General features: G+C 44.6%; 10 protein-coding genes and 3 long non-coding RNA genes across 41 annotated transcripts in view; 7 read left to right on the top strand and 6 right to left on the bottom strand.

The window, feature by feature from the left end:
* Window positions 1-26,437, bottom strand: part of KPNA3 (karyopherin subunit alpha 3) — a 33,945-nt gene extending 7,508 nt beyond the window's left edge. Inside the window, exons 1-15 of the mRNA XM_083435597.1 lie at window positions 25,991-26,437; window positions 16,476-16,520; window positions 13,082-13,171; window positions 11,639-11,668; window positions 11,498-11,550; window positions 11,308-11,403; window positions 10,324-10,409; window positions 8,912-8,998; window positions 8,420-8,589; window positions 6,586-6,630; window positions 3,991-4,122; window positions 2,854-2,982; window positions 1,362-1,466; window positions 1,187-1,258; window positions 942-1,104 (exon numbers count right to left, since the gene is read on the bottom strand). Coding sequence (XP_083291723.1) covers window positions 942-1,104; window positions 1,187-1,258; window positions 1,362-1,466; window positions 2,854-2,982; window positions 3,991-4,122; window positions 6,586-6,630; window positions 8,420-8,589; window positions 8,912-8,998; window positions 10,324-10,409; window positions 11,308-11,403; window positions 11,498-11,550; window positions 11,639-11,668; window positions 13,082-13,171; window positions 16,476-16,520; window positions 25,991-26,092 — 1,405 coding nt within the window. The 5' untranslated portion in view covers window positions 26,093-26,437. The remainder of the gene's footprint in view (window positions 1-941; window positions 1,105-1,186; window positions 1,259-1,361; window positions 1,467-2,853; window positions 2,983-3,990; window positions 4,123-6,585; window positions 6,631-8,419; window positions 8,590-8,911; window positions 8,999-10,323; window positions 10,410-11,307; window positions 11,404-11,497; window positions 11,551-11,638; window positions 11,669-13,081; window positions 13,172-16,475; window positions 16,521-25,990) is intronic.
* An 8,486-nt stretch (window positions 26,438-34,923) lies between these two features.
* Window positions 34,924-41,911, bottom strand: SPRYD7 (SPRY domain containing 7). The gene is made up of 5 exons (XM_083433801.1): window positions 41,540-41,911; window positions 38,437-38,553; window positions 37,334-37,500; window positions 36,658-36,760; window positions 34,924-35,544 (listed from the first exon to the last, which is right to left on the bottom strand). Exons 1-5 carry the CDS (start codon window positions 41,673-41,675, stop codon window positions 35,447-35,449), a joined length of 621 nt encoding a protein of 206 aa, XP_083289927.1. The 5' UTR covers window positions 41,676-41,911; the 3' UTR covers window positions 34,924-35,446.
* Window positions 41,912-42,389: 478 nt separating this feature from the next.
* On the top strand, window positions 42,390-44,531 carry TRIM13 (tripartite motif containing 13). Its single transcript, XM_083435620.1, has 2 exons — window positions 42,390-42,495; window positions 43,221-44,531. The coding sequence occupies exon 2, from the start codon at window positions 43,227-43,229 to the stop codon at window positions 44,451-44,453; it is 1,227 nt and encodes a 408-aa protein (XP_083291746.1). The 5' UTR covers window positions 42,390-42,495; window positions 43,221-43,226; the 3' UTR covers window positions 44,454-44,531.
* On the bottom strand, window positions 42,416-55,991 carry LOC310675333. Its single transcript, XR_014510059.1, has 2 exons — window positions 55,929-55,991; window positions 42,416-46,894 (listed from the first exon to the last, which is right to left on the bottom strand). It is a non-coding gene; the product is annotated as an uncharacterized lncRNA (long non-coding RNA).
* KCNRG (potassium channel regulator) lies at window positions 46,912-49,575 on the top strand (the record flags this gene model as incomplete). Its single annotated transcript, XM_083435641.1, has 2 exons — window positions 46,912-47,486; window positions 47,829-49,575. 2 exons carry the CDS (start codon window positions 46,912-46,914, stop codon window positions 48,073-48,075), a joined length of 822 nt encoding a protein of 273 aa, XP_083291767.1. The 3' UTR covers window positions 48,076-49,575.
* On the top strand, window positions 52,961-116,937 carry LOC310675301 (protein FAM228B-like). 14 transcript variants are annotated; one of them, XM_083435611.1, is made up of 11 exons: window positions 52,961-53,269; window positions 56,933-57,043; window positions 59,640-59,723; window positions 66,605-66,709; window positions 84,697-84,813; window positions 85,966-86,040; window positions 89,735-89,932; window positions 99,327-99,404; window positions 101,110-101,197; window positions 101,874-102,018; window positions 116,744-116,937. In XM_083435611.1, the coding sequence occupies exons 1-11, from the start codon at window positions 53,183-53,185 to the stop codon at window positions 116,793-116,795; spliced, it is 1,140 nt and encodes a 379-aa protein (XP_083291737.1). In that variant the 5' UTR covers window positions 52,961-53,182; the 3' UTR covers window positions 116,796-116,937. The 14 variants fall into 14 exon arrangements, 6 of the variants coding, with proteins under 6 accessions (XP_083291737.1, XP_083291741.1, XP_083291740.1 ...); XM_083435615.1 differs by having other exon boundaries at window positions 116,277-116,937; XM_083435614.1 differs by lacking the exon at window positions 52,961-53,269 and adding an exon at window positions 53,394-53,570 and having other exon boundaries at window positions 116,277-116,937.
* A 1,401-nt stretch (window positions 116,938-118,338) lies between these two features.
* ITSN2 (intersectin 2) lies at window positions 118,339-188,677 on the bottom strand. 14 transcript variants are annotated; one of them, XM_083435535.1, is made up of 40 exons: window positions 188,429-188,656; window positions 181,598-181,661; window positions 176,520-176,612; window positions 174,029-174,092; window positions 169,824-169,987; window positions 168,602-168,796; window positions 165,807-165,903; window positions 165,426-165,568; window positions 163,483-163,546; window positions 162,094-162,231; window positions 161,917-162,005; window positions 160,866-161,128; window positions 159,965-160,114; window positions 159,306-159,446; window positions 158,360-158,447; window positions 157,542-157,681; window positions 156,197-156,277; window positions 155,018-155,154; window positions 153,400-153,848; window positions 152,979-153,100; window positions 152,631-152,809; window positions 151,818-151,959; window positions 151,215-151,420; window positions 150,292-150,356; window positions 148,910-149,076; window positions 148,411-148,456; window positions 148,213-148,334; window positions 146,922-147,018; window positions 145,150-145,341; window positions 129,115-129,236; window positions 128,081-128,187; window positions 126,114-126,297; window positions 125,203-125,301; window positions 124,673-124,840; window positions 124,249-124,461; window positions 123,093-123,214; window positions 122,923-123,005; window positions 122,250-122,333; window positions 120,665-120,838; window positions 118,339-119,824 (listed from the first exon to the last, which is right to left on the bottom strand). In XM_083435535.1, the coding sequence occupies exons 2-40, from the start codon at window positions 181,623-181,625 to the stop codon at window positions 119,667-119,669; spliced, it is 5,376 nt and encodes a 1,791-aa protein (XP_083291661.1). In that variant the 5' UTR covers window positions 181,626-181,661; window positions 188,429-188,656; the 3' UTR covers window positions 118,339-119,666. The 14 variants fall into 14 exon arrangements, with proteins under 14 accessions (XP_083291661.1, XP_083291654.1, XP_083291666.1 ...); XM_083435528.1 differs by lacking the exon at window positions 188,429-188,656 and adding an exon at window positions 187,626-187,740; XM_083435540.1 differs by lacking the exon at window positions 188,429-188,656 and adding an exon at window positions 187,626-187,740 and having other exon boundaries at window positions 124,757-124,840.
* On the top strand, window positions 140,054-145,150 carry LOC310675328. The gene is made up of 2 exons (XR_014510054.1): window positions 140,054-141,782; window positions 144,638-145,150. It is a non-coding gene; the product is annotated as an uncharacterized lncRNA (long non-coding RNA).
* Window positions 187,428-193,573, top strand: MRPL19 (mitochondrial ribosomal protein L19). 2 transcript variants are annotated; one of them, XM_083435636.1, is made up of 6 exons: window positions 187,428-187,734; window positions 189,949-190,066; window positions 190,159-190,277; window positions 190,908-191,042; window positions 191,847-192,028; window positions 193,256-193,573. In XM_083435636.1, exons 1-6 carry the CDS (start codon window positions 187,443-187,445, stop codon window positions 193,481-193,483), a joined length of 1,074 nt encoding a protein of 357 aa, XP_083291762.1. In that variant the 5' UTR covers window positions 187,428-187,442; the 3' UTR covers window positions 193,484-193,573. The 2 variants fall into 2 exon arrangements, with proteins under 2 accessions (XP_083291762.1, XP_083291763.1); XM_083435637.1 differs by lacking the exon at window positions 187,428-187,734 and adding an exon at window positions 188,655-188,791.
* On the bottom strand, window positions 189,443-189,808 carry LOC310675322 (ATP synthase membrane subunit K, mitochondrial-like). The gene has a single exon (XM_083435682.1). The coding sequence runs from the start codon at window positions 189,705-189,707 to the stop codon at window positions 189,528-189,530; it is 180 nt and encodes a 59-aa protein (XP_083291808.1). The 5' UTR covers window positions 189,708-189,808; the 3' UTR covers window positions 189,443-189,527.
* A 23,419-nt stretch (window positions 193,574-216,992) lies between the features above and the next one.
* Window positions 216,993-239,599, top strand: EVA1A (eva-1 homolog A, regulator of programmed cell death). Of its 2 annotated transcripts, none has more exons than XM_083435644.1 (3): window positions 216,993-217,536; window positions 233,536-233,700; window positions 238,281-239,599. In XM_083435644.1, exons 1-3 carry the CDS (start codon window positions 217,353-217,355, stop codon window positions 238,643-238,645), a joined length of 714 nt encoding a protein of 237 aa, XP_083291770.1. In that variant the 5' UTR covers window positions 216,993-217,352; the 3' UTR covers window positions 238,646-239,599. The 2 variants fall into 2 exon arrangements, with proteins under 2 accessions (XP_083291770.1, XP_083291771.1); XM_083435645.1 differs by having other exon boundaries at window positions 217,080-217,536; window positions 238,329-239,599.
* LOC310675325 lies at window positions 238,917-250,347 on the bottom strand. The gene is made up of 3 exons (XR_014510049.1): window positions 249,277-250,347; window positions 241,561-242,735; window positions 238,917-239,045 (listed from the first exon to the last, which is right to left on the bottom strand). It is a non-coding gene; the product is annotated as an uncharacterized lncRNA (long non-coding RNA).
* Window positions 250,348-257,427: 7,080 nt separating this feature from the next.
* Window positions 257,428-273,989, top strand: SPATS1 (spermatogenesis associated serine rich 1). The gene is made up of 7 exons (XM_083435643.1): window positions 257,428-257,584; window positions 260,772-260,904; window positions 260,998-261,122; window positions 265,642-265,803; window positions 267,708-267,834; window positions 269,424-269,486; window positions 273,805-273,989. Exons 1-7 carry the CDS (start codon window positions 257,569-257,571, stop codon window positions 273,932-273,934), a joined length of 756 nt encoding a protein of 251 aa, XP_083291769.1. The 5' UTR covers window positions 257,428-257,568; the 3' UTR covers window positions 273,935-273,989.
* The last annotated feature ends 298 nt before the right edge of the window (window positions 273,990-274,287 follow it).

Raw genomic sequence — 274,287 nt, 5'->3', positions numbered from 1 at the left:
TCTTCGAAGGAAATATGCCCAACTCCCCCAACTGAGTCCGATCCTCATAAGGCTTGGTTTCCAGACCCTTGGTCATCTTGGTCTAACTCCTCTGTGCACATTCCAGCTTGTCCATATTGTTCTTAAACAGTGGTGCCCTGAACTGGACACAGGACTCCAGGTAGAATTGTAGGGTGGTACTATGACAGCTAGGCATTCATGCCAGGCCAATATGCACATTCCCTTGCGCTTCAGAGAGAGCTTTCAATTCCTATGTGTGAGAAGTGTACCCTTTTCATTATGTCTAAGTGCAATTGTGCAGGAATGTCTGCAAGTACAAGATCTTTGCCTGGGTGATACTGGATGTGCACATCTTAATTTTGTCCCTGCATTAACATGTGCCAAAGCCTTTTTGGGGTGCTCAACAATGGCTTCTGTACAGTGGTTTCTAGTGGCTTATGGTCCAATTGGACGTGCACTGTCAGGCCAAACGTAAGTTGACGGAAGCATTCCATTCTGAACACTACAGCCAACAGTTCTTTTTCAATCTGTGCATATCCCATTTCAGTTTCTGATATTGCTCTACTGGCCAGTGCAACTGGCTGCAGTTTCCGTAGCAGGGCAGCTCCTAGCCCTGTCTCAGGTGCACTACACTGAAACCCAGCCAGATGGGTGAGGTATTATTATTATTATTATTATTATTATTATTATTATTATTATACTAACTGCTAACCTGAATGGTAATACTTTAGTTCAGGACTCCTGGCTATTGTGTCTGTAATCTTCTCAAATGTACTTCCTATAGAGCTAGTATCCAGAAATAACAATACCCCACTGGTTCTCTCTATTCCACCAGGTTTCTGTTGCACCAACTTTATCAATGCTGTTCTCTTAAGACCAAACACACCCCAAACACACTCTGTTTGGAGGTGCATATCGCATTTTACCAAATCACATCTTACCTCCACATTCTTCTATAATTTCTGCTATTGTGCTTGCTTCATCACCAGCCATTATTAGAATGTTTTTCAGCCCATCCAGAACCACCTGAACCACTTGAGAATCTTTGACTGACAACAAATTACAGAATGGTGGGATCACATTCTGTTGCACAAGGTATTCAACCTAAACAGAAGAGATGCTTATGATTAATTTCTTCCTTATAAATGGTTCCAAGTTTACTAATTTGACTACTTAAGACACATACCTGATCTTTTCTACCACTTATTGTTAAGTTGCTGATTGCCCAAGCAGCTTCCTTTTGTGTGCCAAAGTCTCCCTAAAGGATAGAAAAGGTGATTTAAATTAGCAAAGTAATATATGTAGACATACAATCTTGCAACAAAAATACGAGAAACAGCCAGATTCAGCATTTGGCTGACCTTAGCCAGCTGGTGAATGATCATAGGGATAAGTCCAGCATCTATTACAGCTTGAACTTGTTGCTGATTTCCTGCAGTGATATTGGAAAGGAACCAAACTGCTTCCTGAAATAAAACAAAACAAAACCCTGCATGTGAAGTTGTCTTAGACAGAGACATTTACCAATGCCTGCTAACTTGACATTTTTAACTGGAGATACAAGGGATTGAACATAGAATCTTCAACATAAAAAAACCATGATTTATCAACATGCTTTTAAACTTTTAATTTCAGCCTGTTTCCAGATAGAAACATTGCATGGTGACAAAATGATATTTCAAGCAACTGATACTTCTCTTCTGGAAATTTGTTAATAAAAGCTGGGTGGATGGTGCATTTATGGATGTTCATGAGTTGTGGGTATGGAATAGGATGGGATACGTTGTGCATATTGTATAATCTGTTGTAAATTTAAGACAGAATTTGGGTGGGGTGGGGGAGGTGTAGTTAGTGAGGTAACTGTGGTAGACTGTGAGTCAGGATGTGTTTTGGCAAGAGGGAAGGTGTTGCCTTTCAAAAGGTGGAGTGACTGTATAAGTGGTCCTCCAAAGGTGGAGGAAGCTTACAGATGGGTCCTGTTTCAAAGCATTGAAGAAGCACTGACCAACCAGTCTGAGTGTTCACTTCTACACTTCATGAGAGGAGCGTGGAAGAAGTACGTGAAGACATGTTCCCAAAGCAGGGAATGAGTGAACCTGTAACAGCTTCTTGGAAAGCAAGCTTCAGGATGTGAAATGGATTGAAATATTTGAGTGTATATTAACCACACATAAAAACCCAAATGACTTGGTATCAGACATTTGTTTTCCCAGACTGCCTCAAGTAACAAATAAAAGTTAATGAGTCTGCATTGAGAGAAATGAAAGTAATGAGAAGTAAAAAAGAGAAAAAAGGAACAGAGGACTCTGTGAAATCAACTAAAACAGAGCCATATCCTCTGGCCTCTGAAGCAGCAGCATCCATTTTTAACATAGAAAGGAAAGTTATCAGAGTACCATGAGCTTTCCTTAAAGGGATATCTGGAATTCTTTACCACTGAGAAGCTTAATCCCAGTTCTTAAGAAAGATTTCAAGGTTTACACTGCTCCAGTGCTGGTGTACAAAATGGGATCTGCACAGTCAATTCCTTCCAGAAGTTAGTTGCTATGGCAGAAACAAACAATGATACTTCATGGGAGCACTCAACTACGTACTAATTAAAAGTGCATTAATGGAATATAAAGTAGAATGAGGGAAACATTTTCTTTGGCATTTTTTAGATCCCTTATTTCTTTATTGATGGCATTTCTATACCGCCCTTCACAATGTATTTTCAAGGAGCACTGGGGCAGAGTAAACATTTAAATTCTTCTTCGGAAAAGGGGTAATTTTTCCTGTTCAGTGCAAAAGCTGAGACTGCTTGTTCTGTTAAGCTAAAGAACAGATCATAGAAAAAATTAAATGAGTACTCACCTTGTTTATTTTCTCTTTTGGATGTGTCAGAAGATTTGGGAAATGGGAGAGGACATCACAGTTCAGAACAACTTGTGTCTGTTCATCAGTACCAGTTACTATGTTGCCAACTGCTCTTAGTGCTGCCGTCTACATTTGAAGAAAAAATATTAGTAAAATCTTTGATGGCCTTACGAGGTCCAGGCTTCATTCCCTAGGTTAGCTCATATGGGTTAAAATTTGAATTCACCCAAAGTGTAAGATTTTTAAAAGTGTATTTGTTTTAAATGAAAAACAAATAGGGGGTACATTCTGATTGCCACTAATGATAGTGTGGCACAGCCAAGAGGACTTCCAACAGGCAGGCAGAACCGTCCCCCGTCAATCACCTGACATCAAATGACCCCTTTTTGCCTGCACTGGTCTTGCAGAGTATTTTGCAAGCGGCTCAGCATGAGGTCTTGCAAAGCCCTATGCACAGTCCATTGAAACATAGAGCTCTGCAACCTGCAAACCCACTTTCAGAAAAGCCAGGGCTTCACCTGCCCCACACTGGGCATTATCTATGGTGCCAGGTGTATGGCAGGTGGTTGTGGCTTGGGTCAAATGGGGAAGCATGGCAGGCCTAACTAGGGCTGCAGGATGGAGGACAACCTCACTCAGAACAGGCATATTACCCAACTCCAGTACCCAGGAACCACCCGACTCATGGGACTCTGTCCTGCCAGGATTCAGTTTCAGTTTGCTGTCCCTCATCCTTTTCTATGTAAATCCTTCATTTCACACCTCAAAACAGCTGTGCCATGAGGATACCTTGTCTGGATTGATCATCTCCTTCCTCTGTCTGAGACATACATTATAAACATTCAGCTTTGAAGCAACAGAATAAGTTCATTACAACAGCTAAGCTTTAATAAAGCCTAGTGGAGTGAAACATGGGTTACATTTAAAAAGAAATATAAATTGTCCTATTTTTAATGAAACTTTAAGAGACCATATGAATAATTAAAAAGCATTGTCTAAGTGTCTTTAAATAAATGGATTTAACATTTGAATTATTGACTTTAGTTTTTATGTACAACAGCAAAGCTGATCAGGTTTGGACAATGCAGAGGAGATAATTTCAGTTATAATAAAATTCATCCAAAAAATGATTACCTGAACTTTTACCTCCTGGTGGCTCAGAAGGGGAACTAGGAAAGGTACCACACCAGAATCTATCACCATCTGAATTTGCTCATTACCACCATCTGTCAGGTAGGACAAAGCCCAAACAGTGTCCACAAGGATCTGCAGAGAAGGGAAGTTTCCTTTGTCAATGTAAGATTGCAATAGACACCCAGATGGGATTGATCCCCCCACACAACATGTCTGAAATGAATGACATGCTGTGAAAGAGAATTCTGTATGTTCAAATTGTTTTCTTGTGTTTTCTCCACACTGTTTATAATTTATTCTGAAAACAAGGTACCGTGGTACCTCGGTTTTTTAACATCTCTGTTGACAAATGTTTCGGTTTTCAAACGCTGTAAACCCGGAAGTAAATGCATCCATTTTTGAATGCCCCTCAGAAGTCGAATGGCTTCTGCTAGGCGTATAAGTTATTTTCCCTCAATTTTCTCTATTAAATTTGCAGACCGCCCTTTGCGTCTCGGTTTTCAAACATTTTGGAACTTGAACAGTCTTCCAGAACAGATTATGTTTGAATACCGAGGTACCACTGTAGATGGTGCTGTCGGCACAAAGATTAGCAATGGTATCAGCATGATCTTAGGAATTGATTTTTTCTTAGGTCTTCTTTTAGCACCAAAATGAAACAGTGCCAACAGCCCTAAGGGCAAGTTAGCTGCCCCCCAAAGTGACCAGAAGATGTATTTCTAACGTAAAAACTGTGGATTAAACAGACATTCAGATAAAACCAGTGCAGAACAATGTTGCAATAGGATGCAGGAATCTAACCAGCACCGTAGAAATTGCATGAGATTGTGCACTAACCACTTTTGAACTCATGGTATATCAACAAAAGCATCTCATTGGGGGGGGGGGGGTGGCTAGCCTCTTATTGACTGTGTGTACCCACACTCTTATCTCCTTATACAGTCATACCTCGGGTTGAAGTACCTTTGGGTTGAGCGTTTTCAGGTTATGCTCCGTAGCGACCTGGAAGTAACGGAACGTGTTACTTCCGGGTTTCGCCGCTTGTGCATGCGCAGACGCTTAAAATTACATCACTCACATGCGCAGAAGCAGCGAATCGCGAGCCACGCACAGGCAGATGCGGGTTGCGTTCGCTTCAGGATGCGAACGGGGCTCTGGAACCGATCCCATTCGCATCCAGAGGTACCACTGTATTTGTCTAAGTGCCATCTTCTGTTTATATATTTACACACACACACGTTATATATATTATTGTAAACAAGACTGTAAGCCACCCCGAGCATTTGTCAGTAATGTGGGGCATAAATGTGGAAAATAACATCTGAACAATTTAATAAAAAGTATTAAGAATTAAATTTGGTATGTTAAATTTGGTACTGGTAACAGCAGTTTTGGGTGCCATATAATGATTGAGGAGAAATAAGAGTCTCAGGAAGGAAGTTTGACCCCTCTAATTACAAGGAACATTGAATATATACAGGTACATTCCCACTCACATCAGTTTTAAGAAGCCTGAAATTTAAACTATATGGCAATCTTGGAGCTTTCTCCAATTGTGAACAATGTCTCTCTAAGTTCAGACTGTTTTTATGAACTACAGATCAATGAAAAGAGATGAAACCAGGTTGAACATATATATTTTTTTATTTTAAGATTCTCAGGCAAGTCGTCTGTCTTACAAGAACTAAGTTTCCAGATAAACTGGGAACAACACCAACCTTGTGGTTTATAATGTCAGTTTGTGATATACGTAAGACAAAAATCTTTTTAGTACTGATTTTTTTAAAAAAAAAAAGAACTAGCAAAATATGCATTGTGATTAAACCAAGCGTAAACTGTACTTGTTCTGTTAACAACAAACATTTAACAGCACAATTCTTTATCTGTCTATTTGAATGACAGGCCCAGGGTGCTAGAGAGCAATTTCTCTCCTCTAAGTGGTTATAAAATGGCAGCCAAATTAAATAGTAAAAAAAAGTTTAAGGTTAACTCACAGCTTACATGCACATAACTTGCACCATTTCAACTTTACGTGGTTCATAGCCAGCTAGTTGAAATCACACAATTTAAACACATGGAAGACTTTTAAAGCTCTTTTTGTGCAGAGTTTACCCAGTGCAGAAAGCTTTCAACCACTCTGCCTTGCTTATCAGACTCTGGAAGGCTCTCACGAGGCTTCAGAGAGCTCCGTGCATATGCAAGTGACTAAATGGAAGTGACCAAAAAGATTCCCCACCCCTGAGTCACCTTGCAGGTAATGCTTCTGGTTGGTTTACTCATGTGCAAAATGTCGTTTTGAAAACCTGTAGCCAGATAATGAAACTTTGTAAAATTATATTTCAAGTGATATAGAGCATGTTAACTATATATGGAAATGAAGGCTGGGGCTGTAAGTTGACATTTTCATGAAATTACCCTCCCATCATCCCTGGTCATGGTAGTCTAAGACATCTAGAGCACACCAAGTTGGGGAAAGACTCTCTAGGCAAAGAAGCTACTGTATGGCACAATGCAAACAAAATTTAAGTAAGAAACCTCTCAAATACTAAAAGGAAACCTTAGATTGGAGAAGAAGGTATTTCAGCATTTACTTACATTTATGTCTGTATGGTATATGAGAACACACAAGGCTGGCAAGATCTGGTAAAGATAAGTTTATTATAATGGGTCATTAATACTAAGGAAAGCCAAAACACACTGTGGATAAAACCTCAAGCAAATCTGTGGTTACAATCCTATGCACATTTTTCTGGGAGTAAGCCCCACTGAGCACTGCGGGACTTACATCTGAATAAACATGCACAGGATTACACTGTCAATTACTTACTGCAGTAACAAGTGTTTCTTAATCAGCTGATGCCCTACATTTTACAGTTTTAATACCTGGCTTCAATCATGTAAAAATAAGTCTATAGCAATTTCATTTTACAAGGAAGTTATGAGAAAGAAAGAGTGCAAACTCACATATATAATATTGAAAATTTACATTTATCAACCAGTTTGCCAATGGCTAACACATTTCTGGCCCACAGTCAGTGCTTCTCCTCTACGCATAAACTTTTATGGTTTTTATATATGTTGTTTTTCAGTTAACTACATATTGTGAACTTTTCTGAGAGCAGTAGTGAAATTTAGGGCTGGAGATAAAAATGTGGTTGCCCCAGTGGAAGCCAGCACAAGCCCCCTTGGGATAATGTGGCTTTCCCCCGTTTCTTCCCCCTTCACCCCCCTAACTGGATCTGGGGAGGCAGGAGAACCCTCAGAATAGCAGGCAGGAAGGAGGTGGTTTGCTCTTAGCAAGCAGAAATGCTTGTGCTATGAGACACTTGCTTTACTGCGGCATGCAATATGAATTCCACTCTTAGTCGAGTCACAGAATTGTTGAGTTGGAAGGTACACCAAGGTCATCTAGTCCAACCCCCTGCGATACAGGACTAAAGCTACAATCCTAAACCCACTTACCTGAGAGTATGCCTCACTGAATTAAATAGGACTTGCTTCTGAGTAGACATGGTTAAGACTGCACCATAAATCTGTTTTGTTCCCTATTTGAGCCCAGAGGTACAAAGCTAACATTCTGGCATCTCACATTATTCCTGAATGTAGATGTTACCACTAAGCCACAGAATCCACTACATGGGAAAGCAGAGGTAGTGTTAAATCACTCCCTCTATCATATTATAGATGCCATCAGTCTTTTAACAGTTTGTTTGGGTGTTTTTTTAATTAAAAAGCAGCTGCACAGGACTGTGAATTTATTTGGAACAGTTGTGACAATATTTGATCCTTTCCTGTAGGCAGGCAGGCTGATCTATCTAACTCAAATAAGAACTGCCACCTTATTTTCCCACTCGCACATGAAGAGACATAGGTTCCCTGTATCTTTTTCCTGTGAGGAGGAGAGCAGCTTGGGGAATAGTGAATTTTATCACAAGAATAACCCACAGGGAAGGCACTACACCTGCATCCCAGCATTTCTGGGAGGAATGAAGGCGACTTCTCTCACACTCACCGCTCCATGAAACGGCTTCATTTTAAAGATTGTTGACTTTGCCCATAATCCTACATATTCTTACATAAGATACACATCCCACTGACTAAAGGATTCTCATGTAAGTTATCGCTGCTTGTGCTTTAGGCTGTAACCATCTTTTATTTAAATAAGTGGTTCCCTGCAAGGTCTCTTGTCTCTTTGAAGACTACATGCCTCGTTAGTCTGTACTGTTTAGCTGCTGAAGTTAGATTCTGACTTCAAATCAAGAAGGAAGGTAAATGCCTCAGATACCGCCATAATTAATAACTAGTAAGTGGAATGAGATACAAATAAATATGCATTAAGAAAGTGCACACAGTACATATGCCATCATGGGAAAACTGACTTGCAGTGAAGCTGAGGTGGAACAATACTTAGTTGTAATTTTTTATTTACCTCCTGCACTGTCTCCATAGGTGGTGGGGGATCCTTATTCCTGCAGAGATTTACAATGACCCATGTGACGTTCCGGAGGAAAGTGATGGGAATGGAGGGGTTGATGAAGGATAGAAGCGGTTTGACAACTCCCAGTGATATGACATAATCTCTACACTGAGGACCATCACCTACAAAAGTGAAAATTTCACAAAAAATTACATTCATGATGGAGAAACCTTGAAATGTATGCAGTGACTTATGTTGGGGTCTTGATGCGCTATGTTTCCCCCACTGGTAACATACGAACACTACAAAAGTTACGGTTCAAGAAGAACAAAATTTGTTGTAGAATAACTTCATCTAAGTTTTCCAAACTGATTTCTTATTTAAATCATCTGAACTATTCAGAGAACTTAAGAGGAAACATAGTTTTATGGGGTAATGTCAATGTATGATTTTAAAGCCTTCAATGCCTGTGATTTCTTTTCTAGAAATATAGTTAACACTTACCAATAATATTTCCAAGGGCCCAAACAGCTTGTTCACAAACATTTTGATGCGGTGAATGCAGCAGTCTTAAGAAGAGAGGTACTGCATCTATAACAGCAGAAAACTGGATTCATTGATATGATAAAATGCAGCTCTTTTAATAGATAAATTTCACATAACTGAGTTATACTGTTAATATTTCAGGAAATTATTCTATGTTTGTTCAAAATTAAATTGGAAGTGCACCTTTGCATAATTAATTTTTTCAGACAGAAAGAAGATATTGATATTGACATTCACATTCTAAATAAAAAATTGAAGTAACGTGGAGGCTTTATTTAGCATCAAGAAAGTTAAAATTGTCTTCTCACATTACAAAGATCTGTGTATATTTTGTCAAAGGGCCTATCCACCCCCTTCAAATTATTATGTCCCCCTTCAAAAGCCAACTGTGGAAGAACAATTTTAAGTATTGGAAACATGTGGGCTTCAACTAGTAGAAACTTCTTTCAGACTCAGTGCCTCCCTTCTCCATCTCCCACATTGCAAGGGATGTCTGAGGTACAGCATGGTCTGTAAAAGCTGGTTTCACCTACTCGCTTGCTTGACCTTACATCAGAGATTTAACTAGCCATCCCTAAGACTATTGCCATGGGCAAAACGAGGCCTGCTACTCTCAGCAATGCTTCATGTATTCCAGAATGGAAAAGCTAGAGTGGAGAGCAATCACAGGATACAAAAAATGAAAATAAAACAACTTAAAGCAGCACAACAGAAGCACAAAGAAGCAAGATAAAAAACAACCAGGACTGTATAAGTCTTGGAAAATCAAAAGGTCTTCTTCTGGAAATGAACAATAAAGTTGGCATCAGGTGGCATTAGGTTGATACCACCTAATCTCAAAAGGCAGGAGAAATGTCTACTAGATGATCTCAATGCACAGCCAGGTGGCTTTCTTTAAGGTCTCCAGGGTAATATTTGAATTTTTGTTCAGAAACAAACTGACAGCCAGTGCAGTTGTTTAAGAATTGTTGCGATACATACCCATTTGTAGAGTCTAACAGCTCTATTCTGGACTAACAAAAGTTTTACAAGGAAGAACTGTTCAAAGACAATCCCATGTGCAACACATGCCAGTAGTCCAATTTAGAACATGGGTGACTGTGGCAGAATGACCTCTGCCTGGAGGGGATGTATCAGCCTCAGCAGTAAAGGGTCCTTTGTGCTTCAGATGCCACCCGGGGCTCTTTTGAGATAGCTGTATCTGTCAGCAACCCCAGACTGCAAAACGACCCTATGTGGAGGTTAGGCTTGCTAAGCCTTGGGGTCCCTTCCAACTCTACAATTCTATGATTCTATGAAGATGAAGTTATATGTGTATCTTCAATTGCAAAATGCACCCACTCCCAAAGTTAAACACTTAGAGCACTTACTAGACTGTACAACAGCTTGAGTCTGTGCAGAAGTGCCTGAAGCTATGTTAGTCAGGGCCCATGCAGCCTCAAACTGTAAGGAAGGACTGTTAAAAAACAAAAAACAAAAACACCAGAATAGCAGTAATATTTGCAACTCACAAAAAATACCAGCAGAAAAGTACATGCCAAATTTCTATTGAAATAGTAATTCAATATACTGTAATCAGATGCCATTATGTATTTCTACCTCTTATGCCTGCTACAACTTCCTTGAAATAAAGGTAGAAAATGCAATCCAACATTGAACTATTGTTTCTGAGTTCTTCTATCAAGATTTTTTGCATAACATCAACACATACAGAACTTGTGACACTAATTTTCTTTGATAGTTACCTCACCAGAATACCCTAGTACAGAATAAACTGGCACAATACATTCACATCAGACTTCCAAAGCTAAGTATTCAGTCACAATAATACAAAAGAACAACCCCTGAATAAGGATAGAAGAGTGGTGCTCTACAAAAACAAGAAGGAAAAGTGTGAAGGAAAAAGCCAAAGCTCAAGAGACTTTAAAGGTGGGGGGGGGGGGGGCTTGATTTTTCTGCCCCAAAGACTGGGCTAATATGAGGAACCCTTCCCCAGGTTAGAATCTGAAAACAGTCCTCATGTGCCTCCTGGACAGTGGGGAAGGGGAAGAATGCACACAGAGGAGGGTTCTTAAGTACTGGGCAGGTCAAAATATATGGATTGTGGGCTGTGTCTGGCCTGGAGGATCACAACTTGTACACAGTCTTCTAGAATGACTATGTCAGACCTGCAAGGCACTTTGTAGAACTTGCTCCTAACCAGACTGTTGACATAAGCTTCAGTAGAGTTTGAAGCATATCAAAAGTAAATACCCAGTTACAATGTTCAAAACTGCAAGCTAGCTGCAACCCTCAGCTGATAACCATTCAAATTATGTCTGAGGAAGTACTGAGAAAAAGGAATCATTACTTACTTATCATCCCTTTCTAGACATTTAACCAATATTGGTAAAATTCCAGATTTTATTAGGTCATCAATAGGAGGATTTCTGTCACTTGATAATAGCTTTCTGTAAAATTAAAGTGAAGGTGGTGAATAAAAAAAAAGATGGGAAAGACAGCATTCATTGTACTTTAGTCCTCAAAGAACAAATAGATGCCTACCTTGCGGCTTGGACAGCACTTAGTTGGATAATAGGGTTGTCACTTGTAGCATTCTGCAACACCACATAGATTTCAGTAAGTTCAGGAGTCAAGCATTAACAAATCCAACTGAAGGAAATAATATATTGTTTAGCAACTTACCTGTAATATAGCTTCTAGTGTTACATTTTGCTTTAAACAAAAGACAAATTTTCATTTTAGTTACAATTCTTATTATAGATCAACTGTTCTCTGCAAAATATATCAGTGTCATCCTCTAAGACCAAGCACTCCAGTTCACTATCTTGGCTCAGCGGCTTCCAGCAATAGTGTCTAAACACTCGGATACCGTCTGTCTCTCTTCAAGTGTCTTCGGCACTTGCATTTTAACTTGCAGTGTTTTGGTCTCTCGCAATTACTACCCTGGGCCCCTGTACTCCCATTTAAATTTTCATCAGTTATGTCATCGGAGGGAGGATAGTTTCAAACCAGAGTCGCCTCAGAGAGTCTGCTTTCCCCCCTCAATCAGTTTAAAAGCTGCTCTGTGACCGTTTTGGTTTTAATTGCCAACAGTCTGGTTCTATTCCAGTTTGGGTGGAAACCATCCCTTTTGTACAGGCCTGGCTTGCCCCAGAATGTTCCCCAGAGCCTAACAAATCCAAACTTCTCCTCCTGGCACCATTGTCTCTTCCATGCACTGAAACCACAAAGATGCGCCTGTCTCGGCTGGCCCCGTGCATGGAACTGGTAGCGTTTCAGAGAAAGAACCTTGGAGGTATCCTACCTACCACCCTAAATTTGGCTTCCAGGACCACGCGACTATATTTCCCCGTTGTTTAGTGCAACATGCACTACGACCACTGACTCCTTCCCAGCGCTATGCACCAGGCTATCTAGGTGGAGGGAAAGCAGTCTGCTATTCATGTTCCTAAGGACCATACTGCCCATTAGCACAATCCCTGCACCTACCAGAGAAGTATGCTCAGCATGAGAAAATAGATGTTCTTCCCCAAGGAAAGAGTTATCCTTCGAAGGGAATGCCTTTCTCTTCCTCAAGGTAACACTCTCCTTCCCCAAGACCCTCATTCTCAACAGCATGGCAGCTGTCATCATGGGAGCGGAGCAGAGCTACAGTGTCCCTGAAGACCTCGCCCACCCCTCTCTCTGCCTCTCTTGCCTTTTCCAGGCTCACCAGGAGCTCGCTGCAACTTTAGACACGCCCACAACATTTGCCCAACAAGGAGATCGTCATGCAAACCCCATGTATCCAACAGGTGCAAGGGAAGCTTTTATTGCTCCAAGAGGATTTTGGAAACTGGCTGGTTTTTTTGAAAGGGCTGGTGCTGTGCTGTTTTAATTCTAATTATTTGTATGGTTTTAATAATTTTATATATGTACGTAGTTTTAATTCTCTCAGTGTTTAATTGTTTTTAATGCCAGTATCCTCTATTTTTAGTGACTATGATTTTTATCTGTAAGCTGCCTTAAATCCCGTCAGGAAAAAGGCATGTATGTATATATGTATGCATAAATACCATATACCATACATATTCTACACAGACCCACATACACATCAATGCCACATCAATGTTGATACAGTCTTACTGCTTTGAAATCAGCATCAGCATCTGAATCTTCTAAACTTTCTTCTTGGGGCACATTTCTTTTTTTCAGAAGATGTTCATCTCTTTTATTCTGAAGAACAAAGACCCAAGATAGTGCATTTGAATGCCTTTAATGTTTGTTTGTCTGTTAATTTAATTAAATGCTAATGTTAATACTATAGGACTGACCAGTAACAGTAACTCACAAACATAAAATGGTAGAATATAATGAAATACAGTATGATAAAATAGTAGTATCATAAAACACACTCTCTAAAACATTTCCTGCACAATAAAATCAAATTACTTTTTTTAAAAATCACAACACTTAAGCAGTATTATTATCTTAAAAGAGTAAAATCACAGGGTTTTTTGCTTTGTTTTTAATTTCCCCAGCGTTTAAAAACAGTATTCACCTGGCACCAGAATGAGTATAAGGTAAATTCTAGGTGGGCCTCTCTGAGAAGGGCATTCTACAACTGAGGTGCCTCAACCAAGAAGAGCTTCTCCCTGGTTTGGTCCAACTGTAGCTTCAGGGCTGTATGGTGCATTGCAATAATCTAAATGTAAGGTTAGAAGAGCATGCATAATTGTGGCGAGACCATATCCACCCATCATTGAAACTGGCATATGAACCAAGGCGGATAAAAGCTGCTCCAAGGCAGAGACGCCTACTGGACCTCAGCTGACAAGTCTGGCGCAATACGTACCCCTGATTTTGAACCCAGTTCTTTAAGGGCAGTGCAACTTCTTTCAGAATAGGTTGACCGCTACTAACGGGCTATAAACAGAGAGACACTTGCAACTGATAATTTGTTAATTGTAACAATGTAAATTGTTTCTCCATATATTAAATCCATTTAAATACACAAATGAATCCTGCGGCCCCTTCTAGATGAGCAGAGTTATTGAGGAGGAGGAGTTTGGATTTGATATCCCGCTTTATCACTACCCGAAGGAGTCTCAAAGTGGCTAACATTCTCCTTTCCCCTCCTCCCCCACAACAAACACTCTGTGAAGTGAGTGAGGCTGAGAGACTTCAAGGAAGTGTGACTAGCCCAAGGTCACCCAGCAGCTGCATGTGGAGGAGCGGAGACACGAACCCGGTTCACCAGATTACGAGTCTACCCACATTGTCAGATGCGTACGCTCAGGCTGCCCATACACACTTATCTGGGAGAAGACAGCACTAAACTCAATGGGACTTACTTCTGAGCAAAATGTATAGGACTGTACTGTCAAATACAAACATATACATGGATATAAAGAAAAAATGTAAACAATTTGTATGAGACCAAAATAGGTAGTGCAGTCAATAGTATTTTTACACTAAACTGCAATAGCTATACAGAGCAATAAAGATTGGTGAGAGAGATTTTCAGTACTACTATGTTAATTTATGAAGTATAGTGGGAAAGAAAACTCAAATGAGTCCTAAATCAATATAATCCAACTAACTGGTCAACTTGTTGGCATCCGTTTGTCTTGAGAGACAATGGAGTGCACCTTTGGGGGTGAAGTCAAACTGCTGTGTTAGCAACACTGAAGTGACCTCCTCGGGGTGCAAGACTAGGAGATGTGTATGGAGGTTGTTATGTGTGTCGGCGTGGTTGCTCAAGAGCAAACAGGCAAGACTCCCCGTTGGTCTCTTCAAGGCTTTATTATCTGTCCAAAACGTTCACAATGCAGATCGACTCAATTCGCGACTCAGATCGCGGCTCAGTCGCTAGCAGAATCTGGGAGTGGGCGGTCCTTAAACTTTCCCCAGCAGAGTAGTCTTTTGACCCCCATGCTACGCCTCCCTTCTCTGCGTGTAAACCTACTGCGCAAAGAGGGCGTGGGCAGAGGGGGACCTGCCTCCCCCTCCGCTTTGTTCATGCTCGGTGCTGTGGCTCTCCCTTGCATCCTCCAAGCCCTGCACCCCTTCCCCACTGGAGGCGTGGCTTCCCTCCTCCGCAGGAGGAAGTACCACTGATGTGGTTCAAAGGACAGCAGAGCTATACGACTGGAACCAGCTTGGCTGCAAGAGTTGCTGGAAGGAGGCAAACAAGGCGCCATCCAACCATCTTAGAGACTCTGCTCCAGATTTGTGTAGGGCTTAGTACTCCTTAGCCTTTTCTTCTCCTGAAGATCTCCCGCAAGGCAGCAGAAGGTTAGGATCAGAGTTTTTGTTCTCCTAGATGGGCTACCTAATCAACTAACTGATCTTTGTTTGATAAGCAATTAGATTTTCTGTTGGGACATTTTGAGAATGGACTCAGCGATAGAGGGCCAAAGCCCAAAGCCCAATGTCTGATCGCAAATTATGTTGCTACAAATGGCACTCATTCAACAGCTTTCTTTTGCCTCTGACTGACAATTTCAGAGACCGCAAGGTACCCTCTCAGGACAAAAGATTTGGCCCAGATGCCTCCAACTGCTGACCTCTAGTACAGTCTCTTGAAAACAAATTCTTTACTAGATATTCATATTTAAAACTATTAATAATGAAAAACACATTTAAATTTAGTTATGAGCAGGAGTATTTCAAACTCAGATACCAATACTATGTATCTTAATCCTGTGTAAGCAAACATACTGAAACTGATTACTACAGCATTCACTATTCTTTGTACTTAGCAAACTGCTTCACTAATTCATGTTTATTTAGGAACTACTCACAGTACAATCCTAAACATATCTACTCAGAAGTACACCCCACTGCATTCAACAGGATTTACTCTCAGGAAAGTGTGTACAGGATTACAGTGGTACCTCGGGTTAAGAACTTAATTCATTTCGGAGGTCTGTTCTTAACCTGAAATTGTTGTTAACCTGAAGCACCACTTTAGCTAATGGGGCCTTCCGCTGCCGCCGCGCAATTTCTGTTCTCATCCTGAAGCAAAGTTCTTAACCTGAGGTACTATTTCTAGGTTAGTGGAGTCTGTAACCTGAAGCGTCTGTAACCCGAGGTACCACTGTATAACCAAACAGTTCCAGCTCTTTCTTTCAGAAGCCTGACCCAGTGAAACATTGTTCATAGGCTTAAGAGGTTTTGGGCCTTAGTTGTGGGTGGTGTTCTTCTGAGAAAGAGGAAAGGCACCATCAAGGACACCTTCAAGCACAGACAACCACAGACAAAGGAAGTAAAGTCTCAAAAGCAAATAAAAAATGGGAAGAACATAATGGAACTCTGGCAGAATGTCTTACAAAAAAACAAACTGTTGCTCTGCCAGATTCAGAAATCTGGACACAATAATGTACTTGATGCTTTCCTTGTAGACACATGACATAATAGTATCTGGTGAGGACACAATCTTTTCAGCGCTCTCCCAAGTCACACATGAACCTCCATAGCTGAAACCTCTCATGGCCGCTTTAAACAAAGCATAAACAAATAAAAGTGATATACTCACCTTTCTAAGTTCAATTGTCACCTCATTTCTATGTCTTCGCATAGTCTGTAGAAGAGAAAAACAGAAACATACAACACACAAATGAAGTAATAGTACCAAAGCCTATGATGATTCAGTTTAACTCTCTTTAACCAATTTTTGGGAACCTACAACTATACACCAGGCTAGATGTTGCAGAACTTTATTCCACTGATTATGAGATGTATCATACTAATTTTCTACAAGGCAGAGTGAGGAGACCATTTAAAGTAAAACATGGGTGGGAAGGAATACCACAACCATCCCTAATGCCATCATTTTCTCCTCCCAAAAACTATTTTGCTTAAGTTGTTTTTCTGCAGTGATTCCAAAAGCAACATTCACCGAGAGAAAAAATAGCTGAGGAAATTTCAAGGAGAATTTTTGCATGTGGGAAGGGCTCAGTACACACATCCCTGCTGTCATTCAGTGTGTGTATATATATGCTATTTCTGGTTTTGCTTATATATGTTGTCTTTTAATTCCCTCCATTTAAATATTCTTAAAAACGGATTTAACAAAGGAGTGAATAAACTTCAGCCCATAGGCCCAACACAACCTTCTCCCCTTGGTTCCTTCCTCCCCATCAGCTGTTCAGCAAGGAGCAGCTGACAGAGGGAAAGATGCAGATGCTGTGCATTATGTGCAATTGCTGCTCTGAGTGCCAGCTGCTGGAAACCACCTGAGGAAAGAGGACTTATGTTCATGTCCTGCTTACATGTCTCCTGCAAGCTTTTGGGTGGCCACTGTGAGAACAGGATGCTGGGCTGGATGGATTATTGGCCTAATCCAGCAGGCTCTTATTATGAGAAAGGGCTCTTCTTATGCAAAAAGTGTCCACACATTTTGCAATCACATGCATGCAATTATTAGGCTGCAATTGCATTTCAAAATTTGAGGCTTTAAATAACTTTAAGGCAGTGCTTAGAGTTCAACAGTGCAGTGCTATTATTTCTATTCTTTTTCTGAGATTATTAACTTCTTTTGCCTTTTGTAGAGTAAGGACATAAAGGGTATGGGAAGCTTTTTATTTTTTTTAAAAGCAAACTTTATTAGAAATGTCTGTGGAGAAAATGGAAGATAAAACTTGAGTGGAGTTACTAAGAATTACGTCTATGCCTGCTCACATGGGAAATAGCTTTGTCTTGGTCTACTGCTGTGTTTCTGGTCCTGAAATTCATCTTTCCACTAGGGTGATGTGGCCCTTGACCTGAAAAACTTTCCCCACACATGTTCACAATAAAACCTTTCATTTTAGTTTATGATATGTAAAGGGCCTGTACTATTTATACTAGTAGTTTCGTCTTGAGCTGATTTGTGAACTTCATGCTTACTGAGTTTTGTAGTTAAAAATAATAGTTTTTATTGTTTACTCTAAGATAGATGAAAGCCTAATTTGATTAACATATGTTCCATGTTTTATGATTTGTCTGACTACAATTTATATTGATAATTCTTTATATATATATATATATATATAGATATAGATATAGATATAGATATAGATATAGATATAGATATATATAGATATAGATATATAGATATATATTTAGGTATAGAATAACTTTATATTGACCACATTTGTGCATAATGCTAAACCATGGTTTTAGCACTGTACTGAATAAGCCCAAGCAAAGCACAAACTCTCATGCTCCCTCTTCCCTGCCCTTCCCACAAAGTTTCATGTGTTTTTTAAAATTCTGCTCATTTTTCTTCTCCTTAGCATTCTCAAATAGCATTCTGTTTGGGCCAGGTTTAAAACAAACTCTAGTTAATTTAGCAGCTTTATAACCCATCATTTAAGGGACCTTTCTAAGAGGTTTACCAGAGGGCCACAATGTATACATAAATAGTTTTGTATAAATAAACAAACCGAGAATAAGTGGTTAAGAGCTAGTTAACTAAAAGGCAAATGCCAGGATTAAACCATTCTCAAAATAAAGGAGTGTACAGTGGTACCTCGGGATGCGAACGGGATCTGTTCCGGAGCCCTGTTCGCATCCTGAACAAAATGTAAGACCCGACTGTGCGTCTCGCGTTTTGCCGCTTCCACACATGCGCGTGACGTCATTTTGACTGTCTGCACATGCGCATGCGACGAAACCCGGAAGTAACGCGCTCCTTTACTTCCGGGTCGCCGTGGAGCACAACCCAAAAATACTTATCCTGAAGCGTATTTATCCCGAGGTATGACTGTATATCCCATCATAGATCTGTACTTGGATTGGTGTTAACTTGTGCAAAAATGAAAAATAAGTCAGGCTAATTTTTTAAAAGCAAATTGTGTTCAACCAAAGGTGAACTGTCTAGGAGCTTTACTAATGCCATCTTGGTAATCAATATAACCCCACAATGAATTGGCAAGTGTTGTAGCAATGAGCTTGTATAGGTTTATAATCACTTGCTTTGATATAAGCTAATGGGCTTGCTTTCATGCTATCCTTATCTGTGAGCCCAGAAAGGGGAACTATCTGTAAGACTTGGGGATTTGCCGCCTATGCCACATCTGGGCAGGTGTAGCGATGAGAAGTGCTAGGTAAAGTGACTGTGTGGAACCCAGTTCAGCTACTGATTGATTGTGTGACTACAGTACATTATTTATTGCTTCCATTTAATAATAATAATAATTTATTATTTGTACCCCGCCCATCTGGCTGGGTTTCCCCAGCCACTCTGGGTGGCTTCCATAAAGAGCAAAAATACACTAAGATGTCACACATTAAAAAGTCCCCTGAACAGGGCTGCCTTAAGATGTCTTCTGAATGTCAGGTAGTTGTTTATCTCTTTGACATCAGATGGGAGGGTGTTCCACAGGGCGGGCGTCACTACGGAGAAGGCCCCCTGCCTGGTTCCCTGTAGCTTTGCTTCTCACAATGAGGGAACTGCCAGAAGGCCCTCGGCGCTGGACCTCAGCATCCGGGCAGAACGATGGGGGTGGAGACGCTCCTTCAGGTATACTGGGCCGAGGCCGTTTAGGGCTTTAAAGATCAACACCAACACTTTGAATTGTGCTAAGAAACAGAGCCAATATAGGTCTTTCAAGACCGGTGTTATGTGGTCTCGGCGGCCACCACCAGTCACCAGTCTAGGTGCCACATTCTGGATTAGTTGTAGTTTCCGGATCACCTTCAAAGGTAGCCCCATGTAGAGCGCATTGCAGTTGTCCAAGTGGGAGATAACTAGAGCATGCACTACTCTGGCGAGATAGTCCGTGGGCATGTAGGGTAGCCTGCGTACCAGGTGGAGCTGGTAGACAGCTGCCCCGGATACAGAATTGACCTGCGCCTCCATGGACAGCTGTGAGTCCAAAATGACTCCCAGGCTGCGCACCTGGTCCTTCAGGGGTACAGTTACCCCATTCAGGACCAGGGAGTCCTCCACACCAGCCCGCCCCCTGTCCCCCAAAAACAGTACTTCTGTCTTGTCTGTCTTGTCCATTAGCCACCATCCATCCTCCAACCACCTCCAGGCACTCACAGAGGACCTTCACCGCCTTCACAGGTTCTGATTTGAAAGAGAGGTGGAGCTGAGTATCATCTGTATATTGATTGATGGATGGACTAATGATCTTGTTGGATAGTAAAATTCATGCTAAATTGCTGTTTTAGGGGTTGTTTTTAAATGTCTGGAACGGATTAATCCATTTTGCTTTCTATGGGAAGGCGTGCCTTGGTTTTAGAACACTTTGGTTTTGGAACAGACTTCCAGAACGGATTAAGTTTGAGAACGAAGGTACCACTGTAGTGCCAAATCCCCATTCTCTCCTTCCCTCATTCCTCATGTCCTGCTTCCCAATCGCAGTGCTACAAATGCTGTTCATTCATCTACAATTTTATTTATCCTCTTGAGCTGGTATGCAATAGCACCATGTGGCACTTCCTGGTGAGCCAGATCTGGTCCAAGGACTAACAACTGTTCAACCTGAGCACATAGGCTGAGCTGAGGCTTAAAAAAAAAAAAAAACAAAACAAAACAAAAAAAACTTTTAAACCACCATGGCCGAAATTGCATTGTCTAATTACAATAGTGTATTTTATATTTATATTGTTTCCTGTGTAACTAATAAGAGCCTGGGTTAAACCACAGAGCCTAGGGCTTGCCAATCAGGTGGTCAGCGGTTCGAATCCCCACGACGGGGTGAGCTCCCGTTGCTCGATCCCTGCTCCTGCCAACCTAGCACTTCGAAAGTACATCAAAGTGCAAGTAGATAGATAGGTACCGCTCCGGCGGGAAGGTAAATGACGTTTCCATGCGCTGCTCTGGTTCGCCAGAAGCGGCTTAGTCATGCTGGCCACATGACCCAGAAGCTGCACACCAGCTCCCTCGGCCAGTAAAGCGAGATGAGCGCCGCAACCCCAGAGTCGTCCGCGACTGGACTTAATGGTCAGGGGTCCCTTTACTTTTAATAAGAAACTAAAGCTAGTTTTTCACAGGAAACTGCCATCCCTGAATAGGTGAAATTCCAAAGTGTGAAGGTGGATGGGAAACAAAATGGCTACCCAGGACAGTGACTACCTAGAAAAAAAATTTGCGAGTTGTGGTGGATGGCATAAAGAAAATATCAACCCAATGGTTGGATGGGGAGCAAATTCAGTTTTAGGAATTATGAAGAAACTGAGAATACTACCACAAATATAATGGCATTATATACATTTGTTTTGAGGACACATTCTGTACATCTACAATTGCTGCATTTCGCAAGGAGTACCTTAGGTCCACAACAGACAGTGACCATTTTAGGCATGTCCAATTGTTGTGCAATCGCCAACAAGTGGGTCCTTTTGAATCCAGAAGAGGGCATAATGGAGGCAGGGTGGAATGGGAGTGGAGGCTCTTATACGCACTCTGTTAATGCGCACAGGGGCTGGGAACTGAACCCCCACATCAAACAGTTGTGGCCTGTACAAGATATCTATGTTGTTTTTCACTCGATTCAGAATTGGCCTCCACAGTCACTTACGGACTCATTGTTAAAACTGTGTTTATGAAACACATTCTTACTTGGCTACAAGTGATCGCCAAAGAAGTATCAAAGCAGTGTACAACATAATTAAATGCCATTAAAAACACTCATAAATATGTACAACAGAATGTTGTACGTATGCAAGCTATGCTTGTGTGAATAAAAAAAGGCACTAAATGCCAGTGGAAACACACCAGTAAAGATGCTTGTTGGATCTTGGAGGGGAAGCTATTCAGTCAAGCAGGAGCTATACATCCTTCTTGTGACTGACAGCAGATGGGTCAGGAAAGGCTATAGAACCACCAGCATGAGCTCATCAAAGGATATTAGTGGAAGGGCTGGTTCATATGGGGAGGCTGAGATTCCTGCATTGCAGGAGGCTGGACTAGATGATCCTTTGGCGCCCTTCCAACTCAGAATTGTAAAGGTGCAATCTCAAATAACCAGGTTCCAGGTTGCTTAGCGCTACACGGATGAGCTACATGGGCAGTAACAAAACCTTGAACTTGGTTATGTAGCAGATTGGAAACCAATGTCTCTTCTTCAAGGCAGGTATTATATGCTTGCCGTATGGGTCACCAATTAGCAGCCTAGCCACAGCATTTTGTACTAGCTGAAGCTTCCCACTCAGGTCAAAGGGATCAATTCCCAAATCTGAGAACCAAGAGGGCCTCAAAATTCAGTATCAGTTTATTGTCCCTCATCCATTCTACCATTCAGCTCCTAGTTCGGGATCTGCTCAGACCCACCTGATTCAGATGTCACAGAGAACTGTATACTGATGACACCATGTTTCAGATCTCCTGCTATCCACTCTAACGGCTTCATAAAGATGCTTAAAAGCATAGGGGACAAGATGGTTCCCTGCAGCACCCCATAGTACAAGTGCAGGGGGTTGAACAAGATGACCCTGGTGGTCCCTTCCAACTCTAAAGTTCTATGATTCTATAGTCACACAATGCTATTCCCTAGGGCTGGAATTGTTTCTCTTAGTTTCCCAATGTATTTCATATCAATTAAAAATTTGGTGTGACATGAGCACATTTTTATTCTCAGAGCATGGCCCAAAGAACAAAACTTTGAAAACCACTGTGTTAAAAGCTGCTGAGATATCAAGCAGAAACAACGGTGTGATACCATTCATCAAGAGCAACCAAGTCCAGTCCCACACCCAGGCTGGGAAGGATTTACAGTCGTACCTTGATTCTCGAATGCCTTGTGACTCAAACGTTTTGGCTCCCAAACACCACAAACACAAAAGTGAGTGTTTCGGTTTGCTAACGTTTTTTGGAAGCTGAACGTCCTGTAGCCAATCGGAAGCCATGCCTTGGTTTCCAAATGTTTTCGGAAGTCAAACGGACTTCTGGAACGGATTTCATTCAAGAACCAAGGTATGAACAGGATTTATATGCTGCTTAATCATCAGAACCTCTAATGTCATGTAAGAGCTCTCACCTCTTAAGTACTCATCCTAAGAAGTTAGTAGTTGTCGAAAACCCAAAGGCTCCAAGTCGCATTTCTTTAGGAGTGGATGCACTCCCACCTCTTTCTCCATACCTTAAAAGAGCATTGGCCATATCGTGAACACACCTTGTCAGCTCCCTTCAGCTAGTTTGAAATTGGCAAGATGGGCAAGGGTCAAGGGGGCATGTTGTCATTTTCAAGTACCTTGTACACATCACCAAGCTGGAATTGGACAAGCTGACATGTTTATCACATTATTTGGACCTGTCACAACCATGGTGTTCAAGTTCCTATGAAGGCAACCAATGTTATCAAAGTGCCCAGCAAATGCATCATAATGGGCATTCAGGGGTTCGATCATCCCATTTGTTGAGATATAGAACAATCCTCCCACCAGTTGGAAAAACTTGCCTAGAATTTTAGCATGCAATTGAGGTAGCAAAGGAAGCTTTCTTTGCCACCCAAATAACCATGCAAAAATCACAATTATGTGCCCTAGTGTGTCTGGTTGTCCTCACTGTGTGCCTGGTGCCACCTACACTCCAGCTGCTGTCCAATTCATTTCAATAGCCTGACCTTCCAGGAATAAGCTCACCATCTCATCTACTGATTGTAAGAACTAGGTTTTTGAGATTTAAAATAGCCAAGAACTTAAGCCTACTAGAAATGCACTCTGCTAGTACCACATGAGAACTATTACAAGTTCTTGCCTTCAACACGTATGGTTGATACTCACAAAATAAGGTGCTCACCACTAGGTAAAAGGTAAAGAGACCCCTGACCATTAGGTCCAGTCGTGGCTGACTCTGGGGTTGCAGCGCTCATCTCGCTCTATTGGCCAAGGGAGCCGGCATACAGCTTCCGGGTCATGTGGTCAGCATGACTAAGCCGCTTCTGGCAAACCAGAGCAGCGCACAGAAACACCGTTTACCTTCCCGCCGGAGCGGTACCTATTTATCTACTTGCACTTTGATGTGCTTTCGAACTGCTAGGTTGGCAGGAGCAGGGACCACTAATCAAAGCAAAATAGCCTAGATGCTGTTCAGTCTGGCTTCATTGAACAAAGAGTGCCTTGGTAACCCTGCTAACGCCAATGGTAGGAAATGGATAGGAGCATTCTCGTTCGTTCTCAAGGACTATGGGGTAAATGGTATTGCACACTGTATATTGTCTCCTAATCCTTGTGTATTCAATTCCCAACATACTGACAAGTGCACAAACCCAGGACAGATGAGATGATAGAGAAGGTGCGTTGCACCCTCTTTCTAATAAATAATAATAATAATAATAATAATAATAATAATAATAAAAATAATAATAATTTATTTATACCCCACCCATCTGGCTAGGTTTCCCTGGCCACTCTGGGCGGCTTCCAGCAGAATATTAAAATAAAATGATTCATCAAATATAAAAAGCTTCCCTAAACAGGGCTGCCTTCAGGTGTCTTCTAAAATCAGATTATTGTTGTTTGTTTCTTTGACATCTGATGGGAGGGTGGGAGCAACTACCAAGAAGGCCCTCTGCCTGGTTCCCTGTAACTTCGCTTCTCAGTGCTGGACCTCAATGTCCGGGCAGAATGATGGGGGTGGAGACGCTCCTTCAGGTATACTGGACTGAGGCCATTTAGGGCTTTAAGGGTCAGCGCCAACACTTTGAATTGTGCTCGGAAACATACTGGGAGCCAATGTAGGTCTTTCAGAACTAATATACTGTCTATAGAATAGACAGTATATTAGAACATAGCTCCAATCCACATTGACCGTATTTAGGCTCTCCAGAGCCCTTGTAAGGTGGAATAGGGGCCCCTTCCCCACAATATCACTTGGCTTAGAAGAAAAGATTCCCTTTGGGCCACACTACACCTATGTTATCAAAGAAAAAACACTACCACTGATCTGCTAATAATTTAAAAAAATAGTACAGTGTGTCTGTACCCTTGCAATTGCTTCTCTTTTATAGGGAGCAGCAATTGGAGAACCAGCAACCAAATTGAGCTCCATGCCAACTGGATCCACAGTTAACAACCCAAAGGCAGGTTGGAGGGGAAGCACTGACATTTAGGGCAATAGGTCCTATTGTTGTTGTTACTATTCCACCTCTTCCTCAAAGTGACCAACTAGCTGCTACTTAGAATCGCAAAACTAACAATACAATGCTCTGCATGGTTACTAAAAGTAGAAGACCCCCATTAAATTATCTGATATGTATGCATACAATGGCAGCCTAAGCAAGAAAACCATTATCTTTTTCATTATATATTGTGTCCCTATAAACAAATCCAGGTACATTTGGATACTCCAACCTGCAGCTGGGTGGAGGCCTACAGGGCTAAACAAAAGAGTTCCCATTAAATGTCAGTGATGATAACATGCAAGGCTCCTATCAATCCTGCATATTGGAAATAGAGCGTTTAACAGGGAGACAGAATGGGTTGTTCTTCACTTTCACATTTGTAGGTGATGATGGACAACCACTGGAGCCCGGGGGGGGGGTGCTATTTGGAGACAGCAATAGCACCGGTCTTCAAAATAGAGTTACTGTATCTGGGTTATTTGGGCACTAACTGACCCGTAGCCCAGCTAGGAGTAAACACGGCTATTCGGGGGGGGGGGGAGGCGCCTGTCAAAACCAACACATGGGAAAGGACATGGATGCATCTGTCCAAAGTTCCAGAGAGGATGGGGCCGAGCTCGAGGGGAGATCCGCGGAGGTGCAAACTGGCTGTCAGGATCCCCGCGCCCGGAGGCGGCGTCCCAGGCGACAGCGAAGGACAAAGAGGCCAGAGGGACCGGCCGAGCCCTCGCTCCATCTCCGACAGGCTGCCCGGGGCCACGGGGGTGGGGGAGGGGGCGCAGAAGCACAAAGGGCTCCCGGCCGCCCCGCTGCCCGCCCTCCGCCTCAGGGAGCCTCGGCGCCGGGGGGTCCCGCCAAAGGGCGCCGCGCCGCCCCGGCAGGCAGGCAGGGAGGCGGCCGGAGAAGCGGGATCCCGGCGGGGCGCCGTCCCCGCACGAGGCAGGCTGCGGCCTACGCAGAGCGGCTTCTCCCGGCCCGGCCGCCCGGCACCCACCTCCACGTCTCGGCCCTTGTTCTTGAAGCTCTTGAAGCGGTGGTTCTCCAGGCCGGCGGCGGCGGCGGCGGCGGCGGCGGCGGCGGCGGCGTTGTCAGCCATGACGGCGGCAGAGGCTCCGGGCTGAGGCGGAGACGGCGCGCGCACGCGCGAGCGAGCGAAGGCGGGCAGGGGCGGGGCGACGGGGCGACGCCCAGTGACGAGCGAGGGCGGGGCTTCCGGGGCGCCTGCGCAGCCAGCGAAGAGCGGGAAAGGGCAGAGCGGCCGCGGAATTGCGTCGAGGCCTCGCTTCCGGGGAGGAGGAGGCTGAGGGCCGGGAGGCGGCGGCCCAAGTCCTTTCCGCGGGATCAGCGCCGCTCGGTTCCTGGCCCGGCCAGGCGCCGCCTTCCCCGCCGGGCCCGTCCGCGACCACGAAAGGCAACCGGCGGCCTTCCTCGGGGCTCCAGCCCCTCGCCCTCGAGGCGCGCTGCTGGCCCTTCCTTGCCCACAATAGGGTCCGGAAACCTGAAATCTGAACCCAGGGAATGGTTGACCTAGGCATGCATGCTTTTGAATGTTCTTTTTAAACCAACAACCTTGAAATAAAAGGTTTTCCTATATGCCAGATTCGCACAAAAAGTGCGCGCGTCACTCCAAGCCAGGCGAGCTGTTTTAGTAAATCGCATCCTCGTCAGACTAAAGGAAATAACATAGCAGTAGAGGGTGTGGTAATAGACCTCCCCCAGGGAAACATGCACTTCAACACTGGATTTTCTCCCCGTGTTGTATTAGCTGTGGATCTGGAAAATCCCTATGGGGGGGGGGGAGCGCAGGATGCCACTTGGATGGAGTTTATTGTGAAGCTGCTGCTGCTGCCAAAATTAGAGAATCCAAGCAGCTTCAAATCCACATTGAACTGCATCGTGCACACGCCTGGGAAGGCAAGGGACTTACAGTTTCTGCCCAGTCTTTATACTGTGTGATAGAGCAGAGGTTTTCAACCTTCTTGGGTCCACAGCTCCCTTGACTAACTACCTTCTTTCTGCAGGACCCCCATGGGGCTCAGTTAGGTCACCCCTTGCCTGCAGAACTGGCAGCCCCTCAACCCTTTTCAAACACCCTTGTGGAGTGTTCCCTCAGGCTCCTCCCCCTCTCCTTGGGGGTCCTCTGGGCAGCCGCCCCTGGTCTCTGAGGTGCCTCCCTGCCCCAAAGAGAGGCATCATTTGCCTGCAGAGCTTGTAGGCAGAGCTGGTGCAATAAACAGCTGTGCAAGCTGTTGAGAGGCAGAGAAGCAAGAGGGCATCAAAGGAGGGAGGGAGGGAAGGAAAGAGGGACAGAGTCTAGTGTTGCCCGCAGCACCCCTGACCATCATTCAAGGCACCCCAGGGTGCCATGGCACACTGGTTGAAAGCCACTGCCTTAGGACGCCCCATCATCTCAGGTATCTGCACTATCACAGTGGGCATTTCTGGATATATGGACTCTGTTCTGAAACCATATGCCATCAGTGCTCCTAGCTAAATATGTGACACCACAGACTTTCTGAGAAAAATACAATCCTTGAACAAGCTACCTAACAATACTATACTAGCCACTATGTATGTGGAATCCCTGTACACCAACATCCCACAGAACGATGGATTACAAGCTATAAGGAACACCATCTCTGATCAAATCACAGTGGACTTTGCTACCAAACTCTGCCATTTTGTTCTCACCCACAACCACTTCAAATTTGGAGATGACCTGTTCCTCCAGATCAGCAGCACAGCAATGGGCACCCACATGGCCCCACAGTATGCCAACATCTTCATGGCAGATTTGGAACAACGCTTCCTAAACTCCTACCCACTCAAACCTCTCTGTAATACATTGACAATATTTTTATTATCTGGACACATGGTCAGCAGACCCTGGACACCTTCCACCAGACATTCGATGACTTTCACCCCACCATCAACCTAACAACCAATCTATGCAAGAAATACATTTTCTGGACACTACTATAAAAATACAGAGTGGGCGTATAGACACCACCTTATACCGAAAACCAACTGACCGACAAACATATCTGCATGCCTAAAGCTACCATACCAAACAAACAATTGTATATAGCCAGGCTCTACGTTACAGCTGCATCTGTTCCAACTCTACAGACAGGGATTCTCACCTAAGGGATCTACAACAAACCTTTTTGGAACTAAGCTATCCTCCTGATGAAGTTAAAGAACAAACTTGCTGCAAGACAGATTCAAAACAAAACAGAACACCACTGGTAACCACATACAGCTCCAAAGTTAAAACAGCTCATTGCATCATCAGAGATTTACAACCTCTCCTAAACAATGACAGTTCTCTTTCTCAAGCTCTGGGAGGAAGACCTTTCATTGCCTACAGACAGCCACCCAATCTTAAATAACTCCTCACCCACGATAATACAACAACCAGACTTAACATGGACACTGGTACCAGAGCCGGCAATAAACCCAGATGCCAACTTTGCTGCCACATACACCCAGACAACACCATTACTGGCCCCAACAACATCAAACATACCATCTCAGGCGTATTTAAATGCTCATCTTAAAACATTGTGTATGCCATCAAATGCCAACAGTGCCCTTCAGCTCTCTGTATTGGACAAACAGGCAAACCTATGCCAAAGGATTGTTGTTTAGTCGTGTCCGACTCTTCGTGACCCCATGGACCAGAGCATGCCAGGCACTCCTGTCTTCCACTACCTCCCGCAGTTTGGTCAAACTCATGCTGGTAGCTTCGAGAACACTGTCCAATAATCTCGTCCTCTGTTGTCCTCTTCTCCTTGTGCCCGCAATCTTTCCTAACATCATGGTCTTTTCCAGGGAGTCTTCTCTTCTCATGAGGTAGCCAAAGTATTGGAGTCTCAGCTTCAGGATCTGTCCTTCCAGTGAGCACTCAGGGCTGATTTCCTTCAGAATGGAGAGGTTTGATCTTCTTGCAGTCCATGGGACTCTCAGGAGTCTCCTCCAGCACAATAATTCAAAAGCATCCATTCTTCGGCATTCAGCCTTCTTTATGGTCCAGCTCTCACTTCCATACATCACTACTGGGAAAACCATAGCTTTTACTATATGGACCTTTGTTGGCAAGGTGATGTCTCTACTTTTTAAGATGCTGTCTAGGTTTGTCATTGCTTTTCTCCCAAGAAGCAGGCGTCTTAATTTCGTGACTGCTGTCACCATCTGCAGTGATATGGAGCCCAAGAAAGTAAAATTTTTCACTGCCTCCATATCTTCCCCTTCTATTTGCCAGGAGGTGATGGGACCAGTGGCCATGATCTTCATTTTTTTGATGTTGAGCTTCAGACCATATTTTGCGCTCTCCTCTTTCACCCTCATTGAAAGGTTCTTTAATTCCTCCTCACTTTCTGCCATCAAGGTTGTGTCATCTGCATATCTGAGGTTGTTGATATTTCTTCCGGCAAGCTTGGGATTCATCCAGCCCAGCCTTTCACATGATGAATTCTGCATAAGTTAAATAAGCAGGAAGACAATATACAGCCTTGTCGTACTCCTTTCCCAATTTTGAACCATATGCAGTTCTAACTGTAGCTTCTTGTCCCACATAGAGATTTCTCTTTTTTAAAAAAACAAACAACTTTTATTAAGTTTTCCATTTAACAATCCAATCATATCACATTTATTATTCCAAATTATACCAATACATATCATAAAGTCCAAATATTTTTCCAAATTATATATTTTGTTGGGGATTCCCATGCTTTGAGTTCAGTAAGGGTTCAGTCATCTCATATTTCTGCTGCTTTTAGTGTTCACCAGTCCCATCTTTCAATCTTGTTGTTATCCTTTTTCTTCACATGCGAGTTAAAGTACTGCATGCTATCCCATGCTTTTTCCTGTAGGACTAATTGCAGTTGTTAACAGTCGTCAACAGGTTTACCATACCCATTGAGTCAATCACCCATCTCCTACTACCCTTCTGAAAAAAACCAACCCCACTCTCCCACTATATGTAAGGATCTGGTGACTTCTGTTTCAGTGTCTCGCCAGAGTAGTGCATGCTCTGGTTTTCTCTCGCTTGGACTACTGCAATGCACTCTATGTGGGGCTACCTTTGAAGGTGACCCAGAAACTACAACTAATCCAGAACGCGGCAGCTAGACTGGTGACTGGGAGTGGCCGCCGAGACCATACACTGGCTCCCAGTATGTTTCCGAGCACAATTCAAAGTGTTGGCACTGACCTTTAAAGCCCTAAATGGCCTCGGTCCAGTATACCTGAAAGAGCGTCTCCACCCTCCTTGTTCAGCCCAGACACTGAGGTCCAGCTCCGAGGGCCTTCTGGCAGTTCCCTTCCTGTGAGAAGCCAAGTTACAGGGAACCAGGCAGAGGGCCTTCTCGGTAGTAGCCCACCCTGTGGAACGCCCTCCCATTAGATGTCAAAGAGAAAAATAACTTCCAAACTTTTAGAAGACATCTGAAGGCAGCCCTGTTTAGGAAAGCTTTTAATGTTTAATAGGTTATTGTATTTTAGTGTTTAGTTGGAAGCCGCCCAGAGTGGCTAGGGAAACCCAGCCAGATGGGTGGGGTATAAATAATAAATTACTATTATTACTATTATTATTATTATTATTTAGTGTATATGAAGAAGTGTGCATGTACACGAAAGCTTATACCCAGAACAAACTTAGTTCTTCTCTACGGAGCTACTGGACAATTTTTTTATTTATTTCCACTGCCTTAGTGCTACCTTCACACTGGGTATTTATTGTGGAACTTTGTCCATTCATTTTTTTAAGAGCACCTGCACATTACCACTGTGAATAAAACATCTGTTTCCCCCTTCTTCAAGCTCAGAAAATCAGACTTGGAACCAGACACAATGGAACAGCTGCAGAATTTCCCCAGGTGTAGATGCCACATCGCACTGCTATTTTATCTGTATAAAATTGCTCTAATGTAGCCGGAGTGGACGCGGGTGGCACTGTGGGTTAAACCACAGAGCCTAGGACTTGCTGATCAGAAGGTCGGCAGTTCAAATCCCCGTGATGGGGTGAGATCCCGTTGCTCAGTCCCAGCTCCTGCCAACCCAGCAGAGTGCAAGTAGATAAATAGGTACCGCTCCAGCGGGAAGGTAAACGGCGTTTCCGTGCACTGCTCTGGTTCGCCAGAAGCGGCTTAGTCATGCTGGCCATGTCATTGATATATAAGTTAAATAAGGCTGGGGCTAGAATGCAACCCTGCTTGACTCCTTTGGTGGCTGGTACCGGGCCAATTAGTTGCCCATTTACTGAGGCTCTTACATATAACTTGGAGTCTTTATATAGGCTTTTTTATCAAGAATAGTAATCTTTTATCAATGTTGGTAGCATTGAGTTTCGCCCAAAGTTTGACTCGTGAAATCGAGTCAAAGGCCGCCTTCAGGTCAATAAATGCTGCGTATAGAATCCCACGTGTTTTATTGACATATTTGTCAATGAGATGTGCTAATACGAAGCAATGGTCTATTGTTGTTCTGCCCTGTCTGAAGCCGGCTTGCTCCTCTGCCAGAACTGCCTCAGTTTCCATCCAGTCAATTAGTTTAATGTGGAGGTGTTTGGCGTACAATTTGCTGGGAATGGGGAGGAGGCTAATGGGTCTGTAGCTCGCTGGGTCTGCCATAGGACCCTTTTTATAGATTGGGATGATTACTGCCTCTGTCCAGCAACCAGGGATTATGCCTGTTGAATCAATGTATGTAAATATTGACGCCATTATAGGAGCCCACCAACTGGTATTGTTCTTCAGGAGCTCTGCTGGAATGTAGTCTATGCCCGGGGCTTTGTTGTTTTTCAGTTGGGCAATTAGTTTCCCCACCTCCTCTATGGAGACAGGAGGCCAATATGGTAAATTCTCAGAGTAGGCACTTGGATCGTTGTGCTGAGCTTTGTCGTCATAGAAGAGGGTTTGGAAATATTTCATCCACTCCTGGGGTTCTACAGTGCATGTGGGACCAATCTGCTCTTGGCCCAGGAGCCCCCTAATGGTACGCCAGAAGGAGGTTGAGTCTTTGTCATTCGAGGCCTTCACTAATCTACACCAGGCCAATCTCTCGGCTTTTTGTTTTTTTACCTTTAATAGCTGTTTGTAATTTCGTCTTAAATAGATGTAGGCCATAAATAGCGAGGGTGCTCCGGTGTTTCTGTAATTCCGATAGGTTGATCTCAGATGTTTCCTTGCTTGTCTACACTCCAAATCAAACCAACTCTCTTGATCCTTTGCCCGCTTTGTAGCAGAGTTAAGTATCTCAGTTGTTAGGAAGGTCTTTAGTCTTGCTAATAACTCGTTGAACGAGTCCATGGCCTTTCCCCCGGTATTAGCTAATACAATGGCTGAGTAGATGGTCAGTGTGGTCACCCGGATTCCTCGCCTAGGTTTTTATGATTATTATCATTATGTTTTATTATTATTATTTTATTACTTCTGCCAAGTTTTAAGTACTGAGATTATTAATTTACCTAGGGTTTTAATAGGTCACAAGATTTTAACTATATTTATAATGTACCGGTATTCCTGTTGGTGTTTGTCCTTTGATGCTATGGCCTGTTGGCTATGCAAATAAAGTCTAGTTCCTTCCTTCCAAATCTCCTCCCCACCCAACTCCATCTTCCCATCAAATGACACACAGATATTATTACATGTTATTTTTCTTAAGATTACTAAACTGTGCTTTTATACCAAATTTCCTTTTTTTCTGTGTATATTGTAATGTTTTATTGTTGCTATGGCCATCGGCTGATGCAAATAAAGTTTTATCTATCTATCTATCTGGCCACATGACCCAGAAGCTGTACGCAGGCTCCCTTGGCCAGTAAAGCGATATGAGCGCCGCAACCCCAGAGTCGGCCACGACTGGACCTAATGGTCAGGGGTCCCTTTACCTTTACCTAGCCGGAGTGGAAGCTATCACATTGGAGCTTTCTGCTCTGCGCACTTGACTTTGTTTGCATGTACTTGATTTGCTCTCTCAATTTTAAGAGGAAGGGGAAGCCTTGAGGGGCAGTAAATGACCTTTGGCTCTCCATACCCATGCGGGATTCTGTTTGGCCCTCAAAGAGTGTTCACCTAACAAGGTAAGTGGAAGTGGGATATGTATCTCAGTGGTACTCAGTCCCTAATTGCTGGGTTTTTAAATGGAGTTTTGACAGGCAACATTCCTGTTTGTTCATTTTGGTGTACTGCTAGCTTCCTTTTTAGACTAGAGACAACTTTTCTGATAGAGGCATTGCTTTGCTTGATGTGTACTCTTTTATCCCTTTTCCCTCAAATAAGTTTTTTAAGATTTTGAAATAAAGAATTTTTAAACTAGAGATGTATTAGGGGTGGGTGCACGCATTCTGAAAAGCTATTCTGTGCCCAGCCCAAATTTATGGGTCAGCTTAGCATTCAGAGTTAATGCTTGAAGTGCTCTTAGCAGGAGTGAGTGCCAGCTTGGCCCTGCAACCCTGGGTGCCATGCAGCATGCATGGCCCTGGCACCAAAATTTGTGGGTGCCTGGCCCTTCAGGGGGAATTTTGTGGGTGCTTGGGCACCCAGGGAGTTGGCATCCATGTGCCTCAGCTACCTATGAATAAATATACATCTCAAATGTGCATGGTAATTTTAAATCAGTAACCTGGACACACCTCTTGGTTTGTAGCTTGTCCCAGTCTTTAAGGTGTTGGGAGCTAGTAGCAAGAAAATGCTGCTGTAGCAAGGTCATAACGTGGCTGTTCATGATGTTGATGCTGATATACAAAATGTAAATATATGTTTGTCCCCTGGGAAAACACCTTCCTGGCTTAGGAAACCAGCCAATAGCATTTGCCACCCACACATGCTTCATTGGGGCAAGCAGTTAACACATATTCAGGAGCATTAGTGCTTTCCCCCCTTGGCAATGTATTCACACTGATTTTATATAACTAAAGCTCTTAAAAGTCTGGCTGATGTAATGTTCGTTTTGTTTTAATACATGCCGAATCTTACAAGCAGTGGGCAAAAGTAGTTGCACAAACATCTTTCTAAAAGCAGAATGTAGGAATTCTGAATATCTTCTCCACTGATAGGAATTGGATTAATAAGCCTCTGGCATAAACATAGCTTCTAGCACTAGTCCATGAAAACTGTGAAAAGTTCCATCTCTGAAGAATACCACAATAACAGAAAAATAAGTATTTCTAGTATCAGTGGATTATAAAGAATCCAAAATAATTTCCTTCATAAGGCTGAAAAACCTGCCAGGATATGCATGTGTGTTAACTGTAACAATAAAGCAATTAGCTTTTTCAATCTACTGTACTTGCAAACAGAATTAAGATAATATATTCAAGGATCTGAAATGCGAAGACATACCGTATTTTTCGCTCTGTAAGACGCACCAGACCACAAGACGCACCTAGTTTTTGGAGGAGGAAAACAAGAAAAAAAATATTCTGAATCTCAGAAGCCAGAACAGCAAGAGGGATCGCTGTGCAGTGAAAGCAGCAATCCCTCTTGCTGTTCTGGCTTCCGGGGTAGCCCCGCAGCCTGCATTCGCTCCATAAGATGCACACACATTTCCCCTTACTTTTCAGGAGGGAAAAAGTGAGTCTTATAGAGCAAAAAATACGGTAATTTTCAGCAATTAGCAAATAAAGAAAATAGCAAAGAAAGGGGGGCAACTATGTTGAAGTACAAACTTTTTAAAAAAAAACACCTGCTGTACTATTCCCAATAAATCTTTCTCAGAGGTAAAAAGTATTTATTTTAATGTAGCAGTCCATGTACAACATGCTTCAGATTTCTGGATTTATAGTATTAGCTTTACAAAATTCTTGATATTCTGAGTACACAGAAAATCAACCTAAAATATTCACAAAAACAGGAGAAAAAAACAACCTATAATTTTTTTATTATTTTCTGGGGGAGGTAAATGAAATATCCCCCAAAGAACTAATTAAGAGTTCAAAAGAAACGCTTTATTACAACATCAAAAAATTTATTCACCACAGTTGCTTGATCCAGTAAGCAGACTTTAAATGAGAGATTGGCTTCGCTTATTATAGTCGGCATTTTGCCCTAATTTAACACAAGAACACTTTTATTAAAATCTCTTGCTAGAAAAAAAGATGAAACACTTGCTGTGGACAATACTTTTAATCCATAAATTGTTGTGTGGTTTCTCAGACTTGTTAAGAATGTAACAGCATATAACACTAATGTATTGAACAGTGTCATCATGGGCATACAGGGATCACAGTGTAGTGGACTGCATACCTTTACATCAAATGGAAATATTGTCCATGTTACAAAACCATAGTCAAATCTAACACTTGCAACATACTTCTCTGGTAATATGGTTGTCCACCCCAAGCACCTAAACATTACTAAATACAAGTTTGTGTCCTAGGAATAATGAGAAGCTTTAAAAGAATAGGTTTTGTAGAAAGTGCTAGGGAGTAAATCCTCAGTAGGGACATTCAGAAAATCTGTTGCTCAAAGAGTATCTTTTCAAACCCCGCTGGAGGAGTGTGATAAAATTCACTGAACTGACAATCCAAAATGGCACTGTCATCCACTATAAGAAGGAAGAAGAAAATAGTGAGAAACTTGCATATATGCATACTTCACATTCAACCAGCCTTGGCAGAGACTTAACCTTTGTTTTCTTGATTAAAATATTACTCATGTTGACAAAATGCAGAACAATACACCTGGAAATTATGATGGAGTCTAACAAAGCCTTGCAACTCAAACAACAAAAGTTAAAAGCTCCCAAATCTTTGTGGCACATCAACAGCTGACCTGTTCTCATCCAGCTTGCAAAAGCCTCTCTACCTGTACACCGGAAAGCAATTCTTACATATTACAAGTGAGCAGGCGAATAGCACTTAATAACAAATTACCTTTGCATAATAAGAAAATTCACCCAGCACTACCCATTTGAGCACAAAGAACTACTTTTTGTTGTTGTTAAGGCAGGGGAAAAAGATGATGTGGCCTAAATCCCAAAGGAACCACCACCTTTGGTCCTTATGATTATGCAGAGCAATGATAAGAATCTTCCATGGTTAGAAAAGAATAGCAGCTATGGCCATCGGTCCAAGTTCTTGATCAACAAGTCTCAAGTGGATGTTCTGAAAAGCTGTTGTCCAACTCTCCACCAGACCACCCTAGAGACTACAACGAACCTTACACTGGGGGTAAGGTAAAGGTAAAGGTACCCCTGCCTGTACGGGCCAGTCGTGTCCGACTCTAGGGTTGTGTGCTCATCTCACTTAAGAGGCCGGGAGCCAGCGCTGTCTGAAGACACTTCCGGGTCACGTGGCCAGCGTGACGAAGCTGCTCTGGTGAGCCAGCAGCACACGGAAACACCGTTTACCTTCCCGCTATAAAGCGGTACCTATTTATCTACTTGCACTTAGGGGTGCTTTCGAACTGCTAGGTGGGCAGGAGCTGGGACCGAAAGACGGGAGCTCACCCCGCCACGGGGATTCAAACCGCCGACCATACGATCGGCAAGTTCTAGGCACTGAGGTTTTACCCACAGCGCCACCCGCGTCCCACACTGGGGGTAGGAATGTTCTATTAAAATATAAGCCCATTCTCAGAATATTGGTCTATGTGGAAAATAGGAAGCTGTGTAGTAGGGAGGTCAAAGTGTTAATAAGTCCTGAGAACCCAAACTTACCATATACCACAGGGAAGACAGTTCCTCTAATTCCTGAGGCTGGACAGTGCATATTTTTCCCATTCAAATAAACATTTAGTTCTACATGGTCATATGTAATTCCCTGTAACACAAATGTGACATTTAGACTCCACTTTTATTTATTTTACTTCTGAATGTTGTGGACATTTCAACATTAACTTCACAGCTATAAGAACTTCAAACTTACTTTAAAAATATGAACATTTTCAGGGAGCTACTTACATCCAATACCCCACTACGTCAAGTACCCACAGCCCTGTTTGTTTGTTTTGTATACCACTCTTCATTCGAATATCACAGGGTGGTTCACAACATAAAAATACAAATGACACAAAATACATAAAAACCCACGCACTCCACCACATTGTAAAGGCCATAGATTTATTATTATGAATTAAATTTGATTGAATGTGTGCTCTTCCTTTGGCCTGAATTATGGCAACAACAGGTTCCTTTTAAGGACCTTGGGGTTCTGTATTAAAGTCCAACTTTACATAAAGACCAGCTTAACTGGACCCTGTTGTTGCAAATATAGCAGAGATTATCACATATATATAGCAGAGATTATCACATCTGCTTTGAAGTTAGCTTCGGCTTGGAGGAAACACCATCAGTTCTGGTCAGATTCATATAAGCAATACTGAAAGAAACTCACCACAATATCACCCTCTTGTGGAAGGTTGTTTGCTGGCAACCTGTTCTTCTCATCATTATTGTAGTACAGAGCTCCGTCATTTCTCAGTACTAGACTATTCACATCACACCCAAGAGGAATTTGATTCAAATTGACTTTCTGAGTCGCAACACCAATACCCCAGATTCCTGAATACATGGCGAGGGGTGAAATGGAATGGCACAGCCATGGGAGAAGTGAGAAGAGAGAGAGAGAATGTACTTTAGTGTAGTACAGTGGAAATGGGCAAAGCTGGGGGAACTTGCAAGACGTTCCCCCAGCCTTGCCCAAGTAGCTTATTTCCACACACAACTGACTGTGCTATGTCATGACAGTAGGTGAAATAATGAGCATATATTGATCAGGAAGTCAAACCAAACCTTTATCTTCCCGCCCCTGCTCAACTGCAACAGAACCCTTTTAAAAGCCCTTGTCATTTTTTTTAATGAACCCTCATCTTGAACTGGTCCCAACTACACTGAATTATGGGCAATGAGGTGCTGCAACCTGGCTCCATAAGGAAGCTGAAGGAACCCTTGGTTGCCAGCAAAGCATTTTGCAAATCAACATGGCTAACAAGGGCTCCAACTGGTTCTACTCTGACTGGCAATGGCTCTCCAAAGTCTCAGGCAATCTGACCCTTTAAGTGGAGGTGCTAGGACTGAACCAGTGGAAGCCTCTCTAGGATACCTTGCACCCTTAGCAAGGAGCTGACTTCGTGACACCTCCCTGGAAAAAAATAACTTTATTGCAGTAGCTACATTAGAAATTATCTTGTGAACTGCTATCCTGGTGTGAATAATTTAATGAAAACAGTAAAAGTCCTCAACTGGTCTAGGAAACTGCCCACTAACGGTGTCTCAGTCTTATCTGGATTGAGCTTCAATTTGTCGGCTCTCCTTCATATAAATCTATGATTCTCAGATTTCAGCAGTAAGGGGCCACAAGATGGAAGGTGAGAGGAGGATGAAATCCCAGGGTGTGAGCAGGAGCCTGCTCATGCAACAGTGGATTTTACTCAGCGATTTGAATCCAATCTGAGCAAAACATGATGAATTTTTGCGAGCGTTAACTTTTTGACTGACCTGTAGACTGGATTTTAAACTCAAAATAGCTCTTGTTCTGATGCAAAGGAGCATTGGCTAGGCAGCCTCCCGTACCACATACTCGTCGTCCATTTTTGACAATGACAACATCTGTTCCTGCAGAATTAAAAGCATCAAATTGAAACATTCTGAACTTCCATTTAAGACACGCAGCACAATTCTGAACAAGTATGTTTGGAAATAAGTCCAACTGATTTCAAAGAAACTTGCTCCCATTTAAGCAAGAACTTATTAAAATTCTTACTATCAGCAACATGCTTGACAATAGCTGGAAGGCAGAAAGATAATTTGCTATATGAATGATACCAGCAAACTTGGATAATTGCATTGATGGGAAAACTAACCCAAAAGACAGAAACAATTTTAAAAAGACAAAACAAGTTTTAAGAGACATGTCCCCTCTTTATTGTTATTCTGTTTTTGTCACATTTTTTTTTTTTTAAGTATGGTTAGGATTGCAGCTATGCAGCTCAGTCCTATGTCTATCTAGTCGGAACCAAGTCATACTATGTTCATTGTGTCTTTCTACCTTATAAATATGTTTAAGAATATAGCCTTAAACTGTGGGGAAATCCTTATTTGGTGTGGGTGGGAGGAGCGCAGGCTGCCACTTGGATAGAGGTTATTGTGAGGCTGCTGCTGACAAAAATTATTAGAAAATCCAAGAAGCTTCAAATCCACATTAAATTCCACCATGGACAAGCCCTGGGAAGCCAAGGGAGTTACAGTTTCTGCCCAGTCTTTATACTGTATGATAGTGTGTTAAGGATTAGAGGTGCTCTTGATTTACTTTAATTTTAAACTGTAAAATTCTAAGGAGTTTCATTAGTCTATGAATTAAATCCATGCACTCTCCCAAAACAAGACAAGGCTGATGCTTACTCTAAATTAATTCGAGTTAAGTATTCAAAATCCAAAGAGACTGGAACGCCTCTTGATAGAGAAAAAACAGTTCCCAGTATAACTCCAGTTTTGTCCTTAGATTTTCCTCACACTCTGTTCAGCAATAATTCACATTGTTTTATAACAGAAGGGGGCAAAAATTAGTTGTCCTATTATAATCTGCATTTATGTCCTTATCCAAGATCATGGAAACCTGATATGCCGGACAGACACTCTGGATATGAAGAAGACCTGTGGTTACTCACATGACATTTACACAATTATTTTTATAGCTCTAGTTACAGGTAGGTAGCCCTGTTGGTCTGCTCTAGTCAAAACAAAATAATTTCCCCCCCTTCCAGTAGCACCTTAGAGACCAACTAAGTTTGTTATTGTTACACGAAAGCTCATACCAATAACAAACTTAGTTGGTCTCTAAGATACTACTGGAAGGAAATTTCTTATATTTTTTATAGCATTTAACATATATACACTCCAGCAGTGAATGAATCCTGATTGCTCCTACCACATATAAAAAGTAGAAAAAGCATATATTTGCAATCATGTTTTAATGTTCATGCTGTGAAAGAGGTGTTTTGAGTTGTCACACAAGGGAGCACACACAGACATCACATCAGAGTATGAAATTCAATAAGTGTGAAGCAGTCCCCAGGTTGTGAAATATGTTTCCCTAGAAAAAACACGGATGGGGAAGTAATGGAAAGCAGGAGTTCCTACTTTATCTTTCAAATCAAGAGTGAAAGTATCAAAAGCTTACCTGCCAGGGCAGTGAAAGAAGTTATGTGCCCGTTTGTTTTTGTTTTGATTATCACTACAGTTCAGTTGACATCCTTTCTTCCTTATGCAACCTTCCTAATTTCTCTTTCAGAAGGATCTAGAAAGTGTGTCTTGGATCTGTGTGGTACTGGTACATTTTTTATTTGTCTACCCCACAGTTGAGAAAATAGATGCTCAAATGACTACCCCTTTTGTTTTATCCCCATTATCTCAAACCTGCCACGGTCAGAGATAGGGAATTTCTGGCCCTCCAGATCAGATCTCCCATCAGCCCCAGACAGCATGGTCAGTGGTCAGGGATTATGAGATTCTCAAGCTTGTAGTATTAATCTCAGGGTTGTGGGTTCAAGCCTCGCGTTGGTCAAAAGATTTCTGCATTGCCGGGGGTTGAGCTAGAGATGACCCTTGTGGTTTCTTCCAGTTCTATGATTCTAAGAACACCTGGGTAATCACAGATTCCCTACTGCTACCTTGGAACAAAGAACAAAGTAAAGATGTGGATGAAAATAGAAATGAGATGATGTTTAGTGCTCCAGACCAGAAAAATGCAGTAGATTCAGTTTATTTGAAGTTCAGCAAAGAATTTGATTCAGTATACACTTCTGGGTTTGCCGCGGCCATAACCCAAAGATTCTGTACCCTTGAGGTTACGCAACACGAGGTACCACTGTACACAGCCTGGTATGCAAGAGGAGTCAAGGCTGAATCAACTATTGGCATCCACTTAATTTTCTTGCTAATCAAACCTATTTTTAATAGGATTCTGACCAGATGTTACGAGTGCGAGCGAAAGGTTTTGAACTGCCCTGAGATCTACAGATGAAGGGCAGTGTAGAAGTTAAAGAAATAAAAAATAAAATAAATAAGATAACAAGGTAGCCACTGCTCTTCTGCTAAGCTTTGGAAGAAGGCGGAAAATAAAAGGAAGAATTTATTTCCCAACTGAAATGGCAGGGTGGGTAACAATTTATGGGAGGAAATTATCGTTGTCTCTCCCAGACCAGCACCTTTTGCAGTTGAGAGAAAATATATAGCAGAAGCATTTCCCCGGGTGGGCCGTGTGTCCTCCCCTCTGGGGTGCTGGTGGGTGTTCAAAGGGTTACTCACTCTAGTCTAGCATTAAATAGTATTGCTAAAATCTACCGGCCTTTCTCAACTATGTTGTTGTTCTACAGCTCCCACCATCCCTTAGCTGTGCTGAGAGCCGATCATATGAAGTGTGGGAGGCAGTGAGGCCCAGTGGGGAGCGTCGGGCTTTCGGCTGACGGGGGGCAGAGACATCTTGCCTCAGCCCCAAGGCTCGCTGCAATCGCTCTTGTTTGAGGGGGGGGGGTGTTAATCATGCTCTCTGTGTTCGTAGCCGGCCTTCCCCCCGGCCTGGGCCTCGCCCGCCTCCGCTTACCCATCCTGTGCGTGTCCAGCTGCACCAGCGGCATCTCCTTGAGGGCGATATGTCCGCCGCCGGCGTCTCCGCAGCAGGCCCAGCGCAGGCAGCACCACACGGGGCCGGGCGCCGAAGAGCCCGACGAGGCCGCCATGGCCGCCTCTCCCGCCCTCGGCTTCTCCGCTCAGAGCGCAGCCGGAGCCCCTCGTCGCCGCCGCCCCGGCCTAGGCGCCCGCCCGGTGCCGCTGGCCCCGCCGGCAGAGGCTCCGCATCGCCGCCGCCGCCGCCCGCCCCGTGTCTGCGCGAGCCCGAGTCCCACTCGGCCGCCCGCCCGCCCGCCCGCGGTGCCCTGGCTCGGCCTCCGACGTCGCCGGGACTGCAACTCCCATCATCCCCAGCGACAAGGGCCAGCCGCCGGGGATGATGGGAGCTGTAGTCCCGGCGACATCGGGAACCCCTTCCCCTCCACAAGGCTGGGCTGCGTCTCTCGACTGACTCCCGGGGGCCCCACGAGCGACTCGCCCTTCATCTCCCGAGGCTCTTGCCCGCGTCTGCCCCCGAACAGCCCCGTATTGCGCCAAATCCCCACAGAAGCCCGGTGTCCCTCGGGCGCCCCCCCCCCGGGGGGCCGAGCGTCGCCTGTTGCGTCGCTCAGCGGCAGAGTTTCCTTCCAGGCCGCTTTCCCGGTCTGCCCCAAAGGGGCTTCCTTGCAGAAAGGGCGGCATGTGAATTTCATACTGATCATGGAATAAATCATCCTAGGGGTCGCCGAGGGTTGTTTGTGCCACAGGCCCCGGGGGGGGGGGCGGGGACTCGGCCGGGGCTCCAGCGCGCGACGCCGAGCGTCTCTGAGGCGGGCAGAGGGACCGAGCCCTTGTGCGCAGGCGCAGCAGCGCGGGCGAGGAGCCTAGAGACGGGCCTGCTGGCCTCCGGGGCGGCCGAGGCGGCTCCGCGGCCTCCCGAGCGACGGGCTGGTGAGCGGGACGAAGAAGCGGCGGGGCTGCGCGAGGGGGGCGGCGGAGGGAGACGGGGCGGGAAGAGGCGGCGCGGCCTTCGGCTCCCTCCCCTTTGCGCCAGGGCCCGTCTGGTCAGGGGGGGGGCCGAGGTTAGTTTTACTTTTATTCCTTGAATGTGCGGGTCTCTTTATGTGGCCCAGAGGACGAAGAGAAGAAATCCCCCAGAGAAATGCCTTACAAACAGCCCCACCCGCTTCGGAAAGGCTACAGGTTATGTGGGAACGTTTTCGCCTAGCGCCGAAAGGGAATCGCCGAAGTGTAAAGCTGGAAGGGAGGATCCTCTGGGTCATCTAGTCCAACCCACTGCAGTGCGGGAATCTTTTGCCCAATGGGGGGCTCGAATCAACAGCATACATATAATGGGGGGACGGGGGACTGCCGTGGTGCCCGTTGCCCCGGGCGCACAGTCTGGGGGCATGAAGCAGGCACCTCACCATCCCTCTTGTGCCCCGCCTAGCTCTGAGAAAGGAAGGTGAAAAGCAAATGTAGAATTTTGATAGTTGGGTATTTTTAGCAGGTGTAGAATTTGTTATCCACATCTCTTGTGAAATAAAGTATTTAAACATTCACTGCTTTGGCTGAAGGACTTAATACACCCGTAGGATGGCAGACAAGATGCCTGAGTTTCTTAGATTGTGATCATTATACAGTATAATGCTCTGAATTCTCTCCTTTTATTACAGACCGCAATGGAGCTCCTTGAAGAAGATCTTACATGCCCCATTTGTTGTAGTTTGTTTGAGGATCCCCGAGCCCTACCCTGCTCACATAACTTCTGTAAGAAATGTTTGGAAGGGATTTTGGAGGGAAATGCTCGGAATGTAATTTGGAGACAGTCTCTCTTCAAATGCCCAACATGTCGGAAGGAAACCACTGTGACAGGGGTTAACAACCTGCAAGTCAACTATTCCCTTAAAGGTATTGTAGAGAAATATAACAAGATTAAGGTAACCTCAAAGATGCCTGTGTGTAAAGTACACAGCGGTCAGCCTCTCAACATTTTCTGCCAAACAGACACACAGTTGATATGTGGTATCTGTGCAACTCGAGGAGATCATATAAAGCATGTGTTTTGTTCTATTGAAGATGCTTATTTTCAGGAAAAACTTGCTTTTGAGACATTGTTCCAGGGTTTTGAAACATGGCGTTGTGGGGATGCACTTTCTCGCCTAGACACCCTGGAAGCCAGCAAGCGCAAAGCCCTCCAGATGCTGACAAAGGACTATGACAGAGTAAAAGATTTTTTTGAGAAATTGCAGTATACACTGGAACAAAAAAAGAATGAGATACTTTCAGATTTTGAGACAATGAAGCTTGCAGTCATGCAGGCATACGATCCAGAAATTAATAAACTGAACACTATTATACGAGAACAACGAACCGCTTTTAATATTGCTGAAGCCTTTAAAGAGGTGTCTGAACCCATTGTGTTTTTGCAACAGATGCAGGAATTCCGAGAGAAAATCAAGGTGATCAAGGAAACCAAATTGCCTTGTCTTACTGTCAACATCAATTCCACAATGAAAGGATTTGATACAAGCCAATGGGAACAATTTAAGCTTGCAGATGTGGACAAACTTTCTTTACCTCAGGAAAAAAGTACTTTTAAGTGGGCATTTTCTTCATTGTCCTTACATAAGTTAATTGTGATTGTTTTGCTTTCCTTCCTTATACTTGCTGCCACACAGATGTTTTTTATGGACTTTCTATCTAACAGTCTCCAGCACTGGAAAATACTTATATCTGCATTTGGCACAGGTTATCTGGCAGACACAGCAGAGATGGCAGATCATGCTATCATCTACTGGGAGAAGATGACTGGTGGTGCTGCCATTCTGAGTGAAAAATGTGTAAATTACACCCTTGTGGTGTTGGATAATATTGCCCAATTTATGTGCAAATACAAAATTTTGTAACTTCTAGCCTTGTATAATAAGAAAAGTATGTTCAAACTGATTACTTTGGAAGCTTCTTAAAAAGTGATTAAGCAATCATTGATGTCATTTTTCTCAGGTCCAACTACTGATACTTGGAAATACTTTGCACATTGAATTTGAAAGGAGATACCTCCTTAGGTAAAAAGTGCCAATTTATCTTGTTTTTCCCAAGGTGAAAGGCATCAGTTGTGTGTACAGTATGAATCAATAGGCATTGCAGATTATGTAAAAAAATTCATGAAATACGGTATGTGCATTGCTGTTGAGTTTCAACATTAAGAAGGACACATGGGGAGAAAATGTTTAAGTAATAGGTTGTGAAGTCAAGTATATAAGTAATAACCACTGATGTACCAAACTTCAGAAGTACGGCACATTGCAAAACAATTCCTGATGTGGATGTACATGTGAAAGAACAAATACATACTATTAACTATTAACTTCTAAAAAACTGTTTCTAGTTAGACGCTGATCCTAAATATACCCTGTCTTGAAAGTAAGTCTCACTGGCTTTAAAGTAGCTGTGTTGATCCAAAAGGGTGGAATTCAACTTCACACTTTTCCAGTTGTTCATTCCGTGCAAATACTCCAGCTTGCCAGGCAGAGCAGTAACCCCTTCCCCTGCATGTGCTGTTCTGGGGGTTCTCTCATGCTGCCAATACAATTTCAGGGAGTACCAGGGGCAGAAGAGGGGGTAAGCCCTGTTGTGGAAGTCCTTATCCAGGGATTCTGCCGACAGGTCTGTTTAGGTGAATCCCACCCAAACTATATAATTAAATTCATATTAGCGAAATAAATTAGGCCAACCAAATTGTTACAAAGTGGTGTACAATCTTTTGAATTCATGAGAAAACTTCAGGGTGGATGTTAAAAGGAGGAAGAAAAAATGATGCTGGTGCTGATCAGGCCATCTTAGCCTGCTGTCGAAACACTGTTCCAGAGGTTTCGATGGAGGGAAAGTCTTCCTCTGCCCTGTTCAAAACAGCTCTGTCATATAAAGTACTATATAAATTTCAAAACAGCTCTGTCCTATAAGGTACAGAAATCCTTAGTTGAAAAGTACAGTAAAAATACCACTGATGGGAAGCTCCAAAATGGGGCATTCTGGGAGACACAGAGCCAGCTTGGGATCCATTTGTTTCTGAGTCAGACTCATTACTGTCACTTGGGTGTTGGGCCGATTGCCAGCATAGCAGGGGTCTGGAGGTCCTGGGCTGTCCAGACCCACCCACCCCCTGCCTCACTGATGGGGTCCAAAGGAAAGTAGAGCACTGTTTGGCATCAGCCTGGCTGCAGGAGTTGTGGAAGGAGGCATACAAGAAGCCATCTTGGGAGTCTTCTCCACATTTCGTAGGGTTTACTGCTTAGCTTCTTCTCCCAAAGATATCCTACAAGGCAGCAGATGGTTAGGATCAGAGAGTTGTCCTGCTAGATGAGTACATGGGCTCCCTTCCCAGACTGATGAGCCCCATCTGCCCCTCACTTGCCTCTACAGCACGTGCAGAAACCACCTTGACTGTTGGACCCACTATTATTCCTGTCTGCTTAATCCACTGGAGCCCATCTTCACATGCAAGGGAAGTCCCTAATCCACAAAGGATTTTGAGACCAATTGGCTACCCCCACCTGGATTAGCTGGCAAGTTGAAGGAATTTCCTGAGTTGTGGCCACTGTCCCATGCTGACAGCTACGAACTGCGAGTAAGCTGAGTGCAGGGTGGGGCCCAGAGGTGGACAAACTGTCCTCGCATGAACACTATATGTCCCCCACCAGAGGTACTACTGCTCCCCTAACCCCACACGTACCCAGGGTTTGGCATATTAGTATCCTTTAGTGTGACCCGAGAGTTCTTTGAGAACTCCAATACCAAATTGCTGCTTATCTTAACAAAAATTTTGAACTTGATCCTAAGATCAGCCTCTGTCCCCAAAGTGAAATATCCACCATGTCTACTTAGAAGTAAGTCTTTACTCCCAGGTAAAGGGTTAGGATTGTAGCCCAATATAGGAATTTACAAATCTGTTTGCTTTCAGGACAGGCCTATGTAGCTCCTTGATCACAAAACTGAGCTATAGTAGCATTTGTGAATATCGGCCTCACAGATAGGCAGCTCATTTGGGTAGATTGTTGTTGTGGGTGAAGGAAGTAGGTCATGATCTGTCCTAAACTGGATGCTATTCTGGCCAGTCAGGATCTCACTGGTTGACTTTCAACATGTTTTTTTAAAATGATGCTTTATTTCAGTTGCAGTATTTTGGTTCCCAAGCAACCAACCTAGCCTTGTAAACAAAACTATACACTTCAGCGTTGTTGCTGGGGAATCCTGTCTGCTCAGCCTTTTTCTCCCATAACACAGGACAGGATTTGCTCTTTGCCTCTACATATGTAGTTTGGAGACACTGCCAGAAGACACTGTTTTCCTGTGGAGAAGAGAAAAATGAACAATCAAGATGTGAGCATTTTGAATGTGGGAGGAGTGAAATTCACAACATGGCGTTCTACGCTACAGCAATTCCCTGAATCTAGATTGGCAAGGATGTTGGGTGGCAATGACTTAGAATGTAGGTTGGTGAATGGCCAGTTCTTTATAGACCGTGATGGAGTTCTGTTCAGCTATATCCTGGACTTCCTAAGAACACGACAGCTTTCTCTGCCCAGTGACTTCTCAGACTACCAGAGGCTGCAGAGAGAGGCTGATTTCTATGAAATTTACTCTCTGGCTGACCTCCTGAGTCCAGAAAGTTTGTTGAAACCAAAACTAGAGATCTTGGAAATACGATTCTTGCTCCAAGAAATGCAAGCTTTTTTCCGGGTATTTGGCTCTTGTAGCATCACTATTGGTGAACTGGCTGGAAGAATCACTGTATTTTCAGAAAAGCTTGTTGGAACAACTTGGAAAAGCCATAATGACCCTTCACAGAAGTCGTTGATTCCCCTTTCTTTGGAGAGGCCTTCCCATCATGATGTCATTTTCCAGTGTGGCACTGACTACAGTGATCAGTTTATAGCAAGGTATTTTTCTTAATTTCAAAGCTAACACAATACAAATAGCATATGTACTTTCATGCAATTCTGACAAGTTTTCATACCTTTTTCAGACGTTCTCTTTTAAACCCTGCTTCATATAAATAGGTTCTTCCTGCTCCAACTCTAATTCTACTACATTCATCATATACCTTATACCTCAGCTGTCTGCTTTAATCAATTTCTAGTTTATATTTAGGCATGTGCAATAACTAAGGCAAGACTGCTACTGATCATTTTTATTGCACTGGTAGCAGGCAAAATACCAAGTGTAGGTGTATACTATCTGGTACATGCTGGCACTAACATTTTTTTCATGGTTTTTTCCAGATATGTTTCTATAAAACCTGATCAGAGGAAATTGATTAATGGAACTAATGTGCTGGGCCTGCTGGTTGACTTATTACTCAAAGAAGGATTTCATTTAATAAGCACGAGGACTGTCTCGGCTGAAGAAAAAATTGAATGTTATAGTTTTGAAAGAAAAAGGCAGCCAGACACCTTTTCCATTAGTATGTGCCAAACACAACAAGGCACCACTATATCACAGCCAATCCAAGTGCACAAACGGAAATGAATAATGAAGATATTTTAAGCCGAGTGTGAAATTAACAAGGCTAAGAATTATTACAATAGCAGCACACATATTTTTGCTGTCAATATACTCTATTTGTTGGATTTCTAATACTGGATATTTGAATGGTAAATATGGAACTTTGTCTAAATTACTTCATTAACTTAAAATAACCAGATACCCAATTTTATCACATCCAATGAAAAAACTTTTCTATCTACTATATTTATTTGCTTTTACCACATGCTACTGGACCTATTGCAAGGTAAATCCAGAGAAGTATACTTATCCTCACAGAGAACAAGGGCATCATGGTCTGAATGGTTGATCCGAAATAAGTGCACCAAGACATTTCATTTGCAATTTCCATATTTAGCAATCATCTTGTATCACAGCATTGCAGTAATCAGGATTATACTCCACGTAGATTTTCTGGTTAGGAAAGGAACTGAAATCTGTAATCTTTGATCTCTGGATGGAGATGCCCACACTCCCTAAGCCAACATGTTGTCCTAAAGTGCAGTGAAGGATGTTATCCTGTGATGAGTGCTTTTTAAATTTGTTTTTTGTGAAAGATTGTCATTGATAACAAACGTACATATAACGTCTCTGTTTTCAGTTCATAGAGTCCTATCCACAGGTCAATTACATTTGGTGTAAGATGTTTCTGTCATAGACACTGTCAGATTGGGGGGAGAAAGATGTGGGGTTGCCAGTGGCAAAATGTGACTGGAACAATGGGAGTATCAAACACTGTTGGGGAGGCCAGGGCATGGTTGTTTGCAGTGAGTTTTGTTCATGGCTTGGGTGGCTAGGGGTTGCTGGGTCAAGTTAGCCATATTGATTTGTATGCTGTTGGGGCAGGAGGGGGGAGGCGATGTTGTTGTCTCCTTGGGCTGTATGTGTAATAAAAGGGAGCCACTCCAGGGTGGAAGGCATCCTTTCTTGTTTGTCCTCGTGCTAATTTCAATTTGTTGGTTAGCTTTTCTAGTAAGGCTGTTTCCCATACAGTTTGGTACCCTGAGGGTCCCTCCAGTGTCAATTTGCTGTTCTGTCAGCTTCTGCATGTGGAATGCAGAGGTGCCATCTTCTTTGCCTCAGGCAGAAGCATGTCTTGGGCCAGCCATGCACGGAACATAATGAATGGGAGGAGAAAGCCTTGACTTGAGAATGGAGGAGAGAAGAGAACACACCCAGCTTTCGATGAGGGCAATAAACATTCCAGTGTAACTGCTGGTTTTTATCAAGAGTTTTCCTGAGTAACTCTATCTGACAGCCAATTAAAGGGTGTTTGCTGCTAAAGCACAGAGTATAAAATGCCCTTTGCCCCCAAAGCAGGATGTTGTGAAATGTAACTTCTCTGACAAAACATCAATAACAGGCAAAGCTTCAGCTGCTGAAAATTTTCTTCCCATTACTGCTTAAAGGAAAAGGAACTCTTTGCTGATCTGTACCAGGTAACAAGAGATTTGATATATGACATAAAGCAAATACTTTAAAATGTATTAGGCCATTTGTCTTTATATTTCGACACAATGCTCACTTGCTGTAAATGCAGGATTTCTCCAGCATTTTTCTGGCTATAAGCTAGCTACACTGATAGAGGAGTCAGAGTCCGTTAGAAGCATTGACCTATAGATGATCACTGCAAGCGAACCACTCTGTGATTGTCACATGAATGCACAAACTATTCCTTAACAGCTCTTGTTAATTACCAGGCACAAGTTTAAGGCCATACTCTCTCTGAAGTACTTAGCTTACACAAGGATATAGACTGGGGCCCTACAGCAGTGCTTTTTCCCTAGAACAAATAGGTGCCCGTACTCACCATGAAGTCGTTACAGCAAGTGCCACACTTTTTAACAACAAATGATGTGCCGGTACTGCCCTACAAGGGTGACGATCGTGAAACTGCCTGTAGCACAAAACTGCTGAGCTCTGGAATTGGAGTTGTTTTCTAATCTGCCCTTGAAGCTGAGATTTGGCGCAAGGTGAATGGAAGCTGCTTGTCCTGAACCTAATCAGTTTAGCAATATATTGTAAGTTGCAATAGCATTATCTGCTGAGGGTTGGGACTAGGTGAAATAACGTTTTCCCATCTAGCCCCAAGTAGTCGTACCTTGGTTCTTGAACATAATCCATTCCAGAAGTCCATTCGACTTCTGAAAACGTTCGACAACCAAGGCACAGTTTTCAGTTGGCTGCAGGAGCTTCTTGCACTCAAGCAGAAGCAGTGTCAGACGTTTGGCTTCCAAAGAACATTTGAAAACTGGAACACTTACTTCCGGGTTTTTGGCGTTCAGGAGCCAAAACGTACGAGTACCAAGGCGTTCAAGAACCAAAGTACCAATTGTAAGAGTATGGGGTCCAGAGCACATTTTCCTCTCCCTCCCTGCTGTGGATGGTGTTTTAAAGACTCTTAGCTTTGGAAGTCAATACTTCAACACTGCATACCTCCTGGAGTTTAGTGAGCGTGTTCAATCCTCATGATGTTTGGTTTGATTAATAAACAAGTATCTTTCTGCATATTTGGGGAGTCCCCCAAGAATGCAGAAATCCCTACTTTGGCTGATTCCACAGAATTTCTTAGTGTTGCGAAGGCATCATTCTTTCATTTTAAGCTATCAGGAGAATTTAAATGATATGTGTTTAACAATGTACTTGTACACCAAACTTTCTCTCCATTTATGTTCAGTGAATGGATGTGCTGGTGAAGGGTAAAACTGGGGTTGTGTGTGTGTGATTTGAGGGTATATCCAAAGAAAAGGGGGTACAGGAAGAGTTAGCCCACTCACATCACCATTGCTTGCCATTATAAGCATGGTTTGGAAGAGAATAGCAAACCAGCTGAAGTGTCTACTTACTCATGAGGAAGAGGAAATCTGCAAGCTCAAAGCTGCTCTACTCATAATGGTAAATGTTTGTTATTAGGTCTAAATGCCACCTATATTGTTTGCACTTACTTTGTACTTTAGCATCAGCAGCTAAATACCAGATGTAACCCCAAAGTGTTACCCCGTCCTTTTCCTGCAGTACGGAAGTAATACTGACCTATGCCAAGTTGGTGGAAGAATTACTGAGGTAATCCATGTGAAGTGTTCTGAACTTGCAAAAATGTCCTACAACATGCCAAGTATTACAATTACTTGCATATATAATACATTGAAAAGACAAAACTGTCATTTGCATATGTGGTATAAACTGCTGTTAATTAGTTGGGCCGCAAAGTAAAATTAAAGTAAAAACATTCATGTACAAAGATTTACCATTGAAAATGTGTACCCTCCAACATTCCTCAGATAAAAATAGGGACATTTCTCACTCCTCCCAACTGATCCTCCTTTTTTATAAGGTCTTGCACACCAGCAGGACACAGCACATACATCCTCCACTGTCTGAGAAAACCCCTTGTTACCGGAAAAATCCGAGGGCTCCCTTGGACAAAAAGTAAAGACACCAACCAGAGTAAATTGGAGCAAATCAGCAGCCTGTAGGCTTGGCCTTTATTGAACTGTTGCAGCAGGGTGTTCCCCTCACTCGCAGGAGAGAGGAAAAACACAGAAAATGGTGTGCAAGACCTTATAAAAACTTTTGAAATTCTCCTCCTCTAGGTCAAGCCCACCCCCAGAAACATCATGCATACATTACAGAAAGGAGGGGTTGAGGGAGGAGTTGTGATGGTAACCTGAGTGTCCTGTCACCTGGCTGGTTCCCTTCTCCCCCTCCGCATGAGTCATTTCCTGAAGACAAAAGGTAGTTGCAGTTTCCTGCCCCCTGAGGGAAATCTGATCATGCTGAATCCACTCCCATATGCAAGTTCTTTGTGATTTTTGATTGTCTTCTGTCTGGGATCATCAGGGTTGGCATAGCAACTGGGCAGGGCTCCTGTGGATGTGCTGGGATGGTGAAGGGATTATGGCGCCCTGTATCAAACCTTCCCCATTTTGTAGTCTTTCCTTCATGGAGTAAAATAAAAGTGGAACAGTGCAAATCCGATGTATGGTTGATTTTCTATGAATTTATAACATAAGTGTAGCGTATGTAGTGTGTGAGTGTGAGTGTGAGTGTGTGTGAAGTTTGTACAAACTGAATGATTGGGGGGGGGGTCCTGCTACACCCTTAATCCCCATTTTATTTATTATTTGGTAGATTTACAAAAAGAAAAACACACACTGATAAATTATAGAAAGGGGCAAGATTAGACACATTTCTGTATGAAAAAAGCAAGACTCCTTGTGCTCTGTTCCCCCATTCTTCCCACTGTGGGCGGCCCTGCCCTCTGCCTGTGCCTCCTGAAAGGCTGGGCATGCGAAGCAGCCGCCTCTCGTCTTCCTCACCCGCTCTCCAGCAGCTGCCCAAGGGAGGAGGCTGGCAGCGATGGCCAGTCGCAGTCACCACTCAGAACAAGCACCGGCTCATTTCCCTCCCTGAAATCCGCAGCAGCAGCACGGAGCGGGGTGCGGGTGGGGGATAGGGACGTTCCGAGATCAGATCAGAAGCTGGCGTCGCTTTCGTAATTCTGGGACTGTCCCTGGAAAATCGGGTCACTTGCAGAGTATGGAAAATGCAGCCTTGCTTCACCAGCACATGTAATAGCCCCAACAGACCGGAGAGGCATGTTAAGCTGGAAAGTGCCACACTAATCAGCCAATGCTCCCCTAGGTCACTTTATCTGCGCTCTCGCTCTCTCAGGTGAATTGGTTATACTAGCATGGAATGTGTGCAGCTAGACCGCACATGTTCTCTGGGCTTCTCCACTGTTACGGAAATTCTGGGTTCCCCAGATAATTTATAACTAGTTACCAAGTGGCTAGTCCCCACATCCTTGCTGCCAGGGAGGCGCTTGGGGAGGGGCTGGCTCTCTGCACATGCTCAGGCGCACCATCCCCGGCCGAGATGATAATTACCTGCAAGTGGATTGAAGGAGCAGCCCGCCCCGTCGTCTCCCCGAAACCAATCGCTGCAACCACGAGCCTCTTCAGCGGATGAATGGCGGAGGCCAGCGATTGGCTCCTCGGGCAGCGCGCTCCCTTTTGATTGGAGCTCCTTTCTCGCCCCGAATCGCCATGGCTACGAGCGGGACTTCGGGCGCCTTGGCCGCCTTCGGCGGATGAATACAGCAAGGCGACTTGCCGTTTTCTTCCTGGCGCTGGTGGGACTCGCGTGTGTTTCCAACCGAAGCCCCGTTCCCAGCCCGGTAAGAGGCAACCACTCCTCGGGAGCAGCGGAACTCCGTAGGGAGTTCCGGGAAGGAGAAGCCGAGGGACTCTTTTCCCCCGGCGGAGGGCGCCCCTCCGCCGGCGCGCTGCGTCCCTCCTCGCCCCTCCGCCGGCGAGCGGCGAGGACGCTTCTGACCCCGGCGGGCTGCGCTGGGCGAGGCCGCGCCCGACCCCGGCGGCATGGAGGCCCCGGAGGGCAGCGGGGCCGCCGGAGGGCAGCGGGGGCCAATGACATCCACGCCCAAAGAGCACCATCCTCCTCCGGGCCTCCCCGACCGAGTGAGTGGCGACGGCCAAGGGACCCCGGGCCTCGCTTTCCGAAGGCCGCCCCTGCGGACCAGCCCTTCTCCGCCTCGGGAAGCGGCTCCCCAGAGGGCGCAGGGCCTTAGAACGGTGGAGTTGGAGAGGGACCCTGGGAGGCATCTGGGCAGGAAGAGGCGGCTGTCCCGCACGGGGATCGAACCGGCAGCCTTGGCGTTAGCAGCACCGGCGCTCTAAGCCGTGCATGATGGGCGCTGTAGTCCAACCGCGCCTGGGATTCTGCCGCCTTGGTAACGGGTGCAATTCTTTGAAGGCTCTTCTGGGCGGCAGCAGATAAAGATGTCAAACGGAGCAAAAAAGCTGCCGGCTGACTTTCTGGCTTACATGTGGCAGATCTCACCGTTAACTCCCAATTAATATCTGAAGAAGTGTGCATGCACACGAAAGCTTATGCCAAGAACAAACTTAGTCTCTCGAGTGCTACTGGACATTTTTTTGTATATATTTCCCAATTAATATGTAGATTTACTCCTTTTACTGCCCCCAATTAAATATAGTGGATGCACCTCACAGTATGCCAATTAAATGAAAGTCTTGTGTGATTTGGAGGAGGTAGGAGTTGATCAAACAATAAAATTTTAGTTACAAAAAGAAGTAGTTTGTGAAACAAAGTTGGGTCATGAGATGTGTTCTTTCAGGTAGAAGTCAACATCACTTAAACGAAATATAAGGATATTGCAGGCTTAAACACACAGTTTTTCTTAAACTTCGGATGCTAAAAATCAGTTGTTACACTTCAGGTAGATGTTCAAGGTTCTTGAATAGGTGGTGAAATGCTTAACTCAGTTTCTGCTACTTCCCTCTCATTTCTTTACTTAGCTGTTATAGGTATCACAGTTAAATACTTTTGACACAGCTGCTGCTGCTGCTGCTTCTTTGGCAATCTTCTTTAGCTGAATAAGATTGTCTTCCATGAACACGGTTTTAACAGTGAGTCCGTAAGTGACTGTGGAGGCCAATTCTGGATCCACACGTCCTTCCACAGTGGGGACATTGGTTTCTGGACGGGAGCTGGTCACGGTGAGGATTTGCCAAGCGTGCCTTCCTCTTAGCACGTTTCTCCCTTGCGTCCTGAGTTCGAGTGTCTTCAAAGTCTATGACACCTTTGGTCAAGGCTGTTCTCCAACTGGAGTGCTCACTGGCCAGTGTTTCCCAATTGAATACCCTGGTTCATAAGTGAGGGGCGCTTTCCCTCAGTTCCCCTCTCTTAGCAATCCCACTACTGAGGTATTTTCAAATAGTACAACAGACCCAGGGGGTCCCCTTTGCCAAGAAGAGAGCAATGCTCCCTGCGCTCCTTCCGGGGCAAGAAAGGGCTTTGTTTAGCCTCCCGTTTGCTAGTAAATCGAAAGTAGTGTGTCCCAAAACGAGGCATCTCTGACAAGTGGGTCATCAAGATGAAAAGTCTGGAAAGCTCTGGCCTAGAAGATCTCTCCCCTCCCGCCTGGAAGGAGACCCCGCTCTCGTCTAGTCTCCCCCCATCTTCTTCTGCCTCTTCTGGCTCAGACTCAGCCCTCCAGTTCGTTCCTGTCAGAAGACTTTCCCCAGACCCTCCATCCGCTCTTCCTAGCCAAGCTGCGAGGCTCCTTCCTCTGGCTAGAGAGAGTCTCCTCCGAGCGGATGTGCCACTTGGATCAGAGCCAGTTCTCCCTCAGTCAAATCCTCTCCTCATCCCTTTCTCCCATCCCAACCAAGCCCTATTTCTCAGTCTGAACCTTGTCTGACCCCTCAAAGCCAACCCTAGCTCTCCCCCAGAAGCAGCCCTGTTTATTTTCCCTCCAAAAGGGCTGGCTCCATCCCCTTCTGGCTGGCTGGCTGGGTAGTCAATCAGAGAGAGGCTTCAGCCCTCTGTTGGAATTTCTGAGCCTGGCGCTGCTGTCTGTCACACACACAACAGCTGCAGCCACAGCCAGAACCATCCCTTCAGTTTTCAAAATGCAAACTAGATTTACTGTAGGTCATTTGAGCACTAGGATTCTTTAGCACTGCTGAGGCATTGCTCATCCATAACCAGCTGGAAGTAGAATTACAGTTATGCTTCCACACAAAATCTATAATAAAATCCATAAAACACCACTGGCAAGATAACATAAGCCCCATTTAGGTTTAAACCAATCCTGATTTAAAATAAATGGCAATATATAAGGCACTACACATTGCACATTTCATCTGAAGTTGTGTAGTTGGCTTCCTGGGCAACTTGCTGGTTTCCAAAAACGAGTAAACATTGCTACTAAAAGCATGTCTAAGCAAGTATCTGAAGTTCCTAAAAGGTACAGCATCACCTGATGTTTCATGGGGGGGGGGTGTACTTACCTTCTGTCGCTTGCAGATTTTAACCACATGAAGCATCTTTGGGATAAGACCTTCCTTTGTCTCTACGAGGCAAGGCAAGTTGAGGAAACCACTGCCATAAAAGTTTAAACTCGGGGCTAAGAGTCCCAGAACCATAAAACTACATAGCTTGGGCAAAATATTTACATGTGTGCTTAAGACCACGGAGGGCAAACAACAAACTACAATCTTAAACCCGGGAGGGTGGGGTAGGAATCTCATAATTGCACAGATAATCTAAACTGACTGCATTTACACCCATCCATTCATCGTTTTATTCCTTAGCCGCCTTTCAGTAGTTCAAACCATATGAAAAAACACATAATTACAAGCACAAAAATGTAATGTAATAATAAACAATAAAACATCAGAAGCTGCAAAATCATAATTCTTGTTATAAATACCCTGTTAGTGATAACATGAATATGCAAAGAGTTTCCCCACCCCCATGAAGTAGACAGCAGATTTTCTCCAAGTGGTGCATGTATCCTGCAGCTTAAGAATGTTAGTTATGTTTGGGCCACCTTAAGCACTGAGCTAGTCGTCTGTTCCCCATCCAACTCCAACCTTCATTTCCCTCTATAAATGATACTGTTCTAAACATGGATGGAGAACCCTTGGCCCTCCAGATCTTCATGGCCTCCAGTTCCCAGCAGGCCTCATCAGCATAGCCAGTGGTGAGACATGTAGTCCCAGCAACTCTTTGGAGGGCCACAGGTTCCCCATCCCTGTTCTAGAATGGGCAGTTCAGCAAGAGGTAGGGATCACACCTGATTATTTAGTTTTGAGGATTCCCCCATTATTTTTAGCAGTTGACATCTGAGAAGAACCTGAACTTTATAAAGAACATTCTTTATAGGCTTCTAAACACACTGGCATTTCTACAAATGGCAGTTCTAGTTGGTTGGTCGCGGTAGGGTGGGGAAAGCCATCTATGCAGAAAGTTTTCATTGTTTATGCTTAATGTGTTTGCTTGTTTTTTCTAGACTGATTCAGCAACATCTTTAGATAGTGACAGCTCAGGAGAAGACTGGCTTATAAAAGTTTGCTGTCCAAAAGCCCGGCATCGATATCGTAGATACGCCCAAGCAAAAAAGGTCAATATTTTAGTAACCTGACTTTAATGTATCTAAGACTTGAGAAGAGGACAGCAATGTGTATGAACCTTTTTGACAACAGTTCTCATTGTGCAACCTGGATAATTGGGTATTGGGTTGATTTAGTAAAGAACTACATAATTGCTCGAATTCTGCCTCTATATTTAGATTTTGCTTTTAAAAATTAGTCAAATTCATGTGTCACATATACTCAAAATGCAGTGGGGATAAACTCATTCCCTCTTGCTCCAAATTCCTCCTCGATCCAGTTGACCGGTGCAACTCGGACATAACAAGTAGTGCTTATGCATATGCGGGTCAAAGCATAGCATATTAAGTAGTTTTAAACAACAGCACTGAATATTTCAAAATAAATTTAATGTGATACATGAAAATGTAGGAGACACCATAAAATTCCCATGTCATACGAACATAAGATTGTTGGATCTGGCCAGCCAGATGTCTGTGGGAAACCTGCAAGCAGCACATGGGCATGTGAGCACTTCCCTCTCCTGAGAGCTTTTCTAAAGACTTCCTACTCGTAGAATTTAGCTCCTGAGTTTAAAGTTTTTTCTAGATTTGGGTATTAGCACACAATGCCCTTACTGCACCCTTACTATTCTGTCTCACTGTTTATTTTAATAAACTTATTACCTTGAGGGGCTCTACTTATCCTCTTCTTGCACATCTGCTTAATTCGCCTGGACGCTGTGTCAGCTGGGGCTTCCTGTATCTTGTGAGCATAAAGTAGTAAGGGCTGTGCCACGTCAGATGCACACACACAATATCTCCAAGCATATAGTATGATTTTCAAAAAACAGATAGTCTGATTTTTTTAAGCATCTGATTTAATAATAATATTAATATTTTTTTATTTATACCCCACCCTCCCCAGCCAAGGCCGGGCTCAGAGCGGCTTACAAGCAATAATAAAAACAAGTTGAATGATTACAACTTAAAAACAAAAGTAAAATACTCATTAAAATATTGAAACATTAAAATATTAAAATGCAGCCTCATCACAGGAGGAGAAGGAAAGGAAAAAAGAAAGAGAGGGAGGGAATCAAATTGGCTCCAAGCCAAAGGCCAGACGGAACAACTCTGTCTTACAGGCCCTGCGGAAAGAAATCAGATCCTGCAGGGCCCTGGTTTCATGAGGCAGAGCGTTCCACCAGGCCGGAGCCAGGGTTGAAAAAGCCCTGGCTCTGGTTGAAGCCAATCTAACTTCCTTAGGGCCCAGGACCACTAGGGTGTTGCTATTTATGGACCTTGAGGCTCTCTGTGGGGCATACCGGGAGAGGCGGTCCTGTAGGTACGAGGGTCCTAGGCCGTGAAGGGCTTTAAAGGTCAAAAGCAGCACCTTATATCTGACCCTGAACTCTATCGGGAGCCACTGCAGTTTGAAAAGCACTGGGTTTGAAATGCTCCCATGGCAGAGACCCCGTGAGGAGCCTCGCTGCAGCATTCTGCACCCTCTGGAGTTTCTGGGTCAGCTTCAAGGGCAGCCCCGTGTAGAGCGAATTACAGTAGTCAAGCCTGGAGATGACCGTCACATGGATCACTGTAGCCAGGTCGGGGCGGGAAAGGTAAGGGACCAACTGCTTGATGCGGCGAAGGTGGAAAAATGTCACCTTGGCTGTTGCTGTAACTTGCGCCTCTATGGAAAGGACCCAAACTCTTAAAGGAAGGCAATGGCATTAATTGGGCCCCCGCAAGAGAAGGGAGTTGGTCCCTCATCCCCATGCCATCCCGACCCAGCCATAGGACCTCTGTCTTCGAAGGATTTAGTTTCAATCGGCTCCCACGAAACCATCCAGCCTCAGCTTCCAAGCATCTGGTCAGTGTGTTCGGGGCCGAGTTGGTGTGGCCATCCATCAACAGATAGAGCTGAGTGTCATCAGCATATTGGTGTCAGCCCAGCCCGGATAATCTGGGCAAGGGGGCGCATAAAGATGTTAAAAAGCATCCGGGAGAGAATTGTGCCCTGCGGCACTCCACAAACCAAGGAATGGTGCGACGACATTTCCCTCCCTAGTGGAAAGACAATTTTTCTAGTCTGATTTTTTAAAAATTCCTACTCCCAACCCTCACTTTATTTTCCTCAGTGCTTGGTTGTCCTGTGAAGGTGAAAAATATTGGATTTTTTTCCAAGCCAATTAAATCATCTTTTTAATGACCGAAATAAACTAAGTTTATACTCTTGGGGCAACATGCGGTGATATACAGTATGTCCATTTGTTCAATGGAAATTGGCTCGTGCAACATTATTTTCAGTTTCTCTTCTGCATCTAGCCCCCTTGCATGCTAGAGGAACGTTTGAGGGGGTTGGGAGAGTGCAGGAGGGATGAGAGGAAAGAGAAACCCCCTTGTGTGAGCAGACACTTGCATTACATTGGCTCTCACCCTTTTTTAAGAAACAGACTTGTTTTGAGGAAACTGGGAAATCCCTTGGAACTTAAAGCTCATCAGCCTATTGCTGTGAGACCTTTCCTGCTCACTCTTAAGTCAGAAGGATGTGACAATGAGACATACTCTCAAGAAGCATTGCCTTAGATGGTTTTTTTACTTTAAATTTATCCAGCAAATATCATTACAGCCTACAAAGACTGGATTCTCGCATTTGGATAAAGAAGAGGATTTTATAGCACTTACAGAATGGATGCCTATTACACCTTACCAGGTACAGAAGGTCAAATGTTTTCTTGAAGAAATCCAATAAAGCTGATGCATTCTGAATTCTAGACACAACTGATTCTTAATTTTTGATGGATATGATGGAGGTAACAGTGCATCAGTTCATAAGAGCCTTCTTCTGTTTGCTTTTCCTTTCTTTCACAGTATTTAAGATTTGTGTTCTATATGTCGCCACAATGCTTCTAAAATTTTCAAAAATGCTACCCCTTCTTAAAGACAAGCTGTGTCTGACTTGGGAGGGGGATTTCAGAGAGCACTGTTACTTAGTTTCCTACTGATCCCATGAAGCAATCCTCTGTATCTTGTTTTATGTTGTGTACCGCCCTGAGATCTATGGATGATGGGAGGTATACAAATTTAATAAACAACAATAACATTAAAGAGACAGAATGTAGAACAGGATGTGCCACAAAACTTCATCTGCCCAGGAAATAGCATATGGATATGTATTGTCTTTGTGCACCTTTGGGTGGAAAATCAGCCAACACATTTTACAGTGGTACTTCTGGATGCGAATGGGATCCGTTCCGGAGCCCCGTTCGCATCCAGAAGCGAACGCAACCCACGGGTCGTGATTCACCGCTTCCGTGCATGCGCGTGACATCATTTTGACCGTCTGCATATGCGCAAGCAGCGAAACCTTGAAATAACACACTCTGTTACTTTTGGGTCGCTGCAGCACGCAACCCGTAAATACTTATTCCGAAGCTACTTCAACCCGAGGTATGACTGTATAAGTACAGTGATACCTTGGGTTACATACACTTCAGGTTACAGATGCTTCAGGTTACAGACTCCGCTAACCCAGAAATAGTACCTTGGGTTAAGAACTTTGCTTCATGATGAGAACAGAAATGGCGCGGCAGTAGCGCAGCGGCAGGTGCCATTAGCTAAAGTGGTAACTCAGTTTAAGAACGGTTTCATGTTAAGAATGGACCTCCTGAATGAATTAAGTACGTAGCCAGCGGTACCACTGTAAACTAAACTGGCAATTGAAGATAGATGACAAGAAGGAGCTGGATACTGTTAAAAAATAATCTATCTACTAATTTGTTAAATATTCTTTATCTCCTGTTGTGTGAAGGGAAACAGATACAAGTTAAACAAATGAATTTTCAGAAATCTGTTGTGGCTAAGGCTGGTGACAGATGGATGCTAGTGTTTTTAGAGTTGGTGATTTGGAAAGGAATTATGGTTTGTTGGTTGTTTATACATTTAACTTTCAACTCAACAAATAGGTTTTACAGGTTTTGTGTTGATTACAAAACTTGGAACATCTGTATGAAAGTGTTATAGGTGAGGCAAATTAAACATGGGAAGCTGTAATTCTTTCCACCCACTTTCAGCTCCCTTAAGGACTATTTATTTATGTTTAAAACATATACAGTGGTACCTTGGGTTACAGACGCTTCAGGTTACAGACTCCATTAACCCAGAAATAGTACCTCGGGTTAAGAACTTTGCTTCAGGATGAGAACAGAAATGGCGCGGCGGCAGCGGGAGGCCCCATTAGCTAAAGTGGTGCTTCAGGTTAAGAACAGTTTCAGGTTAGGAATGGACCTCCGGAACGAATTAAGTTCTTAACCCGAGGTACCATTGTATTAGCCATTCTTTGGTTGTAGCTCCCAGAGAATCTAAAAAAAAAAAAAAAAAAGCATAAAAATTGAGATGTTGTAATGCAATCATTTACAGTGGTACCTCGGGTTACAAACTTAATTTGTTATGGAAGTCCGTTCTTAACCCGAAGCATTCTTAACCTGAGGCATGCATTCCCTACATATGTAGGCCTCCCGCGGCCCCAGAAGCAGATTGCATTCATATCCCGGGGCAAAGTTCGCAACCTGGGACATCTACTTCCGGGTTTGTGGAATTCGTAACCCGAAGCGTTCGTAAGCAGGACTGTTCGTAACCCGAGGTACCACCGTACAGCTATTTAAATCTTAGTGTGATAGCTACATAGAAACACTGTTAAACTAGTTTCTTATGTATCATTAAAGATCATAGAATCATAGAATCATAGAGTTGGAAGAGACCACAAGGGCCATCGAGTCCAACCCCCTGCCAAGCAGGAAACACCATCAGAGCACTCCTGACATATGGTTGTCAAGCCTCTGCTTAAAGACCTCCAAAGAAGGAGACTCCACCACACTCCTTGGCAGCAAATTCCACTGTCGAACAGCTCTTACTGTCAGGAAGTTCTTCCTAATGTTTAGGTGGAATCTTCTTTCTTGTAGTTTGTATCCATTGCTCCGTGTCCGCTTCTCAGGAGCAGCAGAAAACAACCTTTCTCCCTCCTCTATGTGACATCCTTTTATATATTTGAACATGGCTATCATATCACCCCTTAACCTCCTCTTCTCCAGGCTAAACATGCCCAGCTCCCTTAGCCGTTCCTCATAATGCATCGTTTCCAGGCCTTTGACCATTTTGGTTGCCCTCCTCTGGACACGTTCCAGTTTGTCAGTGTCCTTCTTAAACTGTGGTGCCCAGAACTGGACACAGTACTCCAGGTGAGGTCTGACCAGAGCAGAATACAGTGGCACTATTACTTCCCTTGATCTAGATGCTATACTCCTATTGATGCAGCCCAGAATTGCATTGGCTTTTTTAGCTGCCGCGTCACACTGTTGGCTCATGTCAAGTTTGTGGTCAACCAAGACTCCTAGATCCTTTTCACATGTACTGCTCTCAAGCCAGGTGTCACCCATCTTGTATTTGTGCCTCTCATTTTTTTTGCCCAAGTGCAATACTTTACATTTCTCCCTGTTAAAATTCATCTTGTTTGTTTTGGTCCAGTTCTCCAATCGGTCAAGGTCGTTTTGCAGTGTGATCCTGTCCTCTGGGGTGTTAGGCACCCCTCCCAGTTTGGTGTCAAATTTGATCAGGATGCCCTTGAGTCCATCCTCCAAGTCGTTGATAAAGATGTTGAATAAGACCGGGCCCAAGACAGAACCCTGTGGCACCCCACTAGTCACTCTTCTCCAGGATGAAGAGGAACCATTGATGAACACCCTTTGGGTTCGGTCAGTCAGCCAGTTACAAATCCACTGAGTGGTAGCATAGTCAAGACCGCATTTTACCAGCTTCTTTACAAGAATATCATGGGGCACCTTGTCAAATGCCTTGCTGAAATCAAGGTAGGCTACATCCACTGCGTTCCCTTCATCTACCAGGCTTGTAATTCTGTCAAAAAACGAGATCAGGTTAGTCTGACATGACTTATTTTTCAGAAATCCATGCTGACTATTGGTGATCACAGCATTCCTTTCTAGGTGCTCACAGACTGGTTGCTTAATGATCTGCTCCAGGTATTGCTCCAGGTATCTTCCCTGGTATTGATGTCAGACTGACTGGGCGGTAATTATTTGGGTCTTCTCTTTTCCCCTTTTTGAAAATAGGGACAACATTTGCCCTCCTCCAGTCTGCCGGGACTTCGCCTGTTCTCCAGGAATTCTCAAAGATGACTGCCAGTGGTTCTGAGATCACATCTGCCAGTTCTTTTAATACTCTTGGATGCAGTTCATCTGGCCCTGGAGACTTGAATACATCTAAACTAGCCAAGTATTCTTGTACTATCTCCTTAGTTATTCTGGGCTGTGTTTCCTCTGCTGGATCTTTTGCTCCAAATTCTTCAGGTCGGGCATTGTTTTCCTTATTGGAGAAGACTGAGGCAAAGAAGGCATTGAGGAGTTCAGCCCTTTCTGTGTCCCCTGTTTGCATTTCACCATCTTCTCCTCTGAGTGACCCCACTGTTTCTTTGTTCTTCCTTTTGCTACGGACATACCCATAAAAGCCTTTTTTGTTGCTTTTAACCTCTCTAGCAAGCCTGAGTTCATTCTGTGCTTTAGCTTTTCTGACCTTGTGTCTACACGTGCTGGCTATTTGTTTGAATTCCTCTTTGGTGGTTTCCCCCCTTTTCCATTTTTTGTACACATCCTTTTTTAATCTTAACTCAGTTAAAAGTTCTTTAGATAGTCACCCTGGCTTCTTTAGGCACCTTCCGTGTTTCCGTCTCATTGGTATTGCCTGAAGTTGTGCTTTTACTATCTCCCTCTTAACAAACTCCCAGCCATCATGAACTCCCTTTCCTTTTAGTATTACTGCCCATGGGATCTCACCCAGCACTTCCCTAAGTTTTATGAAGTCGGCTTTCTTAAAGTCAAGAAATTGAGTCCTAGTATGCTTGGCTGCTCCTTTCGGCTGTATAGTAAACTTCAGAAGAGCATGATCACTCGCGCCTAATGATCCTTCCACTTCTACCCCACTAACCAGGTCATCAACATTGGTTAGGACCAGATCTAAAATGGCTGTTCCTCTTGTTGCTTCTCCCACTTTCTGGACAATGAAGTTGTCTGCAAGGCCAGTGAGGAATCTGTTTGACCTTATGCTCTTGGCTGAGTTTGACATCCAACAAATATCCGGGTAATTGAAGTCCCCCATTACTACTATCTCCCTTCCTTTTGCTTGCTTGGCCATCTGTTCCAGGAAGGCATCATCTATGTCCTCCGTTTGGCTTGGGGATCTATAGTAAACTCCCACAAGGAGGTCACTGTTATTCTTCTCTCCCTTAATTTTGACCCAAATGCTCTCACTTTGGCTTTGAGGTTCTAAATCTTGGATCTCTTCACAGGTATACACATCCCTGACATATAACGCCACTCCTCCTTTCTTGTCTGGTCTGTTTCTCTGAAATAGATTGTATCCCTCCATTATTACATTCCAATCGTGGGACTTATCCCACCAGGTTTCAGTGATGCCTATTATATCATATTTAGTTTGCTGTACCAAGAGCTCAAGCTCATCTTGTTTATTTCCCATGCTTTGCGCATTAGTGTACAGACATTGAAGTCCATTAATCATTCTCCATTAATCGTGTCTCCTATTTAAGGATTTTTTCCTCCAACCACTAGGTCTGCTTGCTGTTTGCTCCATTTGGTCTATGACATTTGGATGATCATCTTCATCAATTGATAGACACCTACCTTCAGGAGCACTGTCTCCCTCCCCCACATTAGTCAGTTTAAAGCCCTCCTAATGAGGTTTCTGAGATTTTTGGCAAAAACATTCCTCCCAACCGTTGTGAGGTGCAGCCCATCGCTTGCCAGAAGTCCATCTTCAAGAAACTGCAGTCCGTGATCTAAGAATCCAAACCGTTCCTGATTACACCATTTGCGAAGCCAGCTGTTCACTTCCACTATTTTCCCCTCTCTCCCTGGGCCACGCCGTTCAACTGGGAGGACAGATGAGATAACAATTTGTGCATTTAATTGCTTCAATTTCCTGCCCAGAGCCTCGTAGTCTCTTTTGATCTTCTGGAGGCTATTGCTTGCAGTGTCATTGGTTCCCACATGAATCAAGAGGAAGGGGTATTTGTCAGTGGGTTTTATGATTCCTTGCAGTCGTTCAGTTACATCTTGGATCTTAGCCCCGGGGAGATAGCACACCTCCCGAGACATCTTGTCAGGCCCACAGATCACTGCTTCTGTTCCCCTCAGTAGGGAATCCCCTATCACCACTACACGCCTCCTCTTAGGTTTGGTCGGGGTTCTTCCATGAGCTGTCCGTTCCAAGGTCGCCTGCACATTCCCTGAGGACTGACTTTGCTGCTCGTCTTCATATACCTGATCGACTGTAATGAGGGAGAGATCCTCAAATGGAGTCTGCTCTTCGTCTTCCATGCTAGGGGAGAGGACTTCAAAGCGATTGTGTATTTCTAAACAATCAGAGCGAACCCTGGGCCTCCTACTTCTTTGAGTCACGTTTCTCCATGTATCTGGCACCTGTGCTTGTGAACTAGCCTCCTTCTCAAGGGTGTCCACTGTCTCCTCCTTGGTGGAGACGGTGTGCTCTGCTGCTTCCAAGAAGAGCTCCAGCTCTCTAATTCTTTGGAGCGTAGCTACACGTTCCTCCAGTTGCTGGACTTTGTCTTTTAAGAGGGCAATCAACATACAATTGCTGCAGGTAAAGTTGCCTGCAACCTTTGGCAAGATGGCAAATATTGCGCAGGAACCGCAGGCGACTGCTGCTGTTCCCTCACCCTCCATCTTGAGAACGTGTCGTTGGGGGTGGCTACAGTGGTCCTCCATCTTAAAAAGCGTGAAGACAGGACAAATACCCCTCCAAAAAAAACCTAGGTCTCCCCCAACAAACGTTTGAAACTAGCTCCCCTAAATCTGAAAGATGGATTGAACTGATAAGCTCTGATAAGCTCCTCCCACAGCTAATCACCTGCCTCAACAGAAACCCTGCCCCCTCTGACCTTTGCACAGGGAGAGCAGCTAATCAGCCACAAAGAAACACACACACAAGAAAATGTATTGCATGTTTGTGCTGTAATTGGCCTGTTTCATAGTTTCTCAGAACTATAGCAGAAGACGAGAATTTTGGGAAGCACTGTATGTGTGCATTGTACTTCTAAGATACAGCACTTAATATTTCCATAACACTCTGCCAAGTACATTCTGCTTAGTCACCTTATCTAATTTCTGCATATCCATTGCTGTTATGCCATGTTTTTTCAGGTAGAAAGAACTTCTAGGGAATAAAGAAAAACATCTCAAAGAATTGAATAAGTTGGAATTGAGGACTGATGTCACAGTCCTATGACCTAACTTTGGAACACTTATTGTCTATTGTAGAGAAGTTCTGTTGTACTAAGTACTGGTTCCCCATTCCACTCAGTAGCCTACAAGATACATATACTTTTAGAGTGAGTTATTAGAAAGTTGACGTCTGGCTTGACAAGCTGCGATCTGGAGCTGTTGAGAGGAGCCAGTATATTCTTTAAAGGCCTCTGAATATTTTTGTTTGTTAAGACTAGTGGGCTCTTTTTTCTCCCTTTTTGCTAATTCAACAATCTCATACTAGGTCTATCCTGGAGTGCCAAGGCAGGAAAGTACAGACTTGGAGTGGCTCATAAGACTTCGCTGTCCAAGGTCCCAAATGGAGCAGATGAGGGCGGAGCGAAAGCAAGTGAGTGACTGGGTGCTTAACGTGGGACTATATCCACTACTTTGGCAGTGTACTATCACAAAATATGTAGTGCTAGCAGTGCAAAACAGTTAAAGCAGCATTTCATTTTGATTTAATTAAGTTTCTTAAAAAATTGATAAATCTAAAACTCCCATTGTGAGGTCAACTGATCTAAACATAAGTAGCCAAATTCCTTAGCTAGACCTTGATTCTTTACATTTCAAAAGAGCCAATGGGGGCTAGAGTGATGGACTAGGACCAGGGAAAGCAAGATTTGAATCCCCACTCCGCCCCAAAGATCACTGGGTGACCGTGGGCCACTCACAGTCAGTCTAGCCTACCTCACAGGGTCACTGTGAGGATAAAATGGAGAGGGGAGGGGAAAGTGTGCGCACCACTTTGAGGTCCTTTGAGAAAAGGTGGGATATAAATAATCTGGGGAAATTTTCCTTACCCTGCTCAGAAGGGTGATCTTCATATTTACAAGCAAGCATAACACAATGGCTAATGAACTTCTTTGGGAAATTTCCAGATGAAAAGTTGTATATAAGTACTTGAAATAAATAAGAAAAATAATGTACTGAGCTAAGCACTTGTGTCCTGGCTTTGAATGTTACCTCTGCCATGACTGCATTACATGGCCTTGGACAAGCTTTTCTTTCTCAGCCTCCGACCCCCATCGGCCACAGTGGGACAACAGTGATTGCAAGAAATTATAACATATTCAAAGTACTGTACAAATGCTGAGCACTGTTATTGAGGTGCATGCTTTTCCTGTTAATGGACTGTCAGCTCCATCGGTGGCTAAGCTAAGGCAGTTATATATTGAAGGCAATTTATATAATTACTCATCATGTCGAAAAAGAGTTCTGTTTAGTTTTCAAATGTTTGTAGTAGCAGAGCAATGCACAATATTTTATTTATTCAAAACGTTTATGTGGTTACTTTGGAGGTCATACAGTAGTCTTCTTGTTGTTTTTGTTGTTTAGTCGTTTAGTTGGGTCCGACTCTTTGTGACCCCATGGACCAGAGCAGGCCAGGCACTCCTGTCTTCCACTTCCTCCCACAGTTTGGTCAAACTCATGTTCGTAGCTTCGAGAACACTGTCCAACCATCTCGTCCTCTGTCGTCCACTTCTCCTTGTGCCCTCAATCTTTCTCAACATCAGGGTCTTTTCCAGGGAGTCTTCTCTTCTCACGAGGTGGCCAAAGTATTGGAGTCTCAGCGTCAGGATCTGTCCTTCCAGTGAGCACTCAGGGCTGATTTCCTTCAAAATGGATAGGTTTGATCTTCTTGCAGTCCATGGGACTTGGTTGGCAAGATGATGTCTCTACTTTTTAAGATGCTGTCTAGGTTTGTCATTGCTTTTCTCCCAAGAAGCAGGCGTCTTTTAATTTCGTGGCTGCTGTCACCATCTGCAGTGATCATGGAGCTCAAGAAAGTAAAATCTCTCACTGCCTCCATTTCTTCCTCTTCTGTTTGCCAGGAGGTGATGGGACCAGTGGCCATGATCTTCGTTTTTTTCGATATTGAGCTTCAGACCATATTTTGCGCTCTCCTCTTTCACCCTCATTAAAAGGTTCTTTAATTCCTCCTCACTTTCTGCCATCAAGGTTGTGTCATCTGCATATCTGAGGTTGTTGATATTTCTTCCGGTAATCTTAATTCTGGCTTGGGATTCATCTAGCCCAGCCTTTCGCATGATGAATTCTGCATATAAGTTAAATAAGCAGGGAGACAATTTTGAACCAATCAGTTGTTCCATATACAGTTCTAACTGTAGCTTCTTGTCCCACATAGGGATTTCTCAGGAGACAGATGAGGTGATCAGGCACTCCCATTTCTTTGAGAAATTGCCCGAGTTTGCTGTGGTCGACACAGTCAAATGCTTTTGCATGGTCAATGAAGCAGAAGTAGACGACTTTCTGGAATTCTCTAGCTTTCTCCATAATCCAGCGCATGTTTGCAATCTGGTTCCTCTGCCCCTTCGAAATCCACCTTGCACTTCTGGGAGTTCTTGGTCCACATACTGCTTAAGTCTGCCTTGTAGAATTTTAAGCATTACCTTGCTTGCGTGTGAAATGAGTGCAATTGTGCGGTAGTTGGAGCATTCTTTGGCACTGCCCTTCTTTGGGATTGAGATGTAGACTGATCTTCTCTAATTCTCTGGCCACTGCTGAGTTTTCCAAATTTGCGGGCATATTGAGTGTAGCACCTCAACAGCATCATCTTTTAAAATTTTAAATAGTTTAGCTGGAATATCATCACTTCCACTGGCCTTGTGCTTTCTAAGTCCCATTTGACTTCACTCTCCAGGATGTCTGGCTTAAGCTCAGCAACCACACTGGGGTGTACGAGCCATCCATATCTTTCTGGTATAATTCCTCTGTGTATTCTTGCCACCTCTTCTTGATGTCTTCTGCTTCTGTTAGGTCCTTACCACTTTTGTCCTTTATTATGGTAATCTTTGTACGAAATGCTCCTTTCATATCTCCAATTTTCTTGAACAGATCTCTGGTTCTTCCCATTCTGTTGTTTTCCTCTGTTTCCTTGCATTACTCGTTTAAGAAGGCCTTCTTGTCTCTCCTTGCTATTTTTTGGAAATCTGCATTCAATTTCCTGTATCTTTCACTATCTCCCTTGCATTTTGCTTGCCTTCTCTCCCCCGGTATTTGTAAGGCCTCGTTGGACAGCCACTTTGCTTTCTTGCATATCCTTTTCATTGGGATGGTTTTTGTTGCTGCCTCCTGTATAATGTTGCAGGCCTCCATCTATAGTTCTTCAGGAACTCTGTCCACCAAATCTAAATCCTTAAACCTGTTTCTCACTTCCACTGTGTATTCATAAGGGATTTGGTTTAGATTGTATCTTACCGGCCCAGTGGTTTTTCCTACTTTCTTCAGTTTAAGCTTGAATTTTGCTATAAGAAGCTGATGATCTGAGCCACAGTCAGCTCCAGGTGTTGTTTTTGCTGACTGTATAGAGCTTCTCCATATTTGGCTGCAGAGAATATAATCAATTTGATTTCGATGTTGCCCATTTGGTGATGTCCATGTGTAGAGTCGTCTCTTGTGTTGTTGGAAAAGAGTGTTTGTGATGACCAGCTTGTTCTCTTGGCAGAACTCTATTAGCCTTTGCCCTGCTTCGTTTTGAACTCCAAGGCCAAACTTGCCAGTTGTTCCTTTTATCTCTTGACTCCCTACTTTAGCATTCCAATCCCCTATAATGAGAAGAACATCCTTCTTGGTGTCATTTCTATAAGGTGTTGTAAGTCTTCATAGAATTGGCCAATTTCAGTTTCTTCAGCAACAGTGGTTGGTGCATAAACTTAGATTACTGTGATGTTAAAAGGTCTGCCTTGGATTCGTATTGAGATCATGATATCATTTTTGAGATTGCACCCCAGTACAGCTTTCACCACTCTTGTTGACTATGAGGGTCACTGTCAGGGAAGAGTTTCCAGTTTCTCAGAGGGAGAAAGCATTCGCCAAGGCGGGAAGGAGAGCAGTGAATCTAATAGAAGAGAGCAAGAGGAACAACAGGGAGGGACTGGCTGTTCACAGGAAAGGCAAGGGTTAAGTCCTAGCTCAGATTGAGAGGAGGGGAGATACAGGCCAGCTCTAGCCAGGAGGGTAGGAAAAAGAGCGGGAAAGCGAAGGGAAGGGCGCCTTCGACATTTTGAGGGTGGCTGGTCACTGAGAAGCAGAGCTCAGAAGGTATCTGAAATAAGTGACTCTGAGGAATAATAGTTAAGAACCGTTTATAAGATTGTTCTGTTTTGTTTTTTTTCTCTGTTCACCTTTTTTTAAATTTTTTTTATTTTCAATGCAGAATCATAACAAAAATTACAAACATTGAATCAAAAATAATACTATACAAACAAAAAACCCCGGAAATACAAAAAAAAAAAAAAAAAACAGAAAAGAAAAAGGGGGGAAAAGCAAAGGAAACAAAACAAAACTAAACAAAAACGAAAAGCACACATCTACAGAAAAAAACCATATCATTACGTACATAAACACAAATTGACTTCCTTCCTTTGTTCTAAGACCTCAAAAAATTTACTCTTTTACTGTATTGTTGTGTCTAATTAGATTACCTCCACCTTTGTACTTTTTTTTTTACACCATTTTTCTTTTTCTTTAACCCTGTAAAGCATTACATACCAATATACTTACTCCAGAACAATGTTTTTTCATATACTCTTTAGCACAACCCCATTCTTTTAATAATTTCTGGTCCGATTGTCCCCTTATGTAAGCTGTGAGTCTTGCCAGATTTATGTATTCACAAAATTTAATTTGCCAATCTTTCACTGATGGAATTTTTCTGCCTTTCCAGTTTTTAGCTATAAGCATCCTGGCAGCTGTTGTTGCATAAAGGAATACTTTCCTTTGATTTTCGGGGATATCATTTGTAATTAAACCTGAAAGGAATGCCTCCGGTTTTTTACTGAAAGATATTTTAAACATCTTTATGTGTTCTTCATAGATTTCATTCCAGAATTGTTTAATAGGTCGGCATTCCCACCACATGTGAAACATTGTTCCTATTTCTTTTTTACATCTCCAACAAGTATTCGATTTTAATTTGTAAATTTTAGCCAATGTTACCGGAGTTAAGTACCATTGGTACACCATTTTCTTAAAATTTTCTCTTATTGTATAACATGCCGTGAATTTAATATCATATTTCCATAATTTCTCCCATTGGTCCAGCCGAATTACATATCCTCTATCACATGCCCATTTAATCATAACTTCTTTTACTTCTTCATCCTTTAATTCCCATTCTAATAATAAATTATACATTTTGGATATATATTTTTTTGAATTTTGTAATAATACTTTTTGTAATTTTGATTCTTCTTTTTCAAATCCTATTACTTTATCCTGGTTGAATATGTCCATTAAACTTTAATTAGTTTAATGTTAAGTAAACGTCCAGTGCGCTTCCAACGCCATAAATCTTATCTCAGCAGAGAATTTCGTGCAGCGGTTGAAGAAGGCAGGAGAGTCAGTACCTTTCAATGAAGAATCCTGGAGCAAGCACTTTGGAACTCAGAAAAAAAACTTTATTTACAAAAGAAAAACCCTGGCGATAAAGCACACATGTTTTTATCTCTGGCATAAAGAAAACTTTACTCTAAACTTAACTCATATCAGCAAACACGCCCATGGCCACAAACTGAGTCTGCGATCAGGTCAAAAAGGGAGGGGGGAAACACACGGGTGAACTGACTATTTATACAAACTACCGTATTTTTCGCTCTATAGGACGCACCCGACCATAGGGCGCACCTAGTTTTTAGAGGAGGAAAACAAGGAAAAAATATTCTGAATCAAATGTTGTATAAACTACTGTAAACAACCGGTATATCAGAATCATATTACAGCCATGTTAAGTGAACAGCAGTCAACAATGGCATTAAGAACCATCATCACTGTCATTAACAAATGAAGAGAGACTAAGGTTTGAGTACTCTTCTAGTCTTCTGTGAACCCCAAGAACTCATCACTGCTAGAGTCAGAATTTATGAAGCTCAGTTGCTCACAATCACTGACACCACTTTCTTCGCTATCTTCATGTAAAATACCATCTTTGTTTCCATGCAAAGCATTGCTAATGCCACATTTTTTCCTCTCAGTCCACTTCCTCCTCTCAGCAAACAGCCTGCCTGCAGCTCGCAAACATTCCCTTTACTTGAATTACAGTCAAGAAACAGCTGAGCAGAGCGGGCTTGGGAGGCTTTCCTTCTGCCCACTTTTTTCTCCCCCTCCCCAAGCAGCACAGTCCCCTTTTCCAGCCTCCTCCTCTCCATCCCTTTCACCCAAACCCGTCTGCAATTTCTTCCCTTCACTGCTCCCTCTCCTTTGCCCTCTGCCATGACTCTCCACTCACACGTCTCCCTTCACCCAGCTTCTTCGTCCCCCTCCTCTCCATCCTCTTCCTCCCCTCTCTCAGCGAACAGCCTGCCCACTTCTCCAAAGCTTGAAGGGAATGGCAGGCTGCTAGCAGAGAGCACCCCCCATCCCCATTCAGCAGCCCAGAAACGTGGGGCAGACTGCCTGCTGCTGCAAACCTTAAGGGGAAAGGGCAGGCTGCTGGCAGAGAGCACCCCCCATCCCCATTCAGCAGCCCAGGAACGTGGGGCAGACTGCCTGCTGCTGCAAACCTTAAGGGGAAAGGGCAGGCTGCTGGCAGAGAGCACCCCCCATCCCCATTCAGCAGCCCAGGAACGTGGGGCAGGCTGCCTGCTGCTGCAAACCTTAAGGGGAAAGGGCAGGCTGCTGACAGAGAGCACCCCCCATCCCCATTCAGCAGCCCAGGAACGTGGGGCAGGCTGCCTGCTGCTGCAAACCTTAAGGGGAAAGGGCAGGCTGCTGGCAGAGAGCACCCCCCATCCCCATTCAGCAGCCCAGGAACGTGGGGCAGGCTGCCTGCTGCTGCAAACCTTAAGGGGAAAGGGCAGGCTGCTGGCAGAGAGCACCCCCCATCCCCATTCAGCAGCCCAGGAACGTGGGGCAGGCTGCCTGCTGCTGCAAACCTTAAGGGGAAAGGGCAGGCTGCTGGCAGAGAGCACCCCCCATCCCCATTCAGCAGCCCAGGAACGTGGGGCAGACTGCCTGCTGCTGCAAACCTTAAGGGGAAAGGGCAGGCTGCTGGCAGAGAGCACCCCCCATCCCCATTCAGCAGCCCAGGAACGTGGGGCAGGCTGCCTGCTGCTGCAAACCTTAAGGGGAAAGGGCAGGCTGCTGACAGAGAGCACCCCCCATCCCCATTCAGCAGCCCAGGAACGTGGGGCAGGCTGCCTGCTGCTGCAAACCTTAAGGGGAAAGGGCAGGCTGCTGGCAGAGAGCACCCCCCATCCCCATTCAGCAGCCCAGGAACGTGGGGCAGGCTGCCTGCTGCTGCAAACCTTAAGGGGAAAGGGCAGGCTGCTGGCAGAGAGCACCCCCCATCCCCATTCAGCAGCACAGGAGCGTGGGGCAGGCTGCCTGCCGCTCCAAAGCTTGAGGGGGAAACGCAGGCTGCTGGCAGAGCAGCACCCCCACGCCCCACCCCCATGCAGCAGCCCAGGAGCGCGGGGGATGGGCGCACAGCCTTCCCGTTGCTCCGAAGCTTCCCGGGACTGCAGGGAAAGCCGAGGCTGCCGGCAGAGGAGCGCAGCTTTCCCCACTGCCCCCATTCAGCAGCCCAGGAGCACGGGGGATGGGCGCACAGCCCTCCCGTTGCTCCGAAGCTTCCCGGGACTGCAGGGAGAAGCCGAGGCTGCCGGCAGAGGAGCGCAGCTTTCCCCACTGCCCCATACAGCAGCCCAGGAGCACGGGGGATGGGCGCACAGCCCTCCCGTTGCTCCGAAGCTTCCCGGGACTGCAGGGAGAAGCCGAGGCTGCCGGCAGAGGAGCGCAGCTTTCCCCACTGCCCCCATACAGCAGCCCAGGAGCACGGGGGATGGGCGCACAGCCCTCCCGTTGCTCCGAAGCTTCCCGGGACTGCAGGGAGAAGCCGAGGCTGCCGGCAGAGGAGCGCAGCTTTCCCCACTGCCCCCATTCAGCAGCCCAGGAGCACGGGGGATGGGCGCACAGCCCTCCCGTTGCTCCGAAGCTTCCCGGGACTGCAGGGGAAAGCCGAGGCTGCCGGCAGAGGAGCGCAGCTTTCCCCACTGCCCCATACAGCAGCCCAGGAGCACGGGGGATGGGCGCACAGCCGTCCCGTTGCTCCGAAGCTTCCCGGGACTGCAGGGGAAAGCTGAGGCTGCCGGCAGAGGAGCGCAGCTTTCCCCACTGCCCCATACAGCAGCCCAGGAGCACGGGGGATGGGCGCACAGCCCTCCCGTTGCTCCGAAGCTTCCCGGGACTGCAGGGAGAAGCCGAGGCTGCCGGCAGAGGAGCGCAGCTTTCCCCACTGCCCCCATACAGCAGCCCAGGAGCACGGGGGATGGGCGCACAGCCCTCCCGTTGCTCCGAAGCTTCCCGGGACTGCAGGGAGAAGCCGAGGCTGCCGGCAGAGGAGCGCAGCTTTCCCCACTGCCCCATACAGCAGCCCAGGAGCACGGGGGATGGGCGCACAGCCCTCCCGTTGCTCCGAAGCTTCCCGGGACTGCAGGGAGAAGCCAAGGCTGCCGGCAGAGGAGCGCGGCTCCACCACCACCACCAAAGAGCAGTCCAAGAGTGTGCCGCACTCCGGCAATTTGGCTCCAGGGACCACACATTCGCTCCATAGGACGCACAGACATTTCCCCTTACTTTTTAAGAGTAAAAAAGTGCGTCCTATGGAGCGAAAAATACGGTAACTCACATTCCTGGATGCTTAATGACTTCCAGCTGCTCAGTGATTAGAGCGACTTGTTACCTCTTAACCCTTTAGTACCAACACCCCCTCTCGCTCGTAACACTGAGCTGTACCAACCTTAATTCAAATTTGAACCTGAACAGAAATATTTATGGGATTGCGGACTCAAAGCTTTTGTAAAACTGTCTGCGAGATTTTCTTTGCTTGGACAATACTTTAGTTCAATTAAACCTTGTTTTACACTTTGGCATACATTTTGATAACGGATATCCAAGTGTTTTGTGAGTGCCTTGAATTGACCCGATTTAGCTAGTTTAATACAAGGTTGATTGTCTTCCCACACTCTGATAGGTAGGGAACATTCTCCAAACAATTCTTGTACCAGTTGCTTGTAAAATTCCAGTTCTCTACATACATCTGATAATGCATTGAACTCAGATTCAGTTGAACTTAAAGCTATAAGTGATTGCTTTCTTGATCTCCAACCAATTAGTGCATTTCCAAATTTTATCGCCATTCCTGACACTGATTTTCTATCTGGTCCAGCATCTGCCCAACTGCTGTCGGCCCAACATTCAAGTTGTGTGCTGCCCTCTGCTGATAGTTTTAAGTGAAACCTTTTGGTAGTTTGGAGATACCTTAAAACTCTTTTTACTCCTTGCCAAGCATGCATTGATGGTTTTTCAGCTTGTCTACACAGCATGTTGACAGCATATGTTATATCGGGCCTTGTCCACTGTGCAATGTGGAGTAGACTGCCTATCGCTGACTGGTAAACCCCGGGATTACTGAACTCTGCCTGTTGCTCGGCTTGAGCATCCTTTGTGTAATTTAACTCGATTGGGGTTTTAACACCAGCACAGTCGTCCATTTTAAACCTTTCCAGCAATTGCTGGATCTTAGCTTCTTGGCTGAGCCAATAGTTCCCATTTTCATCTTGCTGAATTTTAACTCCTAGATAAACAGATACAGTGCCTAGTGATTTTATCTGAAATTTTTCTCCAAGCTTTGTGGCAAATTGTTGTGCAAGTTTATCGTCCTTTCCACTGTATAATAAATCGTCAACAAATATCAAAACTGCTTCTTGTTCACATCCCAAGCCTTTTAGATAAAGACACGCATCTGCTGCGCTCTTTCTGAACCCCATGCTCTCTAGAGCATCGTTTAAGCAGGAATTCCAATTACGGGCAGACTGTTTCAACCCATAAATGGATTTGTGTAGGCGCCAGAGGTTTGGCTTGTCTCCTTCAAAACCTGGTGGTGGTGTCATATAGACTTCCTCCTGTAAGTCTGCATTTAAATAAGCCACATTGACATCAAAATGAAACAGCTTATTTCCCTTCTTAGCTGAAGAGGCTAAAAGCATTCTTAATGACTCCAATCTTGAAGTACGGGCATAGATTTGAGAATAGTGAACACCTTTGCGCTGCGAAAATCCTTTTGCAACTAGTCGGGCTTTATATTGCAACTCCTCAGTAGTTGTGGGCTTTAAACGATATACCCATCGACAACCTACAGCTTGTTGCCCTTTTGGAAGCTCTGTACTTGTAAACACACCAAGAGACTTCATTGAAGCCATCTTTTTTCCATTGCTTCCTGCCACTTTACGGCTTCTGAGCTTGGAAGCTGTTGTACCTCTATATAGTATCTGGCTCACACTGTGCCATATTTACATACACACTTGTCACCTTAAACCGCTCTTGTGGTTTGCCCTGTGTGGCACGTTTTGATCTGCGCAATTGTTCCTCTTGTGCCCCCTCTGACCATTGGCTGTCAGAATCTGTCTCAGACTTTATATCTGGATGCGCCCCTAGGATAAAGACCTCCGTTTAGATACCTCCCTTGGGCTTGGGGTTGCAGGCGACCTGCTTCGCTTTTGCTGTCTGCTAGGCCTACTGACTGGCGATGTTGGAACACTCCTAGATTCTGGCTTTTCTACCTTAGGAGAAGAACCTTGTGCCTGGTTAGAATCTGCATCTGAACCATGTGCACCATCCCCTTCTGGCTCACCACCCTCTGGACTTTCATTCTCAGCATAAATGCCTAAATCATCTCTCAAAATGTCAGGGTTAGCATGTAAGTGAGTTCATCCGGATTGCTCAATAAAATCAGCGCTTCTACTGATGACCACTCTTGTAGTATCCCCATCTGGGTTCACGAACCTCCAAGATTTGGCGTGTGGTTCATATCCACAAAAGATGAGTTTCCTAGCCTTTGGACTTCCCTTTTTCCTTAACGCTTTTGGGATAGGTACATAGGCTTGAGATCCAAACACCCGAAAGTAATTAACTTTGGGCTTGTTCCCGTATAAAGCAAAATATGGCGTAGTATCAATTACCGAATTATATACTCGGCTCAGAATATGAGTAGCTGTATGCCAGGCTTCCGCCCAGTAACTTTGAGGGAATTTAGAATCAAACAACATAGAGTTTGCCAACTCTTGCAGAACCCTGTTTTTACGTTCGGCCACGCCTCCTTCTTGGGGGGAATAAGGTGTAGACAGACGATGCTTAATTCCCTTTTTCTTAAAGAAATTCTGCAACACAGACCCGGTAAATTCTGACCCTCTGTCTGTCTGAAAAGCAAGTACTCTAGTACCGAATTCAAGTTCTACTGCATGAACCCAATTTTTAACTGTTTCTGCAGTATCTGCTTTTGTTTTCAGAGGAAAAAACCATGTGACTTTTGTTTTGTCATCCGAGAGACACAGTGCATACCTCGAAACTCCCATGCTAGCAACAGGCATTGGACCACATAGGTCCATATGCACAAGTTGGAATACTTTGTCAGATTTCCTACCTGAACTGGGATAGCTGCATCTATGAACCTTCGCCCTTTTGCATGCAGTACAATCCAAATACTTAGTACATTTGTTCATTTTGCACCTTTCTGATAATTCAGGTTGCCTTTTAACATACTGAAAATTAATATGTTCCAAATGGCGGTGCCATAAATGAACACAAGAATTATGGGTAGGCGAGTTCACACAACCAGCATGAACTTGTTCAACTTCATCTGGACTTGTCTCAAAATAATATAACCCATTTCTGCATTCCACCTGCAAAAGAGATACGTTATTCTTTGAAATAGTGCAAACCCCATTTTCAAACACAGTTTTAAACCCATCTCTATCAAGTTCTGACACAGACAAAATACACCCCTTCATTCCCTTTAGCACATAGGCATCAATTTCTGTATGCAAACAATTCAAGAACACTGTGCCTACAGTCTCTAAGGAACGTTTAGTTGAATCTGCCATTGTCACAACTTTAAGGGTTTGCAAATGCCTGCAATTCTGCAAACGGTGGTGAGATGCACCACTGTCGATCAACCAGCGTAGATTGCTGCCTTGGCCACGCCCTTGCATCAGTGCCATTGCTGAAGCCAAGTGCTGTGTGCTGTGGGAGTAGCCACGACCTCCTCCTCTTCTTTGACGTCCCCTGGAACTCCTTGTCTGGTAACTAGGGGTACCAGCCTTGGTGCTGTCTTGACCAGGTTCACGTGTGCAGTTCCTGATTAAATGGGAAGAGGAACCACAGCGAAAACAGTGTCTATCTGTAAAAGCATTTACTGTGTTCTCAAACTCAGCATCCCCATTCTTAGGCACAGCACAACTCCCCTTTGAAGACAAACCTCTTTCTCTTTGCCTTTTATCCTGTTCATCTGCAAGCTGAGAAGAAATGTATTCAGGTTAATTCAGCTGAAGGCATAGCTTCCAAAGTTAAAGCTAGTGTCTCATAGCTTTTATCAAGAGAAGACAACAATATGTATGACTGTTGCTCCATAGAGAAAGGAATGCCCAGCTGTCTTAGTTGATTAAAGGCAGACACCATTTTGGCAATATGTTCTTTCACACACGCTCCCGGTTGGAGACGTAAATCAAACAAACATCTTGTAGCATGGATCTTGGCCCCCGCAGTGCTTCTGGAATTTAGCCGCTGCAGAACCGTCCAGACCTCATGCGTGTTCTTTAACTCGGAAACATAAGGCATTTGCTCTGGTCCCACTGCCAAAACTAATAGACCTTGGGCTTTCCTGTCGCGTTTCTGTGAAGCTGCTGCTGCTTTGTCTTCTGCAGACGCGTCTGCAGCTGCCTGTAAAGGCGGTGCTTCAGTACAACTCCACAACTCTTTTGCTTGCAACCAAATCCTTACTCTAGCCTTCCAATCTTGCCAATTTTTCCCATTGAGTCGCGTAAACGGGACAGCAAAACTTTCCTGGGACTCTGCCATCCTCCCTGGGGCTTACTACTATGTGCGTCTGTTTCCAGGTGTTGGGAATCTTCCCGTCTTCTAGTATTCTATTTAAGAGTGTCTTCATAGGTGATAATAAGTGGTTCCTCTAATTTTTTGTAATGTATTGCTGTAAGACCATCTGGACCTGGGGATTTTCCCAGTTTCATCTTAATTGTCGCTTGATGAAGCTCTGTCGTGGTTATTGGGGAGTTTAGCTCTTGAATCTTTTCTTTCTTAATTTTAGGTATATCCTTTCCACATAAATACTCTTTTATTTCAACCTCTGTCTCATTTCCTGCTTTATATAGCTTATTATAATATTTTGTAAAACACTTTTTAATTTCCTCAGGATTATCTAAAGTTCTCCCCTCTTCCACTATTTTATCAATCAGTTTTTCCTTTTGTCTCTTTTTCAGTTGCCAAACTAGCATCTTTCCAGGTTTATTTGCAAATTCGAACGATCCATTTAATATTGCCCTCAATTTCACTATTTAATATTGCTGAAGCCTGGGTTTGTAATATTTTTAGTTTTTGGTTTATTAATTCATTTTTTGGTTGTTTTGTTAATAATTTTTCATTTATTCCTATTTCTTTCCTTATTTGCTCTAGTTTTTGCTCTCTGTTTCTTTTCCTTATTGCACTTTGTTGTACATAAAAGCCTCTTATGAAAGCTTTACTTGCATCCCATATTGTCCTGTATCCTGTTCTTTATTTAATTCAAAAAATTCTTTTAGTAGTTCTTGCGCTTTTTTCACAATCTTTTTGTCATTTAATAATCTTTCATTAAGTCTCCATCTTTTATTAGTTTTCTTGTATTCCTTTAATTCTAATGTGACTGGGTTGCGATCTGTAATAATTTTGGTCTGTATTTCTGCTTTTTTAATTTTAGTTGTTAACTTATTTGATACCCATATGCTGTCAGTTCTGCCGGCTGATTTTTTAACTTCCGCGAAATGTGTATACTGTCTTTCTCCTGGTTTTTTATATCTCCATGTATCAATCAAATTTAAGTTTTCTACCAACTGAAAGAAGGTGTCTGGGAGTCTGCCTTTTTAAATTTTCTCTCTCTCTCTGTCCTATCTAATTCTATTGATGTGACACCATTTAGGTCTCTCATCAAGATAATTTCCTCTTCTATAAATTCCAGTAAATTAGCTTCTACTTTTCTGAAAAAAATCTGTTTTGTTACCATTCGTTGCATAAACTCCTACTATAATTAAATGTTCTTTACCTTTTGTTATTTTTACCCCTAGTAATCTACCCTCATCACGCTTAAAGATTTTTTTTGCGTCTAGTTTAGGGTTCACATAGATCACAATTCCCCTTTTCTTTTTTACATCTGAGGATATAAATTCTTGACCCAATCTCTTGTTTTCTAAAACCCTTCTGTGATTTCTAGTCACATGGGTCTCCTGCAAGCATATAATATCCCATTGTTCTTTCCTCAATACATATTCTGTTTTATTTCTCTTCCTCTTATCATTTAAACCGTTAACATTCCAATATATATAATTTTTAGATTCATTAATCTTTATTATCTACAATGGTTTCATTGAGTAAATAAAAGAAAAGAAAAGAAAAATAAAACTCAGAAATTTTAGGATTTTGATAATCTGTTTCTTCCAAACTCTCTCCCCCCCCCTTAATACACGCTTGTCCCTCTATGCTTCTTGTGGTGTCTGCGTTGTTTCCTCTCGCTCCAGTGTTGGATCTCCAGTTAATTCTTTTTTGTACTTCCTCCAGAATTTTCCCAGCTCGTCTACTGATATAAAAGTTTTTCTTCTGTCCTTATATTTGAAGGTGATGCCCTCAGGAAATTCCCACCGGAATCTAATCGAATTCTTCTTGAGTGCTTCTGTTACTGTCTTATAGTTCTGCCTTTTCTTCAGAATTCTTTTTGGGATTTCCTTAAATATTTTGATAGGCCTATCTTCTATTATTAACTTCACTTGTCTTTTTTGATGTAATATTTTGTCTTGAGTTGAGAAAAATTAAGCAATCTCCTGGCCCTTTATAAGTGTCTGAACTTTCTGATTTGGTCCTAAAAATTTTATCAATATCCAATAGCATCTCTTCTACCTCTACTCCCAACCAGTTTGCAATCTCCTGTGATAGTTTCTCTTGAATTTGTTCATCATGAGTTTGTGGGACGCCTCGGAAGTGGAGGACCATCTCCTTCTGACGCATCTCCATCAATGATATATCATCTAGCAGCTCTTCATGGGCTCTCTTTAGGTCGTTTATTTCTTCCTTCGTTGAATCTTGTGTTTTTTAATGTCCTTATTTTCCATTTGCAATTTCTTCGTCATTTCCCCTTGTTTGGTAGATTTATTCTTAAGTTCTTGTACAGATTTATCCAGTTCTTTATTTTTAAGTGAGAGGTCACATATTTGTGTTGTTAAGTCTATTATTAGCTTTGAGTTTTGTTGGATGTTGCCAGCTAGTATATCCAGCTTATCATTCAGGCTCTTTTCCATCCCCATTATAAGGTCTTTTATGTCAGCATTGGGGTCTGTTTCAGCTGTTGATTGTCTTCTCACTTGTAGACCTGACCCAGATGTCAGTGTAGTTTGGTATTTTTTAGAACCCGTATTTGTCTTCTTCCTTTTGGTTCTGATCTAGATATCTTTATTTCAAACCAAGAATATATATATTACTATACTTTGAAAATGCTCTGTTTATAATTTGGTCTTTTTATCTGTTGGGATTGAAAGTCAGTTAAGATTCCGGTGGTTTTACCCTATGTTGTTATGAGTTCATCTCAAATATTTAAATTAAAAAAAAGTAAAAAAAAAAGGTCCAAGTTTTAATAAAAAATTAGTTAAATATTTTGTTTTACTTTGATTACTTTGGCAATTATCAGAGAAAAATTCCTTTGCAGTACTTAACATCCGTCTTAAGAACTTATTTTCTAGAAGATGAACTTGGTACAGTGGTACCCCGCAAGATGAATGCCTCGCAAGACGGAAAACCCGCTAGACGAAAGGGTTTTCCGTTTTTCGATGCGCTTCGCAGGACAAATTTCCCTATGGGCTTGCTTCGCAAGACGGAAATGTCTTGCGAGTCTTGAGATTTTTTTCGCTCCCCACCCCCTTTTTCTAAGCCGCTAAACCACTAATAGCCTTTTAGCAGCTAATCCGCTAATCCCTTAAGCCTTTAATAGCCGCTAATAGCCGCTAAACCGCTAATAACGCTAATCCGCTAAGCCGCTAATAGGGTTGCTTCGCAAGACAAAAAAACCGCTAGACGAAGAAACTCGCAGAACGAATTAATTTCGTCTTGCGAGGCACCACTGTATTTCAAATGTCCTTTCGTGTATAGCTAGTTTTCTTTATGGTTGTACTTCAAGCCTGTGTCTTAGCAGCGTTTTTTAAATTATGGGAGTAATTTTATTTTCCGCCACTAGGTGGCGCGATTTTCCAATTTACTTGTGAGGTGGCCCTTCTTGTTTTGTTTCTCTAGCCTCTCTTTGTTGCAGTCACTGTTTCCGCCACTATTCTTCTTTTTTCCCTTTTTTTCCCTTCTGAGGGCGATGACTCACTCTCCCCCCCCAGCGCCATTTTCGCCAGCTGCTTTCTTCCCCACTCCAGTCCCTTCCTCCCTCTTTCCCTCCCTTTGTATATCTCCTCCTCTTCTCCTTCACTTCTCCATCTCAATCCTTATCTTCCCACCGCTGCCTGGTCTCCAAATCCTCTCCATTCCTTCTCCTTTTCCACTGTATCCGCCACATTCCTCCCCCTCCTTTTCCTTCTTCACTCACCCCTTTGTTCCACGCCGATCTCCTCAATGGCCGCTGCCCTGCTGTCACCGCTGCTGCTGCCCGCCACCTCAGCTCCCTGTCTCTCTCAACAGAGTGTCCCCCTGTAGAAGCAGGTACTCAGTATGTCTCAGTTTTTATTTTCTGCCTCTTTACAAGGCTTATTTTCCACAACTTGATAAGTCTCAGAACGCTGAAGCTCCTCTCTCCATTAGCTTTATAATATTAAATTAGTCCGTACTCCTTTTATTTTAATTTAAGCCAGCGTTATTACCTTGTTCCTTCAGGAGTACTCTTGATTTTACAGTTTTAGTTTGGAGCAGCCTGGTGCTTTCTCATTCGGGTCTCAGGGGCATCTCACGGTTGGGTGTGTGATCTTTCTGCACTGAAGTTCTTCCACCTCCTTCCACTTTTTGTGCTGGGATGGCAGAAAACTCCTTTATGCGCTGCTTGGATCGATTTTCTTCAGTCTGGAACCTCCTCTCAGACCTCTTCAGGGTTTGCGTCGCCCTCGCTTCCCCGTCATTTTATCCCGTATCCGTGATTGGGAGCGCTCTTACTGCAGCAGAGCGCTTTTCCTGACCCGACGCTGAGCGTACCACGTCAGGAAGTAAGATTGTTTTGTTAATACGCAATAAAAAGTTATAAAAGAACAAGAAGCATTTGTGTGGTGATGTGAAGAGGACAACGACCAGGCCTGACAGTCACTCCATTTCTTTTATGGGATTCTTGCCCACAGTAGTAGATATGATGGTCATCCGAACTGAATTCGCCCATTCCCATCCATTTTAGTTCACTGATGCCCAGGATGTCAATATTTATTCTTGCCATCTCATTTTTGACCACATCCAACTTACCCAGGTTCATGGTTCTTACATTCCAGGTTCCTATGCAATATTTTTCTGTACAGCATTGGATTTTCCTTCCGCTTCCAGGCATATCCGCAACTGAGCGTCCTTTTGGCTTTGGCCCAGCTGCTTCATCAGCTCTGGATCTACTTGTACTTGTCCTCCGCTCTTCCCCAGTAGCATGTTGGACGCCTTCCGACCTGAGGGGCTCATCTTCCAGCATCAAAACTTTTATATGCCTGTTGTCTTTGTCCATGGAGTTTTCTTGGCAGGGATTCTGGAGTGGCTTGCAGGTTCCTGCTCCAGGTGGATCACGTTTGGTCAAAACTCCACTATGACCTGTCCATCTTGGGTGGCCCTGCACAGCATAGCTCATAGCTCCTCTGAGTTATTCAAGCCCCTTCGCCACGGCAAGGCAGTGATCCATGAAGGGGATCTTAAGACAGTAGTCTTAAGATTAGCTTTAAGAAAAATCAAGTCGGTCAGTTGATTAAGTGCAGGTGAGTCAGTGGTTGCAGAATGTGGATGCCAGACCATTATAGCCCTGAAATGGTGGCCATATTCTGGTGTGAGCAAGAAGACTATGGTGGCCCACATATGGCCCTGTTTCCATTTGGAGAGGGGCACTCCGTTTTCTAGAGACCTGGGAAAGGAATTACATTTCATTTAAGTATTGTCTGCACCGAACTGAAAGCAAAAGATTTCAGGATGTAGTTTTCCATCCTTCTCAACTTTCTTTTGGATGAATGCTGAGGATAATACTGTATCCTTTGTGTAGGCAACTTTGAATTTGGGGTTGATAGAATATGGTATATTCACTGTGATTCCTCACTCTCTCTGCTTTCTTGTAAGTCTCTTCCAGCAGTCTCTGCACCCTTGAGTAGATCACCCAGCAAGGCTGGCAGAAGTATTCAACCTGGAGGGACCAAAGATTCTGAAAACTGGCTGAAACATTTTTCCATTGCGCAGGTACACCTGAGTTTGGCGGCAGTAGTAAGAAATCAGTACTGGCACTACTCTAATTATGCTTTCTCAGCTTTGGAGAGAAGGTGGAAACTCTTGTTAACAGGTTTCTTAGAGAATGAGGCTGACAAAATATATTACTACAAGGTTCACAAGGACTGACAGCCACTTTGTTGTTGTGAAGTCATCTGTACTTTGAGTTCCATATAGTTTGGGGTTCAGAGGAAGCTCAGTTCCTGTCTGCTCTGCATGGGGATTTTTATACTGCAGTTATATTTTAATTATTTTTTAAATGAAACAACTTTTTAAATGTGACATGTGTTTGGGTAAAGAATATATGTATGTAGGACTGCAAGTTATTTATTCATTTATTACAGTTGTTCATGTTCTGAAATATTTCCAATATGGTTTACAATAAGCTTTAAAACACATTTTAAAACAGCAACAAAAAAATAAAAAGACATCAGGATCCTTCCCACAGGACGATTTAATGACTAGAATTATTTTGGGTCTGCTTAGCAAAAGAAAGATTGTAAGTTTGCCCCTGAATTTGATTAAGAATAGATGCTTATCACTAAATTATTGACCTTTTGATTCAGTAGCTATCTAGTTACAGCTGAAATAGGATTGAAGTGGAGCACACTATGTATTGTACACTCTGGGAAATGTTTTTTTACTTGCGCTAAAACTCAAAATATTAATGTTTTATTGATATGTTTATTATACAATTTTAGGATGTATTCTTAATGTAAATACTAATAGTATTAAATATTCTAAATAAGTATTCTTTATATTCTAAATTAATTTAATATGTCTTAAAGCATGTTGGATTAATAGCTCCAGCCAGAAAAGTCTGCTCTTCTTCTAACCTTCTGATCTGTACAAGAAGTAATGATGGCAACTTCTTTTATCACTTTTTGTTTCTCTTTGCACTTTTTATTCTACTCCAAGATTATCTCTAATTCAATATAGCCTCAAAGTTGCACTTACCCAAATCCCATTCATTTTAAAAAGATGTTTCTGTAGCTTTATTTCCTGTGTCTTTTTTAATCATGGATCTACTTACCCTACAGTGCTGTGCTGCTCATAGAATTAATTCTTAATTACTGCTTTTCATTCAGCAGTTTTACTTCACAGATTTTGCTGGTATTTTATTAGGCTGTAGTTAATGAAAGACAGGATGTTGTTGGTTCCACCCAGGCCCTGCTGGAAAGAGAGAACTGCTTTGTGAGGGTAAGAAACAAAATACAGTGTCGGTTTACAATATGTCTTTCTAACGTTTGAGGAAGACCTACAGATATGAAGAAGCCTAGTAGGGCTGGGCAGTACCTGGCTTTCCACATTGTGATATATCAGCAGCTAAATACTGTGATATGCCAATATCATGATGTCTTGAATGTGTCTAGCCTGTTTCTTACTCCCCATCTTAGGGATGGAAGAAGCAGCTGAGATACATTGCCCAGCCCTACATGGTGAGTGAGTCCCAAAGCCTCTCCAGTTTGCATGAGCCCAGGACTTCCTTGAACCGCTCAGCTGAGGGGAGAGCCTTCTGCCCCACAGCTGAGTGAGCGTCTATGCTTCCCTCCCAGCTGAGCGGTTCAAGGAAGCTCTGTCACGAGCCGGAAAGGTGTCAGCGCTTGCTCAGCTGGGGGGGGGGGCTGAGGCTTCCCCCTGCCCAGCTGAGCAGTTTGAAGGTGGCTCTGATTCTGCTCCGGCCCATGCGCAAGCTGGAAGGGCATTGGAGCTTCCTCAAAGGCGCTTACCTGACTTTGCCCAAGTGGGCAGGCTTTGTCTTTCCTCTTGGGGCGGTTGGTTGCTCTGGGAGGAAGGATGCAGCCTGCCCTCCCAGGCAAAGGCAGGCAGGCTGCATTCAAGTGTCTGCCTTCTCCCGAGTGGGTGGACTGCGTCTTTCCTCCTGGAGCGACCAACTGACCCAAGAGGAAAGATGCAGCTTGCCTGCTTGGGCAAAGGCAATTTGAACTGCCGATACATCGTGGTGGCTGGGGAGTGAACACCATACTGGTTTCAGACAGTAAATTGGAGTATCGCCCAGCCCTTATGCTTTCTCCTACAACAATGGTTGCTGAAGTATCTTTTGAATCTGATACCTTTCACATTTTTGACTTGGGTCTTGAAATGTAGTGGCATTATAGATGTGGTAGAGTGGTGCCTCGCAAGACGAAAAGAATCCGTTCCGCGAGTCTCTTCGTCTAGCGGTTTTTTCGTCTTGCGAAGCAAGCCCATTAGCGGATTAGCAGATTAGCGCTATTAGCGGTTTAGCGGCTATTAAAGGCTTAAGGGATTAGCGGATTAGCTGCTAAAAGGCTATTAGCAGCTTAGTGCCTTAGAAAAAGGGGGTGGGGAGCGAAAAAAAATCGCAAGAATCGCAAGACATTTTCGTCTTGTGAAGCAAGTCCATAGCAAATTCGTTTTGCGAAGCACCTCCAAAACGGAAAACCCTTTCGTCTAGCGGGTTTTCCGTCTTGCGAGGCATTCGTCTTGCGGGGCACCACTGTATATGGAAACTACTGTGGGACAAACTAGCCATGATGTTAAATGTATGTAATGGTTAGCATGCTTGCATTTTGTTCCATAAGCAGCAGCCATAAGTGGAGAAAACTGTCCTGGGGCTAAGGATGGTAGTTTTCATCAGGACCACATGGTGTGGGGAAAAGAGATAAAGGCTCCCTCCCCACATGCCATGATTGCCTCTCTCATGCATGCTATTTAAAGAACAAAATTAGGAATGTTAAATGTGTTGGTTATAGAAATCCCATGTGTCTTTTACCCTGTAAGAAATGGAGTTTACAAATAATTTGCTTTTTTAAGACCCAAATTATGTGGGTTTTAAAAAAGATTTAAAGTTTTTAAAAACTTTAAACATCAGTTTTCATTAGTTTGAACATGACGATCTCATGCAATATCATGCATGCAATCTCTCCTTCCACTAGCTAGAAAGAATTGGAAGTTGCCTTATTCCATTTGTGTTAATTTACCCTTGGATAAAGGGACTTTGGTCTAAACCACAGAGTGGTGGTGCTTTGGTCTAAACCACAGAGTGTAGGGCTTGCCAATCAGAAGGTCAGCGGTTCGAATCCCCGTGACGGGTGAGCTCCCGTTGCTCGGTCCCTGCTCCTGCCCACCTAGCAGTTCCAAAGCACGTCAAAGTGCAAGTAGATAAATAGGTACCACTCCAGCGGGAAGGTAAACGGCGTTTCCGTGTGCTGCTCTGGTTCTCCAGAAGCGGTTTAGTCATGCTGGCCACATGACCCGGAAGCTGTACGCCGGCTTCCTCGGCCAATAAAGCAAGATGAGCGCTGCAACCCCAGAGTCGTCCATGACTGGACCTAACGGTCAGGGGTCCCTTTACCTTTACTTTTACCTTTACCCTTGGATATATCTATCCCATGTATTTTCTTCCCTGCTCTTTTATTCTTCTTCTGTACCATTCTACAATTTCATCACCTTAAGCTCCTTTTACAAACTCTGCTATGTTACCTCCACTCTGTGTTACTTACTTGGGCCCTGGGACTGTGTCTGACGCCTGTGTCTTGGCCACTCTGCACCATGTGTTGTTGGTCATAGTTCAGTTAGGTGAAGAATGGAGTATTGTAGGTTTCCAGCTCTTAGAAGTGAGCTGTTGCAAATGCATCAGCTGCTGGGCTGTGTACGTCTTCTTGCACCATGTGTACCTTGGTGTGGATTTGCCTTGTCGTGGCTCCACTACTCACATAAGAATAATGGAGTTGTTTAGCTCAGTTGGTAAGAGCGTGGTGCTGATAATGCCAACGTTGCAGGTTTGATCCCCGTATGGGACAGTTGCATGTTCCTGCATTGCAGGGGGTTGGACTAGATGACCCTTATGGTCCCTTCCAGCTACAATTGTATGATTCTATAGTCTTTATGGAAGCCTTTATAGTCTTGTATGCTGCTTTTGGAAAATGCCAGTATGTGTGATGTATTTGCCCATCAAACATGCCTCACCTTGTTCTTTAAGGAGGTTCTTGGCCAGAGAGTACATCAGGATATCATAGTGTCATCATATCTTTAGCTGGTCTGGCTTCTTATTCAGGTCCTTGGCACCTGTGGAGTTCCAGCCAGTTAGTGTGACAATCCGCTCCATTCCAGAATTTCAGGCATAGTCTAGCCCATCCTCTCTCATCCTTGAGTCCCCAGATGTTGTTGGACTACAACTCCCACCATCCCTAGCTATCAGGACCAATGGATGACAAGAGTTGTAGTTCAACAACATCTGGGGATTCAAGGTTGAGAGGGGCTGGGTTAGCTCCTAAACCCACCCTCATTCTGGTCAGCCCACCTGTGAAAGCCACGCCGTCAAGATTTTCTTCAAAACTATAATAGCAAGAAATAAAAAATTTCAAAAATCAACGAGATTCTCATAAAGTATCCAGGAGTCCTTAAGGCCAAACAGAATTGTGGCATGTGGTCTGTATATTTTGCATCTCTCAACTATGAAATGATAGCCTTGCTGTTAATTAGTTTATTCCTATCTGCAAAGCAACCTTTTCTGAATATGCACTTTTTCTAGTTAAGAACATTGTGTTGTAGTACAGTTGCTTTACATGTTACAAAAGTCCTACAGATAAGCTGTTTCTATGTAGCAAACCATACACAGTAGTAATCTTCACATTCAGTTGTCATATGATTGGCTATGGTTTCAAAGCAGATATTGGTACAGCAAAAAAACAAAGTATGCAATTTTCAGCGTAATGGTATACAAGTGGGCTACACATTTGATTAAAATGCATGTCTTTTGTGTACAGATATTTCAGTGTGTCAAGCACCCCTTGGGTTTCAGTCTCTTTCCGATGTCCTTTATTTTTGAATAGTGTCTGGTTTAAAGTAATTTGTTTTACTGGTTCATAAGAGACCCAGCTTTGTTAACAATAGTCTCTCTGTCAATTAGGAAGTAGACAGGTATTTGAAGCACAATGATTTCTTAGCTCTAAGGAGGAGGGAAATGCTGTACAAGAAGTGGTTTGAGAATGTTTCAAGCCCACTACTGCAGAAAATTCAGGACAAAGTTGACAACCAGTCAAGTGAAGAAATAGAGGAAAGGAAGCGAAAGCAGCTCTACCTTTATCTAAACTACTGTAATAAGAAGGTATTGATAAAGAAAAATGTTTTGTTACCGAAAGGCATTTGGAGGGATGTTAGCAAAATTGTAAAGTTTGTTTCCTTTGACTAAGGTTGGGATCAAAATTGTCTGCATAGAATGAATAGTTATTTTAATAGCAAAGGCTCACAGAACATGCCTTGAGCTCTTACAAGTTCATTGTAGAGAAGTGTATTTGTGTGAGGAAAATATATTGTTTTTGTACCAATTAAGAGTAAAAAGAATCAAAATTTCAGGTGCTCTAATGAGCAAACCCAGTGGTTAATGTAACCCTCAGAATGTTTACATGTAGTCTAGACAATTGAATGGCTCAGTAGACTTAGATTGTGTACTTTTTATTCAGAACAGCTTACGAGCATGGGAGGATACAGTGTTTATCTGAAACATAAATCTGGACTGTGGTGCCATCTTTTACACAAAGTACTTCAGCATTATCTGGGTTTGAACAGACAAATTGAGGACTCTTATTTCAATTTGTTTAACAAATATAGACACCTTTCCTTCTGCACTGAAGACTGATTTGGTTTTATTTTGTAAATCAATAATTTTATTAAAGATTTTCACAATACACTAAAATAACAGCTCCAAAAACAAAAAACAGAACAAGTAGCATATGGAGTCCTCTCCTACAGGCAATTCTCACCCCCCCCCCCAGCTCTTCCTGGGATCCCTCCTTTTTCATCCCAGCCTCTCACCCTGGGGGAGATTTGGTCATATAGGAAAGCGCAAGTTATGGGTGCAGGAGCATAGAAGTACAGAGAATGGCAGTCAGGCTCCTTAGTGGCTCTCAGTGTTTGCTTTCCCCTTGCCACATTCCAGAATGAGTGGGACCCACATACTGTGGTTTTCCTTTCAGTAGATAGATGTGTGTGACTAGCAGAGAGGGGAACATGGAGGTGGATGTGTGGCATGTTCTTTGCTAGTCGTATATATTTCATTATTTGCTAACAGAATTGCCAAGTGTATTGTTGGTTCATCAAATTGGATAAAATTTTGTTTCTTCAAATAATTAATGACCTCTTCACAAAGGACTTTGTATACAGAACTATGAAAATATAGTTGCATGACAAAGGCAGCAAACTGTAAATAATAACTGGAGGGAAGACAAGCCCATATTTTTGAGGGAAATAGTGTGGGAACATTAATGCAGAGCAAAGGGAATTGGATTGAAAATTCCAATTTGCAAATTCAATGAAGTAGATGGAACTGGACAAGTATACCTTAAAGGATGAAACAAAAAGCGTAGCCATGGAGCCATGAACTGTCAGATAAATATTTGGACTTGAAACACAGATAATCAGGTTCAGGTTGATATTATGGACTCATTGCATAGCTTTGAGCATTGCTATTCTCCATCCTCACTCCCCATTTGTAAAATGGGAATAATAGTAACCTATCTCACAGGTTGTTGTGGGGGTGGAAAAGTGCTATATAGGCAGGTATAGAATTATTGTTGTTGTCACCCATCTGTCTTGGGAGACAGTGGAAGAGTGAACCATTGGGAGATAAGTCAAACTGTTGGAGAGTTACAGCACCTGCTGTGGCTATAGAGACTGATACGGGAGAGACATGTTTTATTGCAGGTGGGGTAGATGAAGGAGTCTGGTTTTGCTGCTACAGGTACAGCATGGCATTTCTTCTCTGTGCTCCTCCCAGCAGTCAATCCTTCTCTGGTCACTGCTGTGGATACACAACCTGTCTGTCTCTTGGCACTGCATTCGTCTGCAAGGGATTCCCTCACGGCAGAGTTCATGTTGCCAGCCTTCATGTCACATTTGCAGACATCTTTGTAACACAGAGAGGGTCTGACAATAGGCCTGGTGCCTGAAGCCAGCTCTCCATAGAGCACATCCTTGGAGATCCTGCCATCTTCTATTCTGCATACATGACCAAGCCAGCATAAACATTGTGGAGATAGAAGTTTGAACATGCTGGGAATGTGGGCTTGGGAGAGAACATTTTTGTTTGAGACACTGCCCTGCCATCTGATGTCCAAAATCTTCCTGACACAGCCCATGTGGAAGGCATTGAGACATCCCTCCTGGCGGGTGTAAGGTGCCCATTATTCACTTCATAAGCAGCAAGCTGAACACACAAGTCCGGTAGACCTCCATCTTGGTATTGGAAGTTAACATCACATGGTCCTAAACCCTTTTGGAGAGGCAAGCAATTGCCATAGCTACTTTGCCAATATGCTTGTCCAGCTCAGCATCAGTGGAAAGGTTGCTGGTTATGGTGGATCCCAGGTAGACAAAACTGCCTAAACATCATTCGTATGGTAATCAAAGCTGATGTCTATAGTACTGGCAATGTCCTGTTTGAAAAAAATCTTCTCGTCTGCACATGGCGCCATGAGCAGCAATTCCCTTCTCCTGTCTTCTAACTGCCTTCAGGACAACTTGATTAGCAGACTGTCTGAGCAAAAGAACTTCACAAATTGGGCAGATATTCTCTTTGTTTCTCTACGCTATCTTTGATAATGAGTAACAGGAATACCAAAGGAAGGAAACAGGAGCTGCTGCCAGTTCAGCTGCACAACTGATGGCAGGGGAGACTGGAACAGACCTGAGCTCTGGTGTTGTACAAGAGATCTTAGCAGCTCTCAAGCCAATTCAGAAAGATCCAGCTGAGATTGAGTCTGATATGACCGCTCCTAAAATAGAAGTTTCAGAGATGCATAAAAAATGGATGATTTTGAGCAGTGTTTGAACACACACGAGAGGATTACTGAAATGTATCAAAGCATTTCAGATAAACATTCAGATCCCTACTGGAATCTCAGCTGCGGAGGAATAATTTGAAAGTTATCAGTCCTCTTCCGAAGGCTCAAGCAATTGAATTTAGGGGAAAACTCGGCTTAAAAGGCTTGCTGAAAATGGAAGGTCTTAAATGGGCACCAGAAAGATTACAGAGACAGTGCCTGTCAAATATTCAAGGGCAAGGAATTCCAAATGGTAGGTACCACAACATTAAAGGCCTGAGTCCTACACCATGTGAAATGGACTTCCCGATAAGATCTTCCTGATAAGTAACTGCCGGAGGCCCTCACCTGCAGAGTGCAGCTATCAATTGGATATATAAAGGGTATGACAGTCTTTTAGGTACCCTGGTCCCAAGGTGTATAGGACTTTTATACACCAAGACTAGTAGCCTGAACTCAGCTCATAACTAATTTGCAGGCAGTGCAATTATTTCAACAATAGGGTAACTTGTTGGTGATATCCTGTCCTGTGAGCAGTTGAGCCGCTGAATTTTGCAGCAACTGCAGCTTTTGGACTATCCTCAAGGATAGCCCCACACAGAGCGTGTTGCAGTAATCCATGTTGTTTGTTTTAAGGAATGAGGCAGATATTTAAAGCAGGGATGCTTAACTTTGAGAGCACCCCTGTTTCAATTCTTCCAAGGAGAATTGAAGTGAGCATAACCCATGTCAAACAGCTCCTCATCATGGTTCTGCTCACTCCCCAGGACCTCTGCTAGCTGCTACGCTGTCTATTCTCCCCTCCCCACAGGAAAAAAATAATGTTGGGGAAGGGATAGTAGTCAGCAAGGTGCCATGTTCTATGTGAGCTCAAGGCACACAGGAGAAGCCTGCTGATGCCCAGTCAAGAGGTCAGGTCAGGAGTTGAAGTCCCCTGCAGGACCTTGGAGAGTTCCCAAGGTCCTACTCTGGTAGCTGTATGAATGAGCTGAGTCTCTTGACTAAAGCCTACAGTAGGTTGGCTCTGTCTGCCCAGAGGAGCTGGGTGGCTTAAGTGCCCTTGCAGCCATTGGCTGAGGTGACAAGGGTAACCATGAGAGGGTGCTTCTCTGAATCAGAGATGGGTGTTAGGGTGGCATCCTCAGGTCCTTGAGTCCTGAAGATGGTCCTGGCAGTTCTTCCCCAAAGATGGGATCAGAACATTGTCCTTTTCAGCCTATGACACAGTGCAGGTCTTTGGCTTGTGAGTCATGGCAAAGAGGTCTGATGTCTTTCTTCTTTCAGGCAAGTGACAATGGCATTGTCATTTTCTTGGAATCATGGAGCTTGTAGTTCATTAACTCAAGTGGTGAAATACACTACCAGTACTTCCTGTCTTCTTCAGAACCTTGTGCTTCCTATTAACTTACCCGGCTTGCACATGTCCCCTTAGGATGTAAGCAGGTATAGGAGGTGGGGAATGAGAAGAACAAAGAACAAATGCTCTCCAAATTCCTCCTCCTATAGGTCTTCTCTCCCTGTCCTGCCTTGAACACGCTTGTGACTCCATGGAATTTACTTTTTCTTTCTTTTTACTTGTAATGCATGTTTGTATTTGTAATGCACAAACCTGATGCTACTTCCAATGGTTGCTGGAGGCAATGTTTTCCACACGGCATGGTGTCTTTCTGAAGTGGGGGAGGGCCGGGAGACTGGAGGTACCCACAACTCCTCCCACCTAGTTGCTCTTTGCTGGTACTGCTGGTTCTCTCCACGGCGGGACGCGTAGCTGCAGATGTGGGGAGGAATCAAGAAGAGCCTTTCATGCTTCTGTTTTAAATGTGTTGTAAGTTGTTTTAGATCTTTTTGTATAACACATGATTAACAAGGTTAATAATTAAATAACTAACTAAAAAATAAAAACCCCATGCATCTATTTTCATTACTTTATTTTTAGGAAGACCTAACCCTCATTTTGCCCACTGTGAAACATGTTTGAAATGTTTGCTTTACTGGAAGTTCTTGGGTGCATAATGCTGTGGACAAAAAAGTTTTTTAAAAAAATGTGTGTGCGCACAGGGAAACGAAACTTGCACATGTGTCATGAAGGAACTGATGTCTGGAACTTCCAGATAAATGCACCAAAAACATGAAAGAAGTTAAATGGGAAAAAATGGATGGTGCGGAAGCAGTAATCTAGGGGAAGCTGAGAGCAGACAAGAATATAGCACAGCTAGATCTCCTCAAGCGCTGCCCACAATTGTCAGTGAGAAACATTGAGATAGACACAGGCATAAAATTCAGAGTTCTCAAATGTGGGCAAAAGCACATGCAGAAAAATTAGATTTGTTCAATCCACATTCATGTTTACACCCTAATAGAGCCAGTGTGGTGTAGTGGTTAAGAGCGGTAGTCTCGTAATCTGGGGAACCGGGTTCGCGTCTCCGCTCCTCCACCTGCAGCTGCTGGGTGACCTTGGGCCAGTCACACTTCTTTGAAGTCTCTCAGCCCCACTCACCTCACAGCGTGTCTCTTGTGGAGGAGGAAGGGAAAGGAGAATGTGAGCCGCTTTGAGACTCCTTAGGGTAGTGATAAAGCGGGATATCAAATCTAAACTCTTCTTCTGGGAGAGCCAGTGTGGTGTAGTGGTTAAGAGCGGTAGTCTCGTAATCTGGGGAACCGGGTTCGCATCTCCGCTCCTCCACATGCAGCTGCTGGGTGACCTTGGGCCAGTCACACTTCTTTGAAGTCTCTCAGCCCCACTCACCTCACAGAGTGTTTGTTGTGGGGGAGGAGGGGAAAGGAGATTGTTAGCCGCTTTGAGACTCCTTAAAGGGAGTGAAAGGCGGGATATCAAATCCAAACTCCTCTTCTTCTTCTTCTTCTTCTTCTTCTTCTTCTTCTTCTTCTTCTTCAAAGCTTAAGTCACTGTTCTTTGAAATATAATGCCGTTCTCCTCCTGGCTTTGCTTCTTGCTAATGAAAATACCACAAAATTAGCAACTAACCACGGAGGCCAGTGAGTGGCTGATCAGTGGTTGGGTTTTGTAGAGAGAGAGAGACTCAAGAGCACAGGATTAAACAAAAAGACATAATCCAATATTGAAAACATGCATGACGGCACATTTTCCAATGTACACAGCTTTCAGTTTTTAAAAATCAGTTTTTAGATTTCATACTCTCTTTAGGGCTGTGTACTACCATATAAAATTACTTGTGGTTGCTTATCTGTTTGCATGTTTGTGGGCAGACACAGTTTTGAAGGACAAGAGTCCTTTTCTTTTGGAACACAAAGCAAGCGATTACCTACCCAGCCATGTTTCACAGATGAAACTAGAAATGTAGTTATTATTACATGTTGCTGAAGATGCTATCCTGTCTGCTGCATACTGTATAATTTATGCTACAACAGCTTGTTCCCAACAACTTGTTTGGCTATAAAAGATAGAATTAACAAAACTCTGAATGGCCTTCAGTCTGTTCATAATGAACTTCAGCTACTGCTGTGTGAAATGCCCTTAGAGTGCACACACTTGTGCGCCTGAGGCAAACTTCAACCTTGCACTCAGATATTTCTGAAGACCTGGTGCAGGTTGCTGAAGCCTGAAAACTGAGACCAGCCATTCACACTAATGACATTTCAACAAAACGTCTGCAAAAATTGGGTCAGTGATTTGATTTATTGGGGGATGTAATGTAGTAGAGAAAAGGGCTACCCCTTGTAAATAGGGACAGTTGGAGGTATATTTACAAATGATTCCTAGGATTGGGTCCATATTTTCTATTTTTATGTTGTGAACTGTCCTGTGATCTTTGGATGAAGGGTGGTATACAAATAAAATAAAAAAAATTAAAATAAAAAATTGTCTAGTAGCACCTTAGAGACAGTTTGTTATGGGTATAAGCTTCTGTGTGCATGCACACTTCTTCAGACAGTTTTTTTTATTTCGACTATGTCAGACCAACACATCTACCTACCTGAATCTAAAATAAATCAGTATGCACCTTTTATACAAAGGAAGAGCGGCGCTTACCATACTGGAATTGTAATTTCCTTATATTAGCTGTTGCCTTCTGTGCTTTTCTGTTCATGTATTTGTTTTGTCCTTTGCTTGTGTCTTCCGTTCCGTTAGGCTTCATCTGATCCTGGTTCCCCAGCCTCCCTTTGTGTGCTTCTTCCCCCTTTCCACCCACTTTTTGAGTCTTCTTCCTCTGGCTCATACTTTCCCTCTTTTCTGCCCCCATTTCCATTTTCTCTCCTTTCCGTCTCCCCTTCCACATCCCCACCAATCGTCGTTCTCCCCTCTGTCATGCTTCCTCCCTCAGTCCCACCTCATTTCTTTCATTTGCTTCCTCCAGTTCCCCCTTTCCTCCACTCGCCTTCTCTTTTCTTTCAGTCTCCCTTCTTACAGCTGACCTCCTCAGAACTGCCCAGTCCTTCAGCTGCTTTGCCGAATTTCTCCCCACCTCGTCTTCCTGCTGCTCCTCCAGCTGCTGCTTCTGAGCCGCCTTCTGACGCTTCAGCTTCTGAACTATCTCTACCTACACAGCAGCTTCCACCTTCAGAACACGAGCCTCTTCGTGACTTCAGCGCTTACCATTCCCATAACCCTTTCTTTCTCCCTATACCTCCACCGATCCAGTCCTACAGGAGATATCAGGCTCGGCACAAGAATAGTGACACTACAAAATATCCTTGAAGACGGAAGATGCTTGGGGTCCCTTCAGTGCCATGGCCTGCAAAAAGCACCAGCCACGGTAGACAAGGTTCAGGGACTCACACTTTCTAATGTTTCTCATGTGTTCTGTCAATGCTGCTGATGAATTGTGTGGTGAGATACTCTGTATTCAGTGTTACCTGCACTATGGATATCATGAAGTGAAAGAGAGAACCAAACAGGACAGTTAAGGACATCATTTATCAACTGTCTGATGCAACACTTTGACTCCAAAAGGTGTGTACTACACAAAGGTGTATACCATACAAGATTGTAAGCTCAATGGAGCAGGGATGTATCCTACATTTGTTTGCAGGGCTACAATCCTTGCAATGAAATGAAAGCTTAACTTGTGTTTCCAAGCTGTGTATTGAAGGCCTCACCTGTATGTGATAACGCCTGAGCTACCTGGTTTGTGATGTGGTTTCTCCTGTGAATGCCATTGGCAAAAGACTCCTGTGCTGCACTTAAGTGGGGATGCCAACTTGTTTTTGTTGGAAAGCGTTAGCTCCTCCATGGAGCTGCAGATTGCAAGGTTTCTTGTTTTGGAGCAGATATACAGGCTTAAAGATAACAGTATGGTGTAGTTTTGTCATGTGTCCCACTCTTTCATTAAGACGTTCTTCAAATTAAATGTTATGTTCAGCACAATTTTTTTAGCATATTTAGTACTGACAACTTCATTTTTTCAGACAAAGTATTTCTGTGGGGGGAGGACTATGTCAGATGGGAATATTTTTTTTAAAAAGCCTCTCTCTTGCCTCATGGACTGTGATGGCTTATGAATGCTCTTCGCAAGAAATACCTCTGCTCACTCAGATATATATGTGTGTGTGTGTGTGCGTGTGTATACACACACACACACACACACATATACAGTCTTTATTTTACATATGTACATATGCACATTACAATCATGCATCCGAGTCCTCCAGCTCAGATTCTGGGAGTGGCTTTTGCCAGCTCCTTCTCCAACAGAAAAGGCGGGGAAGTTTCACTTGATGCCTCTCTTTAACACTCTCCTTTCCCTGGCAGATGGAATAGGCATTGTTTCACTGTCTGTGCCAGAACTTCCTGTGCGGTGTTGAGGCTTTGGTTCCACATCTGTGAGCCGTCCCGCCTCCTGGCTTTCCCCTCTTTCCTCAATCGCCGCTTCCTGCCCCCCTCCCTCTGCCTGTCTGCTCCTCCCCTGCATTCTCTGGCAATACCATGACATGGACACATGCTGTTTTCCTCCTGAAAATTCCTCACAACTTATTTTTACTCTGAAGTTTCTACTTCATATAGTGAAGCAAATAGCACCTTTTGATAAAAACTTAGAGAAGGAAGAAGTGTGAGGAGAAAGGTTTATCTCAGGGTGGTCCAACCCACAGCCTAAAGGCTGCATGAGGCCTTTTTTGGTGGCCCTTGGTAACATTTGACACCCCACCAGCCCTAAAACGCTTTCCGCCTTTGTGAAGAAGGTGGGAGGGCTCTAGGACCCTGCCAGAGCTTCACCCCTTCCCAAAGGCCAGTGCCTCGCTTACCTGACTTTAGGAGGGCTGGTGGAGGGGTTGTCAAATCCACATGGAGCCCCACACAGATGCTTTTTTTGGGGGGGGAGAATTGCTGGTGATAAGTACACCTTAAAAATATGAGCTTAATGCTGTATGTAATTTGACATTTAGTGACCACAAAACCTGTTTTTGGTAACAGAGAGCTTAATGCACATAATTCGTAATTTGGGGACTATTGTACAAAAAATGACAACCTTGGTAATGCTGAAAGATTAAAAAGTTACTGTTGTGACTTGATTTATGAAATCAATGGTGCCATTGATGCATTAAGTTGATGGAGTAAATGCTAGCTAAATGTTGAGGTAGTGTGAATATTCATCTACAATACTTTATCTGAAAGGTATACTTTAGGGATTATATAGAAAATATTAGCTACCTGCTATTATTGTTGCAGCCGTAGCTTGACTTTCACTTTTTCTTCTTTTACAGGGCAGTGCATTTTTAGAAAGCTATAATACTTCCTCTTATGACCCTTTCTTTCTGAAGTGTTCTACAAACACTTGCAAGGTAGGAGAGCCAACATGCTGAATTTCTTGCACGTTGACTAAGCACTGATGAGAATTGTATTGGTTTCTTGGCATCATGGGCAGAGCCTGTGAAGGGATGTGTATGCATTAACAGTTTTTACAAATTAAATAAATAACACATTGTGAATTATTTGGCAGTTTAGGGAATTGCCCACTGGCAAACACACCTTCACACACTTGACCTTTCCCATCAGGATCCTCACATTTTCTTCCCCACCCTTGGACATACACAATTCACATTTCATGAATTCCCCACAGTACTGTGGCTGTGGACTTTCTTTTCTCAGTTCCCAGTGGCTTGAATTTGGACTTGGGGGTGGGGTGGGGGGGAAGAAGAGTGGGAAATTGGAGTAAACACTTTCACAAGAAACTCCAAAATCTGAACTTGTTCTCTTAAGCACCAAACTATATATGCCATAAACTAAAACTTCTCTTCTGAAATGGATGTTTTGATGGGATTTATAAGTGGATCCCCAGAATGCCCACTCCCATGTATGCCATCAGTTACGAATACTTAGATGTGTTTGGATTTGAGTCTGCTGTTGTATACACATGGATTGGAGCTATGTACCAATATACTGCCTATTCTATATGGTCCTGAAAGACCCACATTGGCTTCCAGTACGTTTCTGAGCATAATTCAAAGTGTTGGTGTTGAGCTTCAAAGCCTTAAATGGCCTCGGCCCAGTATAGTTAATGGAGCATCTCCACCCCCATCATTCTGCCCGGACATTGAGGTCCAGCTCCAAGGGCCTTCTGGCAGTTCCCTCACTGTGAGAAGTGAAGCTACAGGGAATCAGGCAGAAGGCCTCAGTGCTGGTGCCCTCCCTGTGGGACATCCAGCAGATATCAAGGAGATGAATAGACAGTCCTGTATAGGGAAGCTTTTTAATGCACAATGTTTTTATATATGTTGGAAGCCACCTGAAGTGGCTGGGGCAACCCAGTAAGATGGGTGAAGTACTACTACTTCTAATGCTACTACTACTACTAATAAAAAAACAAGCTGTGTAACATTTAGAATCATAGAATCATAGAGTTGGAAGAGACCACAAGGGCCATCGAGTCCAACCCCCTGCTAAGCAGGAAACACCATCAGAGCACTCCTGACATATGGTTGTCAAGCCTCTGCTTAAAGACCTCCAAAGAAGGAGACTCCACCACACTCCTTGGCAGCAAATTCCACTGTCGAACAGCTCTTACTGTCAGGAAGTTCTTCCTAATGTTTAGGTGGAATCTTCTTTCTTGTAGTTTGGATCCATTGCTCCGTGTCTGCTTCTCTGGAGCAGCAGAAAACAACCTTTCTCCCTCCTCTGTGTGACATCCTTTTATATATTTGAACATGGCTATCATATCACCCCTTAACCTCCTCTTCTCCAGGCTAAACATGCCCAGCTCCCTTAGCCGTTCCTCATAAGGCATCGTTTCCAGGCCTTTGACCATTTTGGTTGCCCTCCTCTGGACACGTTCCAGTTTGTCAGTGTCCTTCTTGAACTGTGGTGCCCAGAACTGGACACAGTACTCCAGGTGAGGTCTGACCAGAGCAGAATACAGTGGCACTATTACTTCCCTTGATCTAGATGCTATACTCCTATGTTTGGTTGTTCATGTGCTGTGAATGTTAAGACTTCATAAATAATTTTAAAAAGGGAAAGGAAGTAAGAACTTGCCTGTATTTTTAATAGGTTTCAGTTCCACCTTTATACGATCCCTTGTTAAAGGAGATACGAGGAAGATACCTTGAGGCTGGCATTATTCAGCAGTGTGACACAGGTATTTCTATGCTGCAGTGCTTGGCTATGGGCTTCTGTGACGCATTCTGTTTCGAGACTTAATGCCCAATAGACTAGTTCCCCCCAACCTCAGATATGTTCTATTGATTTTGTATAAAACAATAGAATAAAGGCAACACGAATAAACCCACACACCCTGGTCTCTCACAAATAATTTTACATTGTTAAATCCCATAAATAATAAGGACAGAGAAGCACTTAAAAAGAGAATTATCTGATGTATCCTCTCCAGAACCCAGCATGAGCACTGGATGGCTTCAGACTCTTGGAGGAAGTATTTATGAAGGAAAAGAGTGGGAACTTCGCTGCATCAAACATATCTGGCTTGGCTTGGCCTTCAGCCCACCACACATCATGGGCTGGCCTTTCCACAGGGGCTGGGCAACTATACCAAGGGTGGATATCAAAGTCGGGATCTGTTTTCCATCCTCTGGCTATGGCCATTTTGACTCGAGATACAGGATGGAGGAACTGAAGGGTGCAGATATAATCACTTAGGTTCATTCGGTCTTTTCCCAAAGTTTATGAAGTGGTAAAGTTGGTGGTGCTATATATCTGAGAGGAGTGAATTTGACCTTAGTTTTGCCTTTCCTTTCTCTCTGAAAGCAGCCAATCCAGTTTATGGAAATAACCTTCATGCTTTTGACTTCCTACAGGAAAAGTATTTTCCTCCAAAGAGATGAATGAGCTCCATAAGGCGGAACTGCCACTCCTTCCATTGAGTCGGCAACTTATGAATCCAATAGAGTGGTTAAAAATTCCAGCTGGATACATAGAAAGTGAGATTCGTCAAAAGAGCCGGTAAAGTTTGTCACTGCTTTTTAAAGAAATTCTCTTTATGCCATATTTCACACAAGAGAGGAAGTAGAGCTGTTTTATGCACTTACCATGCAACATGTGAATAACATAGCCAGTGGTTTTAATTTAAAAGCTTAAATGTGTGCATGCTTTCTTTTCCGCTGAAGAAGGGGCTGTTGGTTACACCGAAGGCAGGGATGTCCAACCTGTAGTTTGTGATCTACCGGTAGATCCCTGGCTGATCCTAGTAGATCGCGGGATCCTTATCATGTACAAAAATTTATGGGAGAGAAGCTAAAAAACTGTGCAATCCTCCCCAAAAAGCTCAACAACTCTGGGCAGTCCACCTATCCCACACATGTTCCTCCTCCCTCCCATGATAATGGGTAGATCACTGCCAGTTTTTTTATACTGGGAGTAGATCACAGTCTCTTGGGAGTTGGACATGCCTGACCTAAGGTGTTTCATCATCTGAACTCTCCATCTTCTAAATGCTGTCATAATCACAAAGCATAAATGCATTCATCTGTACTGTTCCCCCCCCCCCGAAACCATCATTAACCAGGAATTGCCTGGCATTTCCTTGTTTGACCAGTACTCACTCATTATCCGTTTGTTTATAGATGTGGCTCTTTGAGGAAGTTGACTACCTTTTGATTTTTATCTTTAGTGTGCTTTCTGAGAGTGGGCAGGTGTTTTGCCTGTTTGTGAGGGTAAGGAGTATCACCATTTTTAGTAGCGATTGCCTTCCACTGCGTGTTTTTCAGTTTTCTCAATTGAATTTGCAGACAGCCCTTTGCGCCTCAGTTTTCAAATGTTTCGGAACTTGAACAGTCTTTCGGAACAGATTACGTTAAGAACCGAGGTACCACTGTAGTGGTTTTCTGGAAATAATCTATTTCCAAAGCCAGGACTGCAGAGTCTTCAGGTTTTGGGCAAATGTTGGCAAATGTTCTTATGAACCAGTGGCTCAGTCATAATAAAATCTCTTGGAGAACTCTGCATCAACAGAAATCTAGTGTACAAATCAAGGGAAGTTGTAGTACTGCTCTACTCTGCCTTGGTCAGAGTACACTTAGAGTGCCATGTCTGGTTCTGGGCTATTGACAAGCTGGAACATGGGCCCAAGGTGATCCAGGGTCTGGAAACCAAGCCTTATGAGGAATCATAGAATCATAGAATCATAGAATCATAGAGTTGGAAGAGACCACAAGGGTCATCGAGTCCAACCCCCTGCCAAGCAGGAAACACCATCAGAGCACTCCTGACATATGGTTGTCAAGCCTCTGCTTAAAGACCTCCAAAGAAGGAGACTCCACCACACTCCTTGGCAGCAAATTCCACTGTCGAACAGCTCTTACTGTCAGGAAGTTCTTCCTAATGTTTAGGTGGAATCTTCTTTCTTGTAGTTTGTATCCATTGCTCCGTGTCCGCTTCTCTGGAGCAGCAGAAAACAACCTTTCTCCCTCCTCTATGTGACATCCTTTTATATATTTGAACATGGCTATCATATCACCCCTTAACCTCCTCTTCTCCAGGCTAAACATGCCCAGCTCCCTTAGCCGATCCTCATAAGGCATTGTTTCCAGGCCTTTGACCATTTTGGTTGCCCTCCTCTGTACACGTTCTAGTTTGTCAGTGTCCTTCTTGAACTGTGGTGCCCAGAACTGGACACAGTACTCCAGGTGAGGTCTGACCAGAGCAGAATACAGTGGCACTATAACTTCCCTTGATCTAGATGCTATACTCCTATTGATGCAGCCCAGAATTGCATTGGCTTTTTTAGCTGCCGCGTCACACTGTTGGCTCATGTTAAGTTTGTGGTCAACCAAGACTCCTAGATCCTTTTCACATGTACTGCTCTCAAGCCAGGTGTCACCCATCTTGTATTTGTGCCTCTCATTTTTTTTGCCCAAGTGCAATACTTTACATTTCTCCCTGTTAAAATTCATCTTGTTTGTTTTGGCCCAGTTCTCTAATCTGTCAAGGTCGTTTTGAAGTGTGATCCTGTCTTCTGGGGTGTTAGCCACCCCTCCCAGTTTGGTGTCATCTGCAAATTTGATCAGGATGCCCTTGAGTCCATCATCCAAGTCGTTGATAAAGATGTTGAATAAGACCGGGCCCAAGACAGAACCCTGTGGCACCCCACTAGTCACTCTTCTCCAGGATGAAGAGGAACCATTGATGAGCACCCTTTGGGTCCGGTCAGTCAGCCAGTTACAAATCCACTGAGTGGTAGCATAGTCAAGACCGCATTTTACCAGCTTCTTTACAAGAATATCATGGGGCACCTTGTCAAATGCCTTGCTGAAATCAAGGTAGACTACATCCACTGCGTTCCCTTCATCTACCAGGCTTGTAATTCTGTCAAAAAATGAGATCAGGTTAGTCTGACATGACTTATTTTTCAGAAATCCATGCTGACTATTGGTGATCACAGCATTCCTTTCTAGGTGCTCACAGATTGTTTGCTTAATGATCTGCTCCAGAATCTTCCCTGGTATTGATGTTAGACTGACTGGGCGGTAATTATTTGGGTCCTCTCTTTTCCCCTTTTTGAAAATAGGGACAACATTTGCCCTCCTCCAGTCTGCCGGGACTTCGCCTGTTCTCCAGGAATTCTCAAAGATGACTGCCAGTGGTTCTGAGATCACATCTGCCAGTTCTTTTAATACTCTTGGATGCAGTTCATCTGGCCCTGGAGACTTGAATACATCTAAACTAGCCAAGTATTCTTGTACTATCTCCTTAGTTATTCTGGGCTGTGTTTCCTCTGCTGAATCATTTCCTCCAAATTCTTCAGGTCGGGCATTGTTTTCTTTATCGGAGAAGACTGAGGCAAAGAAGGCATTGAGGAGTTCAGCCCTTTCTGTGTCCCCTGTTTGCATTTCACCATCTTCTCCTCTGAGTGACCCCACTGTTTCTTTGTTCTTCCTTTTGCTACGAACATACCCATAGAAGCCTTTTTTGTTGCTTTTAACCTCTCTAGCAAGCCTGAGTTCATTCTGTGCTTTAGCTTTTCTGACTTTGTGTCTACACGTGCTGGCTATTTGTTTGAATTCCTCTTTGGTGGTTTCCCCCCTTTTCCATTTTTTGTACACATCCTTTTTTAATCTTAACTCAGTTAAAAGTTCTTTAGATAGCCACCCTGGCTTCTTTAGGCACCTTCCATGTTTCCGTCTCATTGGTATTGCCTGAAGTTGTGCTTTTACTATCTCCCTCTTAACAAACTCCCAGCCATCATGAACTCCCTTTCCTTTTAGTATTACTGTCCATGGGATCTCACCCAGCACTTCCCTAAGTTTTATGAAGTCGGCTTTCTTAAAGTCAAGAAATTGAGTCCTAGTATGCTTGGCTGCTCCTTTCCGTTGTATAGTAAACTTCAGAAGAGCATGATCACTTGCGCCTAATGATCCTTCCACTTCTACCCCATTAACCAGGTCATCGACATTGGTTAGGACCAGATCTAAAATGGCTGTTCCTCTTGTTGCTTCTCCCACTTTCTGGACAATGAAGTTGTCTGCAAGGCCAGTGAGGAATCTGTTTGACCTTATGCTCTTGGCTGAGTTTGACATCCAACAAATATCTGGGTAATTGAAGTCCCCCATTACTACTATCTCCCTTCCTTTTGCATGCTTGGCCATCTGTTCCAGGAAGGCATCATCTATGTCCTCCGTTTGGCTTGGGGATCTATAGTAAACTCCCACAATGAGGTCACTATTATTCTTCTCTCCCTTAATTTTGACCCAAATGCTCTCACTTTGGCTTTGAGGTTCTAAATCTTGGATCTCTTCACAGGTATACACATCCCTGACATATAACGCCACTCCTCCTCCTTTCTTGTCTGGTCTGTTTCTCTGAAATAGATTGTATCCCTCCATTTTTACATTCCAATCCTGGGACTTATCCCACCAGGTTTCAGTGATGCCTATTATGTCATATTTAGTTTGCTGTACCAAGAGCTCAAGCTCATCTTGTTTATTTCCCATGCTTTGTGCATTAGTGTACAGACATTGAAGTCCATTAGTCATTCCCCCGTGTCTCTTATTTAAGGATTTTTTCCTCCCACCACTAGGTCTGCTTGCTGTTTGCTCCATTTGGTCTATGACATTTGGATGATCATCTTCATCAATTAATAGACTCCTACCTTCAGGAGCACTGTCTCCCTCCCCCGCATTAGTCAGTTTAAAGCCCTCCTGATGAGGTTTCTTAGTTTTTTGGCAAAAACATTCCTCCCAACCGTTGTGAGGTGCAGCCCATCGCTTGCCAGAAGTCCATCCTCAAGAAACTGCAGTCCGTGATCTAAGAATCCAAACCGTTCCTGTTTACACCATTTGCGAAGCCAGCTGTTTACTTCCACTATTTTCCTCTCTCTCCCTGGGCCCCGTCGTTCAACTGGGAGGACAGATGAGATGACGATTTGTGCATTTAATTGCTTCAATTTCCTGCCCAGAGCCTCGTAGTCTCTTTTGATCTTCTGGAGGCTATTGCTTGCAGTGTCATTGGTTCCCACATGAACCAAGAGGAAGGGGTATTTGTCAGTGGGTTTTATGATTCCTTGCAGTCGTTCAGTTACATCTTGGATCTTGGCCCCGGGGAGACAGCACACTTCCCGAGACATTTTGTCAGGCCCACAGATCACTGCTTCTGTTCCCCTCAGTAAGGAATCCCCTATCACCACTACACGCCTTCTCTTAGGTTTGGTCAGGGTTCTTCCGTGAGCGGTCCGTTCCAAGGTCGCCTGCACATTCCCTGAGGACTGACTTTGCTGCTCATCTTCATATACGTGATCGACTGTAATGAGGGAGAGATCCTCAAATGGAGTCTGCTCTTCGTCTTCCATGCTAGGGGAGAGGACCTCAAAGCGATTGTGTATTTCTAGACAATCAGAGCGAACCCTGGGCCTCCTACTTCTTTGAGTCACGTTTCTCCACATATCGGGCTCCTGTGTTGGTGAACTAGCCGCCTCCTCAGGGGAGTCCCCTGTCTCCTCCTTGGTGGAGACGGTGTGCTCTGTTGCTTCCAAGAAGAGCTCCAGCTCTCTAATTCTTTGGAGCGTAGCTACACGTTCCTCCAGTTGCTGGACTTTGTCTTTTAGGAGGGCAATCAACATGCAATTGCTGCACGTAAAGCTGCCTGCAACCTTTGGCAAGACTGCCTGCAACCTTTGGCAAGAATGGAATGGTTGAAGGAGCTCGGTATGTTTAGCCTGGAAAAGAGGAACCTGAGAGATATGATGGCTGTCTTCAAATACCCATGGTAGATGGAGCCAGCTTGTTTTCTGCTGCTTCGGAGGGTAGGACTCAAACCAATGGATTCAAATAAGAAAGGAGATTCCAACTAAAGATTATGTTGAACTTTCTGAACATACGGGCTACTTTGGAAGATGGTGGCCTCTCTTTCACTGGGGTTTTTTAAACAGAGGTTGAATGATCATCTGTCAGGGATTCTTTAGCTGTGATTTCTGGATGGACTGGATGACCCATGGGGGGTTGCCTTCCAACTCCACAATTCTATGATTCTAAGGATCTGGAAGTGCTTCACGTGACACTCTATGGCTTGGAAAGTCCCTCTCCCCCTACCCTTGGAGGTGGATTGCAGTGCTGGTCCCTGAGACTTGGTTACAGCTTGCATTTGAACCCATGTTCAAATTGTGTAAGTTAAACACACACGTTGTCAGACCTGGCTCCAGGTCCCAGCTCACAGAGGACCAACGCTAGCCGGCAGTAATGTACAAAAGTCTTTATTGAAGTACAGTTTCCATTTTCAAGCCGCAGCGCCCCAGCTCTACGTCTAGGGTTAGATCGGCGAAGCTCCATCTGAATCTCCGCCCCCTGTACACCAGTTTAAGACTCTAGCCTTACTCCACCTCTTCCGTCTCTCCTTTCTCCTCTGGGTCCTGTTACCCCCCGGGGTCCCTTCCTTCCTGGATTCTTCTGAGGCTGACGTTGATCCCCCTGACTCCTCCCGCTCTTTCCGGCGGGCTTTGGGACCTGGCTCCCTATCCGGGCTGCCAACTGTGCCGCCCTCCTGTACATTTGAACTTGGCGCGCGCGCGCAGCCTTCAACCTTCCTCTTGACCGTTTCCTCGCTCCCCGATGGAGGCGTGGCCAATCCTGCCTCATGTCCTCCCGCTGGCAGTGCGCCGCCTGATCCCGATGCCTGGGACTCCTCCCCCCTACTGCACTCTGGTGTGGACGCTGGTCCTGATTTCCAACTGCTGCTCTCTGAGTCCCCTCTGGCCCCTTCTTCCTGGGGTGTTCCCCTCGGCACCCCCCTTGCCCTGACCATGGGGGCCCCTTTCTGTGAATCTTCCGATTCGCTGGAAAGACTCGGAGACCTCGGACCGCTGTCATCGCTAACATTTCCTTCGGACTCCTCCCCCTCGCTCTCTATTTCCTCCCTTTCCTGTGCCTCTGCTCCTGAACCCCTGACATCCATCCCCCCCTCGAAGCCCCCCCTTCCCCCCTCCCCTCCTTCAGGTGTGGGTGCTGGGTGCTCCGTCGTTGTGGGGGTGAATGCCGGATACAGTTCGTCCCCCGTGGCGTGCATCCAGCCGGATAAGTCCGGCTCGTCCTCCGTGCTCTCGCCGACCTCGATTTCCTCTGCTTCCATCTCTTTGCCGCCGTGCTCGAACCCAAGGTCCTCCCCCAACACGTCCATGTCCGTCTCTCCCCCGTTCTCCTCTGGGGACGTTGCCTGCCAAGGACCCCTCAGCTACTTCCTGCGCCACTGCTCCTCTGTTCGATCGTCCCACCAATAAGAACGGTCTGAGGCAGACCCCGCGGGTGATCCCTCCGGGGAACGTGTTTCTAGTGCCGGTTCTTCGTCCGAGGTGAACCCCTGGAACGTGCTGGCTGACAATGTGGGTGTGAAAAGCCAGTCGTCGAAATACGCGGCTGGCATGGGCCTGTGTGGGAAAATGGCATGAAACTCTTCCTTGAGAAGAGGCTCGTCCAAGGCATAGTCCGGCACCCAACGGTTGGCGCTGGCCGGGGTACCTTCTCTGGCGAGAAAATATTCTATTCCCTCTTCCCCCCATCTCGAGTCTAAAATCTCTGTGACCTGGTTGATGGGTTCCCTTCTTGGCGACCCCCTCCTTGTGGGCATCTCCCTGAGCGGGTCTGGTGCCGTGCCCGGCTCCTGAAATCTGTGAGGTGCTTTGTAGGGCGTGAGCACTGATCTATGGAACACTGGGTGCATTCTGGATCCCTCCGGAAGTGTCAACCGGAAGGCCACTGGATTGATCTGTGCCTCGACTTGGTAAGGTCCTAGCTGCTTATGTCCGAGCTTCTTCTTCGCTAACGATCTGGTCGGCACTGCCTGGGCTGCTAACCAAACCCAGTCTCCCACCTGTATGTCTTCCCCAACCCTTCTGTGCTTGTCAGCCTGCAGTTTGTATGCGTGCTTTGCTAGTTCTAACTGCCTCCGAAGCTGTTCGTGAACCTCCTGCAACTCTGACGCTAAGGCTTCCGCTGCCTGTGGCTCCCCCTCCCCCAGTCTCTCTAATCCCGGGAAGGTTCTGGGATGCCTCCCGTTGTTGGCGAAGAACGGTGTCACCCCCGTGGACACGTGCTTCGTGTTGTTGTAGGCGAACTCAGCGAGCGGCAGGTAGTCCACCCATGTTGCCGGCTGCTGATTTGCGTAGCATCTCAGGTACTGCTGCATGATGGCGTTGACTCACTCCGCTTGTCCATTGGTCTGCGGGTGTCTTGCCGACGCTAGGTTGATCTTGACGTTCAGGAAACCCATCAGCTTCTGCCAGAAGTTCGAGATGAACTGTCGCCCCCGGTCGGACAGGATAGACCGTGGCAGACCGTGAACCCTGAACACGTGGTCTATGAACAGTTTGGCGGTCTGTTCCGCCGTGGCCACCTTCGCGCACGGAATGAAGTGGGCCATTTTGGTGAACATGTCCACCACCACTAGCACTGCCGTCTTGCCCCTCGAGCTGGGTAAATCCGTGACAAAGTCCAGGGCCACCCTCTCCCACGGTTCGCTCGGTGTCTGCAGCGGTTCGAGCAGTCCCGCCGGCGGTTTGTGCACTGACTTGGCCCTTTGGCAGGTGTCACACCTCGAGACGTAATCCGCGACTTCCCCCCGCATCTTGGGCCACCAAAAATTTCTAGCTACTAATTCTACCGTCTTCTCTTTGCCAAAGTGCCCGGCGGTGGGTGCGTCGTGCAACTGCTGCAGTACTTTCGCGCGGAGGTCGTCTCCCGGTACGTAGAGGGCCCCTCTGCGGATGAGCAATCCGTCGCGTATCTGGAACTCGTCGTCCTTCGCCGTGCCCCTGTGCACCTCCTCCATCTTGGCTTGTGCGAAGGGGTCCTCTTGCAGCGCTCGACGGACAGCATCCAGGTCCACGGTTGCTGAAGCGCACGCCCACGCCTTCGGTGTGAAAATGTGCTTGGCCGCTGCTGGTGCCGCCTCTTCGAGGTATTGCGGCTTTCTGGACAGTGCATCCGCCATGATGTTGCTGTCGCCTGGGATGTACTCTATCCTGAAGTCGAAATCCGCAAAGAACTCCGCCCATCGTATGTGCCTCTGGTTCAGGAACCTTGCCGTGCGCCAGTACTCCAGGTTCTTATGGTCCGTGCGGACCTGCACTGTGTGTTTGGCTCCGATGAGGAAGTGCCGCCACGCCTTGAATGCTGCATGAATGGCCAGCAACTCCCTGTCCCAGATGGTGTAGTTCTGCTCTGACTTGTTGAGCTTCCTGGAGTAGAAGGCACACGGTCTCCAGTCCCCATGCGGGTCTTGCTGTAACAATACTGCTCCCACGGCTCTGTCTGAGGCGTCCGTTTCAACCCTCATTGGTCTGCTGGGATTCACATGCAGTAGCTGCTCTTCGGACGAGAAGAGACGCTTGAGTTTCTGAAAGGACTGCTCCGCTTGCTCCGTCCAGATGAACTTCTTCTTCTTGGAGCTGAGCGTGTCGGTAATAGCCGCCGTCTGCATCGCGAACCCCTTGATGAACTTGCGGTAAAAGTTGGCGAAACCGACAAACCGCTGGACCTCCTTCCGATTGCGCGGGCTCTTCCAGTCCAGCACTGCTCGAACCTTGGCGCTGTCCATGGCGAGCCCCGTGTCCGACAACTTGTAGCCCAGGAAATCTACCTCCTTCATGTTGAATTGGCACTTCTCCAGCTTGGCGTACAGCCTATGCTCCTGCAGTCTCTGCAGAACTTCCTTGACGTCTCCCTCGTGGGTCTCCTCTGATTCTGAAAATATCAGGATGTCGTCCAGGAAGCAGACGCATTTATTGTAGAGGAGACCCGCCAATACGTGATGCATGAAGGCTTGAAAACAGTGGGAGCCATTTTGTAATCCAAAGGGCATAACTCTGTATTCATAGGTGCCCAGGGGCGTGAACATGGCAGTCTTCCACTCGTCGCCCTCCCGTATGCGAATCAGGTTGTACGCCCCTCGCAGATCCAACTTTGTGAAAACGCGTCCTTTCCTCACCGTTGCGAGCAGGTCGTCTATTTTGGGCATGGGAAAGGCTGTGGGCTTGGTTTTCGAGTTTAGAATTCTATAGTCTACCACAAGCCTTTTTTGGGGCGTGTCCTTCTTCTTCACAAAGAAAACAGGACTGCCCCCTACTGCCTTCGACTCCTGGATGAAACCGCGCTTCAAGTTGAGGTCTATGAACTCCCTGAGTTCCTGCAGCTCGTCTTCAGACATGGAATACAGTTTCCCGGTTGGCAGCGTCGCCCCTGGCAGGAGGTCAATCTTGCAGTCATAGGACCTGTGGGGAGGCAGCTTGTCCGCTTCCTTCTCGCAGAAAACCTCCAAAAACGCTGCGTACTTGAGTGGCACTGCTTGCAGCGTTCCTAATTGCAGCTGCGGGTCATCCTCTTCCCCTTCCGGGCTAGGCAGAATGCAATGTTCCGCACAGTAGGAGGAGCCGAAGGTCAGTTGGCGCTGGTACCACGCCAATGCTGGGCTGTGCCTGTGCAGCCAACTCATGCCCAATACTACAGGCGTGTCCGACAGTTGGGTGACATTGAAGCTGATGACTTCTCGGTGATTCCCAATTTGCATCACCATCGGAGGCGTTTGCTGCACCACTTGCCCCCCCAGCAATTCCCTGCCATCCACCGTGACAACCTTCAGAGGCAGCGTGGCTGGCAGTAGTGCTATGTTGTGCTGTTGAATGAAATCCAGTCCTATGAAGTCTGCGTTACTACCAGAGTCAATGGTAATCGGCACTTCCATAGTGAGTCCATTGGGTAGTTGGAGCGATGCTGTGAGCTGCACCACTGGTTTGGGCGAGAGGGGGTCTGTGGGCTGCAAAATTTCTGGGGATTGCTTCACTGACTTGTCTGGCTGGACCCCAGTGCCTCTTCCTCCAGCCAGACTCTGTCGTTTCCCTGCTGTGGTTCTCTCTGCTGAGTTGTGTCTGTTACTTTTGCTGAGGCTGCAGTGTGCTTGTGGAGCCTCTGGGGACACTCTTTTGCCATGTGCTGAGCACTGTCGCAGATGTAGCACTTCCTGTTCCCTCTAGGAGGCTTCGTTTTGACTGCTCCCGGTGTTAGGGCTCTGGTAGCTGACTGAGCCCTGGCGCCTCCAATCTCCATCGGTTCCTCTCCCCCTCCCTGCGGAGGTGTGGATTGCGCACGCGCTGCATCCTTGGGAAAGAGGGGAGGTGCTCTCGCTGGCGTACATCCCCAACGTCCTTCTTCTCTGTTCCATGGACGTTCTTCCAGAAGCACCCCAATTTCCAGCGCCCACTGGACCACCTGCTGAGTGCTCTTTGGTCTCTCCCCCCTTGCAATCTCACCTTTCACATTTGCATTCAAGCCTTCCCAAAAAAGGTCTCTGACTGGAGCAGAATCCTTCTCCCATCCCAGCGCATGGACTAATCCAAAAAAGCGAGAATGGTACTGCCTTACACTGGCTCTACCTTGTTTGAGCCCATGTATGTCTTTTCTGGCGATATCAATGTCTATATTTGATAGAAAACACGAATCCATCGCTTTAATGAAAGCATCCGCATTTTGGAGCGCCGGATCCTTATCTCTCCACAGATTGCGCAGCCACGCTTTAGCTTCCCCATGCAAATGGGACCAGATAAACCCCACCTTCTCTTGCTCATCTCTAAAGTCTTTATCCACCAATTCCAGCGCAAACAGCAGGTCTGCTCGGAAGTTAGGGTACTGCTGTAAATTCCCATCGAAATGAGATGCAAGGCTGCCTCCTCTTTTTCCCAGCCCAATCCCCTCTGATTTGGGTCCTGGTTGCCCCTGCTTAGCAAGCACTTCTAACCTGGCTTGGAGATCCTTGCAGGTGGCAGCCGCTTCCTCTTCCCTTTTCCTGGATGCAATTACCTCCGCGTTGAGTTGTGTCACTGCGTTTTGCAGGGCCGCTAGTTGTTGTTCTGTAGTCATCTTGCCTGACTTTTGTGAGCTCGCGAAGCACCAATCCTCTCCCCTCGCTGCGTCCACTCACGTTACGAGGTTTTTGGTGCAAAATTTAGATGAGATGGAGCTTACTGTCAGAGCTGGCTCCAGGTCCCAGCTCACAGAGGACCAACGCTAGCCGGCAGTAATGTACAAAAGTCTTTATTGAAGTACAGTTTCCATTTTCAAGCCGCAGCGCCCCAGCTCTACGTCTAGGGTTAGATCGGCGAAGCTCCATCTGAATCTCCGCCCCCTGTACACCAGTTTAAGACTCTAGCCTTACTCCACCTCTTCCGTCTCTCCTTTCTCCTCTGGGTCCTGTTACCCCCCGGGGTCCCTTCCTTCCTGGATTCTTCTGAGGCTGACGTTGACCCCCCTGACTCCTCCCGCTCTTTCCGGCGGGCTTTGGGACCTGGCTCCCTATCCGGGCTGCCAACTGTGCCGCCCTCCTGTACATTTGAACTTGGCGCGCGCGCGCAGCCTTCAACCTTCCTCTTGACCGTTTCCTCGCTCCCCGATGGAGGCGTGGCCAATCCTGCCTCATGTCCTCCCGCTGGCAGTGCGCCGCCTGATCCCGATGCCTGGGACTCCTCCCCCCTACTGCACTCTGGTGTGGACGCTGGTCCTGATTTCCAACTGCTGCTCTCTGAGTCCCCTCTTGGGGTGTTCCCCTCGGCACCCCCCTTGCCCTGACCATGGGGGCCCCTTTCTGTGAATCTTCCGATTCGCTGGAAAGACTCGGAGACCTCGGACCGCTGTCATCGCTAACATTTCCTTCGGACTCCTCCCCCTCGCTCTCTATTTCCTCCCTTTCCTGTGCCTCTGCTCCTGAACCCCTGACACACGTGTTTAACTTACACAATTTCACAGAAGGTGGCAAGCTTAAAAGCTCCTTTTGCATAGGGTTTTCCTGGCATGGATTATTTTTTAAAAATATTTTTAAAAATTAATTTTCAATTCTAATAATCCAATAAAAACCACATTAATACAATACCAAATTGTAATACAGTTAAGAAAGCCAATTATCCAATACCAAATTAAATAATTTTGAATGACTTCCTGTGTTCTGGATTTCGGGGAATGATGTTCTTATTTCGTCCTGCTCCAATACTCTTAGTTAGTTCAAATATAACAGTTCTGATCTTGATCCTTTATTTTAATAGCCACTGATCTGATGACTTTCATTCATATTTAACTGTTCCATATCCATTAATTTTGCAATGGGAGTTTTTATCCTGTAAATTTCTGTGTGAAATGTTTGTTTTACGTTCGTCTTTACTCTTCATGTTGTAATCCATCCTCAGCATTTCCCTTCACTTTCACTTTCTGTCAAGGACTGCAATTTTACTTATCCTTCAAGACAAAGAGAAGTCTGGCATCTCGCCATACCCCGGGCAGATATCCAGAATTAACTTCTTTGATCCCTCTCCTATCCGTTAATAAGCTGGTATCTTGCTGAAGCCATGATAAGTCAGAACCAAAGTCCTCTTTACCATTCCGTAGGTCAATGCCACAAATCATTACAATGTTTTCACACAGTTCAATTCTTGCAATTAATCCGTAAAAATTATGAAGTTCTCGTTAATTCCCTCTTGCATTTTTTCAATCCATTAACAATTAATACTTCAGGGGAGGCTTGCTGAATCAAATATAATGTATATAAAGAAAGGGTAAAGCTCCCCTCCCCCTACATACCATGTTACGATGGTTACCAGTTATGATGAAAATCCTTGGCACTCAGTGGCTGATTCATTTAGCAGGTTATCTTGTCCCCTTAGTCCAGAACACACCTGTTACTTAGATCCAAATCCATCCTAAGAAACAGAACCTCCGCTCATAGCGACTGCGTTGGAGTTTCTGATACATGCGGTACTATGCACTCAGCGTCCCCTGCCTCCCACACTCCACCAGAAAAGAGGCAGGTATCAGACAATCTGCGAGTGAAAGCTCACACACACACCCTGGCTCGGGGTGGGGGCTTGTAAGGATAATTACTCTCAAATTATCCTTAATTAGCTGCATAAGCGATCTCCGCTAGCGTGGGAGACATTTTTCACCATGGCAGAAAGCATCGGAAGTTGAAACAAACTTTTTAAGTTCTCTGCCTTCCTTCCTAGGCGGTGGGAGACTCTTGTGAGATCTCTTCAGCCTTGTGAAATCTCATGAGACTTTCAGAAACCAGTAAGCAAGGTAGATAACTTAAAACTCTATGCTTTGCTTGGGGGAGTTCAGTCTTGTTTGGTGCACTGACTCTGGAAGGTCATCCTAGAGGTCATCTTAAGAGAGCAATGAATGGAATTGGGGGCCTAGTGTGATCCTTCTCCTCTCCCTTTTTCATAATTTAGAGTGAAAGACTTTTAAAAGTGGCAAGGGTAATTTCCTCTCTCACCCTACTAGTTTAATCCCCATTACATCCATCTAGTAGGTAAATGTCCTTGTCAAAGTGATGTTTTTCCATTGTGAAAGGTTCTTTTTATTACCAACCTGGCCGCTCTCTTTCTGGAAAAGTGCTTTCTTCTACACAGATTCAGTCACCCCAACTACAGCAGAGCACCTTTGACTATAAAGTACATAGTCCCAGGTTTCCCAGTTTTTTTTGTAGGGACAACAGAAGTATGCAGGGCAGGGATGGGGAATCTGTGGTTCCCCAGTTGTTGCTGGATCACAACTCTCTTCATCCTGAGCATTGGCCATGCTGGCTGGAGCTATTGGGAGATGGACTCCCAACTGGCCTAGGCATATTTCCATAGCAGGTAGACACACTTGCAATCTCATCCTTTGGAAACGGGAGGGATGTGACAAGAGTAGACCCTCGGCAAGGTGAGTGGTTCCTATTCTCCTTCTTCTTTTTTGTAGGAAGGCACATAAGAGAGCTAGGAAAGGTAAAGAACAAGCGAGAACACGAAAGAAGAAAAATATCCTAGCCAGTAGGGGCTCACCAACCGGGAAAGCCAGGAGCCCTGAGAGGAACCTGCTCCCCAGTCTGAAGCATGGACTGGTCTTGGCCTAACCCCACTCCTCCTGCCAGCATTATAGCCGTCTGCCTTCTAAGACAAGGGAAGGAGATGGCCCACTGAAGATGATTTTCCTACCACTCCACCCCTAATAGAATAGCTGTGTGGTGTTCACCAGTATATCTACACGTTAACAAGGTTTTGTTCTCAATGTCAATGAAGTGGAAAGGGAATGTTAAGAGTACTGGTCCGTTTGCCATTTTACATTTTATTCTGAGTGTCACACAGTCTCAACACAGCAGTGTACATCTGTTGCAGCAGCAGTAAGCATTAGTGCCTGATAATGGTCTAATTTCATTCTGTTAAAAGGAGAAAAATGCGCACATCTAGAAACCTGACTTCTGTGGATTTCAAGAGGTAGGGGGACCCGTCCTGGCTTCTGCTGAACGAGAGATGGCTCTGCCAGGAAACCAGATTTCACCCGCATGCCCTGTCTTTTGACAAATCAAATACTAACTGGCTCATCAGTTTGGAAACCAGCAATAAAATCTGCTTCCCAATGATATGCCTTTGAAATGGATTCCTTATCTAAGATGCAAACCAAAAGCAGTGTGGATTCTGAGCCACAGTTAGCAGGATAGAGCCCCAGCTATTGCATTAGATTAGACAGAGATAGCTCAGGAAGATGCATGGCAAGCAATAGCAGTGATATATTTATTCCCCCAAGTTAGGAGTTCTACTCTGTGTACAGCACTTTTTTACTTTTGAGTATAGCAGTGCCGTACGTATGAAACATCCTAGAACAAATAAAACTGTTTCTGTCTGGCATAATGTTCCAGGAACACATGGATTAAGTCCTTTACAGATGTGCACAAACCTGAGCACTATAGCCGTTACTGATTCTGGCCACAGCACAATAACAAAGCACAAACCTATTAACAGTAGGGAATCCTCCTGCACAGAAGTGGGTTTGAAACATAGCGAGGGATATATTACACTCTTATATGTAGACAACTAAATGCACTATTTAGGTGAAGACAATACTATGGTTTCATCTTCCATAAAATCTACCTTCCAAAAAGAGTGGGGCTTGCGTAGAAGAAGATGCTTTTGGTGTAGATCATCCACTTACCTTGCTGCAGTTGGTTCAGTTGAAAAGCAGAGGGGGGCATTATACCAAGTATTATGCACTGGTATCTAACAGCTGGCAATGTTGACCTTGTGTGACCCAAAACCAGGTCCTAAAAGGTTACTGATTTCGTAAGAAACAGTCAGTCAAGTTATTAAGGATGCAGTACTCTTAGACAGTTGTTAGTCCCTTGCAATAATGTGAAAGATACCATTTACTCAGTCTGAGATCCAGTTGGCATGACCATCGCAGCTGTACAAAATAGATATATAAAGGAGCAGTAGCAACAGCTGATAAACAGATTGAGACAGTCCAGCCAGAACTTGTATCATTTGCCAGGAGCAAACATCTGATAGTTGGACAGACCCTTCACGCCCCTGGTGTATGAAACCAATGAACGAAGATGGCAGTTTGGATGAACACTGTAGAGTGTCTACTAAGGAACTTTGCTCTCTCCAAGATATTATCCTGAAGTGTGTCAATTGTTGAGAAATTTTTGCAGATGCCTTGCAACACACACACTATTTAGGCAAACTAGTTGAAATGATTAATAGTGGTATTATTAAAACAGTAATATTGAAGGCCTTTGTTGCTTTAAAATTTGTACCAATTCATCTGTTTATTCATTGCAGAAGTGTGGTGATTTTGTTATATTTCAAGTATGTATTGAGTTAGATGTAGATACTTGCTCAAGTAAATGTGAAATAGCTGTTTGTTTTTATTCCTGCCCAGGAAAAGTTGTCACAAGCCAGTTTTTGGAATGTGGGATCTGACTTTGAATTGAATATATGCTCTAGGAAAATCACATTAAAATAAAATAAGATAAAAATAGAAATAATTAAACACAGAAAACTTTTATTCAGGTCAAGTTTGCAATTCTGTTAAAACTTGTTAAGCAATCTAGCACCTAAAGGATACAACTCCACTAACTTTGCATTGAAAGCAGTACTTAAATAGCAGAGAGAGGAGTGAAAAGCGCAGAGGTCCTGCCTATTTGTCCAATGCCTGAAACTGGCAACTTCTGCTGCCAGCCTTTTGTACTTCTTCTACAAGGTGCAGCTGCTGTGCTACAGGTCTTTTGCACAGGAGAACGATCCAGTGGGCACTTTTGCCTCTTCGCGTCCAAGAGGACGATCTGTATTGCTGAATATTAATTCCATTGTATCCTATGAGCAGTACCCGTAACAAGTATGATCCACATTTTGTTTATATTTTCTTGAATGTAGTTCCTATGTTTTTCACATTCAGAGGTACAATAAAATACGCTTTTTAAAATCAGTATGCCTCCATTTGAATCTAGACGAATCATTTTAATAAGCTCATTTTATTCTCTATGCCGATCCAAGGGTGATGTAACCTTCACTGCCTTGGGCCCATTGGCGAAGCTTAAAGGTGCACATTTTACGGGCATCTTCCAGGAAATCCAAGTATTTATTTACATAAATATATTAAACAAATCACATGAAACGTATTCATGATTATCAACCAGTATTTTAAAAGGAAAATTTTCTAGTTTTTCCTTATAACCAAAATCTGGTTATAAAATGCTAAACAGAACTGAAGAAATTCTTGAAATTTCCTAATCAATAAATAAACTTCCTATTAATGTTATACAGTATTTAAAGGATTGCGAAGTGCTAAGACTTCAGCATATATTTCCTGCAATTAATATCCTGAGATGAGGTTCAAGCAGATTACATTTTTCAGGCGTGAGATTCAATTATTCTAGCCCTGAATGAAATCATTCCCTCAGCATGTATGTGAGTGACATGTGCATACACACACACACACACACACACACACACATTAATCCAAGTGGCTACACTTTAAACATTTTAATGCCACATTCCTAATTAATACTTTAAAGAGCTGTGAAAATTACATTGAAAAGATACATTGGCATCAGCATTCAAAAATTTCCGTATTCTAAAGAAAGGCACTGCTACAGGATCTCTATATACAGTACATTTTACATTGCATAGATTGTCACAAACGTAAGCAACCCCCACAGAGAAATGATGTACAAGTGACCAAGTAAAGTGATTTTGCAGCACACATTGCTCTCAGGCACCTGCCTGTAAGGAAGGATTATTTGCAAAACACTCCATTCAAATGGCAGCAGTTCAGCAGTCTGTAGTTCCTAGTATTACAAAAAACACCTTTTCAGAGGAGTGTTTTCTGGTCAAATAACTGCAAATCAAAGCGTACCCAAACTTCCCCTGTTGGTACCTCATGCAGCAGTAAATGTTTAGTTGTAGGTCCCTTGTTTTCTTGCTCTGTTCTGATTTTGGCTACTGGAACTTCAGTGCGGCCCAAAAAATCTGTTTAACAACAACACATAAAACATACTCAAATCTGTGTTAAATAATGAAGGCTGCAATCCAATGCACACTAATTTGAGAGTAAACTCAAAGAGAGCTCCAGCTTAAGCTTATATTATGCATTTACTCAGAAGTAAGTGTGAAGTGGCTAAATGAGGAGGAAATGAAGTCTGAGTCACATGCGATAAGGAATGGAGAAGCATAATAGCATGTTCAGATGGCTGCCCTAGAATGCATTCTCAGAGCAGGTTCAGGGTGAAAAGCGCTTCCCCCCTGACATGAAATAGAATACAGTTGAAGATTCAGTCTAGAAACTGACATATGAAACGTGTTTAAAGCAGGCTGCTTCTTCATATACAGAATCAAACATCTCTTGGCAATGCATTTGTTCATCTTTAGTTCCCTAACAGACAAAATGCAACAAAAATGGGAACCCCCAAAAATGAACTGGAAGGAGGAGCAAACAGAAGTGGGGCAGGTTATTTGTCATAAGTGGGAAAAGAACCTCAACACAGTTGATGGGATCCTTCTTGCTTGGGACACAGTAAACAAACATGGTCAGAGTCAGGGAATAAAGATCCGTTTGTTGAAAATGGGGTGTATTTATAATGCACCGGAGCAACAAACAAATGTTACAGATGGACTTGGCAGCGAGCACCTCTCTTCTTTCCCAAATAGCTCTATTTAGGTGTAGAGTGCACAACAAACAGCCTAAATGGGGCCACTGGGTAGTCAGAACTGATACGTTTGTGCTTAAGCTCCAGCCCACGCCATACCAGCTCCTAGTCATTAACAAGGGACAAAGAATGATCTCTCTCACAGACAAAATGCAGCACCTACCATCGGGTGAGAACTGATCCCTGTCAAACATGGTGAGACACAGAACATCTTGATATAGATCCTTGATGAAGAATTGGCAGTTAAAGTTCCATTTTGGGTTCAAAGTGTCTGGCAGTGCTCTTGTTGTGAAGCTTTGAGACCCCAGGCTGATTTCACAGTATGGGTTGCTCTTTCCTTAACATAAAACAGAAGTGTACACATTAACCTTTAAAAAGAATAATGTAGGCAAATTGGAGCAGAGTTAAGGACACTATTTTCATAAGAGGGTAAAAAAAAAGTTGTGTTTAAATTGCTCTGATTGGATTCAAGGTTGGATTAAAGCGGTTGGAAGCCCTGGTGCAGTTCTCAAGCCAGGTCCCTAAAAAGCATTCCTGAAATAAGGTGCCACAGACTAAATCCTGTAGGGTTTTAAAAGGCTATCAAATTTATTATGGCATAAACTTTGTCTGACTACAAAAAATAAAAATAAAATAGTTGGAGCATGTGCAATTTTACAACTCTCAAGGCAAAACACAACAACATTTTACCAAACTTGATAGCAAAAAGAAAATACTCTGAACATGCTCATATTCACATTTAAAACTCACATTGTTTTTGTTCACTTCCTGCCTTGGGCCAGGCATCAACTCTCAGCCTAACCTACTTCATGCAGATACAGGAGGAGGTGTTAAATGGCTGGGAAAAGGGATTTAGTGCTCATATCATAGGCATAAAATCTCTCTCTTTTTTTTAAATTTCAAGTAACAAAACTTATCCACAACAGGAAAGCAGAGCTTTGTAGTTGTACAGAAAAGAAAGAAAAATGGTGGCTGATGGTTATAGTTTTAGACAGCCCCCCAAAGGCAATTCAATCAAAGTGTCCCTCCATAAGGTTCCATGAATTGGGTGGGTGAAAACCATGTTCAGTTGCCGTAACAAAGTCAATAAATGGATACCATATCATATAGAAGATGTGAATCTACCCACCACCCTCCCAAAAAAATAATAAATCAATATTCCTTTTGTGAAATGGTTTATTTGTCCATAAGCACCATGCCTCATACTTGTGAAATCCAGACTTTGAAAAGAATGGTCTCAAGTACTCTACTTACTTGATTTAAGTTTCTTCCGGAGATACTTGGCTGCTTCTGTTTTTTGTATTTGTACCTCTCTTATTTTTATTGCATAGTTTTGGCTTACTTGATTTTTTTTAAAAAAAGAAGTCTGAAATGTCAGTCTGATTCCTTGCACATAAATTGCTTGGAATGTTGCCTGCAAATTAAGCTTCATAACTTACCTTTGAGAAGGGCTAGAGACTTAAAAAGCAAAACAAAACTCAAAGTTCCAAGTGTGGGCGCCCTGTTGGCGTGAGCCCTGAGGCCGTTGCTCCAATTGCACCATTAAAACCAGTCCCTGCTCTGATTCTAGGCTCAGGTTGTTTGCAATTCTATTTTTTTCATATTTCTCTTACTTTATAAATACACAGGTTTTTCAGTTCCAGAAAATTGCTTGGCAACTACTTATTTGTAACACTAGACTCTACATATTAGTTTGCTGAACTTGAAATTATATCACCAAAGACAAACATCCGCCCCTAAATTATTACCATTAGGTTTGCACGCTTTTAATTCAGTTGCTTCAATCACATGCACCATCAAACGTCCTATTCCTGAACTCTTCTGTGACCGAGCTGAAAAACAAAACAAATTTACCACCAGTAAATTGCTTGGACAGAAAAAGAAAGCTGGCTGAGCAACATATGGAACAAAACACAAGGCACCTAAATTGGCATGTTTGCGCAGAAGCTGGATTACTGCAGCCAACTTGTGGTATCTGTCTGCATTAAGCACACATGCCAACTAGTTGCTTTGAAATCTCATTAAGTCTAGAAACTATCCTGGAGGAAGCAGGATCCACCTGTAATTTGTATAAATTTGCCTGGGCAAGGTAGAAGTGTAGACACATGAAATACAAACTTTCCATGTTCAGTTTCACCAACATTCCTTCATTGTGTAAACAGAATCCTTTCCACAGCACAACTGTCTTGCAACTCAAAACCCCTTCATGCCACTTGTAAAGCCAGAGGCTTATTTTAGGAATGTGCCCACGTGTCAAGAAGCCTGAAAATGTGATGTGGGAATAGGAATATGTGGCATTTAGATTCAGGCCAGGAGATGTCCCCAAGAAGCCCAGGAAGCGGGCTTGCATTCACACCAGAATCCAGCGGTGTCTGTGGTACAGCCTGTTCCTTCAAGTTCCCATCAACCAACGTTCAGCACCTTGGTAAGCCTTTTCATGTTTCTTCTTTTCCGTTTCAATATAATGTTCTGAAGCTCCTTTAATTTTCTGGACCCAGGCAGTTCTGCAAAAGTGAGTATTATTTTATTTTAATTTTTTACAAAAATAAGAACCACAAAAACAAAGCGAGATGAACATTCTCTGAGCTCACCTTTCATTGATGTTGTCTGTTTTTAGTGTGTATACTCTATCAATGTGGGAGATGTGGAAAACTGGCTCTTCACTGGAAGGGTCAGTCGGCAGTTTCACCAGGACTTCATTAAGAAAAACAGGCTGAAACACAGAAAGGTGTAGTCCTGGGTGACAGCAAAACCTTTCTCCATTATAAATTTGTCCAATCTTCATCTCCTTACTTTGAGACCAGCACTGGACAACTATTTGGTGCAACACATGATGTAACACATTTCTGCAACAGAAAATAAACTTTCTCCTGCTGGGAAGAGAAGACTCATGTCTATGGAACTTCCCTGAGAAACTCCCATGGGGATACGACCTGATCAATTAGTGAACTACAGTTCATAAGATTAATTGATTCCATGTTGATTAAATTTGTATGCATTCACATACTGGTAAAATATTTTGACACAAGAATCATATTTTGCTTCCAGAGGATGTATGCATGTTTCATCATAGGCATCATCATAGAAGAGGGAAACCCTCATATGAGAGAGAGAATTGGGATGCCTCTTTGTAACACACAGATTATGGTGCTCACTCACCATCTGCAGTTTTTTATAAATTCTGGTTACTTGTTTTTTTAAGAACAAACCCAGGGCACCTTTTTAGTTGATTAAAAGTTCATCTGATTTCCCCAACCAATTAGTTGATTAAGTGGTATTTAGCAGGCAAACACTCTTTTTTCCACTGTAAGTCCTTGCCATACTTTTAGTCGCATTTACCACTCATTGGCATGATGGACTTGCAGAAATGAACCAGCCCATTAAATTAATACAAATTGAGATGCACTATCTAAAGGATATTTCCTACATGAGCTATGTAGGAGGCAGTGGCAATTTCCATTTTTCAGGAGAAAAGCCAAGATTTTGTCTAACCAATGCTAAGATGCTTTTTTAAAAATCCAAAGAAAGTCCTTCACTCACTAATTATAGAAGATCTGTCCCTACTGACAGTAGTGTAAACATTCAAAATTAGTACTGATAGGAGACTGAAATTATACAGTTAACTTCAGCATCCTAGTAGATCAAGGAAGTCTATTAAATAGTAAAGAGGTTATTATTTCTATTAAAAGAAAACATCCCACTCCTTCCCTTTCCAAATGCACAATTAAGATGCTTTAATTTACTCACCGTTTTGTAAATTTTGAACTGAGTATTTGATTTTGGGTTGAACAATTTATCTGACCCTGTAGATACAAACTGCTTGACCATGTAGGTGAGAAGCAGGAAGTCACTGAAGAGGAATCCATATAGTTCTTTGTTGCTTTTTGTCTTATAGAGTTTGCCACTGTGCAAAAGCTTCCTTGGTCCCAAGCAATTGGTCAGGGAGTTAAAAATCAGTTGCTAAAAGGAAGAGAAAACCAAAGCAGCAATACAATGACTTTTCAACATCAGAGAGAAAATTCTACTCAAAACCAAAGCCATTTTGCTACCCTTAATGTACGCTGTTGGTCTATACCTGTTGAACTGCCATCAACAGGGCCAACCCATAATAATGCATTCCCAGCACCTCTTTCCTCCTTTTTATCCAGTCCTTCCCACCCCAGACAGTTACCTCAGCAAGGCCCTCACACTGAACGTGGGACTGGATCCATTCAAGCCTGTCTGAATTCTCCTTTTCTCGCACTCCCTCATTCACCTGGGAACACAGCTCCTCGGCCCGCTCAAGAGCCAGCTTCAGATTACTGTGATCTGGGTGAGTTTCAGGGGAATTTTCCAGAATCTGGTTGGAAGAAACAGACAAAGAAAATTCCAGTATCAGTTAAATGGGGGGCAGGGGGGGCGGGCGGAGAGAGCTATAGAATCATAGAGTTGGAAGGGACCCTGAGGATCAACCTGAGGATCAACCAGTCCAACCCCCTGAAAGGCAGGAATATGCAGCTGTCCCTTATGAGGATCCAACTGAGGTGTTATCCACACAAATATGAGAAGTTTCCTGATTTTTTTAAATAAATACACGTGCAGTCCTCTGCTTGTTCTCACACAATACTGTCAATCAAGTTAGTTCATTTAATTTCTATCCCACCCTTCCTCCCAAAGGACCCCTCCCTCAGTCCCTCAGAGAACAGTTATGCTGATACTCACACTCTTTATGAGAAGAGGGTAGCGAGTGATTCTTTGCATAGGTTTCAGCAGGAAGCTGGAGAGTGGCATTCCTTTACAGCGAGGATCCAAAGCCAATTTCTACAAGGTAAACCAGTATTTTTGAGAGACTGCATTATTGCTACTGATCAACATTGACAGAGGGCTTTAAAATGTGCAAACAGTTGTACAAGCTTCAGTTTGTTATCTTTTACAAAAGAGCAGCCCCTTGGGTGTCTGTTGTCTGGAAGGAGAATATTAAGGGGGAGAGTGTGACCTATCTCAGGCTGCTCCGTTAGAAAAAGGAAAACCTCTGCTGCAGAGCCAGAAGAAGGCTCCATTCACGGCAGCATTTCCCAAGGGAAGCAAAACCCTTACATGAGTGAGGTTCTAGTAAAGAGGTCTTTCCACCCATGGAGGGGGCAGCATTTTCTCCTGATCCCCCTTCCTCCCTCAAAAATCTGCTCTGCAGGGTTGGTGACCTCTCTGGTACAGCATTAGGGACAGGGGGCTGTGGGGGAAGGGGAGATCTGCTCTCCTTTGTACTCCAGTGGGAGATTCTGCAAGATCCCCACTCCTCCCAAGGAGCCTTTCCATTTGTGGAGACTCCTTGCAGCCACAGTCAGACCTATTCAAAGAACAAGGAGAGTTGAGGTTTGACAGCGTGGCAGAGAAACTGGCTGAGAGTCAAGTGAGCATGCAGCCAAGGGGCACTTTTACCTAAACGCCTGGGCAGATACTGGTGTGATATACTGTACAAAGGAAATGTTTGTGGGGAGGAAGAGCCCGTTCCCAAGGTTAACTCCTGATTTGGTAGTTGTGGCGACTGGAGAGCTCGTGTTGCATCTGCCACACCCTCATGGAGAGAAAAGAGACACGATTGAATTAGGAAGCTGCTGCGTAGTATACTGTACTTTCATAAATTCTTTGAACTCTGGTTCTTCATCCGTTTTCTGCTGCAGCAGGGCAGCCCCGTTAAGCTGGCAGCTGCAAAACCGGATATAGGCTTGCATTTGAGACAGTTCAGCAGCCAGAATGTCACCAATCATCTGCACAGGCATTTTTTCACCCCCCATCTTCTTACGCACACGCAGGGCTCTGGAAGAAAATAAAACGACAGGGAAGCAGTTTGAATCCGGAGCTTTCAACCGGAACAAGCTAAGGAGGGGCTCATCAGTTACTGTCACACAGAGATCCCCTGTGGCAGGGTCAACTCCGTTGAGAATATGAAGCAAGTGGATCTTGCTATCTCAGCCAGGAGCTCATTCAGAACCTGGAGATCACATGGTCACGACCTAAATTACTGTCTGACAATGAACCATCAAAGGAAGGCTGGACATATCCAAGAACACAGGAACTGCTAACCCAATTCCTATTTGGTTGTGGCATTTATAGACTTATACACCTAGCAAGACAATCCACTGTCACAGTGTAAACAAGCATTTTAAAAAGGCCTTTTCAAAAGCCCAGATTTCTGCTTTCTCTGCAAGGTAAAGGTAAAGGGACCCTTGACAGTTAGGTCCAGTCGTGGATGACTCTAGGGTTGCGGCACTCATCTCGCTTTACTGGCCGAGGGAGCCGGCGTACAGCTTCCGGGTCATGTGGCCATGTTAGAGTTTGTTGGGTCGTATATCTACTGAGTCTGCTGCAATGGCCCTGCAATAAATTTGATTTATTGCCACTCCAACAAACTTCCAATGGTGCCCACACGCTTCCACTCCGTGCGCTTCAGTTGCCGGGTAATAGCAGAGTTCACACGCAGCATAAAATGGCTTGTCTGTGTCGACGTGGTGTCCTCAGTAACGCAGCTCGACACCAGTACTTCTAATCTAAAACTCTTTATTTAGAAGCATTCAAAACAGAAAAGAAAAACCTACAGAATCTAGCTGCATGTTCGCAGCTTTCTGCCTCTTAACAAAAAACGAAAGGACCTTGCTAACGCTCTCAGATAGACTGCTCTCCAGAAAGAGCTCAGCCCCCACAGAGCACAGATCAAAGGAAAACAACCACGGATCCTGTGGGCAGCGCACCCAGTTACTAAGAATGCTCCTGGAGTGTTAACTCCTGACAGTCCAGAACCACAACAGGCCAGCATGACTAAGCCACTTCTGGTGAACCAGAGCAGCGCACGGAAATGCCACTTACCTTCCCACAGGAGCAGTACCTATTTATCTACTTGCACTTTTTGGCGTGCTTTCTAACTGCTAGGTTGGCAGGAGCAGGGACCGAGCAAGGGGAGCTCACCCCATCACAGGGATTCAATGCAATGCACTTGTGCTTAATTTATTTGCTTCTGGTACTTCATTTCTTCAGGGATGCTTTTTACTCTTCTCAATCAAGGTTGCATTTAGTGAATTTGAAATCACATCACATTAAGACTACAAATTGAACAAAAAGCTTCCCAAACAGAAACACTTGCATAAAACTGAGGAGCAGAGACACTTTCATTTTTTTCAGAGAAAACATTAAAAATTACAGCTACGATGCTTCTGAGAGGTCCAAAATACTTTTGATGTCTCCAGAGAGCACTTTTCTTTCGGCTCAATTGTAGAAGACATGTTTTACGTGCCGGGGTCCCAGGTTCAATCCCCAGCACCTTTGATTTCTCAAGTCGCAGGGCTGGAAAATGCTTCTGAGACCCCATAGAGGACAGTGCAGGCAACATATTTGTCAATCTCCCTAGTCCTTCTGAATGGTTCTAAGAAAAAAATATCAAGGCCACAGTGCTATACATGTCTACACAGACGTAAGTCCCATTGAGTTCAGTAATGCTTATTCCCGTGTAAATGGGTATGGACTGTAGCCTTGATGGTTATTTCTTGTTTATTTGGACTGAAACAGCTAAAACCACAAAAATTAATAAAGGAGTAGTAGCACTTACTTCAGTAACTTTGTATTAGACATGATGAGCTCCTTCCAATTAACAAAAATTAATCCCATTTCTGCTTCTGAAAGACAGCCTGCTTCAGTCATTTGTTTCTGGAAAACCTACATTCAGAAAGATACAAGGAGGGAAAATGAATTTTAAATACAGCATAATGTTCCCCTCTCTAAGAACTGTTTGATAACTCACTTTAGTCACAAAACTTCAGTTTTCCTTTGTTCTTAACATTATTGCTTCTTTGCTGCCAGATATTTCTTCCAAAACACTTAGGCTAATTGAGGCGATCAGAAAATAAGAGCAGGATCAAAAGGTTTCCACAGATCAAGTCTGCTATGGGTGATCTCCTTAGAGACCACAAGATATCTAAAGATCCTAGTAACTCATGTTGCCAACATATATTAAGCAGTGGCAATGAGTCCCAATGGTACTTTTCTTGTGATGGATCCCTGAATTGAGATCCTGTCTCAGGGACTGCCTGACATTCTTTGAGCATCAGGGGAAATAGAAACAAAAACTGCAGCTGAAGGCCTGTTGTAGGAAGGTGCAGTCTGTGAACTTGTGTAAAGCTTTTGCACAGCTTTCATTTGAGAAAAAAGGTCTTAATGGTCTCCTAATAAGGGATTCAAGGTCTAAACCACTGAGCCTCTTGGGCTTGCCAATCAGAAGGTCGGTGGTTCGAATCCCTGTGACGGGGTGAGCTCCCATTGCTCGGTCCCTGCTCCTGCCAACCTAGAAGTTCAAAAGCACGCCAAAAAGTGCAAATAGATGATCAGGTACCACTCCGGCGGGAAGGTAAACGGCGTTTCCGTGCACTGCTCTGGTTCACCAGAAGTGGCTTAGTCATGCTGGCCACATGACCCGGAAAAACTGACTGCGGACAAACACCAGCTCCCTCAGCCTGTAAAGCGAGATGAGCGCTGCAACCCCAGAGTCATCTGCGACTGGACTTAACTGTCAGGGGTCCTTTACCTTCAATAAGGGATTCAAGGCAATACTTTTATCACTACCTTTTGTGTTCAGGCAAATCTCACCTCTAAGACAAGCTGAAGGTCTTCCATGTATTTTTCTTCGGTCTGGATCAGCTCATGTATGTAGCCCTGCCTCTTCCTTTCCATGGGCTGCATTGTGTCAAGACTCAGGAGATCTGCACACCCTGGGGGAGGAAACCGTCTGAGTCACTTTGAGCCCAAGCAAAAAATAGACAGGGAACGGTCTCGGGGAATAAACCTTTCGATAAACGTGAAGAAGAAAACTGGCTTTGAAATAGCTGGCTAGGAACCCCAACACTGCGCAGTCCGTGGCTTGTGGCAGAGTTCCTCCATGAGCCGCCTGTGGGCCTCTCACCAGCCCCGGGACAGGAGAGCGGGAAAAGCAGAAGCAGCGTGGAATGCAGCCCTGCTCTTGGCACAGCAAAGGCCTGGAGAAGTGCTTCCAGGAGCCTTCATGTGGTGATGCGAACGTTAGAATCTGTTCGGTGAGACATGGCAGAAGAGGATGACTTGCCCCTCTCCTTCCTACACAGCAGGGCTGGGCCTATATCAATATAGCAACATATCAACATACTGTCTTATATTAAGAGCAAATTGTGATAACCATTTTTTAAAAAATAACCTGGCAATCTATTGTGAATCGTGTGTGTGCTTGTGTGTGATAGTCAAAAAGCATTTTGTTGCAAAAATTGGGAAGCCGATGCTTCTTCCTGTCCTGTGCAGCTGTTGCAATTTGTGAACTCTGCCTCAGCTGCTCTTCTGTGCAAAAATCGCTCTTTGAGAAATCGTGTGTGCGCTGCAGGGCAATTCTCTGCCTTAGTCTCTGTCTCCCTTGCCTGCCTCCTCAGACACAAATCCTCCTTGGAGATACAGTGGCACCTCAGATTACAAACTTAATCCGTTCCGGAAGTCCGTTCTTAAACGGAGGCGCGCTTTCCCTAATGAGGCCTCCCGCTACTGGTGCCCTTCCACCGTTCGGATTCCGTTCGTAGACTGAGGTAAAGTTCGCAAACTGGGACACTACTTTTGGTTTTGCAGAGTTCTTATACCGAATAGTTTGTAAACTGGACTGTTCTTAAACCGAGGTAGCACTGTGTTGTGTGTGCGTGCGCAGCCTAACTCTTCCCGAGGGCTCTGTCTCCTGGCAGGCGGAGCTGAGCAGCCTGCAAGCGGGAACCTCCCTCTCTCAGAGACGCCAGGCTCTTGCTGAAAGGCAGCCACCAGGCTGGGAGGGGGCTTTGGGGGAAGCATGGCTTCTGGTCCCTGGAGCCCCTTTTCTCCCCCTGTTCTCACATAAAAATATCAACTGGGGTAATAATAATAATAATAATAATAATAATAATAATAATATATTACTTACACCCCACCCATCTGTCTGGGTTTCCCCAGCCAACAGGAGATTAAAAATACATTAAAACATCAGTCATTAAAAAACTTCCCTAGCTCCAAAATTCCATTTAATATATAGTCCTCAACATATCACATATTAAACTGATAAGAACAGATCCTACACATGATCTTAGCCAAAAGGCCGAGAGGCGAAAAGGAAAAAGACGCTGCTCTAACATAAGAGCTACTCCCCCCTTTTCCCCCTGCTGGGCTTGTTGATTGTGGGTCTCCCTCCCTCCCTCCCACCCCTGTGTTGGTGCGCACACGTTTTTGTGAAGGAGCAGAATACATTGGTTTTTTTAATAAAAAAATTTACCCAGCCTCTCTCTGCTGGCAGGCGGCAGTTCCTATTAACTTTAAAGTAGGTTTCTGGCCTGACATCATGGCCATGGCAGTCAAGCTCTGCTGCCCTCCGGGACAGTGTAGCTGTCTGGGCAGGGGGAAGCCAGTGAAATGGAGGTAAAAATGAGGTAAAATTCCTGGCAATGCTCCTCAGGGGCTTCTGGGGACGCACGGCATCCCGCGGTGCCGCTTGAGCCTGGTACCTGCCAGCTTGAAAGGCAGAACGGGTGCGACCTGGGGGTGTCCCTGCCATGGACGAACCTCCGCCTCCGGCATCAGCTATGCTCAGTTCCTCAAGAAGTTGGAACATGGGCTTTAATTAAGGGGAGCTCCTGAAACGGCATATGATAATGGGCTGCAATTAATCAGTTGCCAAAAGGACTGGACTTGAGCTGTGAAGGTGGTTGAATGACTTTTTACAAGCAGGAAAATCCTTGCAGCCGCCAGAACGGGAGTGGAAGGCAAGGCAATGTCTGTTATGATGATTCCTAAATGGTCTTTTTCTTTCTTGACCTCCCCTGCAAAAAGGAAAGAATCGTGTGCAGTCACTATGTTGTTCTGTCTGATACTGAGGGAAGAAAGGGGAAACACTGATTTATGCTCTACAAAGAGTTTCACAATGATTTTATATACCGTATATACTCGAGTATAAGCCGACTCTTCCAGCACATTTTTTTGGCTGAAAAAGCCCCCCTCGGCTTATACTTAAGTGAGGGTCCTTTCGGGCTGCTCCTTCCTCCTCCACTGCCTTTGCCACTGTTGGTGGTGGCGGAGGAGGAACGAGCAGCCTTGTTCTTCCTCTGTTGCTGCCGCCACCAGCCTCTGCCTCTCGGCAGCACCCTAGGTAGGCAGGGGGGAGAGAGAAGCCCCCTCTGCCGTGTGCGCCTGCATGCACGCACATACGCACTCCGGCCCACCAGGAGGTATGTGGTGTGCTGAACCGGCTTATGCTTGAGTCAATAAATTTTCCCAGTTTTCTGTGGTGAAATTAGGTGCCTCGGCTTATATTCGAGTCGGCTTATACCTTCTCCTTCCAACCGAGGTTGAAATAGGCAATATTGAAATTATCTTTGGACTGGAATGGACAAGAGACTAATTTGATAAAATGAAGGACTGCTAATTATATCTAGCAGGAGTTTATGTGACTTTGTTCTCTAACTGGGGGCTAAAGAGCAGCCATCTGTTGGGAGTTATTTAGAGCCCAGTAAGACCAGAGCAGAGGAATGTGAATGGACAAAAGGTGATAGCAATGAATCACCTTTACACACCAGGTTCAAGATCAGAATGCTGGAAGGACTACGCATGTTTTGGAAAAAACAATGGCGCTGATTGCAAGGTAACAAAATCCGCTGGCTATGAAAATGGATTAAAACTACTAGAAGGTTGAGAAGGTGATTAAAGAAGAAGAATGAAGCGGTAACATCAGGAATGTATTGGACATATGCTTGCAACAGGAGCCGGAAACCTAATTATTTTTTGAAAAATATATTAAATTTAAATAATTTGGATGGATTTGTTAAAATTTGAAAACTAATAAAAAATAATATTACAAAAAAACATTTTAAAGTAGCTCCCCGCCTCCTCCGCTGCCTCCCCTGTGCCTAGGAAACTGCAGAGAAACATGCTCTGTAGTTGCTTCAAATTAAAAGCAAAAAAAATGCTGCTTTGCCTACTTCCCTCTTTTGTGTTTGTGTGCCTTTGTGCAATTGTCTGCGTGTCTCCCTCATTAGGTTCCTCCTTTTCTCCTCCAGACCCTCCTCCCTTCCCTAGAACTCCTCTCAATTCTCCCCTTGCTCATTTGCTTTCTCACACACTTGTTATTATCAATAACTACTGTATTTTTCGCTCTATAAGACACACCAGACCACAAGACGCGCCTAGTTTTTGGAGGAGGAAAACAAGGAAAAAAATATTCTGAATCTCAGAAGCCAGAACAGCAAGAGGGATCGCTGCGCAGTGAAAGCAGCAATTCCTCTTGCTGTTCTGGCTTCTGGGATAGCTGCGCAGCCTGCATTCGCTCCATAAGATGCCCACACATTTCCCCTTACTTTTCAGGAGGGAAAAAGTGAGTCTTATAGAGCAAAAAATACGGTAATCTATTAACATTAATATATTCTCTGGAAATCTGTAATGTTACAGATGAAGAACACTATCGTTGAGTAAATCTTCATATAATTAAATGCATCAAATTTTCCTTGCAAATATATATATATATATTTAGTATTTTTTAATTTTGTAAAATTCAATCCATTCTTTCTGTTTTTGGCTTGGCTTCTATAAGAAATGCAAATTCCCCTGGCACTAAACATATAAATTGTGTTTAGCAATTTTTTGTTCTGTTAAAATTCATCCATTCCATTCTTTCTATTTTGGCCTGGTTTAGAAAAGAAAATTAACAAACAATCTAATAACTGGTGTTGTGGGATGCACACGTCCAACTAAGACTCAATAGTGATATATATTTGAATACAGTGGTACCTTGGATTAAGTACTTAATTCGCTCCAGAGGTCCGTTCTTAACCTGAAACTGTTCTTAACCTGAAGCACCACTTTAGCTAATGGGGCCTCCCGCTGCCGCCGCGCCGCCAGACCACGATTTCTGTTCTCATCCTGAAGCAAAGTTCTTAACGTGAAGCACTATTTCTGGGTTAGAGGAGTCTGTAACCTGAAGCATCTGTAACCTGAAGTGTATGTAACCTGAGGTACAACTGTATCTAAAAGTGTGACAGTGATTGTGAACTGGTTTTCTTGTTTAGTAGTGTAATTATTTTTTTAAGGAAACAATCTCCCTCCTTACCTTTGATATCTAGGCTACAGAATTACTTCTATACCTTTAATTTTAGAGAAAATGTGCTAATTTAAACATTATCAGTATAGTAGCACTATAACATAACCATTTTAACAATATGTTAAAGGTAAGTAAAAATTTATCCGTTTTAGAGTAAGACCCATAAGTAGTGGCAGTTTTCCGTGGCATTATTACCACAGTCACCTCTACATAGTTCCAGCCTTATTTCAGACATTGTGATATATCCAAATATCATGATGTTTAGCTGGTGATATATCGTGACATTGAAAACCAGATATTGCCCAGCTCTGTTACACAGAACATTTATTTACCATTGGCGTAAGGTTGCCCAATGTCGTCTGGGTGACACACAAACATAAAACCATAGATTACAATGAAAATAACAATATCACAAAACAACAAGATTACACTGCACATTAAATGGTAGTTCAAACTATTTATCACCACAGATGCCCTCACAGAGAAGGCCCCCTTCATGGCAGCCGCACTTGGCAGTGGCTCAAAGAAGATCTTAAGGTAGGGATCTTGGGGGAGAAGGCGATCTGGTCTCAAGCCATTTGAGACTTCACAGCCAGGCTTGGGCTTGGGCTGGACTGGAAACCAGGGAATCCCACAAAGCCCTCTTGCTGCCCTAATCCAGCCAAACTTTTTGGAACCATTTTCAGAGGCCCATATTCAGAGGCCCATTGCAACAAACATGCGAGGTTACCTCAGCCTGGGCAATGGAGGGCAAGCTGTCTCCATCCAGGTTTGGCCACAGCCCAAAGTGATAGCCGGTGGTCACTTGGCCTCTAATGACCATATTGGCTCCGTAAGAACCTCCACGCTGCAAACCTGAGCTGGGGAGGAATGCAAACCCCCTCTAAAACAAGTTGAATACCTTTCAACTTTTCCCAGTATAATTGCTAGTAGAAACATTTTCCATTTCTGTTTCAAAGGATAGTGGAACCAAATTGTAGGGGAATCATCAGGCTTTCCATGACCCTTTAAGGTATCTCTTCCATAACCCAAGTTTTCTAAATCTTAGAAAGGTCTAACATATTGAGGCAAAACAATCAACCAATTAAATTAAACCCACTGGTGCATGAAGAAATGGGGCCTTCAGAGTTGTTTTGTTGAAAGAGTTGATATCTTTGGGTGCAATCCTAGCTCCACTCCCCTGGGAGTAGGCACCACTAAATTCAAGAGGGCTTGCATGGTTAGAATTGAGCCATCAGTCGCCGAGTGTGCATTTGAGCACACTGCTGGCTGGGCTGGCTGGGAGCTGGAAGAAACCCCCTGGACTCTCCTGGCAGAGACAGCTCACCCTCTCTAGAGACACAACTCAGTCTGACCCTCCTAGTTGGACCACTGAGCCACTCTAGCACAATAGCTCTCCATGCCCAGAGATAAATTTAATTAGGCTAACCGTAATGGAAAAGAAATCATACACAAGCATATAACTTTGTGTGTCTCTTTAATAAAGTATTTTTGCATAGTTATTTCCAGTTTTCAAAAAAACAAATAACCATTATCTCATACACAGCATATGCTGTGTTTGCATGGTGAGACACTAAACATTATTTCAAATACTATAGAACCCAAGAAGAAAAAGTTATTAAGGCAGCATACAACACTACAATATGTAAGCATTTAAGATAGCTAATAAAAGGAACACAACCCTATTTATGTCTCCTTAGACTTAAGACTCGTCGAGTTTAGAGGATCTTGCTCTCAGGTGTGTAAAGAATTGCAGTCAAAATGCACCTTTAACTGGAAGCAAACCCAACTGATCTTGACGGGGCTCATCCAAGAGGACACATGCGCAAGATTGCACTGTAAAGCAGCAGCATGTTGTGGCAGCCCAAAATACCACTGCAAATCATACGTCTGTCAGCATTCTTGTAACAGGCTGATTGACATCAGTTTATGGTTGGATTGCATAGAAGGAGCACAAAGCCTCATGTCCTGGTATATACTGTTAAGAACAAATCACAATTTGATGGTGTGGTTCATTCATTTTATGTTGAACTATTATATGGTAGTTTTCTAGCTGCTTAGATGCCCATCCAAAATATCCACAAAATCATTAACAATCTTTTGAGTTCTCCAGAACTCTTAATTAGGCTGGATTGTAATTTCTAGGTTTAGTCAAGAACCCTCAATTCCTAATTACCCCCCATTTGTGAGATCTTAAGGGCATCCTATTCTTTGGCTAATTCTCCTCTCGTTCTCACCCCCACCGCACCTAAAAAGCATGCTACCAAAACCTGCCTCAGAGGGAGATTTTGGGAGTGCAAGGAGGCAAGGCGAGGAGGGAAAGCTTATTCTGTTGCACAAGCAGGTAGACATAACAGTAACAGGTACCCATAAGAAATCTGCAAAAACAAAGCCATTCGTCTTTAAAGCGAAAGACCTACAGTTCAGAGAGCCCAATGGATGCACACCTAAAAGCTTAGTCTGTCTGCCAGAATGTTTGGCTTTTGGTTTGAAGAGCAGAGGCATCCAATACCTAGAAACTTTTGGAACTGAGATGCATTTGTAAATAGGCAATTTGCCTGATATGCATTTGTAAATAGGCAATTGTTAAGCTACTGCTCTCTGGGGTGCAGGAGTTTAAAAACTCTACTCAATACAGTATATGGATTTAAAAGCTTTATGATTTTCGCTTTTCTTCTAACAGTTGGCATGAAGAGGTTCTTTAATCTCGCCCTGCAATTCAGGACTTTTCAAAGATAATTCATCCAGCAACTAAATTGGTTTGAGCATCAGTTTCTGAATGATTAGCCAACAAATAAAAAACAAAACCCTTTCACAAGTTACTGGAAACTCAGATTTTGTCTGAACCCTTGTATGTGGCTAGGTTAGCAAAAATGGCAACAGCCGTGTTTGAGGTCTGCCAAGGGCTTGATGAACTTTGTGATTGAGATGGTATAAACAGAGAGCTCCAGCCCCTGTCAAGTCGCCATGTGGGGCTGAAGAGCTGGACTAGAAACATTTCCAGAAGAGCCCACCAGGGATCTTTTGGCTGAAAGTTGCTAAGCCGCAATCACAATTTGTGAGAAGAGGAAGCAATACTGCACAATTAGCATTTTTATTGATGTAGCATCAAAACATTTGCTAAATGTCCACTATCAAGCAGAAAGACGGGAATGGGGAACCAGCTGAACACTGAGCCACTTGCAGCGATCAATACTGATAAGTTGATTCTTTGAGATACGATCACAGGAAAACACAAGTAAGAGAAAACCCATTCATAATTTATTGAGGCACATAACTTTCCTGTATTGCACATAAAACCCTCCTTACAATCTGTTACTTGATAAAAGTATATACAGGAATCTCTCCCCCCCTTCTTTCTTTCTTTCTTTCTATCTTTGATAAAAGTCTATTAAGAGTACATAACATTCATTTTATTTAGGTGAGAACCCTAAACAAACTTAAAAGGAACTCTCTTCCAAGTAACAGCATTACACTGTTAGAATGATGAACAAAATACTTCTGAGTTAATGAAATTAACACTTTTTGATAGTACCACCTTAGTTTTGCATATCCAAACTGTAAACATTTCAGATTGCACACATCACAATTGTTGCTTGCACTCTCAAATTCTAAGAAATTGTCTTACCTCAATTAATTGCCTTACAAAATTGTCATCCTTTAAAAAAATACTAGCTTTCCCCAAGACATAATCTTAAAGAAGTTAAATTACTGAAGTGGTATGCATGACAGAAAATAACATATTTAAATCACTAAAGAATTACAACCAAAATACTACTCTGCCACATGTTAGCTTAATGATGCCTTAAAATGACCAATCTAAATGGAAATTCCCCTAAAACTGGGGATCCAATCACTTGCGGATATGTAGTAAATTTGGAGAATAGGGCCATTCTGTCAGACTGCCTCTATTCTAGATCTTGTCATCCTATCCTCTCCTTCAAAGGGAGAGGCAGAAACAGTGAACTTCAACTGATATTAAACTGATGCAGGAATAATAATAATAATAATAATAATAATAATAATAATGTAAGCTCTCAATAGGAATCTCATTTTGACAGTGTCATTGACTAGGAAATTGCCAGAGGCCAATTGCAGATCTATAAGATATTCAGTATGGGACAACAATAATACCATGTTTTATTGTTACAGATAGTTAACTTTGGCATTAAGGGTAGCTATAGAATGTTAAAAAGGAAATAGCTTGCTATTTCTCAGGGTTCCACTACACATCACATGTAAGTATGTGTCACTATGTGGGCATGTTGGAGGGGCGCCGTGGCACAGAGAGGTGCTCTGCTTATTCTCCCAACTGTTCCAGGCTCCTAATAATCTCCATGCTTCAAGCCACTCACTGCCCTCAACCAGCTTTCAGGTGGAAAACCTGGGCAAATAGCGTTGGTGCAGGGGTGTCCGGGGGTCATGCTGCATGGGACTCTCTACTAAGTAACGTGAAGTTGGGTTGGCAAGGGAAGAGGAGCAGCCGACAGAAAGGCCCTGGGGGTCCTGTCGTGCTCCTTCTGACATCCCTGGGAACACAACGGGGCCTAGAAAATTGCCCCCCACCCAGTAGCTGACTGGGCCCTCCCTCCCCTGCTGCTCCCCCCCCCCCAGCATCACCCAAAGGATCAGCACTGAGGCACCTGGCAAGGGATGAGCCAAGCCTAGGAGCTCTAAGCCCATCAGGCTGCTCATGGTGTTGTCAGGAGCAGGGGGAGCAACAGAAGAGAGACCTTCCCCACATCTCTTTTCACCCAGAATCTAAAATCAGACCACATAAAAAACAATGCCCACCAAAATAGGTGTGGCTCGGGTTTGCTCTCTACTTTAACACGTAATAAAATGGGCTGAGAGAGAGAGAGAGAGAGAGAGAGAGAGAGAAACTTTTCTCAAAATCCATATAAAGAAGCATGTGACAGACAAGTTGGTGTTTGAGTCAGACAAATGAGTTTTAAGATCTGAAAGCCAGCAGATGCAGTGGAAGTGTAAAGTGCATAAGAAGCACACCAAGTTTTATTCCACCTCTGTTCCTTTTCGGTTCAATAGCCCAGTCACTGTGTCCAGAATCATACATGAAGTGCATGGTGAGAGATCAGCAAACCACAAATCAACAAAGGAAATACAAGGTGCAACATCCCAAGAGCACAACTAAGCAGGTGAAACAGTACAATCAGTAGTAGGTCTTTGTGTGCCTAATGCTGCACCACATCAAGAGATACCTTGACAAGTGCACTAATTGTTCCTAAATAAAGGGAATAGAGAACACAAGATAGGACAGTGCAGAAAGCCACACAAAGACCCACTATCTAGTCAGTTTGCAGAAACTGTAACTGTACAATACAGAACAAAATTTGAAGTCTTGAGTGGATTTAATATTGAAGCGAAGCAAATCAATTGTTTCAGAGAGATCTGAGCAGGCTGTCCACCTGCCTCCATGCTATAGTCAAAGTTGGATAGTGGGTCTCTGAGGTGCTTTCACACTGGAAGACAACATGGGATCCTTAAAAAATAAAAAAGAAAAGAAAATTAGAGATAAATGACCACAACTAGATTTTCTGAGTGAAACCTGCAAGGGGCCAATCAGATGGCAGAGAAAGACCATTTCTTATTAACAAGGAATTACCATGCCTCATCGCTTTGTGATGTTTTCAATGAAAACTATATGGGTAAATAATGCACGGCTGATTTTTACTATCTGTCAAATACTAAATGGCTCAGCTATACAAGGCTGCCAACTGCTTAGCTGGAGAATAAGGGAAGCAGGGAAATTTCTAAGATTTTCTAAAAGCTCAATGGGCTTTTGATAGTTGAAAAATGTTTATGGTGTTCCTCCAACAGAACAATACTCCCTAATTTCTAGAGAGTCTTGAGGCACCTGCACTGATTCATGGTACAAAGTGAGACAATCACAGATTTTCAGTGGCACTGTATTCTGCTCTGGTCAGACCTCACCTGGAGTAGTGTGTCCAGTTCTGGGCACCACAGTTCAAGAAGGACACTGACAAACTGGAACGTGTCCAGAGGACGGCAATCAAAATGGTCAAAGGCCTGGAAACGATGCCTTATGAGGAACGGCTAAGGGAGCTGGGCATGTTTAGCCTGGAGAAGAGGAGGTTAAGGGGTGATATGATAGCCATGTTCAAATATATAAAAGGATGTCACACAGAGGAGGGAGAAAGGTTGTTTTCTGCTGCTCCAGAGAAGCGGACACGGAGCAATGGATCCAAACTACAAGAAAGAAGATTCCACCTAAACATTAGGAAGAACTTCCTGACAGTAAGAGCTGTTCGACAGTGGAATTTGCTGCCAAGGAGTGTGGTGGAGTCTCCTTCTTTGGAGGTCTTTAAGCAGAGGCTTGACAACCATATGTCAGGAGTGCTCTGATGGTGTTTCCTGCTTGGCAGGGGGTTGGACTCGATGGCCCTTGTGGTCTCTTCCAACTCTATGATTCTATGATTCATCCGGCTCTTCATCCACGGTGGGAGCTGACTATCTCCTACTTCCCCCCAAGTCTCCTCCCTGCCAGATGTCTCCCCTTAAGAAGCCTTAAATTATGCTGGGGAGGGGCCACCTATACTCGTTCTTCTGCTACGTGCAAAGCTCTCCCTGACCTTGGAGACAAGCGGGGAGGGGAGCCAACTACAGTAGGAAAGGCAAACACTATGGATGCATCTGCAGCCGCTGGCCCCTCCTTATCTGCTTCATGTGCTGAGTCTGCACTGCTTTCTGCATCTGGCTCTCCTTTCTCACTTAAGCCTGTTGCTTCTTCAACTTCCAACCCTTCTGCCCTCCTCCATCCTCTGATTTGTCCCACCACCACACCCCGGGCTCTGAGCCTTCCTCATAGGAGACTTCCCCGGCTGGTGCCTCCCACCACTTCTCTTTGTCCAGCCACTCCAGGAAGACAGGACAGAATCCCAGCAGAAGAGCTGAAAGCTGGCTCAAATTCTTCCCTCATGACGCACCTCCACAAAACCACTTGCAGTGTTGGGAACAAGGATCCATGCCCTAAGAGATACACAACTCCAGCATTGTTAACAAAAGTGATCGTCAAGACTGTAACAACTAACATGGGATCTCCCTGCTGAACGCCATGAGGAAAGCCTTCCCTAATGTATTTCTCAAGAGATTACAGTCACTCCCTGACAGAGTCTATCCTGGGTCACAATGCAGCTTTCGAGCTGAGGTCAACGGCTGTCATGATTCTCTCACTGTGCCAGCTGCAGGAGAAATGCTGAGAACAGGGGTGCCCCTTGCACAGTGCCTTCATAGACCTGACCTCACCAGCCAAAAAGGACTCTTGACACGGCTCCCCAAGGTAGGATGTCTGCCTAAGCTTCCCAAAAAGATTGCACCCTTCCGTCAGAACATGCACATGACTGTCCAGCAAAACAGCTCATCCTTGGATGCCTTCCTTATAAAGAACGGTAATAAAGAGTCATGGACAACTTACAACTGCTAGGAGCAACGCCTCAATACCTTCCACATGCATTGCCTCAGGAAGATTTTGGTCATCACATGGCAGGACAGGCCTCAAGCAAAAATGTGCTCTCCCAAAGCCCACATTCCCAACATGTTCACACTTCTGTCTCAATGACATCTACACTGGCTTGGTCATGTCCACAGAACGGAAGATGGCAAGATCCCCAAGGACCTTGGAGGGGAGATGGCTTCAGACACTAGACCCGCTGACAGACCAACTCTGTGTTACAAAAATGTCTGCAAACATGGCATGAAGGTTTGCAAAAATATGTGAATCCCTGGCAGATGATCACAGTGCCTGGAAATACAGTCTGGTTGTGATATAATGCTAGTATGATATGCTATTACTGATATGCTACTTCTACTGCTGCTACTACTAATACTTCTCCAGTTCCTATATTGTGCAGAACAGTGGTCCTGATAAAATAGCCCTCACCTGCACAGCAGTGATTGGGTATTAAAGGGACAAAATGAACCTTTAAGGATTCAGATCGATATCCTGCCCTTCCAATGTGTTTACATCACTTAGTATTCACAGGAGTTAAAATCCCGCAATCTACAATCGAACAATAATATAAAAAACAAGCATTACAAAAATTGAAACAGAAGACAAAAACACTGAATAGGATTCACCATGTGAAATATAACCTGCCTGGCAAAATGAAAGCAACCAAAGGTTGAGAAGCACATGGCCAGTATTCAACCAAGGGTAAGAACTTCTCCCGCTTCCCTCACTGTGTATGCCCAGTGCCCCCCTCATATCTGCTCCAGAGAACTGATTTAGGGGGCACATGGGCAGGGGGGAGGAGAACTTTCCATTGCACAAGCAGAAATCCTTGCACTGACAGAATGTTCATTCAGCGCCATGTTGGATTCCACCCACAAACTCCTGAGTTTGCTAGGAGAGAGACAAGTCAGACCTGCTGCAGGACAGGGCTTCTCCCTCCAGTGGTGGGGCAAAGGAAACACTGTCAGTTACCCAGACTGCCTTCCTCATGGCACTACCAGAGAAACAAGCATGGTACCCACATGTAATGGCATAGGTGTCATCAGGTGCACATTGTTCTGTACCAATGACCATCTGGACTTGCTCCTCTGGGTTAGCCTGCCCTGGAAGACATTCCCCAGTCTGCAAAATTCACTCTTTGCCTTTTTATTTTTCCTTGTTGCGCATTGCCAGATATGCATATCATCATGGCTATGGTCTGTTTCATCCTCCTCCTCCCAATCATCTGAACTGTCTTCACTCATTCTATCTTTAAACTCTAGCTGCTTCAGTAGTTGCCCTGCGTCAGATGGTATGGCGGCTGTGAATGCCTTGTTCTCAGGGATGACTATTCATTTGAACGGGTAGCCCCAGCACTATCAAAGGCCTCCTTCATGCAGCTTGGAAGCATAATCTTTAAGATCCTTCCTTTTCTGCAAAATTTCTAGGCAGAGATAATTTAAGACAAAAAAATTTTGGCCTCTGATGGTAAGATCTGGTAGGTCTTGCTTTAGAGATTCCACTCCAATTTTGTGTAGGGTTTCCTTCTCAAGTCTTTTCTTCTCCCAAAGATATCCCACAAGGCAGTGGGGGGCTGATCAATGCATACAGCTCTAATACATCTTTTTTCTCTTTTCTACGTGGAGGTGACCTCAAGAGAATGGTTTCCTATGTCTCAGTGCAGAAAGTTGTTGAAATACCATTGTTAGTTAGAAGATTACGGGACAGAGAAGTAGAGGGCATACTGAGCAAAGACCACAGCCCAGGGCTCTGGGCTCAGGAAGCTAAGAAACAGATTCAGGAAACAAGTTCCACAGGTCTCCCAAGGCTAGATAGAAAGTCAAATAAAAACTCTCATAAAATGATATTGGCAATTCTAATCTGCCTACTGGAGAATGTTGGAGGGAAAGACCACTTCAGGATACATTCCTCTAGTGCAGGAGAAACATTTATAGACCTTAGTTGTGCAGGTATAGCCACACTTTGCCCTTCATTCACCATATGCTCGTTTGGGTTTTTTTCACTTCTCTCAAAATGCACACTCAGCACAGGGCACCTCCAGAGTGTTGCTATTTTGAGGTGGGATTAAGTCACACACTGAAAAATTATAGTTGTTTGGGAGCTGCTCCACGACAAACTCACTTCCCCAAAGGGCCAGATTTCTGCATAAGGAAAGTGACATAGAGGCTAGGGAAACCGAGCCAGATTTATAAATATTATTAGTATAGTGGTACCTCAGTTTTTGAACAGCTTAGTTCTCGAACCACTTGGAAGCTGAACATTTCAAACCCGGAAATGATTTGAGTGCACACTTCCATTCTGGGCGAGCAGCTTGGCTCCAGCAGTGGCTGCCGCCATTTCCTTCCCTTCCCTTTTGTCTGCCGAGAAGACCTCTTTCCTCCATACAAAGTGGAGTTGGGCGGCACCTCGGAATGTAAGTGACTCCGGAGTAGGGAGACTTGGAAGTTGGCGACTCTCCCCAGCGAGCAGAAAGGTGGTGTTGGGGCGGGGGGCATGTGCTGGGGGAAGTATGCTGGGCAGGTTGACCTTCCCAGCCCCTCACCTTCCCTCCGTCCCCCTGTTCCAAGCCCGACCTCAACCGAGGTCCAGGCGGGGATCAGGGTGCTCGCACTGCGCGCAGGCTCCAGCCCACCCGGCTTAGCATCCAGTGGCTGGGAGCGCAGCCGGGAGCAGCTGCCGCCTCCTCTCGACGCTCCGGTGCTGCTGCCGCGTCCTGGTGCCGCCATACCAGGGACGTGCAGGCAGCACCGCCCCGTGGCTGCCCCTTCGTCATGCCCCAAGTGGAGACAGAATCCCTGGGACTCACCCAGGCGAATGGGGAGCGTGGGCAGATGCTTTAGGAGGGGAGAGGGCTGGCTTGGGCTGGGGGAGAGAACTTTTGCCTCCCTTTCCTCCCCGCTACTTAAACTCCCCTCTCCCGCACCCAGTTAAACACCTCCTTTCCCACACACACCCCAAGCGCGGTCCTTGTCCCTCTAATTTGTGTTCTCCCCCCCCCCATTAAACTCCCCCCTCCAATGGCAATGGGTAGATCACTGCCAGTTTTTGATACTGGGTAGTAGATTGCAGCCTGGTTTATTGCTTTCATTTTATGGATCAATGGTCTCATTAGTAAAATTCATGTTGGACTGCTGTTTTAGGGGTTGTTTTTAATTGTCTGGAACAGATTAATCCATGTTGCATTACTTTCTATGGGAAAGTGTGCCTTGATTTTAGAATGCTTTGGTTTTGGAACAGACTTCTGGAACGGATTAAGTTTGAGAACCAAGGTACCACTGTACTACTACTACTACATAGAAATGCACTGGAAAGTGTGGGACAACTGTTGCTTTAATGCAATGTCATCTAACTCTCCTGTAAACAAATAAGAGTGAATGCTCATTAAATAAGCCAATGCCGTCTAATCAGGATGAATACAGTGATTGACAGGAAGTGGCAGAAACAGCACAGCAGTCATAACTGCCAGAAGGTAATGAGGAGCATTTGAAAGACTGAGAACCCAAAGTATAACTGAACCTTCCTTACTTTCATACTTCCTTACTGTCTCAAAATTGCAGCTGAGTATCCTCTGGGGTTAATATTCCAACTATTCCAAAGCAGCGTGCTTTCCAACGCCCGACTGGTAACTGGTAAAAGGGCAACCTATGAAGTTTTATAACTAATTTCAAATCGAAGAAAAAGGAAGGAGGCAGTAATCTACATCAAGCTACAACCTGAGAAGTCTGAGTAGGATCCTTTGTGCAAATGAAGAGCACAGCATTGCTTGGAAGGAAAGAGGACGAGGTGACGCTTCACCGTCTGAGAGGATCTAGTCCTACACCAACGCTAGAATGGAGCGAGTGAAAGAGCTCAAAAATTGCCCAGAAAGGAACGAGTCCAGCCGTGGCAGCTGAACACACAAGAAAAAGGCAAACATGTGCATCTACCTGCGGATCTGAATGAAGTGACTGAAGGATGTTCCTGGTGAACTAGAACTCTCTGGTAATAATGATGATAATAATGATCCTGAACTACAAGCATGTGAGCTGAAAAAACAAATGAATTGATGAATTAAACAAATTTCACTTACATTGCTGACTTGGGTCACAGTCTGTGGTCATTTTAACATAATTTGAGGGAAAGAGGCCTGAAGAGCCGTTGATCTCCCCTTGCCACCAATCTGCATCTTCTTTATTCAGTACGTTGATAAGCTGCCCCTTGGAGAAACTGAGCTCGTCTTCATTGTTTGCCCTGTAGTCATACATTGCTATCACTTGACACACTAGAAGAAATGGAAACCCACAAGACCAGCTGTGTTATCCTGAATCAGCAGAGATACCAAACATTATTTCAGAATTCCAGGCCCTTTCCAAAGCAGAGCGAAAGTACCGTACTTTTCTGTGTATAAGACTAGATTCCCTCCCCCCCCCAAAAAAATGTTAAAAATTGGACGTCTTATACACGGATAGTGCATATGTGGGACGTCGGATTTGTTGCTGCCTCAAGCTGGAGATTGTAATCGGCTATTGGTGGCTGCGGCAAGGACTGGTGTTTATTGGCTGTTACCGTGGCAATTGGGTAGCCGATTGGTTGCGTTTGGGACGCATGCAAGTGTGAGCGTAGGTTCAATGGGTGAGTGATCTTTGGCAATTCCCCCTAATAAAAGCTCAACAACACTGGGCAATCCTCCCCAGAGTCCCCCAAAATTTCTTATACAAAGGGGTGTGTTATACAAAGAAAAATACAGTACTTTTATTTCTCCTGCTAGAGCACCAGGGCACCCACCCCAGTGCCATAACCAGCTGGCTTCATATCAATGGGTGAAGGGAGGTAACAGGGGGGTGATTTGGTAACAGAGGAAGGTTGCCCACTTGTCATTTCATACCTATTTTTTAGGCCCAGGAGAGCTAAGCACTCCATCACTGAAGAAAAATAATTCTGCGTCCCAGCTACATTTTAGAAATGAAAGAAGAACAACCTCAGGGACTGCAGCAGATTTCTTCTCTGTGTACCCATGTTATATTGGTCTAGAAATCTCCCTTCTCCTCTTTCAGAAGCTAGTAAAAACTGTACTCCTTTCAAGTGTCCCAGAAGTGATTAGGCAAGAATACATCAGAAACAAGCAATGAGAAAGGAACTGCAGGGGACCCAAGTCTCCTCATTTGGTGACAGAGTACTTCCCAGCTGTTTCTTTTCAGTGGTTATCAATACTGTTGACCACAGTATCTTTCTGGGATGGCCTGGCAGGATGGGGGTTGGGAGACTAAATTTGCAGTAGTTTCACTCCTACCTGCAGGGCCACATCCTTCTAGACGGTAGTTTAGGGGATAGATCCTTGGCCCCATGGCTTTTAAGCTGTAGGGTTCTGAAGGATGCCATCCTGTCCCTCAATAAACATCTATATCAAGTCACTGGGAGCTGTCATTTGGAGTTTGGGGGTAAAGTGCCAACAGGGTGCGGATGACGCCAAACTCTCTCCATTCCAAATGACTCAGGAAAGGCTGCTGAAGTGCTGGACCAGGGCTGAATGAGCACCAAAAACGGAAGCCTCGGTTTAGGAGCTCACTGTCACTTGGCACAGTGTGCTCAGAATTTCTCCCCATGGAGAGGTGAGCTTCAATCACCTCAGCTATCCCCTGCGCTGGGGTACATGGCAAAACCCAGCTTGAGGAAATGACTCCACAGAAACAACGGAGAAAGAAACAATTTAGTCCTCCCCTCTGCTACTTCCCCACTCAGAACTGCTGCACCATGAAGCCGTTTGCCTTCTACAAAAACAGCTACTGGGGCCAACACATGTAGCGTATTGTGTGGTTCACCCCTACATCTAAACAAAAGGGAAAGTAATCTTTAGCCACCCACCTGGGTAAGTAGCTGGTGTATTCCTTTCACTGCTTGGACCCAACAGCTTCACATGGGTAGCAGGAAACCACCCTTTCTGCCTTTTTTTCCCTCTTGCCTGCAAGAAGAATGTTAAGCTTTTGTCAGCTAACAGGCAAACCACATAAGGAAGAGCCCAGGAGGCCAGCGATGGGGAACCTCCAACCCGGAGGCCTAATTGGGTCTGGCCAGGTCCTAAATTGGCCCATGAGGCTGTTTTCCCCAAACAACACTTGCCTGCCTCACACTGGGTATCAGGAAAGATGTCAGTTACAGGGCAGGTAAAGACACAGCTGTAAAGGAACAACTGTGAACATAAAAGTGCACTCAGAATTACTCTGTGGCAAGCAAAAGTTGTCTGTTTGCCTGCACAGTTTGGACTCAAATTGTGCCTGCAATAGGACATTTTTTAAAATGCAGACCAGATTTCCTGGTGTGCAGGTGGAAGATGCCTACTTGCAGGTGTGCTTTGAATCTAAATCCAAGCTTCAATCAGTGCCGACCAGCGCTGACGGTGAGCCCATTTGAAGTTGTCACGGGTTCTCACAATGGCCTTGCCCACCCGTCAAAGTGGCTGGATCCAGTTCCCCTTCCCTAGAGTAGACCACCTTGACCTCCTTCAAGGAGAGATGCAATACATATGCAATAAATAAGTTAAAGTAGTCCTATAAAGAAGTTTCCTGGCTTCTTAGAGCTCAGAGGAAAGTAGCATCAGTTGCGAGTACTGTGAGTAAATCAGCTGAAATTCACTGCAGGTAAGCTACGTGATACTCTGGGTTTTCTAGCCTGAATGACATTAAAAGCTGCCTAGATTTTAATAAGAACACATCAAGCTCTTTGCAAGCCAAACTTATGAGAGCATACTGAAGTTAAAAAATACGCAAGGTTAGGGATATGCAAATGTTACCACAGAAAATATTGACTTATTTATAACGTGGCATATATATGTCATTGTGGATAATTAATTACACAGTAGACATACACTATTACACATCCTCCTCATTATTAACTCATCCAGCTGCTTAGGTCTCTTGTGTTGTTGGAAAAGCGTGTTTGTGATGACCAGCTTGTTCTCTTGACAGAACTCTATTAGCCTTTGCCCTGCTTCAATTTTAGTTTCAATTTTAGAGTCATGGAATTGTAGAGTGGGAAGGGACCCTAAGGACCGTCTAGTTCAACCCCCAGCAATGCAGGAATCTCAATACTCCACCCCCCATCCAATCTGAAATCCTACTTAGCTTGGCAAATGTGTAAGAATTCCCCTTCCTTTTACCTGCAATTCTCCCTGCCACCATCCGCTAGAATTTTTCTTCAAAATAAGGATCAGCTGCCCTGGGGCAAGACTCAGCTGTTCTGTTCCAGACGCCGTATAGGCTGTCGTAACCTGAGCAATTTCTGAAAGAAGACAAGCACCAATGAAAAATTAAATTATTACAATCAGCTAACACACTCTAAAATTAGTAATACTCACCAGGTTTTTTATTTAATGTCCCTGTTTTGCTAGCAGTAGCAGAATTCTATGAGAAAATAAAATAAAACAATCCACTTTAATTTGCAGCAGTAGCACAACCCACTCAACTTTCTTAGTGACAGCCTACTCAGCTTACATGCTCTTGCTTGGGGGAGGGGGTTGACAAATAAGTGAGTGTGTATGTGTTTCTTGCTGTTTTGCAAAGAGTTTTAAGAAAGTCCTTCAGCAGCTCTTCTTTTCCTGACTCAGTGGTCCAGGGGCAGGAACTATTAGACTTGTTTGCAACTCTGCCCCACTGGGACATTCAGAGTCCAGCATACTGAACATCTCTGCTGCAAGCAGTGATTGCCCTCTTCCCCACCTCTCCCATGATCACTTGATCATCTGAGACATATGAAAAGGGAAAAGGGAAAGGTATTTTAGGATTAGGGCCTCTGAGTTCATCTTTGGATACCATACCTCCCCCCCCAAAAAAGAAAAGACTGTACTAAATCCTTACCTCATAATCTTTTGGTCTGACATAGTTTGAAGGAAATATTCCAGTTTTATCACCAATGCTTCCAGTCCACCATTCCCCATCTTTCTGAGTAACTAATATTTCTTCTCCTTCAGTGAAAGTTAAATCACCAGGTTCAGAACTTGTGTAAGAATATAGTGCTATGTATTCTGGAAAAGACGACAGAATTTTAGCTTTGTAATGAAGACATTCTTGAGGACATGAACATATTTATCCACACAATTCCTTTCATTTTTCAAACTCTGAACCAACAGCTGTTTGATGAGATAACAACAACAACAACAACAACAGCAGCAGCAGCAACAACAACAACAACAGCAACAACAAAACTGTGGGAAGTTAAGAATATAAGATGAGAGGTACTTGATGAGGCCAAAGGCCCAACTAGTCCAACATCCTGCTCTCTTAGTGACCAGCCAGATTTCCATAGGAAACCTGCAATTGAGAACTGGGTGCAGCAGCAGGCTCTCCACGCTTGTGACTTGCAGGGTCATAGCTAGAAGTCAAGACCCTAATCTAATCCTCTTTTAAAGCCATCCAAATTGGTGGACATCACTACATGTTGTGGAAGTGAATTTCACCATGGAATCAAGCGAAGCACTAAAATCAACAGGCACATATGGATTATGCAAACACTCCTGCTAATGTATAACTGAACACCTGTGATGGGGTAGGGGGCTGGGGTGGGGGGAAGGGATGTTATACAGTGGTACCTCGGGTTACATACGCTTCAGGTTACAGACCCGCGGCGGCAGCAGGAGGCCCCATTAGCTAAAGTGGTGCTTCAGGTTAAGAACAGTTTCAAGTTAAGAACAGACCTCCGGAACGAATGAAGTACTTAACCCGAGGTACCACTGTACTTGCTATTATACAAAACGCAATAAAAATATTAAAATTTAAAAAGTGATCAATTTGTGAGGGCATAGTTATCGTCAGAACAGCAGGCAAGACTGTTGGCATTGCAAGTTTATGACCCGCTTCAGCTGAAACTGTCGAACATGAGGGCAATCTCTAGAGGAGGCTCAGAGTTGGGAGATGTGTGTCTTGCCAGTCTCCCCTGCATGCCTTCTGCCTATGCCCAAGGCCACCTCTTCACATACCTTTATGCTCTTTCCCTTCCTTGCCCATCAGCTTGCACTGACCTACATTTTTTCTCATTTTCTAAAAAAAGGTGTAGAAAAAATATCCAAGTAGAATACATACAGACCATAATACAGAGTTTTTCAGTGCTAGTTTGTTACAAGTCTCATAACTTCTCGGCTTTTACGATAGCACACAGTTAAAGGTGCAGAAGTTTCAAAGAATTTGGAACCTTTCCTTAAACACATAGAAATCTAAAGGTTTATTTAAATTCAAAATCTTACCCTCATCCAACGTGTAAGACGATGCTGGGAGTTTCCTATTTACAGCTGCATAAACAGCTTCTGGCCTGCAGATTTTAAAAATAAATAAAAATAAAGTCATTTTGGTGACTGCAAGATACAATGTTCATTATTCAGTGACTCAAACTTTACAAAAGACACAAAATTCAAATAAAGTGTGTCTTGGAATTCATAGCTTCTTTTCCTCATCTGTGTACCAGGAAGTGTCTAATGTTTGATATTTTACTATGTTTTATATATGCTGTAAGCTGGCCAGAGTGGCTGGGGAAACCATGCATCTTAACAGAGCCTTATCCCTTTGCCTCCAATTACATTTTTCAAACACCTATATAATAAACCAGATAGTACTAAACCCGGCTATGGGCATTCAGAGCAAACTGGGACGGGTACAAAGGTTAATCAGAAATCTATGTGATTTGCCAGTTGAATTCACATAGCTGGGATGAAAGAATTCATGATTTCATTTGTTTAAAAAGAACAGAAGGAATGGTAAAAGGCATGTCTGAAAGGCCTCCTGCCTAGACACTGAGGGGTGCAAGGGGGGGCAAGGGACATGCACCTTTCTGGTGCTTCCTTTCTCAAAATATATCCTTCATCCCCAAATTTATCTCTAAATCACTTAAGTTCAAAAGAGCTTGATGATTTAATGCAATAAGAAATGAAAGGGAAGCCTAGAATAAAAAGTCAAAGGGCACTTTTAACTGTTCTTATGCCTGCCTAATTCCCAAATCTGTTATTTGTAGCCTGCAGTTTAAACAAGGGATACTTTCTGAAAGAGACTCTCCAGGGAGCAAATGTTGTGTACCCACTGCTCTGAACCTCAGTCCAAGTTTCCGTTCATCCTTTAAAACACTACCCAATACATTTTTCATGCATCTTTAACCCCAAAATTCCCAGAGCCTTACTCCTCTTTCTGGCTTTCATGTTCAGACAAGATCTTCACATAGGATTTGGGAAACCACCCTCTTCCTCGACCTACTTCTCCGAACCACCAATTTTCCTGCTGCTCCAAGACAGTAATAATGTCATTTTTTGAAAAGTTCAAGTGGTTATCTTTTTTTGCAGTCCAGGAACAGAGTGCTTGTGCTTTTAGGTTTTCTACAACTTGCCCCTGTTAAAAAACAAAAAGGTATCAGATGCCAATCATTTATGCAAGTTTCTATGCTTTAAAGAACTTTATTAGACAGAGTAATTTCTAGAACAAATACTTGCACATGATAATTTAAAACCAAACCAGATACTCTACCTAGGAAGGAGGTAGACTTGGGATACTATCAATAATTAGGTAAGTTGTCCTTGTAAGGACAACTCAGTTTCCTCATCTGCCGCAACTTATGTTTTTCTGTTACACATATTTCAGCAAATGCAGTTGTATTACAAATAAATGGTTAGCCAGTTCCACCTCTGCAGACCCTAAGCCTTATATCCCTGGGTATTCAGTGCTGGAGGAACAGTGCAGGATACAAAGATACAGGGACATAAATCACTCTTCTATAGGTAGAACATACCTGGCCATGGATGGGAGAAACAGATCCTGGGGAGACCGTACGAGTAAAAGCAGATTTTTTCTGACATGTGTTGACATTTAAACTTGAGAAAGATATATTTTGGTAATCGGATTCGTCGGCTGGCTTACTTGACGAAAGCGGCCTGCAAATTCAATATATGGCAAAGGTAGCACTTTAAAGCATGTAGTTGTGAAGCAGCAAAGCTTCCAAAATGCATGTAAGATTCATAAGCTATGAAGCTGTGTGCAGAATTTCAAATCAATCACTGCCATTCAACCTTAAGCTAAACAAGGGAAAGATCACTTCTGAACTGAAAAGTAGCACTACAATAACTGCCACTATTTCTTAATATACAAAGCACATTTTTGCATAAACTGGTATACAATGGCCAAAATTCTAACACAGTTAGGCATCACCGAGTTAGAGCCTAAATCTTTGTTAGACTGAAGCCACTATATGCAGCATGCCAACTGAGTTGGCCAAAGCTGTTCTGTAGACTTCTGTCAAATTGTGTCCAACTGTTCCATTGTCCCTCAAAACACGTCTGGCTGTGGCCTGTGAGAGGGTATGACCTGTGGCAGCCACTAAGTTGTGGAACTGACCACAGAGGTGCATCAGGCATCTTCCTTATTCAGCTTTGAATAAGATGCACTTCTTTACCCTCTCTGGCTTTTGACACTTGAGAAGCATATTTTTAAAACCCACTTTATTTCTGAGACTCTAAGTTATTTTAAACCCGAGGACTTTAGGGTGAATCATCATCATCATCACCGTCCATTTTTGCGTGGTAGCAGAGTATTATGGTGCACTTACTCTACAGGAACTGAGGCAGTTGGTAAGGATACCACAGGAGGAAGTAGAGCTCTCTTTGGAGGTGAAAGGGTGTTTTCATTTTCAGGAATTTTTTCTACATAATTGCCTGGAAACCAGCCCTGATGGCCTTGGAAGCTCCCATATAACCAACCAGGCTCTCCCTCAGTTTTCTCAGCAACCTGGAAAAAAGGATGGAAGTGTGACAAAATGTTATCAACTAGCTTATTAGATAGGTTTTAATTCTTTATTTTACTGCATGGCACGCTGGGTATTTTGCAGAGAAGACAAAGGCTTTAATTTGAAATAAATATCCTATTAAGAATTCAGGGATTATCAGCCATTTCTTACCTGAATTATGTCTCCAGAACTGAAACTCATCTCATCATTATTCCTTGCTTCAAATGGATATAAAGCTCTATAATTCACAAAGGCAACAGATTTCCTAGACTCAGAGGAACCCACAGCATGGCCTGGAAAGTCAAGGAGGAACTATTACTGACTACTAATCTTGTCTGTTATGTTCATTTCAAAGCAGCAGTCAGTCCCTGCTTTGGGATTTGCATAATTGAACAACATTGGCCTTTCAAGCCATGAGAAAAGCTGAATATTAACATTAGCTAAGGCGTAATTTAGACCTGTGAACTGATCTCTCCCACTAAGGCCACATATATTAATGGATTGGTAAAACCAGTAGACAGTGTGGGACTAACAGACTTCAGGGTTTTAAACTATGGTAGCTAATATCCTTACAAAAACCTGGGTAAGATACCTTCATTTTTCAATGCTGACTTAAGACTTTGTCCCTTTGTCTGTTTAAGAATGTCTACATTTTTTTCATTTAGCTGAGAAATGGGTTTCTCAGACTCTTGCAGATTGGCCCTGTCTTTTCTTCTCTTCTCTTCATCAAAGTGCTTATGCCTCTCCTCAGCTTCTTTTGCGAGCAGCTCCTGCCTTCTTTTGTCTTCTTTTTGCTTCTGCCTTTGCTGCTCAGCATCTCTCAGCATCTCGGCCTCTTTGTTCCATTTTTCCTCTTCAAGTTTCTCCTCTGCCAATTTTTGCAACTGGGCTTCCCTTTCTTGCGCAACTGCCTCCTCCGTTTTTTGTCTTTCCTCCTGGATTTTTTCCTGCATTCGCTCTTCCTGTAGTCGCTTTCTCCTCTCTTCTTCCTCCCTCCGGATATTCTGCTGCCACAAGTTCTCTTTTTCCCGCTTTGCTTTTCTTTAGAAAAAAAGCAGCGAAAACACTGTCAAAAAATGGTATTTTTTATGCTGATACTGAAAAGAAAAGACTTGGCACAGATCCTTAAATCAGCTGCTCTCAGTTTACATTATTATCTTCCTGTAAGCTCTGAAAGTCCTAGGACAACTGAAGCATCATAATAGCGATAGGAATGGTGAAGTGGATATATGCTGCCCTAAACTTTTCAGTTATGCAATCTTACGATGGTTAAGAACTGGCACCATATTTATTTTTGTCGCAAAAAAGAACCAGTAGGGCAGGGGTCAGCAAGATTTATTTTGCCTGAGCCGGATCGGCCCCACAGAGATCCCTCCGTGGGCCGGATCACACACATGCCTGCGATTTTCAGCGCCTGTGCATGCGTAGATGTGATTTTTGGCGCCGCAGAAGCGAGTCCCCGTGCCGCGCTGGTTTAGCACAGTGCGCAAGCAGGAGGCTTGGTTGGGGGGGGGTCGCTCGTGGGCCGGTCAAACAACCTCTGTGGGGCACTCCGGCCCATGAGCCTTAGGTTGCTGACCCCTGCAGTAAGGTGTAGAAAATACAGACTCCATAAGCATCTTCAGAAACAGCAACTTTTTGCAAAGATTGTTGCCATATGCTGAAGTTAGGCTTGCTAACCTGTAGGTTTCAGAATCAATTCAGAAGGTTTTTCTATTATTTAAAAAAAAATACTACTGTGAGGCATAGTATGTCACATAAAATGGAAATCTTTCATCCCAGTTAATTTTGTAATTCAGTTAGCAATTTCTTATGGAGTCACTGTTTCAATATTATCTGAACGTTTCTTTTTGAAGTGCAGTTCTCTAAAAATGTACAATTGCCCAATGAGATTTCAATGTAGCTAGAATTGTGATCGCCAAGAAATTAAAAAGAACCCATGCTAAAAAATAAAAAAGTTGTGACCATTTTTATACTGATAGCATCAATCAAGGTGGGTCACAACTGCATCAATAAAAAGAGTTACATTTTAAAATGCAATATTCAATACAACACAAAAACAGAACCAAGGTACATAAATGTACTGGGGCGGGGAATCAAACCCAGAATGACAGCCCACGTAGTAAGAGGAAGTCTAAGCCTGTCATCTAAGAGAGTGCAGAGGAGGCCCTTTAGAAAAAAGCCTGCATTGTTTTAATTTATCCTGTTACCGTGCAGCCTCATCTTCCACTTTCTTCTTCTGTGCAAGCTCAGCTCTTCTTCTTTCTAGTTCTTGGATTTTATCTTGTTTGATCCTGTGGAGCTGCTCAAGAGCTAACTGCTGTGTAGAGTAGGTTTCTCTTAGCTCCTAATAAGAAAATATAACATACATCAAATGAGCAAATCGGGGGTGGGGGGTGGGGGGACTTGATTTAGTGTTCTGCAATCCAAGTCAGGGTACGAAGAGGCAGGCAATCCTACATTGAGAAGTGTTCAATCTCTGTATTAATACAATCAAGAGAACAGGTTCAAAATTAAATAGAATACTTCTGAAGTTTACATTTCCAACACAACTTTCTTTTAGCTACTGGAGGAAGCAAGATATTATGGAAGAAATTAGAAGAGGGGTTCTAGCTGATGCTTGTGTGCAACAAAAAGCCTCTCCAGAGGTGGGGCTCTCCTAAACTGTGTGAGCTGCATTGAAATGGGCTTGGGGGGTCAGGGGGGACAACTACTAGATACTGAGCAGAGGAATCATGTGCAACAAATGGTGTGTAAGGAGACACAAGTCTCCCAAATCTTCTCTTATAATTTATATTTCACTCCATTAGACTGAGCAGGGGGAGATTTAAGAGGCTGTGGAGGCAAGAGCTGAACAAAACAGACAGGGACGTTTAGGTGAAGGAGGTGGGTGACCTTAGAGCAGGAGGTGAATCTGTGTGCTCTCAACTTCTCTAAGGACCCATTTTGGTATTCAGACATGAGACACTCATTTTACTAAGAGAGAAAAATGTTCAGATGTGATAATAACGTGACAATTTCAGACCTTTCATTCATCAATCTGAAGGACTAGAACTGATTCCATTTCAGAAGAGCTAGTAAGATTTCAATAATGAAGGAAAAGCTGTGTGCAACTAAATCTCACATAAAAAACAATGACAATCAGATTAAGTATCTGGTAGTAGTTAGTAAGCTAGCAAGCTTCATATTAATGCTTTGATTTGTACCTCCTTCAAGCATGAGCAGACAAGATTTGAAAGCAAACAGAAATGCAAAGGAAAAAACAAACTGTGCTGTACTGCACTGATACTGAATAGACTGGATTTTTGAGTTAAGGGATTTAAATGCAATTAAAAAAAGAACACTATGAAATTATTATAAGCAAAAAAAGCCAAAGATTAGAAAGTAACCTTAAGTAAGAGGAAGAGGTTGTTGAGACAGCTTAGCAGACACAAAAGGCACTGATGAACAGAAGCATCCATAGTCTCATACTGTAAGATAAGGCAGATAAAAAGCTGTTACACTTTGCACTGCAATTTTTATATATATAGGGAACTTATGGTGTTGTAACTGGTCAATTTAAATTACTCTCAATTAGCATGTTAGGTATTAATCATGCTATCTCAAAATTATTTTCTTGAAGAGTATATCAATTCTACCCAGACACAGTTACTGATGTGTTTTAATTTCTAATTATTTTAAAATGTTTTAACTGTTTTAGTGAGAATTTTAATGTTTCCCATACACCATTTAAACTGCTTTAGTATAAGCAAATGGAATATAATTTTTAAATAAATGAAAAAATCAAATTCCGCCACTAACCTTTCAGCAGTTATGTCTCCTTTAGATAGAACTTGTCACACTACTATTGTTTTTAAGTGCAACCCGAAACAAAGTGTTGGAAAAGTAGAGTGTTCTTATTTCATCATGGTTTTTCCCCATTTACTCCACTACATAGTCCATGTCCCTACGGTTTTTCATTTCCACTGGGCTGTTGGGTTCTCTCCACCTCTGAGATTTTTCAGCAAAAGTTGGAGTCTCCCCGAAGCCTTTTACCAACTCCCTCTTATATGTGATGAAGGCGATTTGGCTATATAAGGAATGGCGCTCAGGTAATAAAGGTCTATCTGTTTACACCAGTGCTATAATGCAGCAGCCAGAAAGAGTTAAGCTGCATGAGAACTGGCTTGGTCGTTGCTTAGATGGTGAAGAGGTTGAGAATAATTGATGGCCTTCCTAACTATGCCCTGTGGTTAGCTTTTATTAAAACCAGAGAAAAAAATATCTTAAATTATTAATTTGCATAGCCCACAGTTTTGTTCTGAATAGACTATGCAAAAATGTTATGAATTCTGTAATTTTTGCACACTGTTATATTTCCCCCTGTATATTTTTATTATAATCTTATTTAATTGTTACCCACTTTGGGATGGCAGTATTCAATGACAAGTAAATTAATTCAGTTTGCAACATTAAAAATGGCACCCATACCAATTTATGACCATGAGGCCCTGTATTGCAAAATGCTGACACATGCATTATAAATGTCAAATAAGAGACCAATCTGTGAACATCTAAACAGTATGAATGGAAAGGACAGAAAAGGCACGCAACCTTTCATTGGCCCTTATCGGCTGAAATACTGAACTAAGCTTGAGAAACAGAAGAAAAATCAGAAGCGAGAAAATTTTTCATAGGAGGGAGGGAATACAACAAATTATTACTCTGATTCACAAATAGGAGGCAAGATTGTACCTTAAGTTGATCATCAAAAGCATCCATTTCAGAAAGCTTGGTAGCTGTTTCTTTTTCTAGTGCATCTAGTTGTTCTCTAAGTCTTTGGCATAATTTTTCCTTTTCAGAGGACTTCTTCTGTAATGAATTAAGGTCTGTTTCTGTCGATGAAAGCCAAAATCCAATGTTTCATCTTAAGAACATTTTGGTTATTTTCCCCCCCTTCACTTATATGGCCCTTGTAATTAACAACCTGCTTTACATTTACCCCTGCCACAATCTCATCAGCTCGTTAAGAATTTGGTACCTTTTGAAGTCAGAGAACTGAGTCTGAAAGCTTGTCCAGATACTCAATAAATCCATGGTGGGAAAGAGGTTTCAGCTGATGGCTTAATCTTACCCTGAATTGTTAAGAGTTGAAGCATGCCTACTTTGCCATCTACTTCACCCCCTGCTTGACACAGGGAATTCCATGCTTGAGTGTCACCAGCAGATGGTTCAACACCTATAATTCCTCCAGAGGAGGAGGAGATGCAGTTTGAACTAGGCAGATATCTTCCATAGCCAGACATGTTTTGATCCAGCAGTGGTCCTCAGGGGCAAATCAGATGGACTTTTTTTTAACAAAAAGGAAATAGAAGTACATCACCATCTATCAGTTCTATGTATTTGAATTTCTGAGCATCCCATGTTCCAAGGGTCCCCTTCTAGATTCAGGCTCAAACTGTCCTTTTCAACCCCTCACCTTCATTTTCTCCTTCCTTCCCATCACTGTTTTGGTAATTAAAAATAAAGAATGACTGAGAAGGATAAAGATAAATAATGCTGAATATACTTACTAGGAGAATTGCCCATCTGCATATGATTCATTCTCTCACTTAACTGCTGTTTTTCAGGAATGAGGAGGATCAGCTTATTCTGATATTCCTGCAGAGTCGGGGATAAAATTTTAGAAAGTTATCATCAGTATACTTTCTTTACATATTTAATAACTTAATGCATTACAGCCCCACCTTCTTAGAAATATATAAGGTATATATTCATGGGACATCTCCTGAAATCAATTGCCCTTTGATTTCACCAGATTTATGTTGAGTATGACTTAACTGGATTTCACCCAATAATAGTAATTCTACAGGAAGTTAGAGAGACTTGGGACAAGCGCAACATTAGGCTTGATTCTGGTATTTCTCCATGGGAATCCACAGTACATCCTGATATTGTACTACGGTCAATATGGAGACCTATCAGTTCAAGTAAGAGTGACACAGATTCTCCATACTTTAGATAAAATTTTGATATGCTTAAATGTAAAGAACTCTCAGCTGAAAATTATTTATAGATAGTATTTTATGACCCCACAAGAGAAATGGACAAACCAGCTTATATAAAAGACACGTCCAAGAATAAAGAAGGATTTAGGACTTGACAGTTTTTTCTTAACCTTGAAGCATATTGGCATAACAAATATTGTTACATGCTACATGCATTTAAGATTCTGTAAGCTGTACCTTGTAAAAACTAGAAAAACCTGATAATTTAACCATCAATAGCCTTTATCCTTGTTAGGTCATTTGTAGCGTTAAAAAACAAAGTTTAATTGTATTATTTTGAGAAATCTAGCTATTGGAGGAGAACTGTTTGAACAGAAGCAAAAACTGTTATTATTTTGTAGCTACATCTTAACACAGATGTATTAAAAATACCCCCCTCCAATTCATTCATGTCCTTCATTCTCTGGAACACACAAGGCCACAAGTTGAAACTTAAAGTGAGATTTCATACTTGAAGCTGTTGTTGTAGCTGCTTGACTTCAATAATTTCCAAATCACATTTCTTTTCCAGAACATCCAGATCATTTTTTTGAACTTGTTTTCTTTTTATAACATCTTGCAATCTCCCAGAGATCTGCTGGTGTTTGCCATCCTGTAATGAAAATAATCTAAAATCAAACATCTGATTCGAGAACATAAAAACATGCCTCTAATATACAGAGTATCAGCTAATCACTACCTCCAAGACAGAAAGTTAGTCAAAACCAATTAACAAGAATTTTTAAGATAAAATATTATACAAGCTGGGAGATACTCTCAGGGTCAATAGTCACTGAAGAAGTAAGCGTGCACATGAAAGCTTATACCCAGAACAAACTTAGTTGGTCTCTAAGGTGCTACTGGACAATTTTTAAATGTTTTATTTTGGCTGCGTCAGATCAACACGGCCACCTACCAGAATACAGAAAGATGTTTGAAAAGACAATGTGTTGTTGTTTGGGTGAGCCCGGGGGATGTCCCCCAGGTGCTGCTGGCTTGGAATGCCCATCCCACCTGACCCCCCCCCCCCCCAGGCTGGCTGGAGCTGCCAGTCCAAGAGCATCTGCAGGAGCTGTGTTCCCTACTCCTGCCAGTGGAGTTCTCTATGTCCTTTGCAGTGCTGTGTCTCACCAAGGCATCTAGCTCAAGACTGAGGCTCTTCTTCTTAGAGGCCAGTTTGACAATTTCTTCTTGTTCTCGATTACGCTGATTAAGAAGATCCTGACGCCGAATCCTCTCCCACTCCAGACGCCGTTGGCGCTCAAGCTCCTGCTTTGCTGCCTGCAGATAAAATAACCACTAAATGTTCAGTTCTTTCAAAAGTGCTAAAGGGCAATGAATTATGGAGAATGCGCATTTCAACTTCTTTAAAGGGGGGGGCCTCTGATCTGAAGACAAACATTTATCCTACCTTTCCATAGCCGCCCACTTGGTGCTATTGCACTGGCAATGCCATACAAGAGGCCCTCGCTTCTCCAAGCCCAGGGGAAGGGGCCCATGCCATGAGGGTCCTGGTTCTGCTGCAGCAGGTTGCATGTACTCCTTCCTCTGGGCCTCACATTCAGGGGTTCCCTGATTACCAGCATCCTTCTCAGCATGAGGAACTCAGCCTCGCCCCTTAGCTGGTGACACTACAGCCTCGGACTTCCTGTCGAGGTCACTGCTGGACTCGGGACTGCCTACCTGGACAGGGTTGCTAGCGCATGCACGACACTGCAATTCTGTGTGACAGACACCTGGCAGGCACTTTCTGGAGGTGCTTAGGCAATGCCTAGAAGGGGCCTTCACCTCAAAATGAAGGCAGCCCAGCTATTTGTGCTGACTGCCTGAACACTTCAATGGAGAACTGGCTGCTTGAGGCTGAGCTTTGGCTGCCCCCAGACACAGCTGGGGCTCTTGGGTTTGGTGTCATCTTTAGGGACAAGTGGGTTTCAGCACGGTGGAAAAAGAATGCTTAAGTGAAGATCACTAAACAGCAATAAACGGAAAAGACATTGCTTTGCAGATTAAAAATAGCAATTAGCAGAACAACCTCCCGCCTTTCAATTTCTTTCTTTCTTTCTTCCTCCTTCCGTTTCTCCATCTCCCGCTGTTTTTCCAAGTGCCTTTCCAGTTCAAGTTGTTTCTTTCGCTCCTGCTCCTGCCGTTCCCTCTCTCTTCGCTCCTTTTCTTCTCTTTCCCTCTGAGCCTTACGCTCCGCCTCTCTCTGCTGCTGCTCCAACAACACCTGGCGGCGTTTCTCTAGCTCCATGTTGCCTCTCTCATAGTTTGCTTTCCTCTTGTCCTCAAATGTAACTAGATTAAAGAATAGTAAATGGCATCAGAGCACAAAAATTGATCTAATGCAGGTTCATTTCTAAAACAAGGACAGTACAGTGGTACCTCGGGTTAAGTACTTTATTCGTTCCAGATGTCCATTCTTAACCTGAAACTGTTCTTAACCTGAAGCACCACTTTAGCTAATGGGGCCTCCTGCTGCCGCTGCGCTGCCGCGGTGCAATTTCTGTTCTCATCCTGAAGCAAAGTTCTTAACCTGAGGTACTATTTCTGGGTTAGCGGAGTCTGTAACCTGAACCTCAAGTAAGATCACTGACAAATGGAAAAGCATTTGTTATATGCACAGGGCTTTGATACTGAAGTGATTCAAAAAGGAAATTAAGTAAATAACCATAGTTTTGGGTTTCTTCATCTTGCCTGCTGCTTTCATAGTCCCATGTTTCTCAAACGTGAGTCCCTATCATCCCTGACCACTGGTCTTCTCAGCCAGGGATGATGAGAGTTGCAGTCCAACAACAGCTGGGGGATCAAGTCGGAGAAACGCTGCCACAGTCCAACCACTCTGACTCCACATAGCCCAATGTACTGCTGCTTTTCGGTCCTGACAACGTACCACTGCTACTGTAAACAATGTATACTTGAGTCCTACAATTGTTATTAAGTGCTCAAATGGCTTCTATGAAGCAAACTGAAGTCAGGCACACATAATATCTGAAATATGGGATAAAACAACGTTTCTTTCAGTTCTTAATGCCTTTTTAAAGTCAACTTTGCACTCTTAACATAAAAAAGAACCCCACTGTTACCTGGAAGTTTTTGGGGAGGTTCTTCTTCCTGCATTATTTTCTGGTATGTTGGCAGAACACAATCAGTATTTTCAGCACATTTTCCACTTCTAGAGAGAAGAAACAGGGATTTTTTTTAAAGGACATCTTTTCCATTTATTATACAATTTTAATAACATACCATCTTGTGTTATGCACCTCATAGAAGGTGGCACTAACTCCGGAGGCAGAGTTAGTGGGAGAGGCTGCCCAGCTTTGGCCATATCAGTCAGATGCATGGCTAGTATGAATTCCTCTGCTTTCAGCTGTCCATTGCCATCAACGTCCGCAAGTGACCTAGGAAGACAGAACAACTGCATTAGAAGAACCGAGGAAATATGAAACCGCAATCTCATTGTTTCAATGCAACATTCTAGTACAATATCTTCAAGATACCTCTTACTAACTTGAACAATTCTGAAAAAGCAAATACCCACAAAAGCACATTTGAAACATAATTGGGCCTGCATGGCAGTTTCCCCCCAAATCATGCTCACTTGCCTCATACTCGAATTCACATGTGACACTGGGTGAGGGGAAAGTTGAGGCTCCAACAAAGAGTCTTGAAATGAACTGGCAAGCAGCTGACTGACAGTGAGAGCAAGCCCACTGGGACTGTCTGTGCAGCTGAGGTGGAGCTCAAAGTCAGGTGAGAGGCGTTGGTTCCAAGTTCTGTGAGATTGGTTGTGCCACTGAGTTCCCCACGTGGGACTCCTTGGTGCAGCTGATCCTTGAAGGGCTTTGCAAGGCCCCTATGCAGCACTCTGTAAAGATGGTACTCTATGGTACTCCAAAGCACTGTGCAAGGTTGTTCGCAAGTCCTGTGTGGTGCACTGACAACTGTGAGGTCTACATGCCCCAATTCTTGATGTCAGGTGAGGAGTGAGAGCATCCTGTGGTCAAGTCTAGCCCCATCCTTGTTCTAAACCCATACATTGTTAATGTTTTGATGTTTAATGCATTGAAGGATATTAATTTGGAGTCCAGCTGATTTTAACTGGAGAATTAAACACCCGTTTTAATTCTCCCAGAGGCACGTGGTGTGAAGTAGTAGGACAGGGGTCTTCAAAGCACGGTACGCGGGCCAGATCTGGCCCACTAGACTCGTAAATCCGGCCTGCGGACCCTGCCAGCCACTCAGTCAGTCACCGCACGCTGAGGTAAACCTGACATGGTGAGGCATTTCCTTGGAAAGAACCACAGACGCCTCACCTTGCGGGGACTGATTGAGCGGGCGGCAACGCTTCTGTGGCTTCCGATTGGCTGCAGGAAGCTCATGCAGCCTTTCAGAGTCCCCACGCCACTGCAACCTTTCATTGGTAGAGCCGCTGCCACCACTTTTAATTAAAGATAATTTTTTAAAAAAGAAATTAAACAGATATAATCTCAACACCAGAATTCTGCAATTCAAGAATAAGCATAAAATAAAAAGAGTACAGTATTAAATATGCAATGTAGACTATTACATTTCTTTAAAAATTACTCTATGCTTATTAACACTGAGCAGCACAAAACATCAAAGTCTTATCAATTTATGTGTGGACTTACCAAATAGTAGCTAACTGTGTCTGGGAAAGGTTTGATTGCAGAAGAATATTTTTTGCCTGAAACCCTGAGTAAATCAAAGATGAAAAGTATGATAATATATAAGTCAAGTATGTTAATATATAAATCTAATTGCACTCAAGAACCAGTGATATTTTTTACCATCTACAGGCCAGGGCTCATCCACTTTTCTTTGTCCTGTGATTTATTCTGTTTGGACTGTGATTTCTAGACATGGGTCTGAGAGGTTTTTCTTTTGTTCCGCACTTTCCCAGATGAAAACTTGCTTATTATTGCTGGACTGGAACAAATGTCAGTCTGCAGAAAACCTGATTGACATTTGCTCTGATTCAGCCATGAACAGCAGGGTTTCCCAGGGAAAGCCACAGACCAAATGGAATAAATCACAGGACAAAGGGAAATGTGGATGAGCCCTCGTTTGGTTTTACTCGAAATATAATTTGAAAAGTCTTAGTCTGTATTATAATAATTTAAGGTCTCAAATATATAAATTAAATGTACAAGGCAAACATGTACATAAATACATAAACCACATCTCTGAAACAGTACAGGAAGACAGTCCTGAAACCATTTTGACTCTCCCAAACTGACCAAATGTTTCTCTGCAAGGAGGAAGGAAATGAAAAAGCCTACTCATGGTCTCTGTGCTCACAAATACTGCCTTTAGGGCACATTTAAGGTGTGAATAGGGTGAGCCTGTGACCTGGATTCAGGAATTACCGTATTTTTCGCTCTATAAGATGCACCAGACCACAAGACGCACCTAGTTTTTGGAGGAGGAAAAGAAGAAAAAAAATATTCTGAACCCCAGAAGCCAGAACAGCAAGAGGGATCACTGTGCAGTGAAAGCAGCAATCCCTCTTGCTGTTCTGGCTTCTCTGATAGCTTCGCAGCCTGCATTCGCTCCCTAAGACGCACACACATTTCCCCTTACTTTTTAGGAGGGAAAAAGTAAGTCTTATAGAGCAAAAAACACGGTAAATAGTTATAATAACATAAAGGTAAAGGTACCCCTGGCCATTAGGTCCAGTCGTGGACAAATCTGGGGTTGCAGCGCTCATCTCGCTTTACTGGCTGAGGGAGCCGGCGTACAGCTTACGGGTCATGTGGCCAGCATGACTAAACCGCTTCTGGCGAACCAGAGCAGCGCACGGAAATGCAGTTTACCTTCCCGACGATACCTATTTATTTACTTGCACTTTGACATGCTTTTGAACTGCTAGGTTGGCAGGAGTATAATAACATAAGAGTAGCCAAAACTCAGATAATGCAATCAGGTAACTTGCCAGCCAGGAGATAAACAACACACTCAGGATTCTGTTTTAGACCGCCCCCTGTGGTGTAGGTATGATGTATTGGGGTGGTGGTCCTGGGCTACACCCCTTCTATGATGTATGTATGATGTTTCTGGGGGTGGTCTGGAGTTTGAGGGTGAGCAATTTTACAAGTCTATATAAGGACAGGCACACCTTGGTTCTGGGTCCTCCTCCTTTCCTGCGTGTGAGGGGAGCACCCTGTTGCAACAGCTTTAATAAAGATCAGGTTTACTAGCTGCTTTGCTTCTCAGTATTCTCTGGTTGGCCTCTGTTATTTTCTCCTACCGATGGAGAACCTACAAAGGACTCTATAAGGGCTCTTGTGTACCCCATAAGGGAATAAGGGCAGATTTTGTTTACACCACCTGCAAAGATACACTTATTTATAAAAATCTTCAAACATGCAAGTGCAGTTTAAATATTACATTTGTACTGGGATTTCATTTTCTTATATGGGAAAATTATTCAATTAATTATAAACTTAATCTTCAATTGCAATCCCTTTCCTTTAAAACAGGAACATTATGAACAGGAGGAATCTTTTTGTCAATTAACTCATGAATCACTCATTAATCTTTGCAAGCTTAAATATAATACTGTAATACTAACCTGACAGGTATCCACTCATCCCTTTATCAAGGCTATTAAACTTCTGCCTGTATTTTAATCTGGAAGCCTGAGGAACTGCCCAGTCTGAAAATCCAATCTTTGGTGAATTCCCAGTTAGTGAGGTAGTAGAAGAAGAATTTGAACTGCAATATGAAAAGAAGATCACATTTGCAAGAAATCTAGTATTATATAAATATATGTTCAAACTGGAACATTGTTCCTATGTTTTTGTGCAGCAACAGTTTATGTGAATAAATGACTTCTGTTTTTCCAAGTACTCACTTTTGTGGGGAACCAGATAGATTGCAAAGACCACCCAAAGAGATCTTGAAAAAAACAGAAACTTGCTATTGAGACATAAATCTGCCTGAAGATCCCTACCTACTAGAGCCAAGATCTATCAGGGACTGTGTCTTCTGGATGTTGGCACCACCAAATCCGCCCATCATGGGACTGTATGAACTAAAGTGAGGCAAAGCTGAAACAAGAGAAAAGCACATAGTTCACAATGCAAGGCAAAAGTATCTCCATGGATCACTTGGGCACCAGCCTGACTCCATACCAAAAACTTTAAAAATTAATACTATTTGGATGAAAATTTTCAGTAGAGAAATAAAGTAAAAAAGTGAGGAAAAGTGAACATGAACCAAAACCAAAAAACAAAATGAGAAAAAATTACTTGAAAGTATATATAAATGTATAAAAGTATTACAATTATTCTAACGAGTATAGACTTATTAAAAAGTCAATATGCTTTGTATAAACACATTCCAAATATCAGTCCAAATGCATTCCAAATATCATCACCATATTTTTCACCCTATAGGACGCACTTTTCCCCCTCCAAAAATGAAGGGGAAATGTGTGTGCGTCCTATGGGGCGAATGCAGGCTTTCGCTGAAGCCTGGAGAGCAAGGGGGGTCGGTGAGCACCGACCCCTCTCGCTCTCCAGGCTTCAGGAAGCTATCCGCTAGCCATGGGAGACCCAGCTCTCCCAGGGCTAGAGGAGACCTTGCCGGCACCCAGAAGCTTGGGGCGCGCTGAGCTCAGCACGCCCCAAGCTTCGGGATTAGCGCAGCGCACCTGGGGGGGGGATTTTCCCCCTTTATTTCCCCCCCAAAAACTAGGTGCGTCCTATGGGCCGGTGCGTCCTATGGGGCAAAAAATACGGTCTATTTATCCATACCCAATTTGTTTCTATCTTACAAGTGTAGTCCTATCTTCTATGCATTGTTCAAAGGGGGGCATGGTATTATCCTTCCAGCATATTATTAAACATTTCATAGAATCATAGAATCATAGAATCATTTGTGCCCATAACTCTTTCAACTCATTTTTCAAATGGTTCTGTCTTTTATTTTTAAGCTTGTTTTCATAAGTACATCATTTGGAAATCCATTTCTGACCAAAGTGGTGACCCCTTTTGCACTGGTTGCATTTCCGGCAAGAAAAACCCACCCCACCCAGTCTTTCTATAATAATTATTTATCCTGTTCAATTAAATGGGTCTCTTGTAGATAAACTACGTCAGCCTGCAATCACAGAATAATAGAATTGTTGGAAAGGACCACAAGGGTCATCTAGTCCAACCCCGTACAAAGCAGGAATCTTTGCTCAAGGTGGAGCTTGAACTCATGACCCTGAAATTAAGAGTCTCATGCTCTACCAACTGAGCTCAAATATGCCAAAATTAGCTTTTGCTTCTTGGATTATCAGTTTTGACCCCTTTATGAACGTTCTTCCATTCATCCGTTTAGTTGACTGTATAAACCAAAATTCAATTTCTCCCCTGTATTAAAATATACAATATAATGCCTAGAATTTCTAACAAATTCAGAAATTACACAAACACTAAGCTTAACTGTCAGGTGCTGGTGGTGGTTGCTCGTGAGTAACCAGGTAGGACTCCGACCTGTCTTTTACAGGTTTTATTGGTGCAAACTATTTACAGTGCAGAGCCCTAAAGTTCATGTCCGTCTTAGTCGCTTGCAGATTCCGGGAGTGCCCCCTTCCGGTTTCTCCCCCAGCATAAGAACTTACACACCCCAAATCTCCACCTCCCCTCCGTATGTTTCACCCCTCTGCGCAAGCAGGGTGCCGGAAGCGTCGTGTGTGCCTCCTGGGCAGCTGGGCTAGGTGAGGCACTTGGGCTCTCCGTAGCATCTTTGAGCCCTCCCTTCACCCAGCTACTCCCCTCCCCCTCTGGTCCACTGGAGGTGGGGCTTTCTCCACTGCCGGGCGAGGAGCTGCTTCTCAGAAGCGCCCGAGGCTCTCTGTATCCCCCTGCCTCCCTCCCCCGTTCTGATGGCAGTCCTCTGACATTAACTTATTAGATCTATGCACACTCTATTTCCCAGATTAAAAATAAGCCTTAAGTAAATCTTAAGAATTATTTTAAACTGTGCTTATGTGAGTGGAAAAAATGGATAAATAAAAATAGAACAAAGCTTTAAAAAAAAACAAAGTGCAAAACACAAAGCTCAAAAATTAAGTGGGTAAATGAGCAAACAAAGAAGAAAAATAAAAACTAATGAAAAAGAAAAAGCAAAAGAATAAAAAATTGACTCCATACCACAAACCTGACGAGCTTTGAGAACTAGTCTGACTACAACACCCTAATAATTTATGCTAATTTATAGCCCAATTCTATTTTTTCATTTTCTTCAATACATTCTCTACAGGCAGCACCAAGTTGTGTAACTTTCCTACCATGATTTGGCAGAGCCCTTCTTTAATAACAGTGAGCCTCAGAGGCTGAGAAGGAGGACTTATGAGGCAAGGGGGTGCTTAACCATCTCCCTTCCTGACATTTGTCCCCTCAAAACTAATCTCCTCCTCTTTTCCCCACGAACAAGGAAATAGCTTTCATGGATTAGTGACCTTGAGTAGGAAAACAGTGTAAGGGAAAAGGCTGAGTACCACCTCCATCTTGCTCTCCATAGCAACATCCAAACTTTCATTAAAACAACAAAATATTTGGCGCGGGGCATCATGCATACAATATTTCCAGTGGAAAGTGGTTAGCGTAGCAAGAAGAAGGAATTTAAGGTGGAAAAATAATCAGTTTAGTATTTGCTAGGAGGAGATTTTGCATTCAGAATCAAGGCATTGGCCAACATCCAACTCAGATTGCCCAGACTGGAAGTATGCCTCTTGTCGGACATGATGATACTTACTTGAAGAGTATGGTAGTGGCTGGAGGAGGCTGGTTGTTCCATTTGGCAATGCAGGGGTGCTGGTGGAAGGCAGCAGAGGAGCAGAAATAATCAGGGGGGGGATGGACGTTACAGAAGCAAAAGAGGACATTGGAGCTAAAGGTGCCATTGTAGGAACAGATGCTGGAATAGACAGATTTGGCATACTGCCCATGCCTAGAAGAGAAACCAAGTTGTTAGTGATAGCCATATAGCTGTGAACAGCCAGGAATTGGGGAGACATGACTCACTTTTACTAGAGAGATCTACACCAGGCTTTCCCAAACTTGTGTCTCCAGCTGTTTTTGGACTGCAGCTCCCATCATCTCTGACCATGGGTCCTACGAGCTAGGGAGGATGAGAGTTGTAGTCCAAAAACAGCTGCAAACCCAAGTTTGGGAAACCCTGAGCTACAAAAACTAGCTTTAGATAAGAGGTCTATGCTTACACATAAGTTTGCTTCATTCGAGCAGTTATACAGCCAAGGTTTTCTCCCTAATAACACATCCCAGTTGCCACAGGCTTCAGAAAAAAAGAACAAGCAATATGCTCCAAGTACTTGCTTAAAGCAATAGATGTCTAATATATAGTACGATTAGAGGAAGAGAATAATTTGTTCAATGGCATCCACTTTCGGCACATTGAAAGGTTTGCCTTAAAAAAGTAGGGTTGTTTTTTGTAAACCCACTTAGAACAGCAGACCAATGCAGCAGGCAGCAGTTATGAGTTGCTCTGTGGTCTCTGCGGCCACAGCAGGCACTGCAATTCTCCAGTGGCTTGCCTTCACCCCCCGAGGCACACTCCATTGTCTATCGAGACAGACAGGTGCCAACAACATATCACAAACTGCTTTCAAAACTCATCCTACTTTTTAAAGGATCATGCCATATGGCAAACATGGTTGCACTTTGAAACATGCAAGTCCTAACCCCTTTCCAGCACACAGAATTAGCTGCACTATTTCTGAGGCCCATCCTTATTATGCCATCAGAGCACAGGAGAATCATCTCAAAAGTACTCATTATTCATTTTTATGACAAAAATATTTGATAATATTTAGCTATATTTTCTGTACATATCTTTAACATCATGATCTATTGTCTAATGACAACAGATTTGAACATAGCTATTTATTTATCAATAATAATTTAAGAGGGGCAGTCTTTCTCCAAACACCTGTACATTGATTCATATTCATGATTACCAAAACGAGCAGAAATCAAGGGAGAGAATGCTGGAGGTTGCTTCATCATTGGAGGGAGTACCACGGGCAAAGGCTGGCCTTGTAGCTTTAGTTTGATGAGTTTCATTGCTATAGAAAACTCTTGCTGATCCATTTTCCCATCCTTGTTCAGGTCTGAAAGTGCCCTTAAAAACAACAATACAACAATGTCTATATATTTGTATACGTTCTATAGTTCAGTAGCAGAAGACTATTTTCCTTGCCAATTACTCCTATTTGGCAGGGAGCTCTTAGTATTTCCACCCCCACCCCTGGGATAACTCTTCAGGAGCAGCATCTCTTGGAAAGAAAGCAAGGTTGCTAGAGGCAAACCTATGAATTACCGAATTTTATCCTTCAGCTAGGTTGGAGAGAGGTTACAACAGAGCAGAGAATGACAGAAATTGGGCAAGAGTAAAATAGGGACATTAATCACCTGAATTGCTCTATGCTCAAAAACTCCACTGCATCCTGTATATAGAAGTGGGATAGCAGCTCTAATCACTTGGCTCAGAACATTAGGATTTATATTCCACCCTTTCATAGTAGAAACAGAGTCGAGAGTGGCCTACAGCAGTTTAAAAGTTCCAAAATATTTTTTGAAATGCTTACACAATAAACAGTAATGCAACTAACATATGCTGACAGAGTTTAAGTCTTCAACAGTTGCTTCTATTCAGAATCCCAAGAAGCAAAAACAATATAATCTGTTGTTTCATCCAGTTGTCAGAAAGAATTTTGCAAACAGAGTGATAAGAGCATAGATGCTGCATATTCTAGTAAGTGAGCACAGTGGAAGCTTGGGTTGCGAACGTGATCCATGCGGGATGCACGTTTGCAACCCACAGTGTTCGCAACCCGCAGTGGCGCGTATCTGCACATGCGGGTTGCGTTTCAGTGCTTCTGCGCATCCATGACCCCCGAAACCCGGAAGTAACCCATTCCGGTACTTCTGGGTTTCGGCGGGTCCGTAACTAGAAAAAATGCAACCTGAAGCGTCTGTAACCCAGGGCATGACTGTAATAAAAAAGGCAGACCATATACCTAAGGCAATAAGGGTACTATGCACCACCCAAGGATCAGAAAATGCAACCATCATGGCAGGAAGCATGAAGACCTTGCTGCTTGTTTACAGTTTTTGAGTTTTTACTCCAAACTCAGTTAACAGCACATGGCACATTCAGAGGCTGCTAGCACCACAGATGCATTAAATTCAGTTTGTGCTCCAAAACATTAGTCTATTCTATCCTAATATTTTTGTCTTAGGACAGAAATTTAGATATACAGATCATGCCATTCAACATTTCTCTGACAAGAATAAGACAGTTGTAAAGAACAACACTATTCGGGGGGGGGGGGGAACAGGAGCAAGACGGTTTGAGCATATTACACCAATCCTGGTCCAACTGAACTGGCTACAAATTAGTTTCCAGGCCCAATTCAAAGTGCTGGTTTTGACCTTAAACGGCTCAGAACCGCAATACCTCAAGGACCCCCTCTTTCCCCATGAACCTACTCGGACGCTGAGATCATCTTCTGATGCCCTTCTTTGTATGTCCCCTCCTTCTCTGCAGTAGCTCCCCGTCTGTGGAATGCTCTCCCCAGTTCACCTGGCACCTTCACCATACACCTTTAGACGCCAGGCAAAAATGTTCCTTTTTAACCAGGCCTTTGCCTGACTTGATCTACATCCTATAACACTTTTTAAAATGCTGGCTCTTTTTTTTGGGGGGGGGAGGGTTATTGGGTTATTGTTATTGTTTTGATTTCATGTATTTGATATGTTATGTGAACCGCCCTAAGACCTTCAGGTATAGGGCGGTATAGAAATTAATTTAAAAAATAAAATTAAAAAAATAGGAACAAATCATATCCTTAAAAATCCTAAAAATCACTGCAACACCCCCCCCCCATGGACATATGACCTGGGCTGCTGTGTGTAAGAGAAACCTGGTGGACAAGCAGCGGCAAGAACCGGCCCGTCTGCTTCATCCAACCAAGTCTCTCTTACACATGTCAGGTCTAGTCCTCCATCCACGATCAAGTCATGGATGGCAGTGATCTTATGAATCTTCAACCTGGCATTGCACAGCAGCACCTTAAGGTCATGTGTTGATTCCAGTATCCTTCCAGTCGAGACCAGACCCGGAGGCAGAGATAGCCTTCAAACAACGATTAAACCTGCCTCCTCGGGAATGATGTGGTCTGGTCTTAGCGTAACTCCTCCTCCTGCCTGTGATCACTGAGATCGGATTTCCCAGCATGGAGCCCAGACAGCCCCATGGTTTCCCCTAGAGCTGAGGGCGATGAAACACTCGCTGAGACAACTAGAGCACTGATGGCGGAAAACTCATTCTGAATCGGACCGGACATGGGTTAGAGCTCAACATCAAGCCTACCAAGTGGCGATAGTGACGGGGAAGAAGACATTCTTCACTACCTGTGTTGCATATGAAGAAAATAGCAACAGGGGACTCTTTCAGGTGGTTCACAATCTAACGGAACCACCTTCGCCACTGGGGTCTGGTAAGGACCCCAAGATCTCCTGCAATGATTTTCCAAAGGTTTTGCAGATACAGTTGCTCAGATTCAGAAAGAGGTAGACTCCACCATGGGAGCAGGGCTGGAACGGGAAACCCGTCCAATATGGCCAACTATTGCCCGGTCTCAAATCTTCCATTCTTGGGCAAGGTGATTGAGCAGGTGGTTGCTGAACAACTCCAAGCACACCTGGAGGATGCAGACCATTTGTATCCCTTCCAGTCGGGATTCTGGCCTCATCATGGGACTGAAGCTGCCTTGGTCGCGCTGGTCGATGATCTCTGGTGGGCTAGCAACAAAGGTGAAAGCTGTTTCCTAGTTCTGCTGGATCTCTCAGTGGCCTTTGATACCATCAACCATCACATCCTTCTGGGCCATCTAGAGGGGCTGGCAGCTGGGGGCACTGTTATACAGTGGTTCCGCTCCTCCCTCCTGGGCCGTGTCCAGAAAGTGGTATGGGGGGATGAGTGTTCGGACCCCTGGGCTCTCACTTATGGGGTGCCTCTGGGTTCCGTCCTCTCTCCCATGCTTTTTAACATCTATATGAAGCTGCTGGGAGAGATCATCAGGGGATTTGGGCTGGGTGTTCATCAGTATGCGCATGATACCTAGCTCTACCTCTCTTTTAAATCAGAACCAGTTGAAGGCGGTGAAGGTCCTGTGTGAGTGCCTGGAGGCGGTTGGAGGATGGATGGCGGCTAACAGATTGAGGTTGAATCCTGACAAGACAGAAGTACTGTTTTGGGGGGACAGGGGGCGGGCAGATTTGGGAGACTCCTTGGTCTTGAGTGGGGTAACTGTGCCCCTGAAGGAGGAGGTGCGCAGTCTAGGAGTCATTTTGGACTCACAGCTGTCCATGGAGACACAGGTCAATTCTGTGTCCAAGGCACCTGTCTACCAGCTCCACCTAGTATGCAGGCTGAGACCCTACCTGCCCGCAGACTGTCTTGCCAGAGTGGTGCATGCTCTGGTTATCTCCCGCTTGGACTACTGCAATGTGCTCTACCTTTGAAGGTGACCCGGAAACTACAACTAATCCAGAATGCGGCAGCTAGACTGGTGACTGGGAGTGGCCACCAAGACCATATAACACTGGTCCTGAAATACCTATATTGGCTCCCAGTACATTTCCAAGCACAAGTCAAAGTGTTAGTGCTGACCTTTAAAGCCTTAAACCACCTTGGCCCAGTATACCTGAAGGAGCATCTCCAACCCCAACGTTCTGCCCAGACACTGTGGTCCAGCTCTGAGGGCCTTCTGGCGGTTCCCTCACTGTGAGAAGCTAAGTTACAGGGAACCAGGCAGAGGGCAGCCGCCCTGTAGAACGCTCTCCCATCAGAAGTCAAGGAAATAATCAGCTATCTGAGTTTTAGAAGACATCTGAAGGCAGCTCTGTTTAGGGAAACTTTTAATATTTCATGAATTAGGGAAGTTTTTTATTCTTGATGTTTTATTGTGTTTTTAATATTCTGTTGGGAGTTGCAGAGTGGCTGGGGAGCCCTGGCCAGATGGGTGGGGTATAAGCAATAAATTATCATTATTATCATTATATAATCCTTATTAAACACATTCAGTAAAGATATAGACGTTTGTGCTATCAATATAACAATATTAAACATATCTGCATGCATGCATGTATGTATTACCATATTTCAGCCAAGACTGGAGACGGCAGACCCGACTGTAAAAAAAAGGTACGTGCCTGATCACCTATATGGAAAGAAAAAAAATGGGACAAGGTGAGTCATCATCATTAATACAATTCTCAACTTTCCATTGGTGATTTTTTCCTTAAAGGACTCATTAATATACTGGACCATGTTTTTAAAAGTTATCAAAGTGCTTCAACTATTTGATATTGCAAATGCAAAATTACTGAGTGGATTTAATGTTCTGATTCACAAATCAATCAATGAAAATTTTAACAATGAGAAAGAGCCATTATTAATTGGATATATGTATTTGTAAACACCTATTCCAGCAGGAACATAGCACAGCTCCACTTCAGCCTGCTGAAATACCAGATTCCCTTTACTCATCTGCTTCCAAAGTGACGGCTACTGCCATTAGGGCCCCGTGAAGACCCAGAGGGAACGATGAGGGCTACTGGTATCTATATCTAAGTGGTGAACATAGGAACCAACAATATCCTTGATCAGGGTCACCAACATTGGCCCATGGACACTATGTCCCTGAGAAGGGAAAGCAGACTCTGAGCTTTTATTTAAAAGATATGTGTGTGTGTGTGTGTGTGTGTGTGTGTGTATATATGCTTCCTAGAAGGAAAGCTATGAAGCAAAATGTGCACGCACCCTTCTAAGTGACTTCTGGGGAAGGAGCCAGACCGGATGCTCCTGCCTATCAGTAGTTTTAGCCAATGAGTGCCAGAGCTGTGATTGATAGGTGAGATGCTTGGGCCCCCTGCTTCAAACTATGGAGGGGGCTGAGGCGCCTTGCCCCATATACCACTATACACCACACACACACACACACACAGTGCAAGCAAGTAAAATAAACATACACAATTTTACAAAAATATGAATACAATCTAAGCCTATCCAATTTTATATAAAGTCCAGACTAAAACAAGTGAAAATGCATAAAGCTAATAAAAATTAGTACAGTGGTGCCTCGCAAGACGAAAAGAATCCGTTCGCGAGTCTCTTCGTCTAGCGGTTTTTTCGTCTTGCGAAGCAACCCTATTAGCGGATTAGCGCTATTAGCGGTTTAGCGGCTATTAGCGGCTATTAAAGGCTTAAGGGATTAGCGGATTAGCTGCTAAAAGGCTATTAGCGGCTTAGCGGCTTAGAAAAAGGGGGTGGGAAGCGAAAAAAAATCGCAAGAATCGCAAGACATTTTCGTCTTGCGAAGCAAGCCCATAGAGAAATTCGTCCTGCGAAGCGCATTGAAAAACAGAAAACCCTTTCGTCTAGCGGGTTTTCCGTCTTGCGAGGCATTCGTCTTGCGGGGTACCACTGTACTTTCTAATCAAACACATAAATCACATAACAGAAGAAATCTTACATACAATTTTCCAAAAATCAATAAAAGGCTGTCATGATTCTCCAATTTTAGGTTTAATTGCCTGCCAAGTGAGGCAAACCTTCCCTATTGAACTCCCCAGGCAGAGAAGCAATATGAATGGTCTCTCCAGGTAGCCTACAGGGGCCAATTCTCCACATTCCTTGAGTTATCTGCTCATTATCTGTATACCACCCTTGCTTGAAAGAATGGTGGAGAGGATTGGGTTGACTGGAAGACTGGAACATGGGGAATGAAAGGCATGCATCTGAGGATGGAGACACACCACCACCCAGAGCCAGGCCTACTTCCAAGCACCAACTCCCTTCTGGCCAGACTAGACTCTTTACCTCTTTAAACTAAGGTGAAAAGCTCATAATAATAATAAATTATTATTTAAACCCTGCCCATCTGGCTGAGTTTCCCCAGCCACTCTGAGCAGCTCCCAATCGAGTGTTAAAAACAATACAGCATTAAATATTAAAAACTTCCCTAAACAGGGCTGCCTTCAGATGTCTTTTAAAGATAGGATAGCTGCTTATTTCCTTCACATCTGAAGGGAGGGCGTTCCACAGGGTGGGTGCCACTACCGAGAAGGCCCTCTTCCTGGTTCCCTATAACTTTGCTTCTCATAGCGAGGGAACCGCCAGAAGGCCCTTGGAGCTGGATCTCAGTGTCTGGGCTGAACGATGTGGGTGGAGATGCTCCTTCGGGTATACAGGCAAGGCCCTCTCAGCACCAGATGCCTGGAGATGCTCGTTCACGGGAACTTGGGCAGTCCTGCGAGTTCTCATGAGAGCATCTCAGAGCCCGTGCACTGAATAGGCCTACCCCAAGCAAGGTGGGGAACCTGTGGAGTGAGGTTCACTCCGGGCACCAGCTGATGGTAGAAGACCAAGTTCCAAGGAGGCGGCTTGAATATGCACCTTTTTGTATACACTGAACTCTTGGAACAGAGTCCCCACGTAAGGTGTGGCCGTCCTGTACTTGTAAATGCTATCAATCTGGAGGAACCCCTTGCTTCCTTTATGCCAATTTTCAACTGAGAGCAAATTCATGATTTAAATCTTCAGATTATAATTAGGAAGGCAATTCACTGCAGAAGCACACACCAACCTGTGACATATCCCCCAACTGGTTTAAGGCTGTCAAACTGCTTGTCATACTTCATTCTCTCTTCCAAGGTGATGGCCCAAATGTTTGAGCCTCCTGAAAGCAAAAGGGAATGCTTTTTTAAAAAGTAGTTTTAAATGGGTATAGTCAACTGAGGGAAAACGAACCTTTATTTCCTAAGTGATAATATTAAGCTCACAACTTTTTAACACACTTTACCCTCACCAGTTTGGCAGGAATGCTTTTATGATTCATGGTATCTTGTTCCCTAGATGCGCAATTATTTGCTGACTGTTATTCTCTCAAGGTTTTTTCCAGCTTTAACACAATTATATGGACTTTACAGCATTAGCGGGCATGCTTTCACCATTGTTGACTTTTCAGTTAAACATTATTTAGGTATGATCTACGTATGCTCAAACACCATCCTAAAAATCCCTACCATTCAAATGATTTATGGAAGACAGTTACTCTTATCTCATTTTCTTCTCCTTTTTCTCCTCTCTCTCTCTTTCTCAAGATCATGAATTTAGAACAAGAAGTGTTTCAGTATTTTATTTATTTCTTGCCCAATGCTACCATTCCAAATAGGCACTAGCTACCAGCTCATGCAAGGGACGCCGGTGGCGCTGTGGGTAAAAGCCTCAGCATCTAGGGCTTGCCGATCGAAAGGTCGGCGGTTCGAATCCCCGCGGCGGGGTGCGCTCCCATTGTTCGGTCCCAGCGCCTGCCAACCTAGCAGTTCGAAAGCACCCCCGGGGGCAAGTAGATAAATAGGGACCGCTTACTAGCGGGAAGGTAAACGGCGTTCCGTGTGCGGCTCTGGCTCGCCAGAGCAGCGATGTCACGCTGGCCACGTGACCCGGAAGTGTCTCCGACTGCGCTGGCCCCCGGCCTCTTGAGTGAGATGGGCGCACAACCCTAGAGTCTGTCAAGACTGGCCCGTACGGGCAGGGGTACCTTTACCTTTACCTACCAGCTAATGACCTTATAAATCGGGCTGTAACGTGATTGAAATGTATAAGCATGCTTGTTTTCTCCTGCTCTGGAGGATAGGACTTGAGGCAATGGCTTCAAGTTACAAGAAAGGAGATTCCGACTAAACATTTGGAAAAACTTTCTGACAGTAAGAGCTGTTCTACAGTGGAAGAGACTCCCACGAGAGGTGGTGGACTCTCCTTCCTTGGAGGATTTTAAGCAGAGGTTGGATGGCCATCTATCATGGATGCTTTAGCTGAGATTCCTGCATTGCAGGGGGTTGGACTAGATCAAGGGTCAGCAAACTTTTTCAGCATGGGGCCAGTCCACTGTCCCTCAGATCTTGTGCGGGGCCGGACTATATTTTGAAAGAAAAAAAATGAACCAATTCCTATACCCTACAAATAACCCAGAGATGCATTTTAAATAAAAGGACACATTCTACTCATGTAAAAACATTGATTCCCAGACCGTCCACGGGCCGGATTGAGAAGGCGATTGGGCCAGATCCGGCCCCCAGGCCTTAGTTTGCCTACCCATGGACCAGATGACGCTTGCGATACCTTCCAACCCATAAGATTCTATGATTCTAAAAGCACAATCCTAACCATGTGTACTCAGCAGTAAATCCTAGTGAATTCAATTTTCTCTCAGGTAGATGGGATTAGGATTGAAGCCTTAGGCTATTAAAATTTACAGTGGTACCTTGGTTTTTGGACATCTCCATTGCCAAATGTTTTGTTTTTCGAACGCCGAAAACCCAGAAGTAAATGCTTCCATTTTCGAATGCACCTCGGAAGTCGAATGGCTTCCATTGCGTCTATCTGTTATTTTACAATTTTCTCTATTGAATTGGTAGCCCGTCCTTTGCGCCTCAGTTTTCAATTGTTTTGGAAGTCCAACGCTCTTCCAGAACAGATTACGTTCAAAAACCTAGGTACCACTGTATTGATTAAACTTGCATTTACGCTGTGGCAGCATTTCTGTCACAAGAAGCATACTGACTTTAGCTTTTGGTGATGCAACACATGTGTCAGAGCAGTCATCATCTTAGAAGAGACCTTCCTTTCATATCTGTGTGAGAAGGAAGAATGCTTCTAAAATGGTGCTGACATCTTCATTGCTTAAGATAATATTAACAATAAACATTATTTTTTGAAGATCTGATTTACTGTGTGCACAATTTTTTAGTCTTTTATTGTTTAAAAAAAATAATCTGAACATAAACTAGCAGTGGGTGGCCGTTCTTTAAAAGCCACTGCCACCTTAGACTGCATCAACAGAAGCCTTGGTCCCAGATTGAAGGTGGGAGCTCCCAGCCTGGAGGCCAAATGGAGCTCCCCACCCGCAGCCCCTCCTTCTCCCAGCCTCCAGGACTCTCCACAGGCCACTTCTCTCGTGGGCCCTGATCCATGTTCATGCTGAACTGTGGTTGCACCTCTAGCTTGCCTAGAGGGAGAGATGCAGAAAGCTCTGTGTGGCTGGAATGCTGCATACCCTACAAGGTTAAGAGCCACATCTATTTATGGTTTACACAAAGATAAAACAGCAAAATAAAGAAAAATGTACAAACCTACTTTAAGATGTACAGAAGTTAAAATACTAAAACAGATTAAAATTGCCTTGGCTTTCTGAGCATCTGGGTAGACATGTCTAATCAATAATGTTTTTAGCAGGCAGTGAAAAAAATACAGTGACGTTATCACAGAGCTTTTTAAATTTCTGAAGTGTTGCAGTTCATGCTCTCTGTTGCTCCAGAAGCCAGGACAAGAACCAATGGGTAGAAGTTGCAGAGAAGCCAATTTCAGCTGCAAATTATGAGTGCCTTGGGAAGTAGTCAACTCCCTTTCACTGTGAGTATTTAAGAAGAGGCTGGACAGCCACCAGTCAGGGATGCTGTAGCTGCATCCTGCACTGGGTTGAATTAGATCATCTCTAAAGTCCCTTCCAATTCTAAGACTGATCAAACTAATTAATGCTGCAATTATCTCTAATTTAATACCAGCCTGACACATCCTTAAGGCCACATCTGCTAGACCAAAGCTTCACTTCAGGAAGGACTACTTCAAACGAAGAGAAATGGCTGAGTAGGGGAAGAAGCGTAAGACTTTGAGTGTGTCCACCTTACACAAGCTTCTACTGTTCATATCAGCTGCTCAATCACCATATTCAAGGAGAAAAGTACTCTGGCCATTCTGTATCAGTTGCTCTCTTTTTCCTTCACCAAAGGGATAGGATAGGGTCACCCCTTTTTCTGTCATGGTCCTTGTGCCTTTAACAGGAATACATCAGAAAGACAGACTTCCCTGCCATCGTGACTTTAAGCCCAAGAAAGCTTTCTGTTGAATTTCTGCTGATTATGCAACCGTTAAAGACACACTGGCAGGAAAAAAGGTACCAACCCTTGTTCAGGAAGTGACAATGCCTCTGCGAGTTAGAATGGCCCAACATAATCTAATAACAAATTTCAGCCATTTCCTCCTGTGTGTCTCAACTGGTGTTTACGGTGAACCCATGTTCAGTACAGAAGCAGCAGCCAAGGCTCAGGGGCTCTCCACCCACCCAAGCTTCAGCGCCTGGCCTCTCCAGTGAAAATGACCCCTTGGGCAGAAGAGAGAGCATTGTGCAAGACCAGAGGTAGCCAAGACGGTGCCCCATGGGCATTGCTGGACTTCAACAACCATCATGCCTGACATACTGACCATGTTAATGGAGGCTGACGGGAGTTTTGGTCCAACATCCTGAGGATGTCCTGTTGGCTATCCTTAGGCTGGGAGATCAAGGATTTAACCTCATACAAGATCACTCTGTAGACTCATCACTTTTACACAGGTTGAGTTAATATCTAGTTGCAAGTCCCTTTTAAGTATTAAAAAAAGTATTAAAACTTCCTAAATCATTATTTAAAAGTGTTTTATTCAATCATAAAATAAAGACAGCCAATTATGCAAGCTTCAAAAGTGGTAATGCTCAGTGTGAAGAGATTAAGTATGCACGGAAAAACATGAGAATGTTTCACAAACTTCTGAGTTATTTAGAGAAACGAATTGCATGCTTTAATACTTCATGCAGTAAATGCAGCCTTGCAGCTAGCAGAATATTTTACACTGCTTACATGTGGGAAAACATTTGCATGAGGTAGCAATTTTTTTACTTATCCTCAAGCCTATCTTAACTTCTCTGTTCTAAATATCTGCAACAGTGAAATAAATTTAATTTTACCAGCTTCAAGGGTTTAATGAGCTTATCCTGAAATTCCATTTTTGGTTCTTACTGAACTTCCACAGCAAATTCAGCGGCTGTAAAACTATTTTCTTTCCTTCTACAAACAAAATCAAAAGGATAAACTAATATGTAAATATCAAATCTGTATTCAAAATAAATGCTTTTAGATGAGCAATTTAAATGATGTGAAAAGCATTTATCATGAAATATTATGTCTTTAAAAAATTGATTTTAAGACTGTATTCCTAAACATTACTCTTATTCTTATTCTTATTCTTGTTATATTTGTACCCCACCCATCAGACTGGGTTGCCCCAGCCACTTTGGGCGGCTTCCAGCATATATAAAAACACAATAAAATATTAAACATTAACAATTTCGCTACTTACGAGGTTTCCCACTGAACACAGTCGGGCTTAGTTTTTTGTAAACGTGAACAGGATTGCTTTGCACATGTTTTCTGATAATACACTTATTACCTTAAGCAACAGAACGTCTACAAGCCTTTCATAACCTTTTTTGGGGGGTGGGGAGGTACCATTTATGTGACATGGCCTGATAACCAAGGACACAGCTTGCCACTCACAGCTGAAGAGCTCCGAAGGCTGTCACACTGTTCACAGGGGATGTTTCAAGCCTTAAAATACAGTAAAATTAGCAGCTGCTTCAGGCAGCTCATGGTGCCCTCTATAAGCTCCGGCAGAAGGATCATGGAAAACACACAGAACAAAATTCTGCAGGCAAAAGTAGATAGTCTTCAGAAAATTTACCAAAATTCTGAGGCATATCAATCTTAGAATTATTCAATAATACTGTAATATACGAGAAAGACAAAAGATCTTCCTCCTCAGAGGATACCCTACACAAGAGCTCCTTACCATTCATGGCTGTGGGAATGTGAGTCATTCTGCTCTGGAATGGTTCTTCCTAGTTCTCAGCCATCTGCAACATAACAACATTGGACCATGAATAATGCAGCAAGGGCAGGAGGTCACTCAGCTCCTGCTAAGCAAAACCAAAGTATACCCCCTTCAGCTGACATGTCTGACAACAAACTATACAGAATTCTATACCACCGATAAAGATGCTGAATTGACAAGGTGTGGGGAATGGGATTTTTACTGGGTATATGATGCAGCCTGGAAACTGGAAATCTTTCCTTAAACGGAGAATGGGACCAATTGTGGAATGATGAAAAACAGTAAAAGGCGGAGATTAAAACACAAAAGAACAACTTGGAAAAAGAATAAATATTGCAACTATATTTCTTTTCAAGGGTTAGCATAAATAACTTAATGAATCAATGTCTCTAAGCTACAATCTATAAACGCCTTATTTTGAAGGTGAGGTAAAGTAAACGTAAAGGACCCCTGGACGGTTAAGTCCAGTCAAAGGTGACTAAGGGAGCTGGCGTTTGTCCACAGACGGCTTTCCAGGTCATGTGGCCAGCAGGACTAAACCACTTCTGGCACAAGACACTATGACAGAAACCAGAGTGCATAGAAACGCTGTTTACCTTCCCACTGCAGCGATATCTATTTATCTACTTGCACTGGCGCGCTTTTGAACTGCTAGGTCTGCAGGAGCTGGGACAGAGCAACAGGAACTCATTCCATCGCGCGGATTCAAACTGCCCACCTTTTGATTAGCAAGCCCAAGAGGCTTGGTGGTTTAGGCCACAGCACCACCCGTGTCCCAGGTGAGGGAGGAATTGGATACAGGAAAAGGAGAAGGTCCAGCAACAACATGACTCCAACTATCCTTGGTTAAGGAGGGCAACCAAGATGATCAAGGGTCTGGACACCAAGTCTCATGAGGAATGGTTGAGTGAGTTGGGTATGTTTAACCTGCAGAATAAGAGACTGGGAGGAGATATGATAGCCATCTTGAAATATCTCAGGGGCTTTCACATGGAAGATGCAGAACACTTGTTTTCTCCTGCTCTAAAGGGTATGACTGGAACCAATGGCTTCAAGCTCCAAGAAAGAAGATTTCAGCTAAACATCATGAAGAACTTTCTGATGGTAAGAGCTGTTAGACAGTGGAACAGACTCTCTTGGGAGATTGTGGACTCTCCTTTCTTGGAGGTTTTTAAGCAGAAGTTAGATGGCCATCTGTTAGGGATGGCCATCCAACTTTAGTCGAGATTCCTGCATTGCAGGGGGTTGAACTAAATCAGTGGTTCCCAATTAGCTAAGTACTTTAGAAAATTTTGCCGTCTCTATGGTAGTTTTTGTTATGTGAATGGTGCCACAAACCCCTTGGGGTCCACAGACCACCAACAATAATCCTTGGGATCCCTCCCACCTCTACGATTCTACAATCCTAAACCAAGGTGTTCCCATATGTGGCTGATTTAGCAGAACCCAGTTGTTGCTTTTCTGCTTTGATCTGTAAGCAGAATAGCAATTTCTGCCTTTCCCTTTTCATCAGCCTCAGATACTGAACCATGGCAGGAGGGCTAAGGAACACAAGAAATGAGGCAACTTGATTTCATCCAACATAATGCTTTGCATCTACTAAAAGAGAGAACGCACAGGCAAGAAATTACACACACACACACCCCTTGATTCAGAAGAGAACATTATTAGGGAAAAATTGAAAGGATTAATTCAATTGGAACAATAATAGATTAAGAGGGTCAAATCTCTTGAGACATATAGAAGCTACAGTACTTAAAACACCAGTTGACTTACATAAGAAATATACCAATAACTGAATCACACGGGAACATTAAATGGCGACACCATGATCTTTCAGACCCTCAGTGGTGCTTCCCACCCTGAGCTATTTCATTGACTGAATGACTACAGCTTCTCTGGCCAAGAGAGTCACAAGATACCACAGGCTTCATATATCCTCTCATCATTGCCATTTGTGGGCTACCAGGACAATGTTGCAGTCGGTGGAGAGGTAACCAAAGAACTGGCCCAGGTTACCAACACCCGGCAGACATAGCACAAATCAACAATGTTTTTCTGGGCTGCATCAACATAAGCACTGTGTCCAGATCAAGGGAAATCATAGTACCACCCCTATACAGTGGTACCTCAGATTACATACGCTTCAGGTTACATACGCTTCAGGTTACAGACTCTGCTAACCCAGAAATAGTGCTTCAGGTTAAGAACCTTGCTTCAGGATGAGAACAGAAATCGGGCTCCGGCGGTGCGGCGGCAGTGGGAGGCCCCATTAGTTAAAATGGTGCTTCAGGTTAAGAACAGTTTCAGGTTAAGTACGGACCTCCGGAACGAATTAAGTACTTAACCTGAGGTACCACTGTAATTCCACCTGGAGTCCTGTGTCCAGTTCAGGGCACCACTGTTTAAGAACAATATGGACAAGCTGGAATGTGCACAGAGGAGTTAGACCACGATGGCCAAGGGTCTGGAAACCAAGCATTATGAGGATCAGACTCAGTTGGGGGAGTTGGGCATATTTAGCCCAGAGAAGAGAAGGCTAAGAGGTGACATGAAAGCCATCTTCCAATATCTAATGCGGGCTTCCTCAAACTCGGCCCTCCAGGTGTTTTGAGACTACAATTCCCATCATCCCTGACCACTGGTCCTGCTAGCTAGGGATCATGTGAGTTGTAGGCCAAAAACATCTGGAGGGCTGAGTTTGAGGAAGCCTGATCTAAAGGTCGGTCACATGGAAGATGGAGCAAGGTTGTTTTCTCCGTAGGACCCAAACCAATGGATTCAGGTTACAAGAAAAGATATTCCGACTCAACATTAGGGAGAACTTCCTGACAGTAAGAGCTGTTTAACAGTTGAACAGACTACTTTGGAATGTGATGGCCTCTCCTTCGTTGGAGGTGTTGAAGCAGAGGTTGGATGGCCATCTGAATGTTTAGCTGTAATTTCTGCAGTGCAAGGGATTGGAAGTGATGACCTTCGGGATTCCTTTCAGCTCTACAATTCTATGATTCTGTTATGCTTCTTAAAATCTTAAAACTACGGGGAGTAGCTTTGGGAATTAGTTTTCAGCAATATGTGGATGATAGCCAACTTTCTCTCTTTTTAATTTCATATTGAGGAAACTCTGGATGTTTTGAAGTGGTGTTTTGAGTGCAATAATGGACTGGATGTGAGCTAATAAAATGGAAGCTTAACTTTGGCAAGACAGGCAGGTGACTGGTCAGTAGGACAGCTGAATAGGGAAGAGTGATAGATAAGGTCCACAGCTTAGGAATCCTTGTGGGCCTGTCCTTGGTGCCAAATCCTCACATGGCAACTGTAGCAAGCAGAACTTTGGCTTGTTAAAGCAGATTTGATCACTACCACAGATGCCCTGGTCCAGGGGTAGGCAACCTAAGGCCCATGGGCCACAAAAAGCCCATGGGGGTTGTTTTAACTGGCTCACGAACTGAGCTGCCCTCTCGGTGAGTCCCCACATGCTGCGCTAAACCGGCACAACGCGGTCCGGGGGCTCGCTTCTGTGGCACTGGAAATCGCATCTGCACATGCGCAGATGCCGGAAATCACGGGAACATGAGCAATCCGGCCCGTGGAGGGATCTCCGCTGGAGTGAACTGGCCCAGGCAAGGTAAAGCTTGCTGACCCCTGCCCTGGTCAATTCAAACTGACCAAGTGTAACATACTCTATGTGGGTCTGCCTCTCAAAAGTACTGGATCAGGAAAGTTTAGACCGAAGAACTCTCTTCCTATCCTGTTTTTAGTTTCCATGTTATCCAATGTTAGTCATACTCAGAGTAAACCAATGAAATTAATAGACAGGACAGGATTATTTCAATGAGTCCACCATGAGTAGACAGTCATGGGGAAAAGAAAGTACACCTTCTTTGAATTCTGTGGTTTTACATATCAGGACATAATAACAATCATCTGTTCCTTAGCAGGTCTCAAAATTAGATAAATACAACCTCAAGGTCTATGAGCCCCGTAACACCACTGTGCAGGGGTAGCAAGACACCATGACAACGAATCAACAAGGGGCACCACAACTGCACACTCATTGGAAACAAGCCCATGTCTTCCTTGGTAGGTCAATAGAAAAGCACTGAAATAGGATTTCGTTTAAATCCCACCATGGGAAAATGTGGAATCAAGGCAAAACTCATGTTTTGGATTCATACTCTGCAACCATCATGCCGGAGACAAAAGAGCGTGGATTGCAGCTTCTGTTACATAGCTATTGTTGTTGCAGCATGCTCAGGTGTGCATGCCATGATTAGTGGGTGGTGCTGTAGTAACCAGGAATACTGTGGACGTTTGCTGATTGCTGATGGGTTAATTATAGTTTCTACAGCGCCTATGCAGTTGGCTTTACTATTAGGTACAACTCTGATGTGGCGAGATCATAAGATCACCCTGACGATTTCCTTCATTTTATTATGTTTAAATATGACCTTTTATTGATCTTTACATCTGTTCTCATCAAAGAATAGCATCTTATACAAAGAATACAGTTAAGTACGATTACACAAAATGCAAAAGCCAAAATAGTATTGTATGATTAGTACAAATCGTGTTTCAGCTGTAAAATCTGGAAGATTTGCAAAATGCTAATTCTCATTATGCCTGTTAAGGTTGTTCTATTCATGGGGGGGGGGGTTGAGTGATTTACTATTCATTTTTGAGGGAAACAGACACATTCCCCCTTTGTTGGGAAAGCTATGACATGCAAGTCATAACAAACTTTGAATATTAGTACTGTAATGTTGTCTTTCATGTTTCAAAAATAAAGTTTCCAGACCTTTTGGTTGCAGGTGACACTGAAATAACCAATCACTGACACTGAAATGACAGCCGGGGAGGGGGGAGAACCTTTTTGCCCCATCTTGACTGTATTTCTGCATCCTTACAATTTTAAAATGTTATTGCCAGTGTTCTTTTTCTAGAAAAAGAAGTGCTGGAACTCACAACAAATCCATAGTTTTCTTATAATGACAATGGTGGTCACCTGAGAGGTGCTGGAACTGAGTTCTGGCAAGTTCTGGATAAAAAAAAGCCCTGGATTGCATTCTGAACACTGACAAGACAGGCTCTGTACACCGCAAACCATTATATCCAATTGTAAACTCAGAACCACAACTTCTTCCCCATATTGTTCATAATCACCTGTAGAAAAGGTGTGAGCTCTACATCAAAAAACATCCGCATGATTGCAAAAATACAAATTTAACTTAATTTAACTCCCTAATATGCACCACTGCTTCAGCTACTGCTGATTATCATGATCAATAGGATACAGTCATTCTACTCATGGCAAATCTCATTTTCTGTTACTACCACCATGGTGGTTTCCATTTTTAAAAAAATAGAATATAATTCTGATGATCTGGTTTGGCAAGGACTTCCAATACTTGACTATCAGAATCCTTATGCATGCCTCCCTTTATGTTCGACGATACTTTCCAGTCTATACATTTTTAAAATGAGGCTTAATCTCAATAAATAAAAGAAACTTACTGCTTCATTGAAAATATAAATGCCTATGTTTCCTTGCCTTGTTCCCTCGTCTCATTGCCACCCGAGGAAAGGTGCCGGAATGAACAAGGCCGCGGTTCCACACATGTGGGGAGCGGGCGACCAGAATATGCTCTTCCTACCGTCGTTCCCCTCCTTTATCTCACAGGGACCTCCGACCCATTTTCAGCGCCTTTAAACTGAGGTCCCTTTTGTGCCGCGCCGCTCTCGAGCACGACAGAAAAGGGCATCTCAATCCGAAGCGCGAGAAAGGCCTTCGGGGCCCAGGCCGATGCTTCCAGCTGCCCCAAGCGCCCGGGGGCCGGAGAGCGGCGGCCCAAGCGAAGGCACCGGCCGCCGCGCAAGACGGGGAGGCGCTCGGCCCTCGGAGGGGCCCTTGGCCGGCGCCCCGAAAGGCGGCCTGCTGCCGCCAGCGAGAGGCAGAGGCCTGGGCGGCCCCGCAGCCGGCGCCTACCTGTTGCGCTCGCTCGCTCGGTGGCTCCTCTTCCTCCTTCGCCTGCTCCGAGCGAGAGCGCGGCCTCCTGCCTCCCCTTCCTGGCCCGGTCGCTCCTCCTCTGGCTGCGGCGAGGGCTGCGTCAAAACTCCGAAGATGGAGGGAAGGCGGCCCAGGGAGGGAGGGAGGGAGGAGGGGAGCCTGGCCGGGGGCGGCGGAGCCGGGGCCCGGAGCCCGCTTCGGAAGGCTCCCCTCAAGCACCTGCCGCCAAGGCCGAGCTCTCCCGGCTTCGCCCTGGCAAGCCTCCTTGGCCCGAGACGGCGGCGCCGAGAACCTCCCCGCCTCGCCTCACAGCCTCAGACCTCTCTGCTCCCCCCGGGGCGCGTGCGCGCAGGGCGAGGGAACGGGCCCATTTCGTGGAACCGGATAGTCGGGTCCTGAGTGGCTCTCTGATCAGGGGGCGACAGGCGAGGCTGGCGGGTCTGCTCCCTCCGGGCGGAGCGGGGCGGAGTGGGAGGTCTGCCGGGGGGGGGGGGAGCAGGCTGATCCCGCTGGGTCGGACGGGGGCGCCTTGGGTAAAACACTGGGGCGCCCAGCTAAGCAAGGCCGGCTCCCGCCGCGGGGCCTCGGGCGAGAGAGAGCGGGGCGGGGGCGAAACGGCCCCGGCTCGCCGAGATTCCAGGCTCCGCCGCCCGGTTTCGTTTGTTCGGAGGCGGCGCGTTTTTGTGTTTCCTACCGCAACCCGCCTCGTGCTCCTCGGGCGAGGGCGGTACAGAAATGTAACAAATAAAGGAAACGCCATAAAAACAGCAGAGGAAAAGGACCTGAGTTGCTGCCCTCGGTTCCAAGTGTGTTTTGCTGGGCTCCCTCCCAGGGGCGATTCCTCGGGCCGCGACGCTCCGTCCCGCCCGAGAGAAAAGCGCGACAGCCGAACTCGGCAACGAGACGAAGGCGGCAGAGGCGCGTCTCTTCGCGAACGAATAGCTCTGTGTTCACTCTCGGCGCCGAGCAAGTCCGGCCGGGCGCAGCGCGCGGCGGCTCGCGTTTGGATCAAGATTGTCCCCGCTGAGGCTGCCGTTGCCGCGCGCAGCGCATGCGCCGCTCCTCTTGCTGGCGAAAGTGCTTGCCCGCAGCTGGCATGGCGGGCGCTCGCGGGAGGCTCCCGCCTCTGCTCGGCCTGCGATGCAGTAAGTGGGGGGGGGGGGGAGGATAAAAGGGGGTTCTGCTCACAAAACCCGAAGGGGCCCGGAAATTCTCGAGGGTCGCTTCAAAGAAGTTGCTGAGGGAGCCGCTGCCGACGCCTCGGCCACGTGCCCGGGGGGCGACAGCGGCGCTTTAAGCACCTCGGCCTCTCCCGCCGCCGCCGCCGCCGGTCATTCTGGGAACTGTACTTGGTCAAGGATGCTGAGAGTTCCCCCCTTGGAAACTGGGAATTGTTGTGACTCTGCGAGGAAAACGGGGGCCTCTTAACAGCTCTCACCCCCCCCTTAACTACAGCTGCCAGAATTCTGGGGGGGGGGGGGCGTATCATGGTGTGAATGTGACCCTCGTCTATATGCAATCCCAGGCAAACTTAAGCACAACTCAAATTGATCTTCAGGTTGAGTGTTTTCAGGTTGTGCCCCGCGGCGACCCGGAAGTAACGGAATGGGTTACTTTTGGTTTCGCCACATGCACAGACGCTCAAAATGACGTCATGCATAGAAGCGGTGCATCGCGCAGACGCGGGTTGCGTTCTGCTCAGGATGCGAACGGGGCTCTGGAATGGATCCCGTTCGCATCCAGAGGTACCACTGTATGTAGAACAGAGTGGCAGTGTGTACAGATGACAAACTTCATCATTGGTCATGATATATTGAAGTGTACATCAACTTCTACTAGTTATATTACGTGCATGGTCCAGTGTCAACATGTCAACCCATCTTATTTCTGTGTCACGGCTGGAGTTTTCTTCTTAGGCCTCAGTTTAAAATACAGGATGATACTTGCAAGCATTGCATATGTAGCTATAACATAATTTATTCTGCCTGTTATGGTGTAGGTACTGAAGTACTTCCGAAACCTTGTGAATTGGTGTTGTAACCCAGCATTGTGCCCTTCCATCACTACTAGTCCAAATGTTTCTCAAATGCGATTAAACACAGATATCTCCTCAACAGGTGGATTGATTTTACACTGCAAATCTGCTTTCTCCTCCCACCATTCACTCAAATTGATCTTTTCTTTTTAAAAAAATGTAGCACAAAAGATGTAGCACACAACTGTTTTGCTGTAATGCAAAAAGGATCATGGAAGCTGAATGATTTATTTCCAGCCACGTTGTAACCAAATTTGTCTGTTAAAGGGAACCTTTCTTTCTCGGTTGGACACCTCAAGTCTAAAGATGGAGAACCAGCAAAATTTAAGCCACCTCCCAAGCCAGTCATTGTTGATGAATCAAAAACCCAAACAACAGAGACACGGTAACAAATTTTTAATTTTATGTTCAGCTGTGTCTCGTTTGTTATTTATTATAATAGCAAGTTACCATTTGCATTATTTATGTTTCTGACAGATTCTTGAGTCCTGAATTCATCCCTCCTCGGCAGAGAACAAATCCTTTCAAGTTCTACCTTGAAAGAAGCGACATGATACAGAGGAGAAAAGTAATGAATATTCCGGAGTTCTATGTTGGTCAGTTATGTCTAAAGTGGAACTTTCAGAATATTGTGTTGGATATATTACCAAAAATAATGAATTCAATACCAATGCCATTTTATCTTCAATTTAAAAGACATTCCCAAATATTTTAACAAAACAAGTGTTGCGTCTTGCGGAATTCTGTACTTGGCCATTGAGACTATCAGTCAGTTTGAATTTTCCGGAAGGGGATAATTAATGGTCCCTTAATTACATTACATACATCTCCGCTGGCATGGTGCATAGTATTTGTCCCTGTTGTTTTCCTGAGCACATTTTAGTGGGGAAAAGATGAAAACGGAAGCTATAGGATAGCTTTAGAAATTAGAAAACTTTGCCTCACTCATCATTCCACATCACTGTATAGCTGTATGATTGTGTGTACTATTGAAACAATAATTTGAATGCTATTACAAAGCAACCATTCCATTATGCCAAAAACAGTCAACATGCAAAAGAAGCTATATGGAACTAATCTTTATTGCCTAATATCAAATCATGTACCAAGGTAAATAATAATAAATGCCATGCTCGTTAATGAACTAAAAACTAAGTTTGGTTTTTATTATCCTTTCTGCCTCTGTTGGTGAGCGTCTAGGCTTTAAATGGTTTCTTATTTTGCAGGAAGTATACTTTCTGTTTCTGCCGCAGATCCCCATGCTAGTGGGAAAAGCAGCACTTTTGTAGGACTTTGTATTCAGCGATCAGGAAAAGGACTTGGTGCAACCTTCATACTTCGCAATATAATAGAAGGACAAGGTGGGTGCATACTTTAATGTTCATTGTTTTCCAGCTGAGGGAAGTGCTGGAAACCCAGCAATGGCTTTAGTGGCTTTTCAGCAACATTACGTGGATATGACGAAAATATATTCCATATAGGGTAACTGTTGGATGTCCTTAAGCCAGGTTCAAACAATTAAAATAATGTTACCAAGAACTACTTAAGTTGGCATGAGGTTGCATGCAGGAAAACACTGGATTGGGATGTCTAGATTTTTTAGTTTAAAAATCTGCATTGTATTGCAGATCCATTCTATTAACTGAAGTGTTAGGAACACTTTTTATTCTTGACAATCTAGTTAACTCTCCATTCTAAAGGTAAAGGGGCCCCTGACCATTAGGTCCAGTCGTGACCGACTCTGGGGTTGCGGCGCTCATCTCACTTTATTGGCCGAGGGAGCCGGCATACAGCTTCCGGGTCATGTGGCCAGCGTGACTAAGCCGTTTCTGGCGAACCAGAGTAGCGCACAGAAACGCCGTTTACCTTCCCATCTATTTATCTACTTGCACTTGACATGCTTTTGAACTGCTAGGTTGGCAGGAGCAGGGACCGAACAACGGGAGCTCATCCCATCACGGGGATTCGAACCGCTGACCTTCTGATCGGCAAGCTCTGTGGTTTAACCCACAGCGCCACCCACGTCCCTCTATTCTACCAGCCCCCAAATGTTGTATAACTCCAAATATTGTTTATTCTTCTACCAAGAAAAATTGGTTCATAACAAAGAGAGTACTGTCACCTATTTTTATAATGTCATTTTCTGTATCAATTTTCCATTTAAGGTATTGAAATTTGCTATGAACTATACAATCCTCTAATCCAAGAGATCAAGGTTCTGAAACTGGAGAAAAGATTGGATGATAACCTGATGTATTTACGAGATGCCCTTCCAGAGTACAGCACTGTTGATGTTAACATGAAGGCTGTCCCACTTTCAGCTGTGGAAGAAGTTCCTGTCAACAAGGTAGCAGCAAGGAATAACTGGTGTTTGTGACTGGCAACTAGTTATTCTGAAACATCATTTTGTAATATGAAGTTGTCGCATTGTACTATTCATTTGTTTTGGTGTTGTGATAGTGGTAGAGGCCCCCATGGGAATGGCTTTCTGCCCTTTCGTCATTACATTACACTTGAGATGGCTTAGCCCCTTTAGAGCTCAAACCTAGCAGAAAAGAAGTGTTTTCTTCTTGCTAGCAAGCAATGGCACATTAGAGCTCCAATGAACTCCTGAGCAGTCTGAAATGGTTACCTTTAGGTGTTGATTGGAATTCTAACACAGCAGAATAGTTGAAGTATAGGGTTCTTAACTCCTTGTCATCAAGCTTGGATATTGCAGTTGAGCTCTATGGTTAATTGCTATCAGTAGGCAGTTCTATAATATATATTTTTAGTTGCTGTCTTTGCTACTATCCTTAATTAGTTTCTGTCCTCTACATCTCCATTCTGCTATAGCCATTATTGAAGGCAACCATGATAAACACCTGCAGGTCTTCAAGTAGGCCATAGCAAAATAAAGAAGATGTTATTTTATGTACACTGGCATGGCTACGGCAAAGATGGGAATTGTACCTAAAACGTAGTTCCCAAAAAATATTGCTACGTGCTAAAATGTCATAAGAATTTGAGCATAACTGGCACCAAACTGAGAAAGAAACCCAATGGGCAGTCCAGGGGATCATTGGAAGTATCCGTGCATACAGCATTGCTATGCCAAGCAGGTATAAATGGGATGTCATTAAAGGTCCATAGAGTAAAAAAGGTAAAGGACCCCTGGACAGTTAATTCCAGTTAAAGGCAACTATGGGGTTGCAGCGCTCATCTCGCTTCAGGCTGATGGAGCCAGCATTTGTCTGCAGACAGCTTTCCCGGTCATGTGGCCAGCATGACTAAACTGCTTCTGGTGTAATGGAACACCGTGATGGAAACCAGAGTGCATTGAAATGCCATTTACCTTCCCACCGCAGTGGTACCTATTTATCTATTTGCACTGGCATGCTTTCAAACTGCGGGGGCTCACCCCGTCACAGGGATTTGAACCACCGACCTTCCGATCAGCAAGCCCAAGAGGCTTGGTGGTTTAAACCACAGCGCCACCCTCATCCCTGGTCCATTGAGTACATATAACTGAAAGAAAAATACTCACTGAATATCAAATATATGATCTGACATACATTTCTTTCTATTATGCTAGATGAAAGTCCGAATGAAACCGAAACCATGGTCAAAACGCTGGGAACATCCAAAGTTCAATATCCAGGGCATTAATTTTGACTTGTATCTTAATGAAAGACACAAAGCGAAAGTAGAAAAATGGCAAATGCCTTGGAATGAATTTGATATGCTGAAAAAGTATGATACATTAGAAATTGAGAAGAAAATCTGGGAAGAAGTGAATGAAGAGCTGAAAAAAACGGTATAGAAATTGTGGAAAACTACATGTAGAGACTACCACCATTAATTTTAGCATTTTTTATGTTGAATAATAAACACCCATATGAACATTTTCAAACTGTTAGTTTTTTGCAGTGTCAGCTGTATATTCAAAGCACGAACTATTGCTATTTGCTTTATATTCTTCAATAAATTCATTTTGTGTTTAATAAGATGATCAAGAAAATACTTGTAGGGCATGCAGAATACTTTTTTATCTATGATCATAGGAAACTGGTGTCAGGACTGGTCGTTGTCCTCTTCAGATCACCACACAAATGCTTCTTGTTCTTTATAAAACTTTTTATTGTGTATTAACAAAACAATCTTATAAACAGTTCTTAAATGTTATTCCTCAGAGTCACTTATTTCAGATACCTTCTGAGCTCTGCTTCTCCATGACCAGTCACCCTCAAAATGGCGAAGGCGCCTCTCCCTTCATTTTCCCGCTCTTTTTTCTAACCTCCTGGCTAGAGCTGGCCTGTATCTCCTCTCCTCCGAATCTGAGCTAGAACTGAACCCTTGCCTTTCCTGTGAACAGCCAGTCCCTCCCTGTTGTTCCTTTTGCTCCCTTCTATTAGATTCACTGCTCTCCCTCCCCCCTTGGGGAATGCTTTCTCCCTCTGATAAACTGAAAACTTCTAACTCTTCCCTGACATCACCCCCTCCCCTAAGCCCCCCTTCCTCCTCCTCGCTCTCCTCTGTTTCTGAAGGACCGAACCCTCTGAACTCTTCTTCCTCGCTATCTGTCTTTTCAAAAATTTCTTGAAGATGCCAGTTATGGGGTTTTGGCTTGTGGGGATATTTTCTATGAAATTCTCTCTGCAATTCTGGAACGTTAATTTTTTCTGCTGATTCCCATGAGTTCTCAGACTCATCTAACCCTTTCCATGCAACCAAATACTGTAATTTCCTCCTACTTATTCTCGAGTCTAATATCTCTTCCACTTCAGCCTCCTCTTCCCCCATCATGGTGGGAAAAGGAGGTGGTTCCCTTGAAATTTGATACTTATGTGCTGGTACAAACACTGACAATAAAGATCTATGAAATACAGGGTGTATTCTCATATTTTCAGGTAAATGAAGCTTGAAAGCGACTGGGTTAATTTGAGCCTTTACTTGGAAAGGTCCCAATCTCCTTGGTTCTAGCTTTTTACACCTCCCTCGTATTGGTAGTCCCTTGGTAGACAGCCATACCCAGCTCCCTACTTGGATTTCTTCCCCAACTCGCCGGTGCCTGTCTGCAGCTCTCTTGTAAGCCTCTTTAGCTTCTTCCAAATCCTCTTTCAATATCTCATGAATGCACCTCAACTCCTCTATCATTTGTTCTGCTGCTGGTACTGCTAACTGCTCCTCTTGACCTGGGAATGCCCTTGGGTGCAAGCCATAGTTTGCCACAAATGGGGCTCTGCCCGTAGACACATGCATTGCATTATTATACGCAAACTCTGCTAGACTCAACTTCTCTAACCACCCGCTCTGCTGATAACCAGCATAACACCTCAGATATTGTTGTAGTGTTGCATTCGTTCTTTCGGCTTCCCCATTGGTTTGCGGGTGTCTCGCCGACGTGAGGCTTAGCTCCACATCTAGTAACTGCATTAACCTCTTCCAAAATTGTGATGTAAATTGGGCCCCTCTATCTGAAATGATTTGTGATGGCAAACCATGCAACCTAAAAATATTATCTAAAAACATCTTTGCAGTTTCCTGTGCGGTCGGAATTTTGGTACATGGTATGAAATGTGCCATCTTGGTTAGCATGTCAACCACCACAAAGATCACTGTTTGCCTATGGGATGACGGTAGATCCGTTATAAAATCCATAGACACCACATCCCAAGGCCTTCCCGGCGTGGGCATAGGTTGCAACAACCCTGCGGGGGTTGCTCTGGGTGCCTTGGCTCGTTGACATACTTCACAACCTGTAACATATTGCGTTACCTCCTCCCTCAACTTTGGCCACCAGAACTGTCAGTGTGATCTGATACAGGGTCTTTTCTCTACCAAAATGTCCTGCAGTCGAGTTATCATGATGTTGCCTCAACACTTTACCTCTTAATTCACCTGCAGGTACATACAGCACCCCTCTCCTGTACAACAATCCATCTTTTTCTTTGAAACCTTCCTCTTCCCCTCTACCTTTTCTCAGTTCCTCCATTTTCTTTTGTGCAAACTCATCTGTTACTGTCAATCGCTGGAATTCCCTGCCGTCCACTACTACGGCTGCACACCCCCACTGATCCGATCTCAGCATTTCTCGCAACTTGGGAGGTGCTTCCCCTTCCATATACTCAGGTTTGCGCGATAGCGCATCTGCACGAACGTTTTGATGCCCAGGTATATACTCAATCCTAAAATTAAACCCAGCAAAAAACTCCGCCCACCTAATTTGCCTTTGGTTTAGCTGTCTAGCAGTTCTCCAATACTCTAAATTCTTATGATCTGTTTGTACCACCACCTGATGTGACGCCCCTTCCAAAAAATGTCTCCACACTTTAAAGGCAGCATGCACAGCTAAAAGTTCCTTATCAAATATGGTGTAGTTTTGTTCTGATTGATTTAATTTTCTAGAGTAGAAGGCACAGGGTCTCCAGTCCCCTTCCTTGTCCTGTTGCAGCAGAATGGCCCCAATAGCCCTATCAGAGGCGTCAGTTTCTACCTTCATACGTTTACTTGGATCTAGGTGCATAAGATATTTTTCTGAAGCAAACACCGCCTTTAGTTTATCAAAGGCCTTCTGTGCTTCCTCAGACCATCTGAATGGCCCCTTGCCTCTTAGACAATCAGTCAGTGGCATTGTGATTTTGGAGTAATTACCTATGAATTTACGATAGAAATTAGCAAATCCTAAAAACCTCTGTAGATCTTTCTTAGTCTTAGGTGCCTCCCATTCCACCACTGCCTGAACTTTACTGGGGTCCATGTGCACCCCTTTGTGGGAAATGCAATATCCCAGGAACTCCACCCTTTGTGTATGGAACTTACACTTCTCTAACTTCACATATAACCTGTTGGTCCTCAATCTCTCTAACACCTGTGTGACATGTTTTACGTGTTCCTCCATGCTTTCACTATATATTAAGAGGTCATCTAAATAAGAGACACAGAACTGATCCAGTATACCTGCTAAGACGTGGCAGTGGGCACACGCGAGGCTTCATTTGGCTGTTAAGGATTCTGAAGTCACATACTAATCTCGGTGCCCCTTCCTCCCCTTTCTTTTTGACAAAAAAGACGGGAGCACCCCCCGAGGCTGTGGACTCTCTAATAAAACCTCTCTGCAAATTCTTTTGCAGGAACTCCCTCAATGCTGCAGATTCTACTTCCGACATGGCATATATCTTGCTTGGTGGCAACTGTGCCCCAGGGACTAGATCTATCTTGCAATCATAGGGCCTATGTGGTGGAAGTTTATCCGCTTCTTTTTCACAAAAAACATCCCGATAAGCAATATATTGTGATGGAATCTCACTTTCATTCCCCATCAACTTCCCTTCTACCTCTGTTCCCATTACTTCCACTGAGATTTTTCCCTTTTGCCCCAAACAATGTGTCATACAATAGATCGAACCAAAAACCAAAGACCTTTGATGCCAGGCAATCACCGGATTGTGACGATTGAGCCAACTCATGCCCAGCACCATCGGGTGTCCAGCTAGTTTGGTCACATGAAATGCCCTGGTCTCTGAGTGATGACCCATATCCATTCTCATTGGTGGAGTCTCATAAGTCACTTCTCCTGACAGTAGCGGTCTGCCGTCAATTGTTTTCACTCGCAGTGGGAAATTCAAAGGTAACAAAGTGATTTTGTGTTCCTGTACCAATTTCTGGTCTATGAAATCTGCTGACGCTCCTGAGTCTAACAGCGCCTCTACCTGGACCCTGTGTCCATTGGGTAGTTGTAGTTGCACCTTCACCGTTAGTCCTGGGATAGGTGGTTCTGCGTGAGAGCCTTCTATTGCTTCTCCACCCGGCTGCAAGCTCCCATTTCCAGCCGGGGACATTCGTTTCCCTGATGCAGTTCCTTTGGGCAATTGTCTTCTCCCATGTCTGCTCCAGATAGAGACTCCCATCCTTTACGATTGCGACATTGTCGTGCTAGATGCCCTGGTTTTCCACAGACGAAGCAACGCCTCATGTCTCTTCCTCTCCCTGCATTTCCTCTTATCATGGAAGAGGTAGTAACTGGGAGGGGTCTGGCTGCTCCTAATTCCATGGGCTCTGGCCGCTCTCGTCCTGGCATGTTGCCCGCTCTGCTCTCTGTACTTTCAATAATATTGTTTTCCCGCCACCGTGGTCGCCATTGTTCCTTCCTTTCATTAGCCCTCCGTTCCATGCGTAGGCTCAATTGCAGGCACGTTCGAACCAGAGAATCCAAGGAACTAGGTTCTGGCATTTGGGCCAATTGGTCTAAAATCTCATTATTCAGTCCTTCCCTAAAAAGGGCTGCAACTGTTGGGGAATTCAGATCCCATTTTAATTTCTGCACCAGCAAACTAAAGTTGGACCAATAAACTCCCACAGTGTCTTTTCCTTGTCTCATTCTCAACAGCTGCCTAGCTGTGGTTACTTCATGCGCAGGGTCTAAGAAAATCGTGTCTAGATACTGCAGAAACATTTGTAGATTTCCTAGGGCGGCATCCCTTCGAGATATTAGGGGTATAACACAGTCCTTAGCCCTCCCTTCCAAGAAATTAATCACATAAGCAACCTTCTCTTGCTCAGATTGAAATTCTTTATCCTTTATCTCAATTATGTAAGAAATTTCTGTCTTGAAAGCCATGTATTCAGAGCTTTCTCCCTTGAAGCTACGCGGACGTACAGTAAATGTTTTACTCACTCTATCTCCACACATCGCTTGCAGCATGGTTCTTTGTTCTCCCAGTGCTGCTGACAGTACGTCGACTTGACTTTTCAACTGTAAGTTCTGTTGCCATAAGTCCTGTAATGTTAGCTGGAGCGCTGGGGTTTCTCCTTGCCCAACTGGCGCCACAGCTCCCTCCATTTTGGCTTCTCCTTCTTTACGTATAGTGAAGAGGCGCAGAGCAGAAGGTATTCTGTCAGGACTGGTCGTTGTCCTCTTCAGATCACCACAGAAATGCTTCTTGTTCTTTATAAAACTTTTTATTGTGTATTAACAAAACAATCTTATAAACGGTTCTTAAATGTTATTCCTCAGAGTCACTTATTTCAGATACCTTCTGAGCTCTGCTTCTCCATGACCTGCCACCCTCAAAATGGCGAAGGCGCCTCTCCCTTCGTTTTCCCGCTCTTTTTTCTAACCTCCTGGCTAGAGCTGGCCTGTATCTCCTCTCCTCCGAATCTGAGCTAGAACTTAACCCTTGCCTTTCCTGTGAACAGCCAGTCCCTCCCTGTTGTTCCTCTTGCTCCCTTCTATTAGATTCACTGCTCTCCCTCCCCCCTTGGGGAATGCTTTCTCCCTCTGAGAAACTGAAAACTTCTAACTCTTCCCTGACAACTGGAATTGAGTTAGATGTAGAACTCCCAATTTATGAACAGTGGATGTGTCTACTAACTTCTATGAGGTTTAGATGGAACTATGAAAAAGCCAATAGCATGTCAACACTGATAGCAGTTGTTGTTTAGTCGTGTCCGACTCTTCGTGACCCCATGGACCAGAGCACGCCAGGCACTCCTGTCTTCTACTGCCTCCCGCAGTTTGGTCAAACTCAAGTTGGTAGCTTCGAGAACACTATCCCACCATCTCGTCCTCCGTCGTCCCCTTCTCCTTGTGCCCTCCATCTTTCCCAACATCAGGGTCTTTTCCAGGGAGTCTTCTCTTCTCATGAGGGGGCCAAAGTATTGGAGCCTCAGCTTCAGGATCTGTCCTTCCAGTGAGCACTCAGGGCTGATTTCCTTAAGAATGGATAGGATTGATCTTCTTTCAGTCCATGGGACTCTCAAGAGTCTCCTCAGAGCCACTGTCATACAAAACAGAGGTTCTGTGCTCATATAAGAGAAGATGTTTTTAATACATTGCATATATTAGAACACAACTTCCCATGGGGGCACAGCTATTGTCAGAAACCACACTGCGGAATCTCATGTCATTTGCATGTGCATGAAGCTGCAAGGAAGCTTAACTATTTCACAATTGTATACCAAAAGGAAATTGCAAAATACTGTAGTAAAGGAGGGATGAGCAGCTGTTTTTGTGAGTAAGCAAATTAAAGCACAGGAGGAGGAGAAATAAATGGACACTGGGTTAACTTTAATATGTATAATTTAATATACACTAAAAAAACTATACAAAAATAAAACCAAGTTTTAACCTACCCTATAATTTTATAGAATAAAGTATTTATCAATTTGAGTATTAACAGAGGCAACTAAAAAGGTCATGTCAATTTTCATAAATTGTTTATAGTGGAGTTACTGAAGTTAACTACAGTGTTACATACACTTTGTATTTTATCTCTTTCAAAGTAATGTACAGGGATGTTTTACCAAAGTAGCATTTTTGGTATAGTTCAATTAGTAGCTTGTATCTCCCATATAATCCTTGCCATTAAATTGTTGTTATAGGTGGCATGTAACACAAAATCTGCTTGGTGTTTGAAGCCACTAAAATTGGAATTGGGCAGTCAGGAGAACCTCACCATCCAAATGCAAATTCTGCATTCTCGCTGCTCTTGCCCATCATGATTAATAACACCCAATATGAGGGGAATTGGACAGGCGGAACCAGGAGGTAGTGAACTCCCTGCTAAGGGGACAGCCCTGGTACCTCAAAGGAACCAGTTGCAACCCACTTTAAAAAATACACCAAAAGCCCTCATTTGGACCCAGAATTACCTGTCACCCAATTGCAAAATCCTCTTTTGTGGATGTCATTTGCAATGTACTTGTGTGGGCGGCAGGAGACTGAGTTCAGATGACATGAGTTATGAGTGCTCACTGGAAAGACAGATCCTGAAGCTGAGACTCCAATACTTTGACCACCTCATGAGAAGAGAAGACTCCCTGGAAAAGACCCTGATGTTGGGAAAGATGGAGGGCACAAGAAGAAGGGGACGACAGAGGACGAGATGGTTGGATAGTGTTCTCGAAGCTACCAGCATGAGTTTGACCAAACGGCGGGAGGCAGTGGAAGACAGGAGTGCCTGACGTGCTCTGGTCCATGGGGTCACGAACTAAACACGAACTAAACAACAACAACAACTGCATCCTAGTGTTTACCCAAGATATTGGCACAGGGTTATATCGTGTCTTCTGTGCTGCTTATCAAATCCATGAGATGGCTAGGACAAATGGTTTGGGGATTTAAGATGAGGCTCCATCAATGCATGGATGAAGCCTCTTCATCTAATGCATCTCAGGCACTTTCCTGGTGTAAGTGATGAGCTGGATAAGACCTCATGTCGTCAATCCAGACAAGATGGAGTTGCTGATAATAAATGGTTCATCAGATTTGAAATTGGTGTTTGGCCTCTTCTTCCTCTTAAGGGTCAGGGTTGTAGCTTGTCATCAAATCCCGCTCTGTCTGTGGGTGCCCAAATGGGATCTGTGGCCAGAAGTGCCTTCCCTTCACTCCAGTGGGCGGGCCATCTGTGTGCTCCTCGAAAAATATAACCTTTCCAGGGTTATCTATCCCTTGGTTATTTCCAGGTTGGGTTACTGCAATCTGCCTTATGGGGGGCTGCCTCTGAAGGGTATTTTGAAACATCCAACTTATTTAGAAAATAGTAGTGAAATCGTTAACTGAGATCTGTCACGCTAAACATATTAGCCCAGTGCGTAAAGTGTGTTGTTGAGTACAGTTCATGTGTTGGCTCAGTCAGTAGAGCATGAGAGTCACAGCACAATCCCCATGTTGGACAAAAGATTCCTGCATTGCTGGAGGTTGGACGAATGACCCTCTTGGTCCCCTTCTATGAAAGCTAGAAAGGGCCTTTGGTCCAGAGTATCTGAAGGATGGTCTTCTTCCATAAGAATGTACCATTTAGCCCAGGTCATCAAAGCCCTTTTTGGGGGGCGGGGGCTTTCAGAGTTTAGGTGAGTGGCTACCAAAGAAGGCATTTTCCATGATGGTGTTTGGTCAGTTGAGCAGCATAGGTCAATTGATCTTCCTGTTGGACCGCAGTGGAGTGTGAACTATTCCATAAAGCCAAGAAAGCTAGTTTACCCTTTTAAATTTATTATGTTGTCATGTGTTAAGGAAGGGCAGGACTAAAAGCCACTTACCTAGAGCTGTGGCAATATTTGGGTCAAATCTTTCCGATTAGTCACCTTCTATAACTGCAGGGATCTGTGCACAGGAGCACAAGTGGTCATTAGCAGCAAAGAAACTGCCTTGAAACTCCCACAAACTCTCCATGGTTTCTGCAGAAAGCAGGGCGTTGCCTGTTTTAAACTGTGTAGGCTGACTCTGGTGTTGCAGGATACAAGTCAAAGAGAAGAACTATTCAGCCAACCACTCATGTTCATAGGAACCTCCCTGACAACATACCAAGAAGCAAAATCAAGGACGGCCCTAGCTCTGTCACAGCACATGCTTTGTCTGCTGAAGATCTGACTCAGTTCCTGGTATCTCCAGGGAGGGCCAGAAGAGACTCCTTCCTGGCTGAAATACTTGAGAGGTGCTGCAAGTCACGATAGAGCAGGGATGGGGGAACCTGGGGCTCTCCAATGATGTTGGGGCTCCAGTACAAGCACCCACTTGCCCACAGCTGCTGTGCTCCAGTCCTGCTTTTGAGTTTCCCTTTGGGGCATCTGTTTGGCCACTGAGAACAGGAGGCTGGACTAGATGGGCCACTGGCCTCAAGCCGCAGAGTTCTTCTTAGGTTCTCACAACATCTGGAGGGTCAAAGTTTAGCCAACCCTCATTGAGTGTCTATGCCATAAGTATAGTGACTGGCCTAAGGCCACCTTGTGGGCTTCATGGAGTGAGGATTTGGACTTGGGTCTCCCCAGTCTAACCACAATGCTGCTCTGCTGTTCATTGCCTCTTTCCTTGCTTATCTGTGTGGAGAGTTTTGTCTTTGCACTCCAGTTGTAGGCATGTCATGAGGTTGCTGTTGGGTGTCAATGTTGAGTTTTGAGACAAGAGCACCAGTAAGTGAGCAGGCAAGCAGCCACGTGCCCTTTCTGTGTGTGGTCTGAAACCAGACTGCTTGGCACAGAGTGTTCTGCTTTCGTGCCTCGTGTCTTTCTCCATAGTTCCATTCACTAAGGTTTCCCCTTCTGTGCTCCAGGGAACCCCTGACAGCAGCCCACTATGACAAATTTGCAACGCATAGAAAGGATTAGTTGCTTACATTTACCTCAACTTTGACAATACTAGTTCAACCTTCAGATGTTTCCAGAGCACCATCTGGATCTGTAGCTGGTTGACAGACTGAACTCAAAGAGGACTCATTAATGGTTCCTGGTCATCCTGGAAAAAAGTGACCAGTGGGGTGCCACAGGGTTCTGCCCTGGGCCTGTTGTTGTTCAACATCTTTATGAATGACTTGGATGAAGGAATTGAGGGGATGTTCATCAGATTTGCTAATGACAGTAAACTGGGAGGGGTAGCTAATGCAGCAGAAAACAGAATCAGAATTCAAAATGACCTTAACAGATTGGAGAACTGGGCTCAAGCTAACAAATTGAATTTCAATAGGGGCGAATGTAAGGTTTGGCTCTTAGGCAGGAAGATGTCCTGAAACTCATTGGGAATATAATTTTATTAGAATACTTTTTGCAATTACTTCAGCCAATGTAACTTTACTGCAGAAGGCTCTAGTCCGGGGGGGGGGGGTTGCATCACAGAATGGTCTGGGCCGTTGCAGCCATATTAGAATTGGTGGCATTTTCAGGGTTAAGTTGCTCCACACCAACATTTCGTAAGCACCATGTTACCTGTGCGGATGCAAAAGACAAGTGCATGCTTCCCCTCCCCGCTTAGTGCTGGTTTTTCTCTTGGGTTTGCCAGGCCTCCTCCCACTCTTCCCCTGGGCAAGAGGACTTGGTTTGCTTGACTTGTCCTTGCCCACCCTCTGATGCATACTAAGGGCAGGAGCAGAACTCAAAGCAGGCTTGCTGCTCTTTTGTATTATATTGCTATACGGAAATTTAGGGTTGGCTTTTACAGCCCAACTCCCCAAGGGACTCAGAGTCAGTCCCCCAAGTCCATGATCAGTCTAAGAAGAATGAGTGGAGGCAGGAGCCAGTAGAAGAAAAGCACGGAAGAGCTTTATTTTCTGTCGCAGCAAAGGTCCCGTCCCTGCCCCCCACCCCCAGTCAGGAAGTGAGGACCCGGAACAAGAGTGTGCAACAAGATGTCAGAAATTGCCTGGTCCCTTAGCCAAGACCACCCAAAAGCATCATACGCGCATCACAGAGGTGCTCTAACAGAAATTTGAGCATGTGGCTTGTCTCCTGTTTGTCAAGATACCTGATAATGCTTGCTGGACTTTGGATACTTTGGATATTGGATGGACTTACAATATGCAGTTGAAAAAGTTACTTAAAGAATCCATGGAGGGGAGGAGGGAAGTCCTAGGATTCGGAAGAATCTTCTGTAAAATTCTAATATTTGCAAGAACATTATCTGTGTGAATGAATTTGAAAAATCTAATTTTAAAATTTATATATAAAAAGATAATGCTTGCTGGTTGCAGTATCCTGGACAGTCGGTTTTTTCAGGGAACATTTCCTAATTATGAAGGGTGAAAGGCTATGCACCTTAAAATTATTATAACAATATAGCCACGGAAAGGCATTTTCTGGAAACCTGGGGCAGCTCCATCGTCTTGGCTGCCATCACTTCACTTGCCATGGCTTGGCCCTCTGCAGCCATCGCACAAGAAGCCGGATGATGCAGAACATTCTGGTGGCAGCCAAAAGGCAAAAAGAAGCAAAGGCCCAAATTGTCCCTTTTTACTGTGGCTTGTAAAAACTTTGAGACTATTCAGAATGTCTCACTTGATGAGAGTATTTACACTTCACGGATTGTGAAGAGAAACTTGAACAGAAGCAATTATGGCCCTCCCCCCCAAACCCCCCCCCATATATCCATTTTATGAAAGTACAGTTTGTTACAAGTTAAAAATTACCTTCAAATATGTCCTCCTCTGTGTTTTGATGTATATTGTGTATTTGCAATTTTAAAAAGTAACACTGTATTCACCTGAACATAAGCAGCCCCCAAATTATTATTGTTGCTGTTGTTTTATTATTACAGCTATTATTAACTATATAGCACCGTCCGGGTAAAGGTAAAGGTAAAGGACCCCTGGACGGTTAAGTCCACTCAAAGGCAACTATGGGGTGCGGCGCTCCTCACTTTCCAGGCCAATGGAGCCAGCGTTTGTCCGCAGACAGCTTTCCAGGTCATGTGGCCAGCAGCACTAAACCGCTTCTGGCGCAACGGGACACCGTGACGGAAGCCAGAGCACACAGAAACGCCATTTACCTTCCCGCAGCAACTGTACCTATTTTTCTACATGCAGTGGTGTGCTTTCGAACTGCTAGGTTGGCAGGAGCTGGGACAGAGCAACGGGAGCTCACTCTGTCGCAGGGATTCGAACTGCTGACCTTCTGATCAGCAAGCCCAAGAGGCTCAGTGGTTTAGACCACAGCACCACCCGCGTCCCATTCTGTCTGTGTACATGGTGCTGTGCACAATCAAAATAAGAATTCTACTCTAAAGGACATACAATCTAAAATGAGGCAATAAAAAATAAACAATACAATAAAAATCAATAGTATATCAGGTATACTAAAAGAGCCATGTGCAACTGGAACCCTTCCTGGCACAGAGCCAGCAGGGATTTCCTGGCTGAGAGTGGATCCACAGTGTGACCCCAGACTGAGTGGTGGATCCCATAAACACCGGAGGGAGAAACAAGCACAAGCTCAAAATACAGTCTGAAGTCTCCCAAATGTTTCCCTTATCCAAAGTGCAAATTATATTTTGGGTCAACATAGAAACTACATGTTTTCTTGGAGAGGGATGTAGGAGAAAGTTTTATTTTTAGTGTAGAAACAAGGACACAAATTTATGGTCATAGTTAAGTATACAAAATGGCAGGGGAAAATGTTTTCAATTATAAATCCTAAACTATTTACGTACCGAGCTCAATAGGGCTTATTCTGTGTTAGGTTTGTTTGAGACTGAAACCTAAATTTAAAAGGATGCTTACTCAGAGCATCACTTCAGTGGAGCTTATTTCTAAATATGTATGTTTAGTATTGCAGCATGCTGCTCATTTTCCAACAACAAACATCAGGCCACTGTGATGGGGGCACTGTTATACGGTGGTTCCGCTCCTTTCTCCTGGGCCGTGTCCAGAAAGTGGTGTTGAGGGATGAGTGTTCAGACCCCTGGGCTCTCACTTGTGGGGTGCCTCCGGGTTCTGTCCTCTCTCCCATGCTTTTTAACATCTACATGAAGCCGCTGGGAGAGATCATCAGGGGGTTTGGGCTGGGTGTTCATCAGTATGCGGATGACACACAGTTCTACCTCTCTTTTAAATCAGAACCAGTGAAGGCGGTGAAGGTCCTGTGTGAATGTCTGGAGGCGGTTGAAGGATGGATGATGGCTAACAGATTGATGTTGAATCCTGACAAGTACTGTTTTTGGGGGACGGGGCGGGCGGGTGTGGGGGACTTCCTGGTCCTGAATGGGGTAACTGTGCCCCTGAAGGACCAGGTGCGCAGCCTGGGAGTCATTCTGGACTCACAGCTGTCCATGGAGGCACAGGTTAATTCTGTGTCCAGGGCGGCTGTCTACCAGCTCCACCTGGTATGCAGGATGAGACCCTACCTGCTCGCAGACTGTCTTGCCAGAATGGTGCATGCTCTAGTTATCTCCTGCTTGGACTACTGCAATGCGCTCTACGTGGGGACACCTTTGAAGGTGACCCGGAAACTGCAATTAATCCAGAATGCAGCAGCTAGACTGGTGACTGGGAGTGGCCGCCGGGACCACATAACATCGGTCCTGAGAGAGATCTGCATTGGCTCCCAGTATGTTTCTGAGCTCAATTCAAAGTGTTGGTGCTGACCTTTAAAGCCCTAAACTGCCTCGGTCCTGTATACCTGAAGGAGCGTCTCCACCCCCATTGTTCTGCCCAGACACTGAGATCCAGCGCCGAGGGCCTTCTTGTGGTTCCCTCATTGCGAGAGGTGAAGTTACAGGGAAACAGACAGAGGGCCTTCTCAGTAGTGGCACCCACCCGGTGGAACACCCTCCCTTCAGATGTGAAGGAAATAAGAAGCTATCCTATCTTTAAAAGACATCTGAAGGCAGCCCTGTTTAGGGAAGTTTTTAATATTTAACGCTGTACTGTTTTTAACACTTGATTGGGAGCCAGATGGGCGGGGTATAAATAATAAATTATTATTATATTATTATTATCCGAGGAGATAGCATTGTCTTTTCCACACACCTTAAGCAAAGTGAGGAGAAGCAGAGGTGAGAACACCTTCTTCCTCTGCCAGTCTATGTGCTCTATATTTATTTATTTCTATTATTAATAATAATTATCTGGTTTGTAGTAAGTGTGCTGTTGATTATGACTACACCGTCCACACATTCTACCATATTAGCTGCCCATGCTTTTTGGCTCGCTGTCTTCATTTTGCATTGGAAATTCAGAACAAACATGGAAACCTTATTTACAAGAGCAGCATGCACACACACACCCATTGCCTTTAGCACAGACTTTAGAGTAAAATGTCAATTTATTTTGCATTAGCTTCCTGTGTTGGTCTCTGGTTTAGGAGCGCTGATGTTTGGTGCAGCTGTGTATTGGTGCACATCAAAGCTGCCTCTCTGCCTGATGCAGGTACAGACAAGAGTCAGCTGACACCCAGAACATTCCTGGCTCTTGTGGCCATCTGTGCAAAATACTGTTAGCTCAGCCTCCCTCCAAACTAGAATGGAAGAAGTGGCAGAATGAGGAAGTGTCGCATTTCCATACTTGCAAAATGGCACTCAGCTGCAGTGACATTTTCTTCTGTTCTCCTGCTCTGCAGCCATGTCACTCATGCCAGCTAAAATAACACCAGAAACCCTCTGGCTGTGGTTGCTGGTCTGGCAGTCGGGGGAGGGGAGGTGTGTGTGGTTCTTCCCCCTGATGCTTTGTTCAGCATCAGCTATTTTGAGTTCAGGTACTAGTTCTATTTTCGTCCCAAATTGAAAGCATCCACTAGCGAGCATCACATTTCTTCAGAACAAATATGTCAATTCTCAAACCCAAAATGTTGAGTACTATATTTTCTGTGGTTCATGGAAAAGGCTCCAAAACTGATGAAAGTTGGTTTCAGCTTTAGGAATTTGAGTAGCATTCCCCCTACCTCATTTTAATCTAAAATGGCATTCAGAGAGAAAAGTGCCCTCCCTTCTCTCTCCTCCATCCCTCCTCTGGGAGAACTTTCTTGGTTAACTAATAGATTGCCGTTTTATTATATTTTCTCAATAAAACTCAAATGTCCCAGGAAATCCCAATCTTGCCTGTATTGCTGCTCCATGTACTTTACTAGGACAATTTGCTATGTGAACAATTTGCTGTCCAGTGTTACTGCTGCTCTCCTCCTCTGGGGTGCTTTGTTGTGTTTCTGGGCCATTGAATAAAGGCACGGTTGCCCTCCAGCAGAGCAGAGCCAGAATCTTAGTGGGAAACAGATCCCTATACATATTTTAAACGAATTCCCCCAATTAACTGTATTCCAGAAAGCTTTATTCGCTGAGCGTGGAGTGGTCTGCAGTTGTGTGAAGAGATGTGTGCCACCTATCCTGGCCAAGGAGAATTCCTGTGTGTCTCAACACAGGTTAGTTGAGAGTGTTTGATGCCAGGTGGGGGGGGGGCAGGTAGGGCCACATGGCTCCTCTCAGGGCAGTGCAGAGATGAGGTGGAGCCCATCCTAGGCTCCGCCCACTGCACTGTGCTCCCCGTGCCTTGCACCTGCCCCTTTCCCTCTCCGGATCAGGCAGCCATGCTCAGGGTTCAAAGCGCTGGTGGGTCATGCTGCCTCCTTGCTTGCACCACCCCAATGACCACTTCAGGACTCAAGGCAGACTTGTCCCTCTTTCCTTTTGGGCTTCCTAGAAACATTTTTAAATTGTTGGAGTGCTGTGGCTTTGCATATGGAATGGATGGTGCTTTGCCGTGATTTTGGGGAGTAACTTTTAGGAATTTTGAGGAACTAGGAAAAATGGGGGGAAATGGAAGAAACAAAAGAGCAACAGGCTCCTCGACTCCCTTCTAAAGGAGAGCTCTAGTTAGCTCAATTGTTGGGTGTTTAAAAAGAGGACTTAACCCTAGCAGCTAGAGTATTTTAAAGGAGAAAATCCTATTAACCTTTCCAAAATAAATGCTTGAAAATTATTGTGCTAAGTTTAAGCCATCAGGTCAGGGAAAGGATGCCCCTGAATTTTGGACTTTATGGAACATATGCCTGGACCTGCATGAAATGTTGCTTGAAAACCTCTCTCTCTCTCTCTTTATTTATTTATTTATGATTTTTTTATAATTGATATTTATTAAAAGTTTCAAAAATTACAGAAAAAAGAAAAAAGGAAAAGGAAAAACAAGAAAAAGTTTAACAAAACATACATACATTACAATTACAATTGCAATACATAGGGGGGGGGACAAAGAAAAAGGAATATAGAAACATAAAAAGGCAATACAACAATGCAGAGGAAAAAACAAAAAACAAAACAAAACACTAAAAACACACATCCAATATTCCATATCTTTACCTTTCATTAACTTGTTTCATCGACCTCCTCACACCTCCCTTTTTTGTATTCTATTTCAGTTAACTATTTCAGCAAATTCTTTCCATCTTTCTCAATTTTTGTTCTATAATTTATCTTAACGTTCTAACCTTAATTTTTTCATTTTGTCCCGTTATCAATCAGCTTTTACTTAATTCTTTATTACCTTTCTGCTAAAACCATATGGCCTCATTCCAGCATCCTTCTAACATTCATTAATTTTACAATGTTTTTGTAGATAAGCTTTAAATTTTTTCCAATCTTCTTCCACCGACTCTTCTCCCTGGTCTCGGATTCTGCCAGTCATTTCCGCCAGTTCCATGTAATCCATCAGCTTCATCTGCCATTCTTCCCTGGTGGGTAGATCTTGTGTCTTCCAGTACTTTGCAATAAGTATTCTTGCTGCTGTTGTGGCGTACATGAAAAAAGTCCTATCTTTCTTAGGCACCAATTGGCTGACCATGCCCAGGAGAAAGGCCTCTGGTTTCTTCAAGAAGGTATATTTAAATACCTTTTTCATTTCATTATAAATCATCTCCCAGAATGCCTTAGTCTTTGGGCACGTCCACCAAAGGTGAAAGAATGTGCCTTCAGTTTCATTACATTTCCAACATTTATTGTCGGGCAAATGATAGATTTTTGCAAGCTTGACTGGTGTTATGTACCACCTGTAGATCATTTTCATTAAATTCTCCTTTAAGGCATTGCATGCCGTAAACTTCATACCTGTGGTCCATAACTGTTCCCAGTCAGCCATCATAATGTTATGCCCAACATCTTGTGCCCATTTAATCATAGCAGATTTCACCGTTTCATCTTGAGTATTCCATTTCAGCAGCAAGTTATACATTCTTGACAAATTCTTAACTTTGGGTTCTAACAATTCTGTTTCTAATTTTGATTTTTCCACCTGGAAGCCTAATTTTTTGTCCAAATTATATGCCTCCATTATTTGATAATAATGGAGCCAATCTCTCACTCTGTTTTTCAATTTTTCAAAACTCTGCAATTTTAACCTGTCTCCCTCTTCTCTCTCTCTCTCTCTCTCTCTCTCTGTGTGTGTGTGTGTGTAAGCAAGAGCAACCTCAGAACTGAAAAGCTGAGCTTAGCTACCTACTCATGATTCAGATGTTGTCTATAAACTTGCTACTAAAAGCCAATTGACAAGGTGAGTACAGCTCACAGGTTGTAGAAGGGGCTGTGGCTTTGGAAAAGGAAGCCTGTAGGCACCCAATGACTTAGTGCACCCACTTACCTTATAAGAGGGCCTTTGGGTTTATCTGGTTCTTACTGAGCTTGGCAACATCTATTAGCACAACCATTAAGCAAAAGTGACACATTTACCTCCTTCCGTTTCCTTTTATTCAGTTTTTGACATCATACTGTCTTGTGGCGTTAGGAAACATGGAGGAAGTGAACTGGAAGTCAAAAACGGTTTTGTTCACTTGAGCGCTGCACTTCATGATGCTACTCACTTTATATGGCCACACTATGAAAGGGGAGCATTGGATCTCACTCCTAATCTGACAATTAGGGAAGATAAAGGTGCAGGGAAACATTTAGAAAACAACAAAAGACTGAGTATTGAAACATACAGGGGTTTATCTTATTATACAATTTTATAGAGGAGATTTAGGAAGATCCTTTCTTTAAAAAATCAGGTTATGTTGCAAATGTGTGTAGATTGCATGCGGAAAATGTCCCCGGGATCTGAGCGGAAAGGACCCTTCCTCAGGCTTGGCTGGCTGGCTAGGGTGGTCAAATGTATTTCTGGCAATACTTTGCACAACAGGCAGAATCGCTTGAAAGCTTGCTGTTCATTTTCTGTTTGATTAATGTGGACTTTTAAAAAGTGCTTTGTGTCTTACAAGTCTTTTTTAGGCTTGCAGAATAGGGCTTAGGATCAGTGGAGTGACTGAGTTAATGCATGTAACTCTGTCTTGCCAAATGCAAATAAACAGAAAGCTTGTGCTTGTTTGAGGGGCTCTCTCCCCCCCCCCCCCGGGTAACTGACTTCATACAAAGATAGACAAGAACACTTTGGCTTGATTGTAGCTAATATTTGAAGACTAAATCGGACAGGGTTTTTTTAATTAATTACATAAAAGATTGGTTAGGGTTTTTTTTTTAAATAATATTTATTGAATTTTTAAGAATTACATAGAAAAGAGAAAAAAGAGAAAAAGAGAGAAAAGAGAGGAAGTAAAAAAAAAGAAAAAAGAGAGAGATAGAAAGATACAAAATTACATAATAAAGAGCAAAAACAAAATCACAATACATCAAATACATCAAAACACAAAAAACACCAACACAATTAAAAACAAAAACAAAAAAGGGAAAACTCCTCCGATCTTTAACCTTATCTTTCATTAACTTATTTCCTCGACCTCCTCACACCTCCCATTTTTGTATTCCAGTTAATAATTAAATCAGCAAATCCTTTCCGTCTTTCACTGCTTTCTATCATTTAGTTGTCTTAATTTATTTTAACCTTATCTTACCATCAAAATCTTAAAATTTATCTATACTTAAATCCTTATCATATTTCTACTAAAGTCATATAATTTCACTCCACCATTTCCCAACATTCCTTAATTATGCTATATTTCTCTGAATAAAATTTTAAAAATTTTCCCAATCTTCTTCCACCGTCTCTTCTCCCTGGTCTCGGATTTTGTCAGTCTTTTCTATCAGTTCCATATAGTCCATCAGCCTGGTGCTCTTCTATCTGAGGCTCTTAACTCTTCTCCCTGTCCTGTCTGCAGATTTCTTTTGATGCCAAAAAATAGGTCCCAAAGAGTTTCCATCTTAGCAGCTCCTTGATTCCGTCTCAGCAAGTTTGCCCATGCTCCATATTCGAAGCTGTAGTCCAAAGGATGTTCCAGGACATACTCCAAAGACCCTTTGAGGCTAAAGGGCTCCGCATCTCCAATCTCTCCCTCAGTGCCTCCCTCCATAGGGAAATCTGCCCATCTTCCCTTCTTCGGTCCAAGCGGGGCACTGTCTCTCCAATTCTGACTCTCAAGCTCCATCACCTCTGACTTCAGCTTATGTCCATCAAATTGTTTCTGTGGAGCCAAAGCCTCCACTTGAGTTTCTTGAGATACAGAAGCAGCTTATTCCATCATCTTCTCCAGAGCTTGCCATTTCAAAGTGGGTTCCTGAGTCGCATCCCAAGTAATTCCTGTAAAAATGTTCACTTTTTGTTCCAAATCAGTTATATTTTGTCCCAAATTGTCAATTTTCTTTACCGTCAAGTCCGTCTTCTCATGTAGTTGTTCCAACAGAGCACTTATTTTGTAAAATGCATTCACTAGAACTTCTTGTTTTGCCATTCTTATCCAAGGTCTTATCCAAGGTCACTTATTTCACACAGTCCTTAGTTCTTAGTGGAAAATTCCTTGATTCCACTTCGCTGTTACAACAGTTTCAAAGGCTCCCTCTATAGGAAACAATTTCTATTTGTATCTGTCCTTATAAATCCAAGTCCAATAACAAAGTTACCATTCAACTTTCAGTTACATTTCTCCTTTTTAAGTGCAGAGGAAACAATGAAAAGGATATATATCTCCTATTCAACTGTCCATCAGGATGCATTCCATTCCCAGTAAATAATTTTCTCAAATCGTCAATCTTATTGACAGCCCGATCCCAGGCTCGAAACAGTGGTAAATTATCTCATCTCACTCACTCTCCTGCAGGTTTAAACAATCCACAAAGAATTCCCCCCTCTTCTCCTGCTTCCAAGGGGGGTTCGATGTCTTAAATGATGAAAGTTTAATGTTTTACAAAATACTTTTCCCAGGCTTTAGCTTGTGATGTCTTTGCTTTGATCTGTTTACAAAACGGAAGGCGGACTTCCTGTTTAGACCTTCCTGTTTCAATGCCAAATTACGATGTTTAAAAAATCCAATTTTCTGTTTTACTTACAAGTGGTTATTTAGAGTCTGAATGTCCACAGGAAAAGTCGACGCTTTCTGGCAACAGCAATGCGGCTTCACTCCTTGAAAGAAGCAGTTGATTCGATGTACCGCGCCGCTCACCCCACGTCGCTCTGGATCCCCGAAACCGGGTTTCCCCGTGAGTAGGGAGGCGCAAAAGGTACCGGCTGAATCCCAAGTCCACGGGCTTCTTCCGCCCGTGGTTTCTAATGGGTCTCCGCCTCGCCGTGGCAGTCAGACCCTAATTTTCAAGGAGCGGATTCCTCCCGATCAGAGGAAATCCGCCATTGCCAGAGGCGCCAACCCGGAAGTCTCAAAAAAGATTGGTTAGGTTAATTTCTGAAGGGAGCCTATGGTCCCATCAGTCATGCCATACCAGGTCTCAGCACAACCGGGCACCTTCCTTTGCCCCAGCTGCAACAAAACATGTCTCTCCCTTATTGGTCTCTAGAGCCACAGCAGGAGCTGCAACCATCTAACAGCTTGACCTCACCCCCAAAGGCACACTCCTCCACTGTCTCCCAAAACAGACAGATACCAACCTAACCAACCAACTACCAGCAAATGAAAATAATAGATGGTTCTTTAAAAAAGCAGCTCGGTTTTTAAAGGTGCCTGGTGCAAACATCCTGGACCTATTGGTATTCAGTTTGGCTGCATTTTACCACACCTGCAAATTCCATCCAATTCTGACATAAAGAGGAAAAGCTGCTCTCAGATTTTCTTGTAACAGTGAATGGGGATGCATGAAGCTTCTGTTTTTCTAAATTAGGATTTTGACTCCAAGCCAAATCAAGCTGCCTCTAAACAACCAAATTAGGCTGTTTTCCAAATCACTTAATTAAGGTTTGAACAGAAACTTGGTGCACACCTGGTTTCAATGCCCCATCGGCTCTCCTTTCAGTAGAGACAGGTAGGGTTATAGGCAGATTGCATTTTGTTAGGAGTAATGCATTAGTTTAAGCAACTCATGTAGCCTCCTATTCACTCGAGAAAGAGAGGGGGGGGGGAGAGAAGCCCGCTGGAAGTAAGCCATAAGTAGACCCAGGAAGGGTTAAAATCCAAGGGAGGACCCCGTGGTTCAAGTAGCCAGGCAAGAGCCATAATGGTATAAGCAAAGAAGCTGCTCTGTGCCAGAGGGCAAATGGATGGGTGCCCTCCCTCACCTGGTAAGAAAGACAATAGCAGGGTGATGTTGTGTGAGCTGGGCTAAGAAGCCAGAGAGGGAGAGCCATGCTTGATTTCTGCTGAAATCCAAGGCTGTGACTCTGGGAGAAGCAAAGCCTTCTGGGGTGTCAGTGCTGTGGGCCCCTCCCTCCATCATAGCCTCAAGTTGCACATATGTGGAAATAAACCAGATATCATAAAGATACCTGGGAAATGCCTCAAACCCCTGGAATCTCGCACTGCTTAGAGATGGGGGTGGCATGCAACACTTGCATTAAAGTACAGTGGTACCTTGGTTTGCATACGTCTTGGTTTGCATACGTCTTGGTTTGCATACGTCTTGGATTACAAACACATCAAACTCGGAAGTGTGTGTCCCGGTTTGCAACCTTGTAAACCAAGGTACCACTGTACACTGGATACTGGGTACTTTGGTGTGTCACTTAACACAATCAAATGCTTAATAACACTTGGAACGTTATGGAACATGGAGCCAGAGTTCTGTGGCACATTGGAGTCTAGACTAGTAGCATCTCGTGTTAAGTCTTGGGTCAGATCTAGTTCTGATAAATTTGAATGGTTTCACATTTTGGTTAAAACTGTACAGGATTGCATTTAGCAGTTTAAAGTTTGCAAAAATTAATTGTTAGAACTGAAGGTTTAGAATTCATAACCACAGTAGAGCAAATTGTAAAATATTCATAGGATTATGCTTCGCTGCCTAACCTAAACTATGCAAGAGGTGGATTATTAGAATTCAAAGAATAGGATTTAAAAGCATATGTTTTATTAAACATTCCTATAGCACTGGTCCAAGCTTCAATAGGTGCTCAACCTGCAAAGAAACAGCTTTAGGGTTGAAGGCCTAAGGAAAAGTGTCAGTGCCTTAGTGCTATGCTGTAAACATATGTAGGCAACAATGTCAGGCTGCAGAAAGCCTCTCCATCTTCCATGGCGCGGATGTTATTCCTCACAATTTGTGTCAAGGGCAGGGTTGGGGGCGAAATTAATTCAGTTTGCATTTTAATGCAAATCTACCTAATTCACACTTCACAAAATAGCAAAAGAACTGAAATACAGTTAACCTTTGAAGTTTGCACTCTTCTGAATGTTGTGGTGCAGTTCTCCCACCCAAGTGTGTACAGAAGTGGTGAACATAAAGTACAGTGGTACCTCGGGTTAAGTACTGAATTCATTCCGGCGGTCCGTTCTTAACCTGAAACTGTTCTTAACCTGATGCACCACTTCAGCTAATGGGGCCTCCCGCTGCCGCCGGAGCACGATTTCTGTTCTCATCCTGAAGCAAAGTTCTTAACCCGAGGTACTATTTCTGGGTTAGCGGAGTCCGTAACCTGAAGTGTCTGTAACCTGAAGCGTATGTAACCCAAGGTACCACTGTACAAAACTACACAGCATTGGAGGAAACTACTTGCAAAAATGACAGCATTATGCAAAATTGTGCATAAACATTCATTTATAAGGAGAAATGTGGAAGCTATAAGGAGAAAGGGATGCAGAAATGGGGCAAACTGAGATTACAGTTGGAAAACCCAAAACTGTAAGAATTCAAAACTGACAGATTCCTCCATTCCTAGTCATAGATCTGTGCCCAGAGCAAAGCCATAGCAAGAGCCACTGAAGCCCAATTTGGATTAAAAATAAACCAGTTTATTCTTACAAGTGTGAAAATGGCACCAAGGAGTATAATTGCTTGAATTGCTAAAAGAAGATGATTAGTTGTGTATCTAGGACAAAATCAACAATTCGGCAAATGGAATAATTTCAGCAATACAAAACAAATAATTTAGACTTAAGTACGTAAGTACAGAGCAAAAAGCAATAGACGACGTTTCTGGTGCTGGTCTCATTGCACTCCGAGCAGCTCAGAGCATCTCCCCAGGCTAGATGGTTTGCAGAGGAGGCGGCAGCAGCAGCAGCAGCAGCAGCAGCAGGGAAATGCTGGGCGGGCGATGATGGCGAGTCCTCTTCTGTGGCCTCCCGAGGCTGCTCTGTGGCTCTGCTGGCCTCACCTTCGGGAGAAGTATAGAGCTATGGGGTAAGTCTCTCTGCTTTCCAATATCTCACCCACAACTCTGCCCCATTTCGCCTGCTCTGCAGATAGCGCTTTGTTGGCGTAGAAGATGCAGGGCCAGAGTGCTCTGACAGCACAGCCAAAGGTTGCTTTTGCATATTTTCCATGGCAGAGGCAGATGATGATGATGATGATGATGATGATGATGATTACGCACGCGCGCGCACATACTTAGAATTCTGCCCTAACTTCGTTTGAACTGGAAAGTTTTAAGGGATAACAAGGGTCATCTGGTCCAACCCCCGGCCATCTTTTGCCTAGTGTGGGGCTCAAGGGACTAAAATTTGCATCAAAACGCAGCAGTGTTTAGATAGGGCACGCAGTACGTATTTAGGGTTGGAAGGAGTGTGAGCACATTCAATTTTCTGTAGCAGCTTTGAAATGGTGCAGCAATATCTCTGATCCGTTCATGGCGCGCCAGAGAGAGTTTCTCAGTTTCCTGCAAACTTTCACAAGTCAATTCTTTGTCACAAGTAGAATTTTAAAAATACAGCTTGCTATTTTTTGTTTGTTTTAGATTACAAAAGCGTCGGAGATGAAAGTCCGGTGTCTGGGGCACCCACGTCTGGCAAGCGAGGCGGGGCTGCCGAGGGCGCGCGTCTCCGGGGAAGCGCCCGGGGGCCCCTCCTGCTGCGGGGATGACGCGGGGTGGGCCGGGGGTGCGAGGGGGGTGAGTGGCGGGGCGGCGATGGCAAACTTTTCTTTTGCTGAGCGGGAAAGGGGGGGGGGTGTCCCTTGGCCTTGGGCTGGGCCGGGGTCGCGCGGAGTCTCCTCTTTTCCCCCTCGGCTCATTCATTCCTCTCTCTACGCGGCTGGCGGGCTCCTTTCAGATCTTTTTTTTTGACCTGGTTAACGCAGAAGGGGGACCCCCCCCCGACATGTCGGGCCAAGTTTAGCTTAGACGAGGCTGGCGAAGTTTTCCATGTCATTTCCTGTTGCTGCCCTCCCGAGCCGAGCACCCACCCACCTCGCAGCCTCTCCTCGGCCGCGCTCCCGCTTTCCCTGCTGCCCCGACGCGCTCTGGGATGCGCGCTCGCCGTCCGGCCGGGGGGCTCCGGCGAGGCTTCCTGGGCTGCGCGCAGCTCCGCCGAGAGGAATCGTGAAAGGTAAAAAAGGAAAAGGGAGCCCCGTCTTCTCTCCGGGGAGAACAAAGCCGCGGGAGGAGGAGGAGGAAGAGGCTGGCAGAGCGGGGGCGGGGTGGGGGGCTGCTTTTCACGGAGCCACCGGGACCTTTGACAGCTCCAGGTGCGCCCTCTGAGAGGAGGGCCGTTCCTCCGCGAGAGCCGTCCCTGGAAAGGCCGGGGAGCCGAGCCCCTGGGGGCCCGAGGTCCCTTGGGAGAGGTGCTGTCGTGCACCCGGAGTTGGCTTCCAGAACCAGGGAATTTCCGTCTGGTCAGAAGCAGGTTCCGGACTACCTTTCCATTCGTCTTAGGAGGAGGAAAAGCTGGCGGCAGCAGTTCAGAATGAAAGACCCCAAGGGAGGTTTGTTTGGCAAGCAGTGGCTGATTCGCCGTGGAATAATTCGAGAAAAGAGTAATTCAGGAGAAAAAGCAACTCTGAGCTGGAAAGGAGCTGTGAATATGAGCAAGCATGGCGCTCGAAATGTGTGCTCTTTAGTTTCTGTGTAGGGTTGTTTCCGGCAGAATACTGTATATGGACCTACTTTAGTTTTCGCAGAAGTAGCAAAGAAGTTGTACATTCATAGACGTGAAGTTCTCTCTCTTAAAAACCGATACTGTTTTTAATTTTAATAATTACACTGTTTCATTACATACTGCTAAAACTAGAAATACACTCATATCCTGCTGCATACAACATACCGGTAACCGTAAAGCGCAGCACTAACACAGGGACATTGCTAGGCACCTAAAACACTCAGGGCTCATGCCCAGGACAGAAATTTGCATAAGACAGGCATATGCTAATTTAGATATAAAGATGCAGATTTGGGGTGCTTTTATAGGGGAAAACAAACAAACGGTGGCTTTTGCTGTCAGCTGTGTTTCGGGCAGTGTGCCCGGCTCCCCTGCTAAACAAAGTAAGGCCGGGGTCAGGAGGTCCGGGGACAGCACGAAAAGCTTGTGGCCTCTGGTCCGCGTCCTCCGTCTGAAACATCGCTGCACTAGAGCTGTTTTTCACAAGTGTATGTCAATTTCTGTAATGATTCCTTCTCTTCCTTCCCAGCATTTTGTCAAGCATCAGTTTCACCATAAGACATTCCTCTTAATTTAAAGGAAACAGAATCTCTTGACTCCATCTCTCTTTCTCGAAAATGTATCTACAGTTACCTCCCCTATTTTCCTGATCTTGACTGCTGCGCTCCCTTTCTGAAACACTTTGGGGGGTTACTTTAAGTGCTAAACCAGTTTATCTGCTAATATTAATGTTATTTCTAGAGGTGCCAGACAGCCAGCAGTTTCTATTACTTGGGTTAGACTTTTGAGTTTTTAATTAAGTTAAAATGCCTTGTAGAAATATAAACTGTAAAAAAGAGGAAAATGCAGAATTTCTCTTTCTCATTCCTGTTGTTTTGTAGACAAACAGAACATTAAAAGAGAGCAATGGTAGAAACATACAGAAGCGGCTCACAAAGTTGAGATGCCCTCTGAGCAGGGCCGACCCACCCAGGAGGCAAGGGGAGGCAACTGCCTGAGGGGGCAGTGTTAAGTTGTGGGTTGACATAGCAGACGACACAGCGATTTCTCCAAAGCAGCTCTTTATTTTGTAAGCTGGAACAGAACTAACCTGAGGAGCTCAGTCAGCCTGCTTATATAGAGCTACAGAACAATTGTAACTGTTGCAACGTTCTAAAACTATCCAATCACTGAACGTCACTTTTTGATCCTTCATTTGCATACAAAACTATCCAATCACTGAACGTCACTTTTTGATCCTTCATTTGCATAACTATCTACAGTTTCCCCCTGCTGGCCCAGGGTGAGAACTTCAGTACATAACAGGCAGGATCCACAGGAGCAGCAGATCTGGCCACCAAGGGAAGCGTCACCTGCTCCTCCTGCTGCTGCTGCAGTGGCAGCAATGACTACAGCCCCTCCTCCTCCTCAGCATGGCCTCCTATACCATGGCCTCTTGGTGAATCAGGGGCGCTGAGCTCCTTCCACCACTAGGCAGGAGAAGGCAGGGGCTGCCCTCTGGGGTCTCCTGGGCTCTGCACCTGCCCAGCATAATTCAGAGAGGCCCCTTTGGATTCTCAGTTCAGTCGTCAAGTCAGGTTGATTTGATTCCTACCCTGTTCTCAACGTAGATTTTTCTTCCTCCCTTGTTCCTGATGTAGATCTTCACTCACCCCTTATTCCCTGGCTGGGGGGATGGGGTGGGCACCATTTGGTGGTTCACCTCAGGTGCCAAAATTTCTTGGGCCAGCTGTGTTTCAGAAGCAACTGGTAATTAAGTCAAGCATGCCAGAAAGAAGTTTGTGACTTGCTATCCTGGTTTTCTATATGAACACAAACCATAGGAAGGAGGAAGTGCTATAAGTTGAGCAGGCCCTGTTTGTAACCCAGGAGTAGGGTCCTTCTTAGCCTGCATCTACTCATGAGTAGTCAAACAGAGGCATTCATGAAAATCTCTAGTACTTGCTACAGGATCGGCATAGTCAGCATTTATTTGGGGGGGGGCAGGATTTTTGTTAGGGGGAGGGAGAACTGAGTAATCTGCAATGCAAATGGTCAGTTAATTAAGTATTTCTATTTATTTACTTTATTGGGGAGGCAGCTGCCTCCCCTGCTCCCCCCCCCCACCGTGCCCATGTGCTACACCCCTACAGTCCCACTTCCCCCAGAGACTGGCAACTGATGGACCAGAGCTCCCCCACCCTATTAGGGAAGCAAATGTGGGTCAGGGGCTGCCAGCTGTGGACTCTTACTCAGTTGGCACGTCTTTTTAGGCATTGGGTTAAATAGATGTTGTGGCCAGGTATTCAGGCCAGTGCAGCCTTTTGGCATGGTAACCGTTTTGGACAGGTCTTCAGAGCCTGTGCTGAATGCATACCCTCTAGCATTCCTCAGATGAAAATAGGGACATTTCTCACTCCCTGCCAGCTGAACCTCCTTGACCCACCATTTTTTTGTCCACCCCTCTGCTGCAGAGCATTTCCACCCCCCCCCCACCCCAGTGGGACAGAGCACACAGCTTCCACTGTCCTGAGAAAGTCCCTGAATCCTGATTTCATTTTATTCTTTGGTAGATTTACAAAAAACACTGGCAAGGGATATAGGGACATTCTGGGATCAAATAATTGCATTTTCACTTTTAATTTGTATACCACCTTTCTATATTAGTATTCTCAAGGTGGTTTACAAGCTGAAGAAACAAGAAAATAGAGAGCAAAGATCACACACATAATAACATTCTGATCCAACACAAAAAGTCACAATAACTTTAAAATAAACAGCTTAAATCAAATAAAGCAATATTGCCAGCTCAAGAAGTCTGAAACTGGTATCACGATCTGAACTTCATACTGGTTTCAGACAGAGAATTGGAATATTGCTCAGCTTTAGACTGAAGAACCCTTTGTGATCGAGGTAACGTAAGAAATGAAGAGGCATTCCCAGAGCAACTTGAAAATACCCAAACATAGGGGAAAGAAGCCGGAGGCATTCATGCTCCCTATTAAGGGGACCAGAGGCTCCTAAACGCCTTCTGCAAATTCAGCCGCGCCCGTCTGAGTCTCCTGCACTGGTCTGACGGCTTTGCTGAGCCCTGACTCAGGAGCATGGAGGCTTCCCTGAGGCACCAGCTGATGTGCTGCCTGGATCTCAGTCTGTGGGTGCCTGTTATTTGCCCAAGAAAGGGACCTTTCTCGTGCAAATGTGGACTGACCTTTGCAGCTGTTTAAGTTGTTATTGTTGTTGTTGATTAGCCAGTCACAGTAATTATTAACTGTATTTTTATTCTTAAATGGTGTTTAATATTTTGATGCTGTGCACTACCCTGATAACTTCATAATATGGCAATAATAGAAATACTTTGATAAATAAACAAATGTGTTAAAAAATGCTTTTGTTCTGTTCTGCCTCTTAAGTAGTTTTTGCTAGTTCATCTATTACAGCTAAGAGATGGTTACTGTTCTCCAGATTGTTAGAACATAAATTCATTCGTTCGTTCGTTCGTTCATTCATTATATCACCCTCCATCTGAAGATCTCAGGGTGGTTCACAAGATAAAAGTACAGGATGAAAGCACAAAATAAATAGTTAAAACAAAAACAACACCCACCTTGTGCCACAAAACATTTAAATGGCTGTCGAATATTTATCAGCCTGGCTGCAGAGAAACTTTTTCGCCTGGCACCTAAAGATGGATAATGAAGGCGCCAGCTGAACATCCCTAGGCAGAGCAGTTCCTAGGATTTACGTTACTACCAAGCCTGAAGTTCATGCTCTGCTATTTGGCCTTGTCATTGCGTAGTGTTTGGGTGCATCTTACTTACAGGGTCTGTATTTGAGACTCTGCTTCAGTTGCCTGTTGTTGCACCTAAAGAGCAAGTTTTGATTTCAGGTCTCTCTGTAAACCAGGGCAAGCATATGACTGAGGGCCTTGGCAGACCCTCGAAGTGCCCCAGGGACATCACTGATTTACAGAAGCCCTCCTGCTTTTCCTTAGGTCGTCCCTATTTTCATTGGCGAAACGTTGGAGGGTATGGATTTATCCAACCCCCGGTCCCTCTGAAGGCAATCCTGTAAAGGGATTTTTTTTTTTAATGTTTAATGTTTTATTATGTTTTTATGTATGTTGGAAGCTGCCCAGAGTAGCTGGGGTAACCCAGTAAGATGTGTGGGGTATAAATAGTAAAATCATCATTATGGAATTGGATGTTTCTATTTTCATCAGAGAAATGTTGGATGCTCTGCCTATGTGAAATAAATGTTGTCACACTGAATGGGGTGTATGTCACTGATTATATGGTGTTGTCACAGGCAGGGGTGAATCTAGGTTTCATTTCACCTGAGTCAAAGACGCAGTTTGGCAACCCCTATGTGCATTTGTGTACACACACAGGCTGGGAGCCTCAGTGGAGCCCCTTCTAGAGGCGTTAGGTAAAGGTAAAGGGACCCCTGACCATTAGGTCCAGTCGCGGACGACTCTAGGGTTGTGGTGCTTTACAGGCTGAGGGAGCCGGTGTTTGTCCGCAGACAGTTTTTCTGGTTCATGTGGCCAGCATGACTAAGCCGCTTCTGGCAAACCAGAGCAGCGCACGGAAACGCCATTTACCTTCCTCCCAGAGTGGTACCTATTTATCTACTTGCACTTTGACGTGCTTTCGAACTGCTAGGTGGGCAGGAGCTGGGACCGAGCAACGGAAACTCACCCTATCGTGGGGATTCAAACCATCAACCTTCTGATCGGCAAGCTCTAGGGTCTGTGGTTTAAACCACAGCCTCACCCACGTACTGGAGGCAAAAAAAAACCTCTGTTCCCTCTCCCTGCTCCCTTGCTCCCCCATAGCTCTGGCTCTGGTGTTTGCTGTAGATAACAAGTGGTATTCTGTCACTTTCTCTTCTGGATTTGTAAATGGTCTCCCAGGTATCCGTTTGCCTCCTTTTCTTGATTGTGGATTTTTGTCAGACAAGCTAGAACAAATGGCTCTAGACAAGGGACAGTGTGCCATGTGCTGAGCAGAAGCTTGCTGCCTGCAGAGATTTGCAGCAGTCAGTACATTTGTGACATATGATGGTGCTTATATGGCCACCGCCTAGTTGAAGTGGGTGCTCTAGAACAGGGGTTGGCAAGGTTTACCTCGCCTGGGCCAGTTCACTCCAGAGGAGATCCCTCTGCGGGCTGGATTGCGCATGTGTGCGCGATCTCCAGCATCTGCGTCTGCACAGACACAATTTCTGGTGCTGCGGAAGCGAGTCCCTGTGCCAGTTTAGCGCAGCGCGTGGGGACTCACCGAGCAGGTGGCTTGGTTCGGGGGCGGCTCGTGGGCCAGTTAAATGACCCCCGTAGGCCGCTTGTGGACTGTGGGCCTTAGGTTGCCTACCCCTGCTCTAGAAAGTGGGCCTGCTGCAGGGACAGCTCCGCTTCCAGGCTGTTGCTGCTGCTGTTATTACCCCTGCTATAATGTTTATGTCTCTCAAATGTGATGCACATGGTTTCAAAGTCATGTGCATAAGAAAACAGAAATGATAAGAACATAGATGCAATTACCGTATTTTTCGCCTTATAGGACGCACTGTCCCATAAGGCACACCTAGTTTTTTTGGGGGGAAATAAAGGGGAAAAAAATTACTTCCCCCCCAGGCTCCCCCCGACCCCAGCCCCCAGAACAGGCAACTCTCCGGAAGCCATGGGAGCCCGGCGCCGGGCTCCCGCGCCTTGTGGAGAGCTGCACGAAGCCTGGGCGCGCTGAGCTCAGCGCACCCAGCCTTCGGCATGCAGGCAACTCTCCGCAAGGCGTGGGAGCCCGGCGCGGGCTCCCATGGCTTGCGGAGATCTGCGCGAAGCCTGGAGAGCGAGAGGGGTCGGTGCGCACCGACCCCTCTCGCTCTCCAGGCTTCAGTGAAAGCCTGCATTCGCCCCATAGGACGCACACACATTTCCCCTTCATTTTTGGAGGGGAAAAAGTGCGTCCTATGGTGCGAAAAATACGGTAACTAAAACTGCAGACTAAAAATTTTAAGTGAGTGATTCATCTTTATTCAGCCATTTTAGAAATTGGATTAAGAGTCTGTCAGCATGAACAGAATGTATCTAGCTGAGAAACGTTAAGGATGTCTTGAAGACAGACCCACAGGCAAGGGAGACTTCCCACCAGGATTTCAGCACTTTTACTTTACCATCAAGCATCACCATCAGATATGTGGGCTTCCCCATCCTTACAGACTCTTAATCCAGTTTCTAAAATGGCTGCATAAAGATGAATCATAATTACTATTAATTTTATGTCTTTCTGCCTGGCTGACTCTCTCTCCACTTCTCTCCCTGGAGGAGAGAAGCACAAGCAAACATTGGCTAGACAACTCACAATTTAGAGAATAGATCTTAAGCTGTAAACTCTGCTTTGCTTTCTGGGTCATGATTAGGGTGCCAGGGAAAGCACTAAGATATAAAACTGATCAGGTATCTATGATATGTAAAGTGGCAGCAAGGAGATTTCTAAAATTAACAGTAGTAGCAACAGCAGCAGCAGCCCCTTAGTTTAAAAAACACATAAACATACCCTTCTAGTGTGGCAGAACCAGCTGAACTACCCTAAAGCCTCCTCAGCATGAGACCCCAAAGAAGATCAAGATCAAGGGAAGTAATAGTGCCACTGTATTCTGCTCTGGTCAGACCTCACCTGGAGTACTGTGTCCAGTTCTGGGCACCACAGTTCAAGAAGGACACTGACAAACTGGAACGTGTCCAGAGGAGGGCAACCAAAATGGTCAAAGGCCTGGAAACGATGCCTTATGAGGAACGGCTAAGGGAGCTGGGCATGTTTAGCCTGGAGAAGAGGAGGTTAAGGGGTGATATGATAGCCATGTTCAAATATATTAAAGGATGTCACATAGAGGAGGGAGGAAGGTTGTTTTCTGCTGCTCCAGAGAAGCGGACACGGAGCAATGGATCCAAACTACAAGAAAGAAGATTCCACCTAAACATTAGGAAGAACTTCCTGACAGTAAGAGCTGTTCGACAGTGGAATTTGCTGCCAAGGAGTGTGGTGGGGTCTCCTTCTTTGGAGGTCTTTAAGCAGAGGCTTGACAACCATATGTCAGGAGTGCTCTGATGGTGTTTCCTGCTTGGCAGGGGGTTGGACTCGATGGCCCTTGTGGTCTCTTCCAACTCTATGATTCTATGATTCTAAGAGGCCAAGTTGTGGTTCTCTCCCTGCCTTCCGCCTTTGCAAACATATTGTGGGTACTTAAGCACTTTAGTTTTACAAATAGCAGCTAACTAAACTGAAAAGTGCTGCTTCTCTCCATCTTTTCTGATTCTTTCTCTATCCTCGCCATTGGCAAAGAAACAGAAGACACTTATTAATACTTAGCAGCTAATTGAGATTTGCTTGCTTGTTTATTTATTGCATTCATATTTCAATTTTTCTCCAAGAAATTTAATCAAAATAGAGGCTCAGGAGGGTCCCCTGCCCTTCCTAAGCCACTCCTAATGAAATATGCTAGAATGTTGTTTTCAACCCTGGAAACAGGGATGGGACATAGACATGGTTGTGGTTGTGTGTGCTGTCCAGAGACGAGTGGCCAGCCCAGGAGACAGTCAGAAACAAGTCCAGAGCATCTCTTAATGTAAGATATTGGATATGCATGTAAGGAACAGAGAAAGAAATGGGCTCTAGCTTAGGTGGATTGGGGGATTTAGGGTGGGCAGTGCCCTACCTGCCCTAATGGACCAGTCTCTATGGACTTGGCATCATAATGACATCTGGTGTTTGGGTGCTTTGAAGTCCCAAAGTTGGGACTTCACAGCATCATGTAGGACTTGCAAACAGCCCTTTAAAGCATTTGAGGTACTGCTGGTAAGTGGTAAAGCCAAAGCCTGCTTCCCATCTGCATCAGTTGCCCAAGTTAGCTCCAGCTGTGTAGCTCCTGCTGCACCTTGCCAATGCACAACCGAGAGCACGCTTGAACGCTCTCAATTCTTGTCTCTACCCCCACCACATCTGATGGGCAGGTAGGCATGGCTTGGGGGAAATGGCCTTGCAGGTCAAATGTGCAAGGCCCTGGCATGTGTCCTGTGGTGCAGTGGCTCCCCCCCCCTGCCTTACAAGGTGGGGACAACACTGACCCAAGAGTCAGTAGTATATCACACTTTAATACATGTTGCAGCTTATATCTTCACTCAGTAAGAGCTCAGGCTAAGGGAGGCTTGTAGTGCTTTCCAGGCCTCTTGGGGGAGTTTCAGGGAGAGAAAAGAAGAAAATGGCAGCTCCCCCTCCCTCCCTCCCTGGGCTCCCTTACATGGCAGCAGAGCCTTCTGGCTGCAGGTGCCATTCCCTCTGTGCAAAGCTGTCGGGGATGCATTCCAGGAGTGGGTTGAGCCACACACCCTTAACACTGACACACACTCCCTGAGCACACATGGCTCTCACACACAACCCCCTGCTTGTCCCCCCAGATAAGCTGAGGAAGGGAGAGTCCCTTCCCCTGAACTCCTCCTCTTACTCTCCTTGAGTGTTCAGGGATTGGGTCTTCTCTTTTTAGAAAAGGGGGGGGGCAGAGGGTACATGTGTATTTGTGTGGATGGGGGTGTGTGTCTAGCCAGTTCTGAAGGCATAGCGATCCTGGCTGCTTCATTCAGGCTGTGGACAGGTTGCCCCAAGAAACACAAGAAGCATCACCTGCTGCCTCTGAAGAGAGACTTGTGTGTCCTCAGCTGCCATTGCTGCAGAACCTCTGGGCTTTCTAGCAGCTGAAGAACTGACCTTTACAGGAGTTTTAAAAGGGGGATAATAATGGGGGGGGGGGGCTTGTGCATCACCTCACATTATTGTAAGCAAAGTTGTACACCCCCCACTCAAAAGCCCACCGCCATCTGGGGAACCTAGCTCCCTTTGCTATCTTTGGAATGGATTTTGCTTCCCACCGAAAAATGACAAACATTCCACTGTGAGGACTTTCAGATCAGCCCTGCCTACTTTCTCTGGCAGATGTGCGTCACCCCAATGTCCTTCTGTCCCTCTCTGCGTCCTCCAGCAAGCTTCCCCTTCTCCCTCCTGGCTTTCTCTCTAGCCCAGCAGGGATTGTGTGAGCTTTGGAGTTCCCTTGAGCTGCAGAGGGAGCAGTTGGGGCTGAGAGGTTGAAGGCTAAGTTCCAAGGAGGTGGACTTTAGACTAAGGGACAGGCCAATAGAATCTGACTGTTCTCATTCTGGAAGGGGATGGCAAAAAGAAATTGCCTTGAAAAGTGGGGAAGAAATTCAGTGACATTTGGTGTGAGGTAGGAAGTGTGAAGGGTCTTTCTGCTGAGCGGTCCAGGGTGGTGAAAATTTTACATTGGTCTCCAGAACAAGACCCAACTGCACATTGTTAAATGCACAGCACACAGTTGCACCTTCAATTCTTATAAAATTCCTTGCTGATGAGGGGCTCCCTTTTGATCTAAGTTTGTGGAGAGGGGAGATTTCTCTCTTTCCCCCTCTAAGAAAAAAAACCCTCTTTCTTCTCTCCCATCCTCATTGGGTATTAGAGGCATCCAGGCAAGGGGTGGGTGTGTTTTCATCCCAACTTCATCAATGGGCAAGAAGAAATAAACCTCCCCTCCTTGCATGCTTTGAGCAAGACCAATTGGGAACCCCATATCTATAGTAAATTTTCGAAAGGCACCTAAAAGAGGACAGCACAATTTATTCCAGCTCCTCCTCCTCTATAGCACAAGGAGTAACAATTTTCTTGACTTTAGACAGCCTCATTTTTTGGACCAGATCCTGATGAATGTTGTGTCTTTCTCCTCAGTCAGCTGAAATCTGGTTAGAATGATGTCCCTCTTATTGCTTCATCAGCCCAATGCAATCTGAGAAGGGCTCAGTGAAGAAAACCTGCTTCGATGGTCTAATATGACTATACCCTGCTTATTCTGTAACAGCCCACACCCTGCTTACCTAAGAGTAAGTGCCATTGAATTCAATAGGGCTTACTTCAGAGTAGACATAGGGCTGCTCTGCTGGATGCTCTCCCCAGGGAGGCTCGCCTGGCGCCTTCCTTACATATATTTAGGTGCCAGGCAAAACCATTCCTCTTCTCCCTGGCCTTTGACTATGGCTTTTGAAACAGGGTGGGGGGTTGGTGGTGGTATTGTTTTTGTTCGTTACTATGATATATATATTTGTGCTTTTACATTGTAAACTGCCTTGTGATTTTTGAATAAAGTATGGTATAGACATTTAATTAATAAATAAATACCAAAAATGTAGCTGAATATTAGACTTTTGTTGAATAATTAGTATAGAAATGCATGTTCAACTGTCTCTCTGCTCCTGTTGACAGAAGATACCGTATTTTTCGCTCTATAAGACGCACCAGACCACAAGACGCACCTAGTTTTTGGAGGAGGAAAACAAGAAAAAAAATATTCTGGATCTCAGAAGCCAGAACAGCAAGCCGGATCGCTGCGCAGTGAAAGCAGCAATCCCTCTTGCTGTTCTGGCTTCTGGGATAGCTGCGCAGCCTGCATTCGCTCCATAAGACGCACACAAATTTCCCCTTACTTTTTAGGAGGGAAAAAGTGAGTCTTATAGAGCAAAAAATACGGTAACTACATGGTGATTGATAATCGTCTGACTGCTAATCACTTTATCTCCAAAGGGTGATCTGGAAGTTATCCTCAAATGCTTTGAGCAAGGCTGTTTTTCTGCTGTCTGCACCTGGAGGCTTGGAAAGGAGTTAGAAGGAGCTGGCAAGCTGAAGAGTTGTCATCATGCCCAAGAGAAAGTCAGCCTGTCTGGGTGGAGAGGTAGAGGCTGTAGCTGCCAGCCACCATCCTGCCCACCGGGATCAGGTCCTCACTAGGCCACGTTTATCTAGTAAAAATATTTATTGGCATTTATTAGCATAAACCCAGAAACAGGAAGTAAACTGAAAGGGCACCTATAGGGAAGACTAAAAAAATGGGTCAGTGTGGCAACAGGCACATCCACTGTGGTTCATTTTTGGGGAAAAGGCATTATAGAAAAGTATGTGATCATTGTGTACATGCCTCCCATGTGGGGTGGGAATGGAAAATAAGCAAAGGTGCCAGCTAGGAGTTTTAGCTCAAAGTGTGATACAATCTGGCATTGTTGGCAGACGGAAGGCAGGATTCAACATGTTAAGAGACTGCAGTGAATGAGGAGTGTTTAGGGCATGCTGGGTTCTGAAAGGAAAGAATAGTGAACAAGTTTCTTAAACTTACAGTTTGTTCTGAGAACTTTTCAGTTAAGCGTTTTGTTTTGACAAGTAACAACCTTGCTGGTAGGATGTAGGAGCTGTTGAATATGTCTGTTTATAAATTACTAGGCTTAACAGGTTTATGGGGCTATTGTTTCACCTATTCGGTCTCAGCCAGGCTTCCTGCCAAGTAGGCATAGCCTGGGTGCCAGAGGGATCAGTAGCTGTCTAGCTGCTTGTGTCTTTGGGTCTCTGGGCCTTGTGGAGGGCTTTTCTGAAAAAGCCCATGCCTCTGTGGGCGAAGTCAGAGTTTCTCAAACTTCTAAACTCCTTCTGAACTCACCTCCCTTCTGTACCTCAATTTATAGAGACGCCAGTCTGCTGGGCAAACAAGTACATAGCAGTCCACTTCAGCCAGCCAATCTGACCCCCCAACGGATTGCTCATCACTCCCCCCACTCCCTCCACCAGCACTGGCAAAATCTCACCAGAAGCCACAGCTGGCAGAGATGAGAAATGCCTGCAAGCTGGGCAGCATCACCAAAGCGGAAGGCCAGCGGAAAGAGAGAGGGTGCTGGCCTGGCCTTTCCTCTCTTGATGCTGGCTGCTCAGAAGGAGGACAGCCTCTTGTCTGGCCAGCAGAACTGGGACCCCTTGCATGGCCAGACAAGTGTTCATTCCCCTCCAGGCGTTTTGATGTCTAAGGCAGCCCTAATTCTTTTCCAGCTCCAGCAGCCTCTGGCTCAGCCATCCCTAATTATTTTCAGTTGAATGACCCCAACCTACAAAAAGGCCAAATAAGGGAAAACACATCATGATTTATTGCTGAATGCAAAGTACACTTGCAGCAAAGTCTACAATCCCAAAGCAACCCTCTGTGGGGCTTACTTCTGAGTAGACATGTATAGGACTGGACTGCTGCTCTACTATATTGGAACATATATTTTAACTGTTCAAGAAACTACAGTGTTCTAGTTAGATCTGTCACAAAGTGTTTCTGTCCTTGTCGTCATGCTCAGGAATTGTTTGCCAATGCCAGCAGCAGTTACGCACGCATGAATGCGCCACTGGAAGAATCCTACCAAGCGCACGGAAACAATCCGCTTGTCTCTAACTGCACAGATTTGCTTCTCTGCCCAGCAGGATTTATATGCAGGTGCCTTTCCTTTGAGGAGAGGAAGAGTTGTTTTCCTCACATGGTTCTGTGTGGTTGTGGTTGTTGTCTTAAAATTCAATTGCTAACATTTCCTTTTCTTAGGATAACCCGCTACTTAATGATTTAAAAATACCTCAATCAATGCTAGTTGTCCAGAGGATTTTACTGTGAAAGTTGCCCAGCCCTTGCCAGGACTGGCTCCCAGGTTGGCAGCTGTAAGGGCTTTCCTTAGAGAGGATTCCATAACTTTGACACTGAAAGAAAAATCTCTGGACTCGTCTGTTTTGAGCACCCAGTATCCTTTCTAGGATGTGTGCTAGCGAGGTTGTGGCACAGTTCGAAGAGGTTTTGGGTGGAATGGATGATCAGTATTGCTTCCAGTCTAGCCTTCAGCCTCACTGGGGCACGGAAACCACCTTGGCCGCCCTACTGGGAGATCTGGGCCAAGAGATGCACCAGGAGAGTGTGCAGCAAGGAGGGCTCAGAAGCGCAGCTTGGCCAATGGCACTGAAAGGGAAAGGAGCAGGCAGGGAAACCACCGCAGCTCAGATTATGCGCTGGTGGTCAGAACTGGATTTACTCTCTGGAAATGCAAGTGGCACTTGTTGACACTAGAGCTAGGTGATACATTGTCAAAAACCGGCTTGAATTTTACTTCATGATAACTGTTTCATAATATCTGACCTGGCAATGTATTGTGAATCACAACGTGTGTGAGGACTGGGTGATATCTGGTTTTCAACATTGCAATATATCACCAGCAAAACATTGCAATATATCATGATGTCTGAAATAAGGATGGAATTATGCAGAGGCAAACAGGGTAACATCCTGGCAACTGCTACTACTAAAGGGTAAATAACGATAAATGACGATATATCAATCACCGCACAGTCCCCTTCATCAGCATGCAGGCCAAAATGTATCCACACAGGGCTTTGGGTTGAGAAGAATGAGTCTTTCCCTCCAAATGTGTGCAAGTGGCTGAGACCAACCTTGAAGGACTGTTGTCAAAACGCAAGACTGCAGCGCTGGGAGGGGGAATAAATAACCATAGCAGAGGAGTGGAGGGAAAACCAAGGCAAGGGGGAGAGAATTCTTTGCCTGTCTGACCCAGACTGGCCTTGCAGGGTTGTAAGCAGGTCTCCTTCCAGAAACAGAGAGCGGGGAGAGAATCCCAAAACAGAGAGGCTTCCTTTACTCTGTGTCCAAGAGCTGCAGCCCAGGGATGAGGAGACTGAATGGAGAATGCATGAGAATTACTGGAAGCTCCTCCACGAGGTTCAGCTTTGGCTCCAAGCACCGTCTACAGTGCTGTTAGCAGGCCTTGGACATATTCTGCCATGGAGGTGCAGCTTCAGTCAGAGACCTTCAAACTCTTCCTGAAAGAAAATGCCAGACAGGGAGAAGGGGCAGGAGGGCAATGTGATCTTGTGGCTGACAGCCCTGGCTTCCAATCAGGGAAGGACTTTGCCAAGGCTTTCTCTGACCACATGCCTGGGGGAGGGCTCTCCCAGAGCTGTGCCTTGGCTTTCCTCTGTGATGACAAAATAAATTTGTCAGTCACAATGGATCTTTCCCCACCCTGGTGTTTTCCTTCTATGGTAAGGTGTCACTTTGAGCAGATACTTGCCTGTAAGTTTTTATTTTTAATGTCCAAATCGCTGAGGCATCATGAAGTGCTTTGGGGTTCCCATTCTGGTTTGGGGTGCTTCATATGGATTGTGCTTTGCCTGAGACTAGCCCAGAATCCCTTTAAGTCAGGGGTCGGCAAGGCTTACTGGGCATGGGCCAGATCACTCCCGCGGAGATCCTCCGTGGGCTGGGCTAGCGCAGTGTGATGCCGGAAATTGCTTCTGTGCATGCCCAGATGCCGAAAATCACGACCGTGCAGAAGCAATTTTCGGCATCTGGGCATGTGCAAAAGTGATTTCCGGCTTCACGGACATGCGCAGATGCGATTTCCAGCATTTGGGCATGTGCAGAAGCGATTTCCGGAGCCACGGAAGAGAGTCCTGGTGCTGTGCTGTGCTGGTTTAGTGCAGCGTGTGGGGACTCGCTGAGTGGGTGGCTCTGTTTGGGGGTAGCTCATGGGCCGGTTAAGCGACCCTCGTGGGCCGCTTCCAACCCATGGGCCTTAGGCTGCCGACCTCTGCTTTAAATCAACCAGTTTGGGATTCACAATCTTCTGCATTCCCTGCACACCTCCAGCGTCAGTTGTTTGCAATCAATTATTTGTCATCTTTCTGTGAGAAATTGGACCAAAGGACAACACACGGTTGGTTCCTTGAGTGCACATATGCAGCTATTGAAACAAGGGCCTTTTGACAAACCACCTTATGAGGCTCTCTGTCCTACATATTTGGACCCCGTCCGCCCCTCTTTTGGGGGATAGGCGACCAGCCTGGTTGTCTAACATGTGTTATAATGATTGCGGTTTCCCCAGGTGGCTGGGCTGTCAGCAAATCAATCAAGATGCAGTAGGTTATCAGCAGTGATCTGAGTAGATCAAAAAGGTTGGCTTTCAGGATCAAAGACTTAACCACCTTCAAACAAAACAAAACAAAATGTATGTCCACTGCACTCTTCTTCTGTGCTCAAGGGGAGGCATTAAGAATGCTGGCTCCTCCAGGAAGCCATGCTGGGTGTTACAGATTCTCCCTCGGAGTAATATGGGCTGGAGGGAAAGGGAACTGCCAGGTGTATCTCAAACTATAGAACTGCCATTGCAGTTGCAAGAAGAGTGCCACTTATCCTCTCTGATATTTCTAAAGCAGCACTGAATTATTACCAGGGAATATTATTTGAGGGAACTCAGCTCTCATGACCATATTTTTTGATCTGAAAAGAGGAAGGAAAGAAAAAAAGGGCCTCTGTTTATTTACGTGCTGTAAATCATTCAGGTGTATTTCACGAGGGACTGAAATTGAACAAACCAGCTACAAGCACAGACCCTGAGCAGAGGACTAAAGGCAAACAGCAGACTTCACCCCAAAGCATTTCACAGCACGGATTTAGTTCCTAAATGCGGGTGTCTAAAGGCAGAAGGAAGACTTTGCTTGAACCGCGGGCCTGGGAGCAGGCGTGATTCAACCCCATTTGTTTTCTATTCCAAAACAGAAAAGAAGAAAGGGAGGCATGCTGCCTTTTGCCCACTGAACACCCAGACCGTCCTCCTTCCTGTCAATGAGGCACCCAGGAAAGTATTCAGCCGGACAATGGAGCCTACGGGGACCAAGATGGCCTTGCTCAGCAACGTCCTGGCCGCCTATTCCTTTGTCACAGGTAGGCCACTCTGCACATGCTCAGGAGCACGTCTCAGCACTGCCCGCTCACCGGCGTTGTTGATGAGCCACAGCCGCTCCATCAGCCCGTTCCCGCGGAGCTCCCAGGCGGTGTGCACCAAGCGCTGCGGCCCGTTGTCCGAGGCCAGGTCGGAGGGGCAGGCCGTGCACGCAGAGCGCCAGGCAGGCAGCCTGTAGCTCACCTTCCAGCTGCTCCAGCAGCAGCGCCAAGCCGGGTGCCAGGCGCAGGGCCAGCAGGCATGCCAAGCTCCGGCTGAAGCCCCGCGACACACCCGTCACGATGCCCGTGGCACGACCCAGACCCGCCGGCCTCTCCATCCATGCCCATGCCGGGTTTACCACAGAGCGCGGGTGGCAAGGCTTCGGATTGGCTGCAGGAACTCCAAAGCTGTGCCAGCATTGCCGCCTGCCCAGAGCCGTCCGTGGCTTCCTGCAGCCAATCCAAAGCTGTGCCAGCGTCGCTGCCTGCCCAGAAGCCATGCCAGCATCGTGGAAGTCAGTCCCCGTGTGGCAAGGCGTCCTCAGCATGTGGGGACTGACCAAGCAGGCGGCAGGGTCTGCGGGCCAGATTTAGGAGCCGGGGGGGGGGCCACATCCGGTCCCCAGACCTTAGTTTGCCGAACCCTGTGTTTACTGGATGTTTCGTGAGGCTGTACCAGGGTATTTGAAGATCACATTTCAAGGCTGCATTATTATTATTATTATTATTATTATTATTATTATTAAAACTTTTTGATTTGTTTTTGTCAACCGGAGAACCAAAGGAGTCCAGAAAAGGGAGTGTTGTGTGTATTTTATGTGGTTTCTGATGCCCTGCTAGCTCATTGTGTTTTGTACACACTTCTGCTTCACCAAAAGAGAGGACAGAAGAGGACTCACACTTGCATAGAACTTGCATGGTGCTAATTGATATGTATATATGCAAATTTTAAAGTAATCGTGATTTAAATTTCACATAAAACAAGTCAGCCAGTTTCCCACCACATCACCCCAATCTTGTCTATTAAATCGGACCCCACCTTATATCATCCCCAGCAATTCTTCCATTAGTTTATCACCCAGCGTCCAAAATAAATTCCCCTTCAATTAATTATCCCCATTCATCATCAGCCACATATCATTAATATCGTCTCACATGAAAGGAATGAGAAGTAAAAAGGGTGGTGGAGATTCTCCCTATTAGACAAAGGAGCCAGCAGGTAATCTGTTATACCTTTACTGATTTTTTTCAAAAATATTTAAGCAGAAACCGCAAGCCAGTAGCTGAGCTTCAACCTCAGATGTACCAGGGCGGGTGTGTGTGTGTGTGTGTGTGGCGACACCTCGACACCTCTGTGCCATAGCAATATTTCTGAATTAGGATTGGTGGAGTGTTGGGCAGAGAAGGATTTTTAACAGCTTGGGCTGGTTCAGCAGTTGGAAGAAGAGAGACCTGCTGCTGTGCTGCCTCCTCTGTTCTGATCCCCTCCTTCTTGAAGCGGGTTTACCCTGGAAGCTGCTGCAGGATATGGTCACAAAGGTGCTCCCTGGCCCACCTGGGGGGAACCATGTTGCTGCTCCTTGCTTCCTGGGCCCCCTTGAGGGCGTTAATGCTGATATAGGAAACTTTAGATGGCTTGGGGCCCATGCTTCCAATAGAGGGCCTCTTCCAGGATTAGCCAACTGGGCTCTGAGAGGGGCAGAGGGACCCCCTTTGCTGTCCTGCTGGAAGATGGCCCTTTCTTACGACCAGGGAGCCACCTTACTGGGCTTACGATGCCAGGCCAAACCCATCGATTTACCAAGGCCCTGGGTGGCAGTGGCAGAGAAAGTGCCTGGAGGCTGGGCTTGATCACGCTACTCTATTTTGCCGTGTTATTTCAGTAGTAGCAGCGATTTATTAATGTGCTCTTATTTGAAGTCCGTCCCTTTATGAACTTCAAAGTGGCAAATACTTCTTTTTCATTCTTAAGATTAAAGACCTCCTCACTGAGGAGCCAACTCTCTGTCCTGTAATTTAGAGAATTAATGATACAGGTATATTTACTCAGCTCAAGAAAACTTGGCTTCTCTTCAACTGAAGTGTGAAAATGAAGTAATTGATGGAATGTCAACATTTTGAATAAATGTTTCCTCTGGTTACAACATTTATCTTTCATCTGCCCTTGTGTTGTGCTCCTTGCATGATATCTTTCAGTTCCTTTCCCCATATAATTATTCCTTTGCAACTTGGGAATTATGGGTTTCATACCTATGTTTAAATTTGCTAGGACTGGAATTTGCTAGGGATGAGTAGATTGCCCCATTTTATTCCATTATTCTGTTGCTTTTCTGTTTTTTATTGGGTTCTACCCCACTGCCAAGGAGAAAACAAAGTGTTGTTTCTATGAAAGGAGGAAATGCCTATTCCTTCGGCTTTTTAAAAACACCAGTGCCACAGCAAGGAGCCTTTTAACTTCTAGGCTTCAAGTTAGTACAGTATTCTTTCAGTATATAAATAGGTTGCACAGTGTGTGAGGATTCTATCTTTTAAAACTAAGACTGTCCCTATCGTTCCACTCTTTTTTAAACAAAAACAATAACTTTTTCCCCAAGGTATGGGTAAAAATAGAAAGCAGCCTGCCACCCCCGTCGCCATGAATGGCACAAGATTCCAGGGGATCCGGGCGCTTCTCCAGAGTTCATGTTTCCTTTGGGAATGAGGCACAGCAGAAACTGTGGCGTCTTTAGGATATATGGTTTATAGACACATGTACACAATGTGAGCTAATGCTGGAGGGGTTTCCAGCATTAGCATCCCCAAAGGGTCTTGTTTCTCTCATAGCCCCAGCTTTGGATTCATACAGATCTCAAGCATTGCTCTGACTCTCCTGCTTACTGCTGTGTTTGCCCATCATATCATTACTCCTCTTCCTTACACCAAGCTTCTAGATCACATTTCTTCTCGCTTTCTACTCTGGCTTTATCTTTGGAGGAAGGAGCCTCACCCTTTTGCCATCTCAAACAGAGTCCTTTTGATCCATTGTTCTCTTAATGGCCATGATCCCTGACCACTGGTCCTGTTAGCTAGGGATGATGGGAGTTGTAGTCCCGAAACATCTGGAGGGCTGAGTTTGCCTATGCCTGAGGTAGGATAGAGATACCTTGCCTAGTAACCTTTGATAGCCTTGCCCTTGATGAATCTTGTCTAATCTTCTTTCAAGCCATACAAGTTGCAGGCATCACTGCCCCAGAGCCAGTTCCATCGTGGAACCATGAGCTTTCCTGTATCTGCCAACATTCCACTTTATTGGATGCCCACAAATTCCGGGAGGAAAACTTCTCTACCCACCTTCTCCACAATAGACATGATTTTATAAACTTCTTTCAAGTCACTTCATACTCACTTTCCCCCTAAATTAAAAGACCCAGCCTGGGGTTGGTGGAAGAACTGTGCCTGGATTGACAGGTGACAGTTTTGAGGCAGCTCAGGATCTAGCGGATCCTAGGTTAGCTTGGTCCCTCCCCCATGTGGGTGCTTCTGCAGTGCTTAGCTCATGGGGCTCCCTTCAGTCAACCTTCCTCCAGCTGCGATGGGGATCTGTGCTCTTGGATGCTGGCCCTGCATGGTGGGCAGGGGGCAGCTTTTGGCTGCATGATTGGGGGTGTGGGTGTCTCGGGTCGCAGCCTCACTTTGTCCCTCAAGTAATCTGGTGCAGAGGGAAGCCGATAGTATGGGTTTGGTACCTCTGTCCTATGTCCTGCCCACAGCAGTAGGTCTGCCATAGCGGCCGGGGTTGTTTGAAGCTCAGCACACATTCAGTATAACCTCTGTGGATGGTGCCATTTTATGACCTCGCCTCCATTATCATTCATATTTAAATCATTATTGTAATTATTGCTAAAATGCTTTTCTGATATGCTCACCACTGTTTCTTTCAGTGGAAGAATTATAGCATTATAACATCACACCGCACTGCTATAATTCATTATATGAGCATTGCTATAACACTCTAGTCCAGTCACAATATAACAATGACTGAATGACAGCATCACCTGGAGTCCCATAAAAAGGGGGGAATGCAGTGTAGCAAATCCAAAATTGTATTCCTAGCGTTGGAGGCCCCCAAATGAGATGCATTCGTGTACAACTTTGGCCTGGAAGCACTCCTTAAGGAATTACTTTCCCCAAACACATTAGATATTTTAGTTGCATGTCTCGCTTTAATATCTCACCTCAGTGTGTCACCATCTAACTAGATCACTGCCTTCTCTAATGACTTACTCCTTTGACTTTCTCCTCGTTCTCTTTATCCTGCATCTCGAAGGTCCAGGCGTGTGTTCAGTCCCCCACCGCATCTCCCACAACAGATTGTGTCTCAACTAGATCTCCTCATCTACATTTTCTTAATATGAGCCTCACATCCCTTTCCTCCCCCCACCCCACCCCACCCTACTCTGAGGCTCAAACGTATCTCTGTCCCCTTGTTTGGTAGAAAGCCAAAGGATTACAAAGCTGTTTAGAATTCACGTTTTCTTTGTTGGGCATTTCATTTTATCTCTCTGCACCCTTTAAAAAACATTTCCTCTTCTACATTTCAGAAAATCCTGAGCGAGCTGCTTTGTATTTTGTGTCTGGCATTTGTGCAGGCCTTCTCCTGACCTTGCTGGTTTTAGTACTCCGAATCTCCTGTCAAACTGATTGCAAACCATTGCAAACCAAAAAGCCATCGCGGGACAGTGACACCGATGGCAGTGACAGCGACGATGACTCAGACACTGCGTCTGACCTGTCTGCTCGACGGCACCGCAGGTTTGAAAGAACGCTGAATATGAACGTTTTCACCTCGGCTGAGGAGCTAGAGCGAGCTCAAAGGCTGGAAGAAAGGGAGCGCATCATACGAGAGATTTGGATGAATGGGCAGCCAGATATCCCAGGGACCAGGAGCCTAAACCGTTACTACTAACAGCTGGCCACGGCTACCACCTGGTCCAGCAGTCACAGCATCCTCTAAACCTGTTGCTACTCAGGGAAGAGGGGAAACTCAAGAGTTCCCAAGGCAAGCTAACCTTAAGCTTTGCCTCCATTTTCCCCAGGCAAATTGCCATCAGGGTTTTGCTCACAGACATCTATTGCTGTTGCTGGTTTTTTTTGGAGCAGAGGGGACATACCAGACAAAAAACTCACTTTATATTGATTTGAAAGCATCTATATCATGGATTTTTTTTACCACATACCTGGCAAGGATGAGAGTTGCTTGTATATTGTTTTAACAATCAGGATCCTACTAGAGGCAGGGCTGTAGCTAGGGGGTGGTGGGGTGGGCATCCGCCAGAGGCACAGGCAATTGGGGGGCACAAAATCGTCTGAAAAATATGTCCATAAATATAAATATCGATTATTGCCTCATAAGAAATGGTTTTAAATAGAGGGTGAATTGAATGGGGGGGGGGTCGGGTTGGAAGAGAGGAGGGAAGAAGAGCTAATTTGTCCATGGCTGGGGGTGCAATTTGGATGGTTCTGCCAGGGGCGCAAGATCACCTGGCTATGATTCTGCCTAGAGGTGATTAAAATACAGTGTTGGTGAAGAGGGAACAGAAGCAATAAGTCATGATAAGGTTTGCAACATTGGGAAATTGTGGAATTAACCCATGTACAAAAAACCAAACCTTCAGAACTGAGTATTCTCACACTATGAAACTATCTTGGTGCTTGGGTGCTCAATATTCTGTCTTGTTATTTAAGGCTGTTTCAAATCTTGCTTCAATGGCAGCAATTTTTTAAAAAACTGTTATCTCAGGGATAAAATCCTTCTCCCAATACAAGTTCCCCCATCCTTTCCCCCCATCCAATATTTTTCCCATGGGGGCTTGTTATTGCAGAAGTTGTCAGTGGTGAGTAAACTGTTAAAAACCTCAAAGGTTAAAAGGTTTTGTGAGTGTTTGTGAGAGTGTGCGCGTGCATACACACACACACACACACACTGCTGTGCAGTGCCTTACTGATACTAAACTGTAGTTTTCTTATTAGCAGTTATGCATAAATATTTCACATACAGTATTATATTCCCCCTTTCCCACCAAAAATAGTTTTTTTCACAGTTGCATTGCAGGAATACAACGGGAGCAAGAGTGGCTTAAAAAAACCACACAAGGATGAATTTACTTGCTTCAGTTTTTTTTTTAAAAATATCAATCTTCTGTTTCAGGTAAATGCACTAGAACATAAATGATTTTTGTACAGATTCCCCAAAACTGCAGACCTTCCAACATTCCTTAGATGAAAATAGGGACATTTCTCCCTCCCTCCCATTTTTGCTCTCCTCCAGAGCATTTCCTGTCCGAAGTAAGGCGAGTGCTGTCACCCCTAAGCCAACAGGGCACAGCGCACCTCCAGCACCCTGAGAAAACCCCTTAATCTTGATTTTGTTTTGTTTTATTCTTTGCTAGATTTACAACAAGAAAAGCACACACAAAAACTACATTTTACAAGGGAGCAAGGCTAGACATGGATGAACTAAACATTAAAAAAAAAAAAAAAACCAAGACGCTTTGCCACCCAGGGTGGCCCTGCCCTCTGCCTGCCCCTCAGAGCCAGGGCATTGTGTGGGGCTGGGCCCCTCTGCTGGTGGCGGCATCCTCTCCTCCTCTTCCTCACTACAAGCTGCCCAAGGGTGGAGAGGCCATGGGGTGCTCCCTTGCAGCCCCCGTCACTCAGGACAAGCGCCGGCTCCTCCTCCTCCCCCAGCTCAGCAGCAGCCCTGGGGGGGGGGGGGAATAGGGACATTCTGGGATCAAATCAGGAGCCGGGTTTTGTAATTCCAGGATGGTCCCTGGAAAATCGAGGCCCTTGAAGGGTATAAAGTTGCTGCAACTGAGAAAACAGCTGTTTCATCCTGTTCATCTGGCCTTAGGGTCTGAACACAACCAAAATCTTCCTCGGTGGCCCAAGCATTCCCAGAAGGAACAGCCCAAGCTTTCAGCAGGATCGGAGCGGGCCTGATCCTGTAAACATGAACTAGGCTCCTTGCTTTTATAACCGGTTCAAGTCATTTCTGCTGGAAGTTGTTGGCTGGTTTGCACACACGGATCCCTGATGTGAAACTGCTCAGTGGCCTTAGATATATTAAAGGTGATAAAATGTTTTCTGTGTTTCTTATGTCTACCAGGCATTAATAGCCTGACAAGAATTCCAAGGAGTTAATAAGGCTTCCTTTCCTTCTTCCCGAACCTACAGTGCTGCTAGTTAACTCTTCTGCTGCACACAAATAAATTTGTACAAAACAAAAACAAAGCCATTTAACACGGTCCTTGGCATGTGAAGTGTATGTCAAGGGGCTGACATTTTCCCTCAGTCCTTCAGATAGATGTTCAGCCCTTTCTAAACTTTAAGTTAACTATTTCTATAAGTCTGTTCTGCTAGTACTCTTCCTGTAGGTCTAGACAGCTATGTCTCTCTGTCTTTGTGCCCTTAGATCACGAACTACCCATGCATTTTTGTCTCTGCTCCTGCTGACGCTTTTTCGTATGCAGCCTCCGCAGCATCTGGTAACTGCGGAGTCAAACAGGCCTTCGGCCATCTTACTTTTGTAGTTAAAAGCCTATGCAACTAAAATGTCACTCAGCAGTGGTGACTGGTGTCCATCTGGACGGGAAGAACTGAGGGCAGAGAGCAAGACAGCCAGTGGTAGGGGGAGCTGGCCATCTTTTGGTACTCCTCTTCCTCCCTTCCAAGGACACGAAGAAAACGTAAGCACCTCAGTCCAAGACCTTAACAACTACCGGAACAGTATTATCTTAAAGTAGACTGGTTCATGTAAACGGCTGTCCTTGCTTGCTGCCTCTGCCGATTTCTAAACTGGAGATAAAATCTGTGACTGACCTGCCTCTCAGCTCCAGTGTGGCGGGGAGAAGAACCCAGGGTCCAACCAGGAGATGAGTTGCCATGGATCGATGACCATGAAGGAAAAACGGAAATTAAATTGTAGAAGATGACGCTAAAATACATTTAGGATTATTTGTTTCTTCGTGTCTACGGGGCATCCAGATTTTGTGAAATTTCCTGGAATCAAATGGCAGCCGCATTAGAGCACATTTCACAAGCCATATTTTGAACTTAGTTAGGACTGTCCGGGGGCTCTTCCAGAGTAGAGAGTCCAGGCCTGGGTGATGGATTATTTTTCTCCTGGAAACCTGCTAATGTTCTTTTGCTAAGAATGGTCTCTTAGGTTCTCTTTCTAGGTTCCCTGCTGAACAAGTAGGGCTGCTAGTATTCCTGTTTTCTTACTTCAATTAAATATATTTCAGCGAATTCTTGTCCCATATTCCCATGACTCATGAAATACAGCTTTAAAAAACAACAACTTGCTTTGCTATACATTTACCTCCCCACAAAGGGCTCACCCAGACTTCACTTGTGGCACTGCTTCCCCCTGGGAAAACCTGCTATTTCCTGCTGAATTGGAGCAAACAACAATCAGATTTTCTGCGCATTGTCGTTTGCTCCGATTCCATGCTAAAGAGCAGGTTTTCCTGGGGAAAGCAGTGTGGCAAATGGGAAACCACTGGGACCTGCTCTTTCTAGGCACGGGTCAAGTGGAAAGTGGACGAGCCCAAAGTCTTTTTCTTCTCCCTTTCAGTGCTAAACAATGTTTTTATTTTCATGTATTAAAAAAGTGGTTTTCTCTATCTTTCTCTCCCCAGTGTTTTAAATGTTTTTCTTCTCCCTCTCTCAGAAAGTGGGAAATTGCTCCTTAAAAAAAAAAGTTTTTAAAATTAAGTTTGACATTTTAATCAACATAATCTATCAACATATATCACACAAAGCAATAAACATGCATCCCCTCCCCCCCCCCGGGACTTCCCTCAACCTCCCCTTTTGGATCTTTTAAAAATATTTTCTCATTCTGCATATTTTAAAATATCTTAATATCATTCTCCTTTGCCTAAATGCTCTATTTTTTCCAAATTTTATACCAAACCATTAAAATCCCATATTCTACCTATTTGTTTTCAAATCATTCTTCTACATCTTTCACATTCTATTTTACTCAAACCCTGCTGTCAGGGCTGGCTCCGGGTCCCAGCTCACCAAGGACCAACGCTAGCCGGTAGTACAGTATCAAAGTCTTTATTGAAGAATAGTCTCCATTTACAAGTCTCAGCGTCCCAGCTCTACGTCTGAGCTTTAGACCGGCGAAGCTCTATCTGGATCTCCGCCCCCTGTGCACCAGCTTAAAACTCTAATCTTACTCCACCTCCTCCTTCTCTCTCTCTTCCTCTGGGTCTTACTACCCCCCGGGGTCTCTTCCCTCCTGGACTCTTCTGACGCAGAGCTGGACCCCTCTGACTCCTCCCCCTCTCTTCGGCGTGCTTTAGGACCTGGCTCCCTACCCGGGCTGCCCACCTTGCCGCCCTCCTGTACATTTGAACTTGGCGCGCGCGCGCGTTTAACTTTCCTGATGACCGTTTCCTCGCTCCCTGACGAGGGTGTGGCCACTCCTGCTTCACGCTCTCCCTCTGCCTGCGCGCTCCCTGATCCCGATGCCTTGGACTCCTCCCCCCTACTGCACTCTGGAGGGGAAGCTGGTCCGGATTTCCAGCTGTTACTCTCTGAGTCCCCTCTGGCCCCTTCTTCCCGAGGTGCCCCCCTTGCCCTGACCATGGGGGCCCCTTTCTGTGAATCCTCCGAATCACTGGAGAGACTCAGAGACCTCGGACTACTGTCGCCGCTGACATTTCCTTCCGACTCCTCCCCCTCGCTCTCCGTTTCTTCCCTCTCCTGTGACTCTGCTCCTGAACCCCTGACATCCATCCCCCCCTCGAAGCCCCCCCTTCCCCCCTCCCCTTCCTCCGGCGGGGGTGCTGGGTGCTCCGTCGTTGTGGGGGTGAATGGTGGATACAGTTCGTCCCCCGTGGCGTGCATCCAGTTAGAGAAATCCGGCTCGTCCTCCATGTCTTCGCCGACCTCGTTCTCCTCTGCTTCCATCTCCGTGCCGCCATGCTCGAACCCAACGTCCTCCCCCATCACGTCCATGTCCCTCTCACCCTCGTTCCCCTCTGGGTCCGTTCCCTGCCAAGGGCCCCTCAGCCACCTCTCCTCTCCTCGATTGTCCCACCAAAACGAGCGGTCTGAGGCAAACCCCGAGGGCGAGCCCTCCGGTGAACGTGTTTCTAATGCTGGTTCTTCGTCCGATGTGAATCCCTGGAACGTGCTGGTAGAAAGCGTGGGTGTGAAAAGCCAGTCGTCGAAATACTCGGCTGGCATGGGCCTGTGTGGGAACAAGGCATGAAACTCCTCTTTGAGGAGAGGCTCGTCCAGGGCATAGTCCGGCACCCAACTGTTGGCGCTGGCCGGGGTACCTTCCCTTGCGAGAAAATATTCTACTCCCTCCTCCCCCCATCTCGAGTCCAAAATCTCTGTGACCTGGTTGATGGGTTCTCTTCTTGGCGACTCCCTCCTTGGGGGGATCTCCTTATACTGGTCTGGTGCCGTGCCCTGCGCCTGAAATCGGTGCGGTGCTTTGTAGGGCGTGAGCACCGACCTATGGAATACTGGGTGCATTCTGGATCCTTCCGGAAGTGTCAACCGGAAGGCCACCGGATTGATCTGTGCTTCAACTCGGTAAGGTCCTAGTTGCTTATGTCCGAGTTTCTTCTTAGCTAAGGATCTGGTCGGCACTGCGTGGGCCGCTAACCACACCCAGTCTCCCACCTGTATGTCTTCACCAACCCTCCTGTGCTTGTCAGCCTGCAGTTTGTATGCGTGCTTTGCAAGCTCTAACTGCCTCCTAAGCTGATCGTGGACTTCCTGCCATTCCGCCGCCAAGACTTCCGCTGCCTGTGGCTCCCCCTCCCCTAGGTTCTCTAATCCCGGGAAGGTTCTGGGATGCCTCCCGTTGTTGGCGAAGAACGGCGTCACCCCTGTGGACACGTGCTTCGTGTTGTTGTAAGCGAACTCAGCGAGTGGCAGGTAGTCCACCCATGTCGTCGGCTGTTGATTTGCATAGCATCTCAGGTACTGCTGCATGATGGCGTTGACGCGCTCCGCTTGTCCGTTGGTCTGCGGGTGTCTCGCCGACGCTAGGTTGATCTTGACGTTCAGGAAACCCATCAGCTTCTGCCAGAAGCTCGAAATGAACTGGCGCCCCCTGTCGGACAAGATAGACCGTGGCAGTCCGTGCACCCTGAAGACGTGGTCTATGAACAGTTTGGCGGTCTGTTCTGCTGTGGCCACCTTCGCGCACGGAATGAAGTGGGCCATTTTAGTGAACATGTCCACCACCACTAGCACTGCCGTTTTACCCCTCGAGCTGGGTAAATCCGTGACAAAGTCTAGTGCCACCCTCTCCCACGGTTCGCTCGGGGTCTGCAGCGGTTCGAGCAGTCCTGCCGGAGGTTTGTGCACTGACTTGGCCCTTTGGCAGGTGTCACACCTCGAGACGTACTCCGCGACTTCCCCCCTCATCTTGGGCCACCAGAAATCTCTGGCAACGAGTTCCGCCGTCTTCTCCTTGCCGAAGTGCCCGGCGGTTGGCGCGTCGTGCAACTGCTGCAGTACTTTCGCGCGGAGCTCATCTCCCGGTACATAGAGTGCTCCTCTGCGGATGAGCAATCCGTCCCTTATTTGGAACTCGTCGTTTTTCACCGTGCCCTTGCGCACCTCCTCCATCTTGGCTAGAGCGAAGGAGTCCTCCTGCAGTGCTCGACGGACCGCCTCCAGGTCCACAGTTGCGGAAGCGCACGCCCACGCTTTCTGGGCGAAAATGTGCTTGGCCGCTGCTGGCGCCGCTTCTTCGAGGTATTGCGGCTTTCTGGACAGTGCATCTGCCATGATGTTGTTGTCGCCTGGGATGTATTCTATCCTGAAGTCGAAATCCGCAAAGAACTCCGCCCATCTGATGTGCCGTTGGTTCAGGAACCTTGCCGTGCGCCAGTACTCCAAGTTCTTATGATCCGTGCGAACCTGCACTGTGTGTTTGGCCCCGATGAGGAAGTGCCGCCACGCCTTGAATGCTGCGTGAATGGCCAGCAACTCCCTGTCCCAGATGGTGTAGTTCTGCTCCGACTTGCTGAGCTTCCTAGAGTAGAAGGCACACGGTCTCCAGTCCCCATGCGGGTCCTCCTGCAACAGTACGGCGCCCACGGCTCTGTCTGAGGCGTCCGTCTCAACCCTCAGCGGTTTGCTGGGATTCACATGCAGTAGCTGCCCTTCGGACGAGAAGAGACGCTTGAGGTTCTGGAAGGACTGCTCCGCTTGCTCCGTCCAGATGAACTTCTTCTTCTTGGAGCTGAGCGTGTCGGTAATGGCCGCTGTCTGCATCGCGAACCCCTTGATGAATTTGCGGTAAAAGTTGGCGAACCCCACAAACCGCTGGACCTCCTTCCGATTGCGCGGGCTCTTCCAATCCAACACCGCGCGAACCTTGGCGCTGTCCATGGCGAGCCCCTTGTCCGACAGCTTGTAGCCCAGGAAATCCACCTCCTTCCTGTCGAACTGGCACTTCTCCAGCTTTGCGTATAGCCGATGCTCCTGCAGTCGCTGCAGAACCTCCTTGACGTCCCCCTCGTGGGTCTCCTCAGATTCTGAGAATATCAGGATGTCATCCAAGAAGCAGACGCATTTCTTGTAGAGAAGACCCGCCAGGACGTGATGCATGAACGCTTGAAAACAGTGGGCGCCATTTTGTAAACCGAAGGGCATAACTCTATATTCATATGTGCCCAGGGGCGTGAACATGGCAGTCTTCCACTCGTCCCCCTCCCGTATGCGGATCAGGTTGTACGCCCCTCTCAGATCCAACTTTGTAAAAACACGTCCTTTCCTCACCGTTGCCAGCAGGTCATCTATTTTGGGCATTGGAAAGGCTGTGGGCTTGGTCTTTGAATTTAAGAGCCTGAAATCCACTACAAGTCTTTTTTGGGGCGTGTCCTTTTTCTTCACAAAGAATACAGGACTGCCCCCCGCTGCTTTCGACTCCCGGATGAAACCGCGCTTTAAGTTGAGGTCTATGAACTCCTTGAGCTCCTGCAGCTCGTCTTCAGACATGGAATACAGTTTCCCGGCTGGCAGCGTCGCCCCTGGCAGGAGGTCAATCTGGCAGTCATAGGGCCTGTGGGGAGGCAGCTTGTCTGCTTCTTTCTCGCAGAAAACCTCCAAAAACGCTGCGTATTTGCGTGGTACTGCTTGCAGCGTGCTCAATTGTAGCTGCGTGTCTTCCCCTCCTTCTTCTTGGCTATGAAGAATGCAATGTTCCGCGCAATAGGAGGAACCGAAGGTCAATTGGCGTTGGTACCACGCCAATGCTGGACTGTGCCTGTGCAGCCAACTCATGCCCAAGACTACCGGCGTGCCTGACAGTTTGGTGACGTTGAAGCTGATGACCTCTTGGTGATTTCCAATCCGCATCACCATTGGTTGCGTTTGTTGCACCACCTGCCCCCCTAGCAAGTCCCTGCCATCCACTGTGACAACCTTCAGGGGCAGTGTGGCTGGCAGCAGTGGTATATTGTGCTGCTGAATAAAATCCAGTCCTATAAAGTCGGCGTTGCTGCCGGAGTCAATGGTGATCGGCACTTCCAGAGTGCTTCCGTTGGGCAGTTGGAGAGACGCTGTAAGCTGCACCACTGGTTTGGGTGGGAGGGGGTCCGTGGGCTGCAAAATCTCTGGGGATTGTTTCATTGATTTGTCTGGCTGGACCCCAGTACCTCTTCCTCCAGCCAGACTCTGTCGTTTCCCTGCTGCGTTGCTTCTGTCACTGTTGCCGATGCTGCAGTGTGCTTGTGGAGCCTCTGGGGACACTCTTTCGCCATGTGTTGAGCACTGTCGCAGATGTAGCACTTCCTGTTCCCTCTAGGAGGCTTCGTCTTGACTGCTCCCGGCGTCAGGGCTCTGGTAGCTGACTGAGCCCTGGCACCTCCGAGCTCCATCGGTTCCTCTCCCCCTCCCTGCGAGGGCGTGGACTGCGCACGCGCTGCTTCTTTGGGATAGAAGGGAGGTGCTCTGGCTGGTGCCCTTCCCCAACGTCCTTCTTCTCTGTTGCAAGGACGTTCCTCCAGATGCACCCCGATCTCCAGAGCCCTCTGGACCACTTCCTGGGTGCTCCTTGGCCTCTCCCCCCTTCCAATCTCGGCTTTTACTTCTGTATTCAAGCCCTCCCAAAAGAGATCTCTCACTGGCGCAGAAGCTTTGTCCCATCCCAGTGCATGAACCAGTCCGAAGAAACGCGTATGGTACTGACGCACGCTGGCTTTGCCTTGCTTAAGTCCATGTATGTCTCTCCTGGCAATATCAACGTCTATCTTTGATAAAAAACACGAGTCCATAGCTTTAATGAAAGCCTTCGCGTCTTGGAGCGCCGGATCATTGTCCCTCCATAAATTTCTCAGCCACGTTTTGGCTTCACCATGCAAATGGGATAGGATAAACCCCACTTTCTCTCTTTCATCTCTAAAGTCTTTGTCAAGCAGATCCAGCGCAAACAACAGGTCTGCTCTAAAGTTGGGGTACTGCTGTAAACTCCCGTCAAAATGGGATACAAGGCTGCCTCCCCTCTTTCCCAATCCAATGCCCTCTGCTTTGGATCCAGGTGGCCCCTGTTTGGAAATCACGTCCAATCTTACTTGGAGATCCCGGTAGGCGCTACTCATTTCCTCCTCTCTTTTTCTGGATGCAATTACCTCCGTGCTGAGTCGTGTCACAGCTTCTTGCAGGGCTGATATCTGCTCTTCCGTCGTCATCTTGCCTGAGTTTTGTGAGCTCTGGAAGCACCCCTCCTCTGCCCTCGCTGCGTCAACTCACGTGGCGAGGTTCTTGGTGCCAAAACTTTAAAATTGGAGATAGAGCTTACTGTCAGAGCTGGCTCCGGGTCCCAGCTCACCAAGGACCAACGCTAGCCGGTAGTACAGTATCAAAGTCTTTATTGAAGAATAGTCTCCATTTACAAGTCTCAGCGTCCCAGCTCTACGTCTGAGCTTTAGACCGGCGAAGCTCTATCTGGATCTCCGCCCCCTGTGCACCAGCTTAAAACTCTAATCTTACTCCACCTCCTCCTTCTCTCTCTCTTCCTCTGGGTCTTACTACCCCCCGGGGTCTCTTCCCTCCTGGACTCTTCTGACGCAGAGCTGGACCCCTCTGACTCCTCCCCCTCTCTTCGGCGTGCTTTAGGACCTGGCTCCCTACCCGGGCTGCCCACCTTGCCGCCCTCCTGTACATTTGAACTTGGCGCGCGCGCGCGTTTAACTTTCCTGATGACCGTTTCCTCGCTCCCTGACGAGGGTGTGGCCACTCCTGCTTCACGCTCTCCCTCTGCCTGCGCGCTCCCTGATCCCGATGCCTTGGACTCCTCCCCCCTACTGCACTCTGGAGGGGAAGCTGGTCCGGATTTCCAGCTGTTACTCTCTGAGTCCCCTCTGGCCCCTTCTTCCCGAGGTGCCCCCCTTGCCCTGACCATGGGGGCCCCTTTCTGTGAATCCTCCGAATCACTGGAGAGACTCAGAGACCTCGGACTACTGTCGCCGCTGACATTTCCTTCCGACTCCTCCCCCTCGCTCTCCGTTTCTTCCCTCTCCTGTGACTCTGCTCCTGAACCCCTGACACCTGCTAATGAGCCTTTTTTAAAAAACAATATTTCTGCATATACAGTGGTACCTCGGGTTACATACGCTTCAGGTTACAGATGCTTCAGGTTACAGACTCTGCTAACGCAGAAATAGTACCTCGGGTTAAGAACTTTGCTTCAGGATGAGAACAGAAATCGTGCTCCGGCGGTGTGGCAGCAGCGGGAGGCCCCATTAGTTAAAGTGGTGCTTCAGGTTAAGAACAGTTTCAGGTTAAGAACGGACCTCTGGAACGAATTAAGTTCTTAACCTGAGGTACCACTTTATAATGTGAAAGTATTCCAGTCTTTTTAAAATTCTCTATTATCTTTATCTCTTAATTTAGCTGTAATTTTCACCATTTCTGTGTATTCCATCAATCTAAGTTGCCAGTCTTCTTTCGTTGGCATCTTGTTGTTCTTCCATCTTTGGGCTGAAAGGATCCTGGCAGCTGTTGTGGCATACACAAATAAATCCTTGAATTCTTTTGGTATTTCTTGTTCTGTAATGCCTAATAAGAAAGCTTCTTTTTTTTTGTATTAAATGTTATTTTAAACATCTTTTTCTTTTCATTATAAATCTCTTCCCAATAACTTTTAATTATTCTACAATTCCACCACATGTGGTAAAACATCCCTTCTTTCTCTTTTGCACTTCCTGCATATACTGGAAATTGTTTTGTACATTTTGGTTAATTTAACTGGAGTCATGTACCATCAATACATCCTTTTCATATAATTCTCTTCCAAAATTACACAATCCATAAATCTTAAATCAATTTTCCTTAATTTCCCCCACTTTTTCATTTGTATATTATGCCCCATATCTTGTGCCCACTTAATCATTCAGATCTAACTTCTTCATCTTTAGTTTCCCACTCTAACAGCAGACTATACATCTTCTTCATCGTTTTATATTATCATCTACAATTTCTCTTTGAAATCTAGACAGAGTATAACTAAATCCTTTCTTTTTGTCTTCTTTAAACGCCTCATTTTCTTGAAAATATTGTAACGAATCATTTATATGCTCTCTAATATCCTTAAAATCTTTCAACTTTCATTTCCCTTCCGTTTCCTGCTTGGCAGGGGGTTGGACTCGATGACCCTTGTGGTCTCTTCCAACTCTATGATTCTATGAATCTATGATTCCGTTAAGAGATCCCTATATGTAAGCCATTTTTCCTTCTTATCTATTTTCCTATAGATGTTGCTTCTATTGGTGACAGCCACCAATCTTTATACCTCTCCCACATAATTTTGAAAGTGATCTTCTGCTTATATGGTTATAGAATCCTTTATGTATTTTCCCTTTATTGTACCATTCATACGCATGCCATCCAAACCTGTTGTCATGTCCCTCCAATTCTAATACATCTGTATTATCCAATTTGACCCAGTCCTGGATCCAGGCAACACAAGCTCCTTGAGCCATTCCTCCCCCCCTCCCTTGAAGCAGGGGTGGCCCTGCCCTGCCAGGGCTGCTTTTCCATGGCAGGGTGGGTGGGGGCTCTTCCGCACCAAAACAGGAGTGTCTGCTGAAAGACTCCTGTCCAAACGACCTGATCCACATGAGCCACAAACAATACAAGGAAACAAAGACAGCTGCAAAAGCAGCAGCCCAGTTTGCCTAAGGCACAGCTTGCCCATTCACCAGCACGCTAGCCCAGTGGCCTCTGCTGCCCTTTGGAGGGACTCCCTGATTGGTCAATGGGCTCCCTAAAATACATTTCCTATGTCTATTAGTCTTTTCTCCCCTCCCTGGGAACTTCTCCTCACCCGGCACCTCACGGGGGGGGGGGGGGCTCCGGGGGGAGGCATCTCCCGTGCATGCAGAAGGTCCCGGGCTCAATCCTGACATCTGCAGATCAGGCTAGAAAGGTCTGTGTCTGAAGCCCTGGAGATCCCCTGCCAGTCAGGGAAAACCAGGCTGAGCTGCGTGGACCAATGACCTGACTTGGCAGAAGGCAGCTTCCTGTGTTCCTGCGTGTTTCACCGCTCCCGATAATCTTTGGCACCAATTGCGGCAGAAGTCCAGGGCTCTACCTGTTTCCACCCCACCCCCATACTGTGCTGTCTTTAATTGTTGTATTTGTTCTGTGAGCTTCCCAGAGACTTTATGTTATGGAGCAGCAGTAGACATTCGGTACATGAATGTCCCATTGAGTGTGATGGGACTTACGAATCAGCAAGAGGAAACAAGGTTGGGCCTGGCTCGAAATGGCCACGATCACCAGAGATTGTTTCGGTTTGCCAATTTGTTGATGAAATGGCCGTGGGATCCCAGTAAAGGGTTCCTCTTTGTCTCCTGGACTTGGCAGAACTGAATAAAGGCTTGGCTACAATGATATCCTTCACTGAATCTCTACCTTTAGTGAAAATTTCCCTCAATTTCTCCCTGCCTTCATGGGAAGTCTCCAGTTGTTAGCCACTCAGCCGCTATTTTGTAAGACTTTCTCAATAAAAAATCAAGTTTCCAGAAAAGTTCTGATCTCAACTTTGTTGACTACACAATCCCTTGATTCTTCTGTTTTAGATAAAAAAAATATGCTGGTTGTGATTAAGCTCTAACCAACAGACAACAGCTTGTTCTCTGGAAAAGAGGCAGAGCTGCAGAGCGAAATGGACATCTGAGCCAAATTCTCCCAGTTGCTCATGTTCTTGAAGGGTTTATCTCCTGAACACAGAAAAGTAGTTTGGAAATGAGTTTGGAAATGTAATAGTGGTAAGAGCAGATGCTAACTAGAAATCTACTGCATACACATGCACACTTTTACAGAGAAAGTAATTGCTCCAGAAATACATTTTCCTTGAGAGAGGCCAGGTTGCAGAGCCCTTCCAAGAACGGGCAGTGATTTAGAAAGCGAAACTTGCATCCCTCCACCAACACAGACCTCTCTGCCTTCTGCCTCCCAAACATGTGCACCGGCAGAAAGCTCGTTGGTATTCCTGCCATTGGAGCCCAGTGGAAGGTGCTGAAGTGCAGCTCTCTGAGGACAGGTCTGAGTTAGCTGGGGATCTACTAGATGCTGAGCTGCTCTCCCAGCTGGCACTGGCCAATGCAAAGCCAGATGCAAGGGTTGTCAAGTTGGCACAGGAATTGGGTTCATCCTGCCTGCCCTCCTTCCTTCCACTGCCACCGCCGTGAGAGTCCAGGTGGCAGATGTGGTGGAAGTTCTGCCTCTTCTGACTTCTGGTTCCTGTCTGCCTTATGGATGCTGCTCCCACGATAGCAGAGACCGTTGGCGAAGATAAACAAGGGTGATTTTAGGGTAATTGTCCTTGCAAGCTCCCCCTAGGGCCCAGGGGGAGTGAGCTTCACTTGCAGATTGTCTCGGTACCTGGCTCTCGCTCTGGCATGGAATCTGGGAGGCAGGGAGACACCAAGTACAAAAGCATTTCCCCTCTCAGTAAGCCCCCTACGCAGCCATTAATGAAGCAGAGGCACTTCTGTGTATTAGAGTGAAATAGAACTAATATATAGACTCTTGCTGGAATAGATGGGACAAGATCATAAACTGCCAAACTGAAACAGCTACAAAGCCGTTACGACTCAAATTGAAAAGAAGACTTCCTTCAATACGGTATATGTGTGTGTGGGGAGCGTATACCCTTTGCTACATAAATGATTCAGCAACACTCCCCCCCCCCAAATGCTAATAAAAGGCTAAAAGGCAAGAAGAGAATGGGATTATATTTATGGATTACAACAAAAATTAGAACTGTGTGAGAAAATTGAAATGGATTTAAAGCATCCAACTTTCACTGTACTGCTATGGGAGGACCTGGACTTTGGGCTTTGAAGATCTGCCAAGGCTTTGGCAGGACACCAGATCGTTATTGAGAGAGTTGACCAAGGAGGAGATACTGGAGTCTTGTTAAAGCATTGGTGGGATGCCAGTTCACTCTTAATTTAGACTCAAACAATAACAAACAAACAAAAAAAGATGGCATGTGATGCAGTCGAAAATACAGCCTCATTTTCTGGGAACAAAGGAAAAGAAAGAGTGAAAAAGCGGAAGTAGCGATGCAAAAAAGATGGAGAACAGGAAGAATGAAGACAGCATGGATGAGATAAACATCACACACAGGAAACATTTGGGATACAGAACTCTTCTTGCAGGATTTCTTTTTAATAAATGTGTTTTTCGAATGGAAGTCAAAAACTCTGTAGCTGTTGATAAAGGACTAAGATCAAGACTGAATGTAATGGGATTAATCAAAATTTGGAAGCAGGATGAAATCAAATCATTTCACCTAGAAATCTAGCATGTGGAAAGTAACAAAATGTATAATTGGCTTTATAATTGATATACAGTGGTACCTCAGGTTAAGTACTCAGTTCGTTCCGGAGGTCTGTACTTAACCTGAAACTGTTCTTAATCTGAAGCACCACTTTAGCTAATGGGGCCTCCTGCTGCTGCCGCGCCGCCAGAGCACGATTTCTGTTCTCATCCTGAAGCAAAGTTCTTAACCTGAAGCACTATTTCTGGGTTAGCGGAGTCTGTAACCTGAAGCGTATGTAACCTGAGGTACCACTGAATATTTGAATATGAATTGTAATTTTACATTGATAAAATGTGGTTTATATTGGACTTTAATAATTGAAAATTAATAAACAGTATTAAACAGGAGCTCTGCCTCTTCTCAGAGTCTTGCCAGTGGCAGCAGGTGGCTTGGAAAGCCCTGCCCAAGAATGTCTTTTCCCCTCTGGGGAATGAAAGAAATCAGGTAATGATAGTGTTTATTTTGACTCAGAATGGTCCACTGAGTTCCAGCAGACTTACTCCTCAGTCAATGCCCTGATGAATACAATGGATTGTGAAAATGGCAGTGGCAGGAAGATTGGCGGAAGAGTCACAGAGCCATTTCTCATTTAATTTCTGGGATAGTTACATAATTTTTAGTCAGGCCACTGTTGCTCACCATCCCCACATTTGGTGTATTGTGATTAACATTCATTCTAAGAGAAAAGACATGAGTGGGATTCATCACATTTAGATGAATCCTACTATTAGTGGAACTGTAATATGCCTGGTATGGCTTATCTGTAGTCATGATTATGAAAATACCACATTTTATGAAGAGTGCTTTACAAGTAAGCCAAGGTACTAAGACTTAAACTTACTCTATGTTTGTTCAGTACATAGTTATGCTGAGGGTGTGTGGGTGTGTGTGAGCAGCACTCGGTACATTTTTGTTGTTTTAGCCATCAGTTGTAAAATGCCGAAAATGTATTGGCTTAAATAAATAAATTGACCTACTTAAGGCTGACAGCTCTTGTTACTTGCAGCCTGAACCACAGTCAAATTAAACTGAAATAATTCAGTTGCATAATCTTAAAAGCTTTGCACCTCAGTTGAACTGGCTGACGTACCGTAGATGCAGATTGAGCAGGAAAGGGAGACGCATTAGAGCCCTGAACATCCAGGCCTTGCTTTGCGCACGGCACCTGGAGAACTCCCCCAAGAGGAACCAGTGGGTACACTAGACTACCACCCATTTGCAAATGAGGCTGGGTTGCAGTAAGAAGGTGGAAATGGCTCAGTACCTTTTGAGAAAAGCAAGCAAAAGAACATCCTCTGAAGACGGTTGGAAAACTCTCAACGCGACTGAAATACTTGATGGGTGCAAAGGAACCCCCAGTGTGGTGGCCAAGACTCTCCATGTGCAACAAGGGAAATGGGGTGGGGGAGTTGCAACTGCAAAAATATATCCAAGAGGAATGGCAAAGAACAAATTGCTAGAACTGAAAATTAAGGGTGGAATTCAACATTGCGCTATGAGGATTGTTCAGCCAGCACAAACATTTCTGCTTGCCAGATGGAAGAATGGCAAAGTGGGGGCTGAGCAATTCTGCCTTCTCTCTCAATAGCATTTCTGCAGAATGTTTTATGGGGGGAGGACAGAAGTGGGGGGACCCTGAGGGGAACGCTCCATTGCACTGGTGTGAACTCTCTCACTGGCTTTTGCTAGTGGGCCAACTGAGAATCACAGACTCAGAGAATTCTAGAGGTACCCTGAGGGTCATCTAGTCCAACCCCTGTCATGCAGGAATCACAGCTAAACAATTCCCTTTGAATCTATTCTTTTTTAATTTTTTCTGGCCTGATCATCATAATTTAAAATTTGGAGAGGGGACAAAAATTCCACAAACTCTGGGATGGATCACTGTTTTAGCACATCCCTATACAGTATGCACTTACTTGCCTAGTGATGGATTGCTGTGATGGAGACCTGCAAGTTATATCACTGACTGGATGCTAGCAGGTCAGGGATCTATGACGTCCTGAGGCTTCTCTCTCAAGCTGGAGAGCATTCAACAAACCTCCACGAAGCTCTCATACACAGATGTATTGAAGAGAATCAAGGCACAGGTAGAGCTATTCACTGACATTCCCAGAGGCTGCTCTTGGGCTCTGAGCGAAAGTGGCTGGAAGCTTTGGATGCCGCTCCTTGTGGAGCTGGGCAAGAAGGAGCTCGCTCGCCCCTCTCCCTGCTTGGGCAAGCGGGAGACTGAACCCAGGCAGGAAGGGAGGCTTCTCCCCTGTGCCTACATTTCCCAACCTGCCTTGGGGTATAAAAAGAGGGGAAGGCCAAACCTTTTCTTAAGGGGGCAGCATTGTTATTCCTTCTACCTAATACTAATACTGTACACAGATTTCCTATTTCTAAATGACTGGTCCTTGTGGGGGCAGAAGATTCCATGAATTCCATCCTCTCACTATACTGTTGGGAAACTGATGCACAATATAGCACGCTACGATGCTAGCTGCAGCATTATGCATGCACATCTGAAGCTGGATCACTGGAGCAGACAGGATCTCCGGAGTACAGGTTCACTGGAGCTCTGGATCACTGGAACAGAGCAGAGACCTCCGGCCGAACCTCAGCATCCTGGTCCGGGGATAAGAGCCTCCTCAGTCTCTGCTGCGCGGTCCCAATCTAGGAGGCACTTGGAAGCCTCCAGCCAAGTTCTATTTGTTTGTTTGTTTAAGATTTCTTGGTTTACAAAAGTATGTGCAATGTCTCTTTTTTCAAGTTGCGTTTTCTATGGATCAGTTTCATTTGTTGCGAGACGTTAGTGTTAAATTAGGAAGAAAAAGGGGAAAGATGGGGAGGGGCCTGGAGCCAAGTTGGCCTGGCAAGCGGAGATGCTGGCATGGGCCGCGGTGCTTGGTCTGTTGGATGCTGGTAGGTGGAACCTCTGGCCCCCGTTCCGGCCGCGCTGGCCTGCTGAGGCGCTGCACCCTCTTGCTCCCAGATGTGCAGAACCTTCTTTTGTGATGGCGCTGTCTGCGCAGAGGGTCCTGCTCTCCAAGTGGAGACCCCGTCCCTTTCCGACCAACTCTGCCAGTTCTGCTGCCATCCTTGAGGCCGGCTTGACTTTTCCCAGGACGAACCCCGCATGCCCTTGCCCTTAGAAACGCCACGGCTGCTATTGCTTTAGTCGATGTAGCTGAAAACACGTGTAGTTCTTTGCAGGAAGCGGCGGCAGGAGACATGGGCCCATCGGAATGGGGAATGTGCACCGTCTACAGGCTTTCAAGGGTGCTTCGCTCCCATTCCTGCCTCTGGTCAGGAGGAAGAGGCTCATCCCGACCCCTAGTTCCCAAGGAAAGCCTTCTCGAGAGGTGCCTCCCCTGAAGACCCTGAGGGGCCGAACGAGCCGCCGACCGTGGACAGGACACTCGCTGGGTGAAGGGCTTCTCCTGGACAGGTCCTTTGCGAGGTCCCAGCTCAGCCCAGGCTACGTTGCAAAGATGCCATGATCCGCTGGGCCAAAGGCTTCCATAACCTCTCTGCCCTTAGACACGTTTCCCCAGTTCAGCTTCTGGGCTTGGAGGCACCTGGAGGGCCATGGATTTGTTCGCTGCACAAAAGCAGGTCAGAGCAGCCAACGCCTAGTAGCAGTGACTCCTCAGGACTGTGGTGGCCAAAGGTTTGTGTATGGCTTTACCTTATGCTAAAATCATAAGTTTGGATTTGTTTATAGATTTTGATGAATGGTTTTTGTAAATTTTGCATCTAGTTACAGGATGTCTATTTTTCAGGGTGTTTGAAGGAACAAGGTCATGAACCTGACCTTGTTGAATGACCTCAGTCCTTGAGAAATCTAAGTAGGGAGCAGACAATCTCACTGGAATTCCCTTCTTTTGTTTGCTTCTGTTTCCTTGGCACCCAGGCGACAGCAGGATGGTGGGCGCAGATGGGGGTTTGTACTGAAACTCCCTGGTGCAAAGACCCCTGGGCCCTTGCAGCTTAGAGTCAAATGAGTGCAGAGCATAGCAAGCATGGGGAGGGCTGCTGGTAATGCATTGTTTCTCAGTCTAAGGCTAAATTTTGAATCAGAATGATTTTGTTGCCTGCCATTAGGACTTGGGAGGAGCCATAACTCGGCAGCAGAGCTCATGCTTTGTATAGAAAGTCCCAGGTTTGAACCCAGCATTGCCAGGAAAGGCTGGGAATTACTCCTGCCTGAAACCCTGGAGAGCCGTGGCAGTCAGTGCAGACAGCCCTGGTCTGACTCAGCCTAAGGCAGCTTCCTGTGTTCCTGTGCCTTCCGTGGCTTAATGTTTAATTGCTGCACTGCTGCATTTAACAAGTGAATTAAAGTGAGAAATGCTCTGACCTGGTACGAGATTTATCCCTATGTGCTTGTGCCATCTGCAGGGAAGGGATTCACTGCCTTGTAGCTGTTCATTTTGTGATCATGTTATCAAAAACTCAAACTCTGTCGGCTGTGATTTGCATTTCATTAAAGGTAAAGGTACCCCTGACCATTAGGTCCAGTCGTGACCGACTCTGGGGTTGCGGCGCTCATCTCGCTCTATGGGCCGAGGGAGCCGGCGTTTGTTCACAGACAGCTTCCGGGTCATGTGGCCAGCATGACTAAGCCGCTTCTGGCGAACCAGAGCAGCACAGGGAAATGCCGTTTACCTTCCCGCCGAGGTGGTACCTAATTATCTACTTGCACTTTGACGTGCTTTTGAACTGCTAGGTGGGCAGGAGCAGGGACCGAGCAACGGGAGCTCATCCCATCGCGGGGATTTGAACCGCCGACCTTCTGATCAGCAAGTCCTAGGCTCTGTGGTTTAACTCACAGCGCCACCAGCATCCATTGCATTTCATTACAACCTGGCTAATAAGTTAGGGATGCAGGTGGTGCTGTGGTTTAAATCACTGAGCCCTTTGGGCTTGCTGATCAGGTGGTCAGCAATTTGAATCCCTGCGACGGGGTCGGCTCCTGTTGTTCTGTCCCAGCTCCTGCCAACCTAGCAGTTTGAAAGTGCGCCAGTGCAAGTAGATAAAAAGGTATCATTGCAGTGGGAAGATAAATGGTGTTTCTGTCTTGGTGTCCTGTTGTGCCAGAAGCGGTTTAGTCATGCTGGCCACAAGACCCGGAAAGTTGTCTGTGGACAAACGCCGGCTCCCTTGGCCTGAAGCAAGATGAGCACCGCAACCCCATAGTCACCTTTGACTGGACTTAACTGTCCAAGGGTCCTTTAACTTTACCTACCTTTTTTTACACCTTATGTTGCCAGGCGAAAATCTTCCTCTTTAACCAGGCCTTTGACAGATTGTCGTCCAATGCCCTTTTAAAATGTGTTTATGGGAGGGGGGATGTTGGCTTTTGTGTGTATGTGTGCTTGTTCTTTTTATTATGTATTTTGTGTTTTTATGTTGTTAACTGTCCCGAGATCTATGAATGAAGGGCAGTATACAAATTTAATAAATAAATAAATAAATAAATAAATAGCAAGGAAAATAGGCTAGCTAAAGCTGAAAAACAGGTATTTTGGCAGAATCTGGAGTTATCCAAACCCCAAGCTGTCTGAAGGCAATCCAGTTTAGGGAAGGTTTTTTTAAATGTTTTATTATGTTTTTATATATGTTAGAAGCTGCCCAGAGTCGCTGGAGCAACCCAGTAAGATGTGTGGGGTATAATTAGTAAAATTATGATTATGGAAAGAGACATCCCTATTTTCATCGCAGAAATGTTGGAGGGTATGTCACACAGGGCAAAGAAAATTTGCTGGATGCTAAGGGACACAAGTCTCTTGTGCAATTAAAAGAAAGCAGAGCGCGTCATGAACCAATCAAAACAAATTCCAGAGGTACCTCATGCAGAGGCACAGGGGGGGAGGGCTTCACCTGAGGGCCTTTTTGGCAGCAGTTCCCAGACTTTGGAGGCCAGGCCAGCTCCTTCCTCACGGTCCTTCCACCTGCAGGGGAAGACAGTATCATTCTGGCAGGCTTTGGGGAACCAACTGATTTGAAGGAAAGGGCTTTGAATTGTGCTGTGCAGTTGTTACTCTCTGTATTTTATTGTTTGTTTTGATATCATTTTAATTTTATTATAGTTTAATTACTTTTAAACTAATATATTGTATATGTTTTTATCTGCCAGTAAGTAAGTAAGTGGGACGTGGGTGGCGCTGTGGGTTAAACCACAGAGCCTAGGACTTGCTGATCAGAAGGTCGGCGGTTCAAATCCCCGTGACGGGGTGAGCTCCCGTTGCTCGGTCCCTGCTCCTGCCAACCTAGCAGTTCAAAAGCACGTCAAAGTGCAAGTAGATAAATAGGTACCGCCTCAGCGGGAAGGTAAACGGCATTTCCGTGCGCTGCTCTGGTTCGCCAGAAGTGGCCTAGTCATGCTGGCCACATGACCCGGAAGCTGTATGTGAACAAACGCCTGCTCCCTCGGCCCATAGAGCGAGATGAGCGCCGCAACCCCAGAGTCGGTCACGACTGGACCTAATGGTCAGGGGTACCTTTACCTTTAATGAAATGCAAATCACAGCCGACAGAGTTTGAGTTTTTGATAACATGATCACAAAATGAACAGCTACAAGGCAGTGAATCCCTTCCCTGCAGATGGCACAAGCACATAGGGATATATCTCGTACCAGGTCAGAGCATTTCTCACTTTAATTCACTTGTTAAATGCAGCAGTGCAGCAATTAAACATTTCTGTGCGCTGCTCTGGTTCGCCAGAAGCGGCTTAGTCCTGCTGGCCACATGACCCAGAAGCTGTACGACGGCTCCCTTGGTCAAGAAAGCGAGATGAGCGGTGCAACCCGAGTTGGCCACAACTGGACCTAATGGTCAGGGGTCCCTTTACCTTTACCTTTACCTTAAGTAAGTAAGTAAATCCCATCTAGATTCCTTGAGGCTGATTTTATTATGTTAGCCCACAAAGTCATGTCCATCTGGATATCTGTAAACAGGTGTAAATAATTAGCCATTAGTAGCTGCCTCCATGTAAAGGGAAACATGTAGCCTTTTAACGTGAAGTACAACTCTGGTTCTGCAATTGGTCAAGGCAGGGCTAAAGAGTTGTAGTCTTGTATGTTTCCACAAAAGGGTGTTTTCTTCCTGCAAGTATAATACCAGGATCCTGCAAAGTCAGAAGTGTTTTTTGTTTATTTGCCATGTGTCTAGGCATCTTCAGCTGACTTCAGAGGAAGTTTATTTATTGCTGCTTGCCTTCCAGAACTAAGCAACACAACAAGAAAATCCACTGAGCCCCAGAAACAAGACACAATATTAACATCCCTCCAGCACGATGGCAGGCAAGAAAATCCAGATGTATCCTGTAAGTCCTCCCAAGAAGCAGATCCCTCTGGGTAGGTTTCAGATGCATAAATATCCAGCCAGTATTGGTTTATTCTGACAACTAATAAGTAAGTGATCCTTTCCTTCCATTTTGTTTTTGTCAGGCATGATCCTTCTAAAAATTCCTCTTCTGGCTCTCCTAAGCATTCTAGTGAACCTCCACCTAAAGCAAATCTGGTAAAAGAAAGCGACCGATTTGCGGAGGTCCAACTGCAGAAGAAGTCCTCTCGTGAGTAACGCTGAAGAAATAGTGCCATGAAATGCTGGCAGTTTGCATGGAGGTTTCTGCCAAGGTCTCCAGACATAAAGCTACCCCAAAGTGCACAAAGGTCCAAGCAGCTCACACGCAAATGACTCCCTCCCCGATGGCACTGCGACACCCCTCTTCGCTGCTGCTCCACTGAGGCATTGCAGGGCCCCTGACTGCAGTCCAAGCAGCCTGGAATGGCAAATACATTTGTCACCGGCTTCCTCCAGCACCTTGTGAAAGCCAAAACACAGGAGGCGACATGACCGTTGGGGGCAACATTACAGTGGTTGCCTGTGTGGGAAATTGCTGGTGATTTGGGGTCCTTGATTCCATGTCTCCCCCTCTCAGAGAATTAATTCCTAGTCTACATCTTATTTGTTTCAGGAAATGTATACACCGCTTGATTGTAAGATACCTCAAAGTGTTTCTTTGTTCAGACAATAAAATCAAGAAAAAATCACAACCATACTTAAAGCCAAATCCAAATAACTTTCTTGTACTAGCTATTGGCCATGACAAATTGGATTTGGGCTTAAAGCAGGGGTCCGCAACCTTTTTCAGCCGTGGGCCGGTCCATCGTCCCTCAGACCATGTGGTGGGCCGGACTATATTTTGAAAAATAAATGAAGGAATTCCTATGCCCCACAAATAACCCAGAGATGCATTTTAAATAAAAGCACACATTCTACTCATGTAAAAACACGCCGATTCCCAGACTGTCCGCGGGCCGGATTGAGAAGGCGATTGGGCCGCATCTGGGCCCCGGGCCTTAGGTTGCCTACCCCTGGCTTAATACACAAGTTAATGTTATGTATTGAAGTTGAAAGCTACCTCAACTTTCTAAGCATCTGGGTCAGCTTGTCTAAACAATGATGTTTTTAGCAGGAGCCACAACGAGTGACTGAACAGCAAACTCCCCCAACAGGCAGGGAGTTCCAGAGTGCAGCTGCTGCCATATGAAATGAGTTCTGAGTTCTTACAAATGCAGAACAGGTGTGTGTCACCTGGCACCTGTTTTAGTGCCAATTCTGCCAATCAAAGTGGCACATGTAGAGTGAGGGGATCTCGAAGCTACACTGGTCCCAAGTTGTTAAGGACTTTACCTTGAATTTGTCCCAGTAGCAGATCAGCAGCCAGGGCAGCTCTGTGAGCACAGGTGACATATGCAGACGAGGCCTCACTCCTATCAGCAATTGTGCTTCTGGATCAGGTGCAAGGGCAGCCCAACATGCAGCGCACTGCAGTAATCCAGTCTTGAAATAACCAATGCATGAAGTACTGTTGTAAGACTTTCCGGGTCCAGGAATGGCCACAGCTGCCCAACCAGTTGCAGCTGATATAAGGCTCTTCTAGCCAATGAAGCTGCCTGAGTCTTCAGGGACAGAAATGGTGCCAGAAGCACTCCCAAACTGCAACCCTGCCCAGGGCAGGCAACTGACCAGTTTCTCAGACATGGGAGCTACTCAACCATTGTGTCTCTGTCTTGCCAGGATTCAAGTTCAGCTGGTTTTTCCTCATCCATTTCACCCCTGTGTCCAGGGAGTGCATGGTCTCTCCTGATTCATGTGTGGGTCATCAGCAAACTGATAGCACCTTGCCCCCAAACTGCTGATGAAGCTCCCAGCAGCTTCATAAAGGTATTAAATAGCTACTGAGAGGCCCTCTCCCAATGCCCCTCTCTGGACTTGGTCCTATAAGACCGTGGCCCCAATTCCCATGCCCTGGAGCAAGTCCAGGAGGAAACCATGGTCTTAGTATGGTTTGCCTACCTTCCTGAAAATTATATACAGGTGGTACCTAACACCATATTAATTGGCAAAGATGTCTAAATCAGCATCAGATGTCTGTTGGAAGTGTAAAGAAGGTTTATTTTCCCACATGTGGTGGACATGTAAAGTGGCTAAAGACGTTTGGGAGCTGATCTATAATGAGATAAAAAAGATACTTAAACTAACTGTCCCAAAAAGACCAGAGGCCTTTTTATTAGGGATAACTGGAACAGATGTTGCTCCAAAACAGGTGAATCTATTTATGCAATAACGGAAGCACAAATATTGTAAGCTCAAAAATGGCGTGAAGAGGTGCTACCTACTAGAAAGGAATGGCAGCTGAAATTGACAGAATATGTAGAACTGGCAAGTTTGGCTTGTTAAATTGGAGATCAAAAAGACACAGACTTTAAGGAGGACTGAAAAATGTTTGTGGATTATTTAAAAGCTCATTCAATCAATTTTATTGTTTATAGCCAAAGCCCTTTACAATAGATGACAAAGGAAACTTTCATCTAAAATCGTACAACGCAACCTGTAACAATTTACAACATAAAAATAAATTCACAAATTTGGCCACATGGTGCGTCTCCATCTCCGTCGTTTTACCCAGACACTGAGGTCCAGAGCCGAGGGCCTTCTGGCAGTTTCCTCCCTGCGAGAAGCCAAGTTACAGGGAACCAGGCAGAGGGCCTTCTCGGTAGTGGCACCCGCCCTGTGGAACGCCCTCCCACCAGATGTTAAAGAGAACAACAACTACCAAACTTTTAGAAGACATCTGAAGGCAGCCCTGTTTAGGGAACCTTTTAATGTTTGATGCATTACTGTATTTTAATATTTTGTTGGAAGCCACCCAGAGTGGCTGGGGAAGCCCAGCCAGATGGGCGGGGTATAAATAAATTATTATTATTATTATTATTATTATTATTATTATTATTATTATTAATGTTTATCTGCTAGGAGTTCAACGGGCACTTCCTGTGTGGATCAACCTGGAAGCCAATTAAGAATCAGAAATATAAATTTCCCTCTAGGCGTTGTGTACAGGGGGCAAATCAGCAGAAGAGTATGTGATGTCGTCTACCTCATCCACCACTACCACTCAGTGGATTTGTAACTGGCTGACTGACCGGACCCAAAGGGTGCTCATCAATGGTTCCTCTTCATCCTGGAGAAGAGTGACTAGTGGGGTGCCACAGGGTTCTGTCTTGGGCTCGGTCTTATTCAACATCTTTATCAACGACTTGGATGATGGACTCAAGGGCATCCTGATCAAATTTGCAGATGACACCAAACTGGGAGGGGTGGCTAACACCCCAGAGGACAGGATCACACTTCAAAATGACCTTGACAGATTAGAGAACTGGGCCAAAACAAACAAGATGAATTTTAACAGGGAGAAATGTAAAGTATTGCACTTGGGCAAAAAAAATGAGAGGCACAAATACAAGATGGGTGACACCTGGCTTGAGAGCAGTACATGTGAAAAGGATCTAGGAGTCTTGGTTGACCACAAACTTGACATGAGCCAACAGTGTGACGCGGCAGCTAAAAAAGCCAATGCAATTCTGGGCTGCATCAATAGGAGTATAGCATCTAGATCAAGGGAAGTCATAGTGCCACTGTATTCTGCTCTGGTCAGACCTCACCTGGAGTACTGTGTCCAGTTCTGGGCACCACAGTTCAAGAAGGACACTGACAAACTGGAACGTGTCCAGAGGAGGGCAACCAAAATGGTCAAAGGCCTGGAAACGATGCCTTATGAGGAACGGCTAAGGGAGCTGGGCATGTTTAGCCTGGAGAAGAGGAGGTTAAGGGGGGATATGATAGCCATGTTCAAATATATAAAAGGATGTCACATAGAGGAGGGAGAAAGGTTGTTTTCTGCTGCTCCAGAGAAGCGGACACGGAGCAATGGATCCAAACTACAAGAAAGAAGATTCCACCTAAACATTAGGAAGAACTTCCTGACAGTAAGAGCTGTTCGACAGTGGAATTTGCTGCCAAGGAGTGTGGTGGAGTCTCCTTCTTTGGAGGTCTTTAAGCAGAGGCTTGACAACCATATGTCAGGAGTGCTCTGATGGTGTTTCCTGCTTGGCAGGGGGTTGGACTCGATGGCCCTTGTGGTCTCTTCCAACTCTATGATTCTATGATTCATGGCAACCATGTATACATTTGCAATAGATTACTGAAAAACTCCATGGAAACCTGATAAAACGCAAGTAGGATTTGAGAAAAGACAGCAGTGCAAAGTACAGCCGTACCTTGGTTCTCGAACATAATGCGTTCTGGGAGTCCATTCGACTCCTGGAACCGTTCAAAAACCAAGGCGCAGCTTCTGATTGGCTGCAGGAGCATCTTGCAGCCAATCGGAAGCCACAGAAGCCACGCTGGATATTCGGCTTCCAAAAATCGTTCGAAAAACCAGAACACTCACTTCCGGGTTTTGACTGTTTGGGAGCTGATTTGTTCGGGAGCCAAGGCGTTTGAGATCCAAGGTATGGTGGAGGGATTTTTTAGGAAGAAGTGAAGACTTAGAATAATTATAATATGCAACAGGAGTTGGAATTTTGGGGGAACCATGGAGGGATGGAGGGGAAGTCCTAGGCTGAATGACTAAATGTTGAATTTGAAATGTTGTTGAATTATTCTTTATTTTTCAAATTACTATAAATAGATAAAAAGAAAAGAAAGCTCAGCCATTCTTACAATTTCTCTCTCTTCTTTAGGAGATAATGAGAATTCAGACACAGAATGGACATTTTATCCAAGTTCCTTTGGTCACACTTATCACACGGGGAAAAAGTGTTTCTTTGAGGGTGTACACCTCAGAAACAAAACCACAACATCTGAAAGGACAGTGGAAATGTGCTTTGGAAAGAAGAAATATGGTAACACCACAGAAACCTCTTTTAATTCTTTATCTTAATATCTTAAAGTTTTGGGCTACCAAAACTATGAGGTTCAGTTCTCATGTTTTCATACACATTTTCCAAGGTGGAATCAGCCACATGTGAGTTTTGTCTCCTTTTCATTTTTCAATGTATAGGTCACTCAACTTTTTTCAGGCCAAAAACTGCACTGAGGTCAAATCTCTGTGAGCTACAGCTGAAAGTGGGGATGTCAAAGTGTGTGTGCCCCAAATTTGCCATTTTAAAAAAGGAGGAATGAGGGGAGGGATGTCACAAAACATTTTGGCATCACCAAATTGCATCAGGGCCCACAAGAGTGGTCTGTAAATATAGACAGATAATTTAAAACATTTCAAACGGTACCACTTTGGGGCTCCTTGGGAAGCCACAAAGCTGACTGGCATTACAGTGTGCGTGGGGTGGGGTGGGTGCCATGATACACACACACACACACACACACACACACACACACGTATATAACCTCTGGAATCACAGTATCGCAATGGGAGACTTGGGAACAATGAGCTTTTTTAAAGCATTTTTTTAAAAAAATAGTTTAAAACTTTTTAGTGATTTTAAAACGGGGTTGGAAGTGAACACCCACCCACATCCATTTGACAGCATATTGCCACCGCTGTGGATCCTCCGGAGCACTCAACACTTGTTAGTATAAAGAATGAGACATTTCAAATGAGAAATGTTGATGATTCAGGGGCCACAACATCTCTTAGGGGACTGGGTGCCACCTTCAAGTCCTTGGTTAGTCGCCCCTGGTATAGATGATTATCATTTTTTCCCATATCTATAGCCTCGCCCCCTGCCTCCAAGGCTCTGAAAATCTGTTGCTCTTTTAACATTGCTTTTTGTTATTCATGTTATTTTAAATTTTGTTTTCAGTTGTGTGAGGTGCTTTATACTCTGTGAAAATGGGGGTATAGATATGTTAATGAAATACAGCAAATGCTTTGGCTTGAATATTTTTGTGATCAAGAAGGCGTGCCTGAAATGTTTACTGAAAGGTTTCCGAAAACCTGCCACTTTTTGTCTAGTTCCGTGTTATTCCTTGCCCTGATTGGTTGCAAATCCAATGCCACCAAGGTATCAAAGGCCACTAAGAGATCACACAAGAGCAACTGCCTTGCCCCCCCGACCCTCTCCTAAAGAAGGACAGCATGCATCATGGGTCAGAATTGTAGCATTTCAGGAGTGTAACTGTGGACTCATCTACACAGCTGCAAATAAAACATTTTAAATGTGTTGTAAAGTGCAATATAGAAATGTGACACTAGATAGCGACAGTGACCTATGCCAAATTCAATGTATTTTTCAAAACTTTTTTTTTTTAAAAAAAACCCATTTTCACAGCGTTTTTATATGTGTTTAGATTTCACCATAATCCGGTACTGCAGATGCTTCTATTTAAAATTTAAGAAAGTGGTTTTAGGTTTATAGTTGCATTTGTTGTTTAGTCGTCTTAGTTGTGCTCGACACTCCGTGACCCTATGAACCAGAGCATGCCTTGGAAACTCGCTTTCGTCTCAAAACTTCTCCTTTTTTATGTCCATGGAGTTTTCTTGGCAAAATATTGGAGTGGTTTGCCAGTTCCTTCTCCAGTTGGATCACATTTAGTCTAACCTCTCGGCTATGACCTGTCCATCTTGGGTGGCGCTGCATGGCATGGCTCAGAGCTTCTTGGGGTTTTTCAAGCCCCTTCGCCACAACAAGGCAGGGATCCATGAAGGGGTTATAGTGGCATACATAGCTTTAAATTAATGTTATCTATGTGCATGACTCAAATGGATCTTTTTCCAAGGTTCAAATGGTAGAAACTAAACTTTTGTCCCCAGTGTCCTATCTAGTTGTATTTTTATTTGTCATCACAGTGACTAAAGATGCCTCCAGAAATGGTATTCCGTTGGTGACACTGGGAGACCACCCTTATGCCTATCCAGAACAAAGCAAAGACTTCCACAAACTGGGACCAACCCTGCCTCCAGTGAACTTTGGGAGGCAAGTTCCACACTCAGCCCTGCGATGGCTGATGATAACAGTGATCATCACATTCCACATTTAAAGTGACACAATTAAGCAATAAATCTCTCTAAACAATATACAGTCGTACCTTGGTTCTCAAACACCTTGTGACTCAAACATTTCGGCTCCAGAAGTGAGTGTTCCAGTTTGCTAACGTTCTTTGGAAGCCGAACATCCGACGCAGCTTCCGACTGAGTGCAGGAAGCTCCTGCAGCCAATCAGCAGCTGCGCTTTGGTTTTTGAACGTTTTTAGAAGTCAAACGGACTTCCGGAACGGATTTCATTCGACAACCAAGGTATGACCATACACACATTAATAAAAAGTGAATCATATACAAAACTACAAATGCAATAAGATACAGCACCTGAGTCCAACATGACTAAAATATTGATCTCAATAAAATGACACAATTCTAAGACTCTTAATTGTTCTTTGGCTGCTGAATCCCTTCCTGTCCAGCACATGGTAACGCACAGTGTCAGGTGTGCATTTGCAACCCAAATTGGGATCCATACCAGCTGTAACAATGGCTGCAGGATGGAGGTTCCCTACCTTGATCTAGACTTTCTTCAAGTCTCTCCCCATGGATGGCTTCACCATCCATCCTTTTTGTTTAGACAAATATCTGTATCTTCCACCTTGGAAAACACAGTGCTTGTTTTTCATGCCAACCTTTTATACTCAGCCTATGCCTCTAAGTGGGCCTCAACTACAGATCAGGCAAGAGGTCACTGGAGTGCAACCCCATCACATATCATACTTTATGACCTACATCCCTATTAAGGCCCAAGCTATTGTTTTGAATCCTTTATTTTAGACCCTGATCAGCATAGCAAAGGTTTCATTTCAAAAATGCATAGCTTAATGTTAGATGCTAATACACAAGTCTTTCATAAACTTAAGGTTACAGTGGGAAGAGGATCTTGGGGAGGAAATTGCAGCTTGATAATGGAATAAAATATTGCCAGACCGGTCCTGTAAATCGTTGTCTTCCCAAAGGAGACACACAGATCTGTCTTTACATTGTTTAACACAGATTTCCTGCCATCAGAACGACAGTTGTCTTATGGGCATTAACTTGTGCCTTTTGTGCCACTGTTGGTCATCAAAACCCTTTAAGAAGCTAGAGATTTTGCGATAATGACGTTTGATGTGGCTGCTAGGATTTATGCTATTGTTTTGCTATTTTCAATAGAGATTTCTAAAAAACAATCTGCAGTCTTTCTAAGTACATATATTGTGAGAAATAGTTGATGTCTATGGTGACCTGTATGTGACTTTCTGGAACCAAAGCAAAAAGCCATAGATTTATATAGAGAAATTTCCAAACTTGTAGAAGCTCAGAGGCAATTTTTACAAGTGAACCAATTTTTTGTCAAGAAAAAACAAATCCATATATCTTCTATAGTCTTGAACAAGAAATGTGGGCTCTATTATTGAAAGAACTTGCACCTCATAGCAACTGCATTAGGATTTTGCACATGTAATGCCAAACCAAATCAAATCAAAATCAATGATGTGTCTGTTCCCTAAGTCCAAATGGCTTTTGTTTTCTTTTTAATAGTTCCAAGTATATAAAGCAGTCAGATACGTTTATTCCTCTCCAGCACTTGCCAGGAGTTCCTTGGTATGTATCTAGTATTTCATTTAATACTCTGCCATTGTATGCTTTTATTGTTTTATGCTTTAAAACAAACAAAGTAATCCTACCCTTGGAGAATAGGGAAGCATATGCCAATTTCAGTTCTCTCTGCTTCTCATTTTTCATTCAGCGCTTTATGTTAATTTATCCTAATAAACACAGTTTCGTATGCAGTTTCAACTAATATACACATTTTCGCAAGCAATTTCTCCTAATATAATGCATGGGCTGGTTGGAGAATTGCAAAATTTGGGTAAGTACAAAATTTGCATAATGACCGAGTTTTGGTTCTCATTGGAAAGTGTGAATTCAGTAGATTCACCTTTAAATGCAAACTTTAGCCTCTGCCCCTAGCTAGAGAGCAGCAAGGGAAATTAATATGCCACTGTCCTGGTTCAGACGTTTATATGTAGAACTAAATCACAGAGCACCCAGGTTATGCTTTCAGGGGCTTTTGGTGAAGCACGTAAGAGTCACTTGCAACTCTAGTAAATAGATTTTTTAAGAGCTTATTTTAAGCATGACATGAAGAGGTCAAGCCAGCTGTTAATCTTGCAACGAAAAGCTAAGAAAGTAACTATTTACTTTTTGTGTACTGTATGTGATTCACTTGGTGATTTATTTATATCTTGAAGTCCAACTTACAAAGGAAATTAGCAAAAGTATTACAAGCAAGTATTCAGTATCCTAAAACCAAAAACTAGTGTATTAAAACCTTGTATTCAACAGCCAGATAGAAGGACCAGCAATTGCAGTCCCAGTCGCAGTGCTTCCCTGCTCTCATTCCAAGGCAAAGTCTGAGAGTACAGACTCAGGCAGACAACGATCTGGAATTCAAATGGCCACAACTTTATTGATTACTTGTGTTGGTGGAACTTAGGCTCAGGCATGGGGTATCTTTCAGCAGACGGGGGTGGGGGGGGCAGCAGTTGGAGATGGGTGTCCCAGAGTGACTTTGGGTGGTGTGTGGCCCCTCATCTGATACACTAGCCATGCAATGAGCTCAGTACCACTTTGCTTCACAATGCCTCAGGCAGGATGCCAGGACCCTCTAGGATTCTTCATGCAAGATGAAGGCCTTTCTTGTAGGAAATGATGCATGATGAATTAATGTGTCTGTTTTGCCACAGAAAAAAACAACAATAGGAAGCCACACTTGGTAGAGGCACTCTGCGGGATTGTTGTAAAATACTTGTGTTAATCACATACACCTGACAAACTAACAAAACTAACTTTTTGTTAGGCTATTTTGTTTCATGTGAAATGGCCCAAGGAAACACTTCTCCAATCCTGAAACACCTGGAATAGAATAGAATAGAATCTGACCAAGGTTATGAGGTTTTATAAATTTTAGAGTGTAAAAGAGATGAGGGTATATTTCATGGTTCTACTTCCTTCATTTTAGTTTCCAATTCTTTTAGTTTCCATTGTGCAAGCTAGAAAACTGTAGCTTTACCTCCCTCCTGTGGTGGCTAAAGCCCTTTGCAGCTTATAGCGAGAATATAAAAGGGAGAGCACCCACAAAGAATTTAGGCTTGTATAAAGAGGCTTTTAAAATATATAATCCTTCTTTGCCTAAAACTCCCTTTGATTGACTTGAATATACAATGGATTTCTCCTTTGATTGACAGATCATGTTGGAGATGAGCACAAATATGTTAGTGTAAGGTCATTTGCATTTTTGAAACCTTTAACTCTGCTGTGCTGCACAAATGCCTTTTGCACAGGCCTCATGAAATCCTCTCTACATTCACTGAGGGCTCTATGGATGTGCCTCAAGTGGTTCCAAAATTCATTCCCACTTCCATCTGGTATTTTCCAATCTGCTGCAGTTTTATTTTTTACAAGTCTGTCTTCTGTTTTGTTGTCTGATTTATGGAGTATTTTAAAAAATGTATATCATAAACTACAATACATGCATATTGCTCAGTCATCAAGAGATACTTGCAAATCAATCAGTTTTCCTGTGTGCTCCCTTGCACAGTTAATGAATTTCCAAAGAGGTAGTAGCCCTGATAGTCTTTTGCAGCAAAAACAACAGTTCCCCGGTCCTTTGAAGTCCGATTGCTCAGCCTGGGGTGCTTTGGGAGGAAGTGTGGGATGTAAATGGATAATAATAATAATAATAATGACCACCACCCTCCTCTTCCTCCTCCTCTTCCTCTGCTCTTCCTCCGAAAAGACCTTCTTCATACTAATTAAGGCACCCAAAAGCAGAATCCTAACTTGCTCAGAAGCAAATACTGCTGAATTCAAGATGAGTCCGGTTAAGTCATCAGTTCAGACACTAAAATATACCATTGATACAACCTGTGGACTTGGATACTCATTTCGCAGATTTAGTAAATGTGGAACTCTGAGGTAGAATAGATGCTGAATAAGTGGCGAGGGTTGTATTTTCACCGGGAGAGACCAAGAGGGCCAAGAGCTTCTAGAGGAGTTACTGTGTCTTAGGCTGTTGTGGCTCTCAAAGGGTCTGCCGCTTCCTGGTCTGCCACTCTTTATGGGAGTTACTTGGTATACTAATGATAGTGAATCATTATATGATAGTAATGATAGTAAACAGTAAATTGTAGATTAACTACAGTTTCTGTGAACATCCAGGTTTCGTGCATAGCAACTATATGACCTGCAGAAATTCTGTTTGTACTACTTTGCACTTGCCTCTGCCATTTGTGAAGCAGCAACTTCAGGCTTGTCCTGACTCACAACACCGCATCCTTCCTTCATTTTCCTGAATTCCTGTATTCTTGTTTCTATAAGCTTTTGTTCTACTGTTTCACTAGCTTTGTGTTGTAATTTTGACTTTTGACCTTTTACTTTGTATCTTTGCTCAGTCTATTTATGATATCATCGTGCATTGTGGCCAAAGTCATTTTGAAGGAACTGAGCAGTTCTTCCTCAGCCTCATTAGGGAATGGCTGTAGCTCAGAAGGAGCCAAGGCTTTCTCTTTCTGCAGTCTGACTGCTAATGGATCTATTGCCACACTGGATTCCAAGAAAACTGGTGGAACACTAGGGCCTAGAGCAGGCTTCTTTGGGGGCATTTGACCAAGTTTAATAGCTCCTAGTGATTCTGTTACCATCTCAGCCGAGGGATTAGATCTGCAAGTATCAGGTTACTTCCTTTGCTCAGGCTTTGTGGGGATTGAGCACTGCTGACTTTCCAGCTGAGAGGAACTGATGACGTAAACATTAAGCAGTGAAGGTTGATCAGTTGTACTGGCAACATTGCCTTTTTTATCAGAGTGGGAGGACTGCAAATATTCCAGTCATTCTGCTTCTGCTCCCACATAATCCAAATCTGTGGGTAAATCTAATGATGGATAGAACTTATTTTCAAGCAACATTTGCCACTCTTTGGCATTGACCTTCTCTTTCTTTGGTCCTCCTCGCTTTTCACCCATGGAGAATTGGTCAGTTCTGGACTATCTCCATAGAGTCAGGGCAGCAGCTTCTTTCGAAGATCCAGATGGTCTGGCATCATTTTTCCAGGTGGAAAAAAATTAAGTACCTTCCCTGTTTGGTGGAATACCCTGGGCTCTTGCTCCCCTTGCAGAGATCTGAAGCTTCAAACCACATGCAAAAAGCAACAGGTCTGTAGCTCTTGCCCTTCAGATTGCACCAAAGGCAATCTGACATGAGGGAAGGGAGGGGACAAACAGCCTCAAGGAGCTTAGGCAGCAGTCCCAGGTGAAAAACATGTCTAAAGTAGAACCAGAGATGACATTTCTCTAATACTGCTATCCCAAGTAGACAAAGCACAAATTTCTGAGCTTGTAATGCCTGTCTGCTTTTTGAGGTGAGTTTTATGTGCATTTTGGGACGCGGGTGGCACTGTGGGTTAAACCACATAGCCTAGGACTTGCCGATCAGAAGGTCGGCGGTTCGAATCCCCGCCACGGGGTGAGCTCCCATTGCTCGGTCCCTGCTCCTGCCAACCTAGCAGTTTGAAAGCACGTCAAAATGCAAGTAGATAAATAGGTACCACTCCGGCAGGAAGGTAAACGGCGTTTCCGTGCACTGCTCTGGTTCGCCAGAAGCGTCATGCTGGCCACATGACCTGGAAGCTGTATGCCAGCTCCCTTGGCCAATAAAGTGAGATGAGCGCCGCAACCCCAGAGTCAACCGCGACTGGACTTAATGGTCAGGGGTCCCTTTCCCTTTACCTTTACATGTGTATTTACATGCCAAGGAGCATGACCTTTGGGTGCACAGCTTTGAATTTACTCTGTTATGACAGTGAACCTCTACAATTAATTGGTGTGTTTTTTATCTCCCCCCTCGTGGCCTCCCACTCTAGCATCCCTTTCCACATAAAGGAGAAGCAGCAAGAATTAGAAAGGGAAAAAATGGAAGTGAAACGCCTGGACATTTGGAAGCCTGCTCCATCTCTGCTGCAGTCTTTGTTTACAACTGGACTGACGAAATGATCGACTTTTCTGGTTGCATGTCAGAAGGTCCCTGGGAATATACCTGCTAACAATTCATTGTCCTAGAACAATTGTCATTATTTGTAGAAGGTGCTTATGCCCAGGTACAGGTTTCTTTAAAAATGAAATTAGACGTTAGCCATTTTAGTATAAATCACGTTACTTTCTTGAAACTATTAGTCTGCATTCACAAATGAAAATAATACATTTTACACTTGCTCAGTGGTACTTTCATCCAGTCAAAGTTAATATGTTCTAAGGCTGAACCTAGACTTCAAATTAGATGCCAGGAGTTTAGATGCCAACAGTTTGCTTAGCAGATTTGCATACAACTCTTGTATGGAAAGTGGACA

Source organism: Podarcis tiliguerta (assembly GCF_965153285.1).
Source record: "Podarcis tiliguerta genome assembly, chromosome: 3".
Taxonomy (NCBI): Eukaryota; Metazoa; Chordata; class Lepidosauria; order Squamata; family Lacertidae; genus Podarcis; species Podarcis tiliguerta.
The sequence above is the reverse complement of the archived record's forward strand: the minus strand, read 5'-3'. Positions and strand labels throughout refer to the sequence as shown.

Bases quoted from the DNA above. Each gene is read 5' to 3' on its own strand.
- LOC310675301 (XM_083435613.1), top strand. From the start codon at position 53,472: ATGGAGGCCCCGGAGGGCAGCGGGGCCGCCGGAGGGCAGCGGGGGCCA. The intron at 101,198-101,873 runs GTATTTCTATGC...GACTTCCTACAG, and splicing joins TATTCAGCAGTGTGACACAG to GAAAAGTATTTTCCTCCAAA. The intron at 102,019-116,276 runs GTAAAGTTTGTC...TCTTTTTTGTAG, and splicing joins GAGATTCGTCAAAAGAGCCG to GAAGGCACATAAGAGAGCTA.
- EVA1A (XM_083435644.1), top strand. From the start codon at position 217,353: ATGTCATTTCCTGTTGCTGCCCTCCCGAGCCGAGCACCCACCCACCTC. The intron at 217,537-233,535 runs GTAAAAAAGGAA...ATTCCAAAACAG, and splicing joins GCCGAGAGGAATCGTGAAAG to AAAAGAAGAAAGGGAGGCAT. The intron at 233,701-238,280 runs GTAGGCCACTCT...TCTACATTTCAG, and splicing joins CGCCTATTCCTTTGTCACAG to AAAATCCTGAGCGAGCTGCT.
- TRIM13 (XM_083435620.1), top strand. From the start codon at position 43,227: ATGGAGCTCCTTGAAGAAGATCTTACATGCCCCATTTGTTGTAGTTTG.
- MRPL19 (XM_083435636.1), top strand. From the start codon at position 187,443: ATGCTTCCAGCTGCCCCAAGCGCCCGGGGGCCGGAGAGCGGCGGCCCA. The intron at 187,735-189,948 runs GCGAGGGCTGCG...TGTCTGTTAAAG, and splicing joins TCGCTCCTCCTCTGGCTGCG to GGAACCTTTCTTTCTCGGTT. The intron at 190,278-190,907 runs GTCAGTTATGTC...CTTATTTTGCAG, and splicing joins TATTCCGGAGTTCTATGTTG to GAAGTATACTTTCTGTTTCT.
- SPATS1 (XM_083435643.1), top strand. The intron at 267,835-269,423 runs GCAAGTTCCACA...TCTTTTTAATAG, and splicing joins CCTCCAGTGAACTTTGGGAG to TTCCAAGTATATAAAGCAGT. The intron at 269,487-273,804 runs GTATGTATCTAG...CTCCCACTCTAG, and splicing joins CACTTGCCAGGAGTTCCTTG to CATCCCTTTCCACATAAAGG.
- ITSN2 (XM_083435535.1), bottom strand. From the start codon at position 181,625: ATGACTCACATTCCCACAGCCATGAATG. The intron at 165,904-168,601 runs GTAAGTATCATC...CTCTTGTTTCAG, and splicing joins GCCACTACCATACTCTTCAA to CTTTGCCTCACTTTAGTTCA. The intron at 120,839-122,249 runs GTAATAATTTAG...TTTTATGTTAAG, and splicing joins AAAAGCGTGCAAACCTAATG to GAAAGAGCAACCCATACTGT.
- SPRYD7 (XM_083433801.1), bottom strand. From the start codon at position 41,675: ATGGCGGCCTCGTCGGGCTCTTCGGCGCCCGGCCCCGTGTGGTGCTGC. The intron at 38,554-41,539 runs GTAAGCGGAGGC...TTAATTCTGCAG, and splicing joins GCTGGACACGCACAGGATGG to GAACAGATGTTGTCATTGTC. The intron at 35,545-36,657 runs GTAAGTTTGGGT...TCCTTCTTATAG, and splicing joins TGTCTTCCCTGTGGTATATG to TGGATGACAGTGCCATTTTG.
- LOC310675322 (XM_083435682.1), bottom strand. From the start codon at position 189,707: ATGGAAGGGCACAATGCTGGGTTACAACACCAATTCACAAGGTTTCGG.